This window comes from Cryptomeria japonica, chromosome 7 (genome assembly GCF_030272615.1).
Source record: "Cryptomeria japonica chromosome 7, Sugi_1.0, whole genome shotgun sequence".
In the NCBI taxonomy this organism is placed as follows: Eukaryota; Viridiplantae; Streptophyta; class Pinopsida; order Cupressales; family Cupressaceae; genus Cryptomeria; species Cryptomeria japonica.
The window spans coordinates 617,524,891-617,813,248 of record NC_081411.1 but is presented as its reverse complement, the minus strand read 5'-3'; the positions used below and the strand labels follow the sequence as shown (position 1 = coordinate 617,813,248).

Genomic DNA, 288,358 nt, shown 5'->3' with positions numbered 1-288,358 from the left:
CATGGTTTGGATCTTGATCAATTCATACATCCATAATAAATTTTTGTTTTCATTGGGGGCAAAATCCTAATTCCTTTTGCTAAGGTGATCTTTTGAATCTTTGAAAATCCAAAACATTTGAAAAACTTAGAAAAACCAAAAACATCTAGGGTTTTGAAATAGATAACGAGCAACAAAACAGCAAGATCAAGGCATCTTATGACAACTGAATCGTGAAACTCAAAAAATGAAGAAATAACTAGCAAGTAATAAAGGATTATCCAAGATCATTTATCAAGATGATTATATCAGTTAATGACCATTATAACATGTGAATGACATGCAAGATTCAGTGTTTATTTCTTGATTTTATTGCTAATCATGTACTCTATGTGACTCAAGGATGTCCATGACTAGAGAAGCTATGATGGGGCATGATTATTTTCTTTGATTGCTGTCAATGGTTTATCTCTTACTAAAGTATGTACTTGTCTAAGGATATGATCGACAAAAGATCAAGGAGGACATTCCAAGTCATGCATGAAAGGAGATAATGCTTGTCTGTTCTGTAAGAAATACTCAGATCATCTTGATTAATTATATCAAGTTGCTTGTATTAACTTGCTATATCAAAATCCATGTAATAAATACTCAGTTCATCTTGGATCATTATGTCAAGTTGCTTGTATTTTTTTACAACATTTTAAAGCTCAATGATGAAATCAAGCATTGTTACAAGATAACATATGAAGAATGGCAGTATCATTTTTAGTTAGATCATTTTAGATTAGCTCATTATTCATCTGCATTATAAGCATTCAATGTCAGTTGCATTATAAGCATTTCATTTCATTCACAGATCAACGGTCACGAATAACGATTGAGTATAATTGAACCAAAAATAAAAAATAAAAATTTTGCATTTGATCATTGCAGGTGCATTCATTTTTAGAATCATTTTAATCATTATCCATTTCATTTAGTTGCATTTAAATCATTGCATTAGTTTGCATTCAATTAAGTGCATTTCATTAATCATGTAGTCTATCATCATTATTATTTGCATTATCAATTCATTAAAGATCATTTAGTTACATCTTTTCACTTAGAATCATAATCATTATAAGAATTACATATAAAAAATCAAAAACATTTGAATAACATATTCCATAATCATTCATTTGCATTTCCATATAGATCATTGCATTTGCATCATTTAAGTTAGTAAGCATTTTTAGTTGCATCCAAGGTCATCAAAATCAAAAATAAAAAACATTTATCATTGCATCATCATATAAAACATCATCATAATAAAGAGAAAATATCATAACATCATCCATCTAATCACTGCATCCATATAATCAATGCATATAGATCATCATAAAATAGAGTAACATGCATAATAAAGATCATCATCATATAGAGTCCATGTCTGCATATAGATCATCATAAAAACAATAAAAGTTCAAGTATACAATGATATCAGATAAAAAATACAAATGCCTCATCAATACAAAGTCAAGTCAAGACTGTCCTGTACCACTACCACCTGACTCTATCCGTCTCTGTGGTTGTGGGCGAGAAGATCCTCCAGATGCCTGTCTCACATGATCACCACTCCTCTAAGGAGGTCCCATGACTCCACCATTGCTAGTATCCATCCTCACAGTGGTATGATAACTACCCCCTCTTTGGCTCTCTGTGACTAAATCCTCATATAGTCATCGCCAACAGGAAGTCTCCTTCCCAGACCGAACTAGTGCTCTAATAGTATTAGCTGAGAGAATGCCAGATCCAACTTGTTGAATGTGATCAAGGAGGCCCTAAGTATCCTGTTGTCTCCTAATATTTGTGTCTCTCTCTGTCATGAGTTCCTATACCTGTGCTCTAAGATGATCTATCTATGCTCTAAGACTATCAATGGTCTTCTACTCTAGCACATCCTGTTGTGGAACATGAACCCCAATACCCTCATCTCCACCTTCCTGTCCACCTATTGGAATCTCAGTCTGAGTAGCTCTTAGAACCCATCGTCTAATGAGTGGAACATGATCCTCTAGATCCTCATCCTCTCTACTATGCACTGCAATAACCCTAGGGTTTGGCTGAATCTGACCAAAATCAACGCCTCTCCCACAACCCCCATCCAGTCCAGTCATCCTGCCTCCTCCTTTCGATGGCAACCCTCTTGGTGATCTCATCCCTGCCCTGTCAGTATCCCTCCCAATCCTTCCAACCTCTCTCCCACCCATAGGAAGCAGTCTCCCAATCCTACCAACTGGTCCAAACGGTCCTCCACAGACTCTCAATCGACCTTCTCTCCATCTGGGTCTCCTATCACCACCAGCTCCATCTCCTCCCTCATCTCCATCCTCTTTGGCCACTTAAGTAGCTCTAAGCTCTCATCTACATCTTCGTCTCTTGATAACTGGATCATCTGAATCATCATCCTCATCTCCTAAGCTAGGAGGAGGATCTTTTGGATCGGTAATACAAGGAAATGAGTGTGCCAATATGTACTGAGCATAATTTGTAGTAACCACGGGATCTAGAATGTGCAATCTCATATCATAAGCTACCCTAGGAGTAGCCAAAGACTCTGCACGTGCTAACTCAAACAAAAAAGAAGGTCCCCAATCTCGCCTATCTCTGTACTATTGTGCATATATTGTGACACCAATAGGCATAGGCTAAATGATACCAAACTGTCTCAAAATGCGACGAATCAACTATCTCTCAACAATGAATGGAGTCTGACCAATGAGATATCTACTCTGCATAATAAATGGTAATGTTTGTGCATCATCCATCCATGGCTCACAATTGATATAAGGTCTCCAAATAACAATATCCAGTGAATCAAGAACCCAACGCCAATACTCCATCTTACCCAGCTTATGCTGAGTAAGGATACCTGCATACAGATAAACATATGGTTGTCTCTCACCACAAACTCTATGATGAATGGGTCGAGTAATAGCAATGTGCTCCCAGCACCAGATCTGCAAAAGTGTGCATCCTGTCAACAAACTAGCACCCTCATCGAAAACGACTTGATGAAGATCATGATACAAATGAGCAAGCATACAAACACCCCATGCATATTGAGTTTGAAGCCGCATCATGCTCTGAAGAATCTCACCCCAACCAACAAAAAAACCTCAAGATCTCTTATTTGGACAGATGAATCCCCCAATCAAACCTGCGAGAATCATAGGGAGTGTCTCATAATACATAATCATATCCTCCCATCAGATCTCTCCTCTCAAAATTCTCTCATCACCAAATACGGCTTTTCATGCCTCTGTCCCTCCACTATCCTAAAAAATCATACTGAACTAACTCACCGGTCACTAGGATGTGGAGAATCTTGTAAACATCCTCAAGTGTCACACTAATCTCACTCGTGGGCAGGTGGAAAGTGTTATGCTCACTATGCCATCTCTCGACTAATGCTGTCAAAAATCCCCTATTATGGGTAATATCAAGCATGTATAACAAGTGGCGTAATCCGCAGGCATCTATATGTCTCACCTCTGCCTATGTAAGCTCTGGCACTAAGTGCCACATCATCAAGAATTTCTCCTGACACTGGAGAACATCAAGTTTCTCCTATTTAGCAAGAGAATTTGATCATCAATCATCTATCTATCAAATCAAAGAGATTGCTAATCTCTAACATCAACAATTGGTAAATCTTTTCACATGAAGCAAATCAGGCAATCAAATCAATTTAAACCTATCAATCATGGTTTTCTATCAATCACTGAGTTCAATCAAACTCTGTTATGCTCTTCATCAGAAACTAAATCAATTTCTTAGAGCTAATCTATCGAATCACATCAAATTGATCAATCATTTATCCTATCAATCAACATTATCAAATCAAACAATCAAGTACCTATTCATCACAATTGCGCATCAAAATGCCTAAATCTAATCATCAAAGTGATTTTTTTACTATGAAATACATCAAACACATTCATCAAAAGAAAAAGCGCTAATCCTTTTAACAAAAGCGATATTCTATTGAACGTAGGCCCTAAATCATACATATGCATGAACCTTTTTAACAAAAGTGCTAAACTTTCGAGCATATGCATGAAACAATCAAAAGCATTGTTTTAAGCATCAAAAGCACAAACATTGAGAGCAATAGCGCTGACCAAGCAAAAGCACTAACATACATCACACATGTGCTAACAAAATGAGCACATGCACTAAACTTATCAAATGTGCTAACTTTACATGCAAAAGTGCTAAAACAGAAAACAAAAATGCTAAACATACTTGCTGAAAATCGGAAAAAATCAAAATAACCAAAAACGTGCTAAAAAAATATGAAAAATCGTACGAAAAGTTACAAACAGGCTTGGGATAAGATACATACTGGATACCCATACTCAGGAGGTCGCTGATATCATCGAACGCGATCAAATTGATGGTTCTCCAACGGGATCACCATTTTGCCACCTCACCAAGACAATTTCTTCACAAAGCTAACAAGGATGCAAATGAAAATAAAATTAACTTTGGTTAATTTTATATTTCGTATTTGGAAGGGTAATTAATGTTTTTCAATGGGGCAATTATATTTATTTTTCATGAATAAATTTAATTGACGGACCTTTTCAATTATCGTGAGATCAATCGCTTATCAAAATTATTCAACAAATTCACGATCAATCTCCCGAGGGGGCACACAATCAGGATTTTTATCTCTATCAGGCACACTATCAAGACTTGATTTAATCTTTGAAACAATGTTGTCTTGACATCATTTCAAAGAGGGGCAAAATGTATACACATAAAAATGTCTATGAGTGATTAAATAAATATTTTATATTTATTTAATAATTATTCTTCTATTAAATAGTTAATTTGAAAAGATTAATTTATTTAATTTAGTTTGTGTCTTTCTATTAATTAATTTAATTGAAATATTTTATTAATTAATTCATCTATCCTATTCCTCTAATTAATTAAATATCTAATATCTAATGATTATTCTTCTATCTTATAGTCTCAAATATTAAATGATTTCTTAAATTATTTAATTTCATTTCCAACTCACCTACCATCTCCACTTCATCTTTCCTTTGCCAACTCATCCATCATGTGGCTAAATTAATTCAACAAAATTAAATAAATAAATAATTTATTATCCATTTATCTTCAACTTCCAAATTTAATGAAATATTGTGTACGTACACATATTTCATAACCTTCTTCTATATTCTCTCCAACATCCTTACATCTTAGGAAGGACTTGAGTCCACTTGTCCTCTCATGCCTAAACCTTCTCTAACCATCCCTAGATGCCCTCAGTCAACAACCCAGTCAAGGTGAGATGAGTGACACTTGTCTTCTCCTTCCCCCTTTCTCTCAACCTTCACCTTTGCTCACAACCATCCAAATCTGTAGATCTGATCATGACCGTTGATCTGGACCACATCATCTTATCCTCTCAAGGTCTATAAAATCAGGAGTTTGAGTTGAGAAAGAGTTAGTCTTCAAGTTAGTCTTCAAGTGAGTTTTCAAGCTAATCATTTGTGAAAACTTATGCATCTATGAGTTTTAATCTTGAAGAAAATAGAATTATCATTTAGCATAATCATTTTAGCATAGTCATTTAGCATTGCATATCATAGCATTAGTTAACTATTATTTATCAGTCCATTCTTCATATGCCATCTTGAAAGCTATTAGTGCTTGTCTGAGAGCACACCATCTGCAACCAAGAATAGGGGAGTTAGGACACAATGAGACATAAATCATGAAGGTAATAATAGTATTTTTATTTTATATGTATTTCATGTAGTTTCATTGGTTGAGTTTGGATTTTCTGTAGCACTTCCTTTCTATTTTGTGAAACTAATATGTTGCAGGTAGTATTCTAATGATGAAATTCAAGTCGACACAATCCCTATGCGAACATTTTCCCATGCATCACCATTCACTCAAGAACTCAACCCCATCCAATAGGGAACTTGTATTTGTTTGGCACCACTAAGACTATAATGATTGTGCTAATGATTGTCACTAATCACTCATGTTGTGCCACCATTGTCTCTCATCGAATCTCATAATCTTCTATTCTTATCTCATCAGTGTCACACTTGAACATCCTTCTAAGAGTCATCCTCCCTACCAATGGCTCGTATATAGATAACTCTCCATGAACTAAGATCCTTAGTATGCACCACACATCCTCTAGTGTGATCATGGCCTCTCTAATCGATAGATGAAATGAACACGTCTCCAATTGCCACCACTCAGCTAACATAGTGATGAGCCCCCTATTCACCCTTATCTCAGGCTTGTAAGTAATGTGATGCAATCATAGGGTTAAGAGCACATCCCTCTCATGTAAGATCTTAGCTGGTGGACAAATGAAATGCACACTCATCTACTCTCATGGGTAGGTAATGTAGGGAACCAAACCTAAATACAATGGGCCAAATGTGTTAAGGATTACATTTGTAAATTATGAGTTCAATCAATGCTGGTCCATAGCCTACTAGGTGCACAAACATGTAAATGCAAAAACCTAACTGTCAATCCTAACTTAGAATCCATATCAGGAAAATGTGCAACATTGAGGGAAAATGTACAACTTTTGGGTCAATTGTGCAATATTTTGGTAAACTAAACAACCTTCCTAACAAATGCACATTTTTTGGGGCAATTGTACAACCAAAGCATCAACTGCCTAGTGCATCCTAAAACTCATTGAAAAATACAAAAAATTGCATAGAACTACATGCTCAAATGACAAATTGAAAAGTGGGCATTGACGTACATACATTTGGTCCCATGCCCTCTGGCCACCTATAGCTTCGCACGTGCTCTCCATGATGATTCTCCATCAGAATTAACACCGTCCTCAAGTACTACTCCTTTCTCCAAAGCTCCAAATTTTCCAAAAGTGAGAGTGAAAATGATATCTTTTACCCCACCCAAGCCCTTTTATACCTCTTTGGAGTGCCTAGATGGATGTGCATGCTTTACAATTTGTGTTGGTCATGGTCTTTTTCACCTTCCGAGACTTGTATATTACTCGTTTGAACTTTAATTTCGCTTCCATTCACGTTTTTGGAATCTTGGTGTTCTTATCAACAAATTGGCCTCCTCTTCTGATTTTTCACCTAATTTTTTGAGGGGGCACCCTTGTAACCCATTATGGGTGGGGCATCACGTCTTTAAATTTGATCATTTCTTGTCAATTTGACCTAAATCATTCTTCTTGCCTATTTAACTAAATAATTATGTCAATTATTCAATCTCTATCTCTTTGGCATTAATTTGACCTAATTTATTTCTAGGGTTGAATAATCATTTAATTATTGACCCCACTTTATGCTAGCATGTCCCTCTTAGGATAAATAAGTTCATTATTTATTTATCTTTTAATTATTTTATCACAATTAAATAAAATTTATTTAGCTGGCTAATTAATAATATAAGAGTGAATTAATAAATGAATATTTATTAATTCCACTACATATTCATCTCCACTTCTAACTCCACCTCACTCCTCGACTTTCCTCATTTTTCTCTGCTTAACTCTACTAACCTTCCATTTCTTTCTCCACTTGCAAATGCCACCTTTCATATTTGTCTTCACTTAACTCATCATCTCATTCAATCTTGTCTGTCGATTGATCTTTGATCTCGTCTAACCAATCAATCTTCAAAATCTATAAATTGAGGTCACAATTCTCATTCTTAGAACTGTGACCTTTCAATTATCCGTGTGATCATGATGTCAACTTGCCTTCTCTTTGTCACACTTGTGCAATCACCTATTTGAGAGCAACATTAATTAGAGGAGAAATAAAAACAACAAAATGCAATGAAGGAGGTGCATAACATTGGTTTGCATAGTGTTTGCCATTTAGTTTTATACATTTCATTTTCATAGTTTAATTGATGAGATTAGGTTATTTTCATGATATTTAGCTTTCGTGGTTGGCTTCTGATATCATGTGCTTTCTAACCCATTTTCCTAGTCGACACCCAATACAAGAAAAGTTCAATGCATCATAAACAAAATGAGAAAGATACAAAAACAACAATAAGTAGTTGAAACCAACCAAAAACATAACAAACTTTACTTTGGAACTAATAGTAGCACACTATAACAAAGTACCAATTAACTATAACCAAAATTTGGCAAATTTGGCACTTAGGCCCGAGAGTCTTACTACTTAAAACAAGAAGTCTTAAAATCCTAGCCAAACTATAACCAACAATACTAAAAAAAAAACCTAGACCATCAGGCATCCAACTAACTCTAACAAGAAATAATATCATTTATCCTTATCTTTGGGGTCAGAGATGAGCCCCCAATCCATTGATAGCTTATAAAGATTTTTTTCTAGTTGTCTTGAGACAAAATGTAACCTTCATCCTCAATTACCTTTTGATTCCTTGCATTCTTCAACTTTTTCTTAAGTTTGGATTGTCCTAAGATTAGACCCATGATATATTTCATCATGATTCCATTAAAATTAATAGTGAGTGACTTGATAGCCTTTCCCAAATGGGTTTTTGGCACACTAAATTACTTTTCCCTAGTCTCCATGTCATTAAGCCTCACCTGCATGTCAACCACCTATATTTTGAGATTGCTGACCAGATTCTCATTCTTGTTCCTGTCCTCATCAATTACCTACACTTCCTCTTTGAGTGTCTCTTACCCTTTCTCTTCATAATTACCATAATCCTAGCTGGATTGAATTTCCTTGGAATCTTTATCAAAATCAACAATGATATTCTCCCCCCTCATCTTTAGAATTTGCCTCATGTCCATTAATTACCTCATACTCAAAAAATTATGTATTCTCCTCTTTCTTCGAAAGGTATTCCTCCTCTGACGGGGCATCAACACTTTTCTTAGACTTCCCTTGTTCCTTTTCTTCTTTTCTTGAGTCTAGCCGATTGTCTTTCTCTTGGGCTATAGTCTTTCTTAGTAGAACCATACAACCTATGCTCTTCCTCACACAAATCCTATTCCTGGTCATCAACATCTATAACTTGGCTCTTGGGGTTAGGGGATTTAAAATTCAACTTTTTAGTCTTAGGGTTGCCTATCTTAGCAACAAAACTTTTCTGTCTCTCTGGGGTTAGTTTGATCAGTTCAACATCATGATCCAACATAGGGGGATTTTTACTAGTTTTTCCTTTTTGGGGGCTAGGGAGTGCTTTCAAGCAACTCAATTTTAACCAAGATACATTGGGATTGTTGAGGTTCATGGCCAAGAAGCAGTTACCATGTAAACTTTGAGTTCATTTTTATATAGGGCATACATCAATCCTTGATGAAGGGGAGGAGACACCCCATTATTAATGTTGTGGAACAATGAGGAGAAAATAAAAAAAGGAATATTTGTGAACTCCTTATGCCTAATGTGGTTCAGGATATGGAAGTGATATCTATGAACTACAGTATATCTACCCTCTAAGGTAAAGTAATACATAACATGATAGCTAACCAAGGCAAAGGGATGGGGGAGAACAAACCTATCATAACCATTTTGCAGTCTCTTTGGCTTTTCCCCCTTTTCAAATAATTTATTGATAAAAGTTTTGTAGTCCCCTAAACTTTTTCTTCACCACGTGTAACCCTTCATATTTCAAATTATCCACTTTCACAATTAATTGAGGAGACACTTTGAAGTTGATACTGCCAATGCAAACTTCTCCATTAGACCATGAATTGCAAAATTTGGAGGAAAGAAGATAATTATACCCTTGCATGGTCTAAAAAAGGGATCCAATCCAACATTCATGAATAAATTCCACATACCTTCATTCTACTGCAAGTCCTTGGTGTCTCTAGGTTTTCACTACTTCATTGCTCCACCCATTTCAGAATCTTCAACACTTTTAATAATAGACCTATTCAAGAGCTCTCTATGAAAATTAAGATGATGAGGAATGGAGATAGACATTAATTAAACACAATTTTGCCTTTTATCATCCTCATTTCAAAGAATGATTGCATTAGTACAAAGCCACCAACTCTCAAACAATTCCCAATTAGTGAATTGCATAGCCTCTTTATCAATTTGGCCCTTCCAACTAATATCATGATTACACCTCCTCATGATAGAACTAAAAAGGATTTTCTAATCCCAATGGACAAAGGAGAAATGCCAATCTAATGTTTCTTAAAATCACTTGTGTCAATGAGACACACCATGACATACACTAATCTCATGAACTTTAGAGTGTAATAATTTAGATTTTTAATCTGCATCATGAGATAGGTAAGTTGACATTGCTATCTTACAATCCTACAATCTTTCATTACCAAGAATTTCCTTCAATTTTTTAGGAGATTGGGAGTAGTTTGAATATAAATCCATTCATTGTAATTTATGGCCCAATTGGACATCACATCACAACCCTATTACATTCTCTAAAAACACAAACTTCTTTGGATTGAAGAAAGCTTCTTAGTAAAATCCTACACTCTTCCATTCATTTTATTTCCTAGGAGGCCTCAATTCAACCATTTAAGAGATATAATTAATTTTGAGTCATCTTCTAGTATAATCTTCTACATATTGAAATATTTTAGTCTCTTTAATCCCCACAAAGAAGCAACAAATTTAGCTCTTTTTTTTTAACCCGCTCTAATATTGCACTCATAATTATCAATTAATCTCCATTTACTATCCCTTATGACTCCACCATCCCTAGAGATACTTCGGTTCCCCTTAGAGTGGCCATTAAATTTACACTTGACCGAACCTTCTTTAGGAGGATACCATCTACTCATTTTCATTTTTAGGATATATACCCCATTGTTGTTTGATCTTAAGATCTTTATAGCATGACATCTATTTTCAATACCCATATTAAGCAACATTAATGTTTTCTTGAATCTGTTGTTTAACTGATTGGAAGAGATCCTTATCATTTCTTGAATGGTCCTTGAAAATGCAATTGTTTCTTTCCTTCCATAACTCCCAAGAGACGAAAGGGGGGATTTGTCTCCAAAGGTCCTTAATTATAGGGTGAGAAAAAGAATAGAACCCCAACATCTCCATGAATTTTCTCAAGATTCTTGGGAAGATCCAACACACAACAAGGGAGGATAACACAATAGACCAAACTTCCTAGGCATAAGGTCGATGCAATAATAAATGTTCAATACTTTCATAATCAACCTAATAGAGAGTTCATTAATTAACAAATGAAAAGCCTCTTTTATTTAGGTTGTCAATGGTTAAAACATTGTTATGAGAAGCAATCAACCAAAAGTAGTTGATTTAGGAGAAAGTTTAGGAATCTAAACTTGATCCCAAAAAAAAGAATCTTTGTTATCACCATCTAATGAGTGTTAGAGCATATTTAGCTTTTAGTTTATTTTTTACAACTAGTTGTGTTTTTTTTCTTAAGTTCACTTAGGAGTCCTTGCTCCTAATTTAGCTTTTGTGCATCTAGTTTAGCTAGAGTTAAGCTTTATTTATCTCCTCATGCTTGCACTTTAGTGTTTCTTAATTTAGCTTAAGGAATCTTTGTGCTTTCTTTGTAAGCTCGCCATTGTACAATTATAATTCATTATGTAGTTTTTGCTTTTGAGTAATATAGTATTCTTTTGTGCAACTCTCATTTGTGGAAGGTGTTTTTGTTTGTCATTTGATCTTGCAAGCTTGTGTTGCAAAATTCAACATGGTATCAGAGCTATGAAAGTTCAACAAGCTAGAGCATATTTAGCTATTAGTTTCTTTTCTACAACTAGTTATTCTTTTTTGCTTAAGTTCACTTAGGAGTGCTTGCTTCTAATTTAGCATGTGTGCATCTAGTTTAGCTAGAGTTGATCTTTATTTATCTCCACATGTAGTTCTCCTCAATTTACCTTAGGGCATCTTGGTGCTTTCTTTATAAGCACGCCATTGTACAATTGTGATTCATTCTATATTATTTGTTTTTTTACTAATATATCATTTTTTTGTGCAACTCTCATTTCTGGAAGGTGTTTTTGTTTTTCATTTGATCTTCCAGGCTCGTGTTGTAAACTTTTGTGTTACAAAATTCAACATTGTAATGCCCCGCTAGGAAACCCTGAAGGGATTAAGCCATAACACAAGAATAGAGTGCAAATTTTTTATTTTTTTTAAAGTTACACCACATTAAGATACAACAAGATATCAAAGATTCAGATTACATAGCGGAAGACATCAACTAACACCTAAAGAGTTTCCCAATGAGATTACTTAAATTTCACAATTCACTTAAATCACATAATTAATCCAATAAGCTGATTATTTAATAATGAGATAATTCTTAATCAGGATAATTTCTTTCAAAAGATGGAAATATAAATAACAAGCAAGGACTCATCCATTAAGATCTATTCATAATCTTCATTCAATCTTTTCATTTAAAATTACAAGCCATACATCTAATATTCTAACACACTAGAATTCCATCATAAACATAAGAGATCTTTTCAAGTTTACTTAATTTCTTTAACAACAACTGAATATATTCCATTACTCTAAGTTACATTCTTTCATATTCCATCTTATTGCATTTTAAAAGATGATTAAATACATGCATCAACGATAATTCTCATCTAAACCACTTACGCATTCGATCAACATGGCATTCAAGAAGGGACTGAATATAAGCATTTAAAGTTAATTCCATTTATCCACTTAACCATTCTAACATAAGCTAATCATACACGATAAAGCTGATTAAAGGAAACATAAGAGAATACATCACATAAAACCATAATGATCTCGGAGTTCACCCCTAAAAGGCTACATCTCCGGGTCTGCTCAATTGCAAGACCCCTCTGATAATTAATAAATTTAAGAATACAAGAGGTTACACCATTACAATCCTGCCATCAAGGTGAAATACAAACAATATACAAGCGACCACATCGATCAATTAATACATAATCGATCCCTGAAAAGGAAAGGATCCAGCTGAACATAATCAAGCTAATACAAAGGTCCAGGAGAGCATCCATAAAACTGAGCCATCGCCACCCAAGGTCTAACATGAAACCAAAACTCACAAGGGCATAAACAAAAGGACGACCCACAAAGGTACTCTTAACAGGACAAAATGATAACACACTAGCAAACGTAGGGACAAGTGTCATCACACATCCTAGTATGGTTACCATGGTAGGTCTTCATAGGTCCCGGCCCCATACACTGGGTTACCCTGGCAACCTAATCCGAGCCTCCGGCCCATCCAAGCCTCATGTGGAACCACACATCCTCTCATGAAGACAAGGATGATGGTTTGCCATTTCAGGCCTTCTCACAGCATGTTGAGTCTATGATAGCACTCGTCCCATGTGTGAGGCACAATTATCTTACTTAGAGATTACATTCTAATCTACTGTTAGGTTATCACTTATTAGACTCACTTTCGACGGGTTACCTAGCAGCCACTTTGGGCGCGGCCCCCAATCGAAAGCCACTTTCCCATACGACACTAGACCAAACTCAGACGAACTCAAACAACCAAGGAATAAACATGGTCAGACGAACGGAGTTCAAGAAGGGAGAAACAACCACCTGGTCAAACACGACTCAAAGATGATCACTTACTGACGGTACTCTAACTAGAGACCTGACAAACTAAGGTCAACCACGAATCATCATTCGACTCTCACAAAGAGGATATGACCAAATATGACACTACCACAAGACAACAATCAACTCGGAATCGAGGACTGAAACAGGTACCCCAAGACATGTCATACGACAGGGTCCTATCAAAACAAGCACGACTTGCCATTACATAAGCAAAAGCGAATACAGAAATTAAACTCGCAAAGGAATATTCAACAGATACAATCTTTCCGAACTGATCTAAGCATTAAAAGTCGATCAAGTTTTCTACAAGATCTATATCAGATTACAATTATCTACCTCATCTAGGGATAGGTTGTTCTTGGTTTTCTAACTCTCTAAGGTTCAAAGCATCGAACAGACATATAAAGCCATAATGAGTTCTTAAACCAAATTCATAATAATAAAACTCAGACAACCATTAACAATTAAATAAGATATTAAATCTCCGCTTAAAACGTCATTGACATACTGGTTCGAAACCAACCTCTACAGTTTCATATTTTTCAAACCCAGATGCATAATACGGATCACGGAAATATAATTATAAAATAGAATCTAATGAAGATAATCATTTCCAAAAACACATCGTTTAAATTCAAATACCCAACGATAAATATTTCACTACTTCTCAATTACTCAAATGATATGCTCTGGAATAATATTGAACATCATCAATTAGTAATTATAACATATTTCAACAGTTTTCCAACAACATAATATTCTATTTTGTTTTTAAACAATACTACCTCAATTAGCCAACTTCCCTAATCAGCTACAAGGTAAGATATAAATTTATTAGAGCAAGATCAATCAGAATATAATCGATAATATTCAATTGTGAAATTACAGTTGTAGAACTTAATTAGAAGGAGTGCATAAACCATAAAATGAAATTGAATAATAATTAACTTATAAATTCCATTATAAAACTAATTAATATCCAATTAACATTAATCATGATGATGCAACCTTAATCATAATTACAATTCTGATTACAACTTAACATTAAAATAACTTACATTAAAATGATATTAAATATCATATGCATTTTTTTTTTAATATAAAAAAAATACATTAAAAAAAACAATTTTAAAAACTATTTTAAAAAAAATGCATTTTAAAAAAGAGGCGAGGGCGGGGCCCACCTCCCAACGGGGATGGCTGGGTGCCCAAGCCCTAGCCACAGGCAGAAACCGCGCGGGCGGCGCTGCTGTGGTGCCCGCAGGTCCCGCGGCGCCCTGTGGCCACCGCGGTCCCTGCGGCCACCACAGTGAGCCGCGGCCGTTGCGGACTGCGAGCGAAAGAAAGGGAACGAGCGGGGGAGGGGAGGAGGAGCGGGTGGAGCTCCGCTCCTCACCCCCCAAACCCCAAACAACAGCATAATAAAACAAACGCACAGTTCGAAATTTCACTTATTTATTTATTTTTTTAAAACAACAACTCAAAATTTGGTTTAAAAATTTCGGTTTGAATAAGATCCGGTTTCAATGAAATATATTTTGGTATGAAGTTTTCTTTGATGGTAATCATTTCCCCCAAACACAATGGGATTTCAAACCACCCAAAAACAACATTGAGGGATAACAAAACCTCAAATAAAATTTCCAGCCAAACTCAAAATGGTCAAAAAGGGATCTATTTTACCACAATGATTCAGCTATGCTAGCAAGAACACCAGGCATAGGAAAAGATCTTAACCCACAAATCCAAGATTAAAACTACAATCCATTTCAACAGAATGGAAACATACATATTTTTTTTTTTAAACCAAATGGGTAAATAGATCCTACCTGATCTCGCGTTCCTGGCAAGATCTGCCGAAGAGCCCCAATCTGCCGCTCCCAAATCCTTCCTTCTCCATCCAAAACCCCCAAATTTCATCTCCAAAATATTTTTCCAACCAAAAATTTTCCAAAATTATCCATCCCTCAAAATTTCCCCAAATTTTGGGTTATATGGAAGAGTTGACCAAAATTCCATTTTTGGAATTAAAATTTTTTATTTAAAAAAATAACTCTCCAAATTAATTCTTTTCTAACTATAGCAACAAATTAACTTGCTTTTCAATTCAAAATCGATTTCTCATTTAATTCAATTTAACCTTTCTAATTTCAAAAGCCAACAGAATACAATTAAATCTATTGCGATAAAATACAAAACTTTCTTTTCAACAACATATCCAAAATGCATTTAATATTCAAAATCAGTCATTTAATCGAACTTACTCCCAATTTAAAACGAGCAATCCAATATCAACGAAAATCGCATAACGAAACCCCGATTAATCTAGTCCATAAATCTCTAATGCACAAATACATATTTAATCAAAATAATTTCTAAGGACTAATTAATCAATTTAACAAACCACACCAAGCACGCAAACCGAGAAGGTCAACCAAACAGACGACTCGCAAACCCAAACAAAAAGGATTACCGACGACTACTGGCGAAGCTCACTTGAGCACGACGAAGGTCAACTAGGGTCTTACGACCACCTAATCCAACTCTAAGGATTAAAGAGTACACTCAAACCTGCAAAGCCAGGTGAAGACGAACCTCGCACTCATGCGGCGTTGTACCTGAAATCTCCAACAACCAAGAGTCATACATGCATACATATATAAAATTTAATGAAAGCGTTAGCCCGATATTAATACCACGAAATAGGTACACTAACAACTTGCATACAACTAGTGTGGAAACCACATCAACAGCTATGCGTTAAATCAAACAGCTGACTATAACATTATATTAAGATAATCTAACCAAGATTAAACCAAGATTAGAGATTGATTAGGGCAAGGGTACTACATTCTCCCCCCTAGGTTCCGACTTACTCCTGGAAGTCGTAAGGCTAGATGGAGAACATGTCGTATGCATCAACCCTGAAACTCATTCAACAAAGATCAAATTGCACATGGAAATCTTTCCATCAATAAATGAAATATTATTGCAAAATTCTTTACAAACGCCATTATCCATTGGCAAGATACATCTAAAACCATACATTCCTTAAAATATTCTAGGAATTATCCACAATCATACCGGAGAAACAAGAATTTTCTTCCTTTCATTACACCAAATTAAAGCATTACAAAGAGTTAAACAACAATTAGCATAATCATCTATCAAACATGACCAGAAACATGCCATCAAGATCAATTTCCTTTACCAATCCATCTTATCATAAAATTTTATAACATAGAACTAGCTCAAAATATCAATTTCTACAACCAAATTAACTTTCATGAAATAAGAGCAACGTAAATAACTCAATTGTTTACACTCGCCAGGCATATAAAAACCTTTCCAAAGACTATGTCCCACAACATAGTGACAAGCTAACACAATTTACTCCATGATACAAATAATAACCATACACATAACTGGAATGCATAACAGAAAAGGCCACATGTGAGCATGTCTAATGCTCGGTCAAAGATAACATGCACGATCAGCATCTCTATGCCTGATCTCAGAACAACAATATGATCATAAATATCCAATATCTCACTCAAGGACTCGATGGTGCTAGGCACACCATAGCGGTGCTACCTTCCATACAAGACCTTTGTGAATATCCCTTGTTGAACAAGGTGGTTAGCCTCCAAGAGATAGTCACCACACATAGGTAGGTAGTGGATACTAGCTGCAACACAGCCTCACATACCCCCATCCTCAAGGTTCCCTACATCTACTTCCTCGCACACACTCTACCAATTCTGTATCATACGTCCTTGGAGAGGAATTTCACATCTCGACACAAGACCAGCATCCGAAAACAATAAGGATAAACCAGTTTAGCCACCAAAGTACAGATGAATAAAGGTAATAATCATCAAATCCAACAGTAAGGTAAGAAAAAAAATCCGGAATTTCAACACCAAATCAAAAGTGCAAAAGATCACAAGATCGTGGCTAAACCTTCAAAGTCAAAGTAAAATAAATTGCTGATCTCCAACGAAATATAAAGAATATCACAACTGCACATAACATCACTGTGTGACTAGCATCTAGCCACCAATGAGGAAGGAAGGAACAACTGACTAGCTATTGCAGTAGCTCATCATGTGGTGCGACATAGTCACACTACCCACATGGCATGGCGGTGTGCACCTCGACATCACCCCGCATCACGTCGTCACGTGGCATGGCAATACCCCAAGTGGAGAACACACACAATGGACGTATCCCGCATGGTAGTGCACCTCGTGGAACAAGCACGCGCAGGTCACATCTCGCATAGCGACGTATCTAGAAGGATACTCGCCGTAAGTCAGAGGTATACATGACTAGGGTCCACCCATATGTCCACCAACACATACTAATTGGCAGCACAAGTGAATAAACCTACCTTTCATGAAGACAAGGCAAAGGATCCTCCAAATTACACCATCACTATACACAAGAATCACCATCCAAAATGCTCAAATAAGGGAGAGGAATAGGCTATCACATATCAACCTATAAAATAGATTCATCAAAAGGGAAAGTATTGAGTATACCTTTGATACAGTTTAATAGTACAACTATATCATTCCTCGAAGTAGAGAAGCTAAAGTCGCTTCGCGCCGACATTACTCGTACGCCAATCCATACTATTCAAAGAACAGTTACTTCGAATACTACCCCTTAACATACTGAGTTACCCACAACCCGAGGTTTGGTACTCAGCAGGGAAACAAATAAGCAACATCACATAAACAGTATGGTTTCCCATACTCATAAGCAACATATCCTCCATGGTTGATTACTTCACCAAACCATGGGCACACATAATAAGCACTGGTTTCTTACAATACACACAAATACACCAGTACTGGTTTAGTCACATTTACGGGGAGTACTTTTCAGTACGCTAACATCTATACAAGGAAGATTTTAATTATGCTTTCTACATAAATAACTGATTAAAGTTTACTCTAGATTCAAGTACTTAAATTATTATCAATTCACAATTATATAAGGAAATAACATCATTCCTATGTCTTTATCACATTTCACCAAGCATTCAAAACCAAATTACTAACCATGCAAATTCTTTTCTAAAGCTTAAGACTTCCATCTATCACTCATGAAGCCAAAAGCAAACATACAATTTCACATGTTTTATAAACATTCAATTTAAATCAATGCATTCTTTAATACCATTTCTAAGAATCTTATGATTAGGCAAGGAGAAGGGAAAGAGAGTTTGATAAAAAAACTATTTCCTGGGAAGACACAAGATCAATCAAGGTCACGCTATCATATAAAATTTCTCACTATAAGCCTATCATTTCAATTATACGGTTTTCATTTCACTACCGTTAGAAGGATGACAATCAGCCTAACAAAACATTTCCAATAATTATGGTTGCAACAAGAGGTTCTAGTTTTCCAAACAAAACAGAGATCAAGAGAGGCAATCTTTTCGATAATGCAAGACCTCTTAAGAACACTCACTTATAATAATACAATATAGACACATGTCATAATTTGCAACCTATTAGAGAAGATCACATTACGATCAAAGATAAGCAAGGAGCTATTACCCAAGTAAAACATATTAATGCACGCACATCAAACAAGCTTTTCATTCGCACTTTCTAAACACAATAAGGTAATTACATATACCCAAAAGCGAGTTCAATGGAGCATTTGCTAAAATAATTCTTCAATCAAACTAGTTTAATGAAACTCATAAGACAATCTTTCGGAAAACACATTAATATTCTCTCGAAGCTACAACAACATGCTCCTTTTTAACACTTCTTCTACCAACCAAGCAGTTTCACATAATTCAACTATCCACATAGAAATGCACCTTACTAAGGTAGAATTTAATCATGCTACTCCTACAAGATACATATGGAGAATTCTTTAAACATACACATACAGTTTTCTCCCAATCACCAAAATAGATTTTTAAACCCATAGCCCTTTAATAATAAAAAAAAAAACATAAGCGTCATAAGGCTCACACAAGGGTTCAAGAAGTCACACCCCTTTTCTCTCTTGCAAACAGGAAAACTCGAATCAAAGATAATTGCACACATATCCTAATCATTTTAATTTTCAGAAAGAGAGAGAGGAATGGTGATAATCATTTAATTTCCTACAAAATAAGCATACAATAATTGCCATACTAGTCCTTCAAGTGGACAACACTAAGCTAGTTCATAATCTTAGACAAACACAATTCGCACTTTCAGATTCAAGCCAAGCACGGACCAACCCAAATGGATTAGTCTAAAGAGTACAACACTCAATAAGGAAAGGTACATACGACTCTCTTTCAAAATAAGAGTAATCGTAGACCAAGACATCAATAAGCACACAATGCATATATAAACAATCAAACACCAACATCAAGAAGGCAAAAACAAGGTGTGAACACACACGTTACACACCAGTTAAGGTCTGCTCAATCACTCACATGCAAAAGGAGGACAAGCATACACATAAGGTCGATACACCTCAAAACCAATAGAGGGCAGACGCGACACCAGAGATCCCAATGTTTGCAACTTGGCTCTGATACCAAATGTAATGCCCCGCCAGGAAACCCCGAAGGGATTAAGCCATAACACAAGAATAGAGTGCAAATTTTTTATTTTTTTTAAAGTTACACCACATTAAGATACAACAAGATATCAAAGATTCAGATTACATAGCGGAAGACATCAACTAACACCTAAAGAGTTTCCCAACGAGATTACTTAAATTTCACAATTCACTTAAATCACACAATTAATCCAATAAGCTGATTATTTAATAACGAGATAATTCTTAATCAGGATAATTTCTTTCAAAAGATGGAAATATAAATAACAAGCAAGGACTCATCCATTAAGATCTATTCATAATCTTCATTCAATCTTTTCATTTAAAATTACAAGCCATACATCTAATATTCTAACACACTAGAATTCCATCATAAACATAAGAGATCTTTTCAAGTTTACTTAATTTCTTTAACAACAACTGAATATATTCCATTACTCTAAGTTACATTCTTTCATATTCCATCTTATTGCATTTTAAAAGACGATTACATACATGCATCAACGATAATTCTCATCTAAACCACTTACGCATTCCATCAACATGGCATTCAAGAAGGGACTGAATATAAGCATTTAAAGATAATTCCATTTATCCACTTAACCATTCTAACATAAGCTAATCATACACGATAAAGCTGATTAAAGGAAACATAAGAGAATACATCACATAACACCATAATGATCTCGGAGTTCACCCCTAAAGGGCTACATCTCCGGGTCTGCTCAACTGCAAGACCCCTCTGATAATTAATAAAGTTAAGAATACAAGAGGTTACACCATTACAATCCTGCCATCAAGGCGAAATACAAACAATATACAAGCGACCACATCGGTCAATTAATACATAATCGATCCCTGAAAAGGAAAGGATCCAGCTGAACATAATCAAGCTAATACAAAGCTCCAGGAGAGCATCCATAAAACCGAGCCATCGCCACCCAAGGTCTAACATGAAACCAAAACTCACAAGGGCATAAACAAAAGGACGACCCACAAAGGTACTCTTAACAGGACAAAACGATAACACACTAGCGAATGTAGGGACAAGTGTCATCACACATCCTGGTATGGTTACCATGGCAGGTCTTCATAGGTCCTGGCCCCATACACTGGGTTACCCTGGCAACCTAATCCGAGCCTCCGGCCCATCCAAGCCTCATGTGGACCCACACATCCTCTCGTGAAGACAAGGATGATGGTTTGCCATTTCAGGCCTTCTCACAGCATGTCGAGTCTATGATAGCACTCGTCCCATGTGTGAGGCACAATTATCTTACTTAGAGATTACATTCTAATCTACTGTTAGGTTATCACTTATTAGACTCACTTTCGACGGGTTACCCAGCAGCCACTTTGGGCGCGGCCCCCAATCGAAAGCCACTTTCCCATACGACACTAGACCAAACTCAGACGAACTCAAACAACCAAGGAATATACATGGTCAGACGAAGGGAGTTCAAGAAGGGAGAAACAACCACCTGGTCAAACACGACTCAAAGATGATCACTTACTGACGGTACTCTAACTAGAGACCTGACAAACTAAGGTCAACCACGAATCATCATTCGACTCTCACAAAGAGGATATGACCAAATACGACACTACCACAAGACAACAGTCAACTCGGAATCGAGGACTGAAACAGGTACCCCAAGACATTTCATACGACAGGGTCCTATCAAAACAAGCACAACTTGCCATTACATAAGCAAAAGCGAATACAGAAATTAAACTCGCAAAGGAATATTCAACAGATACAATCTTTCCGAACTGATCTAAGCATTAAAAGTCGATCAAGTTTTCTACAAGATCTATATCAGATTACAGTTATCTACCTCATCTAGGGATAGGTTGTTCTTGGTTTTCTAACTCTCTAAGGTTCAAAGCATCGAACAGACATATAAAGCCATAATGAGTTCTTAAACCAAATTCATATTAATAAAACTCAGACAACCATTAACAATTAAATAAGATATTAAATCTCCACTTAAAACGTCATTGACATACTGGTTCGAAACCAACCTCTACAGTTTCATATTTTTCAAACCCAGATGCATAATACGGATCACGGAAATATAATTATAAAATAGAATCTAATGAAGATAATCATTTCCAAAAACACATCGTTTAAATTCAAATACCCAACGATAAATATTTCACTACTTCTCAATTACTCAAATGATATGCTCTGGAATAATATTTAACATCATCAATTAGTAATTATAACATATTTCAACAGTTTTCCAACAACATAATATTCTATTTTGTTTTTAAACAATACTACCTCAATTAGCCAACTTCCCTAATCAGCTAGAAGGTAAGATATAAATTTATTAGAGCAAGATCAATCAGAATATAATCGATAATATTCAATTGCGAAATTACAGTTGTAGAACTTAATTAGAAGGAGTGCATAAACCATAAAATGAAATTGAATAATAATTAATTTATAAATTCCATTATAAAATTAATTAATATCCAATTAACATTAATCATGATGATGCAACCTTAATCATAATTACAATTCTGATTACAACTTAACATTAAAATAACTTACATTAAAATGATATTAAATATCATATGCATTTTTTTTTAATATAAAAAAAATACATTAAAAAAAACAATTTTAAAAACTATTTTAAAAAAATGCATTTTTAAAAAGAGGCGAGGGCAGGGCCCACCTCCCAACGGGGATGGCTGGGCACCCAAGCCCTAGCCACAGGCGGAAACCACGCGGGCGGCGCCGCTATGGTGCCCGCAGGTCCCGCGGCACCATGCGGCCACCGCAGTCCCTGCGGCCACCACAGTGAGCCGCGGCCACTGCAGACTGCAAGCGAAAGAAAGGGAATGAGCGGGGGAGGGGAGGAGGAGCGGGTGGAGCTCCGCTCCCCGCCCTCCAAACCCCAAACAACAGCATAATAAAACGAACGCACAGTTCGAAATTTCACTTATTTATTTATTTTTTTAAAACAACAACTCAAAATTTGGTTTAAAAATTTCGGTTTGAATAAGATCCGGTTTCAATGAAATATATTTTGGTATGAAGTTTTCTTTGATGGTAATCATTTCCCCCAAACACAATGGGATTTCAAACCACCCAAAAACAACATTGAGGGATAACAAAACCTCAAATAAAATTTCCAGCCAAACTCAAAATGGTCAAAAAGGGATCTATTTTACCACAATGATTCAGCTATGCTAGCAAGAACACCAGGCATAGGAAAAGATCTTAACCCACAAATCCAAGATTAAAACTACAATCCATTTCAACAGAATGGAAACATACATATTTTTTTTTTTTAAACCAAATGGGTAAACAGATCCTACCTGATCTCGCGTTCCTGGCAAGATCTGCCGAAGAGCCCCAATCTGCCGCTCCCAAATCCTTCCTTCTCCATCCAAAACCCCCAAATTTCATCTCCAAAATATTTTTCCAACCAAAAATTTTCCAAAATTATCCATCCCTCAAAATTTCCCCAAATTTTGGGTTATATGGAAGAGTTGACCAAAATTCCATTTTTGGAATTAAAATTTTTTATTTAAAAAAATAACTCTCCAAATTAATTCTTTTCTAACTATAGCAACAAATTAACTTGCTTTTCAATTCAAAATCGATTTCTCATTTAATTCAATTTAACCTTTCTAATTTCAAAAGCCAACAGAATACAATTAAATCTATTGCAATAAAATACAAAACTTTCTTTTCAACAACATATCCAAAATGCATTTAATATTGAAAATCAGTCATTTAATCGAACTTACTCCCAATTTAAAACAAGCAATCCAATATCAACGAAAATCGCATAACGAAACCCCGATTAATCTAGTCCATAAATCTCTAATGCACAAATACATATTTAATCAAAATAATTTCTAAGGACTAATTAATCAATTTAACCAACCACACCAAGCACGCAAACCGAGAAGGTCAACCAAACAGATGACTCGCAAACCCAAACAAAAAGGATTACCGATGACGACTGGCGATGCTCACTTGAGCACGACGAAGGTCAACTAGGGTCTTACGACCACCTAATCCAACTCTAAGGATTAAAGAGTACACTCAAACCTGCAAAGCCAGGTGAAGACGAACCTCGCACTCATGCAGCGTTGTACCTGAAATCTCCTGCAACCAAGAGTCATACATGCATACATATATAAAATTTAATGAAAGCGTTAGCCCGATATTAATACCACGAAATAGGTACACTAACAACTTGCATACAACTAGTGTGGAAACCACATCAACAGCTATGCGTTAAATCAAACAGCTGACTATAACATTAGATTAAGGTAATCTAACCGAGATTAAACCAAGATTAGAGATTGATTAGGGCAAGGGTACTACATTCTCCCCCCCTAGGTTCCGACTTACTCCTGGAAGTCGTAAGGCTAGATGGAGAACATGTTGTATGCATCAGCCCTGAAACTCATTCAACAAAGATCAAATTGCCCATGGAAATCTTTCCATCAATAAATGAAATATTATTGCAAAATTCTTTACAAACGCCATTCTCCATTGGCAAGATACATCTAAAGCCATACATTCCTTAAAATATTCTAGGAATTATCCACAATCATAGCGGAGAAACAAGAATTTTCTTCCTTTCATTACACCAAATTAAAGCATTACAAAGAGTTAAACAACAATTAGCATAATCATCTATCAAACATGACCAGAAACATGCCATCAAGATCAATTTCCTTTACCAATCCATCTTATCATAAAATTTTATAACATAGAACTAGCTCAAAATATCAATTTCTACAACCAAATTAACTTTCATGAAATAAGAGCAACGTAAATAACTCAATTGTTTACACTCGCCAGGCATATAAAAACCTTTCCAAAGACTATGTCCCATAACATAGTGACAAGCTAACACAATTTACTTCATGATACAAATAATAACCATCCACATAACTGGAATGCATAACAGAAAAGGCCACATGTGAGCATGTCTAATGCTCGGTCAAAGATAACATGCACGATCAGCATCTCTATGCCTGATCTCAGAACAACAATATGATCATAAATATCCAATATCTCACTCAAGGACTCGATGGTGCTAGGCACACCATAGCGGTGCTACCTTCCATACAAGACCTTTGTGAATATCCCTTGTTGAACAAGGTGGTTAGCCTCCAAGAGATAGTCACCACACATAGGTAGGTAGTGGATACTAGCTGCAACACAGCCTCACATACCCCCATCCTCAAGGTTCCCTACATCTACTTCCTCGCACACACTCTACCAATTCCGTATCATACGTCCTTGGAGAGGAATTTCACATCTCGACACAAGACCAGCATCCGAAAACAATAAGGATAAACCAGTTTAGCCACCAAAGTACAGATGAATAAAGGTAATAATCATCAAATCCAACAGTAAGGTAAGAAAAAAAATCCGGAATTGCAACACCAAATCAAAAGTGCAAAAGATCACAAGATCGTGGCTAAACCTTCAAAGTCAAAGTAAAATAAATTGCTGATCCCCAAAGAAATATAAAGAATATCACAACGGCACATAACATCACTGTGTGACTAGCATCTAGCCACCAACGAGGAAGGAAGGAACAACTGACTAGCTATTGCAGTAGCTCATCATGTGGTGTGACATAGTCACACTACCCACATGGCATGGCGGTGTGCACCTCGACATCACCCCGCATCACGTCGTCACGTGGCATGGCAATACCCCAAGTGGAGAACACACACAATGGACGTATCCCGCATGGTAGTGCACCTCACGGAACAAGCACGCGCAGGTCACATCCCGCATAGCGACGTATCTAGAAGGATACTCGCCGTAAGTCAGAGGTATACATGACTAGGGTCCACCCACATGTCCACCAACACATACTAATTGGCAGCACAAGTGAATAAACCTACCTTTCATGAAGACAAGGCAAAGGATCCTCCAAATTACACCATCACTATACACAAGAATCACCATCCAAAATGCTCAAATAAGGGAGAGGAATAGGCTATCACATATCAACCTATAAAATAGATTCATCAAAAGGGAAAGTATTGAGTATACCTTTGATACAGTTTAATAGTACAACTATATCATTCCTCGAAGTAGAGAAGCTAAAGTCGCTTCGTGCCGACATTACTCGTACGCCAATCCATACTATTCAAAGAACGGTTACTTCGAATACTACCCCTTAACATACTGAGTTACCCACAACCCGAGGTTTGGTACTCAGCAGGGAAACAAATAAGCAACATCACATAAACAGTATGGTTTCCCATACTCATAAGCAACATATCCTCCATGGTTGAATACTTCACCAAACCATGGGCACACATAATAAGCACTGGTTTCTTACAATACACACAAATACACCAGTACTGGTTTAGTCACATTTACGGGGAGTACTTTTCAGTACGCTAACATCTATACAAGGAAGATTTTAATTATGCTTTCTACATAAATAACTGAATAAAGTTTACTCTAGATTCAAGTACTGAAATTATTATCAATTCACAATTATATAAGGAAATAACATCATTCCTATGTCTTTATCACATTTCACCAAGCATTCAAAACCAAATTACTAACCATGCAAATTCTTTTCTAAAGCTTAAGACTTCCATCTATCACTCATGAAGCCAAAAGCAAACATACAATTTCACATGTTTTATAAACATTCAATTTAAATCAATGCATTCTTTAATACCATTTCTAAAAATCTTATGATTAGGCAAGGAGAAGGGAAAGAGATTTTGATAACCAAACTACTTCCTGCGAAGACACAAGATCAATCAAGGTCACGCTATCATATAAAATTTCTCACTATAAGCCTATCATTTCAATTATACGGCTTTCATTTCACTACCGTTAGAAGGATGACAATCAGCCTAACAAAACATTTCCAATAATTATGGTTGCAACAAGAGGTTCTAGTTTTCCAAACAAAACAGAGATCAAGAGAGGCAATCTTTTCGATAATGCAAGACCTCTTAAGAACACTCACTTATAATAATACAATATAGACACATGTCATAATTTGCAACCTATTAGAGAAGATCACATTACGATCAAAGATAAGCAAGGAGCTATTACCCAAGTAAAACATATTAATGCACGCACATCAAACAAGCTTTTCATTCGCACTTTCTAAACACAATAAGGTAATTACATATACCCAAAAGCGAGTTCAATGGAGCATTTGCTAAAATAATTCTTCAATCAAACTAGTTTAATGAAACTCATAAGAAAATCTTTCGGAAAACACATTAATATTCTCTCGAAGCTACAACAACATGCTCCTTTTTAACACTTCTTCTACCAACCAAGCAGTTTCACATAATTCAACTATCCACATAGAAATGCACCTTACTAAGGTAGAATTTAATCATGCTACTCCTAAAAGATACATATGGAGAAATCTTTAAACATACACATACAGTTTTCTCCCAATCACCAAAATAGATTTTTAAACCCATAGCCCTTTAATAATAAAAAAAAAAACAGAAGCGTCATAAGGCTCACACAAGGGTTCAAGAAGTCACACCCCTTTTCTCTCTTGCAAACAGGAAAACTCGAATCAAAGATAATTGCACACATATCCTAATCATTTTAATTTCCAGAAAGAGAGAGAGGAATGGTGATAATCATTTAATTTCCTACAAAATAAGCATACAATAATTGCCATACTAGTCCTTCAAGTGGACAACACTAAGCTAGTTCATAATCTTAGACAAACACAATTCGCACTTTCAGATTCAAGCCAAGCACGGACCAACCCAAATGGATTAGTCTAAAGAGTACAACACTCAATAAGGAAAGGTACATACGACTCTCTTTCAAAATAAGAGTAATTGTAGACCAAGACATCAATAAGCACACAATGCATATATAAACACTCAAACACCAACATCAAGAAGGCGAAAACAAGGTGTGAACACACACGTTACACACCAGTTAAGGTCTGCTCAATCACTCACATGCAAAAGGAGGACAAGCATACACATAAGGTCGATACACCTCAAAACCAATAGAGGGCAGACGCGACACCAGAGATCCCAATGTTTGCAACTTGGCTCTGATACCAAATGTAATGCCCCGCCAGGAAACCCCGAAGGGATTAAGCCATAACACAAGAATAGAGTGCAAATTTTTTATTTTTTTTAAAGTTACACCACATTAAGATACAACAAGATATCAAAGATTCAGATTACATAGCGGAAGACATCAACTAACACCTAAAGAGTTTCCCAACGAGATTACTTAAATTTCACAATTCACTTAAATCACACAATTAATCCAATAAGCTGATTATTTAATAACGAGATAATTCTTAATCAGGATAATTTCTTTCAAAAGATGGAAATATAAATAACAAGCAAGGACTCATCCATTAAGATCTATTCATAATCTTCATTCAATCTTTTCATTTAAAATTACAAGCCATACATCTAATATTCTAACACACTAGAATTCCATCATAAACATAAGAGATCTTTTCAAGTTTACTTAATTTCTTTAACAACAACTGAATATATTCCATTACTCTAAGTTACATTCTTTCATATTCCATCTTATTGCATTTTAAAAGACGATTACATACATGCATCAACGATAATTCTCATCTAAACCACTTACGCATTCGATCAACATGGCCTTTAAGAAGGGACTGAATATAAGCATTTAAAGTTAATTCCATTTATCCACTTAACCATTCTAACATAAGCTAATCATACACGATAAAGCTGATTAAAGGAAACATAAGAGAATACATCACATAACACCATAATGATCTCGGAGTTCACCCCTAAAGGGCTACATCTCCGGGTCTGCTCAATTGCAAGACCCCTCTGATAATTAATAAAGTTAAGAATACAAGAGGTTACACCATTACAATCCTGCCATCAAGGCGAAATACAAACAATATACAAGCGACCACATCGGTCAATTAATACATAATCGATCCCTGAAAAGGAAAGGATCCAGCTGAACATAATCAAGCTAATACAAAGCTCCAGGAGAGCATCCATAAAACTGAGCCATCGCCACCCAAGGTCTAACATGAAACCAAAACTCACAAGGGCATAAACAAAAGGATGGCCCACAAAGGTACTCTTAATAGGACAAAACGATAACACACTAGCGAATGTAGGGACAAGTGTCATCACACATCCTGGTATGGTTACCATGGTAGGTCTTCATAGGTCCTGGCCCCATACACTGGGTTACCCTGGCAACCTAATCCGAGCCTCCGGCCTATCCAAGCCTCATGTGGACCCACACATCCTCTCGTGAAGACAAGGATGATGGTTTGCCATTTCAGGCCTTCTCACAGCATGTTGAGTCTATGATAGCACTCGTCCCATGTGTGAGGCACAATTATCTTACTTAGAGATTACATTCTAATCTACTGTTAGGTTATCACTTATTAGACTCACTTTCGACGGGTTACCCAGCAGCCACTTTGGGCGCGGCCCCCAATCGAAAGCCACTTTCCCATACGACACTAGACCAAACTCAAACGAACTCAAACAACCAAGGAATATACATGGTCAGACGAACGAAGTTCAAGAAGGGAGAAACAACCACCTGGTCAAACACGACTCAAAGATGATCACTTACTGACGGTACTCTAACTAGAGACCTGACAAACTAAGGTCAACCACGAATCATCATTCGACTCTCACAAAGAGGATATGACCAAATACGACACTACCACAAGACAACAGTCAACTCGGAATCGAGGACTGAAACAGGTACCCCAAGACATTTCATACGACAGGGTCCTATCAAAACAAGCACGACTTGCCATTACATAAGCAAAAGCGAATACAGAAATTAAACTCGCAAAGGAATATTCAACAGATACAATCTTTCCGAACTGATCTAAGCATTAAAAGTCGATCAAGTTTTCTACAAGATCTATATCAGATTACAGTTATCTACCTCATCTAGGGATAGGTTGTTCTTGGTTTTCTAACTCTCTAAGGTTCAAAGCATCGAACAGACATATAAAGCCATAATGAGTTCTTAAACCAAATTCATATTAATAAAACTCAGACAACCATTAACAATTAAATAAGATATTAAATCTCCACTTAAAACGTCATTGACATACTGGTTCGAAACCAACCTCTACAGTTTCATATTTTTCAAACCCAGATGCATAATACGGATCACAGAAATATAATTATAAAATAGAATCTAATGAAGATAATCATTTCCAAAAACACATCGTTTAAATTCAAATACCCAACGATAAATATTTCACTACTTCTCAATTACTCAAATGATATGCTCTGGAATAATATTTAACATCATCAATTAGTAATTATAACATATTTCAACAGTTTTCCAACAACATAATATTCTATTTTGTTTTTAAACAATACTACCTCAATTAGCCAACTTCCCTAATCAGCTAGAAGGTAAGATATAAATTTATTAGAGCAAGATCAATCAGAATATAATCGATAATATTCAATTGCGAAATTACAGTTGTAGAACTTAATTAGAAGGAGTGCATAAACCATAAAATGAAATTGAATAATAATTAACTTATAAATTCCATTATAAAATTATTTAATATCCAATTAACATTAATCATGATGATGCAACCTTAATCATAATTACAATTCTGATTACAACTTAGCATTAAAATAACTTACATTAAAATGATATTAAATATCATATGCATTTTTTTTTAATATAAAAAAAATACATTAAAAAAAATAATTTTTAAAACAATTTTTAAAAAAATGCATTTTTAAAAAGAGGCGAGGGCGGGGCCCACCTCCCAACGGGGATGGCTGGGCGCCCAAGCCCTAGCCACAGGCGGAAACCGCGCGGGCGGCGCCGCTGTGGTGCCCACAGGTCCCGCGGCGCCCTGCGGCCACCACAGTGAGCCGTGGCCGCTGCGGACTGCGAGCGAAAGAAAGGGAACGAGCGGGGGAGCGGAGGAGGAGCGGGTGGAGCTGCGCTCCCCGCCCTCCAAACCCCAAACAACAGCATAATAAAACGAACACAGTTCGAAATTTCACTTATTTATTTATTTTTTTAAAACAACAACTCAAAATTTGGTTTAAAAATTTCGGTTTGAATAAGATCCGGTTTCAATGAAATATATTTTGGTATGAAGTTTTCTTTGATGGTAATCATTTCCCCCAAACACAATGGGATTTCAAACCACCCAAAAACAACATTGAGGGATAACAAAACCTCAAATAAAATTTCCAGCCAAACTCAAAATGGTCAAAAAGGGATCTATTTTACCACAATGATTCAGCTATGCTAGCAAGAACACCAGGCATAGGAAAAGATCTTAACCCACAAATCCAAGATTAAAACTACAATCCATTTCAACAGAATGGAAACATACATATATTTTTTTTTTTAAACCAAATGGGTAAACAGATCCTACCTGATCTCGCGTTCCTGGCAAGATTTGCCGAAGAGCCCCAATCTGCCGCTCCCAAATCCTTCCTTCTCCATCCAAAACCCCCAAATTTCATCTCCAAAATATTTTTCCAACAAAAAATTTTCCAAAATTATCCATCCCTCAAAATTTCCCCAAATTTTGGGTTATATGGAAGAGTTGACCAAAATTCCATTTTTGGAATTAAAAATTTTTATTTAAAAAAATAACTCTCCAAATTAATTCTTTTCTAACTATAGCAACAAATAAAACTTGCTTTTCAATTCAAAATCGATTTCTCATTTAATTCAATTTAACCTTTCTAATTTCAAAAGCCAACAGAATACAATTAAATCTATTGCGATAAAATACAAAACTTTCTTTTCAACAGCATATCCAAAATGCATTTAATATTCAAAATCAGTCATTTAATCGAACTTACTCCCAATTTAAAACGAGCAATCCAATATCAACGAAAATCGCATAACGAAACCCCGATTAATCTAGTTCATAAATCTCTAATGCACAAATACATATTTAATCAAAATAATTTCTAAGGACTAATTAATCAATTTAACCAAGCACACCAAGCACGCAAACCAAGAAGGTCAACCAAACAAACGACTCGCAAACCCAAACAAAAAGGATTACCGACGACGACTGGCGATGCTCACTTGAGCACGACGAAGGTCAACTAGGGTCTTACGACCACCTAATCCAACTCTAAGGATTAAAGAGTACACTCAAACCTGCAAAGCCAGGTGAAGACGAACCTCGCACGCATGCGGCGTTGTACCTGAAATCTCCTGCAACCAAGAGTCATACATGCATACATATATAAAATTTAATGAAAGCGTTAGCCCGATATTAATACTAGGAAATAGGTACACTAACAACTTGCATACAACTAGTGTGGAAACCACATCAACAGCTATGCATTAAATCAAACAGCTGACTATAACATTATATTAAGATAATCTAACCAAGATTAAACCAAGATTAGAGATTGATTAGGGCAGGGGTACTACAAACATAGTATCAGAGCTATAAAAATTCAACATGGTATCAAAGCATCGATTTGGTAAGCCCCTTCTCAATATTTGAGGATTTTCTTAACTTAGAAGAATTGCAGGGTCATAGATTTATTTTTTTAGTGGATCTAGAAGTGGGTGATTTTTGTATCAATTTTAGAGAAAAGTAGACATCACCATTGCGTCTCTAACATAAAAAAACCCTAAGACCGACTGTTGTTTTGTAAAATTTTGAGTAGTTAAAATTTGGGGTCAAATTGGCTAAGAGCACATTTTTCGAGGCAAGTTCTTGAGGTAGCTAAAAAAATCTAGTCAATTTGGAGCGAAACAGATGTCACAGTTGAGCTGAAAAAGCCCAAGAACCCTAAAATTGTCTATCAAATCATCAAATTCTTAGCTGGAGAAAATTTGGACAATTTTTTTTTAAGGAATGCTTTACGATTCACAGAAAATCTATACATATATGCCACATTGCATCAGCTATACCTATACAAAATATATGGGCAAATTTTTTTTCACATAGCTTTTTATTTTTGCTAAATATTTGATAAATTTTTCATTCAAAAACTGCTCTTAAAAAGTAGAAAAAAGGCTCATTTTTTTAATTTGTAAAAAGGCCAATCAAAGGAAAAAGGACTTGCACATGTTGTCCCATTTGTACCTACATAGGTATCTTGCTTACCTCAGCATGCAATCAACACTTTTTGGTGGGCTTTTTTTGGTGTTTCATTTATATTTAGTACTTTGCTATATTTAGTTGGCTTTTCCAATTCTAGCACAACAAAGTCCAAAGAATATTTTGGTGGGATCTTCTCAAATAGGAGCATATTCTTTTTTGCAAAGAATATTCTTTGCTTTCATTAGTACTAAGAAGGTCTCCATGTGACCAAGGGCTAAGTTTTTAACCCCTAGTTTCCATTGCAAGCCTTTTTGGAGAACTTTCAGGAAATGGGGTATAACTTAGGCATATGAACTTCATTTTTTGACTTCCACATATCATCGGAAAGCCCTCAGAGTCACAAATTCAGATATGTTGTTATATTTTATAGATTTTTCTCTAAGTAACTTTTATTCATTCTTTTGTCTTTTCACTTCATGGTTGACTACTTGGTCATTCTGGCTCTTGGAATCTTTATGTTTGCTTTGGATGGTTTCTCTTAGGCTATCCTACATGTATTTGCAGCACTTAGCCCTATTTAAGCATTTTGAACATCCTTTTCATGTGCTTCTTTTCTTGTAGATGCACTGAGATAAAGTGTCACTTTTGTGTATAGTTTTTTGGGATTTTGCATGTTCCATTGTGCCTTATTTTATGCATGCACTTTATTATAGAGTGCCATGGGGGGTTGTGTAGTGCCTTTTTTTTTTTTCCATCACACCTTTTTTTGATGAGTGTCCCTCTGCAACAACATTGAATCCTAGTGATTCTTGTCCCATGCATGTGTGCATTGGTTGTTTACCATTTTTTAGTTGTAGGTACCTTCTTGAGCATATTCAGATTCTCCTTCATGCACTTCATGGTGACACATAGTTTCATTGGACGTATCATGCTTCTCCCTTTTCAATATTATAAGGGGGTTTCTACTCTTGGTGCTAATGTTTTCTTGGTTTTGCTTTGGAGTTAGACACTCTTGCATTCAATTTTGTGATTTGGAGTTAGACACTCTTGCATTCCAATTTTGTGGAGGCAACCTTCCATCTTTTTTTGATCAAAGTTCTTCAAACTATTAGCACTTGTAATTTCGACTAGCATTTTTTTCTTGCATGGTTGAGTAGTGTCGTTGGGGTCACTAGTGGAGATTCATGTGCCATCTGTATCTTCAAATGATAAATGTTTTTGCCTTTGTTTGTCATCTAATTGTTCAAGTAGTGGGGGCACTCATGCAAATTCTTGTCTTCTTGTTTGTAATTATAATCTTGGTTTCAAATGACTTTCTTCATTCAACACTATAGCAATTATCATTTGGTAGTTCTCTGCAACTTCTTTGTGCTTTGAGGATGTTATCAATGTTCCTATTCTTTTGGGACATTGATTTGGGGGGTTGTTAGTCCTTCATTCACTCCTTTTAGCAATTCATATTTTTTCATGCATTCCATCTCTTTCTTTTGGAGAGGGGGTTTTCCCATGTCATTTTTCTCATTTCCTTCGCTTAGAGAGACTTCATTGGTTTGTACATGGGTACCCATTCGGGCCTTTAGTTGTTGGTACCCATCTCTACATTCATGCATTTAGAGTTTTTCTACTCACTCTAAGTTTCACTTAAGGGGGGTGTTAGAGCATATTTAGCTATTAGTTTCTTTTTTACAACTAGTTATGTTTTTTTATTCAAGTTCGCTTAGGAGTACTTACTTCTAATTCAACTTATGTGCATCTAGTTGAGCTAGTGTTTAGCTTTATTTAGCTCCACATACTTGTACTTTATTTCTCTTAAATTTAGCTTAGGGCATCTTTGTGCTTTCTTTATAAGCATGCCATTGTGCAATTGTAATTGATTTTGTATTCTTTGCTTTTGAATAATATAGTATTCTTTTGTGCAGCACTCATTTGTGGAAGTTGTTTATGTTTTCCATTTGATCTTACAGGCTTGTGTTGCAAAATTCAATATGGTATCAGAACTATGAAAATTCAACAATGAGTAAACAAATTTGATAGATAATTTATTTGAAGGGATATACTTCCATATCCATTCATCTTCCTTATCTTTGTTAAGAAAACAACATTCTTCAAGTTGTTGGTAAAGAACATTCAAGTCCTGCTCCCATTCATGTTGCTTGCCACCTCTTAAAAATCTAGAGCCCATAAGCTGAATTTTGAATTTTTTCCAAGCAGGATTCCCATCTTCCCAATTAACAATCATAAAAAACTTACCATTTATATTGCTCATAAATCTTTTTGAAAGATATAAGCATTAGATAGAGGAGAGCGCTACATCCTTTTTCTAAACATCCTCCCAAAACAAGGTAGTTTTGTCATTTCCCACCAACTTCCTTCCTCCTTGTCTAATAATATACCTAATTTTGAGCTAATTATTCCAAACAATTGAGCCATAGGGAAGATCATTGTCTCATAGAAACTGATTGATGAGTCCATTATGCAAGTATTTAGCTCTTAGAATATTAACTCTGTCCTTAGTACCTTCCATAATTTTCCATCCTATTTTAGCTAAAAGAGATTTATTAAACAACTTTATTTTCTTTATCCCAAGCCCTTTATTTTTTTTAGATTTACATACCTCATCCCAACTTACAAGGGAAATTCTTGACTTCTCCTCCAAACTAGTCCAAAGGAATTTTCTTTTAATTTGTTTAGTTTTATCTACAAGAACACCTAGAATCTTAAAAAGAGATAGATAGCAGATTGTAATATTTTGTAGGGACACTTTGAGAAGTTGTAGTTTACCTGCCTGGCTAGGGAGCTTGCCTTTCCAACCCACAAATTTTTTTCTGAATCCTTTCAACTATATGATTCCAACAACTATTACTTGGATTTTTAGCAACAAGAGGCAATCCCAAATAGGTGGTTGGGATTTTAACATCTTGATAATTAAGGATATTAGTAATCTTTGCTCTATTAGGTTGATCCACATTGAAGAAGCAGTTTTTTCTTTTGTTGTAGTTAATATACTGTCCAGAGGCCACTGCATAATTGTTTAAAATCTCCTTCCATCATTTTCCTTCAATGATAGAAACTTCACCAAAAATAATAATGCCATCCTTGAATTGTTGATGAGATGATGGTTGCAATGAGAAAGCAACTTTAACCCCCTTTAATAATATAGATAAGGTGACAGGGAATCACCTTGTCTAAGAACCCTACCATAGGGAAAAAAGCCATGAGGATATCCATTAACCAAAAGAAGAGGATGGGGTGGAGAAACATTCAATCAACATTTTCAAGAATCTTCTTTTCAATCCATAATTCTTCAACACTTCAATAAGGAAAGGCCAATAAACTTTGCCATACGCTTTAGACATATCAAGCTTTAGCATCATTTTAGGTTTCTTATTGGAGTCCATAGAATGAATTAGCTCATGTGTGGTGAGGGAAGCATCCAGGATGTGTCTTCCTTTAATAAAACCTTTTCGATTTTGGGAGTTCATTTTATTAAGAACATATTTAAGCCTATTCACCAATATCTTAGAAATGATCTTGTATAAGGTATTAAATAGGCTTATAGGTATGTAATCTTTCATTGAAATAAAATTCTCAAATTTCAGGATTAGGGCAATAAAGGTGAAATTTACTTGCTTTAGCAATTTGCCTGATCTTAAAAAAGTCTTTGATAGTATTGAAAAGGTCAAGAGCCAGCACATCCCAAAAATTCTGAAAGAATTCAGGTGAGAACCCATCTAGACCTAGAGCTTGAAAGCCCCAAAAGAAATCATATCCTCTTTAACTTATTGAATGGAGGCACGTCTACCATGATTTTTTAGGTCTGCATCATTGATAACCTCTAGAATCACTTCAAGGAGATTAGTAGAATCAAGCTAGGGATTCACATTATTGTTTTGAAAATCAGCAAAGAATGAGACAACAACCTTAGCTATTTCCATTTCCTCAAAAACAACCACTCCATCCTCTTTTTGAAGACTCCTGATTCTATTTCTTCTTCTATGCTTCATTATGGATTGGTGAAAGAATTTAGTATTTCTATATCCTTTTGTTAACCATTGAACCCTTGATTTTTATTTCTAGAACACCTCCTCTTCCTTAGATAATTTCCACCATTCACTTCTCAAATCCTTTCCACATTACAAAGGTACAAATCATTATTACCTAGTTCCATTTTGGATTTAAGATCTTTCAATTTATTAGCAAGAAACTTATTTCTTTGGAAGATGTTCCCAAAGGAGATCTTATTCCACCTTTTTACATTTTCCTTTGCTCTCTTTAGTTTTTGAGAAAATTGGAACATAGGAGTACCAATACAAGGGACGTTCCACCATTTCTCAAGAAGGCTTCTAAACTCAAGTTGGGAAGTCCACATTATTTCAATCTAAAAGGGAAAGGGTCTTTATTATTATTATCATCCTAGTTAAGGAGGATAGAATTTTGATGTGAATCAGTCCTAGGGAGAGTTGAAAGAGAGAGGAAGGCCAAAATATCTCAATTATTCAAAATGAGAAATTGATCTAACTTTACCTGAATAAGATGATTTCCTTATTGCTTATTTGACCAAGTAAAAATAGTTCCTTGAAGATCAATATCAACCAAGCCAACAACAAATATATAGTTAGCTAAATCTCCCATACTATTAAAAAATCCTCCAATCCCCTTGCTTTTCTTAGGGGAACAACAATTACAACAAGTAATTAAAGTCACCTCCCAGAATCTAGTGCTCTTCATGATTATTCAAAATTATACAAGTTAGAGAGTCCCATAGGATAGCTCTAGAAGCCTTAAAGTTAGGAGAAAAAATGTTTAATAAGTTCTATTCCTTACCTGTAAACTTATCTCCCATCTTAACAATCAAGTTGTTCTTAGACCAATCCCCTTTAATGCCCTCAAATCTACCAGGATTCCATAGCGTAGCAAGGCCTCCTAAAGCTCCTTTAGAGTCAGTAACAAAGAAATTAATGTTAGGCCATATCTTATTAATAATTTTAGTAAAACTATCTACTTTCATCTTGGTCTCCTAGAGAAAAAGAATATCCATTTTGTTGGTTGAAAATTTTGTACACTTGGGGAGATATACAAAGTTGTGGTTTCAACCACAGCATGTGAGTAAAACTCTCCTAATTAAGGGAAGGCTCCCCCTATCTAACTACAACTTTGAAAATAAAATGGGATGGGACAACAATATTTCTTCTTCTTTCAAGAAAGACAATATCCTTTTGTCTTCATAGAAAAGTGATAGCGATTTGATATAAAACAATAGTAACAACTTTCGAAATAAAATGAGAGAAACGAAATGAAGTTTCCTGAAAGCTCAAAGACTTCCATCACTTCCTTTGGGATGAGACAACAATATCAAGCTCAAAGACTTGATTATGCGAAGTCCTATCAACCCTTTTCTATACTAACGCTATCAAGAAAAAATTATAACAACTCAAAGACTGCAATATCTTATTCTTTTCTACATAAAACAATGGGAAGTAGTATAAGCTCAAAGACTCACAGCTATTTCTCACAAAATCTATTCCTTAATTCTCTTAAGAATAAGTGAAAGCACAAAGACTTACAAATTCTCTCAACAAAATATTTATTTTAATCTATATTAACCTCAAATACTTGCAGCACAAAGATTGCAAATCAAATGCGATTAAGCTCTTTAAGAAACACTTGCAAGAAAGATAATATAGAACACTAACTCAAGAATGTAGCACAAAGACCCAAAGCTTGAGAAATTTTCTTCTATTCCTTTCAATTCTTCAATTTACACATAAAAGCTCAAAGACTTCTTTGCTGCAAATTTGACAAAGTTTTTGCTTGCTTTCCAAAAGATAAAGATTGCAATAGACCCCTCAAGTACTTATAGAAGAGGAGCCATGAGAAAAAGGTGGGAGGATCCTAACTAACTTGAAAGATTCTCTCAACCACCAAGACTTATTAAATAACTAACTAATACTTCAATAACTAACTAAGACCTATTCCAACTATAGTCCTAACTGAACACAACTTGTAGTTGCCATACATGTAATTACAAAAGTGCAAGTAATGACTTAACTTGCATTTTACAAAAAGGCTTTTACATGTAACTTGTCAAAAGAAAAACTACAACTAAAGATTACAAAAGAGGAAAAATACAACTAAGTGTTGAAAAACACTTAAGCTATAGCACGTGAAGACATGAATCCTTCAAACTTCTAGATAATCATTTGTAGTTCATTGGGATCTAGTTCATGGGTGTTCTTGGCAACAACCATGGTCTTCACAATGGTATCATGGCATCGGAGGAGCACAAAGCTATTTTTCTCTAGGATGGACTGGATTTCATGCAAAAAGATTTGGTGTTTCATCAACATTTGAATTGAAGCCGTTGAGAATTGTTCACTCCTCCATTCATTATGGATCCTCATCTATAAATCAACAAGAACTTCTTCTTCTGGAATTAGCTCTCCATCTTGACTTATTATGTTGCAAGAGGCCTTTTTACAATGAGAGACAATATCTTGGAAAACTTCTCCCCATAATCTCATCGCATCACCAATCTCCTCAATGAGGGATTTAAGAACAAGGACCTTATTTTCCAGAAGCTCTTCAGATTCTAAGTATATGACCTTGAAAGAGATGATGGCATGCTCCTGTAGAACACTCAACTTTTGTTGGGGCATGATACGCCAAATTGTCAAACTATCTTCAACACTTTCCAGATTCTTTTTGAAAGTATCAGAAGTTTGATCTAGTAAAAATTCATGGTGGAAGAGACTGCTGAAAGTTGTTCACACAAGGCATCGTTGATGACTTCTCCCCATGATATATGATGGGACTGCCTTATGAACATGATGAACTGGTACATCCAGGGCTCAAAAACATTAGAATGTTCAAGGCCCATTATCCTACTGAGGAGGGTTATGATGTCTCTTATTTCCCATTTGAAGTCACAATGGTACAACTTAGCCCACCTTGAGAAGGCGGCTCGTGGCTCATGGATCCACCTGTTGATATGACATTTGCAATCTTTCTCCCTTTTCACATAATACTCAACTGCACTCTCTTTGGAGATTTCCATGTAAATAGGTGCGAGAGGTATTCTAAAGACTTTCTCAATTGTGTCTGCATCAAGGTGGATTATTGCTTTGCCATCATCATTTTTAATGATTCTTGTCAAAGTGATGGGCACAAGCGAGAACAAATTCAGGTTCTAGGGGAGCCACTGGGAAAGAAGATGCGTGATGGATATGGTTGTCCAACAGTCGCTACATATTGCTATCTTGTGGATCCTCAACCCTCTTGAAAAATTCTAACATGTCCACATGCCCTATCTCTGTATCTCTTATACGATCCAAAGGAGAGGAAACTTGGGAAAGCGCAACTTCATTTTGGTACTTGTCATATTTATACTTCATCTTTTTTGGAATTGGTGATGACAGCAAATCTGACATTGATGGACAACCTGGAATACTGTGATGAAGACTTAAAAGTGTTAAGGCAACATCATTTCCAGCTGCAACTAACATTTTTCCTTCTTCAAATGGGAATAACTTTGATTCTTGCACTTCACAATTTTTGTGAGAGAAAGAGGGGAAATAAATGGGAATGGGGAAATCTTGACTTTGACCAATTTTAGATCTTGGGGAAATTTTTGCAAGTATACAAGTTGGAAAGAGAATACATGCAATCGGATTTTTAAAACCCGAATGCAAGTACACTTGTATACTTGCAAATGGAGAAATGGATGGAAAATGAGAATTAGACTTGCGAAAAATGATGAAAATGGAAAGTACGGATATGGGTGACATGAATAGATAAAAATGGGAAGATCCGGGAATGTCATTTTCATGAGAATGGGAAGAACTTTGAACATGTAATCCAGTTCTTAAAACCCGATTTTGAAAGGATGGGTATTTCTCATCTTTTGCAACTTGGAATTTTAACAAAAAATGGTTGAATTCTTTAATTGTAAGGGACGAACAATGATTTTCAGCCAACTTGTAATCAAGATTTAAAATCCCAAATACAAGTAAAGAGGGAAAATGGGGAAGATCAATGCAATTCAAAAATCGCTTATGAAGGGGGAAAATCTCTCTCACAAAACCAATTTAGGGGCAAGAACAACATATATACAAATTTACAACTAGAAAGGAAAATAAGAAAACAAGAAAACAAGAAAATGAAACAAGAAAGGAAAATAAAACATACCTTCCTTTAATCTAAAATGCCTCTTCAAAAAGATGAAACAATCTTTGAATGAAGAAGACAGTCCCTTAAATAAAGACAATCCGTAATGCCAAACCCTAGCCACATTTTACAAAAATGCTATTTGCATAAAAATGTGGTGACCAATGCAAATAAAATGGCACAAAAAGTGGCCAAATCTCCCTCTAACTCCAATGAATAGGCAAGAGATGCAAAAAAGACTTGGGAGATTGTTGCTTTGTGGAGTAAAAATCCCTCAAAATGTGGATTCAAGGAATCACGTGGTAGGTTTTGAAAAAGAAAAACAACAAACAAAAACCGCCAAATGGTGTGAAAGATGTCTACAATTGCATGAGAATAGGAAGGAATCCTAAATGCCTTGCATCTCCAACAAATCTCCACAAAAATTGCTTTGAAATCTTCAACAAATCTATTTTTCTTGCTGGTCAGATTTTATGGAAGGAATAACAAGTTTGATTTTGCATGTATTGGAGAAAATCGGGTTTTTGGGATGATATAACAAGTTTAAAATTGCACTTTATCTCATTCCTAGGCAAAATCGAGTTTTTTGGGCAATATAGCAAATGCACTTTATCTCATTCCTAGGCAAAATTGGGTTTTTAAAATGCAATTACATGTTTAAAATCCTTCAAAAATGCACTTTATAGAGAAAATCGGGTTTTGGAGAGAGATGTGCAAGTTGAAAATTACTTGTAAAGGGAAAATAAAATCCCTACAACAAGTTTTAATTCACTTGCACATATGTAATAGGGGTTTAAAACCCCTATTACAAGCAAAAACCATTAAAGTAGGGGTTTTAGAAAAGAATTACAAGTTTACTTGTAACTTAACCATAAAATCCCTATTTTAACTGAAAAAAGCCAAAAACCATCAAGGGGGAAATAAAAAGCAAATTACAAGTTTTTATTTTTCAATAAAGTGCACTTGTAATTAGCCAAAAATTTCCCTACAAAGACCAAAACAATGAAAATCATTAAAACTTGCAATTCAAGAGAAATTTCCCACTTGCAGTCAACGAGGAAAAACCCGAATTTGAAGGAAAGACATAGCAAACGAATCCAAAATGCGACAAAATTAGAAACATGGTTCGAGGATGGATTGAGGATTAAGCCAGTCCAAGGATGAGTCAAAATTCTACCTCGATAAGTGTGCCATAGAGTAAAATTTTCATTTTTTCACAAAAAATTTATGTAATGGTCCTTCATTTTTGAAAACAAAAATGAGGACACACATTTATGTTCCATCAACATACATTTCAATACATGTTGTTTTTAGGGATTATTTAGACCTCTTATGTTCCAAGAGAGGATCTTCATGAGAAAAAAATTCATGAATCAACACTAACCTTAGTACTAACAGGTAATCTCACAGATCTGTGAGATCTAATCTCTATTTTTTTTCATTTCTTTTTGGATTCCTAAGAGGCCATTTGTTACTACTTATCAAATTGCCATTAGTTTTTATATTCAAAGTCATACTATATATTCTAGTCAGTTAGCATTACCGAATCATGCAGTCGGTACACACAGAGAAGTCGGTATGAACAGTCTAGTCAGTTACAGAAGAAAGCAGTCACAGAACGCAGTATTCACCAAGCTGTTTACCGAGTATCTTTTTATGGCTATCGAGCAGTAAAGTTAACACACCGAGTTGATATTCATTGAGTGAAATGTGTTACTAGATACATTGAACCTAGACATGCACATGAAAACGTGTTACAAGATCAAGACACATCTAACCGTTATTACATTGGAAATTGCACTAGAAGATTTTGTATGATTGCAAGGTCAATCTAACCAATGAAATATTTTGATTAGTTATTCATTCAAGGAATCTTGTTTGTAAGATCGAAGCAATGAATTAGATCATCGCTTTAAGAGATCTATTTATATAGCATGGGAAGAGAGTAAAAAATGTATGTGTGTGTGTATTTATGAAGGAAGACTGATATAGAGACACAGAGAGGTCACCGAGAAGGTTATCAGAGAACAGTCGAAGAACTGAGTAAACAGAAGGGTTTATCGAGTTACAATATGGGTTATCGAGGTATGCTATAAGCAAGGTAATCTTATTCTGAGCACATAGAATCTGCTATAACATTTCAGATGTAAAGTTGCAGATATTTGTAATGATTTTATTGTAATATTGTGAAGTTGAAAGAGAAACCTTTAACAGGGTAAAAGACTCTAACCAAGTCTATAAATTGTAAAGCCTCTAACTAGGTGCAACATTCAGATTAATATTGTAAAATCCTTTAGCAAGGTAGATCTAACAGATCTTGTTACTCCTAACAGGGTAAGCTATCAGAAATAACTAAATGTAGCTCTAACCGAGCAATCTTTATTATTGTAGTAGTGAAGTTGTGGGTGCCATCCCCACCACAATTTTTCTCTCTAACCAAGAGTTTCTGCGTGACCAAAATATATGTGTTATGGAGTGAATCATGTATGATTGTTATCTGTTTGTTTTAACTTTATTTTATGTTACTACACTATTCTGTTTATGCATAACAATAAGGTTATTATTAAAGAAAAGTTTTGGAGTACTGATTCACCCCTCCCCTCTTAGTACATTAGCTTTCCATATTGGGCCTAACAATTGGTATCAGAGCTACAATCTTGGAAAAGGGTTTAACTGCCTGAAGAGAAAGATCTTATCAATGGAAGGCTATAAACAATCTTAGAGGATTGTATATCTACAAGAAGAGCTGGATCATGCAAATAAAGTGATTGCAGACATGCAAAGGCAAATGCAAAAATCTCTGAAAGTAAGAAGAAGATTATCTGATGACTTGTAGGATTCTCAAGAGTTAGTGGAACAAATCGAGACATCATATAAGAATAGTATATCTGAAGAGACTGAAGAAATGATTGGAATGTTGAAAGAAAAGAACAAAGCATTGGCTGATCAACTAAAAGTAATGAAAAGAGAACATGAACATTTCAGTACACAAATGACTGAAAATCTAGATGCATTAAGGATAGCTGAGGATAAAGCAAGAGATCTACAAAGAGAAAAAAAACAACTCGAAGTCTTAGTATCTGATAAGAATGATGAAATCATAAGGCTAACTGGTATTCAACAAAATATGACAGATCAACTAGGTTATGTACATCATGAAGCAATTCTAAAGAATGATGAAAATCAAGCATTGAAACTTGAAGTGTCAAGGTTGACTGGTGAACTTGAAACAGAGAAGAAATCCAAAGAAACATTGAAGAAGAGTTATGAAGCATCAAAGATGCTGGATGAGCAACTGAATACAAGAAGACCCAACAAAGATGCAGGACTCGGTTACAAAGGAAAATAATCAACCGAGAAAGGAATTCATACTACCGAGAGAGGAGAATCATCAAAGCAAGCTGGAAACAAGAATAACATCAAAAGGAAGAAGCCTATTTGCTACTACTATGGAAATCAAGGTCATACTACCAACATATGCTAGATTAGAAAAGGTAAGCAACCGAATATCACTAAGTCCAATGGATATTGTTAAAATTGCAATAAATATGGTCACACATCTAATCAATGTAGGACAAAGTCTATTAACAACTATCAGAAGGCAAAATTCAAAGGGTTTTGTAGAAACTGCAATAGATATGGATATAATACCGAGAAGTGTTGGTCTAAGCAAAAGAACTACATGCGGTATCCACACCAAGCAAACACTAGAGGTTACTGAACTCACACAGATCCTTACCGACAATATGCAGCAATACCATGGGATTACAATACAAGGATATGCTGCGAATGTTGTGGAAGATATGGACATATTAGTGCCAACTATTTTATAAGGTTTGGAATGAATAACTGAAGATCATGGAGAAATCCTGGTATGGCATGTTTTCATTGTCACAAAGTTGGACATTTAGCTGAAGATTGCAGAGATCAACCTAGAAGAGACACTGAAGAGATAAAAGAAAAATTCAAGATGATTTGGAAAAAGAAGGAAATCATGTCAGATGAAGAAAGCACCTTACCTACCGAGTTAGGTGCACCTATTCCAAATTAGTCAAAAAAGGTATGAAGGGACTGCATTCTCTAAAGGTTAAATCATAACAGTTCCTATTCTATTATGTACAAAATTCAAAATCTGCATAGTTAAGATGCAATTAGTCAGTTTGAAATTCTATCAAAAGTACTTTACAGGAAACTTGTCAAGTTGGTGTATACAGGAAGCCTGTCAAGTCGGTTAATGAAGGAAAGTTGGTTACTTGGTTAAAATGAAAAAAAAAGAGTAAATCGATAAAAGGTGAACCGAGTGCATTTAATGTTTTGACCTAACTTGCACAGAGCCCAATAAGGTATTTTTGAGTACTTAAAGGTATTTTTGCGGTCATTTTCATTCACCAAGTTTTCAAGAGAGCAGAGCAGAGCGAATCAAGGTGATCAAACTTCATTCAGAGTGAATTTCAAGGTATTTACATCAAATCTATTCACACTATTAAGCTAGTTTCCGATCTAGTCAAATTGCTATTATCTACCGAGTGTGAAGCGTCAATCGTTTGTAAACCCTAAGGTTAGTTTGCTAAATTTTACCTAAAACCTACAATGGCGCCCAAGATCCAAGATCCCATAGTTGTCAAAAATGTGGAGAAGCCCTCGCTGAAATATTCTTTGACTCCCAAAGTTGCCTATGAGCCGGATGACAAAACTGCATTTTCACTCATCCCGGATCGAGTCTTGTTAGTTGAAGATGTTAGATTCTTCACCAAATGTCATGTTGAGGAACTTGGTCATGTTGAGATTAGTGACACATATGATGAACTCTGTACTGATGGCAAAATGGATAGCAAATTCGAGCATATCAAAATCAAGGGATTAATTGAAGCCCTAGCCTATCCCCGTGTGTTCAAACCCCAGTGGGTTAAGTTTGTCTTGAGCAGAGTACATGATGATTTTATGTGGCTAGAGGAGCAACCATTCAAAATCACTAAGGAAATCATTCATGTAATCATCGGGTATCCTATCTATGATCATGCACAAGCATAGAAAATGATATCACAGAAAGGAGCTAATTAGTCTAAGTGGAGTAGAATCTGATTACCGAGGACTGGAATTGAACAATGTCACTGATGTAGAACTCAAGTTTGCAATTAGAGTAATTGGTTAATGTTTCTTCCAATCTGCAAGGGAAAATAGTGTACCATGTGCCGCAGTTGACTTGGCCTCCAAAATAGTGAAGAAGAGAATGAAAGTAGATTTATGTGAAGTGCTACTGAAGACCTTGTTTGAGAACCTAAACACAATAAGGAAGCCGAAGAAGAACAACTCGGAAAATACATTGAAGTTTGGTTCACTTCTTGTATGCATGTTTTTCTACTTTGAGAAGTTCTTTCCCTCAGTTGGTAAAGTAGTTTGGGAGCTACACCGACCTATCACCCATCAAATCAATGATTTTATCAAGAAACTGGGAGATAACTTTAATGATATCATGGATGACTATTTTAACAAATTTCAAGAGAAGACGCACAACAGGTATAGGATTCCACCACAGCTGGTAGAAAAATATAAGGATGATATATGTTTTGAGGTAGACATCGATTATTGTTATATGAATGTTGTTGAACCGAGGACTCAATCTTTGCCACCAATGGGTTATGAGATTGACTATGATATAACACAACAACAAATTGATGCCTATCTATCGTTGCCAAGGCATGCTACTGAACTAAGATATGGAACATATGAAGAGGTGAAGGAAAAAGTAAAAATGAGCATTGTAGTACCTAAGGCTACAAGAAAAGCTACAAAAATGATAAAGGTTTTATCTGAAAAATTTGGAGAAGAATCCTCCTCTACACCTATCAAAGGCAATCTTGCCATTACCGAAGAGGAATCAGAAGCTCAAGAGGCAGTAATAACATTAAGTACCGAGTTGCCTAAGGGTAAAGTTTTGAAAAAAACAAGACATTTCAAAGGCCCTACCGACACCACCAACAAAGAGACCCAACACTAGAGCATCAGCTGCATCACCGAGTAAGAAACAAAAGAGTGTTACTGTACCCAAGGTAACCAAGACCTATAAGAAATCTACTCGGAGACTCATTTTGGCAAAAGAGTCTAGTGATACAGAATCTGATGATGCGAACAAATTTCAGATTGTAAAAAGCAAAAAGGTAAATATTCATAGTGTTGAAAATTTTTGTGCCAATCTTAAAGAATACGGTGGATTTGCAGGATTTAGATATGTTAAGTATGAGACTAGGAATAATGATGAGAAGTGACAAATTGAAGAAGTTGTCATCTGCACACTTCTAAAGTTTTGACTAGCTCCATTAGAACTAGTAAAGTCACTTCCGAGTGAATTATACTTACATATTGATAACAAATGGAAATATGCAATGGACTCAGAGAAACAAATAAGAGAAATAAGTCTAGTCCATCTATTCCCTGATATGTCTGTAGCTGAAATCAAGGAGCATTTGACCACATATAATTCTAAATTTCTTGTCAAACAAAGAGCCTTAAAATTGATGAATGGGCTATACATTGATGTGGAAAATGAGACAAAAGCCAAGTGGCAGGAGATCTTCAAACTAAAGGATGTCGGTGAACAATCTCAAGTTGAAATTGTTGATGTCACCGAGCAAGGTCCAGACCCGACTGACACTATTCAAATTGATGAAGATGTTATGGATGAAGAAGCACCAGAGCAGGAAATGATTGAAGGCACCACCTATGCAAAACTTGTATCTAGGGAATCTATCTTATAACACGTTAAGCCTTATCCGCCGGTGAAGCCACCTGTCTCAATCAAAGCTCCTAAGGACACAAATCAAGGCACCGAAGGTCACAAGTCTGAAGCAGCAGAAGATACAACCAAAGATCAAATGTCTCAAGCATCGTCAAGCACTGCAAATGTTACAACTGAGACCCCTAGCATCGAGACACCCAAGGACACTACAATGGTTACAGGAACTGACCAAAGTGTTGCATCTACCGAGCAACCTACCAAGGGTCAGCAAGCCTCACAAGTACTTGTCTTAGTGCAACCGACCAAAGGAAAAGAGAAGGTGAGAAAGCATAGTTTCAAAATTGATTTGACTAAACCGATAGTGTTGCCAAATGTCGATATCTCAAAATTAAAAGGGCAAGCACTTACCGATTTCAGTGAACTATGCAAAGCAAAGGCCAAACAGGAAAAACAATTGGCTATTCAAAAGAAGAATAAAGTACTACAGAAGGTCAAGATACTACTAACAGAAATGCTACCTTCAGCAACAGTGTCAACCAATGCAGCCATCCACATTCAACTGGATGAACTCCTTACTCAAATAGAAACATCTGGAGTTGATGCATCTGAGTACTTAAGCAAGCTAAAAGATAAAGAGATTACAACAAAAATGATTGAAAAGGTACAAAAAGCTCTAGCTATAGGAAAAGTAAAGCTTGTCAAATTCATTGCTGAGTTGTCCCCTCAACTCAAGCATATTCTTTATTTATTTCAAAAACTTTGTACATTTTCCTTATTCATTAAAGATATCAAGAATAAAACTGATGCAATTAAGAAAGAGATCACCGATCTCTCAACTAAGTTGACCACCGAGCCTAATTCAATTCAGAATTTTTATACCAAGCTTCAATAGCTCATGGCTCAACAATTAGAACTCAGGAATGAAGAGCATAAAATCAAGATGGATATAATGACCCTTCAAACATTATTCCTTCCTCATCTCTCATCAGTATAGGAATAGATCAATAGAGCTACATGCCTATCAACTACACAAGAGGGAAGCACTCTTGATGGCTTAATATCACTATTAGTTGATATTCAAGTACAAAATTCATTAATGGAAACTGTAAATGATTCACTCTTAGTCGCCCTCACCGACACCCGGAACAAGTATAAATCTATTTTTGATCAGTTACCGCCCCCAGATGGAAATTAAGTTTTTTGATGTTTGTCAAAAAGGGGGAGTAATATTATAATACTACATAGGGGGAGTAATACCAGACAAAGGGGGAGTAATACTATATTTGGAGAGTGACACAGTTTTGGTAACACAGTTTTGAGTATTATATACAAAGGGAGTATACCGAGCAAAATATACAGAGCAGGCAGAGCACACAAGAACAGAACTGAGCATGCAAAATTCAGAGTTATGTATAGGATAATGATAAGGGGAGTATATCTGCATATACTATTTCATTGACTATTATATATATTGTCAATTGTAGTCATTTTGCAAAGTATATAGATTTTTGAGTTATGACTTTGAAAGTAGTTTTTGTCAAACATCTCAACTAATGTCAAAAGGGGAGATTGTTACTACTTATCAAATTGCCATTAGATTTTATATTCAAAGTCATACTATATATTCTAGTCGGTTAGCATTACCGAATCATGCAGTCGGTACACACAGAGAAGTCGGTATGAACAGTCTAGTCGGTTACAGAAGAAAGCAGTCACAGAACGCAGAATTCACCAAGCTGTTTACCAAGTATCTTTTTATGGCTACCGAGCAGTAAAGTTAACACACCGAGTGAAACGTGTTACTAGATGCATTGAACCTAGACATGCACATGAAAACGTGTTACAAGATCGAGGCACATCTAACCGTTATTACATTGGAAATTGCACTAGAAGATTGTGTATGATTGCAAGGTCAATCTAACCAATGAAATATTTTGTTTAGTTATTCATTCGAGGAATCTTGTTTGTAAGATCGAAGCAATGAATTAGATCACCGCTTTAAGAGATCTATTTATACAACATGGGAAGAGAGTAAAAAATGTATGTGTGTGTGTATGTATGAAGGAAGACTATTATAGAGACACAGAAAGGTCACTGAGAAGGTTATCAGAGAATAGTAGAAGAACTGAGTAAACAGAAGAGTTTACCGAGTTACAATATGGGTTATCGAGGTATGCTATAAGCAAGGTAATCTTATTCTGAGCACATAGAATCTGCTATAACATTTCAGATGTAAAGTCACAAATATTTGTAATGATTTTATTGTAATATTGTGAAGTTGAAAGAGAAACCTTTAATAGGGTAAAAGACTCTAACCAAGTCTATAAATTGTAAAGCCTCTAACCAGGTGCAACATTCAAATTAATGTTGTAAAATCCTTTAGCAAGGTAGATCTAATAGATCTTGTTACTCCTAGCAGGGTAAGCTATCAGAAATAGCTAAATGTAGCTCTAACCGAGCAATCTTTATTATTGCAGTAGTGAAGTTGTGGGTGCCATCCCCACCGTAGTTTTTCTCTCTAACCAAGAGTTTCTGCATGACCAAAATATGTGTTATGGAGTGAATCATGTATGATTCTTATCTGTTTGTTTTAACTTTATTTTATGTTACTGCACTATTCTGTTTATGCATAACAGTAAGGTTATTATTAAAGAAAAGTTTTGGAGTACTGATTCACCCCTCCCCTCTCAGTACATTAGCTTTCCATATTGGGCCTAACACCATCCAAAGGTTTTTTTGCCTTCCACTAGCAACTTCTTTTTCTACATCTCTTTTTCTAGTTACTCTATGAGAAGGGCGACTAGGCTTACTATCATTCCCCACATCAACCTTATTTATTTATTTATTTTTGTTTCCCACTCACTTGAGTCTATTCCTTATCAAGGCCTTCTTCACCACTTGTCTTTAATTTTTGAGGTGGGATAGAAGCAAACCTAAGTAAGACCAAATTTTCTCTTAGGTCTTTGTATCCAACCACCTGTTTTAAGGGACACATCTAAAATTTCAAATCCTTTTTCTCCTTATTATTATCCTTTTTTTTAATGTTGAACCCAAAGGGGAGAAGATCCAATTCTAATCACCATCTCATTCTCCTTATTACTATCAACCTTTATAACAAAGTCATTTACCTTCTGCCTACAAGGATTTTCAAACTCACCTACAAGATTGGTTTCTTCATCTAAATGAACTTCAACATCTGAGCTAGGATCTCCTTTATTTTTATTTTTTAAGTTTTGATCAACCTGGCTATTGCCAGCATTTCTTTCCTTATAGTTTTAGACAAGGTTTTCCACATTATTAATGAACAATTCCCCATAGGGCTCCTATTGTTGGACTTGGTTGTTTCTTGTCCCTTCCACATTTCCAATAATATTATCCTATTGTATTCCCCGACTTTCAACCATTTGGTGGCTCTGCAATAGATCCTTATTGCCATTATTGCAATCTAGCATGCCAACCAAATTTCCAATCTCTTGCATCTCTTTCTTGGCATTAATATGGTCCTCATTACCAGAATTACAACCCTTCATATTTACCTAATTACCAAGCTCATGCAATTCCTTCTCAGCGTTAATAGGGTCCTCTAGGGAGCTATAATTACTCTAGCTAACTTTAGTAACACTATTTATAGTCTCTGAATAGTCTCTGTTAATCCTACCTCTTTAGTACCACCAGAGACTTGTCTCCAATCATTTTGATCACTGGCAATAGTTGGTTGATTCTTTCTGACAGAATGTCTTCTACAATCTGAACTCAAATAACCATTTATTTTACAATTTTGCTAGTACATAATCGTGTTCTCATACTCTATAGCTTGATTCCATGAGCCAAACTTAGATTTTAGGATGACAATAGTTGGCAAGCAGGCCTGTAATTTGATGGTCACCCTTGCCTGTCATATGGCTTTTTTATGACGGTTTAGTCATTGCAATGCCTTTCATTTTATGTTTTAAGAAAAATATTAAGTGTCAATTTTAAAAAAAATTTGTTAATAATTAAATATTAATTTTTTATATTTAAATTTTTTAATCAATTTAATCAATAATACATATCAAAATTAGAAAAATATATTTTTTTTAATAAATCAACGTGTAAATAATTTTGCTATTAATTTAAAATATATTATTATATATTATTGAAATTAGTTAATTATTTTTAATATAGATTATAACTTAAAAAAATGTTACTAACAAGTAAAACATGTAATAATCTAAAATGAAAGAGAGAATTTATTTTATTTTATTAATTTGAAATTGAGAAATACAAACAAATGATATCAAAGGTCAAGAACTCTTCTTGACTTTGTATTCTTCCATATATGATATACTTCATTCCAATTTACATCATTTATTTTAGACCTATTTTAAGGATACCCTCATTAATGCATCCAATGTAGCCAAAGCTAGCTTTGACTTTCTAACATCTTTGATGATGTTTTGTTTTGAAAACCCTCTTTCACAATCAACAGTACTTGCAGGAATAGTAAGAACAACTTGCCATAACTTCATCATAAGAGGATAGCTTCTATGTCAATATTTTGTGTTACGAAAGACTCTCCATGCATCTTTCATCTTAAAACCCTCACAACTTGAATGCAATGAGTCAACAAAATAGTTTAACTCTCTTTTGCAACCATTCACATCAAATATGGATACATTATTTGTAGTGTGTTGTAAATGTTGGAGAAGCTTATCAAGCCAACGCTCTGAGACATTATCTCGAGTTTGATGATCTGATGGATAATAAAAAGGGCCGAAGAGTTTTGCTGCATTAAATAGAGGAAGATCTAGAAATCTTTCATTTAAAGAATCAATGAGAGATTGGATATAGCCTTCTGTCAAGCATTGACAACTTTGTTTTGTTCCTTCAATACAAGGTTGCATGGAATGCTTCCCTAAATCACCAGACTGAAATCCCTCAATTGGAATAGGGATGTATAGAAATTTATGTTTATTAGTGACACCATCTTCTTTGACTTCAATACACCCAAATTGAGAATCAATCAAAAATTTTGAAAGATAAGTTCTACCTTCTGCAAATGTACCTTTCCTCAAAAACCATCTATATAAATTTCCTATTGCTTCATCAAGAGCCAAACCAATAACAGTAATGTCTACATTTTCTTCTTGAAAAATATTATTCAATTTATTTAGTTCACCCAAAACATCAGCAAGCATATGCAAACAAAATTGACCAGAACAAATCCTTGTCTTTTCATATAATGTTGAACACTTCTTATCTTTTTTCTACAAAGTTAAAATGGCTGGCATGAGCTTCACAAGCCTTATTATGACTTCTCCTCTGGATAACCATCTGATTGTGTGGATCTGCAAATCATTCAAAACATCAATCTCCATAACTCTAAGTAATTCACTCAACTCATTATTTCTCTTTGGTGAATTTTGGATCCATAAATGCACTTTATTTGCTATTTTTTCAACAAATAATAATTCAGGTATCTTTTAGAAGCATCTGCTGCTGCTAGTGACTCACGATGAGCTATGCAATGGATTGAAATAAGATTTGGAATATTTTGTTTCATAAGAGAAACAAACCCATTTTCATGTCCAACCATTACAGAAGCACCATCTGTTGAGACAACTATTAGTTTTGTTAATGAAAGACCTCTATCATTCATCAATTGATTGATAGTATCGTATATGGTTTTCCCTTTTCCATCTGAAACATACATCATTTTCATAAACATAGATATAGGTGTCCCATGACCGTTCGATGTCAAATATATTGCATAAACAATAAGATGTTTCTCTAAACTTCAATCAATACTTTCATCAATCATTATTGAAAAAAAATGACTTTTCAACATCTCATCTATTTGAATTTGCTCAAGATATTTTGATATGCAAAAAAGAAAGTCATTTGCACCCTTACGATTTGTGTAAGCTGAATAGTCTTGATATTTTGGCATATTAGGAGTTCTTAAATCCATGAGAAATTTACATATCTTCTCATACTTAGATAAAGATAAATCTTCCTGACAAACAAAATAGGTTGTTTTCAATGTGGTAATTACTCTTTCCCTATTGACATCTTCAACCTCTAAAATATGATCAGGAATAGACTTTATCTTTTTTTCTGATGCATTAATCCATCTTGCTTGAGCATCTTTATGTATCATAGATTTTTCATGAGTGACAAGAGCATCACGTTGTAAATTAATACATCCACCCCCTATCCCCCATGGTCCTGGCAACTTATATTTCTCACAATATTTGCATTTCATTACTATTTTACCATCATGCTTCAAATAGTTTAACCACACAAATTTCTCTAGCCATTCCATTCAAAATTTTCTTTTTACTTTTTCCTTCCCTTGATTAATATTTGACTATCCCCTTCCCCAGATTGAAATATTTCTTCATTTGAATCATCATCAGAAGAAGACCCAAAAATTTCTAGAAGTTCATTTAACACTGAATTACCAGAAGTTCCAGAATCCTTTGAAAGAAAGACAAACTTACAAAAATTGCAGGGCACCAAAAAAGAATAATTTTTCTCTGGGGTAAAATAATTCAAGGAAATATGATAATTAAAAAGAGCTTCTCACCTGCATCAAAAAAATACTTACAACATAAATACCTTAAGCTTCAATCTACTAAAATAATTATTTTAAGCTTCACAGATTGAAGCTATAGTAAAATAAACACTTTCAAGATTTCACACATTGAAATTGAAACTACAATAAAATAAATAAAATAAAAACAATTTATGCACTTACAAAATAAATATCTTAAGCTTCATAGATTGAAGCTACAATAAAATTCAATTGATGTGAAAAGAAATAAAAATCCAATAAAAAGAATGTAAAAATTTAAAAACAATGATAATTGATAATACACAAAAATCTTAAAAATTTACTAAGTTTCTAAATTCACATCTAAAAATCTTGTTTATAGTTAAAATAGAAGCTATTCTAATTTTTTTTATTACAATATTTTAAAATTTAGAAATGATTATGCCTTGAGAAGTTCCTAAATTGATATCTAAGGCAATCTTATAAAAAAATATTTTAAAATTAAATTGACAAAGTTTCTAAATTTCTATAACAAAAAACATACTAAAAATTCATATAAAAAATAATAAAAAATTAGAAACAATTATATCTTAATTGTATCATTTCAAAATATTCTAAATAAATTTATATTTTTATAATAAACCTTCTAAAATAATATATATCAATATTATCTATTATGATTTTTTACAGTTTATTAATAATTTGAAGTATCATATTTACGTTTTTTAGAAAAAATAACGTGTCAAATGCCAGGCCTGTTGGCAAGACAGTATTGATCCACATATTAACACAAAGATGAGCAAAAATCAGATGAGATTTTTGTTGGGTCACATGGTCAACCGCTAGGAGCTCATCGAAAGAGTTAGCTATCCCTTGAAAAACCCCAATATTCCAATAATCCAAAGGCAAGCCAGGGAGATAGATCCATGTGGGAACAACAAAACTTAGATCTGTCATGGTGGCAAACCCTGGTTTCCATTTACAAAGAGATAATAAATTCATACGGTTAGCCCCAAAAGTCCATGAGCTCCCTTTAAAACTTTAAGCAGATCCTCATGAATAAGAAAATTGAATAGAAAAAGGGCATTAGCCATAGCACTGATCTTAACACTTCTATATTAGGTCACTTACTTTCAACTTCCATACTTCATCCACCCAACTTCTAACTTGATCTATATTAGGTCTGTATGCTAGGAACTTACTCATTAATGAGATCTTCAAATCTTGAAGAGTAGCATCAAAGATAGTATCCGACATTTCAATCTCCAAACCCTGCACCACACATTAGGACCCCGGGATATCCAACACTTTTTCCTTATCCGGCCTAGAGGACTTTCCACAAAGCAACTTGTCCACATAAGAGGCGGGATCTTCATTTTTAAAAAGGCTCCTAAATCATAGGGTGGTGATTTAGGAGAGCCCACGTGCATTTCCTGATCAAGATGCAGAATATTCGAATCCATAGCAGGGTTGGGGAAGGCGGAAGGCCGTTGGTCCCCCCCACAAAACCTTTCCCATCTACGAAGCAAACAAAAATCAGAAACATGGAAACTACCAGGAAACAACAGCTCCAGGACTGACAGTAGCAAAAATAGTAAACCCAAGCTCCAGCTTCTCAAGAACCCCAAACTCTAGCTTCTCTACGAGAGACCCATTCTAGAATTTGAATGATGTTAAATATATGTGAATTCATTAGTATTTGTTTCCAAGAAGACCTGTGTTAGGGCAAGCAATACATTATACAAGTTATAACGTAGGTTGACGTTTAAGATCAATATTTTTCCAAAAGGTTATTTCATGTGAAATATTTGTTCTTTGTTTATTTGCAAAACCTTTCACTTGATAATTACTAGGTCAAATACATTTTTTACATATTATTTTTCATATTTGGTATATAGAGGCAGGGGTGATGATTTGGAGTAAAAGACTACAAAAACTAGTTTTATACAAACAATCGTTTGTATAATATAATTTGTAGCTTCTCTCAACCATCTATTATTACTTTTATAACTTATTAAAAAAATTTCTAAGGTTATATAATTTTATTTTAATTAATTTGTGGATACTATTCTTTTCAACACAAATCATTGGAGAGGATTCATGGCCTCATGATGGGTTCCATTGTGGTTGTATTGTTCACAGTGTTTAAAAATAAAATTAATTTTAAATTCTAATAGATGGTCATTTTCGTGCAACTAATTGTGGCCTTAACATCATTTAGTGGTTCCTTGTCATGCATGCCAAAATCCTAGTTATCAATTATCTAACCAATGCTCATTGATGGGCACATTTTGAAAGGGTTATTGTTTCATCTTAGCTGAGTCTTGGACCATCATAGCTACCAAACCCTCTATGAAAGAGTAATGCTATGGTGATGACGACAATCTTTGAAGAAGTTGAGGCTCATGCCACTCAAAGGGCTTAAGGGTAGTGAGTGTGGTCCTTCCTCCCCTTACGAAATACACAATGGGTCCCATTCCTACCATATTTAGTTGAGCTAAGTTCATGAAAACAGCTTGTATGTTATATTTTTTGAAAATAAAATTTATAAGTTCTATTCAAAAACTTAAGTTGAATATATACAAAGAATAAGAATAAAAGCATTGTGATAAACACAAAGGCACTTGATTGATAAAAGACTATACTCAAAAGGAATTATTTATGACTAAATCAAAGTCCAAGAACTTGGACTCATCTTTCTAGGACACTCCTACTTACGCACTTGATTGATACAAGACTACACTCAAAAGGAATTATTTATGACTCAATCAAAGTCCAAGAACTGGGACTCATCTTTCTAGGACACTCCTACTTACATAACTGTCTTTATTTCTATTTTGAAAATTTTGTTTTAGCATTAAGATAATAAACTTCCTACATAACAAAAACGGTCAATTTTATAGCTAAGATCTTATGAATGTAATCTATAATTTTCAAGCCTTGTTATTGTATAGATATAAAAATGGAACTTAATAAATAGAGCAATGATTTTGGGTTCTGATCTTAGCATGTCCATCTTTTTCTATATCACATGAGACCACATATTAATGAACCTAAGTGCAATAGCAAAGAATAATAATGGATATTTAATCCTACTTTGTCCATATTTTACGACATGATGTAAGATTAAAGAGATAGGACCTCGACCAAAGTACAATTGGAAGATGACCTTATGTTGTTAATCTAGTCCTTAAATGTTCTCCTAGGTAGTATGATAGTGATACCTAAATATTAGTAACTCAATCAAAATGTGTGACTTGAGATTGAAGTTGAAATTGATTTCTAAATGAAAAATTATCATTAAGGCATCCCACTAGTTATAAGTTCAATAATCAAAAGATATTACTTTACCAATCAAGTTCAATGTTCCACAAAATAACTCTTCTTCATAGCTGTAAAAAAAGAGGCGATAAAAAGGGTACAACATATAAGCTTGCCACAAATGCTTCAAACAATTAATACGTTCGAAATAAATGAATTCTAGTTTTCAAACTAATAGATTTTGGAAAAAAAACAAAAAAAAAAACAAAAACAAAAACAAAAACAAAACAAAACAACTAAACTATTCTTAATGATCATTTTTCTTCTATTAATTTATTCACATCATTATTGATCTTATTAATTTAGTTTGGCAATGCTTCTATGTCAATGATAGTTCAAAAAATGCCAAGCTCAATTATACTCATGAATATGAATTCATTTGTTTGTTTGGACCAATGTTCCACAAAAATGCATTCTAATTTAACTTTACTTTTTTCTTTTTTAAATTTTTTTGGTGTCCCAAAAAGATTTCTTATTTTTATTGAGAGGGTACATAAGAATTTGTGTATTTTCCCATCTTAATAATCTGAAAAATAAATATTTTAAATTTTTTTAAAGGTGAGAAATTATCAACATGATCATTGATAGCATAACAATCAAATTTACATTTATACGTTTGTATTTGTATTTTCAGTGGTTCACTCAATTTTGAATTTCAATTTTAAAAAGTCAATGTTTGATCTTCATTGTTCAATGATCAATGTTAAAAATTGTAAATGTTTATTTTTCAATATCTAATGTCATAAATGTTAGTGTTGGGAATTAAACAACACAAATAATGCATAATTTTGAAACAAATAAAAAAAACAACATAAAATTAAAAACCATCATTAATCTCCAAAACCTTGTAACTATAAAATATTAGAAACATACAACATGCTTTCAAAATTATTATTTAAATTTCAGCTCTTATATTTTTTATAAATTTTAAGATTCAACTATATAATTGAAAAGCTAAAAGATAACTTTTTATATAATTCTTATATCTTAAATAATATATTTAAGAAGAGAATTTTTTTGCTCTCTGGGACACAAATCATGGCAAATCATGTCCTCATGTCTCCCTATCTCATAAAGTTGAGAAACATAAGGTTTGAGCCCTCTATTAGGGTCATTTTAAAAAATATATATATAATTTACCTGCTCGTAGATAAGAGTTTTACCGAACATTGTGGAACACAACAATGTAAGTTCTCCTCATGCCATTTAATATGAGCTCGTTTCTTCATGTCATAGATGGTACATTGATTGAAAATGATGGGCTATCTTCTAGAGGAACGAAAATTCCAGAAGGCATACATACTTGCAGAATGAATTTCAATGCCTTGCATTCTGAAGGAACCAGAAGATTGGATACATAGAAAGCTTGGACGACTGCTACTCCCAAATAATCTACCTCCTTGTCCATCATGGGATGGATACCTCTCAATTTATTAACTTGAAGTTGATTTATTCTCTCAACATACAGATCATATCTTGGAAATGGATAACCAGGTTCAACAGTTGAAAAATATGATCCTTCTTTAAGCTTCCAGCCAATATTAATGCTTAACATCCTACCTCCTGTGGATGCCGTCTCCCAAGAGATATCAGTACCATTGATTATCCACATATCTGATGGTGGAACTTTCTTGTCATCCTCAGGGGATGTAATGGAAATGTTTCCAAGTGATGCCCAGTATTCCAAATTTGCAGTGCTCTCTATAGCAGATGAAGATCCTGTCACATTCTGGTTTTGTAGAAGTTCACTCGCCTGAAATGTTGAATAGCTTGAAGGTACAAAATTGTTTTCCTTGATAATTTCTGAAACCTTATCACTATTAAGGGTCCCATTGTAGCTGACACTGTAAATCGTGCTTAGCGTATATCCATCCATTTTCAAGTTATATTCCTTAAAAACCCAATTATTGCTTACCTTTGGGAGGCTTGCTGAAGCCTGGACCTCGGGAATGGAAAACTTTGTTGGTGATATTTTTTGGTTCTTGCTTGGAAGTAATACAACAAATTTGGACTGATAATCGGTAAAACTGTTGCTGACAGAAGTTCCTTCAGGTGCAAGAAACGCACTAGTTTTAATGCCCTGACTATTTGAAAAATTTAGAACAATACCAAGTGCTGAATTTTCTTCAGATTTTACCTGCAAAATCTCAATGTGAATAATGTTAATACCTCAATATACTAGCATCTAATATTAAGCTGATTGGATGATATTCTTTGAACAAATGAAAAGGACATCTAATTATTGACATTCATCGATTAGGAACATAACTTAGTAACTTAGTACCTCTTTGAAAAGAATAAAATTATAAAAACAATGACTAGTAATCTAACTTCAACCTAGGAGGATCTAATACCAAGGTTATTGTTGGAGTATACTTGGTTTAGTATAAATTAGAATAATAAATTAATAGGTTAGTTAATAAAACAAAAATTAATTCGTTGGGAAGTTATTTCCTATAGACAGACTAGTTTGTTTTATGAGAAAATTGAAGTCTTTAAAAGCTATTGTAAATCGGTCCATTGAACACTAATATACCATGGTATAATTGTAAATCATGGTAAAATTTTTTTTTGCAATTTCAGTTTTGCTCTACCATAATCAATATGGTATCAGAGCGTTCATGATTTCAGGCCTATGGGGAACAATGAAGATGAGGAAAGAAGATGAAGTGACCGCTTTCAAGGAAGGACATCTTTGAAAAGAGTTTGGCTCTGAAAAATGCATGCCAACCTGTTGTTGAGTTTTATTTCCTGAAAGGCACAAAAATATGCTCAAGGCACAAAGGGCATTCAAATTGATCATTTGCTGCATTAAATGGCTCTCAAATCTTGTTTGAGGCATTGCTATTTGCTTTAGAAAAACATAGTGAAGGGCGCACAACATAAAATTGTTACATAAAATTGTTAATATCTATATGTGATGCCGTCGAGTTCATCTATGCCCAGAGATGAAAACATAGTTGAAGACAAAAAAATTGAATCAACATGTAACATTTATGAAGTGAGGAGGGTCTGTGAACCGAGAGCATATAAGGAGGTGTAAGTTCTAGTTTTTTATTCTGCGGTTTTAAATGAACGCATGAGAAATGTATTGAGATTGATTGTTTTAATCTAGATTGGTTGAAAACAAAGGAACATTTATATTTGGTGCACTCAAAAAGAATCGGGGGATGTAATAAACATGGAAGAATGCCTAAAATCTGCCCAAATGTGGTGAGTGCATATTTTGCAATTCGGTATAGCTACCAAACTTGTCTCCTATATAGCAAGCCATCCAAATCTTCGGACAGTGTTTGATATTACTGATGTGGGTTTCAATCCAGAAGCTTTCTTTTTATTTGTTGTTGTCACCATGAATATCTATTCATTCTTCACTACACCTCGGAATGACTCCAATTCGTTCCTATAAAGTTGCCACGTTATATTCGATAGAACAAAAGTAGGTAAATATTACCTTTTAATTTGTGGTACTAATCCTTGTCTGATTCATTCTTCATATTGAGGCAACACTTTTCAAGAACCTTGTTGTAGAGCGAAATGAGGTAACAAACGATGGTTATTTTATTGTAAAGGGTCAATGGTATGCCTTTAAGACATGAGTTTAAGTTTGGATATGAGTTTTGAAACTATTGTGAGTGAGGTTCAATAAAGTGTGGAAAGGAAAATTGTTGGACTTAAATAAGGTGTTAAGATTTCATTGTATTTAAGAGTGATGGTGGATTTTTTTTTGGGAGATAAATTAAGAAAATCATATATTTGGAGGTACATTTGATAGACAATTTCAAGTTAGAGGTCATAAATTATAAATATAATGTAAAAGGTGCATTTCAATAGAATTTGACACTTTGTCAATTTTATCATGGCCACACATATTGCTTGGATTTTTAGAGTCATATGTGCTACTTCTAGTGGTTAAGAACTAAATAGAGATTGGAGGTTGGAGGCATCGGAAGTAGAAGAATTTTTTATCATCTCAAGCTAGCTTCTTGCTCAGTGATTATACATTGCATGAGAAGCACCATTTCATATTTGTGTCTCTTCATGGAGCAAAGGGGCGCTTGGCATTTCATGGAAAAGCTTGTGGATATAGTTAGCGTATTCATCATGGTTCATTTTTTACGTACAATAGAGGAGGGATTGGTTCCCATAGCATTGGAGGATGGATATTGACAGACTTGAAGGAGACGTGGACTTCCAGATGAGAATTGTTCTCTCATTGTGCAATATGGGAGGGGGGATAGACACACTTGGAGGAGAGTTGTTCTCTCATTGTGCATGGAGGATGGGTATATTTTATATTTTCTCATGTTGTACAAAGGTTTTTTAAGTTTAACAATAAAGAAATCCATTGATGGAGTCAGTTTGGTGTTTCCTAGATTAATGAGTAGAATTAAAAGTGCTTCATCAAAGTCTTTAGAAAGGTTGTTGTGTTCAATTCTTGTAGTATTTTGTCCTTTATTCGAATTGATAAAATAAGAGAGGATATTGGAATATATTATATCATTAGAATTTAGTTTAATATAGATTATAATAATAAATAAATAAATATGTTAATTTGTTGTTAGTTAATAAAATAAAAACTTGGTTTTCAATTTTGAAGTTGCATTAAATAAGATAGTGGTTCTTTCTAGCCAAAAGAACACAAGAAGGGTCCATGGAGAGTCAAGAAGAACACAATGAGAAAGCGTCCAACAATATATAGGATGAATTAAAATGCTTACAATTTTTATATAAAACTCACACACTTAGTGTCATGTCCCCAAAATGGATACAAGAACCAATGTGGTATCCCAAAAAAAAATTCCAATCCACACGATCATTCTAAGATTAGTTCCTATAAGCATTACCTGCTGAGATCATTCAAATTCGGGGAGACGAATTTGGAAGTAAGATTAATATCAATGATTTTGAAGGGATGGATAAGGATCAGTCAAAAGAATACATACGGAGCAATTATATGGTTTCTCCAACAAAACAAGAATATCGTTTAAGACTAAGCAAATATAACCGACATCTAAGAGTTAATTGGGTGACGATTATAAGAGAGACTGTTTTTATGCAAGCATGATTTGATCACGACCATTACCGATAAGGTTGTGAAGAGGTGCTTCCGATCAATACACCCAGGTTGTCATTGTTCGGAGGTTCTAGTGAGGGCTATCGAGCATCATCCAACTAAAGCGGAAACCGATGCACACATATACATTGGCATTCAGGAATCAATACTTATTGAGTGAAGGACAAATGGTGATATGCCGGCGATATTAATTCCTATCATATATTTCATAACGAAATGACGTAATGATGGTTACACGAGAGTTAGAATTAATTGGTGATGTCAAGAGACCATGCGATACTATCAACTTCAACGATAATATTTGCTTGTTAATTAATAAAAGATCATCGATTCAACTAAGTCAACAATTAAGGTTATTAGCAGCGATTAAGATTGGTAATCATCATTAATAAATACGATTGAAGTCTCATGGTGTGATACTCTCTCAATGTTCATATTATACAGATTTCAATTATAAAAAATTAAATGTTAAATATATGAAATTTTCAGAATCTGTGATAAATAGTATTGATAGCTTCTAGATTTAAATGTGTGAGTCAATTTTTTCAACCGAGCATGATTTCTCTTTTCAAGTTTATTCATCTTAATGATGGTTCTCTCCTAATCCACTTATGCCTCTGATGCCATAAGCATTCTCTAGCTTTTAGCCTATTCATAAATGGCTAGCCAATCCATCATTTAGAGTGCAATGGTTTTGTAATGTCCCCATTTTAGCAGACTTGGATTTTGTGAGATTAGCCTATTATCTTGACCCTCGTAGGCTAATGTGTTGGATAGAGGGTCTTTTGAGGATTGGTATCATCTCCAGTGTTCAGAGTGCTTCAATTTGGTCTTCGTTTGGCATCATTCGGACATCATTTGCTCTACTTCCTATTTTTATAAGTCTTGAGATGTTAGAGATGGACCCTTGCTATTTTTAGTAAAGGGGGTATGGTCATATGCAGTCTCCTCATGTTAGCTCCTAGTTCAGCTCCTAGTTCAGACGATGTTTGAAAATACAAAGTATTCATGGAGATATTAATGTTTAATTGGCTCAATTAAACATTAAATATTTGGAGATTATATTATTAAGTTATAAAATGACTTTATATTATAAAGCACTTAAATGAGGGTCTATTTATCATGATAAGGGGGCCAAGTTTATTAATAATTTATGAGCACATAACCCAAGGTTTAATTACATTATTGATGCCAATGAAATATTATAACATTTTAATGTTAATTAAGAGTTTTTTGAAGAAGTTCGAACTTCTTGAGGAAATATAAGTGTGCAAAAGGAATCGAACTTCATTATGTGATTGGAGTTTTTGATTGAAGTTTCTCTGGAGCATTGAAGTGTAGAATACAAAGGGTTTCTACAGGATTCAAGGCTTGTCGGCATTGGAGAGCGTGGCTTCTTCATTGTAACAGCATATAGAGGGTGTGCAATATCATCTGATTATGCTTGTGAGAGTTGGCTTCATTCAGAAGTCAATATTGAGCTAATTGGAGGGTTTATTTCAGAGTTTGTTTGCAAATTGAAAGAGACTACAGTGCGCTACAATGCCGTGAACAATGCGCATGAACAGTGTGCTACAGTGCCGTGAACAGTGTGCATAAATAGTGTGCTACAATAGTTTGAATTCTATAGAAGGGGATTTAGAAAGGTGAACAGCTATATACATTTGACAAGGGCTTTGCGTATGAAGAGAATCAAACCAATATATCAAGGCAGCCATTGAAATTCCAGGTTTTCTATCTATAGTCATTGTATTAGAAAATCATTACTTCATTGCATCATTTTCTATTATGATTATATCATGAAATACTTGGAGGTTGCATATGTTTAATGGAGATATAAGTTGCATATTCCACATTCATGGTAACATTCAACATTGATCAGCCACTTAGCTTTCATGCCCATTGTTTGCTTAAATGCCTAATGGCTGTAGGTATACATTGGGATGCATGACAAGTGTTTGTCTTAATGTCAACTAGCTGTACTAGTTAATTTTAGTCATTACATGTGTGTGTAAAGGTCTAAAACAGCTAGCGTATCATTTCTATAACAACTTCGCATTGTTAGAAGCTTTCCATAACTTCATTTGCAGCCTACAAACCCAAAGAAGACAAATAAAGAATTCACTACAGCGGCTTCAAACATTGTATGCCAAGTGTTTGACAATATTCCTTGGGGTTCAAATAAGCGAAACAGGGTCAAATTAGCCAAGGGATATTACAGGTTTTCAAGTCTGAGTGGTGCTCTAGCGGCACAAAACATTAGTTATCACCCTCTTTTTATCAAATACAACTTATCTTACATATTAAAAAAATTAATATATTCTTTCAAAATTGTTTAATATAATATATAAGATGAATATAAATATAACGTAATATATTATTTATATATTATACATGAATTTATTTTATTTAAACTAAAAAATATTTAATTATTTAGATATTATATTTATTATATATCACAATATAAAGTTTATTATAATTATAAAAATAAAATAATATTTTAAAAATAACAATATATAATTATAATAATATTAATATAAATATAAATAAAATTTTTAATTTTTCGAAATATATAATTCATTACTTATATATTATATTTATTATTAATTTGAAATAAATCAAGTTTTAACTTTTTAATTAAAAGTGAACTATTTTAAATATGAATGAATGACAAAGTGTCTTTGCACAAAACAATAGTATTTAACCCCGTAGGCAGCAAAAATAAAACTTAAGGAATGTTTTTAGCCATCAAAGCTGCATTTCAGTAATTCTGGTAATTGCAAAGTTGTTGGGCGGTGGATTATGTCTATCTTCAGACATGAGACAACTTTTCCAAGAAGATGTGGAGCAAATCCACTTATAACAAAAGCCTATCGAACTAATTATTAATTATAATAAGTAATCGAATTGAATCTAGAGAGGTGTGATATTAATGATTAATCAAAGGATATGTTTATTCCCCATAAAATGCAGAACCATTCGATACCTAGAACATTTAATGAAGAATGAAATCATTCCTTTCAGGATTGGACATCATATTCTTTAATTCATCTTTAAGCAAACAGCCGGTGGTTCTGAACGTATACTTTCCAACGATACATATCAGGAATGGCGCCTTAGAATTATTATAATACATGGGATAATTCCGGCAAGCATCCATTCCAGAAATCATATGCAATCGCTACTGTCACACAATCATACATAACTGACAAGCATTCATATATAAATTGAAGGCCCTAATCGACCAATACAAATATCTTACATGTCGATATAGCATTCACAACATTGCTATAAACGATATTGAGAAAGATCATTGCATACTTCAAGGATCTAATTAGAACGACACATCTACATCATCGCTATAAGCAATTAAGGAAAGAGCAAGCAGCATATTAAATCAAAAAGTCTACCAGTAGTTGGGAGATAACGGTCAGCGTAAAATACATTGTCATATCAGAGACAGCAGAAATACTCTATACCAAACTTAACATTGATTGCATTACACTAAGTACAAATATTTAATCAAGACCTTGTATACATTTAAGTGTCAGCAGTGATATTGATTCTTATATCATCTAGTGTAAGTGATATCAATTGTGATCCATCGTTCTTAAGCAGCATCAATTATTATTATTCTAATTGTTATTCGGTATCCTTCTTAGCCGACTTAACAACTAAATTGGCCTAATCGACGCGCAAAGTAACTCGTCGAGTTTTCAAGTTCTGTGAGTTAAAAAGACTTTTACTCGCCGAGTTTTTGAGTTTTCAGCGAGTTTTGACTAAAAACTCGGCGAGCCCGAGACAAAAACTCGACCACAACAACATAATAGAGAAAAATGGTAAAAACACATTTTATTTCATCATTTTAGCTTGGGTTTTTTGCTGAGAAGGGGGAAGGGTGACTCCAACACTCTTGCAAGGTGATTTCTAGCTATTCTTGCCAATCCCAAATAGATTTGAAGGGGATTTGAGGTGTTTTTTCAAGAAAAATCAAATTCTCAGGTTGGTTTTTTTACTTTTTTTCTATGCTTTTTAAAAATATTTTGTTTATTTTTTGTTGAATTAGAAATTATTCCTAAGTAGTCTAAAATCTTTTAAAGTTATTTAAACAAAATTTAACACTAGTTTTGACAAGTTTTATTGAAATTTTCACTATTTTTTTGAAGAATCTCTGGTTTTTAAAAAATCAAACCCTAGTTAAAAAAAAAAAAAAGCTTTGAATGATGTCTAAATTTTTTTCAACTAATTTAGGTAGTTTGCTAAATTGCTTAACTAAAATGTTAACTTTCTTTTTTCACTTTGTATGTGTAGGTTAACTCACTAGAACCATGCCCATTTGGATATATAGACACCCATCCTAAAGGTGCTAGAGATAGGGCTTGGAGGTATGTCTATGAGGGACCGGATCTTGGGATAGTTATTTGCATAAAGTGTAAAAAAAAATTTCATGGAAGCATCAACCGCCTCAAATACCACCTTGCAGGCATAAACATGCATGATGCTAGAGAATGCCAAGGGACCAATCCTGAAATAAAAAGACAAATGAATGCCCTACTTGTAGCTGGGGAAGAGAAGAAATTGCAGAGAGGGCAAAGCTAGCCATGAGATCAATCATAGCTTGATCTCAAGGTGCTTCTATTGACATTGAAGAAGAACACGAAACACTTGAGGGCATAGTGGGCTCTTGGCTTGGCCCACGTATCCGCAAACCCACCACCATCTCGCCCATCGCTTTTGCTTCCTCTGGTAGAGTACCTGGGGTTGGTAGGGGCACTGTTGCATCACAATCAAGATCCATAGGTAATTATTTTGTGCCCAAGAACACACTTGGAGCACAACCATCATTAGAGGCTATTGGATGGAACAAAGAGGCACATGAGAAAACCGACATTGCAATAGCTGATTTTTGGTACTTCAACAACATCCCATTCAATGTGGCAGACAATCCTTATTGGCTGAATTTGGTGACCGCAATCACAGTTGCAGGAAAGGGGTACAAGGCCCCTCCTTGCAAGGATTTGAGTGGGAGGTTAGTAAATTACTAAGTAGCCCACTTGATTTCATTTTTAATTGTTTTTTAGATTTCTTGTTTATTAAATCAAAATTGTTTATTGAGACTTAATTTCACTTTTTTCTTGTACGTTGCTCACAAATGCAGTTGCTAGGGCATAAGAAGTGGTGGAGGACCAAAAAAATGAAATGGACAAAATATGGCCGCACCATTCTTTCTGATGAGTGGATAGATGGCAAGAACCACACCATCATTAATTTTTTGGTGCCTTGCAAGGACAATGTAGTGTTCTTGAAATCGGCTGATGCCTCTAGTAAGGTGAAAAATGCAAAAACATTGGCTGAAATGTTTGAGCACGTTGTCATGGAGGTGGGAGCAGAGAATGTGGTGCAAATCATCACAAATAATCCAACAACATATGTGACAGCAGGTAGAATCCTTTTGAATTATCACCTTTAGCAATATTTTCATTTGTTGTGGCTTTGTTTTTGTTGGTTGCATCTTTCTTAAGAATAACTTCTGCTTTTACAGGTAGAATCCTCCAAGAGAGGCACCCCTCTCTTTTTTGGACACCTTGTGTAGCGCATGTCCTTGACCTTCTTTTGGAAGACATAGGGAAACTTGAGTGGGTGACTCCAGCTGTGGAAGATGCAAGGAGGATCACAGAATATATTTACAATCACCCTTGAGTTCTACATTTGATGAGAGAGCACACCCAAGGGAAAGATTCGGTGAGAGTTGGTGTCACAAGGTTTGCAACGATTTTCTTGATGTTGCAAAGCATTCTTGCTGCATTGAATTCTTTGAAACAAATGTTTGAGTGAAGCATGGCTAAACTCACCTTATTCAAAGAAGGTTGAAGGAGAGACTGCCACATGCATAGTCTTTGACATCCAATTTGCACAAAGGGTTGTAGAGAATGTGAAGGTAACTTTAAAACTTTGATTATTAATTATTCTTGATTCAAGTCTCTCATTACTAATTTGTAACATCATTAATTAATCTTTTTGTAATTTGTATTTTTCAATTGTAGGTGTCAGAGCCCTTGGTTAGAGTTCTTCGCTTGATGGATGGGGATAAAACCCCAATGGGGTATATTTATGAGGCCATGTATAGGGCCAAAGAGTCTATCAAAAATTACTACAAGGGGGATAGACTCAAATTTGATCCCATTTGGGAAATTATTGATAAGAGGTGGAATAATTAGTTCCACCAACCCATTCATGCAACATGGTACTTCCTCAAACCTCGTTTTAAGTTCGGGAGTTCTTACTCAGATCCTAATGGAGAGGTCATGGAGGGTCTCATAGTTCACTACATGCATTCAGAGGATGGTACCCGATGTTGAGGAGAGAGACCTCATTGTGGGCGAACTCCAAAATTATGAGGAGGCAAGGGGTAAGCAATTCTCTTCAGAGCTGGCTAGGAGAGGAAGAACCACTCAATCCCTAGGTATAACATTTGCCATTTGGATTTTGGGATTTAAAGTGATTGATAAATTATGTTTTCCCTTTTGTCTTTGCTTTCTAACTTTTCAATTTTTATTTTATTTTGCAGATGCTTGGTGGCAAAATTGGGGTGGAAACACCCCGCATCTCAAAAAATTTGCCCTTAAAATCTTATGTTAGCCTTGTAGTTCATCCAATCGTGAGCACAATTAGAGCTTGTTTGAAGCAATCCACACGAAGAAGAGAAGCAAGTTAGCGCATAAACACCTCAATGACCTTGTCTTCGTGCAATATAATCTTTGATTGCGCGTAAGGAAGGTAGAGGAAGTAGAAGGTGGTCCAATTGACTTGGATGATATAGATCCTTACAATGATTGGACATCACAGGAGCAACCTCCATTGTTTTTCAAGGATGACATCATTGATTTGGAGAGGCAGGCTACGGAGGAGGAGGGGGATGGATTTGGTTTCACGGTGGATGACATTGAGGAGGAAGAGGATGAGGATGAGGAGTCATTGTCAGTGCTAGAAGCAGGTGGAGACATACATTCATCCAGGATGGAGGACGAGTCAACCACACCGAGCGAGGCACAGTCATACCCACTGCAGACTTCTAGGACTAGACCCTCTAGTTCTACCTCTCCCCTAGTTTTTGCTAGAGCTGGGAAGAGGAAGTTGTAATTGTAATGATGTATTTACTTTTGGTTTTACAAAAACTATTTACTATTTTGCTTCCAAGCTTCCAACCATCAACATTCCTCACGAGGATGCGATTTTGTAGACACTTTGCATTTAAATATATCTAGAAACATCTTGTTTCTTTTATGTTCTCATTTATTGACTCATTGGATGCATCTTCTCATTAAATTTTGCAAAAAAAATGCATTTTTAATTAAATTTAAGCGCATTTTTAAGTTGCCGAGTTTGTTTTTTAGGCCTTGGCGAGTAGTTCATCTATGGTTATTAGAGCCTATCTTTGAAATATTTCCCTTGCAAATTGAATTATTAAAAAATTTAGCCAGACCATAAGTAATAGCATATTGGGGACATTACACTTAGTCATATTAAAGTATTACAAATAATTCACAACCTAGCACCATGGGCTTATTGTAACAATCTCCCGTTGGTTACTAATTTCTTTTCCAATTCACAATTACTATCTTAACAACCAAGCATATTCCATTTAATCTAGAAAGGTCGACTTCAAAACTTATTTGACTATCGTCATGGTGACGACTACACACCACCACTCATAAGCTTTCACTAGAAATTGGTAAGCTCCCAATGTCCGGGTTATCCCTAGAACCAAACCTAAACCTCGAGGGTTCATTTGTGATGACCCTACCTGCATATCTCTTTTAATTAGAGGCTTTGCAGTTTGTACACCAATGCTAAAGAGAATTCATTCTCTCTTGTACAAGATCTTTGATCTCGCTTTTAACTCATGATTATTCAAAGCGTATGCTTTCAATTTAATCCAATTACAATAGAATGATAACAAATTACCAACACTCGAGACGTTGGTTCCATACCAATCATTAGTGTACAAACACACAAAACCACATTGAAGTCAATTTCATTCTAAAATCCCCAATTCACATAGTGATTGGCTCTAGCATACATCATTTATACACAAGGTGACTAGCTCATACACACATCGCAAGAACAACTATGACTAGCTCATACACACATCACAAGTACAATAATTACTCGCTCATACACATCACAAATACAATAGCGACTATCTCACACACACATTACAAGTACAACAATGACTAGCTTAAGCATATGGCACATATATTCATTGTGAGAAATCCACACATGTTCACATAAAGATTAAATGGCATAATGGAATTGCATGCATCATCCCACAACTTGGTTCACTAACACATAAGCCTACAAGTAGATCTCATCTAGAAAAGTAATGTTAATGCATTTCATACTACACTATGGGTCCCTCCCTTTTTCGAATCCACCACTATCTGTGATGACAATCAAGCATCCCATACTACTTGATGTCATCATTGGTACAAGAAAATATAACAATGTGCACAATACTCGAGGCCATTCACACAAGTATACAATAAGTGACCAACACATACACAATGACAAATTAGCAATAGGAAGCAGATGCGACACAACTGCATGCATTTTCCCATTACATGGTTCACTAACAACTACCCTTATAGTGCATCCTAGTTAGAAAAGGAATGCCAATGCATCCCATACTACTTTTGATCATCACTAGATAAGGAGTAAGTGTAACAAAACACATCATAGGAGGACATTAATAACATTCCCACAACTTGTAGAACCATCAATTTGTTGGATTCAAACATCTATGGCCCCTAGGCCACCAGATACAAGTTTATCCAACTTGGAAGGGAGTAGTACTAGACATATAATACCATGTGGCCTTGGTGATATATCGACTAACTCCATACTGCATTGCAATCCCCCTTTTTGACACTCTACACTTGATTATATTTGTTGATGGATGTCCATATTGTGATCCACCTATCTGTCCCTCAACTATGATTCATTGTAAAGATCTTTAATTTTCTTATTAGTTTTAATTGTCTCTTTTAATTATCTTTAATATTTCTGCCACGTGGGGTTCACCCTGCAGCGTGACGGTAATGTCACGAGCTCCAGTTTGCGGTGGTCATCGGTTCGAATCCCTGCAGAGTGCACCATTTCTTGTGTTGATTCCCACTGGTTGTGTGCGCATGGTGTTCATGCCATGTTTGGCAGCTTGCTGGCTGACTGATTGCCCACGGAGGTGCATGACAGGACCTATTGGCTGGTGTCCACGCATGCAGACTGGCAGCAGTAGGTGCGAAGAGCGCAGCGTGATAAGGAGAGAGTGGAGGGATAAGGAGTATGGAGTGATAAGGAGAGAAATATGGAGAGATAAGGGGAGAACGAAGTGATAAAGAAGAAATGTTAGGAGGTGTTGATACCTCAGTATAATGTACTCGGGGATGGGGTCACCCTCTATGGCCCCACTGGTTGAAGGTCCAGTCAAAAGCAGTCATTGATCAAAAAAAAAAAAAAATCTGCCACGTAGACCCTGCATTAAAATGTAGTAGTATCAAATCAATTAAGCATTCAGCCTCAAACCAGACTAAGTACAAAAACCATTATTTATTGGATCAACAAGATCAACAATATGATCTCTAGAGTGGCTTCAGCTCATAAGGTTCTTAAGTCCACTTGAGTGACAGGATGAAAAGGCCAAACTTAGTAGGCATGCGGTTATTTATCTTTACCTTAATTGGGAAGCGTGGATGGTGTTTGTGGATGCACAAAAGAAGCCTCTTATAAGAATTTTAAATTATTAATGATATTAAATGCCACAATACCTAAGGAAATCTAGAGATTCAATGCATTTTCTCCATAGAACTCCTAAAAGTTTGAAATTTTCAATGATATTTCTCCATAGAACTCCTAAAAGTTTGAGATTACCATCTCATTCTCCCTAAAACCACAAATTCAGAGAACATTCCACAAAGAGGTTGGCTGTTGCATGTGCCTTCAAATTGTGTACATATAAGATCATTACATTCTTATTAATATAGAAAGATTAAATAGTTTTCTCCTATTCTGTATTTATTTGTATTCTCTCTTGTAAGGAATAGGTGACAAAGATATAGAACATCCACCTAATAAGCTTCAAGGTTATTGCTTAACCTGTATTTTTACATACATTGTCTGGATGCTTTGTTAATGTTTGAAATCTTTAATTTTTAGAAACACAGTCATTGATTGTTTAAATATTTGCTATTATATTATGCATACAAAATAGCCATAAGGTATATACTCAATTATACAGCTACTGGATGCAAAAAAATGTACGATTGTATATAACAATATGGCATTGATCATCAAAGAAGAATCTATTCATGATTGCTTACAAGAATTTTTGCAGCTATAGACTATGTCCCTAGATGCAGATCTCCCTAAATGGATACTTGATCTAACATACTGCATACCTATAGTGGTTGAGTAGTATACTATCCATATTCCCCTTCAACATTTTGTTCCTATTGTTTCTTACTCTCCACGTGCTTCAGGTGCAAGAATCAAGGAAGGAAATATATTTAATAGAAATTTTAAAAAATGTTCGTTCAGGGAATCCAACCTCCATTAAGAAAATATACTCAAATAAATTTAAAAAGAAAATTTCTTGTAAAAATTAAAGAAAAAGTTCCTCACATAATATGAAATGCGAACAGGGAGATTTCCCAAGGCTATGGTTCCTTGAAAAAGCTTCACCATAAAATTAGTGCCCTTCTCAATATCACCTTTAATTGTAATGCATGCTCCACCATTGTATGAATCATCTTGAAAACTGCCAATGCCAATTAGATGAGATATTTATTACCATATATACATGCATTTCTTCAAAATTGATCATTATTTTCTTCTGCCATATTCATAAAACAAAAGAATAAGCCACAAAACCAAAAAGATGACCAAATTTACTTTACCTACATCAATAAACTTATAGCATTCATTTTGTGATTCAAACATAGATGAACACTATTTTCTCCCTCAATATCTCTATGCATTTGGGAACTAGAATAAGCTAAGGATTTCTGTTAAACTTGGAAGCAAACATATAAAGAAAAGAAATTTCCCAATTCACTAATTCCATTAATTCTCTCATTTACCCAAATAAGAAGAACACAATTGCTTTCTACTTATTTTGCTCTACTTAATAAATTGCCAACCGCATATATTTGGTTGTATTCCTAATGTAAACACACAATATTTTTGGTGGATGATACATATAGACATTTCAACTTTTAATTTCTTCCATAGTTTGCTACATCGACCAAATTCCCTACCATTTTGATTGGTTAGTGCTTTATACTTACTCTTTTGATTATAGTTGATTAGAATAGTTGCGACTTTTTGTCATTATGGCTACAAATTACGGGCATATTGCAGTTGATTAGTGATTGACTAAATAAAACAGGAATTTACAAGTATTGGCATGCTTTGCTGGTTGAGAGCCCTAATCATGACATCTATAAATCATCTTTCCATTAGGGTTTTATAACTCATGACATGGATAAACTTGTTTTTTAACATACTGGGATAACAAGTTTACCAATACATAACAAAATACTACTCAAATCATAGCCATCATATGGATCAATTCAAAATAAGGAAGGACCTCTACAAGTTCCCACCAACAGCTGGAATAAAAAAGTAGTAAGTGTAACCTCCATGTAAGAATACCCCAAAAGTAATTAAAAACAGATCAGAGAACCCATTAAGGCATCCAAGGAGTAGCAGGTGAGATAAACAGAAAACAGATTTCAGTTGAGGAGTTCAATCACCTTAAAAAGTTTAATGTTATCATGAACTGGAGCGACTTCCACATCCCTTGGGAATACTCCACTATACCCACCTCTAGGAAGATATTTGTTGGCCTACATTGAAGTCTCAATCACACTTTCATAAGAATACATGTTGTGCACTATCAACTAGCAATCCTTTGCCTCCTTGTGAGATTTTGCCAAGAGCAAGAGCTCAATGAAAAGTACAATAGAGACACAAAATATTGATAGGAATAAACTATATTCTATCAAGATGAAAATATTGATCAACTGGATCATCAATCGTTACATACAATAAATATGAGCCTGCTTATATAGGCAAGGCAATATGGTTATGTGAGCACACAAACATGACATGTGGCTCAATAAGAAACAAGGGTAGGTAGGAAATAGGTGTGATAGGTAGGAGAAACAATATAATATTCCACATGAGGTGCATGAAGTCTCCCCAATCATGAAGGGAAGATGTAGGAAAAATACTCATGATGAATGAAATCTCTGAAAATTGCTCAAGTGTCCCCATGTTGATGAAGAAAGATACCCCCTACAAAGGTGGCAAACTGCTCCACACTACTGAAAAAGGCACTCCAAGATCTAGTGGAGATGAATGTAGAACAATATCCAAAGACTCACATGTCTCCTCAAAAAGATAAAGAAACCCCCTCCAATTGCTAGACAAAAGTATCTACAATCATGTCAACCTCGAAAGAATGATCATGTAGAGAATGCACAAGAGGGTCAGAGTGTTCCCTTGCAACAATCGAAGAAGAATCATCTTCATCTTCATCAAAGATGAATGTCATCAATGATGTCTCCCAAATATGCAATGTAGGACTCCACAAACAAACCTGCAATGTCTGTCAAGTAGTCATCCCAATCAACTGAAGCTGGAAGACATGAAATATCCTGCTGCACTGAATCACAAGAAGACAAAACTGTCGCACTAGCTGCATCATCAGGTGCAATAGGTGATGTGATATCAATAGGAGGAGATGAAATACAAGGCTCAAGAATGGGGTCACATGTGAGAATCCCTAAGTTCAAGTACCCAAAGTTCTCCTCAATAGTTGAATCATCAACATAGGAAGAATCAACCTCATCAATAGGACCAAAATGTGAAAAAGAGCACAACCGAGATGCATGATCAACCACCCCAGTCGCAATGATAGCTCTTGTCTCCAAGTCTCTAATGATAACTGAATTAGGTGTGAACTCCACAGTTTTCCTAATTGCCCCATGTGTGATTTGATAGATGGAAAGAAGATGTTTGTCAGGTGGGTACACACAACACATCATTGAAGGAGTTATCCCCAATGATAATAGATCCTTTCCCAATCACATCCATGTATGTATGATTGCCCATCAAAATCTATGGCATGTGGCAAGGCTCAAATGAAGAGAACATAGACTGCAAAGATGTCTTGGATCTAGAAGCCATCTCCTTGAATCATGACTTGTAGTAGCACAAAGAGCTTGTCCCTTTCCTTTATCTGTCCCAAAAGAGTGATCCTTTCCTTTATCCTTATCTTTGGAAGCCGAAGTAGACATTCTAGAAGGTAGGTTGATTTTGTTCTTCTCAAGAAGATTCTTCAACTCATCAATATCCTTCTTGTAACAATGATGTTCATCATGTCTTGACTTCTTGCAATATGCACAAAAAAAAATGTCCTTATAGGATTTCCTCTTAGGTGAGAATGTAGAATCACCTTGTTGTGGAGAGGATGATTGTGCTCCATCTTGTTTAGGCTTAGGTTTCTTTTGGTTCTTGCCTTTTCCTTGATTGCTTTGATTCCGTTTATTAGACACCAAAGCTTGTGACTTTGAAGATTTGAGAATCCCCATCTTGGTCAACTTAGATTGCTCAAGTATCAACATCTCCGTGAATGAATCAAATGAGGGAGAAGTGTATGGGGAACTGTTGTCATTTTATCACACCTTGGTCCATCGGCAAGAATTGATCAAAGATACATTCTATGGACCAACGCTGCTTCAAAATTGATCAAGAGAGGACGATGGAGTCATGGTTTGAAGTGTTGCCTTGTTGGAAGTTCCTAGCCCCCCTTTTTTCTTCCCCGAAACTTTGGAACCTCGAGGTTCCAAAGTTCTTTGCCTTAGCTGCTTTCTTTCCTGCTCCAGAACCCCGAGGTTCTGTAGTTCCCTTCCTTCCCTTATCTTTTCTCCAGTTTCTCCGAAACCCCGAGATTCCGAAGTTCCTTGTCCCTTTTCTCCTTCCCTCTTCGGAACTCCGGAACCTCGAGGTTCCATAGTTCCTAGCCTTCCTTTCCTTCGCCTCTTCTCTTGAGCTTCTCCTTTGCCCGGAACTTCAGAACACTCCCCTTCTCTCTTTAACCCTTTCCCTCTCTATCCCAAAACTCCGGAACCCCGAGGTTCTGAAGTTCCCCTTCTCTCTTTAGCCCTTTCCCTCTCTATCCTAGAACTTCGGAACCCCGAGGTTCCGAAGTTCCTTCCCCTTTTGCTTTCTCTCTCTAGTTCCTTTTCTTCTTTTCTCCTCTCTATCCCGGAACTCCGGAACCCCGAGGTTCCGAAGTTCTTTCCTTAGCCTTTTTGAAGTTCTCCCCGAGGTTCCGAAGTTCCTTGCTCCTTCCCTTGTCTTCCTCACTTCGGGAGTTCGAGCTTCCAAAGTCTTCGAGCTTCCTTCCGACTGGCGACACTTCCGGATGGCGTGATCGATACTCAAGGCCTTTAATGCTCCGACAGTTTTGGTGACTTGTACACTTTCTTTTGTGGAGCCACAAGGGTGCATTAAGTGTTTTGGTAGAATTTCCATCAAGGGAAGCACGGGGGCCATGCTGGGTGACTTATGTCATGTCTGACTTTGGAAGGTCAGTCAATCTATCTTCCCCATAATTGCCTTTGGAGGTATGGCTAGGTTGCTTGCATGTACAAGTCAAGTGCATGCACTTCCCTGCACTTCCAGACTGACATACAGGGGTCATGATCACCATTGTAACCCATTTTTCTATATAAGGTTGTTAAGCCTCATTGTAAGGGGTTCTCTCCCTACTAACTTGAGCTTTCTTATGCTCCTTCTCTCCTCTTGAAGACTTGTAATTATTTTTTGCATTTCTGCAACTGTAAGATTGGCCTTTGGCCTTCAAATGAATTGAAGTTACATTCTTGCCTTCTTTCAACTTGTGCATGCTGTGTATGTTTCCTTACCTTCATCATAAGTGTATGTTGTGGCTCCTCTCTCCATATATGCTGTGTTGACTTGTTTTCTGAGTGTGACTTGTGGGAATCCTTCTCCCCTCTTGACACTTAGCCAAATTCCAACCTCCATACATGGGTTTGGGTCACTTATGCAACTAAAGTTGTGCATCTCTGGGATATTTCAATTGATTCCTTGTGCTATTTTGGTTGGGAGAGAAACAATCTCTTCTTGGTGCATCACCTCCTTTCATTTCAAGCACTCTCTCTTCCCTTTACCACTGCAAATTGTTAGGATAGGCTTAAGAGTTAGTTTTGAAGTGTTGAGTTAGTTCAACACTTGCACCTAGATTGAGAAGGAAGCCGGCCTTCTCCAGAGATTCAACCCCATGCGCAAGGTCCCACACTTCGAGGTTTTTTCCATGTTTCACAAGGTTGCTGAGTTGATAGCTCAACAAGGGTGCGAGCTTTTGTGATAATAGTTTTTGGCACGCTTGGTGGGACTTTATTCAATTCACATGCTAAGGATTCAGTGTTGTTCTTGGCATCTTGGCCTTTGGAGGCAGTCATCTTCAAGCACTTGGCGACTCTGCTCACAAGACCGGTCTCTTGCATGCAGTTTGTTCTTCTCTCTGGAGTCCCGAGATTTGCAGGTTCCGAAGTCAGTGAAGCCATCTCAACCTCAAAACCCCCAGGTTCCGTAGTTCCTAGGTCCGCTACTTCAGAAGTTCAAAACCCCCAAGTTCTGAAGTGCTTAAGCCCGAAAATTTGGAACATCCAAGTTCTGAGGTCTCTGCCCGCTAGTTCAGTTCCTCGCTCAAGCAAGTTGCTGATTCCATGCCCAAAATTCAAACAAGGGCGATTCTAAGAGGAAATCTGCTGGTCAAGCAGTCCTAAGCCCAAGACAACTGAAGATTCGGTGTGTTTCTTCAGTTCATCAGGCCTTTGGAGGCAACATCTTTCAAGCACCAACCATTCTATGAGAATCCCAACCATTTTTCCCCTCCTTACCAGCAAGACCGAACTAGGACTGCTCCTAGTTTCAACCCAATCAACTTCACTTCAGCAATAGGTGGGTACTTTCCTAATGCTTGCCACCCACCCACCCCTACTCAACCTTCTTGGTAGCTCACCCAGCTCCAAGATGATAAACAAATGCAAATTACAAAAACCAAAAGTGTGTTGCTTGATTTCACCAAGTAGCTGGAGGAGTTGAAGAGGCATCAGGAGTGGGATTTGCAACAAGATCAACTTGCTTATCAGGCTTAGCTTCAGCAACAACAGTTGGGAGCCCAAAGACAACATGAAGAGTTCTTTGCAAGGCAACTTGCCTCTGCTAGGAAGGAAGAAATTAAGCAACTAGCAGCCATAGAGATGCGGCTCATGCAGGAAGAAGGGTCTGCCCCTAAGGTGCCCAAATTTGAAATTCCAAGTTTCAAACGGGGGGCACCCTCTAAGCCTTTGATTGAGCCTCCAAGATTCAACATCCCAAAATTTGGAGGATCCCAATCCACTATCTCACAGAGGCGCCCACCTCAAGGGTCTTCTCCTATGCGAGAAATTCAAATGCCTCAGCTTCCCTTGCACAAATTTTCACCCACTCAACCCTCTTGTCCTGATACTATTTCACTCTTCAAGGGCAGACCTGTCATATGGAGAGCTGATTGTGCCAGTAAGCAGGGGAAGGGAGAGTTGCAGCCTACCATTTGTGAGCTTTCACATGTAAATGAGGGTGTATTGTCAGGGTTGTTGCATGAGGTGATTGAAGATAATCACTCTCAAGGAATCTCTATCCAGGCAAACAATGACAAGGAAGAGGATTCATTCCTCTTTTTTGATGAGCTTCCTTTCCTCTCTGAGAATGAGGACATGCCCATGGTTGATAAGGTCTCAAATCATCAACAGATGGAAGTCAAGGATGAGGGGAAGCTGCAACATGAACATGAGACTGAGCTGGAAGTGGCAAAGCATGGACACATTTTTTTCCTCGAGGATGAGGCGGTTGACATGCCTAGGGGTGTCTCTCAACCTATGAATAACATCACAATAGAACCTATGTTCCAAAGGGAGGAGCTTCATACTTCTCCCAATAGTCCTCAGGATTGCTGTGGTGTGGGGGCGCTTCCTAGCACGGAGCGAAGCATGGAGAAGATTGATGACGATCAATTCTGGGATGAGTTGGAAATATTTTGCTCATCCATCCACATCCAAACATCGTCTCCTCAACTAGAAGAGAGCTATGAGCAACAACAACAGGGGATTCACGCTTCATTGGATGAGTCATCAATACCCACCCTTGCCAGCCAGCAAGATATCAAGGCAGTTGAGCAAGATAGCGAGATCAATGTTTTTTGCTCAAACTTAGAATTATCAAGAGGGTGTCCAATCACGCATCTCGCACGGATTGAGCTTTGTAGGTCGTCCCATGTCATGCTTACCTCTAAGCATGAAGTTGAGCATCAAGGAGAGCAAGTTCTTTTCACCCATCCACTCGAGGAGGACAACATTCAAACATGTTGAGCTTCATTGTTCTCAAGCTTTGGGAGGCATTCGAACAGCTTGTCGGGTGCCTATCTTTTTTCTTTTCCTGGCTAGTTGTCCACAAACATGAAGAGCATCAAAAGCTGGTTAGGAAAGGCAGCTATTTTGATAAGCCTATCAATGGCTTTGTTTGATTTTCCTTTCCATATAAAGCAACGTAAATAGTAGACTAGAAGTTGTTTTGCTTTCATAAGTGCTTGTGCACATGCCGCGTTCTCCTTAAGAGGGTGTGTGCTCTAGTTTCCAGTTTCCCTCCAAGTGATGGCACACGCATGTTTGGGTCTTTCGATGACTCAGTGCCCAATGGATGGTCAAGGCTTCTGGACTTCATGCTTAGTAGGCAAGCATCCTGCAGAAATCTCCAAAAATGTTGTCATTTTATGACACCTTGGTCCATCGGCAAGAACCAAACAGAGATACATTCTATGGACCAACGTTGCTTCAAAATTGATCAAGAGAGGACGATGGAGTCATAGTTTGAAGTGTTGCCTTGTCGGAAGTTCCTAGCCCCCCTTTTTTCTTCCTCGGAACTCTGGAACCTCGAGGTTATGAAGTTCTTTGCCTTAGCCACTTTCTTTCCTTCTCCGGAACTCCAGAACCCTGAGGTTCCAAAGTTCCCTTCCTTCCCTTAGCTTTTCTCCAGTTTCTCCGGAACGCTGACGTTCCGATGTTCCTTGTCCCTTTTCTCCTTCCCTCTTTTGAACTATGGAACCCCGAGGTTTCAAAGTTCACCTTCTCTCTTTAGCCCTTTTCCTCTCTATCCCGAAACTCCGGAACCCCGAGGTTCCGAAGTTCCCCTTCTCTCTTTAGCCCTTTCCATCTCTATCTCGGAACTCCGGAACCCCGAGGTTCCGAAGTACCTTCCCCTTTTGCCTTCTCTCTCTAGTTCCTTTTCTTCTCTTCTCCTCTCTATCTCAGAACTCCGGAACCCCGAGGTTTTGAAGTTCCTTGCTCCTTCCCTTGTCTTCCTCACTTCGGGAGTTCGAGCTTCCGAAGTCTTCGAGCTTCCTTCCGACTGGCGACACTTCCGGATGGTGTGATCGACACTCAAGGCCTTTAATGCTCCGACAGTTTTGGTGACTTGTACACTTTCTTTTGTGGAGCCACAAGGGTGCACTAAGTGTTTTGGCAGAATTTCCATCAAGGGAGGTATGGGGGCTATGTTGGGTGACTTATGTCATGTTTGACTTTGGAAGGTCAGTCAATCTATCTTCCTCAGAATTGCCTTTGGAGGTATGGCTAGGTTGCTTGCATGTACAAGTCAAGTACATGCACTTCCAGACTGACATACAGGGGTCATGATCACCATTGTAACCCATTTTTCTATATAAGGCTATTAAGCCTCATTGTAAGGGGTTCTCTCCCTACTGGCTTGAGCTTTCTTATGCTCCTTCTCTTCTCTTGAAGACTTGTAATTATTTTTTGCATTTCTGCAACTGTAAGATTGGCCTTTGGCCTTCGAATGAATTGAAGTAATTCTTGCCTTCTTTCAACTTGCGCATGTTGTGTATGTTTCCTTACCTTCATCATAAGTGTATGTTGTGGCTCCTCTCTCCATATATGCTGCGTTGACTTGTTTTTTGAGTGTGACTTGTGGGAATCCTTCTCCCCTCTTGACACTTAGCAAAATTCCAACCTCCATACATGCGTTTGGGTCACTTATGCAACTGAAGTTGTGCATCTCTGGGGTATTTCAATTGATTCCTTGTGCCATTTCGGTTGGGAGATAAACAATATCTTCTTCATGCATCACCTCCTTTCATTTCAGGCATTCTCTCTTCCCTTTACGACTGCAAATTGTTAGGATAGGCTTAAGAGTTAGTTTTGAAGTGTTGAGTTAGTTCAACACTTGCACTTAGATTGAGAAGGAAGCCGGCCTTCTCCAAAGATTCAACCCCATGCGCAAGGTCCCACGCTTCGGGGTTGTTTCCATGTTTCACAAGGTTGCTGAGTTGATAGCTCAGCAAGGGTGCGAGCTTTTGTGATAACAAGAACCTTGAGCTAACCTATTGGTGTGAAAGCTAGATACAAAGGCTGCATACTCTGAAGGAAGCTTGTCCAACAAGTTATAAACCAATTGAGCATCCTTTTTGTCAATTCCACAATCCTTTAGCTTTGCTCTAAGCTCAATTGCTTTTGTGACATAATCTTGGATTGTATCAAAATCCTTGGGATCCAAAGTTGTGAGTTCACTATCAAGCTTGTAGCCCTTAATCTCATCAACTTGACCATACAATTTCTCATAAATATCCCAAGCTTCTTTAATTGTCGTACACTTATCAATGTGAAAAATGAGGTCATCTGATACATACTTTCTAAAAGTTCCAAGTGCCATAGCATTCTTAGTGAGCCATTCAATTTGAGCATTAGGATCTGCCTTAGGATCAGGTGGTGCTGTAATAGTTCCATTTACATAATGAATGAGTCATTTTTCCATTAGTTTACTCCATGCCTTATCTTCCATGAAGCATAATTATGAGGAGTTAAAAATGGAAATTTAGGAGAACCCATAGCACCAAACTGAAAAAACACAAGATAGAGAGAGGCACAATCACACAAGACACCCCCCCAAATTACTCAATCAAGAAACCCCCCCAAAATGATGATTTGACACTTTATACTTAGTGCATATACAATGGGCCACTTGCAAAACAAGGCAAGGTGGACTTTTGATTTCAATTTTACAACTGCCTCAAATAGGCTATAAGAGACTCCAACAAATACTGCAAGTGATCTAAACTGAAATTCAAGTAAAATGCAAGTACCAAATAGGCCAAAAATGACCAAATACTGAGAGTACAATTTCTACTCAAAATCACTACAAACTAATGGCAGATTATGAAAGTAGACGAAAAATTATGCACTTTAAAAATAAAACCGACACTTGAAAAGGAGGTCGTATGACCTCAAACGAAGTGTTTGAACTTGCAAAATTTGGGATTATACAGGTACAGTCATGAAGATTTGCAAATTCTGAAAAATCCGTCCATCAAAATTAGAAATTTCCTCCACCACTGCGAAGAGCACAAAATTTTAGCCCATTTCAAAAAAAATTGCACCAAAAAAGGAGCCAAAATGAGCAAGTTATGACCATTTGAAGTTGAACTGCAATTTCAAAAAACCAAATGAGGGGGGTAAAAAATTTTCAAAAATTGCTGATGTAGTGCTGACAACAACAACCTGTAAGCTTAAAATTGATGGTTGTCTAACCGTCAATTTTTATTTTGCCTCCTTGCCCATATGGACGTCCGTACAGTATGGACTGCTGATAGGGCAAATAATAAAGTGTCGCGTGGCGCTCTTGCTTTGCAGTGTTTGGTGAATGGTGGTATGCCACGTGTCAAATGATGTGGCTGGTGACAAGGCCTTCCAGACGCGCTGTGGAAAACGTCGTGGGTCGGAAAAGGGCAACACCAGTTGGGAGCAGCGACGGAGAGCCGGTGTAGAAGCAGCGACCGACAGAAGAACAGGCAGTCGCCGACGAGAGGACCAAACGGTGGCCATGTTCAAAGTGGCGGAAGACAGTGTTGGTTGGAAGATCGTCGACGGGTGGACCGGTGGAGAGAATGAAGCTGCCGGAGATGGCAGACGGCCAAAGAATTAATGAAGCCGTCGGAGATGACAGACCACCGGAGGGGAACAAGGCCCGCTGGGAAACAGTGGTCGGTTGTTCGTTGGAACAGAGATCGGAGTGGCGGGGGTAGCGGCAGTTCGAAGGAGCCGATGGTCACCGGAGATCGTGCAGGAGGTGGTACGGTGGCCGACGGTGGTATAGTGGCCCTGCCGAAAAGCTGCGGACAGAGCACGGTGGTCGTGGGGGGGGGTACCTCCCCAAAAATAAAGTTTTATTTTTTTTCATTTTAAAAAAAAAACCCTTTTACAATAAATATTTCAAAATTCCCCCAAAAAAATTTCTGCGATAAATGAAAAATATATTAAAAAAATTCGCAGAAAATAAAATAACTTTTTTAATGAAATCCGTACAATAATAGCAAGATTGGCGATTTTTTTTTTTCCATCACAAAAATAGGTCAAGTTTATACTCGATTTTTATGGAAACGGCCTCCCGGACTCAACCGTGATGTCCAAATCGCTGTATGACGCCCCCCCAAAAATGCAGATTCCCAAATCCTAAAATTGAAGCCTCAAAAAATGACTAATCAAAGAAGCCCTTTAGGCTCTAATACCATGTGAGATTTTGCCAAGATCAAGAGCTCAAAGAAAAGTACAATAGAGAGAAAATATTGATAGGAATAAACTGTATTCTATCAAGATGAAAATACTGATCAACTGGATCATCAATCGTTACATACAATGAATATGAGTCTGCTTATATAGGCAAGGTAATATGGATATGTGAGCACACAAACATGACATGTGGCTCAATAAGAAACAAGGGCAAGTAGGAAATAGGTGTGGTAGGTAGGAGAAACAATATAATATTCCACATGAGGTGGATCACCCACCAAAGGTGGAATGTAACAACAAGATAAGACCACAAAAGGTGGAAAATCACCTACACACACTATCCCAATGTGGCATAAACACCCAGGTGTCTCATACCCAAACTACTATGAAATGCATTATCCTAAGTAAACTTAAGTGGTGTAAGAATATCCAACATGAATAATTAATTACACCAACACTCCTTTCTAAACCATGTAGAGTCCTAATATTGGTAGTATAAATTATAAACAAACTTAGAATCTTCTCTCTCTTCTTGAGGAGAACCAACTGAAGAATGATGTGCCACATTAGCTTGACTTGCATTACCAAAGCTAGAATTTTCCTTCTCAACTATAAGAGAGCCACAACCATTCTCATTTGCCACTAGAGCAAAAATCCTAACTCTCCTATCACACCCTTCGCTACCTCCTGTTGTGATGTTTTCAAACATCATCCCATTACAAATGGGGTCCCCTACTTTTTAGGCCCTCTTGGTCTTTTCGTTTTGGTTCGTTGGGTCTTTTTGCGGCAGTCCCTTCAGTCTCCCTGGTTTGCAAGTGTTGTGGGGTCAATTTGATCAAGTCTACAAATCGTTTGAGCAATTTTGGTTGTGTGGAACTCGTTAGGTCCATTTTAGGGTTTTGCCCTTCAAACTTAGATTTGAGGCCTTTCCTTAAGGGTTTTGGAAAAAATGAACATTGCATCAGAATCAAGACCCTTTAAGGAACCTGACAGTGAAATTTGAGCAAATTTCGAGCAACTTTCTAATTTTAGGGATTTCACTGCCTCTCGGATTGGTCTAATTTTGCCAAATAATCATCCTTCCTATTTTTAGTAAGTGTCATCTTGTCCTATTTTGCTTTGATCTTAACATTTTGCAGTACTTGTTGGCAATTGACACTCATCCGATAAGAGTTAATGGCATTTTGGGTTGTCATTGATGGCAACTCACTATCTCAGGGTCAATGGTTTCATTGTTTGGTTAACCGACATTCATTGTGCTTAACCAGTATTGGTATTCACATTGCTTTACACCGAAACCAACACCGGCATTCACTCCATCCCGACTAAGTCCTGATCTGAGTAATGTGTATATGGAACCTGGTAATGGATAGGACCCAGTTAGGAAATCTTTTGGTCCCGATTATTTCTTTTATGGATTTTGTGGTAACGTGTGATGGCCAACATGGTCATTGGATTTATGTTTGGATTTCATTTTGTTCCGACACCCGACATGTTTATATTTCTCATTGAAGCTGACATGGTAAAGTTAGAAGGATATTTAAGAAGATCTTTTCAGCGATAGATCATATGGGTGATGCAATGCGAATTATTGGTTGCGAATATTTTCAGTGAGTATTTTGGTCAACGATTAGAAGCGTCTGTGTGCAGTTTCACGTGCACAGTATAACCGGTAGCAGAATAGAGAAAAACAGAGCATCAACGAATTGGTATACAGAGAAGGATATCAGAGCATTCACCAGAAATTATCCAGCATGGTTAGATGCAATTTATAAGTTCATTTTTAGTTGTAAACACTTTGTAATATTTTGTAAGTCAGTGAGACTTCTTATTTTGTGTTTGAGCAGTGAGCTCTAGGCAGTTGGCCTTTCTGCATGTGCAACCCTCTCATGTAATATTTGTATACCTTGATCAAGTATATAGATATTGTGGGTATTAGCCCTACTGTGGTTTTTCCCTTTGTAGGGTTTTCCATGTACAAATACTGGTGTTATGGTGTTGCCTTTCTATGTGTTATTTGGTATATACACTTTAATTTTATTTACTGTTAACCGATTGGTAAGTAATAAGTTCAAAACTAACATTACCGGTAGAACACCGATTCACCCCCCCCCCCCCCCTCTCAGTTTTCTTGGATTCCAACAATTGGTATCAAAGCTTGGTTCCTTGGAATAACTTTAACCACTTGAGGAAGATCCGGAATTTGGAATCAATGGAAACCGGTCTGTAGCAGCAACTTCGACTTGCTCTTGACGATCTTGATAATGAGCAGATGGAAAACAATAAACTGAAGAATGAATTGAAGCAAGCCAGAGATACAAACGCTTCTAATCGCTGACCAAAATACTCACTGAAAATGTTCGCAACCAATAATTCGCATTGCATCACCCATATGATCTATCGCTGAAAAGATCTTAAATATCCTTCTAACTTTCAATTGTTAAGGCTAAGAGAAGGGAACTTTGTGATCAATTGCAAAATCAGAATAGTGATGAGGAAGATGCTATCAAGGATCATTGTCAGAAACTTACTCAGGAGAACACTATCTTGAAGAATGAGATGTAAGCCCTAACTATGAGAATGTGCAAGGAGATTGAGGACATAAAGAAAAATGAAGAAAACTTGGCTCATGCGTTGAAGGATAGATCTGAGGAATGCAATAGATTGACTCATGAGAATGATATACTGAAACTTGAATTGGTCCAAACCCGGAACAATGAACAGGAATTTAAGAGATAGATTATAATCATGAGAGATGACTTGGTTACTGCAAATGAGTACAAGGACAAATTTCATACCATCTCTGCTAAACTTGATGAACTGCTGAAGAATCAGAGAGATGCTAATGACAAAAGAGGTCTTGGTTATGAAGAAGGAGAAAGCTCCGGTACTGCACAACAAGATCAATCATCTGGACAGAAGCAGAAACATGACAACCGGAACCAAAGATTAGCGGTAAGACAGCCTAATGCTCACAAATTCAATGGTACATACTTTACTTGCAATAGATATGGTCATATGGCTAGTCAGTGCATAAATAGGAATAATCAGAACAATGCATCATTCACCGGTCTTGGAAATGTAAGATGTCATGCATGCAATAGATTTGGACATATGGCTAACCAATGCAGATCAAAAAGAAATCAAGGAAATCAAGGGGTTAACAAGGCAATTCAGAAAAACAATATTGTCTGTTATGCATGCAACAAGGTTGGGCATATTGCGAAATATTGCAGAAGTAAGAACCCATCGACAACTAATGGAAAAGCAGATGAGAAAGGCAAAGCAAAAGTGGAAGACATCACGAAGCAGCATGAGATGAGATGGGTAAGAAGATCTGATACACCAAAGGCAGAACAACTGCAGAGTCATCTAGTCCTACACCAGTAGCAGATACAACCGGTAACTAAGGCACTCGGCCTTAGGGGCAGGCAAATCATTGAAGATCATGCAAATACCTCGGATTAGGTCTATAGTTAGAAAATTCTGATTGCGGATGGGTACTTGTTGACGTGTCTGAAATCACATTGCTGCAAACTCCATACGGCCAACACAGAATAGAATAGCCGACTGATTATCCTACTCTCTCTTGAGATAAGGAAGTCTCTAATGCTGTTTTCTAAGTTTGATCAAGGGAGACTACCTCAAGGTTTCTTTTGTCAGGTCTTGACTGCGGGATCTCTCAGTGGCTTGATGTGTTTTTGCTGGAAACACAAGGGGACTTACGATTTGCAACAAGCTAGTCTGCTGTGATTCTCGAATTACGCAATAAAGAGCAAAAGGAAAGGGTTAGGAGATCTAAAACTAACAACATGGGTATGCGGGTAGACGGATTCAACATAACCAATTCCTGCTTGGCCAGAATAGCTCACAACCTTGCAGGAACGGTGCAATCTTCAAAGGGACTTGGAAGATTTTTAGACTAGAGACGCACGGCTAAGCACCCAATTCTGGCACAGCTTAGACGGACATCTGCAATTGAACTAAGCACAATTAAAGGCTCAGGTTAACCACACAAAAGGATACACAATCAGTATATCCTCAGTGGTATGAGCCTGAATCTATCAAATACCTGCACACCCAAAATAGAAAGATCTATCTATAATACTGAAAGAAACCATGCAAACAGGATGAAAACAAGACAATAAACACCAAATCAATGTTTATATATTGATCTCATCTACCTATTACAACAATTTCTGCAGCATCTCTATGCAACTGCTAAGATCTAACCTATTCTAACTCTAAAATCTAACTATCTAACCATCTAACCAATTGTCCGACAAAAATCTCCAACTATCTAACAATCTAACCCTCTGCTTTTTATAGATTTTACAATAATGAATCGAAGGCTAGGATGGACTGCATCCAAGGGTCCTGATCTTCCTTCCAGAAGCTGGCAACTTTGACCCATGCCTAATCAATTCTCAGTTATCCAACCAACCACAATTTCAACTACCTGCCACTATTTTGGCATTAATTTGAGTCTATCCAATCTTCTTGGTGGATAGACTCAAATTAATGCCTCTGCTTTTTATAGATTTTACAATAATGAATCGAAGGCTAGGATGGACTGCATCCAAGGGTCCTGATCTTCCTTCCAGAAGCTGGCAACTTTGACCCATGCCTAATCAATTCTCAGTTATCCAACCAACCACAATTTCAACTACCTGCCACTATTTTGGCATTAATTTGAGTCTATCCAATCTTCTTGGTGGTTGGGAATAGTTATCCACAAAAATATCTTGCACGAAACCCATAGGCAGTTTACAATAAAGCAATTTCAGCTTTTTAGGAATTGAATTCCTTGAATTAAATCCAGCTGTGCACTTTCTTGATAATGCATAAACTTGCAGCATTCAGAGTGTTCTTTGGTCTGTGGTCCCGATGGTGGACTTCATCTTTGTTTAGCGGCACGGTTCCCAATGTTTGGTTGCTCTTGTGCTCCTACATGTTTTCTTTTTCCAGTCTTCAGCGCCTGGCCTTGAATTGCGATCCTTCCTCCATTTGCATTTCAGGTCTTTCTCCTAGTTCTTCGATGACATCCTGCGATCAACCAATTTCACTTCATTAAATCAATTTGAAAAATTAAATAATTTAATTTTAACAAACATTAAATTTAATTACGACGTCTGGCCTGAGAAGCTCTTTGTGAGATGTATCTTGAAAATGCTTCTCCTTTCTCTTCGAATGTGAAATCTAATCCTTGGTCGATTTATTTCTGCGTGATTTTACCTTTGGAGTCTTGGACGTTTTAAATGGGTTTATGGCGCGATTCTGGAGGTTTGAAGAATTTCTGGAAATTTTAAAACTCTAACTCTCATGCCTTTTCTGGTAAATTTTGGAGAACTTAAGACGTTTTTTTTGTAATTTCATCATATTCTCCAATTTAGCCCCCAAGGGTCCGAAATTGGCGTTTTAAGTGAAATTTCGGACCATTTGGGATTTTTGCAACTCTTCGAAATATTAAATTTCGGCCCCATGGTCCAAAATTGATGTTTTGGGCGAAATTCGGAGCTCTTGGGGTTTCTTACAAACCTTTTAAGCATTTTCGGACCTTCTGGTGTTTCTGGAATTTAAAAGAAAACTTCGGGCCATAAGGCGCTTTACAACTTGCCCAGAATTTCAGACCATTCAACGTTTTTTGCGAATCTTAAAGTGAAGTTTGGATTTTTTTGGAGGTTTTAACGTTTTGGTGCCCAAAGGTATTTTTCGCGATTTTAACCTTCTGGAGCTTTCAACGTTTTTTAGCATATTTTGCGAACTTAAACAAACTTCGGAGCTCCCAGCGTTTTTTTTTTTATAACTTGTGGAAATTTCAGACCTAAATGCCCTTTGTAAAACTTCGGATCTATAAACGCGTTTGCAAATTTCGGAGGTTTTCATGTTTTGGGCAAACTGGGAATATTTTCGGATCTAAACTACCTTTTGGCAAGTTTTGGAGTGTTCATCGCGTTTGGGATTTCGGAGACTTAGGCTTTTGGCGAGTTGAAAGACTTTCGAACTTTTAAACATGCTTCGCAATAAACTTCGGGCCCTATGACGCTTCTGTTCGCAAGCTTCCACCTTTTTGAATTTCGGAGCTAAAGTATGATCTTGCAGATTTCGGGGCTTTTGAACCTTTTTACAAATTTGCCAAAACTTGAAATTTCGCAAGTAGGGTCCGAAATTGAAGTTTTAAGGTGATTTTCGGGCCACTTGGAAATCTTGCGCACCTTCTTTTTTTTTTAAAAATAACTTCGGACCGCAAGGCACATTTCACGATTTTTAAATGAACTTCAGAGTTTTCGGACGTTAAACGTCTTTTGGCGAATTTACCCAGATTTCGGACCTATAAACGCGTTTGGAAATTTCACGATTTTAATGCCAAATTCGGAGCTAGGGTTCGAAATTTGGGCATTTAAGTGTTTTTCGGACGACAGGGGTCTTTTGCAAATTTAAGGTAAATTTCGGACCTAAAGGCACTTTTGGCAAGTTAAGTGAATTTCGGACCTCCATCCAGTTTTGTCAACTTTTTCACTTTTTGGCCTAGGGTCCGAAATTGGACAACTTAAGTGATTTTCGGACCTCTGGGGCATTTTCGCAACTTTTGAACTTTTTCACATTTTAGCCCCAGGGTCTGAAATTGGGCATTTTGGGCGATTTTAGACGTTTTATTCAATAAGCGCAAGCTTGGGCACTTGGGCAAGTTTGTCAAGATCTCCCCGGAGGATCATTTAATGGAATATAACATTTAAGTATAAGTGATTCTTATACTTTAATTTATATTCCATATATACTTTCAAGATGTTTGAGAGTGGTTTCAGACCTCCAGGAGTTATATTGCAAATTCTAGTTTTTGGAGGTTTCCTCAGTTTTTCAGAGTTAGCCAAATTTCAGGATCAAGACATTCCAGACTTAGCCAAATTTCAAGGCATTTGGAGATCAAGATGACCTTCCAGACTCCATTACTCACCAACTTGATCCTTCATAATCCCTTCCTCTTCCGCAAAGACAGAAAGGTAGAAAACCGGGGGGTCCCTATCCAAGACGGGGATGGGTGTGCGATTCGCACAACAGTACTCAGCAGGTCTCAGACATTTACAGGAACCTACTCGCAAACTATGTGAACCGGTAATGCACCAATCTGGAATTTGGCTGATAGTGCCGGGCGGCCTCTACCACTAACTCATAGTTTTGTACTGCTGGACGAAATCCTGCCGCTTGGGCGATGCCACTTTCCACCATCTGTCTAGGCTTGCCATATGCGTTAGGTGAGAAGACCCGATTCCTGAAGTCTTGAATGTCAATATGGCCAAGGTCGGTATCACCGACATTGTCCCAGACGCTCTGCACTTTTGACTCCCTCAATCCTCCTCTCTGATATTGATACTTCATCCTTTCAACCTTGCGCGGGATATCTGATTTGGATGCTCGAGATGTCTCGGCTGCAGGGGGCGTCTTTGATGATTCTACTGCCGATTTAGGCATTTATCCTGCACAGTCGGATGCGGATTACGAGGTCGTACAAAAGAAGTAAGGCGGGTTAGATAGAGAATACTCCAGCATGCCAGGATTAATTCAAAATTTAGATTGGACATGGAGCGACATTTCTAGCTAAAAGCTTGATTGATTTTAACCACAACATTCATAAAGCTTTTAATCGCGAACTTATACTTAAGCACTTTCTGGATTTCGGATTGATCTTCAACAGAGACAAAGCATGAAAAAAATTCTCCTAAATTTGAAAATGCGATTTCTGGTTAAACCTTAGGAGTGAATTCTAAATTTTGACTGCTTTGAACAACGTTTTACAAGCGAAAGAGATGCAGATTTCGAAAATTTCAGCATTTTAATCAGATTTCGCACATACGTCTGTTTGATTTATAAGCATTTCAGATGATCAAGGAAGACAGAGCGTACTTACCTAACAAAAACGGATGGCGAAGAATTGCCCGACCTTGCTGCGTGAAGGCAAATGGACAATTCTACAAAGTTTTGAACTCCAACGGTTATCTCCCTAATTCAAATTTTCGCGGTTACTGTTTGAAAGGAATTTATTATTTTAAACGGTTTTTACCTTGGGTAACTGGCAATTTGAACTCGAACGATTAATGGTTTGCAGCGTTTTACCTTGAGTGCAAATCGTGAGAAATCGGCTCTTTTCTTTGAAAATCGGACGTGATCTCTCTTCACATGAAATGCAGCAGCATGGAGGGGGTTTATCAATTTTGAATTTCTATATCTGGGCCTGTGCGCAACGATTTTCGGAGATGTAGAGGACATTAAAATTTCAAACATGCTTTACCTTTCAACTTCGGACCCCTTGGCGAATATGGAGGCCCCTCCAAAGCTTTAAACTCTGCTTGTATCTAACCCTAAGGGCGAACTTCGGACCATTCGACGCTTCTTTCTGCGATTTTCAAATGACTTCAGACCATTTACGCCCCTTTGGGATTTCGCGATTTTTAACCTTCTAGCGAATTTTGGAGCACTTGGGGTTTTTGGCGAACTTAAGATTTTTGGAGCACTTAACATGTTTTGCAATTTTCAAAAAACTTAGGACCCTAGGCCCATGCTCGCAATCTTTCGCCTCTTCAAATTTCGAAGCTTCAACGCTTTCAAAAAAAACTTCGGAGATTTCGCAATTTTTGCAATTCATTCAAAATTTCGGACCTTTAGTATGATTTTGCAAATTTCGGGGTTCTTGGATGCTTTAGCAACCTAGAAAAGCTTTCAGACCTTTAAAGATTTCGTAAAAACTTCGGACCTTTAAACGCGCTTTGCAAATTTCGGGTGTTTTGGCAAGCTGGAGATTTTCGGACCTAAACCCACCTTTTGCAAATTTCGGAGTGTTTGAACTTTTTTGCAACTTTATCACCTTTTCGATTTCGGCTCCAGGGTCCAAAATTGAGGTTTTAAGTGAATTGCGAACTTAAAAACTTCAGACCTAAAGCCACTCTCTGCAAGTTTTTAAAAAAACCTTGGACCTCTTAACACCTTTTGCAAATTTGTCATACCTTGAAATTTCGGCCCCAGGGTCTGAATTTGTAGGTCTAAAGTGAATTTCGGACCTCTGGGGTCTTTTTGCAATATTTCACATGCATTTCACATTTTCTAATTTTCGCCCCATGGTCCAAAAATGGGCGTTTAAGTGAAATTCGGACCATTTGGGTCATTTTGCAAGATTTTGCCTTATTCAGTTTTCGCCCCAGGGTCCGAAATTGGGCATTTTAAGTGAATTTTGGACCTAAACCCACCTTTTGCAACATTTAAAAAGCATTTTCGGACCATTTGGGAAACTTTGAATTTCAAAATTTTTGCCCCAGGGTCCAAAATTCAGCCCCCTAGGCGATTTTAGCAACTTTTTAAGGTGAAATTTTAACCTTTTGGCCTCTGGGTCCGAAATTCGGCCCATAAGGCAATTTTGGGAACTTAAGTAAAATTTCGGACTCTAGACCAGTTTTCGCCAGACTCTACAAATTTGGATTTCGGAGGCTTCGGAATTCTAAGGCATTTGGGCAAGTTTCACAGCCTAGGCATTTTGGCTAGGAAATTCGCTCGTTCACCAGCAGGTGAAAATCATCCTTTACTCCAATCCCACAAACATCGCGGAGACAAACCTTATGCAATCTACTTCGTAGCTCTTGTGCGAAAAGCGGCGACTTTGGTCCTCGTGCGACCTTTAGACGCACTGCTCTTGCCTGGCGGGCTTCGCCAATTTCTATCACCTTACGCCTATCCAAGGCGATTTTCCAAATTTTGAACAAACTCTTGGCACCGTGCCCGAGGGCTAGACTAGCCTGATGGATTCATCGGCTCATTTCTTGACATCCTCACTTAACGAACCAGTCGCCGACTCGCTCGAAAGGACGCGAGACACTCTGCGCGAAACTCAACAGGGCGAGGACGAAAGGCTCAAAGAAAAAAGGAAGGGGGACCCTGTCGGCGACAAGGAGCGTGTGCAACACACAACAGGAAGTCCTACCCTTCCCTTCGTTTGGAGTTGCCTTTCTTCCCTTTCTTGTGAGAATTTAAATTTAGGACTTGAATCTCTTCATTAGAGGTATTTACGCCAATTCCTCTAGTGATCAGCCTTAACTCTTCTTGAATGTAGTCGATAAACGATCAAACTTAGGAAGTTTAGATCAAGCAATTATCCCTTGTATGAATCCTTCCCAAGATGTAGGGAGTCTGTTAAGGGCCAACATTGTTAAGTCCTTGCTCTCAATTGTGTGTCCAATGGTGTACAATTGATCTCTTAATTTTGTTATCCTCATGAAGTAAGATGTGATGGTTTCTCCCTTGTTCATTTTGACATGGTGGAGTTGCTGGTTTAAAGCCAGAGCCCTGCTAGTATTATTTATTTCATACATGTTATCTAGAGTTGTGAACATTTGATATGTTGTATCTAGTTTGGATATGATTGGAACTATATGATCCTTCACTACATCCACTAGCATCTTCATAGCTTTAATGTTGTTCTTTGTTCATATAAGTTTCTCATCATCTTCCTCAGGTATAGGTATTGCCTTCTCCACAAATGTATTCAAATCATGTTCTTTTAGTGCAAGCATGATTCTAACTTTCCAAGATACAAAATTTGCAGCTCCTTCAAGTCGGTCCTCAAATCTGGATATGATTGGAACTATATGATCCTTCACTACATCCACTAGCATCTTCATAGCTTTAATGTTGTTCTTTGTTCATATAAGTTTCTCATCATCTTCCTCAGGTATAGGTATTGCCTTCTCCACAAATGTATTCAAATCATGTTCTTTTAGTGCAAGCATGATTCTAACTTTCCAAGATACAAAATTTGCAGCTCCTTCAAGTCGGTCCTCAAATCTAACACCATTCACCATTTTGTTTAATATAAAATTTTAGAGAGTTTAGTGGTGGTTAGATTGCCTCTTTTTATCAATCTGATCGGATCTTTCCTTATGCTAGCTCTGATACCATGTTAATGTTTGATCAGATTTAGAGGTTATGGTATTTTAATTTTTCTATATAAGATATTGATCACAAAGTCTTTATAATTTCTTCTTGAATATTAACATACATATATGTCAATTTGCAGAAATTATAATATCAATACTAATGATATGGAGAAGTAAACAATATAAAGAGATTGTAATGCAGATCAGAATGGTATATATAATGCTGCTGATGTATGCTTAATCCAATGATTCCAAAATATATATTTTTCTGTAACTTGTTCAGCACTCATTGATTACGGTACCTCCCAAGTCATATTGAATCGGTTTTATATATACAACAGTGTGGACACATGTCTCCATAGTGTTGACGTGTCTGAAATCGCATTGCTGCAAACTCCATACGGCCAATGCAGAATAGAATAGCCGACTGATTATCCTACTCTCTCTTGAGATAAGGAAGTCTCTAATGCTGTTTTCTAAGTTTGATCAAAGGAGACAACCTCAAGATTTCTTTTGTCAGGTCTTGACTGCGGGATCTCTCAGTGGCTTGATGTGTTTATGCTGGAAACACAAGGGGACTTATGATTTGCAACAAGCTAGTCTGCTGTGATTCTCGAATTACGCAATAAAGAACAAAAGGAAAGGGTTAGGAGATCTAAAACTAACAACACGGGTATGCGGGTAGACGGATTCAACATAACCAATTCCTGCTTGGCCAGAATGGCTCACAACCTTGCAGGAATGGTGCAATCTTCAAAGGGACTTGGAAGATTTTCAGACTGGAGATGCACGACTAAGCACTCAATTTTGGCGCAGCTCAGACGGACACCTGCAATTGAACTAAGCACAATCGAAGGCTCAGGTTAACCACACAAAAGGATACACAATCAGCATATCCTCAGTGGTATGAGCCCGAATCTATCAAATACCTGCACACCCAAAATAGAAAGATCTATCTAAAATACTAAAACAAACCATGCAAACAGGATCAAAACAAGACAATAAACACCGAATCAATGTTTATATATTGATCTCTTCTGCCTATTACAACAATTTCTACAACATCTCTATGCTACTGCTAAGATCTAACCTATTCTAACTCTAAAATCTAACTATCTAACCATCTCACTATCTAACCATCTAACTATCTAACAATCTCTAACCCTTTACAAAAGAAAGGCCTCTGCCTTTTATAGATATTACAATTTTGAACCGAAGGCTAGGATGGACTGCATCCAAGGGGCCTGATCTGTCTTCCAGAAGCTGACAGCTTTAACCCATGCCTAATCAATTCTCAGTTATCCAACCAACAAATATCTCAACTATCAACCACTTTTGGCTTTAATTCAGGTTTATCTGGTCTTCTTGGTGGTTGGGAATAGTTATCCACAAAAATATCTTGCACGAGACCCATAGGCAATTTACAATAAAGCAATTTCAGCTTTTAAAACTGAATTTTTGGACTTAAATCCAGCTATGTGCTTTTTTGAGAATGCATAAACTTGCAGCATTCAGAGTGTTCTTTGGTCTGTGGTCTCCGTGGTGGACTTCATCTTTGTTCAGCGGCATGGTTCCCAATGTTTGGTTGCTCTTGCGCTCTTGTATCTTTCTTTTTCCAGTCTTTAGTGCCTGGCTTTGAATTGCGATCCTTCCTCGATTTGCGTTTCAGGTCTTTCTCCTGGTTCTTCGATGACGTCCTGCGATCAACCAATTTCACTTAATTAAATTAATTTGAAAAATTAAACAATTTAATTTTAACAAACATTAATTTTAATTACGACGTCTGGCTTGAGAAACTCTTTGTGAGATGTATCTTGAAAATGCTTCTCTTTCTCTTCGATTGTGAAATCTGATCCTTGGTCTTTTACTTCTGCATGATTTTACCTTTGGAGTCTTGGACGTTTTAAATGGGTTTATGGCGCGATTCTGGAGGTTTGGAGAACTTCTGCAAATTTAAAAAAAACTCTAACTCTCATGCTTTTCTGGTAAATTTCGGAGAACTTAGACGTTTTTGAAATTTCATCATATTCTCCAATTTAGCCCCCTAGGGTCCGAAATTGGCATTTTAAGTGATATTTCGGGCCATTTGGGGATTTTGCAACTCTTCCAAATATTTAATTTCAGCCCCATGGTCCGAAATTGATGTTTTGGGCGAAATTCGGAGCTCTTGGGGTTTCTTACAAACCTTCTAAGCATTTTCGGACCTTCTGGCGTTTTGGAATTTAAAAGAAAACTTCGGGCCATTTGGCGCTTTACAACTTGCCCAGAATTTCGGACCATTTAACATTTTTGCGAATCTTAAAGTGAAGTTCCGATTTTTTGGAGGTTTAAACGTTTTGGTGCCCAAAGGTATTTTCGCGATTTTAACCTTCTGGAGCTTTCAGCGTTTTGAAGCATATTTTGCAAATTTAAACAAATTTCGGAGCTCCCAGCGTTTTTGTAACCTGTAGAAATTTCGGACCTAAATGCCCCTTTGTAAAACTTCGGATCTATAAACGCATTTGCAAATTTTGGGGGTTTTAAGGCATTTTTACAAATTTCTGAGTTTTCACGATTTTAACCTTCTATCCGAAGTTTCGGACCTTGAAACACTTTTGCCAATTTAAGAAGACTTCGGACCATTTGGACGTTTTTTTGCGAAATCGATGCGCTTCCAAATTTCGGAGCAGGGGTCCGAATTTGGGGTTGTAAAGCGAACTTCGGAGCTGGACGAGTTTTTCGAAACATTTCGCACTATTTCACATTTTCTAATTTTGTCCTAGGGTCCGAAAATGGACACTTAAAAGTGATTTTCGGGGCTTGAAGCGCTTTTGGCAAATTGAGAATATTTTTGGAGCTGTGGGGGGGGACTTTCGCGATTTCCTTTTACCTTTCATTTTGGAGCTAGGGTCCGAAAACAAGCTTCCAAGTGTTTTTCGGAATTTTAACGCCTTTGGAAACATTTCGCGTTTTTTCATTTTGGTCCAAAGGGTCCGAAAACATAATCAGTTAGTGATTTTCGGAGGTGGGGAGCACTTTTACAATTTTCGGACCAAGTGCGTCCCTTTTTAAATACTTCGCGTTTCTTCCTTTTTGCTCCCCAGGGTCCGAAAAGGAAAACTTAAGTGATTTCGAGGCTCATAACACCTTTTGTGATTTTGTCATATTTAGAAATTTCGGCCCCAGGGTCCGAATTTGGAGGTCTAAAGTGAATTTCGGACCTTGAGGGTCGTTTGGCAACTTTTAACTTTTTCAACTTTTGGCTTTTGGGTCCGAAATTGAGCATATGGAATATAACATTTAAGTATAAGTGAGCACTTATACTTTAAGTTATATTCCATATATACTTTCAGGATGTTTGAGAGTGGTTTCGGCCCTCCAGGAGTTATATTGCAAATTCTAGTTTTTGGAGGTTTCCTCAGTTTTTAGAGTTAGCCAAATTTCAGGATCAGGAAATTCCAGACTTAGCGAGAATTTCAGGGTTAGGAAATTCCAGACTTAGACAAATTTCAGGGCAAGACAGAAAGGCACAAACTGGGGGGTCCCTGTCCAAGACGGGGATGGGTGTGCGATTCGCACAACACATAGGGACATGTCTCTACGCGAACATTGTTTGCGTAGAGACATGCCTCTACGTAGACATGTCCACAAATTGTTATCAGCTGTTTATTATCGATGACTAATATCGATACACATTGTGATATAATTAAGTTTGATATACATTGCAATATAATTAAGTTCGATACACATTATCGAACCGTAGTTACATCAAGGCATTACTAATGATATCGGTATCATAGTATGGATATCGATACTCAATATCGATGTATGAATTATTATCAACAATGCGATAAGTATTGTCGGCATGATTATTATTATTAATTAGTATGAATAACAGCATGATTTACATCATTAGCAAGATTAACAATGGTTATATTTCAATCATGTATATGTATAAATAATATACATGTAAAATATTAGTTATATACATGATAGTTATCTTCCTATTATTAATCATGTATTATGATAATCAATAATCATAGTGAAATACAAAGAAAAGATAGTAATCAAATGCTCAAGGCCGATAGGCCACTTATGTATTTGATTTCATCGATAGGAGTAATCTGACTGAAGCTAAAATCATTAACAGTGAGTGAGATAACTACAAGAGGTGTAATTAGTAATGTGTTGTGTTTTTAGAAGTGAATAAAAATGATTTGTAAGACCATGGCACATCCCACACAAATAAGCATACAAATAGAATTAGATGTATACTCAAATAATAAATTTTAATTCATGCAATAGGCTATTTTGATATATTGCTAGAAAAATGTAACATTAAGACAAAAAGCAGTCAAAAGAGCTTACTTTGTGAAGACTTGTAGTTTGCTTGTTTCTGTATCTAGGGGTACTTCAAGAAGTGGCTGTGAAGCTCAGACAAAACAACAAAGTATTGAATCAGAGTGATATCTACGAAAATATAAAATAATTATTGTTAAATATTTGAATAAATAGAAGTTGCATAAAAGGAAAACTTTATCTTGATTGTTTTAACATAATGAGTGTAACTTCATCTACCCATCATTGAGAATTTAGTGTAGAAATAATTCATGTTGGAAAATGAAAGCCAATCTAAATGCAATTGAAAGTCAGGCCAACAATTCAAATTAATGGAATATGTATACACGTCTTATTATCCAATTCATAGATATAATCTAAATACATAGAATATGTTGTTGATAGTAGCTTTTAGTTTAATATAGTTTCCTTACATTTAGAAAAAGAAATTCTAAACACAATTAGTAGACAAGTTTAAATAAGAACATATGGCATTGAATGGCATGGATACAAATTTCATGGAGAGCATGTTGTCCATTTGTGGACAATTGTCACATATAGCTCCAAACGAACTCTGACAAAATTGTCCTAAACATGCAAAAGTCATATCCTTGGTAAGATTAGGTAGGCTCCATATGATCATCCCAAGTTAACCTCAACAAGTTTTAAGAGGCTCCAGTAAGCTCAACAGCACTCCAATAGGAAGAATGAAAGCATCATGTACCTAAAACAACTAAAATTGTGTAACACATGGAAGTGTCCCTTCCCAAATACACAACACCTCCCAAAGCCCCCAATTCCTCTAGGACAACAAGGCAAAAAGGAATATCCACTACTCATCCCCTATCCATGATAAAACCAAGGACACATCACTGGAATGGCATCCTTAGGGAAATTGTAAATGCATTCCTAGAATAGATATAATGTCCCCTACTAGGAGGCAGCCAATTTCCCAATAATTAACATACATCATTAAATATTATTATGCCTTAAATTAAGCTCTTGAGATTAGAGAACAACTAATTCTTCATAATACAATCAACAACCAATTATATTTAGGGTTTATCCTTGTTACTTCCCTATCCCTAATTGAGGACAGGGAATTATTGTGCTAGGGCGCTTAGAAACCAATCTACAAGCAAGCTCCTCAAGGTTTCAGGAACACAGGTCCATACCCCATCTTGGGACTTCTCTCTCAAGGTTTCACAAACACCTATCCACACCCCATCTTGGGATTTACCCGTCTTGTGAGGAATTACTCTGCCTCTCCCTACACAAACCAACCTATCCTCACAAAGGCATTAGTGAAAGGTCAAGGGCTAGACCATGTAATATATTGGTCTTTCAAGTAGTATGAATGTAGAACAAATTGAGTATAAATCTGATTTTCTTATTATTACCAATGCAAATTATTGAAAATATCTCCTAATATACATTTATAAATATAATGTCTCAAATTATAGATATTTGTTCTTTATTCTTAATGTTTCATAAAATATAATTGCAAATAGTCACTTAGCAATAAGTGAGATATGTCATACCAATCTGTTGTCACATGCAGTAATACTTGATCTTCCTCTTGATAAATATTGAATCAGAGTGATATCTATGAAAATATTTGATTTTCCTCTGATCTGATTTAATCCTTTAATATCCCTCAGTTCAGTTTGAAGGAACAAGTCCTTTCACCATTAATGCCTTATCCAATGTAACGAGTCCCTTGGTTCGTGGCTCTTCATTGACATGGGAGTTTTAGTTATGTTTAGTTATGCCTTAATGCAACCATTAATAGTTTCTATCTCATGTAAATGACTGCTAATCCAGCCTCAACATAACTGATCCGAATTCTACACCAACCGCGTCCAGCCTTAATATGCATTGATATCGATCATAGGTGTTTTGATAATGATCTGTAGGTGAGATCGTGAGGTCTTAGTATTTATGAAAGACTGGGGGCATGACAAAGATATACAATCTGCTCATATCAATAATCACGATCTGCAACGATCGCTCTGGTCAAGGTTAGAAATAAGAAATTGTGAAGTCTTACTATCGTAAACAATTTCTTGTTAAGTTGCTGATAATGGATTTCAGAATTGGGTCATAACAATAGCATCCATGGGGGCTTGATATCCTAGTGAGAGTCTGGTGTCTGCTTGCTTGTCTTTAAATTAAATAAATCACATTTTAAGAGGGGCATGGGGATCCCACAAGCCCCTCCACATCCTTTATGAAGCTGTCACATCTCAATCATTGTTTCCAGGTAGCTAGGCATCTCGTGCAGGGCTGGGTAACTTTCATTTCTTGAAAGATTTTGGGGGATCATAAGCTTCGTGGTTGGGCAAAAAAGCACCTGAGCCAAGTTCTCGCCTCTTGAGCTAGCAGATGACTCTTGAGGTCCATGGCATTCGAAGACCTATTGTCTATATTTTCTCTATCATTTCTTACATGTAAATTTTTGTATTGTACCTTAAATGATATTGTGGTGGACATAAGGCATGTGATGCTTAAAATTTGTAATAGTGTTCCATCACTCTGCTGTGCTAATACCTAGATTAAGCACTATGTCATTGAGATGTAGTGATATTGGATATGAATATTAAGTTACTACTTTTTTTGTTTTTACATTATTGTATTTATGGGCATTCATTTATTGTGAGATAAAGTTAAGAAAAAAAGAGCCCTTACTAACTCTCCGCTTAAATCCATTTCCTGCAAAACTTGCCTTGCCACAATCATCTTTGATGTTTGCACTCGTAGATTAAGAAGAGGAAGGAGATAAGGGTAAGGTCTGCAGCCATTTTTAGGATAGGGAATCATTTTCACTCATTGCCAAGTAAGCAACAATCCCCATGGCTGAAAATAGGTGCTATTTTACAATTTATTTTTTTTATTTTTTTCAAAAATCCTAAGATTGTTTTTGTTGCTTTTTCTTCAATTCCCCATCACAATTATTTTTTGGAAATCAAAATGAGTATAAGGTGGAGGTTAAGCAATTGAATATGAAAGTAAATGAACCAAATGTTGATTGTTCTAAAAACAAAAGTGCTACATCAAACCCTTTTGCATGCCTTTCAATTATTGACATTATAGATGCAAAAGGATTATTCAAACCCACATAACCCTTCTTTAGTATGTCTACCCTTTGGATAATTATTTAAGTCCAAAATTTCATGGGAAAGTAGACATTGGCTGTCATATATGCAAAAATGATTTTTGTGGGAGCTATAGTAGCACTAGCACCATTTGTTAGGTGTCACCAAACATGGGATCAGGGTCTGTGAAAAAAAATTGGAAAAAAGAGCTGAAATGGCTAGGTTGGATAGGAGAGTGAGGCAAAATCTAGAAGTGTGTGTCTACAATCTATGTTGGAGTGAATTTATCATCTAGAATCAATAGGGATGTGAAGGGAGAGGATTCTAATAGAGGGTGGAAAAGGCCACTTGTGACAAGAAAAATATACTGCTTATCTTGTTGAATTTGCAAGCATGTGAGGATGTTGACGATTTGTAGCCAGATTCTTTTATGCCCATGACATTCTATTTCATGTGATGTGTTCTCCATATTTTAAAAAATGTTGAAAAAACAAACACGATGTTTATCGCTACAACTGATAAATTAAATGCAGGAAATAATAATGTACTTGACAATGCATACTAGACACGGCAATAAAATATATCTTTATTCGCACATGCAATTATTACAGAGAACAGACCAGAGATGATCGGCCAAGGATTACAATAGACCCGACTATACCATACTACTTTCCTTGGCAGTACACAACATATTTAAAGGACCAGACGATTGCCAAGAGGTACACAACTGTCAACCAACCGACACCTAACTACCCGAGAGTGACAACCTATTGATGTGTGTTTTATGCACATGCAAGCATCAGAATAAAATACCAAAGTACTTTACTCTCTCTTGAACAAAATCACCTCAGATGCTAAGGATGAGATCAACTAAAATGATTCCAAGGTATCTGTTATCACAAAAGCTTGAACCCTTGCTAAGCTATCAACTCAAAAACCTTGTGAAACATGGAAACAACCCCGAAGTGTGGGACCTTGCGCAAGGGGTTGAATCTCCGGAGAAGGTTGGCTTCCTTCTTCAAATAGGTGCAGGTGTTGAACCAACTCAATACTTTAAAGCTAACTCCTAAGCCTATCCTAACAATTTGCAGAGGTAAAGGGGAGAGAGAATGCTTGAAATGAAAGGAGGTGATGCACCAAGAAGAGATTGTTTCTCTCCCTACCGAAATGGCACAAGGAACCAACTAAAAAACCCAAGAGATGCACAACTTCAAATGCATAAATGACCCAAACGCATGTATGGAGGTTAGAATTTGCTAAGAGTCAAGAGGGGAGAAGGATTCCCACAAGTCACATTGAGAAAACAAGTTAACACAACATATATGGAGAGAAAAGCCACAAGACATACACCTATGATAAAGGCAAGAAAAGCATACACAGCATACATAGGTTAGAAGGAGGCAAGATTGGTGATTTTTCAATTAATCATAAGGCCAAAAGCCAATCTTACAGTTGCAAAAATGCAAAAATAATACAAGTCTTCAAGAGAAGAGAAAGAGCATAAGAAAGCTTAAGCTAGCAGGGAGAGAACCCTTTACAATGAGGCTTAACAAACTTATATAGAAAAATGAGTTACAATGGTAATCATGACCCCTGCATGTCAGTCTGGAAGTGTAGGGAAGTGCATGCACTTGGCTTGTATATGCAAGCAACCTAGCCATACCTCCAAAGGCAATTCTAAGGTGGATTGGTTGACCTTTCAAAGTCAGACATGACATAAGTCACCCAGCAAGGCCCCCGTACCTCCTTCGATGGAAATCCTGCCAAAACATTTAATGCACCCTTGTGGCTCCACAAAAGTCACCTAAACTATCGGAGCATTAAAGGCTTTGAGTGTCGATCACGCCATCAAGAAGTGTCGCCAGTCGGAAAGAAGCCTGGGAACTTCGGAAGTTCGTGCTCCCGAAGTGGAAGAACCTTGGAACCTCGGGGGTCCAAGATTCCGAGATAAGAGAAAGGAAACCAGTAGGGGACCTCAGAAGTTCGGACTCTCGAACTCTGGAAAACCTCAAAAGGCTAACAAAAGAACTTCGGAACCTCAGGGTTCCGAAGTTCCGAGATGGAAAGGGGAAAGAAGAAAGGGAAGTGAGGAAGAGGGCTTCGGAACCTCGAGGTTCCGGAGTCCCGAAGAAAAGAAGGAAGAAGGGCTAAGAAGGAACCTCGGGGCTCCGGAGTTCCGAAGGGAAGAAGGGAAGGGAACTTCAGAACCTCGGGGTTCTGAAGTTTTGGGGAACTGGGCAAAGGGACTTCAGAACCTCAAGGTTTCGGAGTTCCGAAAAAGGAAAGAAAAGACAACGAAAAGAAGGGAACTTCAAAACATCGGGGTTCCGGAGCTCTAGAGCAGGAAGGAAAGCGCCTAAGGCAAAGAACCTCGGAACCTCAGGGTTCCAAAGTTCTAGAAAAGGAAGAAGGAAAGAGACAAGGGCCAAGATCTTCGAAACCTGGGGGTTTCGGAGTTCCAGAGAAGGGAAAAGAGAGAGCAAAGAGAAAAGGACTTCGGAACCTCGAGGTTCCGGAGTTTTGGGGAAGAAGAAAAGGTCAAGGGAGGAACTTCCTCCGAACAAGGCAACACTTCACACCTCATGCTTCTTCACTCCCAAATCAACTGGAGCAGGGTTGTCCATGGAACATGTCTCTGATCGGTTCTCACTAATGGACCAAGGGTGTCATAAAATGACAACATTTTTGGCGATTTCTACAGGATGCTTGCCTGCTAAGCATGAAGTCCAGAAGCCTTAAGCATCCATTGGGCACTGAGTCATTGGAAGACCCAAAACATGTGTGTGCCATCACTTGGAGTAAAACTGAAAAGCTTTGAAGATCCACTTAGCTTAAGTAGAGACCTTGCAACCTTAAGTCCTTCAGTCCTAGCCCCCCTTTATGTTTGTTCTGAATGCACCAATCCCACCTCACTGCATGTTTCTTTTTGTTGCCTCTTCCATCAGATCAGAGGAAATCCGTAATTTGCTTCTGGATATAATTGAATTGATATTGTGGAACAACCAGATTGAAGTGTAATAAATGTTATAAGAGGAGAGAATCTTTTGACATGCCTATACCTTGCCAGCCGAAGAAAGGTACTGTTTATTTCATTTACCAATTTTCCTATCTATCTTTTCCTTAATCCAATACCACATTTCTCTCAAATTTGGGGAGATGGCAAAAGTAGTTCCCAGGTATATTACCTGTTGCTCAGGGCCACCCCACATCAAGGGATATTTATTGAACCATTGAGGGGGGGTCTCATCCCAACCTAGCAAAATTGATTTATGCAAGGATATCTCACTTCCAGAGGCATCACAAAATATGTCCATCTTCTTGATAGCGCATCCAAATTACCTTCCTCCATTCTGAGAAGAATTGCAGTGTCATTAGCGAATTGTATGTTTGACATATCCTATTGATTAGGCAGGGTACTTCCTTTAACCTTAGGTGAGAGGAGGTTGTCCCTCATAAGATAGTACATTGCATCCGTAGTGATGACAAATATAGAAGGGGCCAAGGGACAACCCTACCGAATGGATCTGGTAAGGTCAAAACTTTTAGATCTACTTCCATTAACTTCAACATAGGCTTTGGCATCCTTCATCAAGGTCTTAACCATCTAGCAAAATGGGATAAGGAAGCCCAAGCTTTCCATCATCATAAAACTAAAACTCCATTCAATCCTATCGTAGGCTTTTTCAAAGTCAAAAAGTAGCATGGAAGCACATTGATTCAACTCCTTAGTCCAATGCATTACCTCTCAGAATGGAAGAAGGTTTTCCAAGATATACCTATAGGTTTTCCAAGATATAGTTGTGACCTTTTCACACATCACCCCATTGCAAACGGGGACCCCCTCTTTCCGTGCCCAAGTCTCGAAATTTTGATCATGCCTAATTGTCGATTAGGGTTTTGAAGTTATAGGATCAAGTGTGTAAAAGTTAAGAGTTTAAATGATCGTACTTTTGTCTAAGTGTAGATCATTTGAGCATAAACGTGTTTTTGAATATCCTCGTCGATGATATTTAAGTGCCTAGGCATTTTAGGACCTTTAGGAGTTGTTTTGTCGCTCCAAGGAAATTATTCAAGTTGATTTTGCACTTTATCCCGATAGGTTTCCTTTTGTTTTGCTCGTATTTTGGTAAATTTACCTAAGTCTAGATGATTTTTATTGGAAATTTCAAGTATCCAAATGATTTTGAGCGGTTAAACTGTTAAATTCCTGATGAAAATCCATGTTCTAAGGGTCAAAATGTCAAAATTCCTAATGGGAGCTACTTTTGCCCCACATTTCCGATGACCCATACTTTTCCCCCATTCAAAATCCTAATGAGAGGTGAATTTCCACTAGATTGTTGATGGACCTCTTTTTCCCCCACTCAGAATCCAAGCATGGGGTGAATTTCCACAAGGAGGGTAAAATTTGACAAAGTGTTGGGAAATCCTCCCGATGACCCACATTTTTCCACCAGGACTGCGGATGACTTGAATACAGACAAAATTGATGATTGTTGATGCCAATCAATTTTCCACCAAAGCTTTTCATAACAAGATTTTAAGGATTTTAATGTGGATGGTGATTCCAGATATTAGGCAAATTTCCACCAGTGATGACTTTGATGATTTTTTATCTAGAAAATTATCCTGACAAGGGTCGATTTTCCCCCAAAGTGATTTTTGAGCTAAATGATGAAGTTCAAATTGGAATTTTCACTCCAGACTGAAATCAATTTTCCCCTGGAGACCTTTTCTGCAAAGTTTGATGAATTTTCATTAGGATTTTTATCCCAATATGGGGCGATTTTCCTCCCAATGGATATTTAATGATTTTTAATAAGTTTTTATTGGGATTTTTATCCCAATAGGGGGCGATTTTTCTCCTAGGGTCAAAGTTGGTTAAATTTTTGAAATATTTTTAAATAAATGACCCCAAATTTAATTATTTTTGTGATCATTGATGATTATTTAAAAATAAAAAATAATTAATAAATGATTTTTACCTTCTAGAAGAAAATCAATTTTCCCCAGGCAAGTATAAAGAGCAAAGTTTTATCCCACATTGCTTGTGTGGTGAAAACTTGAGGTGAAAACTAGTTTAAAAGAGGGAGGCCAACAGTATTTTATTAGTATATTTCCCAAGTGTAATTGCTAAGTTGCTGATTTGGGCGAATTTTTTCTAGCGAGGTGATTTTTGCTAAGTGTCTTCTTGACACCATTGGAGCTGATTATTTTCTACATTTCCAGCCCTAGGCGATTTTTTTGGACACCATTTGACTGGGTTTGGAGAGCATTTAGGCTGCCTTAGGCCAATTCTTGGGGTGGCCCCATTCACCCTAGCTGGGCGATTTCACTTGGGAGGTCGAATTCCTCCAATTTTGAGCAAGATACTTCATTTTCAGGGGGCTGCCATTATTGTTCTTTGCTGAGTGTTAACTGAACCTGAACATTTTCATCATTGCTAAAGAATCTTGACCTCCATTGATCAGCTGGGAACATCATTTTCAGACCTATACTTCATTCCCAGCTCATCTCCACCTTAGGCGATTTTGCTTAGGGGCTGTTTGGAGGAGTTTTTGGAGCATTTTCAGACCTTATAGTTGCTGTTGCAGATCTGAGACACCATTGCTAGGGGCTGTCGTCAGAAAATTCTTCATTTCCAGCCCTCTCCCAACTTTATCGATTTTGCTTGGAGGGCATTTATGTCATTTTGTGGCCATTTCCAGGGTTTCTTATAAATTTGCAAGGTGTTGGTAAGTCTGAAACACGCACTTTTCAGACTTGTGTGCAGAAAACTTTCTTTTACTAGCCATACATACATACTCGGAATTGATTGCTTTCACCATTGGAAAATTATTTTCATCAAATTTTTGCATTTCACGGGATTGCAACATGATTTAAGTGACTAATTTTTAGAGTTGTAGGTTGTCTTCAAACTTGCTGGCAGCCATTGTTGACCTGGGAAAGGTGTTTCCAAACAATTTTTGAGTGAAAATCCTACTTTTCACACTTTTCCTAAATCATTTCCCAATCCGGTATACTCCTTTGCACTCTAATTTCGATAAAATTTCTAAGTATAAGGAGGTGTCTTCAGACTTTGTTAAGTCTTAAAATTGATGATTTTAATAAAATTCATGAGGGTTTTATACCCTAATCTTGTCACATTTTTGTTCTATTTTCAGAATTCGTTTAAAATATGGATAAAATTCTTGATTTCCATCTTTAAAAGAGCCTAACATTTAAGAAATCAGAACTTGTCTAATTCTGAAAATAGTTGTCAGGAAGATTTTCTGAGGTTGCTAACTTCTAACTTCATACAGGGGTAATGTCGAAATCCGGAATTAGCATTCAGAAAGAACAACAGAAGTTAGTTGAGAGAAGATTCTATCTAGAATCCAAGATGTCATCCAGATGAAAGGAGATTATAGACACAAACATGCATTTCCTGAACATGGACTAGATGTGGCAGAGGATGTTCAGAATTGGAAACCAGATTCCTTCCCCTACTTATGCAAACATTATGAAGAATGGTATTTACCAGGCCGTTGGATTTCCACAGTCCATTCAGTGCAGCGAACTAGTCCTGGAATGTGCAAGATGTTTTGATCCCTGCTCCTGAATGATCAAGACTCCTAAGGGTGTCACCATTGCTTTTCTTGCTAAGGATGTGATTGCTGAGGTGTTCGGAATTCCACGTGGTACAGAAATGAAAGATAGGACAAAAGATGAATATGACGAAAAATATAAGAAAAGGATGGATGCGTGCAAAACTATAGTGAACAAGGAATGGATGATTGAACCTAGGGCTCATCATTCCAAGACTCCCAAGACACTCATGTGCACAGATTTGAAAGAGGAATATAGCAATTTGGTATTCTTGCTTAACCGAGTGATGGGAATGCCACAAGGTGCATTATATCATAGATGGATTTTCTATTTTATCTAGGATTGTCTGAAGGGAGCATTGATCAATTGGTCAAAAATCATAAGTGACAATTTGGATTTTCAGCCGAGGAATGTGGAGAGATCTAAATCATTTGCCATGACTTCCTACCTCATGTATATACTTGAGCAATTTGTCACTTATAAACGATTGATATGCAGAGGCTCAGTCGGGAATGGGCAAGGACAATACAGGAGTTATGAATGCTATCCACAACTGAACATGTATCAAACTGAAGATTATAAGAGAGTGAATGATGCATTCACCATGTACATCACACGGATGTTGCAAGGTGAAATTCAGAAGAGGTTGTCCAAGGAGGCAACAGAGTTGATTGAGCAGTATGGATCATGGTACATACAGTTTCCCACTTTCACATACCTAAGGATTCATGGATTTCAATTTGAACCTTACAGGCTTCCTAGGTATCCTACAAACAAAATGATATTACTTGAGGTGGTGAGACAGTTTCTGGAGTTTGATTCTATCTAGAAGGACAAACATAGAATGGAGATGACATTTCCTATTTCCGTAGGAAAGACATTGGAGGTTTGCCATTTCGCCACTGCAGCTAACACGGTGATTGACGAGCTTGCATTTTATCGCCTTGCAACATACAAGAGAAAAGAAAGATTTGATCCGCATAAGAAAGTTGAAAGGATCAGGGGAGATAAGTTTGTACACAAAGTGGACATAGAAGATTATTGGGCCAACCTAATCGACGAGCAAGCAGTAACAAGGATCAGATATTAGATGACAAGGATCATACGCTTCCACAATATGAGAATGAAATGAAGAAGGCTATTCTATTGCCTAATTGGTCAAAACAAGAAGTAACAAATTTGAGTGTATTGATGAGAGAAGTTTGAGTTTCTGCCGAGGATGGGTGGAGAGTCAGATGAACAAGTTAGTTTTTTTTGTATTAAGTATCATAGAATCACAAAGCTCATTTTTTGCTCATTCCAGCATCCACGTTACAAACTTATTACAAATATCAGCTCCTTTCGAGCAAACTTATTACAAATACTAGCTCCTTTCGAGCACCAAACTAGAAACAACAATTGGAAGACCAAGGGTCACAACTTAGAAATCCACTTTAAACAAACCAATGGAAGACCAAGAGTCACAACTTACAATTCTACACAAAGGTGTCCCTCATGGGAGTTAAACTTGGGTCTCCACATTGAGAACTCAATGCTTTAACCAACTAAGCTCAATCCCTTGGACAATGAACAAGTTAGTTGACATGGGTGTTATCTTCACAAATGAAAAGATGAAACATGAGGAATCCTCTTCTGAAGATGATCAAAGAACTATCAGCAACATAAGGATTTATGCGGATGAGGAAAGTCAAGCTCCCAAGCGAAGGAAGAGAACACCAGGAGAAGTCAAGGCTAGAGGGAAGAAGATTGAGGAGGTTAAGAAGAAGAAGCAAAAGTTTATCATTCCTTCACCTCCCCTCAGTGTCTCATTAATCAAGGAAAATGAAGTGCCAGAACAAAACAAAGAGCTTGAGCAATGTTCCAACAGAGTGATATTACCAGAGAATGTTCAAGACTTGTATGCCACAACTACATCTGCTCCACCTAATGAAAATGATGATCAGCCGGGATCTCCTACTATCCTTTTGGAGGTTAAGTTGGAGAAGAATGTATATGATTTGACTAAGGATAATCCTCATGATGATGATGTTATCTCGGCATTGAGGGAACTTGATCGAGAGAACATCTTGATGATGGTATGGAGAAGGCCGCTATTCCTGATTGGCTGATGAGGAGTATGGAGAAAAGTAAAAAAATGGTAGATGTGCAGCCAATTGACGACATTGATGACTACTTGGTAGGCGCACCAAGGAAAAAGAACCAAAGAAGGTTGAGATTTTGTCACGTATAACTAGAGATGAGAAAGGAATGTGGACTGCACAAGTGGTTGTTCTTATTGGAGATGTGACAAAGGATGCTGCTACTCCCATGGATTTTCAGATTACTTCAGTTGCCCTTGGTCGTACTACAAAAGAGCAGGAATTCCAGGAAGTTGGTGATACTCTCAAAGCGATTGATGCAAGATTGAATAGGGAGATAGCGAAGAAAGAGGAATATAAGGTGTAGACACCTAAAATTGTCATGTTTAATTAAATAAAAATCTTTATATCTTTATTTATTTAATTACTTTATCCTAATTCTTCTATTAATTAAATAAATCTTTACTTATTTAATTAATTCATTAATTTTCTTCTAACCTTATTTTTCATTTAAATAAATATTTATTTAAATAATCTTTTTCTCAAATTAAATAAATACTTATTTATTTAATTGATCTCACTTCCTCTATTAATTAAATAAATCTTTATTTATTTAATTAATTCATTAACCTTTTCTATCCATGACACATGTCATTCATCTCTTAATTCCTACACTACCTACCCTCTCATTATTTTATTATTTCTTTTACCTACCCTCTAATCCTAGCCGACCATTTATCTTTTAAACCTCTTAATCTTATCCCTCCATTTCTTATAGTGTCTTCTGTATAAGGAGATGCTTCCTTCATTATCAACCCCCACCTACGCTTTCGAATTTTTACCTACGATCAAGCCTACTTGCAACCATATTTCCGTTCTTTGTTGAGCTCTTGTGCACACATAAAATCTGAGAGCAAATATATCAAGCAAGATCAATAGAGATACGAAAAATGGAGATTCAAACCCTATTCGACATGTGATAGTACAATCTCTGTGATTTCATTTGATTTACATTGTCTTAGGTAATCTTCATATGTTATGGTGGATCTTTGTTGTTGTTAGGCTAGGGTTTTGTGGTTGAATTCATTTAGTCTTTCAATATTGTTGTTTCCATTTTTACCATAAACATAAAGAAGAAAATATCAGACTTAGAGAGTACATTGCAAAGATAAGGCGTAAGAATCCCACACTTATTTCCCCTATTGTAGTGGATCGTGGACTACATGCAGATTATGAGGCAACGAGGGATACACACTCGGAAATGGAGAAATGGATTGAAGATACGAAAAGACAAGCGGATAATTTCCTTACTCACTTTGTCCAAGCTTTTGACAGGACAACAGTGCTCATATTCAGGATACAGTATCTAGAGGGAGTTTGGGAGGAATTCTGACCTATTCAGGACAAAATTATTCACGCCTCAAAGCCTTGAAGAGAATTCCTACGTCCAAATTGATCAGGGAGAATATTGTGCATGGTGAAGACAAATACGATTTCCATGGTTGGTACTATTCATTGGCCATGAAGAAATCTACTTATGAGCAAGCACAAAAGAATTGTGCAGAGATGGAAGGATCAATTCATGAGATCCAATCAAAGATCCTTGCCTCAATTGAGGAATTATTGGGAGTGAATGTCAGTGAAGCCAATGGTTTACACTTGGAAGAATTGAGAGACAAGATGAAGTTCATGTACTTCAATCAGTTGGACTCTTTAAATTAGAGTCATATGGATGACTTAGTTTCTTTGTTGATTCATGTCCACAATTCGCAGAAGCTCATGCCAGATTGAGAGAACACCTTGGATGCTTTCTCGGATGCGTTGGACTTTATTGATCTGCAGTAGGATACCTTACCCAGCATTTCCATGGAGGAATTAGATTTTGTATTAGCTAGATTCTTGGAATATGCTATGAGAGATGCAAGACGAAATCTTCTAGAAGATTCCCTATTTGATGACTAGGTGTCTTTCTATTGGGCCATATGTTGGTGGCTCCATTTTTTATGTAAATCCTAATTAGGGAAACTCTAGGGCTTTGTTGGCATGATCTTGGCCCTTGATTTTAATTGAATCTTGACCATCCATTTTGTATGAGACTCTATATAAGCCCCATTGCCTATCATTTGTAAGAGAGATTTTTGAGAATTGTTGGTAGATGCTGCAAATTTGAATATAAATCATTGTTCGAATTGATGGTGATTATTGTTTAAGTGTTGTCTTGCATTCAAGGTTCTCAATTCCTCCAAGTTAGATTAGAATTTGCTTTCAAGTGTTGTTAGATCAAATGAAAGGATTTGTTGAATGTATTTGTGTGGAATCCATTTATCCATACCACTAGCCTCTTGCTGATTGTAAGTGCGCCTTGCGTGGTCAACTGGAAATTTATGCAAGCCTAACTTCGATTATTATACGTCCATTGTTATGCATCAACTTGGATGCTATCAATGTTTGATGGTAGTAATTTGAATATCTTTGAAATACACCTTAGATGATTGCACTAATCTTTTGTCAAAATCTATTCGACTTGATGGTGAGACCTTGCCTAGTTTGATTCCATTGAATTTGTTCGCCACTTCTTGCATTCTAGGTTTAGAATAGACTTCCTAACCTTTTTTCCTTTTGCCTTTTTTTAGAAAGTCTTGTTAGAATTGAGTTAAGAGCTTCATTGTTAAATCCTAAGTTATCAACACACCTATTCCATATTCATGAAAAGCAAAGTTGATTTGAACAATTGTGTGAGTCCCCAAGTGAAAACAGCAATTCACATCGACCATTGAGTTACCCACTTGTCAAGACCTGACTATAGAAACCTTAGAATCATTTTAGTTGATCTTACCCTTAGCATCTAAGGTGATTTTGTTCAAGAGAGGGTAAAGTACTTTGGTATTTTATTCTGATGCTTGCATGTGCATAAAACACACATCAACAATACCTACCCTTCATAAATCTTGTTTGAGTAGGGTTCACTATCTTAGGAAGGACATCCTCCATTCTCCTAGCTAGAATCTTGGCTAATATTTTGTATGACACATTGAATAATGTAATTGGTCTCCAATTCTTGATGAGCGACCTATCCCCTTCTTTAGGAGTAAGTTTGATCAGCCCACTGTTGATCTCAGCCCCTAGAGAACCAATATTCACTGCCTCTCTATAGACCCCTATTAGCTCCTCTCCAATCCAATCCAAATTTCTCTTGTAAAATTCAATAGGCAACCCAGCAAGCCCTGGAGCCTTATCATTCTTTAATGCAAGGATATCAGATTTTATCTCTTCCACTGTAATCTCTTTTCTCAACTTGGTAGAATCCTCCTCTGTAATTTTGTTTGGAATGATGCTCGGAATTTTGTCCCTGACTATTTGTTAGGGGTAAATAAAGTATGTTAGTAAGAATAAGATTTATAAGTATGTATGTTGTGTTTATGTTATGTTTGTCGCCGAGAGGTTCCTCTCGGGTAGTTGGGAGTTGGTGATGGTTGGCAACTTGACCAACCGTCGGGTCTATATATTATTTGGTTGGAACCTCAGTAGGGGGAGGATGTATGGACAATTCTGGACACTGGAATAAAGATATAACTTTTCTAGTCTAAAGATTATCATTGTCGTTTATGTTATGATGTACAATCGTTCTGATTCATGAATACTTGGTACGTGCGGGAAATACTGTGTTATCTGATTATTCACAAACTATACATTTAAGACTAAACATTTTGGCGTCATTGCCTGAACGAACCTGAAGATAACTATGGCAGCAAGCGGAAGCAATTAATGGGTCGACCGTTTAACCAGCAATTAATTGTCATGGACAGCGACACGCACGACAAGAGTACCGCGGAAGAGGAATGAGAGGATCAGTTCACAGCAGACTTGGTGGAGTTGTGGGACGTGTCGATCACGCAGTACGTGCAGCAAGAGGCTCAGGAGATAGCCGTCTTGGAAGGCCAATACATGGTGAACTCACCGTCAGCACCCCCATCTTTGACCTACTCGGGAGTATTCCAAGGTTACTCGCTAGAAACTTGATTGCACTCCAAGACCAAAGGGAGAAAACGGCAAAGGAACTTCGGCGGCAACAAGTTCTCCGACGGTACGAGGAATGGAGTCATAGGGAGGAAGAGGAGAGGGAGGCGAGTCGGCACTGTACCTCTGGCACTTGATGCCCCTACGGCCGAACAAAGACAAACATTCTACTACTACCGAAGGAGTAAAAGAGGGAACTGTACGGAGATCTCTCCGCATAAAAGAACAGGCGGACAGGAGATGGCAACTAAGGGAGGTTGCCGACTCGAGGAGTCCAGAGGAACACATCAGAGGTCGAAGTGTGAGTCGGAGTCGTAGTCGAGAGAGGCAAAAACCGTGTACGTGGAAGGAGTTGGTCGAGGTCGCCAGGAACCTGCCACTTCCAGACGTAGCGGAGAAAGATCTCGCCGACCAGGCCCCACACTCGACGTCAAGTGAAGAAGACTCTAGAGCCGAATCACAAAGCACCCAATCGGAATTTTCCGAACAAGGACAGGAGGCGGTACGAGACCTGCACGAGGAAATCGCCACTATTTTTGAAGCAACGTTGTCTGGCATTAAAAATTTGTCCTTTTTAGAGGGCATCAAAATAGGAAGGTCAGATTCGGAAATGTTGGGAAGGAGGAACTATAGAAGCGAAGGTGACCAAAGCCTGAGTGACAAGAGCCTGACCAGACCAGGAGCGTACGGTACCTCCCGGACACATAGTACCTTCCCGGCCTATAGCCATTTCTAGGCACTACATAAAATCGTATAGAAAAGAACGATGGCACACACTTCGGAGAAGCAGAAACTCCCGAAATTCATGGGCGACGGGTCAGAGGACCCGGTACGACATTGCAAGGCATGTGTCACCATCTGGGAAGCAAATGGCTAGGACGATCGGGACTACTAGGTGAAGGCATTCCCGGCCACTCTGCAAGGAATTTCAGAGCATTCCTGGATGACTGGTCGATTTTTAGCAATCAGGACACCCATTTGAGGGCTTTGGGGGAATGCATGGAAAGATGTCGAAAGGCTAGGTTAGCCCTGAATCCAAAGAAGTGCAGGTTTATGGTACCACAAGGGAAACTCCTAGGCCACATCGTCTGTAAGGAAGGATTGAAGACAGACCCAGACAAGATAGGAGTAATTGTCAACATGGAGAGCCCAACGAACGTAACAGGGGTGAAATCATTCCTCGGCCATGTCGGCTACTACCAGAGATTCATCAAAGGCTTTGCGCAGGTGTCCTGGCCCTTAGATAAGTTGACAAGGAAGGGAGAGTCATTCGTGTGGGGTACGGAGCAAGAAGAACCCTTCAAAGAATTGAAAGACCGGTTGGTGAGTACACCGATATTGGTATACCCGGACTGGAACAAAGAATTTCACGTACACGTCGACACCTCCAACTTTGCAATTGGTGCTACCCTCGCCTAGGTAGGGGCGCAAGGACTAGACCATTTCGTCTTCTTTGCAAGCCGACTCCTATCAAAGGCCGAACGGAACTATAGCACAACGGAGCGAGAGGCACTAGGGATGGTGAACGCAGTACAGAAGTTTCGGTACTACTTGTTCGCTACACCGTTCACATTTTATGTGGACCATCAGGCACTAATGTATCTAGTGAATAAACCAATCATCCAAGGGAGGGTAAGTCAGTGGCTACTACGCTTACAGGAATTCACCTTCACCATTGTCGTACGGCCAAGGAAATCCCATGTAATAGTCGACCAACTATCAAGGATCAGATCAGGGGAACCGGCCGAGGGAGTAAACGAAGACTTTCTAGATGCACACTTGTTCCAAATTGTAATACTACCAGCCTGGTATGAAAAGATAGGCCAGTACCTATCTACCTCCACATTTCCAAGCAAGATGCCTTCAGGGGAACGAAGGAAGTTGGCACTAAAGAGCAAAACCTTCCAACTAATTAATGGACTTTTATATAAGATGGGTCCCGACCAAATCTTGAGGAGGTGTGTCATGGAGGAGGAAATTCGCGGCGTATTAAAGGAGGCACACGATAGATTAGCAGGTGGACATATGGGACCAGATGCAACTGCCAGGAAAGTGCTTATGGCAGGTCTATGGTGGCCAACTCTACACACCGACACTCGAGAGTGGGTGATCAGATGCGACACTTGCCAACGAGCGGGAAAACCTCTCAAGAGGGACTTCATGCCTCTCTTTCCTTCACAACCGTAGGAGTTATTTGAATGGTGGGGTTTGGACTTTGTGGGACCTTTGAAGCCAAGTAACATACACTGGTGCAAATATATTGTAGTTGCCACGAAATACCTCACCAAGTGGGGAGAAGCTAGGGCCTTGCCGAATAACACGGCTCTAAGTACGACACGGTTCTTGTACGAACAGATTGTCACAAGGTGCGGGATACCACTCCAAATCACCAATGACAGAGGAGTGCACTTTGTCAATCAAGTAATTCATAACATGACCGTAGAATTTAAAATATTCCATAGCCTATCTAGTCCGTACTATCCTCGCACTAATGGACAGGCTGAAGCAACCAACAAGGTGTTGGTATCAATAATCTACAAATCGTGTGGGGTGGAACAAGAAGACTAGGAGGAAAGACTATCAGCTGTGCTATGGGCCTATTGTACAACATACAAAGTCACTACTGGGCATACCCTGTTTCAGCTCATGTATGGGCAGGAGGCAGTGGTACCAGCTAAGTACACCGTGCCGAGCCCTCGGGTGGCGGTGGAAAATAGACTTGGGGACCAAGAAAGCTTGAATGCAAGGCTTGATGGTTTGATAAAGCTGGATGAATGAAGACTGATGGCACAATGGGCAACAGAAGTGGCACAACGCCGACGGAAGCATTGGCACGACCAGCATCTACGGAAGGCCAACATCCGGGCGGAGCAGTTAGTTTTGAAGTATAACAGTCGGAACGAACTTCGACCAGGGAAGTTCAAGGCCCGTTGGCGCGGACCCAATAAAATCAAAGAGGTCAGTAGGAACGGAGCAGTAAAGCTTGTGACTCTGGATAACAATCCGATCAGAGACCCGGTGAACGGTTCCAAGTTGAAGATCTACAGGGAAAGAAATAAACCTGTGATTGGGATTAACATGCTAGGATACGCCACGAGCGGGCATTGGACCATTGGTCAAAGCAAGGCGGTCGAAGAGGACCCGATGGTAAAAGGAGAACCCTATCGGAGGGATGACGACTGGGCGAAGCCTTTGGCGGCCATGGAAGAACGACTTGTACCAAAAAGGGTGGAAGGAGTGGCGGTTCCCAGGATCCACAAACATCTCACAAATGCCTATTTCGGGGACCCGGCTGTGTGGGTGCGAGTTTCAGGATATTGGAAAAAGCGGGCCCCATACGAAGGAGCTTGGGAGGGATTCGTAGCATGACATTGATGAAGAAGCAAAAACCCGAAGGAGAGCTGAGAACATAAATAAGGAGGAGCCGGTGGACCTGGAGGAAGAGCTCGACCTGGAAGAATATGGGGCAACCCTAGGCCCATGTTTAAAAATGGTGCTGAAAACAGAGGACCTATTCGTCATCGCTTCCGAAGCAAGCGAGGTAGAAGCCGGACCTAACTCATTGTACCGGGTGATCCCTAACCTGGTTGGGCCGCCAGAGATTGACAGAGAGAGTAAAATGGTACCACCAGTACGGGGATCAGTATGTTGACGGCCACTACAGGGGTGTTGGACCAGCCCCATTGGTGGACAAGATATGGGATCTAGAGTACATGGGGACATGTTGTGCCCAAGAATGCTACAGAAGACTACCACACGTATGTACGAGGCTACACGACTCAAAAATAAGAATGAAGACACCCAACAATGCCTCAAGGGTAAAAAGGAACAATAACGGGGATGAAGACTCCGAACAGGAACCAAACAAGAAATGGAAGGAAGATAGGGCGAGGAACAAAGAAACACGAAAGAAATTGAAAAAGAAGCAAGGTAGGGGGCTAGCGAGAAGGAAACAAAGGAGATAGGGAAACTCTTCAGCTGCAAGAACGAACACAATAAACTGGCCAGTGGCTTACAGAAGGCCAACTAGAGGGCACAATCATGCCAAGGGGTACCTAGGTAAGTTAAAGACAAGGAAGCTAATATTGAAAAAGCCGTGTCAAATAAAAGAAGTAAGACGAGTGCAAAAACAAAGGGTCTTAAGGGGCAAGGAGGAGAAATACAAGAAAAAAGCAAATAAGTCCAAGTCGGCAGGAATTAAAAAATTGAAATATCAGGCAAGTATAAGCAAAAACAGTAGGGAAAAATTAAGACTGCTGAAAAGACAATTATTTTATGTTAAGTTAATAAAACATTGTTACCTAACCCTAACCCTGGCAAAGGAAAGTGCTTATGAAAACCCCCACGAGACCCCATTAGGCACAACGCAGGGAAGACAAAAAGGTGAACCTGGCAGCCAAGCGGAACTGAGCTAAGGGAAGCAAGTAACATACCGTACGGAACGCAATACACCATACGGAACGATTGTATGGATGCAAAGGTAAACCAGGAGTTGATAAATCCATACGGTGTACGGATTGCACAGATAGGAAAAAACGAGGGCCAGGAAGTCTCACCGTACAACTTACGGATTGCAGAGAGGCGCCAACAAGGGGCACCGTATGACTTGCCAGGAAGCCTCACCGTACGGCGTACAGATTGTAGAAAGCGAGAGGCGTACGAATCGCGTACGGATTACAGAGAGAGGCGTACAGAGCAAGAAGGTTGGACAACTTTTTGCTGTACGTGTACAGCGTACGGATTGCAGAGTGTCGGCGGAAGTCACCATATGGCGTACGGCATTACCGTACAAACACATTCGGCAAACGGACGAAAGGAGGTATCGTCGTATGGGCACGTGCAAGAGAATTCGCCTAAGGAAGAATCCGTACGGTGTATGGTATCAGGAGTACAGGCAGAGAAGTGTACGACGTACAGCGGCAGCACCCTATCCGTACGGTGGGTACTTGACAAACCAATTAAGGAGGTAGCACGCAGGTATAAGAGGCAAGGGGGTTGTCTGGCAGAACACGAGAAAGAAGCTGTACGGCAAGGAAACGGTGAGCGATACAATGGGCCATACAAACTGGTGAGACTATCTTTCCGACAGTTATAATAACGACTCAAGAAGGGGTATGGGAAGAAGAACGGAAAAAGGCAGTTGCAATGCAACCATGACTGCCATAGAGCCCGCCAGCAGCAAGAAAACCAAGAGCAAACCAAAGACACTGAAAGACTCAGAGGGGCTCACGGCAGCGAATGTAGCATTTGAGAGTGTGACCGGCAGTGAATGTCGTACCTGGTGGGAAGAAAACCCTCCAGACCATGTGACGAAGGAATCTCTCAAGACGGCATAGGTCGATCACGCCGTCCAAATGCCCACCTTGAACATTAAAGAGTTCAAGCCAGTCCTGCGAACCATGGTATCAAGCTACAATCCACAGGAACGAGCTTCAGTCATTCAGTTCCAAGGGTGCACAGTGCAAGTTTCGTTCAAACCTGAGGATTTCAGGCGGGTATTTGGCATACCGAAGAAAGGAGCATCTACGACCATACCAACCAAAAAAATCACCTGGGAAAAGAAGTGGTTGATGGATTTGGTGTGCAGAGACGACCTCATGGAAGAGCAATGGAAAAGTGCCTAGGCAGACAGCAGAGGAATGAAGCGTACGTTTATCGCACCTGGTGAATGGAGGATGTTAATGGACCTAGTCAAAAGCCGCCTTACGGGAGCCAGCCATGCATCTAACATAGCTATATGGATGATAGGATTAATGAATGGGATCAGATGCAGGAAAGTGTACAATTGGGGGCAACTCCTGGCAGAACGAATCCACAACTTCCTGAGACTCGAACACAAAATGTTCTACATGTGCCATCATGCTATCAACTTGTTTCTGGAAATTGTACGCCTGCAAGTACCACCAGAAGTATGGGGGACATTTGAACCACGAGGAAGGGTGGAACCAAATAAACCCACCATGTACTACTATATCCACCTGGACACCCTAGGCCACACAACACAACCGACAAGGAAAAAGAGGAAAGTGGACACATCCGTGGAGGTTGAAGAGGTTAGCAGCGCAAAAGATTCAGAGGAGGTGGAAGAGATAGAAGAGAAGGAAAGCAGTGTTGTCCTCATTTTCGTTCTCAAAAATGAAGGACCACTACATGAAATTTTTGTGAAAAAATGAAAAAAAATTACTCTGTGGCACGCTTCCCGAGGCATAATTTCGACTAATCCTTGGGCTGGCTTAATCCTCAGTCCATCCTCGAACTATGTTTCGAATTTCATCGAATTATGGGTTCGTTTGCTATGTCTTTCCTTCAATCGAGTTTTAAAATCCCGACTGCAAGTGGAGAATTTTTCTTGAACTGCAAGTTTTAATGATGTCCATTGTTTTGGTCTTTGTAGGGGAATTTTTGGCTTATTACATGTGCACTTTTATTTAAAAGATGTTACTTGTAATTTGTTTTAAATTTCTCCTTTGTTGTTTTTATCTTTTTTATTGTTTTTTGGTCTTTTTTAGTTAAAATAGGGATTTTTTGGTTAAGTTACAAGTAAACTTGTAGTTCTCTCCAAAAACCCCTACTTTAATGGTTTTTACATGTAATAGGTATTTTAAACCCCCATTACATGTGTGCAAGCAATTCTAACTTGTTGTAGGGATTTTATTTCCCCTTTACAAGTGATTTTAAACTTGCATACCTCTTCAAAAAACCCGATTTTGCTCATAAAGTGCATTTTTGAGGATTTTAAACTTGTAATTGCATTTTTAAAACCCGATTTTGCCTTGTTGATGAAAAAGTGACAATTTAAAACTTGCACTTTGTTTCCAAAAACCCGATTTTGCTTATAAAGTGCATTTTTGACATTTTAAACTTGCTATTTGGTCAAAAAATCCCAATTTTGCCTAACATGTTGAAAAAGTGAAATTTTAAACTTGTTATTTCCTCCAAAAAACCCGATTTTCATTGGTTCATGCAAATTAAAACTCGTTATTGGTTCCAAAAATCCCGAATTGCAAGGAAAAACGTTTTTTTTGAGGATTTTGGGCAATTTTTTGTGGAGATTTTTTGGGAGATATAAGGCGTTTTGGATTCCTCCCTATTTTTATGCATTTTCAAACACCTTTCACGCCACATGGAGGTTAAGATTGTTGGTTTTTAGCTTTATAACAGCAGCCACGTTTTTTTGCCATTTGGAATGCCACGAATCAGCAATGTTATGAATCGTTTTGGCTTGGTATGCTAAGGCGTTGAGGTTAGAAAGAGTTTTGGCCATTTTCCATGCCATTTCTCATGCATTTGCTGCCACGTTTTTCAGTTTTGGGCATTTTTTTCAAAAACGTGGCTAGGGTTTTGGACTACGGTTAATTTCTTTTTAAGAGATATTCTTCTTTATTTCAAAGATTAATCATCTTTTTGAAGAGGCATTTTCAGTTTGAAGCAAGGTTTGATTTCGTTTCTTTTCTCCTTGCTTCATTTTTCTTGTTTTTTTTTTGTTTTCTTATTTTCTTCTTGTTTCATTTTTCTTGTTTTCAAATATGTTGGTTCTTCCCCAAAAATCAGATTTTGTGAGAGAGATTTTCCCCTTTGTAAAGCAATTTTAGAATTGCATTGTTCTTCCCCATTTTCCCTCTTTACTTGTATTCGGGATTTTAAATCCCGATTACAAGTTGGATGAAAATCATTGTTCTTCCCTTACGGATAAAAGATTTAACCATCTTTTGTTTAAATATGAAGTTGCAAAGATGAGAAATACCCATCCTTTCAAAGTCGGGTTTTTGGAACCGGATTACATGTTGAAAATTTCTTCCCATTTTCTTGAAGATGATCTTCCCAAAATCTTTTCATATTCATTTCCATCATCCACACATACCATTTCATCCATTCATTTCACACCTTCATTCATTTTCCCCATTTAAAGTCTACTTGCGGTCAGCCATCCAGAACCCGAAATTGGTCCAAAATGCACTCAAAAAACACTTGAAAATGAGTTCTAAAGGTCCAATTACAAGTGCAAACTTGTAGTTACCCATTACGCCTATGAAGTTGCATGTTTGTTCCCCGCAATTGCAAGTTAATGCTCTTGTATTCCCCGCACATGTAATGCAACTTCCAAAACCCGAAATTCACTTGTGAGCCCATTTTTGCATCAATTTCTCTCTTCCCTTGTCAATCCGGTTTGCACACACGATCTACCAAATCAATGGATTAAGGCATGGGCCTTATTTTGCAAGCAAATTTCAAGAATGAAGGATGATACAAAGAAGAAATACAACAACAATTCATGGTTGAGAGTATAAAATGCTTTCAAGACAAAGATGGTCATGACATGAAAAGAGGAAGGCAGCCCGTTCCCTCTTGAAAAGCTAGTACTACCCCAAGCAAGAAGACAAGGATGCAAGTTCCCGTTCCGGTTCAAGATGTCTTTACCAATCCAGAATACTTCAATTTCTAGCATTCTGAAGCGACATCAAGATCATCACAGACAAAGGATGATGTAGTTAGAGTCGTGTCTTTAGACACATGGAATAGTTTTAGTTATGCATTTGTAATTTTGTTTTGACAAGTTAATGTAAAAGTATTTTTTGTAAAATGCAAGTTACACATTACTTGCACGTTTGTAATTACATGCAAGGCAACTACAAGTTGTGTCCAATTAGGACTGTAGTTGGAACAAGTCTTAGTTAGTTATTGAAGTCTCAGTTAGTTATTGAATGAGTCTTAGTGGTTGAGAGATTCTCTCAAGTTAGTTAGGATCATCCCACCTTTTTCTCAAGGCTCCTCTTCTATAAATACTGGAGGAGTCTATTGTAATCTTTATCTTTTGGAAAGCAAGCAAAAACTCTGCCAAATTTACAGCAAGAAGTCTTTGAGCTTATGTATGTGGATTGAAAGTTTTTGAAGAATAATAAAGAAGGATTACTCAAGTTTCGAGTCTTTGAGCTACATGTTTGAGTTTGAATCTTTTTATTTCTTCTATGCAAAGTATTTCTAAAGGAGTTTAGTCCAATCTGATTTGAAGTCTTTGAGCTGCAAGTAGAGAAGATTAATTAAAATAGGAAAATCTCTAGAAAGAGCAGCAAGTCTTTGAGCTTGCGTCCATTCTTGAGGAAAAATTATTGTTCGAATAGCAACAAGTCTTTGAGCTTGCATTAGTTTTTGTCTTTGTGTTGAAAGAATAGATTATTCTAGTCTTTGAGCTGTTATCTTTTATTCGTTGTAAATTTTAGTATAGCAAAGGGTAGATAGGACTTCCAATAGTCAAGTCTTTGAGCTTGATATTGCTGTCCCGTCCCGAAGGAAGTGATGGAAGTCTTTGCACTTTCAGGAAACTTCATTTCCTTTCTCTTATTTCACTTGAAAGTGGTTACTGTTGTTATTCAATTGCTATCCTTTTCTGTGAAGAGAAAAGGATATTGTCTTTCTTGAAAAAAGCTGTCCCATCCTATTTTATTTTCCAAGTTGTAGTTAGATAGGGGGAGCCTTCCCTTAATTAGGAGAGTTTTTACTCGTGTGTTGTGGTTGAAACCACAATTTTGTATATTTCCCCAAGTGTACAAAATTTTCAACCAACAAGCGGTAATGAGGGGTTCCATCTATCAGGACACACAGCTGTGGAGGAGGAAGAGGAAACAGAGTCATGGTAGCAGGAAGAAGAGGAAGAGGAGGAACAACAGCGAGGATTGCGGGCTCAATGGAAAAGTACGAGGGTAAAATTCACACCCTCGAAACTATCCTCGGCACACCTGGTACCTCAGGAGGCTCTTGCAGTGGCTAGCCCACTGGGAGATGTACGACCAGTTGGAGTGTTGTTTTAGAAAATTGGAGAAGGTGAACCGCCAGCACAGCAACGGGTATCCCTGTCGCTAATCAGCTTGGCCGTACTTGCAACAAAAACCGATAGGGTACTAGCAGAAACCGGTCCGGTGCCAGCAAAAACCGGTACGGTGCTAACAGAAACCGATACGGTGCCAGCAGAAACCAGTACGGTGCCGGCAGGAACCGGTACGATGTCGCCAGGAACAGGTACGGTACCAGCAGGAACCGGTACTGTACCAGCAGGAACTGGTACGGGTGACTTGGAGGCAACAGCAAATTTTGATACCCTGACAAACGAAGATATAGATGCCTCGTTGGATGGATGGCTAGGGCAGTTCGCAGTCACCCCACACCTTTCCCCCTCCCCTGCACCGCATAACATGGCCATTGGGCAAGGCATGACCACAGATAGAGATATTACTGTTCCAGACCTGGACAGAGAGACATCCGCTGATCAAAAACAGCAGGGAAGGGACAAGCAGAGCAGTGGACCGGAGGGAGCTCTAGCAGGGATCCACATCACACCACCCGATCTGAACGATCCCGCAAGCTCACTCGGGCGATTCCTAGAGGAGCTACAGGGGCTCTCTAATGTTGAACGCAGCATGGCTCAGCTTACGAGACAGATGGAGGTAGGCAATTCAGCCAATGCTACACAATTGTGTCACTTCATGACCGAGGGGTGCAAGGAGGAGTTCACGCACCACTTTGAGCAGCACGGGTGGCCGGACCAAAGTACGCCTAAGATGCTTCAGAACTGGACCCATAGGAACCTAGTAAGGGGCACAGGCACGTTGGGCACCACCTTCCGCATCATGGAGAGGGCCTTTCGGGAGGTGTTCTTACAGATGCGGCAACACCAGGTGGAGAAAGAGGCCCAACGAATGTACATAACAACATTGGAAAAGGAAGGTGAGAAGCAGGCACAGTTGGCCACAGTAGAGAGGAGCTTAAGGAAGGAGATGGAAATGAAGATGACTACCTACGAGGCCCGTTGTAGCTTGCAGGAGAAGGAGGCACAGGCATTAGCAGCCTAGGTAGCAGAGCTCACTTTACAGCTGGAACAGAAAGATAAAAAGCTACTGGAAGCTGCTCACATGGTAAAGAAAGCACGAGAACGACAGTTGATGGCAGAAAAGAATTTGAAACTTCAAACTGGACAACAACCTCCTACTACGGCCACTACAGGGACGCCTCCTCCCTCTTCTCGATCTTAGCTATGTTTTTATAATTCAGTTTCTCTTGTCTGAGTCGTTTGGAAGACGACTACGTTTTTTGGGGGGCTAATGTTAGGGGTAAATAAAGTATGTTAGTAAGAATAAGATTTATAAGTATGTATGGTGTGTTTATGTTATGTTTGTCGCTAAGATGTTCCCGTCGGGTAGTTGGGAGTTGGTGACGAATGGCAACTTGACCAACCGTCGGGTCTATATATTATTTGGTTGGAACCTCGACAGGGGGAGGATGTATTGACAATTCTGAACACTGGAATAAAGATATAACTTTTCTGGTCTAAATATTAGCATTGTCATTTATGTTATGATGTACAATTGTTCTGATTCACGAATACTTGGTACGTGCGGGAAATACTGTGTTCTCTGATTATTCACCAACTATACATTTAGGACTAAACACTATTCTCTTCCCATATTCATCATCTTCCGAGGTGAAGAGCTTACTATAAAACTACATGAAGGCATTCAAAATATCAGATTGGTCTGTGATGTTCCTATCCCCTTTCCATATACTCTCAATCCTTCCTTTTGCTTCCTTACTTTTAAATATCTAAATGGAAAATTTAGCATCGTAGTCACCATGTTCAAGCCAATTCATGTTGGCCCTTGTCTTGAGCCCATGTATTATGATATTCTGAATATTCCTAAGAGCATATTTATCCTTACAAAGGGTCTCTAGGGCTGCATCATTAGTAGGGTTTTTTTAAATACTATCCTCTGCCTCAAGAAGTCTATTATGCATCTTAGCCTCCAAGGACCAACTGTCTTTAGCTAACTTCCTTCCCACAATCTGAAACAAAATCCTCCAACTTTTCACATTTTGATTCCATCTCTCCCTAAAATTCTCACAGGACTCATTCCATCTATTAAATTGACTAACAATAAATACTAAATGGGTCAAATCCTCATCATAAAGTTGTTAATGATTTGTAGCTTCAGTCGAATTAGTCCTATCGATGAAATCAAATGCATAAGTGGTCTATTGGCCTTGAGCATTTGATTACTATCTTTTCTTTGTATTTCACTATGATTGTTGATTATCATAATACATGATTAATAATAGTAAGATAACTATCATGTATATATATATATATACATATTTAATATTGTACATGTATATAATATATACATATATACATGATTAAAATATGACCATTGTTAATCTTGCTAATGATGTACATCATGTTGATATTCATACTATCTAATAATAATAATCATGCTAACAATACTTACCGCATTGTTGATAATAATTCATACATCAATATAGAGTATCGATATCCATACTAATGATATCGATATCATACTATGCTATCAATGACAGCATACTATGATACCAATATCATTAGTGATGCCTTTATGTAACTAGAGTTTGATAATGTGTATCGAACTTAATTATATTGCAATGTGTATCGATGTTAGTCATCGATAATAAACAGTCGATAACAACTCGTGAACAAGTCTACGTAGAGGCATGTCTCTACGCGGACTATGTTCGCATACTGATTCAATATGACTTGGGAGGTACAGTAATCAATATGTGCCGAACAAGTTACAGCAAAATATATATTTTGGAATCGTTGGATTAAGAATACATCAGCAGCATTATATATACCATTCTGATTTGCATTACAATCTCTTTATATTGTTTACTTCTCCATATCATCAGAATTAAAATACCATAACCTCTGAATATGATCAAACCTTACCATGGTATCAGAGCTAGCATAAGGAAAGATCCGATCAGATTGATAAAAAGAGGCAATCTAACCACCATTAAACTCTCTAAAATTTTATATTAAACAAAATGGTGAATGGTGTTAGATTTGAGGACTGACTTGAAGGAGCTGCAAATTTTGTATCTTGGAAATTTAGAATCATGCTTGCACTAAAAGAACATGATTTGAATATATTTTTGGACAAGGCAATACCTATACTTGAGGAAGATGATGAGAAACTTATATGGACAAAGAACAACAACAAGGCTATGAAGATACTACTGGATGCAGTGAAAGATCATATAGTTCCAATCATATCCAAACTAGATACAGCATATCAAATGTTCACAACTCTAGAGAACATGTATGAAATAAATAATAATAGCAGGGCTCTGGCTTTAAAACAAAAACTCCACCATGTCAAAATGAACAGGGGAGAAACCATCACATTTTACTTCAAGACGATAACAGAATTAAGAGATCAGTTGTCCACCATTGGACACACAATTGAGAGCAAGGAGTTAGCAATGCTGGCTCTCAACGGACTCCCTACATCTTGGGAAGGATTCATACAAAGGATAAGTGCTCGATCTAAATGTAAAATCCCAGTTATTTTTATTTTTATTTTTAAGGCCACAATAAACATCAACAAAAAGTTAACCCGTTAAGGTTAGAAATCATAAATTGAAACATGCTGGGAAAGTAACCCTTCCACTTTTTGATCACCAAGTGCCCAATCTAGGAAGGTGAGAGCATACGGTGTTGAGGGGATCATTAGCTTAACAAACTGAAACACAATGCAATGCTTGGGCGGCAAGCCAGACCCTTCCGCTTATCCAGCGGGAAAACAAGGAAACTTGGCAGTGAACCAGCCAAGTAAGATACACAAAAATAAGAATCACTCAACTGCAATATTTCAGCGGGAGGACTGCAATTACATAACAACCTCAACTCGACCGCTTATGCAGCGGGAGGACCATTACACATAACTATCACTCGACCACTTACGCAGTGGGAGGACTGAAATCACAATTTTGCTTGATAATAGGCCGCAAGCTAGCCTCTTCCACTTTTCAACAGGGTGAGAATTACAACACAGAATTGGTTAGTAGTACTACTACTTAACCTTACAAAAATAGAAGATATGAGAAGAGAGTAATGCAGATTATCACAAAATGAACTTGAAATTTCTGCTAATGTCAATTCTGCAAGCTGGAATTACAAACCAGCAACCTATGAAAACTCTAAAAAAGCTCATAACTCCCTCAATATTCATCCAAATCACTCCAAACCAGTCCCAAACCCACAATATATCAATTGCAACAACAACCAATCAAAATCAAGATACCAAATACCCCATATTAATTTTGCACGCATCCCAATGCAAAATAGAAACCCACGCTAAGCCTGATAAATTCGATTTGGTTTAGGAAATTCAAAACTCAATTAAAAATGCTATAAACTCACAAAGTGTATCGCCATTGCTGGGAAGGAAGATAGAGCTGATACCCATAACCGTCAATCGTTCTAGCAGAGAGGTGTGAACGAAAATGTACTTCAGCCCCAAGCAAACCAGCAAGTCTCCAATATTGCTCCAACACCAAAATGACTATGGCAGGCTTTGAGAATGTAGTAGAATATAGCACACAGCTAGGTACTATGTTTCAAGTACGAAACCGAGAAGCACTAAGGAGACGCACTTCGAAGCCTCAAGTTCTGTTGCCAAACCGACAACATAACCAAAAATTTTCAAGATGAAGCAAATGGGAGCCCAAGACTCTTATTTATAACTTCACATCATCAAATCCAAATGCAAATTCCTTCAAAGTCAACTTCTTTCATTTGCATTTCACTCCACCCCACGTGGACCCCAAGAGTGGCGCCATATTCTTAATTCAACCCTCACGCCAAAAAGAATGGACCCACGATATTCACTTGGCAAACATTAGAGATAAGTCATAAAATAATATCTCTCTCAATAGTTTCGACATCCCCTTATTAAACATGAAATTCGCCAAATACTTAGGAAATAATAGACATTAATCTCAAATTCAATAAATCAGTAGCAATTAATCAGATTAATTAAATATTAAACCTTAGGATAAGGAAATAATATTTAATTGTGTCACATATGACTCCCATACTGATTACTGTCAAAACCAGGATAAAACTTAGCCAGGAAGACCATTGAACTACTGCAGGATCAAGACCCTGTCCACTGCTAGAAATAGAATTATGCCACACTGCCACTTACTAAAAATAGTAAGTCAAGAACTAATGCTCTGAAAAGCATGATCTTTGCGCCCAGTGACAGAGCATGGAGAGCTCAGTAGGACAGTATCACCAAAATAGCCATTCCCTGACTTACTAAAAATAGTAAGTCCTCGGTTCATCAATGTTGGACCCTCATTCTTCATTCCACCTAGCCTACGGGTCTCAGGAATAGGCTAATGGACCACTGGAAGGTCGTCAATGAGAAGGGGACATTACAGTCCGCCCTCCCCAAAATTGCTTGTCCGCAAGCAACTGTAAGGCTGGATGCAGTAAAATCTCCTCATTTTCCCACGTAGCATCCTCTGCTGGTAGATTCTTCCATTTGATCAAGTATTCCCTAATCACTCTTCTCCTCAAAGATAGTTCTCTGAATTCAAGGATAGCTTCAGGAACCAAAACCAACTCTCCCTCCTCATCAAGCGGAGGTAACTCAACTGAAGCAACAACATTAGGTCCCAGAGCCTTTTTAAGGTGAGACACATGAAATACATTATGGATCCTGCTGCTTGCTGGCAATTCCAACTCATACGCCACTTCTCCAACCCTTCTGCTGACTCTGAAAGGCCCATAGAATCGTGGCTTCAATTTCTCAACCCCACTCTTCTTGAGAGTAGATTGTCTGTAGGGCTGGAGCCTCAAATAAACCATGTCGCCCACCTCAAAGGTGTGCTCAATTCGCTGCTGATCAGCATACATCTTTTGCTGATTCTGTGCATGCTGGAGATTGTCCCTCAGAATCCTTAGAATATCTTGACTTTGCTGCATCATATCTTTTGCCTGAGAGGTTCTGCTATCACCAAATACCAAGTCCATGAAACTAGGAACTTCATAACCATATAGTGCCATGAATGGTGACATCCGGATGGACATGTGATAGGAGGAATTGTAACAATATTCCCCTAGGTGAAGCCATCTCACCCATGTATTCTGCTGCTCCAAGATATAGTTTCTAAGAAAACCTTCCAACCACTTATTCACTATCTCGGTCTCCCCATCAGTTTGAGGGTGATAACTAGTGCTTGGAGTGAGCACAGTACCACACAATCTGAAAATCTCCTGCCAAAAAGCACTTAGGAACTTGTTGTCCCTATCACTCACAATGTTTTTCAGTAACCCATGTAATCTGAACACCTCCCAGAAGAACACTTCAGCAACTTGTGCTGCTGTAAAAGAGTTGTTGATGGCAAAGAAATGAGCAAACTTTGTAAGTCTGTCCACCACCACATAGATACTATCCTTCCCTTGAGCCCGAGGCAACCCCGTGATGAAATCCATGGAAATATTTTCCCATTTTTGACCGGGAATAGGCAAGGGTTGTAACAAACCAGCTAGTAGAGTGTGCTCATCTTTGTTCCTCTGACATGTATGACACTCCTTAATGTACTTCAAAACATCACTTTTAAGTCCCTTCCAAGAGAATCTCTCCCGGATCTGCCTGTATGTTTTGAAATAACCTTGGTGACCAGCAAGGGGGATGTCATGGAAAGTCTTCAAACTCTTCTCTTTCAACTTAGATTCAACCACTATGAAGATTCTTCCCTTGTACAGTATCAATTCCTCAACCAATTTGTACCTTTCATCATGAAAAGTACCCTCTACAAGGCTAGTTGCAAACTGATTTTTGGCATAATTAGCAAACAACAACTCTCTCCAATCAGTAGTAAGCTCGCATAGTGAGCTTAAATGGGGTCTTCTGGATAAGGCATCTGCCACAACATTGTTTTTACCCTTAACATACTCAATATCAAAATTGTAAGCCTACAGCTTACTCACCACTTTTGTTATCTCTCATTCAAATCTTTCTGATGCATGAAGTGTTTAAGACTATTGTGATCAGTCTTAACAATGAATTTACTCCCCACCAGATACTGCCTGAACTTCGTAAGGGCATGCATTATGGCAAGCATTTCCTTGTCATAAATTGAATACAGTCTTTCAAAACCTCTCAACTTCCCGCTCTCAAAGACTATATGATGCTTATCCTGCATGAGGACTGCACCAACACCTTCTCCAAATGCATCACACTGTAGCTCAAACAGCTTGGTGAAATCAAGCAATGCTAAAACAGGGCAGGAACTCATGATCCTTTTAAACTGCCCAAATACTGTCTGTGCCTTTTCGGACCATTCAAAAGCTCCTTTCTTTGTAAGATCTATGAGGGGTGCAGCCAACTGAGAATATCCCTTCACAAACCTCCTATAAAATCCACACAATCCCAAAAATCCCCTCAAATGTGTTATGTTCTCGGGAGTAGGCCAATCAATGATGGCTCTAATCTTTTTAGGATCCACCTTCACACCTCCTGCATTGATGATGTGACCAAGGTAGAGCAACTCTTCCATCCCAAACTCACATTTGGACTCCTTGGCAAACAGGGATTCGGATTCTAATATGCTTAACACTTCATCCAACTGTTGCAAATGTTTTTTCCAAGATTTGTTGAATATGAGTATGTCATCAAAGAATATCAAAACAAACTTCCTTAGTTGTTCTTGGAAGATTCTGTTCATGCATGACTGAAATGTAGCGGGTGCATTAGTCAAGCCAAAGGGCATGACTAGGAACTCAAAATGGCCAAAGTGACATCTGAAAGCGGTCTTCTCCACATCTGATGCTCTCATTCTAATCTGATGATACCCCGACCTGAGGTCAATCTTGGAAAAGAACACTGCCCCATGTAGCTCATCAATGAGCTCATCAATCCTCAAAATAGGATACCGATTCTTGATGGTTTTTTGATTCAGGGCCCTGTAATCCACACACATGCGCATGGTCCCATCCTTCTTTCTCACCAAAACAACAGCCGAAGCGAAGGGGCTTTTGCTAGGCCGTATGTAACCCATGTCAAGCAATTCCTGAATTGCTTTCTCAAAATTTATCCTTCTGCTTCTTAGGATACTAGTAAGGAGTAGTCATGACTAGCTTAGCTCCTTCAAGCTCAATAATGTGTTCGGCACCTCTCTTAGGGGGTCTGCGAGGAGGTGGGTTTTCAAACACCTTGCTTCTCTTAGTTATCAAAGCTTGAATGTCTTCAGGATAGTTTCTATTCTCTTTTTGTGGTTCTGAGGGCATGACCATGATCTTACTTCTATCCGTGATCATTGCTGGAATATCTGAGGAATAGCTGCCCTTGTCTAGCAATAGATTTGAAGGCATTATCAAACACTCTGCTGCCCACTCCACTTGATTATGGCGGATCAACCTTTCCATTCTTTTCAAGGATACCACTTTAAGTCCCCCATGCGACATTCCTCTCAACACTACCTTTTTCCCTTCCGACATGAATTTCAGCTCCATGGTTTGTAAGTTTAGAGTGATCTCACCAAGATATCTCAGCCATTGAACCCCGAGGACTGCATCATCAATCCCACCAATGCTCACCACAAAGAAATCATCTCTAATTTCATGATTTCCCAACTTCAGAAACATGTTGGAAATCATTCGGTTATAGGATATAATGGAGCCATCTGCTACCATGACTTTGAAGCCCTCAACTTCTTCTGCCACTAGTCCCCTTTTTGTAACAATCCTCTCATTAATGAAGTTATGTGTTGCACCTGTGTCAATGAGAGAAATGACACGATGCTCTCCTATCATATCCCGAACTCTAAAGGACTCATTTTTGTGAATGCTCGAGAGTTGAGCAACCACTCCTCTATCTTCTAATCCAAATTCAGGCCCTTCAGGAGCCTCTTCATAATCGCTGTCCTCAACTTCAGTTTGCTGTTCTGAAATTTCAGAATCTGATCCATCTGCATAATAGCACTCCATCTGATGCAAATTCCCCTTTCCATGACACTTATGTCCCCTTTCCATGACACTTATGTCCGGGGGCCCAAGGTTCTCTGCAAGAGTAACAAAGATTCTTCCTCCGGAGCTCTTGACGGAGCTCATCATCAATACGAGGGAACCTCTTGGTCTAATTCGTGAACTTCTTCTTATCCTATCTGAAAGGAAAAGGCTTGGACTGAATTTTACTCGTTGGGGCAGCCAACTCCATACTTCTAGATTTTTTAATAGCTTTTGCCAGGGTGGGCGGATCAAAATCTTTGACACATCCTCTCAAAGGTTCCTCAAGTCTTTAAGTGAAAAGGACAACCAACCGCTTCTCTGAGATGCTACTCACCATGACTGACAAGTTTTGGAATTCTGTCACGTAAGTGTCCAATGAACCTTGCTGCCCGAGTTGTGCAAGTTCTCTAAACTTCACCTCTGGATCCCTGGTGTCGAATCTCTCAATCAGCTTGTTGGTGAAATCAGCATAGGTGGTGATTAAGTTATGACCAAGGGTGACCAACCCATGGTACCACCATTCATGGGCCACTCCATCCAAGTGCAAGGTAGCAAACTTGATGGCATCCTCCTCCAGCATAGGCCTCAGGACAAGTAATTGTCCAACTTCTGTACCCATGCTCTAGCTGTACTCTTGGCGCTTCCATCAAAGTGTGCTAAGGTCACTCTTCCAAGAGCTTGCTGATAATCTCTTGGGGCAGCACACTTATAGTCATTCCTCCTTCCTCTCTTCATTTTCTGATTCATAAACTAATCCAGAGTTAGGATATCTCAGATCTCACCAAGAAGAGAAGCATACTCCATGTAGCTGTTTCTTATTTCATCAGCCGTGGGTGTCTCTGTTTCAGCTTGTTGTACTTCTCTTGGCAAAAATACAGGTTGTAAAGGTCTTGGGGCTGAACCTCCATTGTTACTCCCGTTTCCATTGCCTGCAGGAGCGTTAGAAGTGTTGGCTTCCGGTCCATTGTTGGGTTGATTAGGGACCTGTTGACGTGTATTTTGTACACAATCAAACACAGAATAAAATACCCAAGGGTACCTTATCCTCTCTTGAATAAAGCCTCTGATTGCTGAAGATGTCGCAAAAAAGGATCAATCAGGATGACTCCAAGGTTCTTCGATGTAGGGTCTCTACGTGTGGATAAGCACCAGTGGTCGTTGTGAATGCTGTTTCATCAAGGGGCCTTTCGTTTCCGTACAAGAACAGAATTTCCTAAAACTAACAAGTTCTCAAAAAGATCAAAAGGTAGAGTTTGCAAGAGATAGATTCTAATCTAATCCTAAGAATGACTCAATGTAGGCTAGACTTGGTAGGATTCGACCAATTTCAGTATTGCCAAGGAATTACAACTCTACTGAGATTGATGCGATCTTCTAAGGTGATTATTGATTTTCAAATCATCAAGAATCATAGACACTACCATAAAGGTACATATCAATAGTTCAATGATGATTGAAGGTTTAAGTAATCCAAATATCTCCAGTTGACCACGCAAGGCGTTCTTACAATCAGTAAGAAGCTAGTGGTTTGGAACATGAATCTCACCAAAGATCAAGCTCAACACTTAGTCCTTCAAATTTAAATACTACTTCGACCAAGAATGATTCAAGAAAGTAAGCAACCATGAAAGTAGCCACAAGATTTGCAATAAAACACCATAACTTCAATATTTTATTGATCTCAAAGCCAAAATAGACAACAATTGCTTGAAATTCTCTCTTCAAAACTCAGTCTTGCTACAAAATAACTTTCTTCTCTCCAAAAGCTCTAATTCTATTCTGCTAATCTCTATCTATATTCTAATTACAAAATGAAAATGAATGAGGGTATATATAGCATCCTCAATTACAATGAACGGCCCAGATCAAAAGAAGATCAACGGCTGAGATTTTGACACCTAAACCCTAATTAGGGTTTTATTACAAAAAGTTCCCCTTTTATTGAACAATATTAAATGCATAGCCAAATATTTAATTGGCACAAAAATCTAGGAAACATAGACCAATGATAATTAAGGTGCCACATCATCTATAACAACCTCTCTTCTAGAACCTTGTTCCCTTTCCAATGCTCCTTCTTAGCATATGCAATGAATCTAGACACGATTCCCTCAATCTCAGCAATAGGAATCTCTGGAAGATTCCTCATTCGTTCCTCCAAGTGAATGACCTGATCAAAAGCCTTGAGAAGAGCTGCATCCCATCTGGGCTCGAGTTCTTTGATTTTTTCAATCAGGAGCATAGTAGCGAACATTTGATCTCTTTGCTCATCTGTCATAACATTCTCATCTTTGCAAAAGATGACCTTGACCTTCTCCTCCAACTCTTGAAGATTCACATCTGTCTCATCTTCAATCCTCCTGCCAAGAATAGAACATAACACCTCAAACACCTTGTTCTGAATTGGATGGATGACCTCCTCAACTTGATTGCATTTCATACTAATGTCTTCGAAAAGAACTTCCTTCATCTGAAGTAGAGTTGACCACTGGAGCAAATTATGAGCTCCTCCCTCCATTATCTTTTCTTGTGCTAAAATCTTCCTTGGTGTTTGCCTGATTACTTGCAGAACAGGAATGATAACATCTCTAGTGTGGGCAAAGGCGGCTACTGTTATCATTAGGTTGTGAATGATCTCAAGGACCTGGATAGCTCGATGGGTAGTCTGCATCATTCTCGTTGCGAACTCAATGGCAACGGTATGGGATTTGTCAATCCAAGAGCTCATAAGCTGGACCAAGCTCTTAACTCTTTCTGCCTCACTGTTGTGCGAATCGCACACCCATCCCTGTCTTGGACAGGGACCCCCCAGTTTGTGCCTTTCTGTCCTAATCCTGAAATTTGGTTAAGTCTGGAATGTCCTGATCCTGAAATTTGGCTAACTCTGAAAACTGAGGAAACCTCCAAAAACTAGAATTTGCAATATAACTCCTGGAGGGCCGAAACCACTCTCAAACATCCTGAAAGTATATATGGAATATAACTTAAAGTATAAGAAAGGAGAAAGACATATGACAAAATCGCGAAATGTTTAAAACACGCCCCAGGTCCGAAGTTTAAATCGTGAAACGTTTTAAAACAAGATAGTGCTTTGCTCCGAAAAGTCACTTAAGTTCTTTTCGGACCCCTGCGTTTAAAGTGAATCGCGAATGTTTAAAACACACCCTAGGTCCGAAGTTTAAAACGCAAAACGCCTCCGCCCCCCGAAATCACTTAAAACCTTATTTTCGGACCCCAGGTCCGAGGTTTTTCAAAAGGGCGAAATGTTTTTTTTTTAAAAAAGGACGCACTAGGTCTGAAAGTCCGAAAAGGCACTTAGATCCATTTTCGGACCCCCGAAGAAAAGTTTAAAGTGCGAAATCTTTTAAAAGCGCCTCCAGCTCCGAAAGCGTGAAAGTCCATTTTCGGACCCCTGGGAAAGGTAAAACGTGAAGTCCCATTTTCGAACCCTAGGGGCGAAATGTTTGAAAATCGCAATTTTTGCAAAATATATGTAAGCTCCGAAATTTGCAAAAGGATGGCAAAGGTCCGAAATTCGCCTTAAGTCCTCAAACTTCGGACCCATGAGCCAAAAGTGAAAGGTTTTGAAAATTCAAAAGTTCAAATGCTCCAAATTTGCAAAAACGCCAAAGGGTCCGAAGTTTTTGCAAATTTCAAAGGTGCCCTCCGTTCTCCGAAATTTACCAGAAAAGCATGAGAGTTAGAGTTTTAAAATCTGCAGAAGTTCTCCAAACCTCCAGAATCACACCATAAGCCCATTTAAAACACCCAAGACTCCAAAGGTAAAAACACGTAGAAGTAAATCGCCCGAACACCATCAAAACCAAGGATCAGATTTCACAATCGAAGAGAAGGAGAAGCATTTTCAAGATACATCCCACAAAGAGCTTCTCAAGCCAGACGTCGTAATTAAATTTAATGTTTGTTAAAATTAAATTATTTAATTTTTTCAAATTAATTTAATGAAATGAAATTGGTTGATCGCAGGACGTCATCAAAGAACTAGGAGAAAAACTTGAAACGCAAATCAAGGAAGGATCGCAATTCAAGGCCAGGCGTTGAAGATTGGAAAAGAAAGATACAGGAGCGCAAGAGCAACCGAGCATTGGGAACCGCGTCATTGAACAAAGATGAAGTCCACCGGCGAAATTGGAGGCAAAAGGCAAAAGAACACTCTGAATGCTGCAAGTTTATGCATTCTCAGAAGGCACACAGTTGGATTTAAATCCAAAAATTCAGTCTTAAAGCTGAAATTGCTTTATTGTAAACTGCCTATGGGTCCCGTGCAAGATATTTTTGTGGATAACTATTCCCAACCACCAAGAAGATTGGATAGACCTGAATTAAACCCAAATAGTGGCAGGTAGTTGAGATAGTTGCTAGTTGGATAACTGAGAATTAATTCGGCATTGGTCAAGGCTGTTAGCTTCTGGAAGACAGATCAGGACCCTTGGATGCAGTCCATCCTGGCCTCTGATTCAAAATTGTAATATCTATAAAAGGCAGAGGCCTTTCTTCTGTAAAGAGTTAGATTGTTAGAGATTGAGGGATTGTTAGATAGTGAGATGGTTAGATAGTTAGATTTTAGAGTTAGAATAGGTTAGATCTTAGCAGTAGCATAGAGATGCTGCAGAAATTGTTGTAATAGGCAGTTGAAATCAATATATAAACATTGATTTGGTGTTTATTGTCTTGTTTTCATCTTGTTTGCATGGTTTTTTTCAGCATTTTAGATAGATCTTTCTATTTTGGGTGTGCAGGTATTTGATAGATTCGGGCTCATACCACTGAGGATATGCTGATTGTGTATCCTTTTGTGTGGTTAACCTGAGCCTTCGATTGTGCTTAGTTCAATTGCAGGTGTCCATCTGAGCTGCACCAAAATTGGGTGCTTAGCCGTGCATCTCCAATCTGAAAATCTTCCAAGTTCCTTTGAAGATTGCACCATTCCTGCAAGGTTGTGAGCCATTCTGGCCAAGCAGGAATTGGTTATGTTGAATCTGTCTACCCACATACCCGTGTTGTTAGTTTTAGATCTCCTAAACCTTTCCTTTTGCTCTTTATTGCGTAATTCGAGAATCACAGCAGACTAGCTTGTTGCACATCGTAAGTCCCCTTGTGTTTCCAGCATAAACACATCAAGCCACTGAGAGATCCCGTAGTCAAGACCTGACAAAAGAAACCTTGAGGTAGTCTCCTTTGATCAAACTTAGAAAACAGCATTAGAGACTTCCTTATCTCAAGAGAGAGTAGGATAATCAGTCGGCTATTCTATTCTGCGTTGGCCGTATGGAGTTTGCAGCAATGCGATTTCATCCACGTCAACACTCACCAACTGATTCAAGGGGAAGTGCTTGCACAGGAGGTACTGCTGGATCCTGACGTCCCAAAGGCTGATTGAGATGGCTAAAGTAGCCTCTCCAAGCACCGACCTCTCGCTCAAGCTTTCTATTCTTTTCCATTTCTTCTTTAAGCTTGTCTTTAAGTGCTTCAAACGAATCGGTGGCCTCATCCAGTGTCTGCTCGGCTGTGAGTGGACCAAGCTCAAATGTTTCTACATCATACAGTTCTGCAAGGATTTCACCTTCATACTTGTCCACTACTGGTGTAGCTATCTGCAACTTCCTGGACCCTGTCTCATCTCTGATCATCTTGGACATTTTGGTGGCCTTCTTCCTTTCTGTTACTCCCTGAGAATTTCCAACAAGGCTTTCTAAATCAATCACATTATCTTCGTCTTCGATCACAATCACCCTTGTTAGCCTCTCCTTTAACCAATCTGGAATGGCGGACCTTGTCTCTCTGACTTGTATCTCTTTAGGCACTAATCCCTCTTCTCGGAGAGGAGATGTCACTTCATCACCATTCTTGTCTTCATGTAGCTCATTGACTTGGGGAGATTGACTTGATGAATGTTGAGGTGCTTGCCTTTCTTCATGTTTATCATTCTGGACCATTGATTCCATAGATTCCTCAACTTCAAGTACCCTCTTCTCTTGTCCTTGACATGTCCTTTTTTCATGTCGGGAAGATGTGCCAGATGAGTGATCTCGATGGGCCTCTTGCTTCTTCTTGGAGGGTTCCCTTTTCTCAAGTCTTTCTTTCCTCTTCGCGCTTCTAGGATGAGGATTGCCTTCACTTATGCATCTAGAGTGAGGATTGTCTTCATTTGTGCTCCTAGGATGAGGATTGCCTTCGCTTGTGCTTGCTCCTCCTTCCCCTGGCCTTTCCTCCAAAATAAAAGTCATAGGTATGTTCTGTTCTCTCAACTTTTGATGTTGCACATCAACCCATCTGCGAGTACAAGACAAAACTGGAGCCATCAAAGCTTTTAAGTCAAAACCCTTAGGTTCATTCCAATCTATCTTTACTGCTTTGTCTTCTCGGTCATAAGATGATTGGAGATGTCTGCCACTGTCCTGAGCTTGATCAGCCACTCTGTAAACTTTGCATTTCCTGATGAGATCCAAAGGTATCCTGGAATGCATCTTCCTTTTCACTTCTAAATCATCTGAGAGATTCATCAAAAAGTCCTCTATCTGAAATTCATGCTTGTACTTTCTACCAACTGTTTCTTCTATATACCCATAAGGATCAAAGTTCTCTCTCAAGGCAAAGAACGAAAATGAATATAAGGCCAATTCTTTCTCTGCATCATCCATGGCTAGAGCATTAGGACATACCTCAACTGAATTCCCTAGTATGATAGGCACAGGAATTCCATTTCCATGCCTGTGTCTGAATGCCTTTGCATAAGCTGCCAACTGCCTAGTCACCTCCAGTAACACTATTCTGTCTGTCAGATATCTTGGCAACATATATGGAGGTGAAGGACACCCATGAACTCTAATATATGTAAACTTCTGGAATTGGATAAACCAAGCACCATACCTCTTCACAAGCTCTTGTGCATCCTGAGATAGCCGATTGTGAATCCCGCCTTGCAATGTCCTGGTGATGTTCATCGTGAAGGTATCATTAACTAACTTGTAGTTACTTCCAGGTGGGTGATGCAAATGAACATAAGATTCACAAACTCTGACTTCCCCGGGCCCTCTTACGATCACTCCTCTGTGAGGTAGTCCTGCATATTCAAAACTCCTGATCAAGGCATATATGATGTACGAGCTCATGTGGAATGACTTGGTAGCCTTCAGTCTTCTCAACTGCACGTCCAAGCAATGGCTAATAATTCTAGCCCAAAGAATTGTTCCTTTCCCTTGAACTATCACTTGGATGAAGTAGAACATCCACTTCTCAAAATAGAAGGCTTGAGGAGCCCTTGTAACTCGATTGAGTAAAGTTATCAAATCTCTGTACTCCTCCTGGAAGTCAATGCTATGTGGTGTGTTGGGAATCTTGCTCAGGCGAGGATGACTTTTGAGTAACCAATTCTTATTGATGATGCTCAAGCAAGTGTCTGGATCATCTTCGTACATGGATCTAGCTCCTCCCAAGCTTTTGTAAATCATATCTTTATGTTCTGGTAGATGGAGAGCTTCACTGATAGCCTCTTCTGAAAGGTACGCCAAAGTGTTTCCTTCCCTGGACACGATCGATCTTGATTGTGGGTTGTAATGGCGGGCGCACTCGATCATCAGCTCATGGCACTGGACTGCTGGAGGGAAATCGGCCGCTTTGATAATGCCACTTTAAATTATTCTCCTTGCGACAAGTGATGGCTTTCCAATGTAAGGGACCTCTCAAAACTTCTTCACACTGAAGTTTCCCAAGTTGGTATCTCCAATGTTGCTCCATTTTGACACGATCTTGGTCTCCAATTCTTCATTCCTTTGATCTTCCTTCATGAGAGCTGGACGACTAGTGGATGCTCCCGCCTTTGGGGTCGCCATCTTGACACCTACACAACATTTCATAATGAGCAATATACTTTGCAACGTAGAAATATAGACTAGATTTAAGTTTTAAATTTAGGAAACTTTATGATAAATCTTTGAATTATCATTTCCTAAATATAACTATGCAATTGGAAATTCAAAATTCAAAATTTCAACATTAAACTAGGAAGATCTCGCCATACCTCCACTTGAGAACTAATTCTAAGAAATAATGTAAAATTAGGCAAGTTCGCTAGGCAAAATGTGGGTCGAAGTCTTCAAAATGCGCCTCCTCTTTAGTCCTCACGTGCCTCAATTCCACCACCTTTTGGTCTTCAACGCCTTGAGGAAAATTCGCTCCACCTCTAGCCTCTAACAAAGTTCGCTCCTCTTAAATCAAATTTCGCACTCCTTGCTTCTCCAAATCGCACTTGAATGAATGATTAAAATAATGAAAACACACCCCAAATATATAGGCGCTCACCATTGCAATTTCCCATAGGCCGACTTAATAAAAATTATTAAAATGATACCCCAAGCGCTCCATTTTTAAATTTAATTTAATAATAATTAATTTTAAATGCCTTGATAATTGAAAATTTCGATTTCTTAAAGGCTTAAATTAATTATTAAATATCAACGCACCTTTATTAAATGCCAACTTAATTAGAATATTTCAAGGTTTTAGCGAATTTGGCATTTAATACGAGTTTTTTTAAAGTACGTGCTCAAGCATGGGAAAATAGTAGACATGAATAACATCGCTCTGGTCCCTTGGAGAGGGACAGGAGCGCCCATACATTTTAGACCTCGCATTTCTAGTTTTTTACGTTCAAAATCCCATCCTTGACGTTCAAAATGGCACTCTTGCTTGGAATTTTGAGTTTAATTCATGTGACCTTTGGAAGGAGCTTGCTTTAAAACATTTTCGCCCTGGTCCCCTGGTGAGGGACAGGAGCGATCCCACCTTTTGTCCTTGGACTTCATTTTCCAAATTGCCGATTCATGTTTGGGGGTAAATAATGATCATTATTGTTCGTTCTATGCATGCTTAACTTGTTTCTCCAAGGCAACATAGACTCTCCAAAGATATTCGCCTTGGTCCTCCAGTGAAGGACAGGAGCGATTTTTGCATTTGAGCCTAAGACAGTTGATTCTTGGGGTCAATTCCTTGTTCACCATCCTCTTAAAGACATTTCTGACTCTGCACAACCTTGCCTTGACGTGGTCTTGGAAGGAAATGATTGATTTTATAGAAATCGCCCTGGTCCTCCAGTGAAGGACAGGAGCGATTTTTAGCTTATAGCACCATATCAATATCTAATCATCTTCAAGGCATAAAACAATCATCCCTTATTCCATCTTGAGTCTTGGAAATGAAAGTAGCATTCCAAAATGTTAGGCTATTAGGCAAATTTGAAGATTTCGCTCTGGTCCCTTGGTGAGGGACAGGAGCGCCCTAGCCAATTTTCATCAAGTTTTGTGGTCCTTGCAACTTCATTCTTCCTTGAAGCATTTTAAATATCATCGCCATCTCGTGCCTTGGCCTGGATTCGTCCCAATTTGGGGAGGAAGACTTGATAATGTGTTTTTCGCCCTGGTCCCTTGGTGAGGGACAGGAGCGCCTTGGCCATTATGAGCTCACTTGTGTTTTGCTAACTTTCAAAATTATCTTCAATGGACTGATTACGCCTTCCTTCCTTCATCTCAAACTTGAAACTCGCTTTACCTTTGCCAAAAATTTGTCTCTTGAGAAAATCGCTCTGGTCCCTTGGAGAGGGACAGGAGCGCCTATGAAAATCGCTCTGCTCCCTTGGAGAGGGACAGGAGCGCTTTTGTAAATTCAAGCTTGTCTGTCCTTTGCTAGCCTTCCAAATTATCTTCAATGGGCTAATCATGCCTTATTCCATTCATTTCAACCACAAACTTGCCTTGTCTTTTGCAAGAAATTTGCACTTTTTAGAAAATCGCTCTGGACCCTTGGAGAGGGATAGGAGCATCCTTTGAAAATTGCTCTGGTCCCTTGGAGAGGGACAGGAGCGCCTATTGCAACTTGGGTTGATTTTTTTCTTTGCAGGCCACTCAAGTTATATTCAACGAATAAAACATACTTCTTTTGACCTCTTCAAATCGCGAAATCACTTAAATCTTGTGAGGATAATGCAAATTTAGAATTCAAGCTCTGGTCCTTTAGTGAGGGACAGGAGCGATTTTTGTCCTCAAGGCCAAATCATTACAATTTTCATCTCAAATTTCCTTTGCTGGGGAAGATACCATCATTTTATAATCCATGAACGAGAGCCCAAGTCCAAAAGGGGTCCAAGAAGGTGTGTTTGAAGAAAATCGCTCTGGTCCCTTGGTGAGGGACAGGAGCGAATTCATTTTTCTAGACAAAAAGTTCAACCTTCCATTGTTAACGACTAAGTCTGGGTGTTCTATCATGTTGATTTCATCCTTCATTGCATCCTTGATGCTTCAGTTTGATCAACCAAGGCCAAAAATGACCCAAGTAAACCATTTCGCCTTGGTCCTTCACTGAAGGACAGGAGCGAATTCACCTTAAACCTTCAAAACTTGTCATTTTTGAGTCTTCAAAATCTTCAAAATCTTCAAGTCATGTCCTATCACCTCCCCTGGAGACCCTACACAAAACAATTAAAACAAGTCAGTAACCAAGATGCACCAAATATCATTTTTGCCTTGGTCCCTGGGAGAGGGACAGGAGCGATTTTGCCTTTATAAGCCAAAATATCCAAAATTTAGGTCTTCAAATCACTTCATCATGCAAGGTTAGGTCATTTTCAAGGCCAGGATCAGTTATCTTGCTTCCAACATTTGGTCAAAGTTTACCCAAACAAAATGCACAATTCCATCATTAAAATGCTAACACTTAGACCTAACTTGAATTTGCTCTCAAAATCCTGACTGGACCTAACCTGAGACATACTTGACCTCCTAGCAGGCTCATCCTATTTCAAAATTTGCAATCTTCGGGAGGATGCTTAATAATCTTTAAAATTTGACTGGACTTCGGCTTGAAAATATCAAAAAGAAACCCCTAAGGCTTAACCCTAGTCCAGACGACTCACTCACTTACTCAAAACCCTAAAAGCAGAGAGAAGAACAGGCAAAACAGAAGCAAAAAGAGGGGGTCCCCATTTTAATGGGGCGATGTGTGAAATGGTCACACCAGGACCCCAACAACGTTTTGGTTAAGCTTGGCCAGCAGTAGAGACATCATGTCCATCATGGCATTGAATTGTCTCTTCGCCTTCTTATCATGTGCCTCATTCGTTTCTGTACTCTTATCAGCCATTGAATCCACTGAATCTGAAGTATCTAGATCCTTCCCTTTGTTTCTCAATACTTCTAAAAATGTGTCCTCTTCCGGCACTATTGGAATCTGAAACTACTGTCTCTTATGCTCTCTATTGTAGTATTTGACGTCTCTGTCACTCATGGAGACTTCTGAACCCACTGAAACTCACAGGCTGGCAGGAAAACCAGCTCTAATACCACTGTAATATCCCAGTTATTTTTTTTTTTTTTTCAAGCTACAATAAATATCAACAAGAAGTTTACCCGTTAAGGTTAGAAATCATAAACTGAAACATGCAAGCAAAGTAACCCTTCCACTTTCTGATCACCAAGTGCCCAATGTGGGAAGGTGAGAGCATACGGTGTTGAGGGGATCATTAGCTTAACAAACTAAAACACAATGCAATTCTTGGGCAGCAAGCCAGCCCCTTCCGCTTATCCAGCGGGAAAACAAGGAAACTTGGCGGTGAACCAGCCAAGTAAGATACACAAAAATAAGAATCACTCAACCGCAATATTTCAGCGGGAGGACTGCAATTACATAACAACCTCAACTCGGCCGCTTATGCAGCGGGAGGTTCATTACACATAGCTATCACTCGACCACTTATGCAGTGGGAGGACTGAAATCACAATTTTGCTTGATAATAGGCCGCAAGCCAACCTCTTCCACTTTTCAGCAGGGTGAGAATTACAACATAGAACTGGTTAGTACTACTACTACTTAACCTTACAAAGATAGAAGATATGAGAAGAGAGTAATGCAGATTATCACAAAAAGAAGATGAAATTTCTGCTAATATCAATTCTGCAAGCTGGAATTACAAACCAGCAGCCTAGGAAAAATCTAAAAAGCTCATAACTCCCTAAATATTCATCCAAATCACTCCAAACCAGTCCCAAACCCACAATATATCAATTGCAACAACAACCAATCAAAACCAAGATACCAAATACCCCACATTAATTTTGCACGCATCGCAATGCAAAACAGAAACCCACGCTAAGCGTGAGAATTTCGATTTGGTTTAGGAAATTCAAAACTCAATTAAAAATGCTATAAACTCACAAAGTGTATCGCCATTGCTGGGAAGGAAGATAGAGCTGATACCCATAACCATCAATCGTTCCAGTAGAGGGGTGTGATTGAAAATGTACTTCAGCCACAGGCAAACCAGCAAGTCTCCAGAATCGCTCCAACACCAAATGACTATGGCAAGCTCTGAGAATGTAGTAGAATACAGCACATAGCTAGGTACTATGTTTCAAGTACGAAACCGGGGAGCACTAGGGAGATGCACTCCAAAGCCTCAAGTTCTGTCGCCAAACCAACAGCATAACATTACAAATTTTCAAGATGAAGCAAATGGGAGCCCAAGGCTCTTATTTATAACTTCACATCATCAAATCCAAATACAAATTCCTTCAAACTCAACTTCTTTCATTTGCATTTCATTCCACCCCACGTGGACCCCGAGTGGCACCATATTCTTAATTCAACCCTCACGCCAAAAAGCATGGACCCACGATATTCACTTGGCAAACATTAGAGATAAGTCATAAAATAATCTCTCTCTCAATAGTTTCGACATCCCCTTATTAAACATGAAATTCGCCAAATACTTAGGAAATAATAAACATTAATCCCAAATTCAATAAATCAGTAGCAATTAATCAAATTAATTAAATATTAAACCTTAGGATAAGGAAATAATATTTAGTTGTGTCACATATGACTCTCGTACTGATTACTGTCAAAACCAGGATGAAACTGAGCCAGGAAGACCACTGAACTGTTGCAGGATCAGGACCTTGTCCACTGCTAGAAATAGAATTATGCCACATTGACACTTACTAAAAATAGTAAGTAAAGAACTAATGCCCCGAAAAGCATGATCTTCGCGCCCAGTGACAGAGCATGGAGAGCTCAGTAGGATAGTATCGCCAAAATAGCCATTCCCTGACTTACTAAAAATAGTAAGTCCTCGCTTCATCAATCCTAGACCCTCATTCTTCGTTCCACCTAGCCTACGGGTCTCAAGAATAGGCTAATGGACCACTGGAAGGTCGTTAATGAGAAGGGGACATTACACTAAACTTCCTAAGTTTGATCGTTTAAAAACCAACTGCATTCAAGAAGAGTCAAAGTTGATCACTAGAGGAATTGGCGTAAATACCTCTAATGAAGAGATTCAAGACCTAAATTCAAATTCTCACAAGAAGGGGAAGAAAGGCAACTCCAAATGAAGGAAAGGGAAGGACTTCCATGGAAAACACTCATTCAAGAAAAGAAGGGACATGTCTAAAGTACAATGTTATAGATGTGACAAATATGGTCACTTTGCAATGAAGTGTCCACATAGGCCTAAGCCACAAGCCTCACTAGCTGAAGCTAGTAAGGCAAGCTCGGATAAGGACTCTGAAAGACTTCTATTTTACTCAGCCCTCTCAAGCCGAGTATCTACTAGCCTTAATACTTGGGTCATAAACAGTGGAGCATCTCGTCATATAATAGGATTCAGAGAACATCTTGACAGTCTAGTGGAAAATACAAATGATGTCACCATTGGGGATGACTCCAACTACCCTGTCAAAGGAATCAGAACCTGCACAATTCAACTAAATGCTCGAATCTCTCTTCAATTGACAGGCATATTAGTTGTACCAGGTATCAAGACAAATTTGGTTTCCATTTCAGCTCTTGAAGACAAAGGATACCAAATTACCTTCATGGATGGTAAAGTTCTAGCATGGCCTAAGAACTCAAATATAAAGAAAGCTCATGCCATAGGAATTCGACATGGATGCCTATACAAGCTTTGCACTCCTCCTTCTCAAGCCTTAATTAATAAATCCTCTACTACAAATGAAATATGGCATAGAAGATTAGGGCACCTACACTTTCAAGCATTGTCTTCCATAGAGAAAATTGTGACAGGTTTACCTAAACTAGAACAAGCTCATGAAGGAACATGCAAAGAGTGTGCCTTAGGGAAGAATAAAAAGGGCACCTTCCATAGTAGTAAAAATATGGAAGAGGATCATGCATCTGAGATTCAGAAGGAGATACATGAAGATAATAATTACAATGAACCTATGGATCCTATTAACGAAACAAAAGAGTCTACTATAAATCGTAAAAGACCTCTATGCACTAGAAAAATGATTGAGGAAGCAGAAAATTATGCAGCTCCCAAAGGAACATTCAGAGAAAGCAAAAAACCAAATAGATACTCCAGCTATGTTGCTCTTATGAGTGAAATCATCAAGTCTGAACCTTCTAGTGTTGAGGAAGCACTCCAACATCAAGTTTGGAAAGATGCCATGACAAAATAATATCAATCCATACTCAAGAATGATGTCTGAGATATTGTACCTAGACCTAAAGAGAAATCTGTTGTCTCTTCAAAATGGCTCATCAAAATCATACATACAACAGATGGAAGCATTGAAAAATATAAAGCAAGATTTGTTGCCAGAGGGTTCTCACAAAAGGAAGGAATCGGTTATGAAGAAACATTTGCTCCTGTTGCTCGCTACTCATCTGTCAGAACTGCGATTTCTATTGCCGCATCAAAAGGATGGAAGATTCACCAAATGGATGTGAAGATTGCTTTCCTTAATGGCATTATAGAAGAGGAAGTGTACTTAGAACAACCAGAAGGATTTGCGGTTCATGATAATGCTTCTCATGTTTGCAAATTGAAGAAAGCTCTATATGGCCTTAAACAAGCTCCTCGAGCATGGTATGAGAGGATAGACAATAACCTCTCCAAGTTAGGATTCTCCAGAAATGATGCAGATCCTAACCTCTACTTCAAGGTAATAAATGGTGATATGATAATTCTTATTCTTTACATTGATGATTTGTTGATCACAGGAAAAGACCACCTCATCACCAAGTGTAAACAAGATCTTGCATCCAAATTTGATATGAAGGACTTATGTCTCCTTCACTACTTCCTTGGTTTAGAGGTATGGCAGCAAGGTAATTGCATTATCCTAAATCAAGGAAAATATATTATTGACATCTTGAAAAGATTCGGGATGATGGACTGCAAGCCTATGTCTACACCTATGGAGACAAACTTACATAAGCTAAAAGAAGTAGTTGCAGACTCAGAGTTAGCAGATTCTACTGTCTATCGACAAATGATTGGGTCATTGATGTATTTGGTCACCACTAGACCAGATATTTGTGATGTAACAAAAGAACTCGGTTAGTTTATGTGTGAACCCAAACAATTACACTTAGTTGCAGCTAAACACATTATGAGGTACCTGCGAGGCACAATTGGACTTGGCTTGAAGTATGACAATGTAGATCTAAATCTGCATGGATATACTGACTCAGATTCGGCTGGAAGTGTAGTTGATCGTAAAAGTACTCCAAGGTGTTGCTTCAACCTAGGATCAGCCATGATTTCCTGGTGTAGCAGGAACAGTCTTCAGTTGAATAGAGTTCCACCGAAGCTGAGCACGTTGCAGCGTTTATAGGGGCTCAGGAAGCAGTATGGTTAACAAAACTTCTTGTAGGATTGTTTGGACAATCCTTGGATCCCGCAATCATCCATTGTGATAACTAGAGTTGCATAAAGCTTTCAATGAATCCAGTGTTCCACGACAGATCAAAGCACATTGAGATCCCTTACCATTATGTTAGAGACATGGTGACGAGAAATGTTATCCAGCTAAGATATATTAGTACAGATGAACAAGCAACAGACATTCTAACCAAGCCTCTCTACAAAACAAAGGTGGAATACTTTAGAGGTAAGCTTGTTATGATTAAAATGTAATTTTCTTGACATTGAGTCTCAACAATATAATATTATTGTTCTAATATTTAAAAGATAGTTAATGTGTAAACTATTTTGTCATGTGTGTGATTACATGACTTCATGGGCCCCTGTGAACATCTTGAAAGGTGACGATCTTTCAATGATGTACACTTGTTCTTATGGTTACTATTGTAAGGTGACGACTTTACAATAGTTAAACCTTACTATCATGAGGGATATCATGTGACTTGATATCTGTGGACATGTCATGATAGTTCATATCTCTTAAGCAATATTAACTAAGTTGTGAGTAACCAAAATAAGTTATATTACTAAGATATTTTCATGGTGGATATTATGTGAAATAATATCCGTGGATATGCCATGACTGGATATCCTTATGATAGGCATCATGTGAAATAATGCCTGTGCACATATCATAAGGGATATTGTGAGTATGACAAATATCATGTGACTTGATATTCGTGGACATGTCATTACTCCTGATATCACATTGAGGTGATATCTCTCTCACTCATATATGAATCCATTGTGTTTAATTCAGGATAGTAATCATCCTCCCTAGCTAAGAGGGAGTGTTAATGATTTGTTGCTTCGGGCGGATTAGTCCTATCGATAAAATCAAATGCATAAGTGGCCTATCGGCCTTGAGCATTTGATTACTATCTTTTCTTTGTATTTCACTATGATTATTGATTATCATAATACATGATTAATAATAGTAAGATAACTATCATATATATATATTTAATATTGTACATGTATATTATATATACATATATACATGATTGAAATATAACCATTGTTAATCTTGCTAATGATGTAAATCATGCTGTTATTCATACTATTTAATAATAATAATCATGCTGACAATACTTATCGCATTGTTGATAATAATACATACATCGATATTGAGTATCGATATCCATACTAATGATATCGATATCATACTATGCTATCAATGGCAGCATACTATGATACCGATATAATTAATAATGCCTTGATGTAACTACGGTTCGATAATGTGTATCGCACTTAATTATATTGCAATGTGTACCGATGTTAGTCATCGATAATAAACAGCCGATAACAATTCATGGACATGTCTACATAGAGGCATGTCTCTACGCGGACTATGTTCGCGTAGAGACATGTATCCACGCTGTTGTATATAAAAAACCGATTTAATATGAATTGGGAGGTACCGTAATCAATAAGTAGCAACAAGTTACAGCAAAATATATATTTTGGAATCGTTGGATTAAGCATACATCAGCAGCATTATATATACCATTCTGATCTGCATTACAATCTCTTTATATTGTTTACTTCTCCATATCATCAGAATTAAAATACCATAACCTCTAAATCTGATCAAACCTTAACAAAAGTAACCTAGTATTCAAGGCAAAAGAATCCCTTTTATTGTGCATCACCTTGGAGGGGGGGCAAACTGAGATACAAGTTCGAATGGGATCATGGTTCGAGAGGGTACAAGGAATTGTAGAAGGCAATCTCTGTTGGGCTTGGTGTAGAAATGGCTCCAAGCAAACCTTCATATCTCTTTCTCTCCAAGATTATACATAGTATAATTTTAAGCATTTTTGTCTAACTCTAACAATAAGATAAAAATGCATTGGTACTTGTTCTTATGCTTTATATGCAAGATCTACATGCAAGAGTTCGTTTGGTTAACAAGTTGTTGATTGGTAAGTTCAAACCCTATCCCTAAATTGTGTTATTTATGTTTTTAGGTAAAAGTTAGTGCAAATTTGGGAAGGAGATATTATAGCCCCATTGCAAATGGGGAGTGGGTGTCTGCCTTGCCAATTAGGATAATAACTAGACTTGAATCCTTAACTCAGGGATTGGACATGCATTCTAAATAGCTATCATTCGTATGGCTGAGGTTCATTTACTTGTCAACCCAGGGACATATTACTCAAAATGGGCCAACACTGTTTGTGCACTAAGTTCCAGTAAAAGCCATTCTATCCTGCTGCAGCAAATGAAGTTATTGAAACAAACGTACAAAGATGCAATAACTAAATGGCTACGGGAAATCTTAAAACTAAAAGATGATTTAAATGAATAACTGTTATCTATGTTCAAAGCTAGCAAACAGCAACTACACTGTCTTCTTTGGCTGTAGGAACAGTCAATTGCAAGAACAACCACTACAGCAAAAGAAAACTTAATTCAACAATTACACAGGATTACTCACCAAGTGGGCCCCCTTGGATGAGCATACCCAGATTTCAAATGCTTCTATATGCTCAGAATAACATAACTTTATTCATTATCTCCAAAAGCTGTTACAATACATAAAATGTAATGTCCCCACTTTGAAATAAAATTTAATAATAAAATTAAAATATAAAATAATATAATTAAATATGATTAATTAAAAATTAATTAAGTTAATGAAATGTCAAAAGACATGAAAGGAAAAGTTGTGACTCCCTCAACAATGAGATATAAAAGGGAGAAGAGAACCTCATTTGAGAGGGGGAATAATTTGAAAATGAGAGGTGCATATCTTATTTAAATAATAAGTGCAGATCTGATTATGAGAGGTTGTGTCCCTTTCAAAGGGCAGAAATAATGAAGAGTTGCACTCTTTCAAAGGGTGCTAATGGTGAAAGGGCGTGTCTCTTGCCAAAGGGTATACATGATGAAGTGGTGTGACCTCTCCCTCACATTGAGAGATATAAAGGAAAGGAATCAAAGCATCCAATAACATCACCATGGACTGATAAGATCAAAACTCTTATTATGTTACAAGCAGTAACATCTTTGTTCTTAGTGGTATGCATGGGGATGAGCTGAGTTGTTCATTCACATTTTGGCATAAAGTGGTTATATATACTTATGGATAGAAAATCGGAAGAACACCACCATCATTGCCCAGATGGGTGGTTCTATATGCACAAAGTCAGTAAACCAGATCGCATGAATACATGGACTAGTGTCAGGGATGACAGTATATACATAGCAAAGTGACAAAGAACTACAACACAAACCACGACAGTACAGTTGCCATTACAAAATTAGTCATAGGCACAAATTGCATACTCATATGAATGAATGACACCTTCAAAACTGCTAGTATCATTAACTCTATTAGTCATAACATATCCTCAATTGTCAAAATCCGGAAAGTTGATCAAGATAAGTTCCATTATTTGAATTAATCTCAGAATTTTATAGTAAAATATATCTAATTCTGATAAAATTGTATTTATTAATATATTACTATTCTAATTTGTGGTTAGAATGGATGTCTCCGGTTTAAATTAAGGTAAATCCCCAGTGGGGACATTAATAAAACAAGGAAAATACTGCTTAGCTCTGAAAACTCTGTCTAACCTCTACGAAGAGGTTCGGAACTTTATTTATAAGAAGCTTACAACAAACTCTTAACTACCTAGACCACGCCAATGAGAATAGGCAGAAACTTTTATTACAACAAGGAAGAAGTCAACCACAAAGATCGTGGGACTTTTATCATTACACGGCCAGGAATATAGCATGACGAGTTTCACTAGATTGCTGCCTGCTAAAGACAGTCATAAATAAATCTGGAACTGCCTCACTATTCTTTAGCCGCTCCACTCGAACACCATCTCCCTTATTGTCTTTAATGCTCTCAACCACCTTGAAATATCTCTAATGGCTTGCATGAGGTGATCCTACAAATTGTATAGCTTGACCGCTTTTGCAGCTACTTATTTATTCCTGCATCAAGGGTTAGAGCACACAAGCACATACATATCCATTTTCTGTCAACCATAACATTTATGCATCCATACATCAAATTATCATAGTAATTTGCATAGCTTCAGGAATGTATTTGTAGCCAAAACAATACATGGTTCAGCAGGTTCGGTTAATATTCAATATGCACACAGTCAAAATTCTAATATACCCTATGACCTTCACATTGTCTAATTACACAACTTAAATCATGAAAAACATAACAGACATGAACACAAAAAGAGCAATTATTTCAACTCATCAGTGGGGACCCCCTCTTTTCGCTTGGTAGGCTAGTGTCTTGTTCAAGTTTTAGTTTGGCAACTTTTTGCAGTCTTTAGCCTTAGAATGAGAAGATTTTGTTTTGACAAATCCAAGAATGAGTTCGGGATTAAAAGTGAAGGTTTTGAAAGGTGAGTCCTGCTTTAGTTATTGCAATGGGTGGAATTGCAAGGTCCCCTTGCAATTTCGCCCAAGCAATACATTTGACCTTTGTATCCCCCAATGTTGCATTGCAAAGATTGCCAAGTGTGTGAAGTGATGAATTCATGCGTAAGCCCTTGAAAGTTCCACTTTTATACATGAGGGAGTGAAAGTTCAACTTTTATGCATAAGTATGGTGAAAATCTGCTCAACTTCAATTCTTGTTCATGTTGCAACCACTTCAATTCATACATAAGCACTAGTAAATTCTGCCCTTAGTTTACACATGAGCGTAGTGGATTTTTTACCTTTCTTCATTGCACGAATAGTGTGAATTTCTGCCCTTACCTTTGCAATCAATGCATGACCACTTGCAAGATCTGCTCTAGATAATGCATGAGTTGTGTAAATTTATGCCCTTGTAACTTCTTGTAACGCATGAGCACTATGAAATCCCCAAATCTTACACAAGCATGCAACATACTCGAAATATTACATGAGAACCTCAAAACACCAATTTTCTACATGGCAATGATGAAACCACAAGTTTTTACACAGCAAGGATATGATGAGGGCCAAGTTGCAATTTTTACAAGCCAAGGAGAAAGTTCATTATTTAGTGCATAGGGCAATCTGAAGATTTAAGTGTTTGAATCAATATGCAAGAAGTGCATAATCCACTTTTATTTTCCAATATTGTGCCGATTCAAATTAAGAGTATCATATTGGAAATATTGGAGTTGGATTATCGGCAGCGATATCTACCGCATGTGTTGCCGAGAGTAGTATTTACAATGGTGACTCTAATTATCGAAGTACATCAAGAATTGTCGTCCAAGGTTACCACAAGGTAGACTATATTGAAGTCCTTTGTCGTGATTTGTGTACGCATTGGCAGGTTCAAGAAAATAGCTGGATAAAGGCTCTCTAAAGACGAAAAGATTCCTATTGTCTCCAAACTGACAAATACTAGGAGAGCGCATGAATATGGGCACTAGCAATTTAGTTTATGGAAGCACATCCTTCACAGTGGTATGATTGTGACATTTGTTTATTGCATCGATGTTCTTAATCAATGATGCGAATGATTTCAAACATGGACTCTATCCTCTAATCGACTGCTCTGGTATTGGCAACAACTTGGTCTTGTTCAAGCTGAGACTCCTTGAGCCTTAATGATGCATTCTACGCTAATTTGTCCAAGTGCATAATATTACTATTTACTATAATCACCTGAGAAGATATTTTTCTATTGAGACAATATATCAATGTTAGCACATTTCAACGCTAAACATTAACACAATCTCATATCGAATGCATCCATCTATATTTCCTCTGTTGGCTTATTGTTGTTAATAAAGACTTTCAGATTGTATCCCGTGCAAGTATATTTTAGTTTACCATATACTTCATGTTGTATTGCAATATCCATTTTAAATATACTAGCAGATTGATATTTGAGGTGGCTCGAAACTACATGTGATTAAGTGTGAAATTTGAAAAAGCTATTGTATTTCCCTATTATCCTTATTTGGGGATATTTTAGAGTGTTATTTGTACATGGTAATCAAAGAAGCTAAGTGGAGGTATCAATCGCCTCAAATAGCATCTTTCAAGTATTCCTTGTTGTGATGGCAACGAATGTCCAACAACCCCTACTCAAGTAAAACGAGAGATGATAGCCCTTCTTGCAGCAATAGATGAAAAGAAATTGGAAAGGAAGAAGACACAAGAAGCCATTTTTCCTAGTTTATCAAGAAAATTTAAGGTGGATATGCAAGGCATTCTCGGTTCTAGTCATGATCCATACATGTCCCATCCTCATCGATTTCAAGATTAGTCTAGTTTTTTGTGTGTAGAAATGAACCAAGGTCACAACCTTCATTGGAAGCTATTGGGTGGAATAGGGAGGTGCACAAAGAAGTAGATAAGGCTTGTACAAATTTTTTGGTATTATAACAACCTTTTCTTCAACATGGCAAGGATTCCATATTGGGAGAGTTTGGTGACAACATTGACAATTGTAGGGAAAGGGCACAATGCCCTCACTCCAAGAGATTTAAGTGGCAAGTTGCTCAAGGATGCTATTGTAGATGCAAAACAAATTGTTTAAGATGAAAAGAAGCAATGGAGAAAGTATGGATGCTCAATTCTTTCATTAAAATACAAAAAAAATGTCGTCAATAAATGCTTCATGCAAAAAATGGGAATGAATGATTTTGTGAAGCTTTGCCTTGAAGGCTTGATGAGTCCTTGAAATGATTGATTGAAGACAACTTAAGTCTTTCTCTTGCTCAATACAGTTACAAAGTTCTGATGATTATTTGGATAGAGGGTCAGCATGCTTATTTATACTTTTTTTGAGGTTGTGGGATGTGGATGAGTCCCATTAACAATCTAGGGTTAGGGTTAGGTGTTTATATTTCTTTAATAACTATACTTTATTGCTGAACAAAGTTGTGGGGACTTCTTGGGATTTCTGAAATGGGTGGACTCCTAGGATTCCCTTGGCCATCTTGTGGGCAGTGGAGTGTTCCCCAACATCCACCTATTTCTTTATTAAGTATACTTTATTGCTGAACAAGTTATGGGTAATCCTTGGGATTCCTGAAATGGGTGGACTCCTAGGCTTCCCTAGGCTGTCCTGGGGCCAGTGGAGTGTTCCCCAACATCCCCAATAGAGGAGAAGGTCCCAAAGGCATTCCTGCTTCTATGATGACATCTCAGGAATAGCCCTATCTATTGGTGGTAAGGAGGGCGAGAGGAGAGTGCTAGATGGGTGTTTAATCTTCATCCCAAAAATGTGTGCATACCAGAAATTTGTCATTTTCAATGGGAACACATCTTCATAGAACTATGCTTTCAATGGTCATTTCCAAGTTGCATAAATACTGTCCAAATGCCTCTAAGGTCTTCTCAACCACACATCTTGTCCATCCTTGTCAACTTAGACCATGATCAGCCTCATTTTACATTCCCATCAAACATACACTACAAACCTGTCCAAGCCCAGAGATTTCATGCCATAGGTAGAAATCTCTAGACTTTCAAAGTTGCATAAAGGTGTTTCAGTTTACCTTTGCCTTGTTTCTTAACCATCTCTATCAGTCTTGAGCATCCAAAACCTCTTGCAACCCTGCTCCATTGGAATCCACTCAAAAGCTAGCAAAACTATGGTTTACATATATTGTTGAGATCTTTTATATGTTTCATCTATCAATTTAGAGGCATTTGAATCACCTTTCCAGACATGAAAATGTAGAATCAGTTTTTAGTGGCTGTCATGAAACTTGCGTTACAAAATACTCAAAAAGAAAAGTTATCAAAGGTAAGGAATTTGAAATAATAAAAACCATTGAATTGTTCACAATATACATACCTGAAAACTTTGGCAAGAAATGTTGTTCCATGGCTTGTCCAAGGCTTTTTGTCCTTCTATGTAGACTCCCTTTCCATGCCCCTGAATAAGGTAAATTCCAGATCAGAAATGAAAGCATTTCATGCCTGACTCAGGCTATGATTACTATCTTATGTTTCTTATTTTCGACTGAAAAATTAATTCATGGAAAAGAAAAAAGTATCACAGCAATTGATATCAGAATCTTTCGAAACTCATAAATATATAAGCAAATGTAAATGGTTGTCCAAATAGAAAAAAAATGACAGCTAATGATTCTCGCATTCAATGTGCAAGCAATAACAATACAATGCTAAAAATTTATGGACCCATATATAATTAAAACTAATTGAATCAACTGAGTTTAAAACATGACAAATTTTACAATACTGCTGACTGAGTTCTAATCATCAACACAGACAAAATTCAAATGCTGATCACTAATATTCTTTCATGAAAGATAGAACTCTTAAAATTTTGTCCCTAACTGTATTTATGACATCTACTACACATTAGATCAACAAGGTACATTTCACTTTTTCCTTCAATGGCAAGGTAGCACCAATGTGCAAAGTGTAGACCTTAGATACAAATAACAAATGAATGCAATCACTTAAACAAAAGGATTGACCATGAAAACGCAAGTTTCCAGATATACATTTCAAAAATATCCTTAAATTTTCATACTTTGCATAAAAAACATTGAGATTGATTTTCCCTCATCAATAGAAACTGTGACAACATGTATGGTATGAATTTATTGATTTGAAAAACATGTTCAAATGAAACTAAATTAAGACACATATTCAGTTAGAACTTAGAAGTGAACATTGAAAATTGCCTTGATGAAGATTTAGGGACATTATTGTAACTTTTTTACAGAAATATATATATATATTATTTTGTTTATTTTATTCCTTATAGATTTTTTGGTCAGAAGAATTTGAAGCATGCTATGCAATACTAATATGGTCAAAGATAATACCCAAAGTATGCCTAAGGATTCCTACTAAATTAATGACCGTTTAAACGTGTATGCTCCTCAAAGAATGGATTTCATTCATCAAATTGTGTGAATCTATTGCTAATTTGCATCATATTTTGGTTAAGTGTGGTGGAAGTGAATGCAAGACTTTTTATCGAACTGTCAGAATTAAATCCTGGGATGAAGTTACAGCATAAACATGCATTTAACATGTTTTACAATGTCATAACTTCTTAACATTTTGCCCAATACCACAACAATTTCAGTGGACTACTACCTCATGTTTTACATGTTTTTATCAATGTTACCCAAAGTTTCCAAAAAAGGAATAACCGGGGCAGGGTGACAAGTTTCAAAGATCGCTTTATTTAGGCCACTTTTGGGGATGCTAGGGGATACCAAACGGCACAGTTATATAAAGAAAAGAGAAAATTTAAAATATAGAGGGAAATTTCAAATTTCACATATTCATATGATAAGATTGATAAAGCAGTCATCATATTCATTATAAATTCCTTCATACATAGCATTTGTGTTGAATTGAAAATTCACATGGGAGTCGAACAAATTAGAAAATGTCAAATTTAATTGCTTTCATTAATCATTGTCAATATGCATATGATACTAAAAAATACTGTGCAAGTTACAACAAAATGCCCTAAGGTTGCAAGGTTCACTTTCAACTATAATATGAAAATACAAAAACAAAGAAAGTATACTACTGCCCCTAATCTGCATCTCCCCACTCTGCATCAAAATCAGAATCCTCCTCTAAGTAACTGCCACTGCAAGGGTTTGCCTCATTGTAATAACCACCCCTACCAAATTTTTCCACAAACTTGTATATACTTCAGCTCAAACTCACAAATTTTCATCAAACAGTTTGGAAATCATAAAATCAATCAATAAATCTAATTTGAGGGGTTTGGGACAGCTACAACTATCAATATTGATCATAGGAATAATTACAAACAGTTGCTATACATGGAGATAGGCATTGACAGTTTTACAAACTATTGGAATTCAACGATTTAATTGCTGATGAAATTTTATTATGCAAATACACAGCTGAAAGGTAAATTTTCCTAACCTTCAATTCTTGAAAACTCTCCTATACATCATAATTTGATAAATCAATCCCTTTTTGCCTCATACATGGTTATAGAAGCAAACTGCCGTACATCCCATTTCTTGATAATCCCATTGCTACAACTATAGATGAGGCACAAGTTGCTTACGACATGAACCCTGCTAAATGCAGGACATTGATAAACGAAGAATGGTATAAGGAGAGAAGGCCCCTGAGTATTAGGATCAGTAAAAAGACCCCCAGAAGTGACTTTCATAATGAGCATGGTGATATGGTCACCTTACTCAGCCAGGTTATGGGACTCCCTCAGTCTAACTTTTTTGGAGATTGGATGTTCTACTTTACGGAGTAGGTCTTTGCCGAGAAATCCAAGTTCGACTGGGCTCAAATCATCAGTGATAATATCCATACACAGCGAGTCGAACTTGAGGAAGATAAGTACTTCACCATGACCTCCTACCTGATTTACATGTTTGCTCGACACCAGCCACTAACAAGATTAATCAAGAAAGGTGAAATCGGGAATGGCCCAAATCAAGTCAAGGTGTATGAATGCTACCCTCAATTGCACTACTATGACATTGCTCAAAGAGAAAAGAACAACGTTGCTTATGCAATTGGTCAATATGAGAGTGTCAATGACGCCTTTACAATGCGCCTAGTCAAGTTGATGCAGGGGGGATTGCACATAAGGCTCTCAGAGCAGGCTACCATTTTGGTACAAAAGTACGGCGCATGGTTTATTCAATTCCCTAGGTTCACCTATATCAAAATAGCCAACTTTGAGGGAGCACCATTCTAACTTCCACGCTATCCCACAGACAAAATAATCCTTATGGAAGTTGCAAGGCAGGCACATCCAGCAGGCAGCTTACTCAAAGATAAGAAACAGTTCGGATTCACCTTCCCTATGATTTTGGGTGCCCTCGATGTGCATTTCGAGAATTCGGTACAAGCTGATGAGTCACTTGCTGAATTAGCATCTTATGGCCTATAGAAACATTTCACAAGGAAGTTTTTCGATCATGACAATTTGGCAAAAAGAGCCTATGGGAGGCGCTACAGAGCAAAGGCATCAATTGAGGACTATTGGAGCAATTGCTCCGATGACTATGAGGTCCAACGGCGTGAATATTCAAGGCTAAGTGTGCAATAAATGTGGCTTTATGAATACCATCGGGTCCCAGATCAGGTGACAGATTCTGGCAATTGCTTGCAGGTCCAAGAGTTTGAGGCAGTAAAATACCTCTTGCCGAGCATTGATTGGTCTCAGGATCCGATTACTGATTATGAGGCAGTTATGGCAGCTCCAGGAAGATATACCGATCACTAGTTATCCCAGCAGATTGAGAGACTAACCCATGAAGGAATGCAATTTACATACCATATGATGGGTAGTCTCGATTCCTAGTCTTCGGAAGATGAGGGAACCTCAAGTGCACCGAAAGAAGAAATTGAGCAAGCCGGAAAGAAGAGGAAGAAAGCCAGAGCTAATAGAGGGACTCGGGCATCAGAAAGAACTAGAAGGGAAAAGATCCCTATTAGAAGGCCAGAAGTCAGTTCGCCATCTAAAGACCCCAGTTCGGAGGATGATGTAGTTGAACTTGACTATATACCTGCTCCGCCTTCCCAGAGTGATGTTGATGCATTCGAGGCTAATAATCCTCCAGCACAAGGTGAGCCAGATGCAGAGGTCAAGATCATGGTTCTAATGAACCTGGAAATCAAGTTGAGGACGGAGAAATTCCGCCTAATCAAGAGGCTAGTAAGCATGAGCTCACCCAGGGGAGTCGACATGAATTCCAATTGAATAGCACCGGAAAAGATGACACCATCGTCGAAGGAGAACGAAAGGGGGATGAGACCCACGAGCCCGACAGAACTGAAGAGCAACCATCACAAGGGGATACCCGACAGTTGTTCAGTGAGGTAGGGGAGAACTCAGTTATGAGTAAAGGACTAGATACTGCATCTATTCCTTCGATGACAAATCAATTGCAGATAGGCAGTGAGCCAGCTGAAACCTCTAAGGAGCAAAGTGGGAATTTGGCCATAACATCTAGGCAGACCATCCCTCAAGATTGGCTAATTGCTCGTGCACAGCGGAAAGCAACCGTCAAGTTGCCTATCAACTTGGAGGATATCTTCTCTCGCATAGGGGAAACAAAGTCCAAAGGAAAAAAAAAAAGCCCAAGACCTACTCCCAGATTACCAAGGATGAGCAGAGGAACCGCACCATCCATATCACTACCCCACCTATCGATAAGCCAGCAGATCAAATTGCATTGGTCGATTATAGCATTGCAACCATCCCGATAGGACGAGCCACCAAAGAGCAAGAAAGGGAAGGGTTCAAGGATTCTGTGCAGAATATGCTTGGACAACTTGACGAAATGACTGCTGAGAGAAACATGTACCGAGTTCATGCTGAGCAAGCTGAGGGATATATTGATCACCTGCTAAAACCATTGCAACATGCCCCTGAATCCCATGTCCCCCCATTGGCATTGGCACAAAGGACTACAACAGAGTTTGAAGGAGTATGTGATACCGCCAAAGCTATCAAGGAATGGATTCGAGACGTTAAGGAAAAGGGAGAGCGAATCATTGAAGATGTAAAGGAAATGGCCCACCACCGAGAGACCATTCTTGTCAAATTGTTTGAAGTAAAGAAGGAGTGTTTCAAGGTCCATGAGGTGGTTGGTACAATTCTTCCCCTCATAAGGGCTCTTTTCTGGACCCACACGCAAATTCCCACATTGTCCGCTATCCTGGATCCTTATGACATCAGTGTTTTTAAAGAATGGTACTAGACTGCCAACATGAAGAATGACACAAAAGATACCATTAATAAAGAGTAGGAGGAATACGAGGAGATTTTGAAAAACATGAGGGATCTTGGTGGAAAGATTATTCGATCAATGGTTCTGGGCTGGAAAAATAGTTTGTCCGATGATCAAGTACAACCAGATTGGGAGGATGGATTGAGAATTGATAAGGTCGTATACTCCATGGAGGATCTAGAGTTTGCCAATGGATTGCATTCGGACATATTAAGTTTTGAGGCTCATCGGTCTGATTGGAAGGATGGGTTAAAGCATGTAGATCACCACTTGGAGAATATGCAATATAAAATACACCATCCTCCCATGCCCCAAAGCATGGTGTTGTTCCAGCTATGCATCAAATTTCAAGAATATGTCTGAGCAGAGAATACAACAGGTCGGGACATCTAGAAGGAGTATTTGCACAGCGAGGATGAATTTTTGGAAAAAGGGTCTACAGCAGAAAAGGAGAAAATGCTTTCATAATGTGCAAGTTTCTTTTAAAAATCTTAAAAAACACTTTTTAGGCATAAAGTTCATTTCTAACTACCAAAACAGTTGTAAATCTTGAGCTCCGTGCATTTGCACTTTTTGGAGCAGCTTTTTGGGGTAGTTATTAATTACCTTTTTGGTAGTTATTGTTTCTCCTTTTGTTGTTGCTGATATTTTGCCTCCCATTTATGGGTATGAGCAGTTTTGGTAGAGGATGAATCTGGCCCACTTGTTTAAGTTTAATCTTGGCCATTCATCCATTTTTGGAATTCTATATAAAGCAATTAGTTCCTCTTTGTAAAAGGAGAAAAAACAAAGATTGTTGCAAAAAACTCTGGCAAAATACATACAAGATTTGATGGATGTTAAAGCTGTGTTTGTTTTACTGTGAGTGCATGGTCCTCTTCTCCATTTATTTCATATTTCTACAACTGTAATTAATTTCAGACAATTATTTATGCATATATTTGATAGAAAATCTTGGTTCATACCATTAGGAAATAGTTGATTATTGTTTCCTTTGCATGGTTAGTCTGAAACCCCTTCTGTGCTAAGTTCGGTTATTAGATTTGGATAATTACGTGTAAGAGTCTATCATTCATATCTAAATAGCTTGAATATTCAAAATCCTTAGATGATTGCACTGGTTTTTACCTAGTTGCGCTAATTGGCTAGCAAAGTAATTTCTAGTTATTTTGAGATTTCCGTCTACGTGTTGAGATATGTTGTCTTAGTTAGAATTAGTTAGCTGTTCTTATTCACCCTTTATCACTCTCTCCCTTTTTCCTTTTTCATTAAAGAAACCATCCCGTCAAGTTGAAATAACATCAATTAAAAGCAAAATCAGATGATATAGGACTGTAAACTCTAGGGACCCTGTACGGAACCAATTCCGCCTAACCATAAGTCCCCTTTGTGTTTCCAACAAAACACATCAAACTACTAAGCTATCCTGCAGTCAAGACTTGATAACCAAAACATTGAGGTCGTCCCCATTGATCAAATTCACACAGCATTAGGGATTTCATATCTCAAAAGAGGATAGGATTCTTAGCAATTTCTATTATGCGTTGGTCGGATGAAGTCGTAGTTCTGCGACTTTAGACACCTCAACATCATTCTCCGAGCAATCGGAGTGGATAATTGTGAGTCTGTGCCATGCATTCTCTTTGTTGGTGTAAATAATTATTCATCTTGGATATTATTAGACCTTACTTAAGTTTACTTAGGAAATGCATTTCATAGTAGTTTGGGTGTGAGACACTTGGGTGTTTGTGCCACATTGGGATAGTGTGTGTGTAGGAGAATTTCCACCTTTTATGGTGTTGATCTTGCTACTACTTTATCATATCCACTTATTGTGGAGTGATAATTCCACCTTCGGTGGGTGATCCACCTCGTGGAATATTTTATTGTTTCTGTCATGTCCCCTCTCTGAACATTATATATATAAAGCCTAATTGAAATAATTATTTTTAATTAGTATAATAATTATTTGAAATTTATTAAATATTATTATTTAATTAATATTTATATAAAATAAATATTACATATTAATAAGATAGTGATATTTAAATGTTTGATCAATAACAGTGTGTAACTGTAATTGATCAATAATAAATTAATAAATAAACATTCATTATCATAACAATATAATTAGAAACAAATATAATAATGAATAAATTCAGAAAACAAATATTCAATAAAAAACAATAAATAATAGAATAGCATTTATCCTGATCAATAAATAAAGTTAACTATTAAATCAAATGCCAGTGGACTGCTGATGTCAGAGACTGTCCCCTCAACAATGGACAGTCATATTCAGCAGAAGTGATTGATAATGAGTAATCATGAAGGCTAACAATTATAATAAACAAGGATCTAATCCATATTACACACGATCCATACCTGGTTTATAAGATATTATGTAGCGATCTGTATTCAAAGTCAGCGATTACACTTACACGGCGATTAGTTTGAAATGAATATTATGATAACAGCGAGGAAGTATCAAACAGAGAGCCCGTACTAGCCCATGCCAACGTCTAATGATAGAAATTCATTGTCAATGGTTAGTGTTAAGGCCCAAAAGTGCACCCAAAAACTAAGCTATTAAAACCTAGCACTTTTGGTTAACATGGGAACAATCACGAGTCTGTGGGTAAACTATTACTATGATTGGACCTCCAGATTAGGCTGGTTCCTGATATTGATGGATCATCTATTCTAATAAGACCTTAAGAAAACTTTTGAGGAAAAGGGAGAGGGAAAAAGAAAATGAGGATGAAATAAATGCTACAACATAAACAAGGTGATACACCAAATCATCTGGAAGATAACAGAAAAACTCTTTTAAATTCACCTGTTCTACTCATATGACATCTCTGAATTCATATCACAAAAGTGTTTCATACAAAGAGTTCTTGCTCAAAAAGTTGAAAGGAAATGACTTTCACAAACATTTTTTTTGATAAACTACAATGCATGACCTGTGATTCATGCATGAGATAGAAAAAATTCAAGAAAGGTTATTTCACAAATAACACAAAAATGAAAAGTTGCTCTCAATCACACAAAAAATTAACTCAGAAAATGATAAGGCATGAACTGATATTTTTATTCAAATCTTCTGTCACAAACTACAAAATGGGTTACAAGATACAATAACTCAGCTAGGCTAGAGAAAAAAATCCAGAACCTCTTGAAACTGAAAACCTTTCTTCCTTTATGCAAAAAAGCCTTCCAAAGGCAAGGAAGAGATGACTAGTGTTCAACTGAAAGTCTCCATGAGTCATCTGTAAGTGAAATAAATCTCCATTTCCGAATAGGGAAAGAAACCCCCACAAAAAGGCTTCAAACTCTGGATGAATGTGTGAAATCAGGTGTAAACTCTTGATCAACTGAAGGTTGACCCATGAAATACTCAAAATCAAGCTCTAACTGCTGGAGAACTAGCCCAAACTCATGAATAACTGCATTCTAAGCCCAAATTCGCCCCCCAAATTCATGTGATCACTTCATCTATCTAAGGTTCAATATTTTCCTTCCATGTGCATATCCATTGATTTTTAAAACACAATTATAATAAATATTAATTGGATTTATAATCCACCCAATTAAATATTCATTTTACATTGTCTTCTGTATATGGAAGAAAGGTATTTGAACCTTGGAGTTAAAAGATGCAAGAAATTTTAATTTCCTTTTAATAATATAGCTAGGAAATTAATATGTGCAAAAAATAATTAATTAGATATTTATTAATTATATAAATGTTGTTTTAGAAAATATCCATTTTTTACAACATTTATGTAGTTAATAAATATTTAATTTATATACATCTTTTACTATTTCATAAGTCTAAAAAGACTTAAGGGTTTTAAAGCCCCCCCACGACTAGGCAAAGTTTATTATTAAACATGTAAGTGGGAGTTTATAAAAACTTCGACCACCATGCATTTAATCTCCTTGTTTTAATAAAATGGGATCCCATTACATAGGAAAAAGGAGAGATGAAAGGGGGAAATAAAGAGATGAAAAAACCCTAAAATGATATTCATTTTGCACTTTGAAACTTGCCGAGGAAGAAATGCCGAGCCATTAGGGTTTTCGGACTGCTGATAGAAACTTGGAACTGCGTGTTTTACTTCTCTCTTCGGCAGTTGACTACGACTAGAACAGGTCTACTCCATGCGTCTTGTACATAGTTTTCATAAAGCCACGGCATAACTCCATTATTGCAAAAAATGAGAGGTAATTTTAAAGGTTCAAACTGTGAACTTTTGGCATTTTATGAGTTTCGCCTATCTTTTTCTTCTTAGAAAAACTCTGCTATCTTCTGCACTCCGAAATTCTATGAACTCGGCATTTGTGTTTTGGCGTGAGCTCTGATAGTGGGGTTTTCATTTTTTGCATTTTCTGGAAAAATTTGGAACTTTTCCTTTGCTTTGAAAATCTGCATTTTGAAACTTAAAATAAGAACCCTCTGAAGCATTTCGCATAAGAAATATTGTTTAGGTATGACATTCTGCAAATTTCTAAAATCTCCACTTTTTCCGAAAAGGAAAATTGGGGCTTTTGCGTTTTTTGGAAAAAAGAATTCACTTGTTACGTTACCTCTACACTTCTCTGAAAATGAAAAAACTGTAAATTTCTTTTTGATGGAAAATCTGTTGAAGAGGTTTTTAACGCAGAGAACTTTCTGGGCTTTTGAAAAGAATGTTGTAAAGAAAAATGAAAAACTCTGAAACTTCTCCTGGGTTCTTTGCTAATTGGGCAGAATAGATGAATTTATAAATATTTCCTAAGCAGGAAAACTCTGATTTTTGTGCATCTCTGCTATCTCTGTAATTTGTGGGTTTTTCCTTGCATTTTCTGGAAAAATTTGGAACTTTTCCTTTTCAAACTAAGAAAACTGAAAATGAATTTCTGTAAATTCCTCTGTATCTCTGCTTTTTGAAAGGAAATTTTGGGGTTTTTAAAATATCCACAGCATAACTCCATTATAAAATTCTGTCATACATTCATAAGGTTGATCATTAGAGGATGCACTGTTTCTATGAGACCTTTTACTGTGATTTTCATCATTCTTTGTAAGATCTTTTCTGTGATTTTCGTCATTCTTTGTAAGATCTTTTCTTTATTCACATCATCCTTACTGCTGTCTTCTTTGCTGCTTTTAAAGCTTTTAACAAGTCCATGTATACTGTATACTTGTCAAAGTTACTCTCCATGCATTTTTGAGAGCCGGAATGCGTTATCTTATGCTTCCTGTGTATACCTGCAAATATCCTCTGAACAATCAGATAGTTTTCATGAGTTGGGCTCAACCCTTGTGGGAGCCTCATTTAACCCCACTCATAATAAACCTTCTAAAATTTGCAATTCTTTACCTCTCCCTGCACATTAAACAAACAGTTAGAAAAACACTAATTCTTCAAGGAATGAAGGTGAACTTTTCTTTTTTTTTGCAATCAAAGATGTTTATTTTTTTGTGACGAGGGGATCTTGATTAATGATGTAGATGTATAGGTAAGATAAGTAGACATCTAGTCATTGCTTAGATTTTTTGATCTAACCCACTTCGCCTTTTAACTTTTTCAGGACAAGGAGAAAACTGGAGAACGGATTTCAAAAATGCAGACCTACAACGTCAAGAGCAGATTTACACCAGCCATATACCCCCAGGCAATGGCTGGTTCCTTTCTTATTTTATCTATGCATTTGCTTTATTAATTCAGTTTTCTCCTTTGCATAGGAAAGTAAGGATTACTCTCACGGTCTTTCTGTGAGAGAGAATTTATTTTAGATTACTTCTCGTAATCATTTCCTCCTTTCTGTAGATTACTTCTCGTAATCATTTCAACTGTATAAAATATAATGAATTAAATAACAATTGAAAGATTTCACCTATGTGACTGTAATCTTTGCCCAGATACTTAAATTTTCCATTGAGTTATAAAAATAATGAAAATTTCAGTAACAGTTAGAAGATCGATGAATGAGGAAACAGTAAGGGATAACGATTATGGTATATTCCTAAAGTGTTATGCAGCATCTAAACAGAGGCTAACAAGGTAAGTAGAGTTAACGTATGGATAGATGGCATTTAATTCACAACTAAATTAGTAATGTGAGGTACGATTAGATATGGTCACAAATAATCATTATGCACAAAAAAAGATACGATTTATTATGTTGTGAAGAGATATAATTTAGGAGAGATATGTCCCTTCATTATTCAAGAGGTGCAACCCTTTTATTTAGCAAGGTATAAGGGGAAGAACCGGGAAGTAGGATTGGGGGAGGCGGAAGGAAATCACAGCAGTAACAAAGAGTCAAAACAAGGGTAAATGCATTCCACACGGGTATGGAGTATCTAACCCACTACTTACTATGACAACATCAGAAATTTAATAAGATATAAATACTTCATTCTATTATTCTAATTTTATAGCATTTTTTCAGTAACTTAAATGAGATAGTCTAGAAGTATCAGACTCGAAAACTATCATAACTGAATTTAGTAAAGTACTAATAATCACAGTAGGTATAAATATTAAAGATTCTTCAGACATTAAATATAACAAATGTAGATATTTAATACAATGAATATAGATATCAAACGTCATGAGTATATATATATTAAACATGCATAAACATGACAGGGACATTATCTGACAACATCGATCAAATCAGGTCAGAACTGGTATTTAGTTACAGGCAATAGCATCTTTGTTCTTTGTGGCAATGTGCTTAATATATATATGCATAATATATGGAGCCCGATATCATCCTTATGTAGGATTCAATAAACTTAATAATAATAATATAGTTTTAATAATAATAATAATAAAGCTGTAATTATAATTATTATATAGTGTTAATGATATTATGTGGGAATATAACTCAGAAATTATTCTTTTAGACTGATCTTCAACGGATTTATAAAGGAAAATCCCAGATAGGCAAATTACATAATATTAACATAAGAGTGAAATATATGTAAAGCCAATATATATAAAAACATAAGAATGGCAGACCAAATCTGTTATGTGTCAGATCTGTTTGCCACATTACTATATTTACTTATTTATGTATCTATGTAATTAGAATAATCAATGAGGGATAGCATAAAGATGGATAATAATAAATATTAATATAATAATTATAGTTAATATTAATATAATAAAAAGTAATTATTAATTAGTAAATTAATAAATATTTATTAAATCACCAAAACAAGGTATTTATTAATGAATTGATAATAATAAGTATTTATTAATTAAAAATTAATAAATGTGTAATTGATTTATAAATCAAAAATAGGATTAATTATTTAGTATGGTAAGATAGCTAGTACTTGATAGACTAAAGAAAAGGTAGAACATCCTAGATTGGATTCATGTTAAGATAATTTTGTCTCTTAATTGATTTAGTTAAAGTTATAAATATATTGGAAATCGATTAATTACGGTTAAAATTGTCTTGAACCAAGTAGGGGACATTACAGTTTCTCCTACCTACCACACCTATTTCCTACCTACCCTTGTTTCTTATTGAGCCACATGTCATGTTTGTGTGTTCACATATCCATATAGCCTTGCCTATATAAGAAGGCTCATCTACATTGAACAACAATTGATGATCTAGTTGATCAGTATTTTCATCTTGATAGAATACAGTTTATTCCTATCATACATTTTCTCCTCTCTTATTTGTGATTTCCATTGCCTCTAGATCTTGGCAAAATCTCACTCTTCTTGAATTCATGGAGGTTGATATGTCCAAGGTTGGTGTCTCCAACCTACTTCCATTTTGAGTTCATCTTGGATTCCAGAGGGGAAGCCTTGTCTACTTGGAACTTCATCTGAACTTTTCTTGACGATCCGGCCCCCGAGGTCATCCAAATCTGCAAACAAAACCAAAAAGATTAAGTTAAAATCTTTGTTTTATGTGTGTATCTAGGGGTTTTGACAACTAAGTAAATTCCGATTTTCAACTTTTTCAATGCTTAGCAATTTGGACAGGTTCTCAACACTTAGATTTTTCTGAAAATTCTTAGGAAAACCGGAAAATGTGGATAAACTTGGGAACTTTGGGACTGATTTTAATCAAAATCAGACCTGAAAATGAAAATTCTAGTCCCAAATTCCACTAAGTATGCATTAAAATCCAATTGAAAGGGCAGAAAATGAGAGAGAAAGGAAGAAAATTGAGACATCTTTCTCTCTAAAAACTTCAAAAAATCAGATCAAAAACCCTGATAATCTGCCTTAGAAACCCATTTCACCTTCAGAAATAAGACAAGAAAGAAGAAAGAAGGTGCTGTTTGTCTTAGAAAATCTGTGATTGCACTTGAAATATTGTTGAAATACTCTTCAAAACCTTCAAAATCTGCTTCAAATCTTCCCCAAAACCTTGTTGAAAACCTTTAAAACCTGCATAAAACTCTTCAAAACTTCTCCAAATTCTCTATCAAGTTCGAACTTCATCATGAATAAAATGAGAGAATGAAAGGTTATTTGAACAAATCCTCAAGAAGTTTGAATTTTCAATTTAGAAACACAGCAAATCATTCCAGGTTCGAACTTATTTTGTTTCCAATTTTGCTTCAGTCTTTGAATTCCAAAAGAAAGTTATTATTTTCAGTTTTAGTTGAGTTGAAATCCTTTAGGAAAGTTCTGATTATGAATTTCAGTCTAATCAGAAAGTTTCTACTTTGATTCATGAATCAAATTCAATCTTCAATTTCTCCCAATTTGAAAACTTTCTAAGATGATTTCCTAGTTCAAACTTGGACAACTCTTTTGACAAGGCAGATTTCATGAGAATATTCTTTCACTTAAAACTTTAGTATGTTTCCTTGGGCGGACTTGGTAGTTTTCATTCCCTTGTAACTTGGGCCGACTTTATGCTTTTCATTCCATATTGCAAGTGAGAGGGCGGATTTGGTCACATTCACTCCCCAATGAGGACGAACTTCATAGCTTTCATTCCTTGTGCCAAGTTGATGAAGTGCTATTGTAGGGCGGACTTCATTAACACTTTGCACTTTTTTGCTTGTTATTTTCTTAACCCTTGGGTGGACTTGATCTCACCCTTGCACCATGTATATCTCTTTAAGGCGAACTTACTTGCTTCCCTCCCTCTTCTCATGCCATGGGGGTAGACTTCATAGAACTTTTTCTCAATCTACATGGCGAACTTGATCAAAGTTGTGCACCATGCCAAGCAGACTTCATAGAAGGTATTCCTAGGGTGGGTGGACTTGATTAGGACCATGACCATGCTAAATCTTCTCCAAGGCGGAGTTCTCTAATACCTTGACAACGTGACCATCAAGATCATCCTTGCTAGGCGGACTTTAAGAGGTTTGTTCTCCATGAAAGCCAGATTTGAAACCTTTATATCTTATCCAATTTTACTCAAATCATCTTGAAATTTTGAAACCACACACCATTATGCCTTTGGATTCCTCTAGCCTCCACAAATTTAGGAACTTGGATTTTTCGGACAAAATTTGAATTTTGGGTGAAATTCTCGATCATTTTCAATATAACTCAGAGTCACAAGTGCAAACCCTAGATCCCCTTTCCAACAATAGGAAAAGCAAGGTTCCCTAAAAAAATAGGAAAGACTTTCTAAAAATAACCATTTTGGGGATCATGCTCAAAGTGCCAAAAAAAAAATTTCCTAAAAATAGGAAAAAGCAAAAAGCAAAACTTTCCAAAAATAGAAAGTTGTCCAAATTGACCCAAATCAATTGCAATCTTTGTCCTTTTTTAATATCCCTTGCTGTTGTATGACTGAATATGTTGAATTTGGACGCAAGGAATTTTGTCAAACAATTGGCTTTCACCCCTTTAACCTATTGTTACTAAAATCTGATTTCTCTGTTGATGTTTATAGCCCAAGGAATATTATCATACAAACATTTAGCTCGTTGGGTCTGAGTTTCAATCTGATAATCTTGTGTGTTATTGACACAAGAAAAGGCTTTGCATAACATTGCGTGTTATTGACACCGATACACATGGAATGTATTTGCAGAAGATTTCAATGATTACAAACTCAATGCATAATGATTCTTATGATATTTTCAATGCATATTTATGAATTTTCAAATGCCAAATGTGCATTTATGGCCAAGAGACATTTCTACAAACACTTGGCATACAACTGATATCATTATAGACATAATACTAAATAGAGACCTGCAACTTATTTTTCATTACATATGCGACAAGATGTGACTCTAAACTGAATCCCTTTTGAATGTAATTATTTACACAAACTCAGATTTGAATTTTATATATATATCTGCTTAAATCGTTTCATCTATAGCAACATTACTGACCCCAAATTTACATGGAAACTAAGACAAGAACCTGTTATATGATCGCTGGTAGCTGAAGAAGCAAGCAATATCTGGAAGATGGAGTCCTTCTTAAGACCAAATAGTAGCTTTTCCCAAAATCACCCCTGTTTCTGAAGTGTGTCAGTCGTCAATTAAATAACAGCAGCTGCCATGGTCTCCTTTCCACTCTAAAGACCATTGATTTCTCCTCAAGATGAGAGAGCTTCAGTCAGAGGGTTGAATCGATGCACCATTTGGCCCTTATGAGCAAAAATCATGGTATTTCCCAGGCTGATGGTAATCTGAAAGATGTCTGAGATTAAACTCAGAAATAAGCAGATGCTAACAGCTCCTTGGAAAGAATCAATGAAATCCTCAAGCAGTCATGATGTTTCCATCAACTTCTCAAAATCGAACTTAAGCAAATTGGCTTTGGGCCACGGATATGGCACCAATGAGATGACTGAATTATCACCTCCACAAATGCAACCCTTCAAGAGATGTTTCACTCCCTCAATTATGCTATCTATGGGAGTTATTGTTCCCAAAGACAAGTAGATCAACTGCAGAAACCTTAGGCTTCACAGCTCAATAACACAATATAGATGTCAAGTAATCGATGCCCAAAATAATGAGCCTCACCCTCTATTTATTCTTTTCTTCACATGGGTAGGCCTGCTTCTAGAAGAATCTCTTTTATAAAATAATATTTAATTGCACTTGAAATAATTTTAGAATATCATTAAAATATAAAGTGCAATTGACTTCATACGTGACATCATACGTGAGAATACATTATCTCACCAAAATTCATAAAAATAAAATGTGAAGTCACAAGCAACTGCCCAAGGGACCCTCTAAACAAACCGTATTAGCCTACGAGAGCCAGGAATATGCTAAAACCTCTACGAACTGATCCTCATGAAAATGGGGACATTACACCTTTGGACTTTCTAGGCACACTGATAGTGTTGAGACTCTGATCTGACCATGGTTTGCACAAACTGACTTATGACTCTTCAAAACTTGGACCTTTCAAAACTGACAAAATTGATGTCGGGAAGGTTGCAAGAATCTAACAAAACCCTAAAAAGAAAAAGCAAGGAGGGTCCCCATTCTCAATGGGGTGATGTGTGAAAAAGGTCACAACAAGACGAACCTGTCAAACTCTTTCCTAACATTATCCACCACTTTTAGATCTCAAAAGAGTCTTCTAAATGTCGACTTGTACCCATTACCAACTTTACTCTCTATATGGTACAATTCTCCCTGTCAAAGCAAGTATTGTACACTATAGTATTCAAGAAATAATGCATATGCAAGGAGATGCAATGGTGTATTCATCTTGTTCCAATGGTGATAAATGATTTTCCCCACGCTTCAAAAAAATGTTTCTTCGAGGTCATTCTCTTTTTGTGCTATTATGGACTTTATATTTTCTACCATGGAGTCAATGTCATCATAGATTTCCCTCAAACATGGTTCATCAGTATCAACAAACCTAATCATACTCATGATATGCTCAATGAAACTCAAGACATAGTCCACATGAGCCCACGAATTCCCATCTAGTTGAGAAGCTTATATGATCTTCCTTTTAGTTGAGAAGCTTATATCTTTTTAATCCTTTTATTTAATGTTGTTGTGTTTGATCTTGCAGTTCAACAGTTACCTATGTGGGGACTCAGAGGAAGAGATCATTTTTTCACAACTAGAGCTTGCAAGTATTTCTCTATGGCCTAAATTTCATCTTGGTATGAGGTTTGATTCATATTTTATCAGAGTTGAGATCTATCTAGAGCTAATCAATTCACTATGCTTGCAATTGCATCAAACATGTTGGTGATCATTTATTGTTATTTCACTTTATTGGTTTTTAGTAATTGTATGGATGTGACTGGGACTCTTTACTCTCAGTTTTCTATTTGCTATAAAGAACTTGGAAGAGCTAAGTTTTCTTTTGTCATGTTCCCTTCTAAGAGTTACCTATATTTGACAAATTTTATACCAATGCAAGCACGTAGCACCTTTTGATCACCAAAACCCCAAGATCAAGTAGGGTGAGAGCACAAGGCAACTAAATTAAAAATTGTTTATGTTACCTAAATATTTTTTGTTGGCAGCAAGCCACTCAGCCATATACTTCAATGATTAGAAACTAAAGATTTCAATTAAGATCAATCTGTTCACTTCCGAGGGAATGCTAGTCAACCATTAGAAATCAAACTAAATTGAAATTGTGACATTTCCTAATTACAAATATTGTTAAACCAATGGAATAGCCACCACAAGTATGTTGAATTTATTGTCGAGAAAAATTGAAGTAATAAATGATTATAGGAATATATTACTGGTGTGGCCTACACAACATTACAACATCTTATGCAATATAAATTTAACTCCCTAGCTGCAGGCCAACCAATGGAGTGAATCAATAAGGTATTCTCAAATAGACAATGTTGACTAAAATAAAGGTCGCAAAGGAAAATTTGATGGCACCATTCAATATTGATATTATTCATGCATGTTGGTGACAAGATAATCACTATCAATGAATGGTATTGATTCTTTATAATTGTATTATTTACCCCTGTTGATGGATAGCTTTGGTCGGATCCTCAAAACCCGACATTGCCATCAAATGTTCGACCTCTATATATTTCCGGAGTTTCATTTAATGAAACAGTTTGTTAATATAAACTAATATTATGTTCCGTTATCTTAAGGCGTATTCTTCATATTATGATCGATGTCTAATATAAACAGAGAGACGTGATGGTTTACAAGGAGCCGACTATTGAATAATCGCGTTGCTTGGATGGTCATTCAGTTCGGGTATAAAGTTCGATTCATTCCTCACGTTCAAGGCAATAATCGAATATATACAATCATTCTTCAGCAGTTCGGAATATATGCATAAGCATATCGAATAACTCTCACATCTAGCAGATCGTAGAATACATTATCTAGAAAATTGTATATCATCCTTCAGCATATCGAATAGCAGCAGTTCATATTCATTCATGACAGTTTGAGAATTTATCAAGGAAGATCGAGTTCATTGCAGATCATACATTCTATATTGCAGATTGGATTTTCTCTATAGCAAACTGTTGTAATACATATAGCTTCAAGTGTGAAGCGAATTTCTTGTAAAATCACTTGACATAACTAAGACAATAAAGACACATTTTGTTGCTGGGTTTTTTCAGCTTCGAGAGGAAAGGTTTTCCCAGGATATATTTTGTGCATTTATGTTTGATTTACTATCTATCTAATCTGATCATAAAAACTTAACAACCCCAATGTCAACCCACATAAACTTTAAAAGAATACAATGCTAAAAAGAAATGCATAAATAGTGCTCAGATAATATCACACAAATTTGAATACATCTATTACTTATTGAACATTGAAGCTAGTTGACTGTAGAAGTAAAATGCAATACAAAGTGTTGAGCAATGCAAGTGAATACTAGAAAATATTGAAATGTTGTATTTAAGTTAAATTTTGAGTCCCAATGTAATCCTTATATTGGAATCATCGTGATAGAATATTAGGGTTTTCATCCCCATAATCCATTTCAAATCTCAAGGATTTCATCCTTGGATCACCTTTAACCTCAAGGGTTTTTATCCTTCAATTTAATTGCACCAAATTGCTATGGAGAAGAGGGTTGAATCATATGCAAATTGGGTTATCATTTTCTTGCTTTTCAAATTATTTTATGTGTTTTCTTCATTCACTTGGGCACCCAACTCTCAAAAACCTAAAATTAGATCTTGATATCCCTAGGAGTTACAAAGGTCTTATGTGCCCCTCTCAAGCAAAGGTCCACAACATATACACAATCCTTCCCCTGAGCTCGTGGCAACCCAATGATGAATTCTATGGATATACTTTCCCATTTCTAGCTGAGAATGGGCAAAGGTTGTAACAAACCAGCTGGTAGAGTGTTCTCATCTTTGTTCTTCTGACATGTACGACACTCCTTAATGTATCTGAAGACATCATTTTTCAACCCCTTCCAAGAAAATCTTTCTCGGATCTACCTGTAAGTCCTAAAACAACCTTGATGACCAGCAAGGGGAATGTCATGGAAGGTCTGCAAAATCTTCTCCTTTAGCTTAGATTCAGCCACAATGAAGATCCTTCCCTTGTATGAAAGATCCCTGATGGATCCCCTTGCTGATCTGCTGTAGTTTTTAAATTAATAAACTATAATTTCCTGTGTTTCCTTTAATGGTTTTAGAGAATAGACAGAAGTTGCAGAAGGTTTGTTTATTTTTGTGTTTTTGATAGTTTTTCAGCAAGTAATAATTGAAGAACAAGTACATGAAAAGAGTACTGGAAATAAATGTTCATACACAGCCAAATCAGAATCGTACCAAGCAGATTTCTGATTATTTAAATCAAATAATTATCCAGATAGTGATTCCAAACAATTCCAGGAAGATTACAATAACAATGATTCCAACCTGGATAAAGAGTGAATATTGCAATCGAGAATGAAGCTGCTGCAAATGTCCAACGCTCTTACATAGCTCCACGGGGGAAGAGAAATGGCTGCAAGGTACAATCGTACGGCTGTCAGGTGATGCCAAGCTGGAAACCCCAACCTCCATGCTGAACCCTAACTCTGTTCACTGAATCCTCCAGAAAGATGTCGTACCAACTCCAAGGAACTGAAACTGAATGCTAGAACCAATAACCACTGTGCTGGGGGCTACGTCCCATACAGGCAAGACCCTGGGGTTTTCGTCCCAGATGCTGAATCGCTCTCCAGAGCAAATTCTCCAAATCAAAGATGAAAATGTGTAAAAGATACCAAGAATTAGGTCTCAACTTCCTTATAACACCTTCCCACTTAGCTCGAACCCTAAAAGTGACTCAATGTGGCGTTTAGGGTTAAAATGTTATATTTCTCATTTTAAGTTGCCAAGTGCATAGAAAAACGACCTTTTTTCAAATATAAAGAAATCCGTTCACCAAAAGGATCTGAGTCAAAAGAGAAATATTTAGAAAAGTCCAAGACCTTTCCAACGAGCTATTACACCAAGGGATACGCATCCAGATGAGGCTAAAAACCCCTTATATACCAAAATGGCTATAAACATAGCCTTATTTAAATAATAAACGCTAACTTAGGAAATATTAAAAATATAACCCAAATAGCTGCAAAATGCTCAAATGACACCACAAACTAGAAAGTCAACCTGCCACCTGTCTGTGACTGAAGTCAGAAATCAAGGATCCACTGGCAATCTCATCCCTAAAATCTAGGGATGCTCCTAGAAACTAGGAAACAAACCCAAATCCTTTGAAACTGAACCCAAGGAATAATCTCAAAGAGACCCAACCCCGAGGTACGGTCATAACCTCCTAAATAGTAGGGATATCCTCCATAAACGTAGGAACTACCTCCTAAAATAAGGAACTGCTCCAAACTAATCAACTACTGCCAGAACACCAAGTCCCAAACACTGTATAACCACACTGAGTCTCTATCCATCACTATCAGCCTACAAGACCCCATAATAAGCTAACTCACATGTCTCTGCTAGACAGAGCTAAAGAGGGGACATGACAGTCCTCCCCTCTCGAAGATGCTTGCCCACAAGCAACTGTAATGCTGGATGTTGTAAAATGGCCTCACCCTCCCAAGTGCCATCCTCTATGGGAAGATCTCTCCAATGTACCAAATACTCACATATCACCCTGCTTCTCAACCGTCGTTCCCTCACCTCAAGAATCTCCTCAGGAACCAAAGTCAATTTACCTTCCTCATCCATGGGAGGCAAATCGGGTGAAACTGTAATATGTTGTCCAAGAGCCTTTTTCAGGCAAGATACATGAAACACATTATGAATTTTACTGCCTGGTGGTAACTCAACCTCATAAGAAACCTCTCCAACTCGCCTGAGTATCCTGAATGGTCCATAAAAACGTGGTTTGAGCTTCTCAGCTCCCCCCCCCTTTAAGGGTGCTTTGCCGGTATGCCTGTAAGCGCAAGAAAACCATGTCATCCACCTCAAATGCTCTCTCAGCCCTATGTCGATCAGCGTATATCTATTGCTGATTCTGTGCATGCTGTAAATTCTCCCTGAGAGATCTCATGATATCCTGGTTCTCCTGTAACCAATCCTGAGCCAAAGGAACTCTACTATCACTCAGAGCTAAATCACTGAAGGATAATGCCTCATAGCCGTAGAGAGCTCTGAAAGGCGTCATACCAGTGGACATATGGTGCGTAGTATTATAACAATACTCGCCCAAATACAACCAACGTATCCATGCCTTCTGCTGCCCTGACACATAATTACGCAAATATCCCTCAACCCACTTATTGACTATTTCGGTCTATCCATCTGTTTGAGGGTGGTAACTAGTACTAGGTGTCAACTCAGTGCCTGCTAGCCTGAAAAGTTCCTGCCAAAAGGAACTCATGAATCTGCTGTCCCTGTCACACTATGGTCTGGGGAAGACCATGGAATCTAAACACCTCTCTAAAAAATAGCTCAGCCACCTGAGATGCTGTAAAATCAACTGCAATGGGAAAGAAGTGGGCATATTTTGTTAGCCTATCCACGACCACATAGATACAATCCTTCCCTTGCACCCGAGGAAGACCTGTAATGAAGTCCGTAGAAATCCCAGTCCACTTCTGTTCCGGTATAGGCAAGGGCTGTAACAACCCAACAGGATAAGTATGCTCCGACTTATTCTGCTGACAAGTCATACACTCACGGACATGCCACACAACATCATCTTTGAGACCCTTCCAAGAGAATCTCTCTCGAACCTCTCTGTAAGTCTTAACATACCCTGGATGTCCTGCAGTAGGAGTATCATGGAAAGCATGCAAAATTTGTTCCTTCAACTGTGAACCCGAAACAAGATAAACCCTACCCTTGTAATAGATAATATCATCTACCACACCGTATCTGTCATCCACTATCAAACCATCCATGACCTCACAAGCATGCTGATTTTTGGAATACTCAACCAAAAGTTGAGCCTTCCAATCTGCTGAAATCTCGCTCAATGAACATAGGGCAGCAAGTAAGGGTTTCCTAGAGAGTGCATCAGCCACAGTATTATTCTTCCCCTTTATGAATTCGATATCGAAATCATAAGCCTGAATCTTGCTCACCCATTTTTGCTGTCGATCATTGAGCTCTGTCTGATCTAGGAAATATTTCAAACTGTTGTGGTCGGTTCTTACCACAAATTTGCTGCCAACAAGATACTGTTTGAATTTGGCTAAAGCATGCATAATAGCCAACATTTCCTTATCATAGGTAGAGTACAACCTCTCATTATCCAATAGCTTCCGGCTCTCATAGGCAATGGGATGTCTGTTCTGCATCAACACAACTCCTATGCCCAGACCTGAAGCATCACACTCTAGGACAAATGGCTGTGAGAAATCAGGTAATGCCAAACTGGACAAGTGCTCATAACCTCCTTGAGTCTATCAAAGACTCCATGTGCCTGGTCTGTCCATCTGAACGCCCCTTTCTTTGTGAGGTCTGTCAAAGGTGCTGCCAACTGAGAGAAACCTCTCACAAATCTTCTATAATAAGCACATAAACCAAGGAACACACGTAACTCAGTAATGTTCTGAGGGCGAGGCCAATCCCAAATCGCCTGAATCTTCTCCTCATGCACCTTCACCCCATCAGCACTGATCACATGGCCCAAATATAAAACTTCCCTAAGTCCAAACTCACATTTGGATAACTTAGCAAATAGAGACTGGCTCTCCATAATGCTAAGCACCTCCTCAACATGTCTGAGATGGTCCTCCCAAGTACGACTGTAAATCAATATGTCGTCAAAGAACACTAGAACCGACTTCCTCAACTGCTTGTTGAAGATATGGTTCATACAGGACTGGAAAGTGGTCAGTGCATTGGTAAGGCCAAAAGGCATTACCAGAAACTCATAGTGCCCATAGTGACAACGGAAGGCAGTCTTGTGTACATACTCTGCTCGTACACGTACCTAATGGTAAATGTGGGCATAAATGGTCTAGCAATTCCTATTCACATCATTATGTCTAATAACAGTCTCCATCCTGTGAGAAGACACCTCCTTAGGTCCACCATCTGAAGCTGCCCTCAAGATAGTCTTCTTCCCCCCAGAAAGGAACTCTAACTGCATACGGTGGTGATCAATAATGTAACGCCATACCCTGTAACCACTGCATGCCCAAGACCACATCATAATACTCTAATGGAAGCACATAAAAATCATCGGTCAGAGTATAATCCCCCATCTGAATACTAAGCTATGGAATCCGTTTAGTACAGCCCAAAATTGCACCATCTGCCACCTTCACTCCAAAACCACCAAACTCCTCATACTGTAATCCATGCCTCTCCACTAACTTCTGATCAATAAAGTTATGCCTGGCACTTGTGTCTACCAAGCTCATGACCCGCTTGCCCTTCAGTGTACCTTTCAACCGAAAGGCATGAAATTTAGGATAACTGGAGAGGGTAGCCATAGTTACTTTGGTTGTCGCCAAAGGCTCAGGGGTATCTAACTCCAACTGTGTCTGCACCTACTCAACATCCTCCATGCTATCCTCAATGTTAGTGTCGGGTACCTCCTCATCCCCTAACTCAGATGTCACCTCAATCAAATGAACCTTTCCTTTACCCATACAACGGTGTCCTGGTTCCCAAGGTTCCTTGCAAGAAAAGCATAATTTTTTTTTCTCAATTCGTTCCTCGTCTCCTGATTCATCCAAGGGGGTCTAGATGATGACCCTCCTTTATTCTGTGAAGTATTGGCCTTCTGTGTAGGCCGAGAGTCCCTGAATGGCTTCTTATCTACCTGATAAGAAGTGGGAACGGTATCCAGTCTCAATGTCACATCAATGGCCTCCTTAAGAGTGATCGGCTGGAGAGCACGTACCAATCCCTTAAGTGTATCCTGCAATCCCTCAATAAATAACATCAAACTCCGCCTCTGGGGCATATCAGGTACCATAACCGCAATACGCTGGAACTCATTAATATAAGCTTTTGCATGCCCAATCTGTCTAAGATGTGCCAACTCTCTATAGTAGAGCTCAGTATCCTTACGGTCAAACCGTGTAATGAGTCGTTCAGTGAACTCGGCATACGAACCTACCAAGGCATGATCCTGGGTGACCAATCCATGGTGCCACCAATCATAGGCAATCCCGTCTAAATGCAACACAGCAAACTGAATAGCCTCACGCTCAGGCATGGGCCTCAAGGATAGATATATGTCCAGCTTGTGCACCCAAGCTCGTGCACTCGTATCACCAGAGCCATCATATGTAGCCAATGTGATCTTCCCATTAGCTCTATTGAGGTCATAGTTCTGCTGCTGTGGTGGTCTATAACCACGATCTCCTCTGAACCTAGTTGTATCTCTACGTTGTGCACAATACTGGGAAAACATCCCTAACCTCTGGGGGTAGGGCTCTCCACTTAGCTATGGCTCCCAAAACTGACTCTTGGAACCCAACCTCTGGTGGATCTACTTGTGCTGCCTGTTCACCTGGTACAAACTGAGAAAGCAAAGGTCTCTCTGTAGCAGGTGTACGATGGCGTTCTCGCCTAGAGGAATGAAGGGAGCTCCCAACTGATGAATGGGACTGATGGCTATGCTGACTGCCTACCACTGAAATTGATCTGCTTCGCCCATGTCTACACCTGTCTATCCAACTCCATTTGTGCCAAGGTTTCCTGTAATCTGTCAAGTGTCTGGACTATCCTAGGCTGTGTAGTGATGAGAGTTCTCATCATCTCCCGTTCTTCATCCTCAATCCAGTTCTGTCTAGCACCCCCTTGTTCATCCGCCATACTGGGTACCTGTTCAATTCCACTCTCACACTCCTGTTGAGCTACCCTGCATGTATAATACCTGTGTATCTCCTCTCTACCCGCATGCATAGAATAAAATGTAACCCTAGTGTGAAAATTCCACACAAACCCTACAGGCTGGCAAGATGACAGCTCTGATACCACTGAAAGATCCCTGATGGATCCCCTTGCTGATCTGTTGTAGTTTTTAAATTAATAAACAATATTTTCCTGTGTTTCCTTTAATGGTTTTAGAGAATAGACAGAAGTTGTAGAAGGTTTGTTTATTTTTGTGTTTTTGATAGTTTTTCAGAAAGTAATAATTGAAGAACAAGTACATGAAAAGAGTACTGGAAATAAATGTTCATACACAGCCAAATCAGAATCGTACCAAGCAGATTTCTGATTATTTAAATCAAATAATTATCTAGATAGTGATTCCAAACAATTCCAGGAAGATTACAATAACAATGATTCCAACCTGGATAAAGAGTGAATACTGCAATCGAGAATGAAGCTGCTACAAATGTCCAACGCTCTTACATAGCTCCACGTGGGAAGAGAAATGGCTGCAAGGTACAGCCGTACGGCTGTTAGGTGATGCCAAGTTGGAAACCGCAACCTCCACGCTGAACCCTAACTATGTTCACTGAATCCTCCAGAAAGATGTCGTACCAACTCCAAGGCACTGAAACTGAATGCTAGAAACAATAACCACTGTGCTAGGGGCTACGTCCCAAACAGGCAAGACCCTGGGGTTTTCGTCCCAGATGCTGAATGGGATCATCAAAACAACAAGGTCATCTCTTGACGACCTTGTTGTTTTGATGATCCCCAAAAAAACAAGGTCATCTCCTGACAATTGAAAACTAAATGGGATCATCAACAGAAAAAGAAATCATGACTAAGAATGGGGCTGAGTAAGCATCCCTGGTGAGGATGGTGCCGATGCTCGTGGTGTGGCTACCAAGCATGCCCGTAACTCATAGACCTACTCAATCCTCAACTTCAGGTTCCTCTCTACAACCATCTGTCGCTCCATAGTTGTCTTCACCATCATCACGACTTCCAAGACTTCCTTAGCTTTTTCCCCACCATCTCCAAGGCACTAGTGAGAAGGTTCTCCAACATAGCCCTATCCTCTACGGCTTCCTCCAACCATGCCACTAAGGCATCCTTTGCCGACCTCTCCTCGGCCAACTCCGCTTCCAAGGTAGTTCTCTCTACGACCCACAAGGCCTTCTCCCGAGCCAACTCCTCCCTGTGCAACTCCTCCATCTGCTCGAGGCGAGCCACCAGCTCCTCCCTCGTCCACACGGCCTCCTGTCGTTGGGTCTTCGTACCCTGAGCAATATACTGTGTCCTCCTCAGCTCATAGTATGTCTCACGGAAGACCTGCTCTATTCTCCGCAATAGTGACCGTGTACTGGTCTCGCCAATCTTCTCTCAAAGACCCCAATCTTCCAACATCTGCAAGGTCTCCGTAGTAGGCCACCCCCTCGACTCAAAACACTCGGCAAAGTGTGTCGTGCACCTATCCGTTATAAACCCAAGCAATTGCTCCAACTGTTTGTCTATTCGGGCATCTCCTTGGGACCGTGCCGAGGCTACAATCCTCCGAGCTCCGGCAGCCATGTCCGCAATAAACTGCTCCAAATCCCTATCACCCTCCACTCTGGGAGATGAGGGGACACCATGCTCCTGGGTATCCTGGTGAGGACTCTGCAATGGCTCATCATTAGGGGGGCTTTGTATCAACTCCTGCTCCTGCCTAGGACTCAACACCAACTCACGAATGGCTGAATGGTCTCCCTGCACTATCTGCGAGTTCTCTGGTGAGCTATCTCAGACCAAGTCTACAATCTTGTGAGGGATCAGCAACTCACGTCGTGGGGAGAGGAGCGCTGCTCCAACCGGTGCCACCGGCGTCATCTTATACCGACTCAGCCAAGCACTCATATCCGCCTAAGAAGGGGTACCAGTCTGTAGATCCACTCCACCCCGCGGTGCTGACCCTACTACTGAGACTTCCACGGCTCCCTCCATCTCCCCACGCGGTATGGTTTTCTCTATCAGAGTCCCTCCTTCAACTGCTCCAACAGCTACTATTCCCACCGCTCTCTGTGGCTCTGGTGCTGCAGGCAAGGTCACCACTGTCGTGCTTATGCCTAAAGGGGTCATGTCTACAGGTGCTCTCAACTGCCCAAAACTTGGCACTGGCACAGGAGTTGTCGTGGCACCCGGAGGTGGCGTGGGCTAGATGAACTCAATCTTCCCAGATGACGGTGGAAGTGTGAACAGGACGGCTGAGGTGGGTGTGACAACAACTGTCTCAACAAGAGGGATGGACTCAAACAACTGGCTGAGGTGGTAGCAAACTCCGTCGTCTCTCACTCCTCTGTAAGCTCTCCCCCTCTACCAACCATCCAGAAACTCCCCCTGCTGGCGTGGGATGAATCACTAGGTGGTGCCTCCGTACTCTCTTTGCCATCCTCCCCATCTGTGTCGGCCTCAGACTTTGATTCTAAAACCACCACCTGTCGCTTCCTCTTCTTCCCTGTCTACAATTCACCTCTATTTGCTGGTACAACTGGTAAATTAAGTACAAGAAATAATAATGTACATGACAATGCGTACCAGACACGACAGAAAATATATCTTTATTCACACATTCAATTATTACAGAGAAGAGACCAAAGATGGCCGGCCAAGGATTACACTAGATCCGACAATACCATCCCCTTCCTTGACAGTACACAACATATTTAAAGGACCCGATGGTTGCCGAGAGGTACACAACCGTCAACCAACCGACACATAACCACTCGAGACTGAGAACCCACTCAATACAATTAATTAATACCTTGTTGGATAACAAATATTATCAAATATAAGAATAGGCAATTTATGCCGACAACATCATCCCCCCCAGAAGAAAAAGTCGTCTTCCAAACGACAAGAAAACATCAAGTAATATTCGGGAAGACTAACAACAAACAGCGACTTCAATTGGACAACCCCAACTTGTAGTGTACTTGCCAAATCAAATGGGGGTTTGGGGCAACACCCCCAACAAGGTCAAGGGGCAGTGCCCCTTGCAGGGGTCGAGGGGCAGAGGCCCTTGCAGGGTCGAGGGGCAGCACCCCTCGCAGGGTCCCAGGGCAACGCCCCCACTGCCAACACCAAATTACAACCTTCAAACTCACACGGAACTCCATGGCATGCATCAATTTTCTGCTTTTTTAAGATGTCAGGAACAAGGCCAATGAAGTCAAAATTTTGATCAAGGTGCATTCTCCCGTACGGGTATTGTATTTTTTGACTTGTTCTCCTTCCATATGGGCTTATCCTCCTTGCGTATAGATTTGTTCTTTCGTACAGGTTTATGCTTCTCTCTTGGTTGTACGATGCATAGGTGTGTGGCTTGAGACTCCCTTCATCCAACTCAAAGTTGATGCCTTCGAGTTTTTGATATATTACTTCCTTGACCATACGGTATTCCTCCTGTGGTCCATACGGATTTCCCTTGGTTATCGTACGGCCTCTGCCTTTGGTTGTCATCCCTGTCGCATGGTCGAACGACCTCTCCTTGATTGCATCCTTGTATACCGTACAATGCCTCATGTACGATGTCCGTACGACTTCCATGTGTGTCATACGATGCCTCCTATGCCATACCTGCCATACGGTTTCACCGTACACCGTACCCTACTCATTATGCAATTTTTGCCGTACGTCGTACTCGAATGAATGGACTATGTCGTACGGAATGGGTGGATAAGCTATACCGTACGGAGTGGGTGGATAAGCTACGTCGTACGGGTTGATTAAACGAGGTACGTCGTACAGAATGGTGCTCTGTCGTACATCGTACGGACACCTCGCCTTGCTCTGCACCTGTGTGTCGACCGTACTTGTTGACTATACAATGTACGGCATTTTTGCTTCTTCACCTACACCGTACGGATTCGACTTCTCCTATGGCTGGATGGGAATGTTCCTTCCCTCTCTCAATTTTGTCCTGCTATCAAGTCTTCTTCCCCGACTCTCCCTTGACCGTACGGATCTCCAACACTCGGCTTCTCTAGTTTGTACGGTGTAGCTGGGGCTCTTAGCTTCGTGTGGTAACCTCATCACGTCGACGCAACCTAGACTCTTAGGAGCCAACTTGCTCTTGTCTGCTCTAAACCGTACGGCTGAATTACTTTCGGCTGATGTGAATCGTTTAGCATATAGTATTAACTTCTTCGAGGCATCTCCCCTAGGCTCTACATCATCCATTTTCAGATCCTCACCGTGTGAATCTTCTTCGTACACCTTAGATACTTCCCCATTCCCACTCGGCAGCCTCTGTTCATATGGTATAGGCTTACTTGGTAATTGTTTGTACAACCCAGACACACCAACGCCGGATGTGCACAGATGAATATCGTACGATGGACTTTGTACTTCCTCAATTTGGCCAATTTGTAGCATGTTACAGTCGGGGTGGAAAACTTCATAATCCTCCATCTACTAGTGGAATAATCCATTAAGAGAACTCGTCTCATCCTCAGAGAAATCTTCTAGTTTGAGCACCCCTTCATCGTTGGGTTTCATTCCTTTCCTTCCTGCGTCCATACCTAACTCTCCACCCTCAGACTTAGAGTCCGAGGGTGCCAGTTTTTCACTCATCGCTTGGTTCCTCAAGTCAATGACGTGCTTCCTCCCATCACTCTCGATCGACAGTGTGTTTCGCTTCCAGTTATGATTCGCCTTGGCAATAACCAACCATCCCCTCCCGAGGAATGCATCGTACGCCTTCTTCCGTAACTAGATAACTACAAAGTCCAAGAAAAGTTGTTGTGTCCCAATCATTACTTTTTGTGCCATCAATGTTCCCAACGGCTGGATGTCGTGTTGGTTGGCACCTAAGAAGTGGAAGGTTGGCGGCCAAAGCTTCGGCTTCCCCAGACATTTCCATGTGTCTTCTGGCAGTACATTTACTCCCGAGCCTCCATTGACAATGGTGTTTGTCAACTTCTTCCCCATTATTTTCATCTTGACGACTGTCGGCTTCCTCCCGATGCTACCTTGATGGGTACGGTTGTTTGTAGCACCTATCGGACTATGTTCTTCTCTGACTCCCGTAATGACATACTTGCAGTTCCATTAGAAGTTACTTGTTCCTTCGCCAACACTTGTTCTACTTCGGCTTGTTCATTTTCCGTACCAGACTTTGAATACATTGCCTTCTTTGTTTGTGCTCTCGTGATTGCCAAAACTACGTCCTCTTGTTCCTCCACATCCAGCATATTAACACTTCTAATTCGGGCAATTGGTGTCTTCATGGTCACCTGGTCCACACCATTTGCACAATAATTGTATGTTGTCTTTCCTATTATGGCAGTCTCTTGCAAAGTGTCCCCATTCACTACATTGTCGGCACTGTATGATAGGACGTCCTCTAGAGTCGTACTGTATTTGGTTTCACCCTCGTTGATTTCCATAACCACTTGGCAATACATTCTGTGATTTCGATGGGCTAGACTATCCTTGTGTGAAGAGTACTTGTGCACTTCTCATCTTAAAATTGTACAGGCACTCCTTGATTGAATGCCCCAGCACTTGGCAAATTTCACAAAACATATTTCTAGGACAATTACCTTTCATGTGCCCCTCCTTTTTGCATTCAATACACCATAGTTCATTGCCTTCATTGCCGATTCCTTTCTCAGCCTTCAATTCTTTCATCATTCTCAACATATTCCGTCGAAAAGCTCGTACAATTTTGGATTCTTCATCACTGCTACCTTCGGTGCTCTCATCATCATCGGTCTTCCTCTTTGTTGGTTGAAAATTTTGTACACATGGGGAAATATACAAAATTGTGGTTTCAACCACAGCACACAAGTAAAAACTCTCCTAATTAAGGGAAGGCTCCCCCTATCTAACTACAACTTGGAATATAAAATAGGATGGGACAGCAATCTTTCTTCTTTTTTCAAGAAAGACAATATCCTTTTCTCTTCACAGAAAAGGATAGCGATTGAATATGAACAACAATAACCACTTTCAAGTGAAATAAGAGAAAGAAATGAAGTTTCCTGAAAGCGCAAAGACTTCCGTCACTTCCTTCGGGACGGGACAGCAATATCAAGCTCAAAGAGTTGACTATTGGAAGTCCTATCTACCCTTCGCTATACTAAATTTTACAACGAATAAAAGATAACAGCTCAAAGACTGGAATAATCTATTATTTCAACACAAAGACAAGAACTAATGCAAGCTCAAAGACTTGCTACTATTTCTTATCAAACAGTAATTTTTCCTCAAGAATAGACACGAGCTCAAAGACTTGTTGCTCCTTCAAGACAGTTTCCTATTTTAATTAATCTTCTCTACTTGCAGCTCAAAGACTTCAAATCAGATTGGACTAAGCTCCTTTAGAAACACTTTGCATGGAAGAAATAAAAAGATTCAAACTCAAACATGTAGCTCAAGGACTCAAAACTTGAGTGATCCTTCTCTATTATTCTTCAAAACCTTCAATTCACATACATAAGCTCAAAGACTTCTTGCTGTAAATTTGGCAGAGTCTTTGCTTGCTTTCCCAAAAGATAAAAATTACAATAGACCCCTCAAGTATTTATAGAAGAGGAGCCTTGAGAAAAAGGTGAGAGGATCCTAACTAACTTGAGAGATTCTCTCAACCACCAAGACTCATTCAATAACTAACTAAGACTTCATTAACTAACTAGGAGTTACTCCAACTAACTAAGACTTATTCCAACTACAGTCCTAATTAAACACAACTTGTAGTTGCCTTACATGTAATTACAAAAGTGCAAGTAATGTGTAACTTGCTTTTTACAAAAAATACTTTTACATGTAACTTGTCAAAACTAAATTACAACTAAAGATTACAAAAGAGGGAAAATTCAACTAAGTGTCAACACTTAAGTTGTATTTTGTGAAGACACAAATCCTTGAAATTTCTGGATGCTCGCTTGTAGTTCATCGGGATTCGGTTCATGGGTGTTCTTGGCAACAACCATAGTCTTTACAATAGTGTCGTGACAGCGGAGGAGCGTAGAATTGTTTTTATCCAGGATAGACTGGATTTCGTGCAGAAAGGCTTGGTGTTTCATCAATGCTTGAATTGAAGCTATCGAGAATTGTTCGCTCCTCCATTCATTATGAATCCTCATCTGTACATCAGCAAGAACTTCTTCCTCTAGAATCAGCTCTCCATCCTGACTTACTATGTTGCAAGAGGCCCTTTCACAATGTGAGACAATATCTCGAAAAACTTCACCCCAAAATCTCCTTGCATCATTGATCTCCTCAATGAGGGATTTAAGAACAAGGGTCTTGTTTTCCAGGAGTTCTTCAAATTCCAAGTACATGACCCTGGAAGAGATGATGGCATGCTCCTGCAAAATACTCAGCTGTTGTTGGGGCATGGTACGCCAGATTGTCAGACTTTTCTCAACACCTTCCAAATTCTTTTTGAAAGTGTTAGAAGTTTGATCAAGTTTCTCCTCAATGGTCTCTAGCTTAGACATTATTTGAAAAATGTCTTTCATTACTTGTACACATTGATCATGAAGTTGATCAACCCAGGAATCCAGTGCTTGTACCTTTTGAGCAGCCCTTTCCACTCCACGAATCGATTCTTGGGAACCAGAAGAACCTATGGAGTTACTCCCTTCAGCAGCAGGTTTTGTGATTTTATGAACGGCGGCCATAAGCTGTCGGTTTTTCTCTTCTAGCTTGTCTTTCTTCGCTAGAAGCTCATCGCACCTTTGCACCAGTGAAGCAACAGAAAACTAAGCATCATGTTTAATGACCTCATGCGTTTGCTTGCCTAACTCTATCCTTGTAACCTTATAATCAGCAGCTGACATTTCATCAAGTGGCTTATCTGCAATAGGTTCCACAATTTCAGCTACTTTCATCTTGTTACTATCAACAGTTACTCTGGAGATAGTCTTGGCCTTCTTAGCAAGTTTAGATCTGGACTGTTTCAGTTGCTGATAGTCAAAGGCGTCAGGTGAGATTTCTTGCTTCTTCCTTTTCGGGGTGAAAGAACTAAGCCATGGAGGCAAAGTCATCAACTCCCCTGTAGTCACAACCGTAGGCAAAGGAGAAGCAATTTCTATTTGAATCACCATGGTCGTCCTGGAAGGAATATCTGTTTGGATAGCGACCATGGTTTGGTCAGTTACTAATGGGCATGAAGATTGCCTCATGAACTCTTCAAAACCAAAAGTGGAAGTATCAATTTCTGACAACTGAATGCAAGCAGGATTATCCTCGGGAACTTTCAACATAGTCTCTTGTTGATGACCAGGAGATGGCTCGTATGCTGAAATAGGAATTGCATTCTGAGGAGACTCATCCACAAGCAAATTAGGAGGAGAAAGACGCGTCTCAATGGAAACTGGAGGAATGACCTCATGAGGCGAGTCTGAAACTGGAGACTTAGGAGCATCATCACATTGCTACCCCTCTTCTGGATTATCCAGATCGATCACCTGAACATGGAATTGTGATTTTTCCTTCCCGCAAATAGTCGTCTCCTCAGGAGGAAGCACTACTGCACGACTGACTCGTAACTTCATCCTTGTGCCTGAAGATGAAGCACCCTCCTTGTTGTCAATCTGAATCTCAAACTTCCGTCCAAGAGGCCCCGTAGAATCATCTTCTTTACCAACCTTGATTTTGATAAGTCTAACAACATTACTTTTCAACCATGAGTTGGTGTTGGCCAAGATAGGCTGAAATCTGTTAAGGATGGAGATGCACTCCTTGTGTGACTATTGGATCAAAGGAAGTGGAGCTTCCTCAACCCTCCGTGAAGTGTATTCAGGATCAAGTATATGCCCGTCATCAATCATCTCTTGTGGGATATCCACCAAGTTCAAATCAACAATTTGCTGAACAGTGAGCCTCCAGTAATCCATCTTGAGGACTTCGGCTTCTATGCGGAGATCTACCCAGATGTCTTCAATGCGATGAACATGCACAAAGGATTTCTTGATCTTCTCCTTCATACCCCTATAATCAAAATCAGCTCTAGGTTTAAACTTTTTAACCTTGATTTCCTGCAATTCAGTCTCCATGGCCTTATCCTTCAAAGATGTGACAAGGGAGTACCGGCCAATTTTCAAAGGGTTTGTGGTAGAGATCCCCATTCCAACCTTGTGCTTAGCAAACTGAAAAGTGTGGACAGCCATGATCTGTCTTCCTAATTCCATAAGAATGATCTTATCAGTTGGGTATCTGGGAAGCCTGTATGGCTGACCATCATAGTATCCGATCCTTATATAGGTAAAGGTGGGAAACTGCAGAAACAAACATCCATACTCGCACACCTTGTCCCATGCCTCATCTGATACTCTCTTGTTCCTGAGATTTTTGTCAAACTGACACATGAAATATCCAAAGAATGCATATTGGACCCTTCTGAAATGCAGTCTGCTGGGTCTCAACGGCAACTGGTCATAATATTCCCAAACTGATATAAGTGAGCGATCACCCTTGGTAGAAAGACCTGGAAAGTGTCTTAGTGATGCTGCTAAATATACCAAATAAGAATTCATGAAGAAGGTCATGGTGGTAGGAACTGCTGCAAGTTGTTCACACAAGCATTGCTGATGACTTCCCCCCATGAAATGTGATGTGACTGTCGTATGAACATAATGAACTGATACATCCATGGCTCAAAGACATTGGAATGCTCAAGGCCAATCATCTTGCTGAGAAGAGTGATGGTGTCTCCTATCTCCCATTTGAAATCGCAGCAGTACAACTTCGCCCACCTTGAGAAGGAGGCTCGTGGCTCTTGGATCCACCTATTGATGTGTCACTTGCAATCTTTTTCCCTCTTCACGTAATATTCCGCTACACTTTCTTTGGTGATTTCCACATAAACAGGTGCAGGAAGTATTCTGAAGACCTTCTCGATCATATCTGCATCAAGACAGATTATAGCTTCGCCATCATCATTTTTGATGACTTTTGAGTCTTTGTCAAAATGATGGGCGCATGCAAGAACGAACTTAGGTTCTAGGGCTGCCACTGGGAAGGAAGATGCATGATGGATATAGCTATCCAACAGCCGCTGCAAGTTATTATCTTGTGGATCTTCTACCCTGTTGACGAATTCTGCCATATCAACATGCCCTATCTCCGTGTCTCTGATGCGATCCAAAGGAGAAGAAACCTGTGAAGGTGCAACCTCGTTCTGATATTTGTCATATTTGTATTTCATCTTCTTTGGAGTTGGAGATGCTGGCAAATCTGACATTGATTGTGAACCTGTTATACTGTGATGAAGACTTACAAGAGTTAAGGCAACATCATAGTCAGCTACAAATATCATTCTTCCTTCTCCAAATGGGTAAAACTTTGATCCTTGAATTTCACGATTTTGTGAGAGGAAGAGGGGAAATATGTAGAAATGGGAAAATCTTGACTTTCACTAATTTCGGATCTTGGGAGAATTTTCGCAAGTGTACAAGTTGGAAAGGACATACATGCAAGTTAAAACCCAAATACAAGTACACTTGTAAATTCGAAAATGGAGAAATAGATGAAAAATGAGATTTTGACTTGCGGAAAATGACGGAAATGGAAAGTACAGATATGGCGAACATGGATGGATAGAAATGGGAAAATCCGGAAAAGTCATTTTCATGAAAATGGGAAGAATTCTTCAACATGTAATCTGGTTTTCAAAACCCGAATTTGCAAGGGAGGGGTATTTCACACTTTTCGACTTGGGATTTCAACAAAAAATGGTTAAATTCCTTAACCGTAGGGGAAGAACAAGAATTTCCAGCGAACTTGTAATCGGGATTAAAAATCCCGAATACAACTAAAGAGGGAAAATTTAGGGAAGAACAATGCAATTCAAAAATTGCATACCAAGGGAAGAATTTTCTCACAAAAACCGATTTTTGGGGGAAGAACAATACATGCCAAAAATACAACTAAGAAAGAAAATCAAGAGAGCAAGAAAATAACAAAATGAAGGAAAGAAAGGAAAGAGAACATATCTTTCTTCAAACTGAAAATGCCTCTTCAAGAAATACAACCAATTCTTGGAAAGAAGAAGGAAAACCAACAAATAGAAGCAATCCGCAATGCCAAACCCTTAACACGTTTTTGCAAAAATGCCCCAAATTGACAAATGAAGCAGCAATTCCAAACTTGGAGAACCGAAATGCCAATGAGAGAGCACACTCAAGAGGATTGGAACAAAACGCCTAAGGAGGAGTAGAAGAAATAGTAACAAGTGTTTGCAAAACGTGGCCAAAGGAATCACGTGGAGAAAAACGTGGCCACCATTTGCATCTTCAATGGCATCATTAAATAGCTTAAAACTCTTCTCAAACTCCACGCATAGGTAAGAGAGGGCAAAACGTTTTAGGAGATTGCAGCTTGTTTGGGATTTAATCAACCAAAATGAGGCATTAAATAAAAACGTGACTGCTGATCTAGGGCGAAAAACCAGTCAAAGCAACCTCCATTTGGCATGAAAGATGTCCAAGAGTGCATGAGAATAGGATGCAAACCAAAACGCCTTCCTCCTCCAACAATTTCTCCACAAAAATTGCCTTGAAATGGTCAAAAATCATTTTTCCTTGCATTTCGGGTTTTTTGGAATGAAAGACAAGTTCGATTTTGCACAAGGGAATGAAAATCGGATTTTTGCGAGAGACTAACAAGTTTTAATTCCACTTTTTCCACTTACAAGCCAAAATCGGGATTTTTAAGACAAATAGCAAGTTTAAAATTTTACTTTTTCACTTACTAGGCCAAAATCAGGTTTTTTGGAGCAAACCGCAAGTTTAAAATTTTCAAAAATGCACTTGCAAGGCAAAATCGGGTTTTTTAGAGAGGAATACAAGTTTTAATTACTTGTAAAAGGGAAATAAAATCCCCACAACAAGTTAGAAATACTTGCACATATGTAATGGGGATTTAAAATCCCTACTACATGCAAAAACCATTAAAGTAGGGGCTTTTTGACCAAACTGCAAGTTTACTTGTAATTGGGCGAAAAAATCCTTATTCTAACTAAACAAGACCAAAAAACAATAAAAAAAGACAAAAACAAGAAAGGGAAATTTTAAACAAATTGCAAGTAATATTTTTTTAATAAAAGTGCACATGTAATAAGCTAAAAATTTCCCTACAACAACCAAAACAATGAATATCATTAAAACTTGCAGTTTGAAGAAAATTCTCCACTTGCAGTCGGGATTTTAAAACCCGAAATTGAAGGAAAGACATAGCAAACGAACCCAAAATTTGACGAAATTTGAAACGCAGTCCGAGGATGGACTGAGGATTAAGCCAATCCAAGGATTAGTCAAAATTCTGCCTTAGGAAGCATGCCATAGAGTAAAATTTTTTATTTTTTCACAGAAATTTCATGTAGTGGTCCTTCATATTTGGAAACAAAAATGAGGACAACACTCTTCTCTCGGGAGGAGGTTTTATTTTCACTCTCGATGTCCATCGCTCGATTGTACGCATTGGCGTATGAGGACGAAGGCACTACTTTCATCTTCTTGTGCAGTGAGGGTATCAATCCCTCCGTGAACCACCTCTTCTTCAACCAGTCGACTAGCTGGGTTTCCATTTTGTTCAACAATTCTTTGAGCCTACGGTTGTAAGCGCGTACACTCTCATTTTTCCCTTGCTTAGTATTATAGATTTCGGCCACGATCTCATTATCATCCCTCAAGAGTTTGAATTCCTCCCAAAACGCCCTCTTCAAATCACTCCATCTCGTCTTGTGCTGGGCATCAAGGTCTGTGTACCAGTCAATGGTGATCCCTTGAAGGGTGGCGGGAAATGCCTTCAGCCAGTAGTCCCTGTCATCTTGGCCATTTGCCTCCCAAATGGTTAAGCATGTTTTGCAATGTCATACTGGGTCCTCCGACCCGTCTCCCGTGAACTTCGAGAGTTTCTGCTTCTCCTGGGAGTTCAACATGTTTTTCACTCGGAAGGTACGTGTGTATTCGCCTTGTGTGCCGAACCTGGGTGGACTGTTTTGGTGCTATCACTGCACTCTCGGCCACACAAACGTCCTCTACACGTCCACCTTCAGCGTCCCCAACACTTCAAGTACTTCAAGGTGTGTCAGACCTGAGTGAACTGTTCCGACCGCTAGGTTCCGGTGCTTTCCTTGTGCTCTCAGACACGCGCGCGTCCTCTACATGTCCACCTCCAGCATCCCAACACTTCGAGTACTTCCAGGCTTCGACTCGTCTATGTGCTTCCTCCGACCGAGGGTCAACAGATCAACTAATCGCTTGGTCTTGACCACCCTGTGGCCTCTTCTTACCTTTGATGGGATCTATGGACCTGAATCACTCAAGGCTAACCCGATTTCTTTTAAGGCAACGGCGCCAAAATGTTTGTTGGTACAACTGGTAAATTAAGTACAGGAAATAATAATGTACATGACAATGCGTACCAGACATGGCAAAAAATATATCTTTATTCACACATTCAATTATTACAGAGAAGAGACCAAAGATGGTCGACCAAGGATTACACTAGATCCGACAATACCATCCCCTTCCTGGACAGTACACAACATATTTAAAGGACCCGACGGTTGTTGAGAGGTACACAACCGTCAACCAACCGACACATAACCACCCGAGACTGACAACCCACTCAATACAATTAATTAATACCTTGTCGGATAAAAAATACTATCAAACATAACAATAGGCAATTTATGCCAACAACAACCTCCTAGCCCTAGGATATCCAAATGGGTCCAATAAAAAATAGATGGTTGGTCAGGAGCCACCTGGTCACTTGGCATTAGAAGGTCCTGGGTCCCTAGCAGTATCTACTGGTGCTCCGCATCGAGAAATAATCCTATGGCATGGTGGGGCATGTAAAATGTGCGATGTTGCAGCCTCATAAACCCATCCGTCCAATCCACCAAGGGGGATGCCTAGTCATACACCACCACATTCCTTAGTCCATTCATGAGGACAACTTGGGCAATGGCGATGTCGGATGCCCTTCTTGCCCCTGTGAGACGACTCTTCAATACATCCAACAGGCATTTGCACTCCCCTTCGCGTAGAAAAGTCTTCTTCAGCCCTCTTCCCTTGCTTGCATGCTTCAAGCTATCATGTTCCCTCTGCGTGAGATCGCTGCGACACATTAACTTCAAAAGTGTCGGCAGTAGGTTTCTGATTCTTGTCAATTTTCTTTCCTTGAGACCCTGGAATGGCAAAAACTCTCGTAAACTTCTTTGCTGCAAATGAAACTACAACCTGCTGGTGTTCATAAGCGAACACTGACTGTCGTTGATGCCTGTCATACGCGTGGATCATGCTTCTGAGCACTACCTCGAAATTCTTAATACAAAAGATGGGCATTTGGATAGCCCAATGCACCTATGCATGTCTCAACTGCTTCTTGATGGCATCATCGTGGGGCGTCTCGAACCACCACTTCCTACAGTCAGCCCCACTCAAGCCCTCGAACGTGACTGTCTCAAAGGTTACCTCGTCTTGTGCTTCCATCTGTACCTGCACTTTGGGTCTTATTTTATGTGCCTTACTCTTGCTGCTGTCTCCCATGCCACCTCTTCCTTTCACACCTGAAGGCAAAATTTGAATGTCCTTCCTGGGCACAAATGGCGACACCACTGTAGCTGGTAATTGCTACAACTGTTTATTCCAACTTTTTCCTCCGCTAGGGTCCATTAACTGCTTTCTGTCTTGTCGTTTATGCCAGTACATATAAAGGGAAAACTAGGGTTAGGGAAACAATTTTAGCATGTGCTTACCCCCTCAATATGTGGCTTCCCCCAAATGCTACCCCACGATTTGCCGATTTTATCTTGCTTCCGTCGTTGTACCATGACCCTTCGCCGTACTCCGTGCACCTTGGTTCGTACTGCACCATACAGTAGGACTATATCGTACGGTAATTCATTTCCCCCTCCTGTCGTGTGGTGTACGGTGAGTGTTTGCCGAGCGAGAATTTCCATTATGAATGTATGTTGCGCGGTGATTCTTTTCTCCACCATACGTGCGACAATACCATACGAACAACTCTTTATTCTTCTCCACCGTACAACAAGTATAGACTGTGCGGATTTTGTTTTGTTTTCCTTCTCACCGCACGGTGACTATATATGGCACGCCGATATTTTCCCCATCGTACAGCGAGTGTATTGGACAATGACTTTTTCCTTCTCGCCGTACAGTGCATATATTCCATACAGCCACATTTTCCCTTTCGGCGGCTTTTTTCCCTCTTCACCATACAGTAAATATGTATCGTATGGTGATTTTTTTTTTCATATAAATATTATTTTTTTAATTTTTAGTTTTTTTAACTATTAAAATAATTTAAAATTTTTACCTCAGTAGAGTGACGGGAAGATTCTGGGCCGATCCTCTGCTTGCGCTCATGATATGGTTTTAGTTTCGACCCATTAATGCTGTCCGGAACTTCCCGCCCATCCAGTGTCCACAACTTGATTAACCCGTTCTCAACCACTTCTCGAACTTTATACGGCCCTAGCCACCTTACCTTGAATTTGTCGAGTTCAATCTCATTGCGCCCATTGTACTTCAGCACTAGTTGTCCCGGGGTGAGCCTCATCTTCTTTAAGTGTTTGTCATGCCACATCTTCCTACGTTGTTGGGCTGCCTCGATGGCCCATTGAGCCATCATCTTTTCTCATCCAACTTGTTCAAGACGTATAACCTTTCTCTTAGGCTCTCCATATCCCTAAATCTGTTCTCAATGGCGATGCGAAGGCTTGTCACCATGAACTCCGTTGGTACAACAGCTTCCTACCCATACATGAGTTGAAATAGCGTCTGGCTTGTAGACACTTTGTAGGTGGCGTGATAGGCCCACAAAACAGAGGGTAACTTTTCCTCCCAATCTTCTCCCTCGACACTGCACGACTTATAGATCACTCCAACTAGAATCTTGTTAGTAGCCTCGACTTGGCCATTGGCTCGTGGCTAATAAGGGTTGGACAATGAGTGAAAGATTTTGAATTCAGTCGTGAGCAATTTGATGATGAGGTTCACAAGGTGTCCACCCCTATCACTGGTCAACTGGATGGGGATGTCGTATCGCGTAATTATCTATTCATAAATGAATTTTGCGGTACTCAAGGCCGAGTTGTCAGGCAAGGCCCAAACTCCTACCCATTTGGTTAAATACTTTGTAGCTACCACAATGTAGCGGCACCTCCTGGCACGGCTGGCCTTGAGTGACCCAATAAAATCTAGCCCCCAGGGCTCGAATAACTCTTGACCATGCGAGGGGTTAAGTTGCATGAAATCCCTCTTCAGCGGCTTCCCGGCTTTCTGACACGTGTCACAACCCACTACCCATTCTCTAGCATCATTATACAGTGTGGGCCACCATACACCTGCTAGCAGCACCTTCTGTGCGGTAGTGTCAGGTCCCATATGGCCTCCCTCGGGCCCCTGATGTGCCTCCCTCAAAACGCTTGGCACCTCTTCCTCCATAACACACCAACGCAACACCTGGTCGGGCCCCATTTTGTACAGCAATCCATTGATTAACTAGAATGTATGGTTTCTCAACATGAGTTTCCTTCGTTCCCCAGGTGGCATACCTTGCGGCAACACGGAGGTGGAGAGATATTCCCCAATAGCAGTATACCATGATGGTAGTACTGCGATCTGGAACAAGTGAGCATCTGGAAATTCATCATTAACCCCTCTGGCAGCTCCCCCAACCTTATCCTTGATAGTTGGTTAGCTATCACATGTCCTTTTTTGGGTCATACAATGATAGTGAATGTAAACTCCTGCAACAGGCGTAACCATCTGCTGATCCTTCCTTGAATAATTGGTTTATTGACCAGATACATAAGTACCTAGTGAATCACGTAAAACGTGAATGGCTTCGCAATGTCTGAATTTTTGCACGGTATATGCCATTCCTAGGGCCTCTCGCTCCGTTGTGCTGTAATTCTTTTCAGCCTTGGACAATAATCTACTCACAAAATAAATTGGATGGTCCAGTCCATGGTCACCCACCTGAGCTAATGTGGCACCAATTGCGAAATTGGAGGCATCCACATGGACATGAAACTCCTTGTCCCAATTGGGGTATGCAAGGATAGGGGCCGCCACCAGCCTAGTCTTCAACTCCTCAAAAGCTTCGCCTTCCGGGGTCCTCCCACGTTTACGGCTCACCCTTTCGAGTTAGTTTATCCAAGGGGTAGGATATCTTAGAAAAAATCTTTCTAGACCTTCTATAGTAACCAATGTGACTGTTGTCATTTTATGACACCCTTGCTCCATCAGTGAGAACCGATCAGAGATATGTTCTATGGACCACCACAGCCTCAGTTGATCAAGGAGAAAAGCAATGGAATTATGAAGTATGAAGTGTTGTCTTGTCAGAAGTTCCTTTCCTAAGCCTTCTTTTCCTTTCTTTCCAGGAACTCCGAAACCCTAAGGTTCTGAAGTTCCCTTCCTTGGTCTCTTGTTCTCTTGCCCCGAAACTCTAGAACCCCGAAGTTCCCAAGTTGCTAAGTCTTGCCAACTTCAGTGACCCAGGTCTTCGAAGTTCCTCGAACTACGGTGACCCAGGTCTCCGAAGTTCCGCCAACTTCGGTGACCCAGGTCTTCGAAGTTCCTAGGTCTTCTCTTCCTCAACCCCGAAACCCCCAGGTTCCCAAGTTCCTAAGTTCTTCAACCCTGAAACTCTGGAACCCTTTGGTTCCCAAACTCCCTAGTTTTTCAACCTCGGAACTCTGGAACCCTCAGGTTCCCAAGTTCCTAAGTTCTTCAACCCCGGAACTCCGGAACCCCCAAGTTCCTAGTTCCTCAACCTCGGAACTCCGAAACCCCCATGTTCCCAAGTTCCTTAGTCTTCAACCCCGAAACTCCGGAACCCCCAAGTTCCGAAGTTCCTTATTCCTCAACCCCAGAACTCTGAAACCCCCAGGTTCGCAAGTTCCTAAGTCTTCAACCCTGGAACTCCGGAACCCCCAGGTTCCCAAGTTCCTTAGTTTTCAACCCCGGAACTCCGGAACCCCCAGGTTCCCAAGTTCCTAAGTCTTCCCAACTTTGGTGACCCAAGTCTCTGAAGTCTTCCAAACTACTTCCGGATGGCGTGATCGACACTCAAGGCTTTAAATGCTTCGACGACTTTTGTGACTTGTGCACCCTCTTTTGTGGAGCCACAATGGTGTATGTAATGTTTTTGGCAGGATTTCCATCAAGGGAGGTACAGGGCCATGCTTGTTGCAATGACTTATGTCATGTCTGCATACTCTGACTTTGGAAGTTTAGTCAATCCACCTTCTCAGGATTGCCTTTTGTGGTATGGCTAGGTTGCTTGCATGTATAAGTCAAGCGCATGCACTTCCAGACTGACATGCAAGGGGTCATGATCACCCTTGTAACCTCTTTTCTATATAAAGGTTGTTAAGCCTCATTGTAAAGGGTTCTCTCCCTGCTGCCTTAAGCTTTCGTATGCTCTTTCTCTTCTTTTGAAGACGTGTAATTTATTTTGCATTTCTGCAATTGTAAGTTTGGCCTTTGGCCTTTGAATGAATTGAAATTACATTCTTGCCTTCCTTCAACTTATGCATGTTGTGTATGTGTCCTTACCTTCATCATAAGTGTATGTATTGTGGCTCTTTTCTCCATATATGTTGTGCTAACTTGTTTTCCTGAGTGTGACTTGTGGGAAACCTTCTCCCCTCTTGGCATTCAATGGATTCTAACCTTCATACATGTATTGGGATCACTCATCCAACTGAAGTTTGTGCATCTCCTGGGTGTTTCAGTTAATTATTTTTTGTCATTTCGGTAGGGAGAGGAACAATCTCTTCTTGGTGCATCACCTCCTTTTATTTCAAGCATTCTCTCTTCCCTTTACATCTACAATTTGTTAGGATAGGATTAGGAGTTAGTTTTGAAGTGTTGAGTCAGATCAACACCTGCACCTGGATTGAGAAGGAAGTCGGCCTTCTCCGGAGATTCAACCCCCTTGCGCAAGGTCCCACACTTCGGGGTTGTCTCCATGTTTCACAAGGTTGTTGAGTTGATAGCTCAGCAAGGATGTGAGCTTTTGTGATAACAGTGACCCAGGAAAGATTTTGCCCCTATGACATCTATGTGTGACTCTATCTCCACGATCACTCGAACCTTATCAAGGTCTTTCTTCAACCCCGCTTTACAAACAATGTGCCCAAGCAGTTTGCCTTGCAGCACCATAAATCTACACTTCTTATGTTTGAGTGCCAATCTTGCCCTCCGACATCTCTCCATGCATTCCTTTAGGGCTACTAGACGTGTGTCCTGCCCACTGTAAATCGACCAATCGTCGAGGAAAGTTTGAGGTTTCCCACGGACATCTTGTCAAAGATGTGCAGGATGATTCTTTGAAAAGTTGTCGGCACATTGCATAGACTGAATGGCATCCAGTTGTATGCATACACGTCGTCTTCCACCACGAAGGTGGTCTTGAGCTTGTCCTTGGAGATGGAAATCTAGTTATAACCAGAAAATCAATCCATGAAAGAACACATCTCGTGACCGACTACCTCTTCCAATATGCTATCCGTGAAAGGTATGGGGAAAGCATCCTTGATAGTGTGTAATGTCCCCTTCTTGATGACGTGCTTTCAGTGGTCCATTGGCCTATTCCCGAGACCCGTAGGCTATGTGGAATGAAGAATTAGGGTTTCAAACGTTGGTGAGGCGAGAACTTACTATTTTTAGTAAGTTAGGGGTTGGTTGTTTGGATGATGTTGTCCTACTGAGCTTTCCATGCTGTGTCACTGGGTGCGAAGATCATGCTTTTCGGAGCAGTAATTCATGACTTATTATTTTTAGTAAGTGGCAGTATGGAATATTTCTATTTTTGGCAGTGGACAGGGTCCTGGACCTGCAGCAGTTCTTTGGTCTTCTTTACTCCGCTTCATCCGGGTTTCTGCTAATGATCAGTATGGAAGTCATAAGTAATTTAATTAAATATTATTTCCTTGTCAAAGGTTTAATATTTAAATATTTGCAGTTACTGATTAATTGTTAAAGATGACTTAGGGAAAAATAAGTAATTGATATTCATGTGTTTTTTTCTAAGTCAAAGGGCGAAATTGTTGGTGGCAACTTAGGAGGATCAAACATCTTTTGTTTAATGTTTAAAATTGCAAAAATGACACCACCTAAGGAAAGTTTGAACTTGCCTAGGAAAGGGTAAGTAGGCGCCATGTTGGTGGGGAGACATAAGGCGAAATGAAAGTGAATTTGAAGGGAGTTTGGCGCCATTTGCATTTGCATTTGCATTTGGGAAGGTGCGAAGTTATAAATATGAGCCTTGGGCTCTCATTTTGGGCATCTTGAAAATTTGCATTGTTATGCTGTCGGATTGGCATCAGAACTTTGAAACTTCAGAGTGCGGCACCCTAGTGCTTTCTAGTTTCCTACTTGAAATATAGTACCTACCTGCGTGTTGTAATCTATGTTACTTTCATTGCATATCTCAGTCTTTTTGGTGTTTGGAGTGATTTTTGGAGTTGCTGGTTTCTCTGTGGCTGAAGCACGTTTTTTATTACACCTCTCTGCTTGAGTGTCTAGTCATTCTGGGTACTGGTTCAATCATCCTTCTTGCTGTTGGCGATTCATACTGTAAGTTTATGGCACTTTTCATTGAGTATTGAATTTAATAATGCAAATCGAAATTACCTGGCTAGGCGTGGGTTTTAGAGGGTGCATTGAGATGCGTGCCAATTAAATTGGGTTGTTTGGGTAGCTTACTTCAGGTTTGTCTTCATCGCTGCTGGTCTAGTGTTGGTTTAGGATTGATTTTGGGTGAATTGAGTGAGTAATGAGAGAGATATGAGTAATTTAGTGGGTTTACATGTTGCTGATTATGCATTTCCAGCCTGTTGTTTTTGATGTTGGAAGAGTTTCATGATCATTATCTTTTATGTTCAGCATTATTCTTTTACTCTCACTTTCCCTTTCATTGTAAGGTTAAGTAGTACTACTAACCCATTATGGGTTGTAATCTCTTATCCCACTAAAACGTGGAAGCGGTTGGCTTGCCGCCTACATCTGATAAATTGTAATTTAGTCCTCCCGCTGCACAAGCAGTCGAGTGATGATTGGTTGTAATGGTCCTCCCGCTGCATAAGCGGTCGAGTTGAGTATTTTTTAATTCAGTCCTCCTGCTGAAATATTGCGGTTGAGTGATTTGTGTCTGCTGTATGGTTCTCTTGGTTGGTTCACTGCCAAGTTTCTTGCTTTCCCATTGGGTAAGCGGAAGGGACTGGCTTGCCACCCAATATTGTATTTACTTTATCAGTCCAACAGATTTTTGATCTAATGATCCCCTCATCACCATATGCTCTCACCTTCCCACATTGGACACTTGGTGATCAGAAAGTGGAAGGGTTGCATTTTCAGCAAGCTTTGAGTTTATGTTTTTCTAACCTTAACGGGTTGTGTTGGTTGGTAATTCTTATTGCTCTTAAAAACAAAAAAAAATTATCCGGGATATTACATAGTGACTGCATTCAGGCACCAAAAATTGACACAAATCCGGATTTGATATTCCTCTTTCTTTAAGGAAATGACAATCGGAGACACCCATTCGCTGCACTGGACCCGGAAGATGATGCCAACTTCCAACATCTTCTCTATTTCCTCATTGACCCTTGTGACATAGTTTATGTTCATCCAGCACAGCGTCTTCCGCACCGGATGGGCTCTAGGTACCAATTGAATGCAATGTACACACATCTCGGGGGGCACTCCTTTCAGATCTTTATATGTCCAAGCGAAAACATCCTTATACTCCAAAAAGATTTTGAAAGTTGTTGCCTTCAACACAAGATCCCAATCATCCCCCACCAATATGTTTTTTGGGTCTTCCTCCTTTCTGAGGTTGGTCACCTTCAACTTGGACTCCTCATACTTAATAGGTTTGTGTTTCTCAAACTAATGTGTGGGAGCATCATCCATTCGGGCCTCCCCTCTTTGTATTCTCCGTACTCTAGTGGGCACACATCTTTCTCATCTGGCTCTTCTATCTGGAGCATGTTGCATTGGAACATCTCATAGTCCTCCACCATTCAATGGAAGAATCCATTCAATGAGCACATGTCATCCTCTGAGCAACCATCGAGTTCCAACACTCCTTCACTATTAGGTTTCATCGGCTCCTTCCCTTCATCCACACCCATCATCTCTTCCTTTGATTCAAACTCCTAGGAAGACGCCAGCTCCTCACTTACCATTTGTGTGCGTAGATCAATGACATACTTTCGCCCACCTTTCTCCATGTATAGGGTGTTCCTCTTCCAATTGTGATTTACTTTCGCTGTCACCAACCAGCCTCTCCCCAAGATGGCGTCATAGCCCTTCTTCTTAAGGGGGATTACCACAAAATCTAGTGAGAAGCATTGTGTGCCAATGGTCACTTGTTGGGCCATCAAGGTGTCGAGTGGCGTAATACCATGCTAGTTTGCTCCGACTAGATTGAATGTGGGTGGCCATAGTGTCGATTTTCCCAGCTTCTTCCATGTTTCCTCCGGCAACACGTTTACTCCAAATCCTCCGTCCACGATGGTATCCATAAGGATGGTCCCAAGGATGCCCATCTCTACCACCGCGAGGTGCCGATCACTATTGACGGCCAGCAGCATTGGGTAAGCCGAAGGGCTGACTGGGACTTCCAGTTGGTTTGAAGATGTGTAGGAAAATGTGTGGGTCATGTTCTGCACAGAGCTCGGGATGGCAGTCCTCAATTGTGGCATTGTTTCGAGAAGGTCCTGCACCTTTACTGGTACCTCCATCTACAAGAATTGCCTCATAATATTTTTCTCCACCTCCGTACGAGATGAGGTGCTCACCGCCTCCGTCGTTCTGTCATCATGCCTCGTTCAATCTCACCCTTTGCTTCCAGTGCTCTTTCTTTTTCTGTACGAGGGTTCAAGTAGGTGGCCTTCTTTTCTTGTGCCCGAGTAAGTGCCAACACCTCCTTTTCCTCACCAAGTTTCTCAATATTTAATAGATTCACTCCAGGCTTGGGTCAATTTGTGTCTTCGTGGTCGCCAGAACCACATGATCTGCACAAGTTCTGAGGGTTTTCCAGCCTTTTGGCAATCCCGAGAAAAATGCCCCCACTGGTTGCAAGCTCGGCATTGAATCATTGGTTGTCCTTTAGTGTCGTACTGCATCCGGCTCCGATTATTGTTGTTGTTATTGTTGCCTCTTCCTCCCCTTCGATTACCTCTGTAATCGTCGAATAATGTCGTGATGTTGGCTTGGGGTTGGAATGTGCCCGTGACAGTGGATGGTGACGGCTGCTCCTGGGTCAAGAGCACCTGATTCCCTCATGTCTTCATATTGTAGGGACACTCTTTGGTGGAGTGTCCGAACACTTGGCAAATTTCATAGAAGGCCTTTTTAGGACAGGTGCCTTTTGTATGACCTTCCTCCTTACACTCGGTGCACCACACTTCCTCATTCTTGCTCGTGCTTCCCTTCATACTTTTAAATTCTTTCATCATGCGGTGCATGTCCTTCTGGAGGGCTTGCACCTTCTTGCTAGATCCCTCATCGTTGCTACTTCCATCTGAGGATTCCTCGTCACCAGAGGACTTGTCTTTCTTCTTACTACGCGTCTTGCCTTCACTTTCCAGGTCCATGGAACGGTTATAGGCATCCTCATAGGACGTGGGTGGTACAATTTTCATTTTCTTCTTGAGGGACGATTTCAGACCCTCCACGAACCACCTTTTCTTTAATACATCCCCCAGCTGGTTGTCCATCTTTCCCAGCAGTTCCTTCAATCATCGGTTATGCGCTCTAACTGTCTCGTGTTTCCCTTGCTTCGTACTCAGGATTTTCGCCACGATTTCATTGTCGTCCTTTAGGAGTCGAAACTCCGTCTCGAAGGCTTTATGTAATTCGTCCCAAGTTCCTATCTTCGTTTTATCAGTATCGGAGTACCAGTCGATGGCTACCCCTCGTAGGATGGCAGGGAACTGCACCACCCATTCAGCCTTATCAGTCACTCCATTGGCCGACCAAATCGTTTCACATGTACAACAATGCCATACAGGGTCTTCCTTCCCATCTCCAGTGAATTTAGGCAACTTCCGCCTATTTGCCATTACGCTCCTCGGCTGCGGCCCAGTATGCCCTCTAGAACTCAACCCTCCAGAAACTGGTCCTCCAGAAGGTACTCCACCGAGATTTGGTACGTTGGGTCCCACCAAGCTACTCTGACTACCAGGGTATGATGAGCCTAAACCGAACAGATTGCTTCTACTACTATGCCCTTGTGTCCTCCCGACACCTTCAGTCGCACCGGTATCCTCCCCCTCTCTATTCTCGGTCTCAGTATCCTCTTCTCTCCTGGTCTCGGCACCTCTAAATGGCGTGTACAGCTCTACCGTACTCCAATCGCCAATCTCTTCCAACATGAGGGAAAGGTCGCCCAACCGCTTTCTAGTGGTTTCTATTAACAAAGAAACTTGGCCTTTACCACTCAAGCCAGCATTGCCATTCCCGCTTTATTCTTTAGCAAGTTTCTTCAGCCATCTTCGGCATTCGGCTTGTTGCTGCAATCTTAGTGCCCTCACTGCTGCCTCGTGCTCGTCTTCTTCTTGTCCCTTTGACACACGATTTATGTCCTTATTCAACGTCACGGACATCAATTCCTTCGTTCCGTGGGATTGAAGGTTTGTCGGCGGCTTTCATCACGTTCTTCCCCCTCACGCCAACTCCTCTCTTCGAACTGTTGTAAAATTTGTTGCCGCCGGTTCTCACGGTATGTTTCCTCTCAACAGTTTTCAAGGGCAAGGAAAGCTTGTGCCAATAGGTTGGGCAGGTTGTTCATCAACTAGTTCACTGAGGGGCTCACTCCGAGGGAAGTCCACACAGCACTCTCAGGAATGTCTTCTTGAGCTGCTTCCCTTCGTACGTGAGTTTCAATGGACACTTGCAGTATGCACCTAAAGTCTGTTGTCAATGCCCTTTCCCCTTCAAACAATTCTTCAGGTTCTTCTTCCTCTGGGCTGCTCATCCCTTCATTCAATGGTTGGCCCATTATCGTTGTGCCATGTAGTATAATCCCGTCATTCTGAAGTTTAACTCGGCAACGGCGCCAAATGTTTTCCCTCTGGGCAAACAGTTTAATGCATGCAAACAGAATACATAACGAAGAATAGTAATGCCATAGATTTCAAATAAACACAGTCATAATATATTAAGTCACACAATGTATATCAATTGCTAGCCAACAGAAAAGATACCATTCCATTCATAATCATAATAATGGCACGTTACATCACATGGTATATAAAGGTATCGAGGGGGTGCGACGGTTGTCCCTCGCACCCATAACTACCTACCCTCGGTTACATCACTAAACAAAGTACTTCCTAATTACTTAATCACTTATTATTCCCATACATACAATATGTCCCCAACAATTGTAAAAAAAATTCTTGTCCTTCCGAAATGAAGAAAGCTTGGACTGAAATTTGGCCCTAGGGGCAGCCAACTCCATACTTCTTAATTTCTTGATGGCTTCAACTAAGGTAGGCGGATCAAATGCTTTGACCCATCCTTTCAAGGGCTCTTCAAGACCTTTTGTGAAAAGAACAACTAGCCTCTTCTCTGAAATGCTCTTGACCATAACTAAGAGATTTTGGAATTCAGTTATGTAATTATCCAAGGAGCCTTGTTGTTTGAGTTGAGCAAGCTCCCTAAACTTCACCTCCAGATCCTTAGAATCAAACCTCTCAATCAGCTTGTTGGTGAATTCAGCATAGGTGGGTATCAAGTTATAACCAAGGGTGACCAACCCATGGTACCACCATTCGTGAGCAACTCCATCCAAGTGCAAGGTGGCGAACTTGATGGCTTCTTCTTCGGGCATAGGCCTCAAGGACAAATGCGCCCACGCTCTAGCTGTACTTTTACTGCTTCCATCAAAATGCGCTAGAGTAACCTTCCCAAGAGCTTGTTGATAATCTCTTGGAGAGGAGTATCGATTATCATACCTTCCTTCCCTCCTCTTCTTCTGATTCATGCACTGGTCAAGAGAAAAGACATTTCGAATCTCTTGGGGAAGTGATGCATACTCCACAAAACTAGCCCAGATCTCATCACCCACAGGGACTTCGACTTCAGGAGGTGGTGTTTCCCTTGGAAGGAAAACTGGTTGCAAAGGTCTTGTGACTGATCCAACAAGCATTCCACTATTGTTGCTACTATTGTTGTTGCCATTCCCATTACCACCAGAGTTGTTGGAAGTGTTGGCATTATTTCCACTAGTATTTTGATTCTGGTCTTGACTATGTCCTCTAGCATTGTGTCTAAAAGTGGCTATCATCGAGGACATCATGTCCATCATAGTATCAAATTTTTTCTCCATTTTATCCACAACCACAATTGCATCATTATGACCGAACATTCTTTCTCCCATTGATTCCATTGAATCAACTTCCTTATCTCTGTTTCTCAAAACCTTTGAAAAAGTTTCCTCGACTGGCACCAATGGCATCTGATACTGCTGCCTTCTTTGTTCCCCGGTTGTAGTATCTGATATCTCTATCACTCATGGAACCCTTCTATCACATAGGTTGGCAGGAAGAGTCGCTCTGATACCACTGTAATATCCCCAACAAAAAAATTTTTAATTTTCAACAAGATTAGAAGCACAACAACACCGTTAGGGTTAGAGAAATGAAATCCAAACCAACTAGAAAGAACCCTACACCTTTTCATCACCAAGAGCCCAAACTGACAGGGTGAGAGCATACGGTAGCAGGGGATCCTTAGATGAAAACTGTTGAAAGTACTAATTACAATAATGGGCAGCAAGCCAACCCCTTTCACTTTCCCACAGGAACAAAAAACTAGAAAGCTTGGTGGTAAACCAGACAAGGAGAACAAGAGCAAAACAAAGCACAAATCACTCTATCACAATATTTCAGAGGGAGGACTGAACACTTACAACAAAGCTCAGCTCAACCGCTTATGCAGCAGGAGGACCATTACAAACAAAATATCACTCTACCGCTTATGCAACAGGAGGACAAAATTACAAATATCAAATGTAGGCAGCAAGTCAGCCTCTTCCACTTTTCAGCGGGGTATGCTTTACAATCCAAAAGTGGTTGATAGTACTACTATTCAACCTTACAAAATAGAGAGGAGAGATTAGAATAGAAGAATAATGCTGATCAAAATTAAAAACTACTATCAAAACCAACTCAAGCATAAACAACTACTGCTATTCTTATTTCTGACACTTAACAATGCGCAGACCAACCACTACCGGAAAAACCAAAATGCTCATAACTCATTCTAATCTACTCAGAATCACACCAGATTAAAAGCAAATGAACAATGCAACTTACACGAACATTATAGAACTTCAAACCTGCAACTTAAGTCCAAAGATCAGCAACACACATCCCAAGGCAGCTATGGAAAGGAGCGCTAAAGATGAATAGTTCAATCAGCAATAGAAAATTCAATTCAATGAAGCAACATCTCCCCTTTTGAGGATCATCGCCTATAGGAAGAACTTCAGAGCCAATACCCATGAAGAAATGCATAGCCGGCAAGAAGGTACGATCAGAATATGATTTCAGCCACTATATGCTCGGCACACACCCAAAACACAACAGCAATCAGAAAACTGAAACTGTAGCAGAAAACTCCATCACTTTGAAGCTCAATTTACTCCTCTAGATGAGAAATAGGCTCTCTCATAGCTAGACGCTATCTCTCAAGCACGAAACTGGTACAAGCTAGGAAGCACGCAACTTCGAAGCAAAGGTCTAGCACAATTTTGGCAGCACTTCATTATGAAAATGTTCAAGATACCAAATGAGAGACTGAGCCCTCATATTTATAGATTTTGAGACCCCAAATTCACCTCCAAATGGCATCCAAATTACAACTTCTACATTTGCATTTCATTTCCCACTCCCTCGTGTGTTTGGCATCCAACTCCTAGGCAAAAGTTCGAACTTTTCGTTGATGTAAGACTTACAACTTAAAAACATAATAAACTTCATGAAAACGCCTCCTTTTTTCACGCCACTGACTTAGGGAAAATATAATATTTTTTAGGTGCAAAGTATGTTTCCATAAGTCGTCCAAAACACATTAAATATTAACTTTAGCATAAAGTAATAATATTTAATAAATCACTGAAAATCAAATACTAATTATGCCAAATTGAACTGATGGATTGAAGTGCTGAAAACCATCAAACTGAGCTGGGTCAGAACTCACAACTGAACTATTATAAATAAAACTGCCTAAAATGACACACTAAAAATATTAAGTCCTGAAATCAACTCCAAAAAGACTATTCTTCAAACCCTTTAGCCCAGCTCGAGAAACCCAGAAAAACCCAGTAATCATGACAACCGACAACCACTTACTAAAAATAGTAAGTTCTGCAAACTCCCCTAAACTGATTGCATGTCATACCACTATGAAGCTTACAGAAAACCCAGAAGGAAACTTGGATTCATTCTGCCAAACTCCAACTGCTTCACACTACCTAATTTTGCCAAAAATAGCCTGCGGGCTTCCTAAATAGGCTATTCATCACCAGGAATGATCACTAGCTGGAAGGGGACATTACAGATAGACTCGAAGGATACCATAGAGCAACTCAAGGAAGACTCTGAAGAGCTATAAGGGTTGTAAATACTCACAATCTATATCGTAGACAGAAATTGACCCTAAACACTTAATTGAGCTGTGTCAAAGAACATAATAAAACTGTTGGTAACAAAAGAATATAATAAGCATCTCAATATAAAATCATAAACTTGATATTTTTCAGCAACCAATAAGTCCAAACAATGCCCGTTGTCATTCACAATCAATGCCACCTAATACATGGACACGATAATTTTTGGTCCATTATAGTTGTCTTCCATGGTAGAAGATTGATGTTTAGTGTCATCGTCCTTTAAATGGATTTGACCATTGTGTTATTTAATTTTAATAAAATAGCACTATTACTCTGATTATACATAAATATTAAAATGGGTAGGTTGTTCATATAGCTTTCTTCCTGAATGATTGATAACTAAGTAAAATATATCAAGCAAAATTTAAATTTACAGAAATGCGAAAATGAAAACAAAAGCTAAGAATTTGACTAGGCAGTTATGCATAATTTTGACAAGCATTTTGTTAGTCAAAAACATCAAAACCATGTTTATAAAAAAGTGTTTGCAAGTCTTGCCTGATCAAAATTTGAGAAGAAGGGCAATAATTCAGGATAGTTTAGAGAAGAGGGCCAAACTTGTCCCACAAGACCCCACCAACTGCAAGAACAAACAATTGAACTCATTAAACTGATTTACTTTTGTAATTTATTAAAATATCATGGCATTTAGAAAATACAGTTCAACATGACATCCTTATATAGAAATTTTAAAAAACTTATCACTGAGAAAACATACTAATGCCATGAAATCTTCCATCTTGATAGATATGGAGCTCGTATATTTCTATATCTTAAAGTTTGTAAATCATTTAACACCTAAGAAAAAATATTTTAAAAACAAAAAAAGACTTTAAAGTTAAAAGACGCAGTCCTTGCTCAAATTATTTTTTTTCACGTTGCCAAAAAATGGCACTATATTGTAGACTAATTACCACAATTTAAATGATTCAATCTATAATTACAGCAGAGCAACAGCATTTTCCTGATTAGATTCAAAGGTGTAAACAAGGCTTATGTATTCCAGTCTTAGGTGGCAAACACTAATTACACATGTAAGCATTTGATGCAGTCACATAACACTTCAATACTAAGTAATCAACAAATAAGATGATGTTTCCCTTAATATATGGAATTATATGTATATGTTACAGCCTATTTGAGTGGAATTAGCAATAGTTGTACTCCTAGAAGATTTATTATATCTGTCCATGAAGGTTGAAAACTCTAGATCTCTCTAAGAAGTAAATATATATTCAAGGAGAAATATATCTCACAGGAATAAGAACTATATTCATACTTTCTTAAATCACTCAACTACTAAAATTCAAGATGAAACATATTATAGCAGGCTAGAGAGAAAAGAAAGAAAAAGTGAAATTATATTAATGTCCACAAATGACCAAAAGTAGGTCAATGGGACTCAAGAGTACACAAATTTACAAAGAAAGTTCTAGGAGGAGAATCTTGAAGTGGCCCTACAAAGGAGGAGAACCAAAAACAAAATACAAAAAGTAGGGAACAACCAATTAGTGTAAAGTTATTTCAATTTTAATTAAAGAACAAGTTATGAACTATGAATGCTATATATGGATATGAGGAATTATGTCAATGTCTAATAATTCTGATTTTTATCTGCAGGTCTGAAGGAGAGAGATCATTTAATATTTTCTATGTCTTCTCCAAATGAATTCAATTGGCATATATATCATTTAGGCAACCGGTCAATTGGTGTATTGACCGGTCATGCCTTTTAGGCATGACCGATCAATGCACCCATTGATCGGTGCCTTTACAATTATACCATTAACACAATGCTGATTATCGGTTCAAAAACCCCCGATAGCATATTGTAATGTCATAATATAATGACTGATCAATTTAATGAATCGGTTCATATAAACACCGATGATTCAAAGTGCACGATGAATATAATCCAACCGGTGCATTTGTTAACCAATGTTAATGCCAAATGAAGCGGTGTATTCATTAAACCCGATAACAAATATGCTCGATATAATTAAGCCCGATAACAGATGTGAATCGGTGCCAATGTTTATGCATCCAATAACAAGTATGTATCGGCGAATTTAACCCGATAACTTATAGCATTTAATATGCTATTGGGTTAATACCCTGATAGCATATTAATGCCAATTAACAATTGACATTAATATGCTATCGGGTTGTTAGCCCGATAGCATAATGATAAGCAATGTTTGTACAATCCGATAATCATATGCAATATAAATCAGACATGAAGCATGTAGATAAATAACAGAACAAGGAAGGTTAGGAAGATCTTATCTTGCATAAGCTACCATGCATTAACACTCCCTCTTAGCTTTGGAAGATAGATAAGGCAACCTGCATCACATTTCCTTTTCATAACTAAGATAATGTCAGTCAGCAAAAATCATTTATACATGAGAAGTACCATCAAGACATATGATACAAAATAGAAGAACATCACTTGAGCATGTGACATAAAGTATTATTTTAACATGTGATAAAAGTAAGAGAATCATCACCTGATCATGTGAGAAATCACCAAAACATGTGATCTGTAAGATTCATCAAGATATCACCTAACACATGATATCAGTATTGCCTAACAAACAATACTTAAGGATAAGTCTATGAGAAAGGTTAGTTTCTCATCATATCCAAGTTGTGATAAGTGCAATAACATTTATAAATGTTTATCACAACATAGTCATGGCACATCCATGACTTACCAGAGATCCAACATGATCAATGGTTGAGATATCACCTACACGTGATATCAGTATTGCCTAACACGCAATACAAGGATAACCATATGAGAAGTGCTTAAGTTCTCATCATATCCAAGTTGTGATAATGCAATAACATTTGTACAAATGTTGTATCACAACATAGTCATGGCACATCCATGACTTACCAGTGATCCAACATGATTACTGGTTTGACTATCATAAGATCGTCACCTTATGATGTCTACATACAAGTGTTCAGTATCTGAGCGATCGTCACCTCTTAGATATGAACACAGGTGGCAAGAAGCCAAGAGATAGTCCAAACATGACAAAGAAGTTTACACCTTAAACATCTTAAATATATGTAAGTATAGATTACAAAGCAGATTACCTTTCTATCATACCTAAACCCTTTCTGAAGTGATCAACCTTCACTCTGGAAAGTGGTTTGGTCAGAATATCTGCAGTCTGATCTCCTCTACACACATATTCTAACTTTATCACATTCCTGTCAACCATATCTCGTACATAGTGATATGGAATCTCAATATGTTTGGACTTGTCATGAAATACTGGATTTACAGAGAGTTTTATACAGCTTTGATTATCACACTAAATGGCTGTAGGTTTCATAGGTTCTCCAAATAATCCCACGAGCAATTTACTTAGCCATACTGCTTCTCGGGCAGCCATTGAAGCTGCAATATATTCAGCCTCTGTGGAACTCTGAGCTACTGAAGATTGTTTTCTGCTGATCCAGGATATCATGGCTAACCCTAAACTGAAGCAGCACCCTGAAGTGCTCTTTCTGTCAGTCACACTGCCAGCCCAATCTGAATCTGTAAATCCATGTAGATCTATGTCAACCTTTTCATATTTAAGACCAAGTTTTAGGGTACCTTGTAGATATCTCATTATATGCTTTACTGCAACCAGGTGTATCTCCTTAGGTTCACACATGAACTGACTTAAGGCATTAACAGCATAGCAGATATCTGGCCTTGTATTTACTACATACATCAGGGACCCAATCATCTACCTGCATTGAGTGGGGTCAGTAGGTCTTGATTCTGTTGCTGCTTCTTTAAGTTTATGGAAGTTGGTTTCCATAGGAGAGGTCATGGGTCTGCAGTTTAGCATTCCAAATCTTGTCAATATGTCCAAGGTGTACTTCCCTTGGTTCAGTACAATATTATCAGAATTCTGCCATACTTCCAATCCTAGGAAGTAATGAAGAAGCCCCAAGTCTTTCATATCAAATTCTGTGGATAGATCTTTCTTGCATTGATCTATTAGGTGATCATCTCCTGTAATTAATAAGTCATCAACATATAAAATTAATATTAACATATCACCTTTATTTCTTTTGAGGTAGAGATTAGGATCTGCATCATTCTTAGAGAAGCCCAGCTTTGAGAGATAGGTGTCAATTCTTTCATACCAAACTCTGGGAGCCTGTTTGAGCCCATAAAGAGCTTTCTTGAGTCTACACACATGAGACTTTGCATCATGAATTTCAAACCCTTCAGGTTGCTCTAAGTAGACTTCTTCCACAATCTCGCCATTTAGGAATGCTGTCTTAACATCCATCTGATGTACCTTCCACCCCTTTGTTGCTGCAATGGCTAGGACAGCTCTTACTGATGTGTACCTGGCAACAGGTGCAAATGTTTCTTCGTAATCTATTCCTTCCTTCTGTGAGAACCCTCTAGCTACAAATCTGGCCTTGTGTTTTTCAATACTGCCATCTGCAGCATGCTTGATTTTAAACAACCATTTAGAAGACACGACAGACTTCTTGGTTGGCCTAGGAACAATCTCCCAAACATCATTCTTCATAATGGATTGATATTCTTCAGTCATGGCATCTATCCATACTTGATGTTTGAGTGCATCTAAAACATTGTTAGGTTCAGCTTTAGAGAGATCATTCATAAGTGTAACATAGTTGATGAATTTATTAGGCCTCTTGCTTTCCCTGAAGGTTCCTGAAGGAGCAGCGAACTTCTGAGCTTCTGCTATAGTTTTGGTGGCCCATAGTGGTCTTTTCTTGCGATTATCTATAGGTGGGTCTTGTGTTTCACTTATAGTTTCCTCAAGATACTCCCTCTGAAGCTCAGAAGTAGGTTCTTCTTCTAGGTTAGGAGTAGGATTATGAATTTCAGGTTCTATTGTATTTTGGGCCCTTTTGAAGGCTAAATCTTCTTCGAAGATTACATCCCTACTGAGTTCAATATTTCTCTGCCCTTGTACATAGATTCTGTAGACTTTAGAAGTTTCACTGTATCCTACAAGTATTCCCCTTTTTCCAGAGGGTTCTAGTTTTAGTCTTTTCTCTTTAGGTACATGAATATAGACCGGACACCCAAATATCCTAAGATGGCTGATATCTGGTTTTGTCTTGGTAAAGACTTCCTCAAGAGTTTTATCTTCAAGGTCTGAATGAGGACATCTATTTTGTATGTACACAGCAGTGTTAGTTGCTTCTGCCCAAAGGTTCAAGCTTAGATTTTGATCTAGTATCATGGCTTTGGCAGCTTCTACTATGGTCCTATTTTTCCTTTCAGCTACTCCATTTTGTTGTGGATTATAAGGTATTGTCAACTCCCTCTTAATCCCAGAATTTTTACAAAAGTCTTTAAATAGTCCTGATGTGTATTCCCCCCCATTGTCAGTTCTTAAGGTTTTAATTTTGTTTTCAGAGAGATTTTCTGTTAATGTTTTAAACTCTTTAAACCTACTTAGGATCTCTTCTGATTCTTTACATTTCAGAAAGTAGATCCACGTCTTCCTAAAGTAGTCATCAACAAAAATTACATAGTACAAAAATCCCCCTAGCGAGGGTACGGACATAGGTCCACATACATCAGAATGAATTAACTCCAAAACTTTGCTAGTTTTCCTAGTACTATTCTGAAATGCATTTTTGGTATTTTTACCTAAGGCACACCCTTTGCATGCCTCTGAATGATATTGCTTCAACTTAGGTAGACCTGTGACAAGGTTTCCCATGGTTGACAAAGCTCTATAATTCAGATGGCCTAATCTCCTGTGCCATACTTCATTTGCATTAGTTGCTTCATGGATCAATGCTAGATTGGGCTCTGTACATAGCTCATACAAATAGCCTTGTCTTCGACCAATGACCTTGGCGTCTTTGATGGAGGATCTCTTTGGCCAAGCCAACACCTTGTTTTCCATGAAGGTCACTCTGTATCCTTGATCTTCTAGTGCTGATATGGAGATTAGATTTCTTTTGATGCCTGGAACATATAGTACTTCTTCAAGTCGTAGTGACATGCCTGTCTTCAGTTTGATGGTGCAGGTTCCAATTCCTCTAACTGGATGTGAAGAATTGTCTCCGATGGTTACTTCCTCATCATCTTTCTCTATCATGGAGTCTAGTATTTCTCTAAAGCCGATGATGTGTCTGGATGAACCACTGTCGATCACCCATGAGTTAGATTTGTTTGAAGCATGGCTTGTAAGTGCTGAGTAAAGGACATAGTTCTCGGAGTCATTTTCTCTTCTAGATTTCCTCACTTTTGCAAATGTGGCTTGCTTCCCTTTCTCTAGACAGTTTGCAACATAGTGTCCGAATTTGTCACACCTATAACATTGAACATGTGATAGGTCTTTCTTAGAAGCGTTCTTGCCTTGTTTAGCTTTTCTTTTCCTGAATTGCTTCTTTTTGTACTTCTTATTGATGTTAGTATTTAGGACTTGCAAGTCTTCATCTATATTCTTCTGTTTTATTCCTACCTTGTTCAATCGGGATTCTTCTTCTAGACAGTCATCTCTTAGTCTTTCAAACTTAGGATATTTGGACCTAGCACTGATGCCTTGGACGAATGTGTTCCATCCACTAGGCAATCCATCTAGAGCAATGAGTGTTAACTCTTTGCTTTGGATGTCGTATCCAAGGGAAGCTAGGTCATCTCTTAGGCTTGATATCCTCATGAATTAGGAGTTAATTGTCTCCCCTTTGTTCATACTGATATGGTTGATCTCTCGTTTTAATGCCAGAGTACGACTTGCATTTGATATCTCAAATGTCCTTTCAAGTGCCTTGAACATTTTATAAGCCGTCTCCTGCTTTCTAATGATGGGCATTATATTATTTCTTACCCCATCCACTATTATTTTAATAGCCTTATCATTTCCCTCGATCCATGTGGATTTCTCGGTTTCATCTTCTGGTTGTGCACTTTCAGTTTGGACATATGAATCAACTTTGTTTTCTCTTAAAATCATTTTGATTCTAAACTTCCAAGCTGAAAAATCTTCGCTACCTCCGAGTCTATCTTCGAATCTGATAGCGTTGGCCATTAAGGAAATGTGATGCAGTTTGTAACTTAGTCCTTAAATTTTATCAAAATTGAATAGCCTTAGGTTCGATTACCTTGGCTCTGATACCATGTAAAGTTATTTCAATTTTAATTAAAGAACAAGTTATGAACTATGAATGCTATATATGGATATGAGGAATTATGTCAATGTCTAATAATTCTGATTTTTATCTGCAGGTCTGAAGGAGAGAGATCATTTAATATTTTCTCTGTCTTCTCCAAATGAATTCAATTGGCATATATATCATTTAGGCAACCGGTCAATTGGTGTATTGACCGGTCATGCCTTTTAGGCATGACCGATCAATGCACCCATTGATCGGTGCCTTTACAATTATACCATTAACACAATGCTGATTATCGGTTCAAAAACCCCCGATAGCATATTGTAATGTCATAATATAATGACTGATCAATTTAATGAATCGGTTCATATAAACACCGATGATTCAAAGTGCACGATGAATATAATCCAACCGGTGCATTTGTTAACCAATGTTAATGCCAAATGAAGCGGTGTATTCATTAAACCCGATAACAAATATGCTCGATATAATTAAGCCCGATAACAGATGTGAATCAGTGCCAATGTTTATGCATCCAATAGCAAGTATGTATCGGCGAATTTAACCCGATAACTTATAGCATTTAATATGCTATTGGGTTAATACCCCGATAGCATATTAATGCCAATTAACAATTGACATTAATATGCTATCGGGTTGTTAGCCCGATAGCATAATGATAAGCAATGTTTGTACAATCCGATAATGATATGCAATATAAATCAGACATGAAGCATGTAGATAAATAACAGAACAAGGAAGGTTAGGAAGATCTTATCTTGCATAAGCTACCATGCATTAACAATTAGGTGGTTAAGAAACTAATACAAATAGCCAAGTAGAGGAAACAAGAACCCAACAGAGCATTAAGTTCAAGAGTACTGAAGAGAGGAACTCTCATTAGTATCACAATCTGGGCCAAAATTGGTGGTCACTGGTTTCATCATCATCCACTATGAAACTAGCCAATAAAATATTTGATAGTGCTTATTGGAGAATGCCTATGGGTAGGAGGGCAAAGCAATACACTCCTAGAATAACACCTAACATCCAAGGCCAAAATAACTCCAACATTAGTGAAGAAACTTGTAATATGTGTTTGTCCCCATGGTTGGAGAGGTGGCCAAAGAGGAGTTGACCTAGGCCATCAAGAAGGAATTGAAAAGGGCCATCAAGAAGAAGTAGAACCAAGGTGATGAGAAGGAACATGCGGAGGTAGAAGTTGTGACAATTACTATGTCACAAATCTACCTATGTCGATCTGTTAGGTAGCAATATCTATAGGCTATTTAGAGTTGTCAATGCCTTGGATTTGCTAGAAAAAGGATATGTCAACCTCTAGGCTCTAGGATTCGTACATACCATAGTTTCGAGACTCGGCGAGTCCCGAGCTGAGTGGCCCTGGGCGAGTCCCAAGGGCCCAAGCTCGCGCTCGTCCAAGTCCAAAGCGAGACTCGCCAAGACCCGAGACTCGCAAACTCAGCTCAAACTCAACAAGTCTCGATGCCTAGACTCCGCAAAACTCAATTTGTTTCCTTTTAAATCTCAAAAAAGAACAAAAATAGACATTTTTTTTTACTTTTTTCAAAAACAAATTAGCATCCAAAAACTGTCATGTCCCCTCTTTAGCTCTGTCTAGCAGAGACATGTGAGTTAGCCCTATTATTGAGTCTTGTAGGCTGGCAATGGTGCATAGAGACTCAGTCAAGATATTCAGTGTTTCAATTTGGTGTTTCTGGCAGTAGCAGACCAGTTTGGACTAGTTCCTTGATTTTAGGAGGCAATTCCTACATTTTAGAAGGCAGTTCCTACTTTTAGGAGGTTATGACATCGTCCAGGGTTTGGGTTCCATGAGACCATTCCTTGGTTTCAGTTTCAGGAGATTTGAATGTGTTTCCTAGTTTCTAGGAGCATCCCTAGGTTTTAGGGATGAGACTGCCAGTTGATCCATGATTTCCGACATCAATCACAGACAGGTGACAGGTTCAGTTTCAGGCTTTTGGTGTGTTTCAAGCTTTTTGTAGCTATTTGGGTTATATTTTTAATATATTTAAATATTTCCTAAGTTAGCGTTTTAATATTTTAAATAAGGCTGTCTATAGCCATTTTGGAGTAATAAAGGGTTTTTGGCTTCATTTGGATTCGTATGCCCATGTGTTATAGTTCGTTGAAAAGGTCTTGAACTTTTCTAAATGATTTTCACTTGCCAGGGTCCTTTTGGCGCTTGGAATTATTTTATATTGAAAAAGTGGTGTTTTCTCTATACTTGGGCGCCCAATATTGGGAAATATGACTTTATATTAAAGCGCACTTTTCATGGATCTTTAGGGTTCGATTTGGAAGGAAAGACATATAAGGAGAAGGAAACCTAATTTCTCATTATCTTTTTCATATTGAAAACTTGTTTGGTGCGATATTGCTCTGGTAGAGCAATTCTTCAATCTGGGACGCAAACCCCATGATTGGTACTGGCTGGGACGTAGCCCTCAGCTATTGATTGGCAGTGGATTCTTTTGGCATTGGCATTATTGGTCAGAGTGTATGCACAATTCCTTCTAGAGATTCAGATTGCTTGGTGAGGGTTTCAGCAGGGTGGTTGAATTTCCCAGCAAGGGCATGATTGTTGCAGCTTGATGCCACCATTACAGCAGGTACACTTTACGCTGGAAGTGGTGAAGACTTTCATTCAGCCATAGCTGGTGTTCTTGGTTTGTGTTCATCATCTACCCTTCAGTTGGCACCATTATTGGATGTAAGCACATCCCCAGTGCGTAGGGAATAAACTAGATATTATAAATCAGAAATCTGCCTGGTACGATTTGTATCTATTCTGATTTAATTGAATGTTCTTACTTGTTTCAGCTTCCTTCCTTATTTGTTGTTCTCTATTCATTACTTGCTTATTTATTCAAAAAAATACAAAAAGAAACCAAACATTCTGTAACTTCTCTCTATTTTGTAAGACCATCAACAAAATCACAAGAAAAATATAGTTTATTATTTTAAAAATTATAGCAGATCAGCAAGGGGATCCATCAGGGATCTTTCAAAAACCCTAAAATTTTCTTGAAAGCCTTTCGCCCAAATCAAAAATAATTTTGCTCTCTTCATTCTCTCTTTACTCTTTTTCTCTAAAAAAAAAATTTGAGTGCAACCCCCACTTCCGACATGCAGGGAAACGCAAGTGCGTTTCCCCTCACCCCTTGTATCATTGGGTTTTTCTCACATCTAACACCCTGTGCAGCTTATCATTGCTGCCCCTCAAACCCATCAACATCTCCACTTCCAAATCCCCACTAGTCAGTGGGACCTACCTTAGATGCCTTCGTAGGAGGGATGCAAGCTCCTTTGAGCCATAGACTTCTAGTTATTGTTTTGATATTTGTTTGCAACATTTGATGTCATGGATTTCATATTCCATGAGTTTTATATGCATTTGACAATATTTAAATATCTAAGTGTGCTACTTCATCTATAATTTGTGTTTATAATTATGTGATCAATGTATACTTGTGTATATGATCAAATTAGCTTCTATTTGACGATGTTACTATGTCTTTAAAGTTTATTTAATAAAGAGTGCATGAAACAAGTTTTAAATCCTTAAAAATCTCTAAAGTTCTTGGGTTTTTCACTTGCTGAGTTTGTACCGAGTTTTTTTGCTGAGTCCCAAGTAGAGTCACCTTCACTGAGTCTAAGTCTCGTTTCTAAGCTAGATACCCCTTCTAAGAATCTACACCAAACGGTGATGACCTCACAAAGATAAAGGCTTAGGAACTATTGGTTTTAATATACAAAGAAAATAGAGAGAATATTGCTTGATTCCTTGTAGAGATAATAATATCTCCCTAAACTCTCATAGTAAATGGGGCATCTAAAGATGAAATGGTCCTTAGTCTCCACCTACTAAAGGGAGCAAAGACAAAAAATTCAATCTTGGCCAACAATATGATGGTCCATTGAAATATCCCCTTTTTTTTTCAAATTTTTCAGTTTTCAAACACCACAAACACCCATTAAGGTTAGGAAATATAAATTCAATACTGCTGAAAGAGAACGCTTCCACTTTGTGATCACCAAGAGCCCAATGTGGGAAGGTGAGAGCTTATGGTGAATAGGGGATCATTAGCTCCAATAAATCAACTGAAATACAATGCAGGGCGGCAAGCCAGCCCCTTCCGCTTGTGCAGCGAGCAAGAACAACTGAGAAGAATCACTCAACCACTTTTTAGCGGGATGACAATCATTACAATTCTGGAAACAAACACTCTACCACTTATTCAGCGGGAGGACTGAATTATAACAACAATCTACTCAATTGCTTATTCAGCGGGAGGACAGAAGTACAATAAATAAGATAGGCGGCAAGCCAGCCTCTTCCACTTATTCAGTGGGAAATTAAGAGCAATTCACAATATAACTTGTTGTTAGTACTACTAATCAGCATTACAAAGGTAAATATAAATGGCACATCAAGTGTTGATAACAAGTCTAACAACTACAAATGATAATCAGTTCCTTTCCCACAATACCAAAAAACTCACACTCCCAAAAATCACTCCAAACTCCAAATTCTAAAATCTGATATACATGAACAGCAAGCTGGAAAACTCAGACCAGCAATGCTAAACTCCACAAATTCACTCCTAAATCACTCATAACCCAGCCAAATAACTTCAAAAGACACTCAAATGAGCCCTAGACATGAGGCGACTCAAATAGAGCTGAGAAACAACAACAAACAATGAGAAAAAAATTAACACGCAATCCAAGACACTCTCCAGCATAGTACAGCTAGGGCATAAAGTTCAACTTGCTCTATTAAATCCAAATCAATGAGAATAACCCAGCAAACCAGCAATAGATGTCGCCTAGACTTGAGAAAGACAAGGAGCTAGTACCCAAAATCAACAGAGATCCACAAAAAAACTTATGAATAAATAGACAAAGTGTTCTTCTTCCAGTTGTGGGTGGCCTTGGCTGCCACCAACCACCCTCTCCCTAAGATCGCATCATACCCTTTTTTCTTTAGTGGGATTACCACAAAGTCTAGTATGAAAGGTTGCGTCCCGATGGTAACTTGTTGGCCCATTAGTGTCCCGATGGGTTTGATTCCATTTTGATCTGCTCCCAGCAGATTGAATGTAGATGGCCACAGCATTGGCTTCCCCAGCTTTCGCCAGGTTTCTTCTAGAAGAACATTCACTCCTGATCCACCATCAACGATGGTATCGGTTACAATGGTGCCAAGGATACCCATCTCCACAATGGCCAGGTTCCTTCCAGTGTTAACTGCCAGCAGCCTGGGGTCTATTGCAGACCCCCCAGGAACATTTGTGTGGTGGTTCGTATCAGTGCGTGGTTGGGAGATATCTCAAACCTGTCTAAAATCTGCAAATGATTTAATCCTTTGAATGCCCTTTTTCAACTCTATAAATCAAAATCCAATAAATAACTATAATCTCTAGATGAGATTATCTACTGAATACCCTTGGATGATATCTCAAACCTATAGCTATTGTCCCCTCTCAGTGTTTTCGTTCCCAAAAAGCTTGTAGCTTCAACAAAACCCTTGCTCTTTGATTTCCAACTATTTTCTCCAAAATGAATAAGTGAATGAATACCAAAAAAGACTTCAATTAACCTTTTATAAGCCTCCAATTATTAAATGCATTTAATAAATTTAATTTAATTTCACTTGATCGCATTTAATAAAGTTGGCGTCCCAATTAGACTTAATAATTGACTTTATATCATTAATATAATTTATGCAAAAAAGACCCCTTATATCCCCTTATAATATAAAGTCAAACTTTAAAAATTTAATATTAAATCATTTACTGCAATAAATGCCAATATTGGGACATTTATTTAATTCTTTCAACTACCCATTAATAGTCAAGGTACACTCTAACGATCTAAATGGCTTACTATAAATAGTATGGGACCGAAATGCTCAAGGGACTTACTAAAAATAGTATGTTCAAATGGAGCCTGAAAGACCTTTGGAAGGCAAACCACCAAAAAACTAAATCTCTGAGAAGGAGAGTACTGAAATAAACAACCAAAGGGTCAGCTAGAAAGCCCTAAAACACCCACAAAGGGACCCCTAATCACTCCATTAGCCTACAAGCTAAGTTACTGATTCGGGTACAAATATGGATACAGAATCAGGTACAAATTCGCAGAATTGGCAAAAAAAAATTCCTTGGGTACAGGTACAGGTACATCCGTACTATAATGTCCCCTTCTCAATTCTAGACTGATGGATGGAGTCTTAGCCTATTTTGGAAACCCATAGGCTAACTAGAGACTAAATTAGGGTTTTTGTCTTCAGGAAGGTTTTCGGAGAGGTGTTTGCATGACTTCTACAATTTGCTCTATAGATTCTTTCTGGGTTTTTCATGAGCTTCAGGATGGTATAACATGCATTCCAATCAAACAAGATTTCTGAATTTACTATTTTTAGTAAATTGCGACAGCTTGACGGTTGTTTACTTTATAGGATTTTTCTGGGTTTTTTAAGAGCTCCAGCGTGGTTTGACATGCAAATTCTTCGAAGATGATTTCCGGACTTACTATTTTTAGTAAGTCATGACTGCTGCTCAGAATGTGATGAAAATTACTTTTGACACACTTAATATTTTTAGCAGTATGCTATTTATAGTAAGTACTATTTTTCTGCAACTCAGCTCAGTGGCTACGTCTGGCAGTGTTATTTTTGGCAGGATCATGTATTCGAACTTAGATGACTATTTTCTACAATGTAGTTCAGTACCTTGGCCTCAACTCATTTTGGCAGTATTCAGTTTTTGGAAGAAAAAGTATTTTTTAATACTTTATTATTCCCCATGGCCTAGGCGTAATTTGTGTTGTGACTTCAAGGGGTCGCCATGGTGTTTTTAATTAAATTATAACTTAGGGCAAGTTGGACGATTTTCTAAGATTGCCTAAGTTATATTATTATTTATAAGTCATTGTTGAGCACTCACTTTACATATTATTGGCAATTTTAATAAGATGACTATGCTATGATCTTGGACGACTTAGAGAAGGGAAATATTATTTTTATCCTAAGTCTATTTGGCGAAATATTCCACCTTCATATTGAGACACCAAAGTGCAATTTCATCAATATTATTTTATAAGCATTATATTTATCAAAGTGGCGATTAAGGGTGGATATGACTTGGGCGATTTGGTGAGGTATTGAAATGAAGTGAAATGAAATGTAAATTAAAGAAAATTTGAATGCCATTGTTTAATCTCATATTGCAGGGAAAAGAAGTTCGATTTGGGGAGAAGGTTATAAATAAGTGCCTTGGCCTTCATTTGGGAGCATCCATTATTGCTTTGATAACGAAGTGCTGCCAAAATGTTGTCAAACTCTTACTTCGAGGAATGCATACCTCCTAGTGCCTCAGTTTCGTGCTTGAGAGATGGCACCTAGCTAAATGTATGATTGTTTCTCATCCAAAGGAGCAGATTCGACTCAATGTGGTGAAGATTTGTGTGGATTTCCAAGTGTTCTTGTTGCTGGTCGCGGAGTGTGCTGAAGTAGATTCTTGGTTGCAGGTCTCAGTGTGTCATTCTTCTCGTTCTGGGTATTTCTTCTATCTCTCTTTGTGGTTTGGGTGATTCATTTTGTGAGTTTGTAGAGTCTAAAATGGTGTTTGGGATTTTATTTTTGCAAAATCGTACCCTAGTTGGTCGTACCATGTGGCTGAATGCTTTGGGATGCATGCATAAATTATTGGGGTCAATTTGCCATGTTTTGTTGTACTAGGATTGATCGCCTACCTCCTACTGATCATATGCTTTCAATTTCATGTCATTTGGTTAAGAATTGGGCGAGTTGTGAGTGTTTTAGTGGGATTTGGTGTTGCTGGTCTGTGTGTTTTTAGTGTGTTGGGAGTATATCAGATTTAGAGATTTTCTGATTTAGAGTGTCTTCTTGTGTGGAGTTGGTTTTAGGGTGTGTGGGTTCTTTGGTGTGGAGAGAAAGATCTTGGTAATTGTTTGCAGTTGTTGGTTCTTCATTCTTATCTTCTATGATTCACATTGTAATGTTGGTAGTAATACTAACAACAATTTCTATTGATCTTTCTTAGACACACTGCAAAGTGGAAGAGGCTGGCCTTGCCACCTATCTTTGGGATAGTGATTTCTCTTAATTTGTAATCCATAATGTGCATTGTATAGCTAGTTAGTGGTACTAACAGCTATCTAAGTGGATTATTGCTCTTAGTCCCACTGCATAAGTGGAAGAGACTAGCTTTGCCGCCTACTTTGAATATTGTAATACGAACCTCCCAATACATAAGCGGTAGAGTTGATTTGTAATTTCATTTCTAGTCCTCCTGTTGGATAAGCGGTAGAGTGATTGCTACTTTAGTTTCTTGGCTTGTCCTTGGCTGGTTTACCACCAAGTGATCTTTCAGTATTCTCACTATCCCGCTGAAAAGTGGAAGGGGTTGGCTTGCCACCCAAGTATTTTAATCAATTTCAATTTCTTGCATCCAACGATCGCCTCAACACAGTATGCTCTCACCCTCCCAGATTGGGCTCTCGGTGATCAAAAGGTGGAAAGGGTTACTTTCAGTAGTATTGGGATTTCATTTTCTAACCCTAACTAGTGTTTGTTTTGATTGTAAACTGAAATAATTGAAAAAAAATTAAGGGGGAAATTACAATGGTATCAGAGCCACTTATCTTGCCAGCCTGTGTGATAAGGGTTCTCCATGACTGACGAAGACATCAAATATTAAAACAGAGAAGGCAGCAGTATCAAATTCCTTCAATCCCAGTGGAAGAGACATTTTCAGAGGTATTGAGAAACAGAGAGAAAGCAATGGATCAACTGATTCAGTTGATACTATGGCAGAGAGAACGTCAGATGTAAATGGGGCTGCAGAGAGAGTTGAAAAGACGTTTGATAGTATGATGGATATGATGTCCCAGTTGTTGGCTACATTAACTCAGAACGTTGGTGGAGTTCAAAATCAAAACACCAATGGAAATAATGCCAGCACCTCTAACAACTCTGGAGGAAATGGGAATGGAAGCAACCAAAGTAGCAACCATGGTGGAACACCTGTTGGGTCTATTTCAAGACCGTTGCAACTCGTATTTCTTCCAAGGGAAGCATCGCCACCTAAAGTGGAAGTACCCATGGCTAATGAGATAAGAGCAAGCTACATGGAGTATGCCTCTCTTCCAATAGAGATTCAGAACATCATAACCCTGCATCAATTCATGAATAAGAAGAAGAGAAGGGAAGGGAGATATGATAACCGTTATTCCGCTTCGAGAGACTATCAACAAGCTCTTGGAAAGGTGACTCTAGCTCATTTTGATGGGAGCAATAAGTGTACGGCTAGAGCTTGGGTTCAAAAGTTGGACAGCTATTTGTCCTTCAGGCCAATGCCTGAAGAAGATACCATCAAGTTCGCTACTTTGCACTTGGACGGTGCTGCTCACGAGTGGTGGTACCATGGGTTGGTCACCCTTGGCCATAGCTCGATCAATACCTATGTGGAATTCACCAACAAGCTGATCGAAAGATTTGATACTAAGGATCCAGAGGTGAAATTTAGAGAGCTTGCACAACTCAAACAGCAGGGCTCTTTGGACACTTACATAACTGAGCTTCAAAGTCTTTCAGTTATGGTTAGTAGTATTTCTGAGAAGAGGTTAGTGGTCCTATTCACTTAAGGACTTGAAGAACCATTGAAAGGTTGGGTTAAAGCCTTTGATCCGCCCACCTTGGCTGAAGCAATCCAGAAGTCAAAAACTATGGAGTTGGCTACCCCTAAGTCTAAATTTTTGTCCAAGCCTTTCTCCTATCGAAAGGATAAAAAGAAATTTACAAATCAGACCAATAAGTTCCCTTCTCGGATGGATGATGAGCTCCGCCAAGAGCTCCGAAGGAAGAATTTATGTTACTCTTGCTAGGAACCTTGGGCCCCGGGTCATAGATGTCATGGAAAGGGCAATGTACGTCAAATGGAGGCATATTCTGCTAATGGATCAGATTCTGAAAATTCAGAACACCAAACTGACTTGGAGGAAAGTGAGTATGAAGAGGTTCCAAAAGGGCCTGAAAGTGATCAAGAAGATAGGGGTGTAGTTGCTCAACTCTAGCATTCAGAAAAATGAGCCATTCAGAATTCGGGGAGTGCTTGGAGAGCACCGAGTTATTGCCCTCATTGATACTAGAGCAACTCACAATTTCATTCATGAAAGGATTCTGGCAAAGAGAGGCTTGATAACTGAGGAGGTTAAGGAATTCAAAGTTATGGTAGCTGATGGTTCAACAATCTCTTGCAACCGAATGATTTCCAACATGTCTTTGAAGTTGGGAAATTATGAAATCAAGGATGACTTCTTTGTGGTGAGCATTGGAGGAACTCATGATGCAGTTCTTGGCATTCAGTGGTTGCGATCTCTTGGTGAGATCACTTTAAATCTACAAACAATGCAGCTGAAGTTTATGTCCGAAGGAAAGAGAGAGGTGCTAAGAGGGATGTATAATGGACAGGTGTCGCAAATCAAATCTGGATTGAGTCTGAACCTAGGCTTAAATTAATGATTACCGAATATAACCAGGCCAATGAGACCCTGTTTCTAGAATCAGTTATGGGCACTTACAGGGCTGACATGGGTTGAACAAACGAAGTTTTGTTGGTACAATGCTCAAATCCAGTTCAGGATCTGGGAGGAATTGTTGAAAATTATGATAAGATGATGCCATCCCAAGAATAAAATGAGTTGTTCGGCAGTTTTAAAAAAAATTTCTGCAAATACACAGAGCAGATGCAGCATCTAGACCGCCAAGATTCTATTAAGGATTTACTTTTACCAGACTGGTGCAGAGTTCACAATGTCGCCCATTCAGAAATGACATGTTCATTATGCAGAATAGCATTAAATTAGGTATGGAAGAGACATTCAAAGGTGCTGGAAGCCCATACTCTTAGGCAAGAGGATACTGCTTTCCCCGAGATTCCTGAACGGAGGCCCCCTGAGCAAGAAAAGAATGAAATAGTGAGCCCAACAATCGCAACCAATAAGGTTGTCGGCATAAATTAGACTTGGACTTTAAGGTTTGATGGTTCGAAATCCAAGCGAGGAGCCGAAGCAGGGGTAGAACTTATAAGTCCTACCGGTGAAACCTATTTGGCCTCCTACTGACTATAGTTTCACTGTACTAACAACATAGCAGAGTATGAATCTTTGATTCATGGTTTGTTGCTAGCCATCAAGAAGGGAGTTCAAATCCTACACTGTTTCGGAGATTCAGAGGTGGTAGTCCGGCAAGTTCAAAAACAATACACATGCCATGATAAGAGGCTCAGCATCTATCGCAACCATGTGTGGGATATAATCAAGAGTTTTGATTCTTTCAACATCAAAGTCATCTTCCGATCACAGAATCAGGTTGTTGATTCATTGGCACAGGCCGCAAGTTCCCTCGAGCCTCTGTCTATGCAAAGTTTGAAAAAATTCACAGTGGAGTTGACATCAATCCCATCCGTTCCGGACAATGTCACTAATTTTCAGGTGTTTGATGATGATAGGCACATTATTGATTTCATCACAAGCTCGGATGTGTTTGCAGCAAATCATTGATGAAGAGGAACCACAAGAAGTCGAGATTGACATCAAGGGAGTCTTGAATCTTAAGACAAACACCATTCCCAGAGGTATGGTGCAGTTAGAAAGGATCTTTGACTGGGACCAGCTCAAATCCCGTAAGGAAGGTACTTCTGAAGGAGGCGCTTGCGATAGGATCAACATTGGCACACAAGAAAATCAAAAGAATGTGCTGATTGGCAAGGTATGTACGTCTCAGGAAAGAGACGAAATTCTCAAGAACATGAGAGAATTCCCAGATATCATCGCTTGGGGGTACAAGGATCTTAAGACTTATGACACTTCAGTAATAACTCATACTATACCCCTAAAGCCAGACTCAAAGCCTTTTAGACAAAGACAGCGGCCGATGAATGCCCTCCTCGAGCCTTTGATCTATCAAGAAGTAAAAAAATTGTTGGCTGCTCGCATTATCTTTCCAGTGCGACATTCTACCTGGGTCGCTAACCTAGTTCCCGTAAGGAAAAAGAGCGGTGAAATCAGATTGTGTGTCGACTTCCGCAATTTGAACAGAGCATCAAAAAAGGATAACTATCCGCTACCTTCACTTGATGAAGTCTTGCAGATGGTCAATGGATCCCAGATGATGTCTTTTCTAGATGGATATTCCGGGTACAACCAAGTAATGGTCGAGTATGAAGATCGACTGAAGACCGCATTCACCACCAAGTGGGGAGTGTTTGCTTATAGATGGATGCCTTTCGGTTTGATCAATGCAGGAGCCACATTTTAGCGTGCCATGGACATCACCTTTAAGGACCTTGTAGGCCGGTGCATCATTATCTATATGGATTGACTTGACAATTTTTTCCAAGCAAAGAGAAGACCATGTGAATGATCTACGAAAAGTTTTCCAGCATTGTCGCCAGTTCGGGATATCTCTAAATCCCAAGAAGTGTATGTTTGGCGTGACCAAAGGTAAGCTTCTCGGTCATGTTATTTCAGAAAAGGGGATCTCAATTGACCTCGATAGAATAAAAGCCATATTGCAAATCAATCTCCCCGAAAGCAAAAAGGAACTTAAGTCATACTTCAGGAAGATAAATTTTGTCAAAAAATTTATAACTAGATTTGCTGAAATAGTTCGCCTGCTCAACGACATGCTCAAGAAAGATGCTAAGATAGAGTGGACCCCAGTAACCAAAAAAGCGTTTGAGAAGATCAAACAAGCTATTGTCCAAGCTCCGGTTTTGGTAAGCTCAGATTACCTATGGCCATTCTACATATATTCTTTCGCTTTTGAACACACCTGTGTAGCAATTTTAACTCAGCGAAAGGAGGAAGAGGGAGAACACCCAATAGCATTCATGAGCACTCCGCTGAAAGAAGCTGAGTTGAGATGCCCGAATATTGAAAAGCAAGCCTATGCATTGGTCAAAGCTATTAGAAAATTCCAGCATTATATACTAAGGAGTAAGATATACGCCATAGTGTCGGATGTTGCAGTAAAGACATTGTTGATGTAGAACGAGCTAGGCGAAAGGAGAGGTAAATGGGTGACCATCATCCAAGAGCATGACATTGAAATTCAGCCCATGAAACTAGTACGAGGTCAGGCTTTGACGCAGACTCTCGCATCTGAATGCTCAAGAATTGTACATCAGCAATACCTGATTGAACAAGTCTCGCCAGACGAGTGGTATGATGACATAACCTTCTATCTCATTAATCAAAAATGTCCATCACACCTTAATCCAGTGCAAAAAAGGGCTCTCACTAAGGACAATTATGTATTTTGGCAAAAAAGGCAACATGACATATTGCAAGCAGCTCAATCTTTTCCCTCATCCTTATGGACTTATCCTTGAGCCAAAAACACAATGGAAGAAATCAATTTGGGTTAATAAAAATGATCATATCATAGGATTGATTGGTACAATCATAAGCACAAGCATCTTCAGAGAGACCTACAATCCTATCTCATAAATCAGGTACCCATGCACATTTTGGACCAAGATTTGGAAGATCCATGGAGATCCACATAATCCTCCATTCCCAAATGATCCTAAATCATATTGCCTCATTACACTTGATGATGTTAATAATCTACCCTTTGAAGATGATACCTCATAGGAGCTTGAATATAATGCAACACTTGAGCATCTTGATGTTCAAGAGGTAGCTCCCACTTCTCCAATTGAGATCACACATCAAGATTTTGTTGTTGATTCATTGAGATCTTTTAGTAATTCTTTGCAACAAGTAAATTAATGTCTTTAGAATAAATATTTGTAGGATGATTACTTGGCAGGTTTTCAGCCTTGTTTGTGGAGTCTCACATTTCAAATTTGAGGGATTAACAATCCTAATTGATGACAGTCATGGCACAACTAATGTCACATCATCTCTATCCTTGGATCTAGCTCAAAATCAGTTAGCACTTGACCCTAGTTTTGTCACCTTCAATCTTGATTGGGTATGTACTTTATTAAATTGTGGCATCATCATCTACAAAGGACTTGGCGACACATGAGCAAATATCTTCATACATTTGGAATCTTTCTACCAATTCCTATCCAAAAAGGGAAGCATTCCTACATTTATACTTTGTCTATCTTCTTCCCAAGGGGAGAAATGTTATTTGTAGACATTGGATTATATTTGGTCTTCAACCATTCACCAATTTTGTAGGACATTACACATTTGGGAGGGTTGCATCATCTCTATCATTCCTTTTTATGGAAAAATAATTGATTGTATATTTGTGATGGATGTAATCCAATGGGGGGAGGAGAGCATTATTGATTCCTCCATCTTTCATCACTTGTTTTTATCTTTTCTCTCTTTAGGAGAGGAGTTTTGTCCCACTGGATTTTATCCTTTTCTCTTTTTGTGAGAGATTGCATTGTAAATGGGTACCTAGCACGGCCTAGTAGTTGGGACCCATAATCATTATAATCTTCATGCATTACATCATTTGCATAATAATATGCTACTCTCTAAGTTGCACTTAAAGGCGGTATTGGTGTGAATAAGGTATTTTACCTATCTAGTTCATTAGTAGGTCATATTCACATATTAAGTTTAATTAGATCCTAGGGAATCTTTCTAGAAGTCTTAGTTGTCATGTGATCTTATCTTGACATTTACTGCTTGTCCTAGGTCATTTAATATTTATCATGTTAGTTGTCTCATAAGAGAGTATTAAGACACATGTCATAATCTTGTCTAATCCTACCTATAAACCTTGTCTTATAAGCAAGGCATCCTATGTACATTTCATATTCAATCAATTCAATTTTGCATCCATAATCAAGAAAGCTTCTCTTGCCATTCTCTTGTGGAAAGTTATTTTTGTTTTGTAGGTGATCCAAGGGTGTGGGGAGTTCACAATCAATTCCCACATATTTTCTCTAAAGCTAAGTATCTAGGGTAGTTCACATCTCCAAGAACTTACCTTTATAATTTAAAGAGAGGTTTTACCTCACATACTATTCTGGTTTGAGTTGTCTCAAAATAGACAATTAAACCACTACACCTTGCATATTGAAATTGCTCTTTCATCACATATTCCCATTCATGTCAGACTCAAAGTGTGTTTAACTCTCAAATTGGATTGATTCCATATACATATTTTAATCCATAGTGATAAAATCACCATTTCGTTCTATATTACATTTTTATTGATAGTAATAAAATCACTCTTTCATTTTGCATACAATTGAAGTTGTACATAACACGTGCATCATTGTCTTTACTTCGTCCTTCTGTTTGGTAACTAAATTGTGATAAGTTTCATATGTTTTCCTCCTCTAATGCTATGGGCAACATGACTAATTAACATTTCTTTTTTAAGGGTTTGATTTCATCTTCTTAACTCCAAAGTACTGACACCATGGACATACTTGGGAAAGGGTGGATGATAGATTAATTTAGGCCAAACATCTTGGCGATTCTTGACTAGTTTTGAATTTGTCTGTTATAAGAATGGAAATATAATTCTCTAAAAGCTTCAAATGTAATTAGAGAATATTACCGATTGTTTGCATCCTCAAAATTTGGCTTTTGGTCAGTCTCATACACCCATCCTGGAGCAAATATTGCAACAGATACAGAAGCATTTTTTGCAACTTTTATGGCAACATCTGTCTGGAACACCATCCAACAAAGAGTTATTAATAAAGACTAGGGATTCAGAAAATGAAACCATTGATGTTTTGCATTGAGTAACAAATGTTGCAAGCCTTTCCAATTATTCAATATGGTACTTACACAAATGTAGTGAATATTAGCTACCTTTAATTGGAATCAAATTCCCAAAAGTGGTCAATAGAATAGATAATTAATTGCATATCAATTATAAGATGATCTAGAAAACCCATTAGTATTTTACCTGTCACGATGCAGAATAACAAACATAGACTAGTTGTGCCTAAGGAGCATAAATGTTCCAAAGAAAAAGACAGAATAGAACTCAATTGATAGATGTACCAAAGCTAATCTTAAGGTGATATCCAAACAGCATTCCTATTATCCCTCAAACCTAAAAGAACTGTCAAACATAAAAACATCCTTTATTTATATTTGAAAATCTTGCTCTTGATATCCATGCATTTGAAAACCAAGAATATGTATTTTAATATATGACAAAGTACGTAAACATGCTAGTTGTTGTTGGATTAGGCCAATAATATTTGTTGGTTGAAAATTTTGTAAACCTAGGAAGATGTGCAAAATTGTGGTTTCAGCCCAGCGTGTGAGTTAAAAACTCTCCTAATTTAAAGGAAGGCTCCCCCTTTTCTACTATTACTAGCAACTAAACACTAATCTAATTTGGGCAGGACAACATCCTTTTCTCTTTCTTCAAAAAAGATGGTATTCTTTTCTCTTTTTAGAAAAGAAACAACAGTTAAGAAAACAAATACAGCAACTTAAGGAACTTTAACAATAACAAGAATGTTTATACAAAAAGGAAGTGAAGTTTCGACGAAAGCTCAAAGTATCATGTCACTTCCCCGGGACGCGAAAAATAAAAACAAAGCTCAAAGTCTTTACTTTCCACTATCCTATCTACCTTTTCAAAATGATAAGAACAACGTACAACATCTAACAGCACAAAGTCTACTGATATGGTGCACTTCTAAACCACTACAAATAGGAGTAACTACAAGCACAAAGTCTTACAATTCCTCTCTATTATGAACACTTAGCTGTAATAATTTAATCCTTAATACTTGTAACATAAAGTCTACAAGAAATCAAACTAAAGCTCCTTTCAACAACTCAAGCAAATTCAGAAAAATATACCACTATGATGCAAAAACACAATGGATATAAGAACAAGGCTTCAACACAAAGTTTGAAACTCAAAAGCTTTCTTGATATTACTTGAGAAAACAATTTACAAGTATAAAGCACAAAATCTTTATAACTGTAAATTTTTGCAGAGCTTTTTTGCTTGCTAAAAAAGATAGATATTACAGCACCCTCCCGTATATATAGGTGAGGGGCTAAGAGCAAAAAGTGGGAGAAGTCCAACTAACTAAGACTTTTTCCACAACCACTATAGCTAACTATGACTTATTCAAATTACAGTCCTATTGCTAATCAACTTGTAATTTGTTTACACGCAATTACAAGTTACAAGATTACAAGTAATGAGATTACTTATAATGACAAGTTTTGATACTACATGTAATTTGTCGAAAAGAAAATGCATAAACAGAAATAAAATACAAGTGTCATGAGACACTTCTTGTTCTTCTCTCTCCCTGGACATGAAAGCTTGAAACTTGTCAATTGATTCCTACAATTCATCAGGATTTAGTCCTGTTGTATTCCTTGCAATAGCAATAGTCTTGATGATGACATCAAAATATCTGACTGTCACTACTCTATGTTCTTCAAGAACAGTCTGCATCCTGTCAAGGAAAATTTGGCATTTCACAAAGCAATGGATTGAAGCCACTGTAAACTGTTCGGATTCCAGTTCCTGACAAAGCCTTGACACCAATTCATAAAGTATCAGATCTTCAAGGAGCAATTCTTCATCCCGACTTAAGATTTTGCAAGACATTTTCTCAAAATTAGAGATGACATCATGCTCCACCTCAGTACTCATTTCAAGAGTAACCTGTACATCTTTAATAAGGTCTTTAATTTAACCAATGACTTATTAACCGTAAACTCCTCAAATTCGATGTATCTCTCCCTGTTTGGTATCACCATATTGTTACACAAGATTTCTAACTTAACCTGATCCATCTCATGCCAAATTTTCAAATCTTTTTCTGTGGATTCCAAACTTTGGCTAAAAGCTTTGTAGTGTCCCTCCTTGATACACTTTTATTTTGATGCATTGTTAGGCATTTATGGACTAGTTGAGAATACATTTATGATACTCTTGGTAGATGTTATGGTTTTGTTTATGCTTGATGATTCTAGTGGATTATAGTTATTACATGTTGACAAATGATACATAATGCTTTATGTGGATGATGATATACTATGGACTATGTTGGTGTTGAAATTTATGATTGGTTATTTATGCATATTTAGTGGTTTATGTTTACTTATGATGTTACCATGTTATGAGCTCACATTTCTTCAAAATTATAATGGATACAATGACAATCTTGATGTTATTGATGATGTGTCTTCATTATGATGTATCTGTATTCATGGAAGGGATGATGTCATACCACTCATTGCGAGCAGGGTGTGGCGTTGTGATTCTCTTTCCAACAGTGTGTTTACTCCGTGACTAGATTCACAGGACTGAGCATGTCTCTAATCCCAATGGCAAATTGAAAACGGAGAATGATATAATGTCCTATCACATTCTAGGCCTAGTCGATACCTTGTTAGTTCTAGCATTTTTTTTATCGATTAATGTTGATTTCTATTGATATAAAAGCATGGCATACATATAGTTTTTATGAGACTTCTTCTAAATCCAGACCATCAAAATAAAGTGTTTGGAAACAAAAGATTCATCCATGGATCGCCTATCACCTAGACTGCTACATATTCAACCAGACTAAGTTCATTTACATATACATTTCTCAAAAAACAAAATAGGATAGTAAACCTAAGAACCACTTGCTAATGCAAGTTCCTTGCCTTTCCCTTCGTTGTTTGTGTCGTCATCTTGTGAGTCTTCCGGATCATCCAGGTCATCGTTGTTCTCTAGCGGGAAACCAATCCAAAGAGTGTGCCTTGCTGGTTTCTTCCTTGAGCCTGAACCTTCCTCTGCCAACTTATGGCCACTCGGGCCCCATTTCTCCAACTCCCTGCGAATGTCTTGTCTCTCACATGCCCGTAGATACTCTTTGATTCCATGCAACCCAATTTGTGTAGACACCCTACAGACCTCCTTGTTATCGTCTGCACTCCAGAGAAGGTAGGGTCACAGAGGAGGACAGGATTCACTCATGGAGCCAAACTCCATTTGGGCACACAAAGCCACTCCCATCTCGCAACATACACAAAAAACTCTCCAATCCCCTACTCCACTCCTCTTTCACACTGTTCGTGACTATCCATCTCACCTTCTCCAAGTTGATCAATTCAAAACACCATGTTGTGAACATGGAGATGATATCTGCATTCGTAAGATACTTGTATTGCGCCCTTAAATACTCTTCCCCTAACACAATCTCGATTCTTGTTAGAAAATCATGATCTTCAAAACGAAAGATGTTGGATAGCCTTTCATCTAAAATTTGGCCCCAGAAGGCCACTATTGGTCTAGCTGCCTTTAGTGAAAAGTTGGGCTCCATGCCAAATTGAGGACTAAGCTCTTCTACACTCCACAACAGCACCACCTTGAAATGTCAAGCTCTGTAACTTTGTCGCTCTTCAACCTACTAAGACTCTTGCTTGTCGGTTAAGCTACAAGAATTGCCTCACATACGAAATGAATGAGGCTCAAATAGCCAGGGTGGTAGACTTGTGAGACAAGCTTGTCACCATTAATGTTGCTGCATCGGGTACTCTGTTTGCCGGCAACCGCCACTTTTACCAACTAAATACTCCTCCCTGCCAGGAAAACATATCCGCTAAGATATGCTTAGGGATATGTTATGATTCCAATCTTTAAGACAACCCACTGTATAGCGTCCAGCTATCACATTTAAGGCTCAACTTCAGGCCCGTCAACTTCCACCATTCGAGCCAACGGTTATGAATTTCAAATCAAAATTGGCGTTAAGTTTTAAATGACAACTAAAAGACCAAGTATTATGCCACTTTGAAACTCACTTCACCCACTTGGAGAGCAAAAGCTTGATTTGCACACATATCTACATCCATATTGCCTTCCCTACAAACATGGGATATTTTGAAGCCTTGGAAAGAAGCTAATCTTTCCTTCATTTCTTGAATTTCCCGATCGATCTTCCAATACTGAGCTCCCCCCAAAATTATAGCATGGATAATGAGTTGGGAATCTCCTTCTAGATGTAACTTCGACACCCTGATTCTTGTTGCCAACTGAATAGCCATTAATGCAACCTTCACTTCAGCTTCGTTATTCATCCCAAACGGGAGTCACTGCTTCCCTTTTGCTAATACTAAACCCTTGCTATCTTTGGCAACACATCCTGCACTTGATGGACCCGGGTTGCCTCGAGTGGCACCGTCAAAGTTTATCTTGACCCAACCAGGCTCCCGGGGGATCCAAACTAAAATCTTCTCACCTTTCTACATTGGATTAACCTGCGAGGGCCCCATTAATGAGCGTTAGTTCTAGCATTTTGGTTAAGTTGTCATCATGTGTCATTTATTTAATTATTATATGGGTTGGTTATATTGTGGTAATTAATTTATTAATAATGTCATAAGTTTAATTGTGTAATTAATAAATAATATTCATTGTGAGTTTAATGTTATTAAATATATTATTTTAATTGGAATTATTGGTGGGAGCTTTTTGGAAATTTAAATTTATTGGATTACTTATTTGTTTATTTATTTATTTGTTTATTTATTTGACATTTTAATTGATTATTTTATTTGGAGATTTTATATTTAAAATTGCTAATTAATTATTTATTCTTTTATTTTATTTTAATTTGCTTTATTGATTAATTGGGAGCCTTTATTTAATAATTATTAATTTTAAATATTATTTTAATTGTTTTCGAAGGTGGAACTGGAGTGAGCCTTATGCTTTGCATTGAATTTCTAATTAAGTTTTTATGCATGCAAGAATTTTGTGAATTACAACTATTATTTTTAGGATTTTTGCTTTAAGTTTTATTTAGGGTTTTTTGAGAATTTTTAGGGGAGTTTTTGCATTATTATTTGGGATTCGCCGAATTTTGGAGGTGTGTGAAATTTTGGAAGAGGTTTTTGGCATTGTTGTAGCTTTGAGGAATTGTGGTGAATTTGGGAGGAGAATTGCTTTTAGATTTGGAAGAGATTTTCTGTGCAATTGTTCGTGGGTATTGCATATTGGAAGTTCTGTTTGTTCGTGGTGGTTTGTGATGGAAATGTTGTCATTGATGTCAAAGGAGCAAAGATAATGTTGTCATTGATGTCAAGTGTTAGTCATTGATGTCAAAGTTCAGGGAGAATTCTTGTGTTCAGATTACAGATAATAGTCATGCATGGACATCATTATACAGAGGTTGTATATCAGTTTCAGTACAGTTGTAGCATTCTATGTAAGATGAATAAACCAAAACCATTAGTCGCTATGAATACTCAGTAAGAAAGATACGAGACTATGGTGTAGCAAACCAAAGAACAAAAGAAGAATCAGTGTTTGTCATTAAAAGTGAAATTAAGAGCAGAGAATAGACAATAAGGAGAACAACGATTTCATTGATGGAAATCTTAATAAAAGGAAGTAATAAATGTATTAGCAGAAATTAATGAAAAGGATATAATGCAGCGACTAGTGACAAGGAGACAGCAATTGGGAAAGAGAATAAAGAGCTGCAATTATTTTAAAAAGAGACTCCCATTATCACTGTAAGCTGCAAATTTATTTTTAATATAAGAGAACAGTGACTTAAGACAGAAATTAAAGACAATGGAGCAGCGATGGGAAGGAATAAACGCAGGTGAATGTTATGTGTAGCAAATCATTCCAGATATCTAATGAGCAGTGATTGATGTGTATAGCCTATAAAAACAATTAATGTATAAGAAGTGAAGTATAACAAAGCAGCGATAAACACTATCAAAGAACAATAGTATATAACATACTAAGTCTGGACTACTATGCTTTACATCACATGTTGATTGATACTTTACAGTTACAGTCTGATCTCATACACTGAAAGGTTAAATTCGTTGATCAATATAGTCTATGTCTGATAAAAATAAAAACTTAGTCTGATCATAAAGTGAATACAGTTCCAGTCTTATTATACAACGATAGCATGGTTACAGTTTACAGTATGTTCTCGTTTTTACACTTGGCACGGGTAGCGATCTGTTTTAAACAAAACACTATGACAGTGATCAGATTAAGAGAGTCTTGAAAGACAGCGATCAGAGGTTGGAAGCACAGCGATCCATATTTAATGCATGTAAGACAAAACTTGTCTAATTCAAAAAGCTGGGAAATTTTGTCTTATTCAAAAAGCTGGAAAAAATCGTCTTATTCAAAAACTTGGAGTAATATAAATCAATAAAAAAAAAACATAAGGGAGGCAAAAATCAGAAAGAGACAATTATTTTTGTCTTATTTAAAGACTAAAGGCAGCGGTCACTTTCGTAAAGAAAAAGGCAAGCCATATAAAACAAAAATTGTCTTATTCAAAAACAAGTCAGCAACTTTAATTTGTCTTATTCTAAAGACAAAAAGCTACGATTAGGATGGGAGAATTGATTGGAAGAACTATGCCAATGATGAAGAGTTATCATGTCCCAATGATGAAGAATGTGTTTTAGATAAATTTAAGATTGGAGGTAGGAGGCAACAGAGGAAAGAGGACACTCAACATCTTCTCATAAGTCACCAACAATAGGGATGCTTATTGTTAAGTTTAGGTGATCAGATTATGTAGACAATAATTTCACAATTGAGGATCTACGAACTGCTCAATATAGTTGATTCTCCACCTGCTGTAGATAGTCTTCTATCTGCTATGGATGAATGCACACTGACTGCTGTAAAACCTCCTTACTGCTGAAGATGAAGGTCTACACACTTGCTATGAATTGTTGAAGAAGATATACCAGTCTGTTGAGGATTCGAACTGCTTCAGTGATCAATTCGAATAGTTGAAGATGACAAACAACACGATCTGTCAGATAATGCACGATCTGCTGAAGTGAATGTATTTGATCTGCTTGATGAATGTATTTGATCTGTTTGATAGTTAGATGATTCGATTACCTTTGGAAGAGAGGAGAAATCGAATCATATATGTGGATGGAGGAAGGCAATCAACACGTCTCTGCCAAGATCGGTTCCTCATCAACAATCACGTCTCCTTAATAATTACGTCTTCTCATTAACTATTAGTTATATTTGATTAATATCCTTTGGTGACAATATTAACTAATAAGTCTTTATGACAAGGAGTGGCGGGTTTGCAAGTACGTGTTGCAAGGTCAGTAATTAATCAATATCATTTATTGACTATGAAAGGCCGATAGGCCACTCAAACGTTGAATGGTTAAGTCGATCTTGAAGAATCCGACCGAAGCTACACATCAACACTCCCTCTTAGCTAGGGAGGGTCCTTCTAGATGTCTACAAGACACATCACCTCATCGTGATGTTGACCACAATGGCTACACCCATATGTGGAAGGGAAAGATATCACCTCTCTATGATATCAACCATCATGGCTTTTCCATAGATATCACCTCATGTGATATCCACCATTATGGCTTATATATAGATATCTCCTCACGTAATATCCACCATTATGGCTTATCCATAGAAATCACCTCAGGAGATATCAACCATTGTTGTGAGATCGTCACCTCACAATGATGGTAAGATGCACAAATGTTCATCATTGTGAGATCGTCACCTAACAATGATATTCACCATGGCTCATCCAAAGGGTAAACACACAAGTACAAGAAGATCACCACGAACTCTCTCACGTGGTTTTGCCATGGTGTCACACACATGACATCCACCATGAACCATATCAGAGGGTGGAGAGAAGGGCTTACACCTCAAGTATCTCTCAAAGAGAAATGCATTAACAAGAGTTTACACTTTAAACATCTTTTGAAGATAAGAATACATTAGTAATTAGTATATATCAGAGTTCCGTGACTCGCGGCAAGTCACGCGAGTCACGCGAGTCAGCGGGCCGGGTGACCCCTGCCGGGTCACGGTGACCCTGACCCGGGCTCGGACGGGTCAGAGGGTGTGACTCGCCTGACTCGCCGAGTCAAGCGAGTCATTCCCTAACTCGCCGAGTCCGAGGGTCGTGACCCGGCTGGAGTCACTTAATAAAGTGCAGTAAAAAAAAAAAAAAATCATAACATTTTTTAATGACTTTTTTCGCCATTTCCCTTTCTTATAACACCCGACGCCTTTAGAAAATAATAAAAGTATTTTTGGCCTCGCGGGGCGCTGCCCCTCGACCCCGCCCTGTATCGCGACAGGGAACGCGCAAGGGGCGCTGCCCCCAAACCCCCGTTGAAAAATATAGGGGGAAACCGCGCCGATAGAAGTAGTGAAAATCTAACCTCTGACTCTGATTAGGCTCCATATAACAACACAACTTAGAAATCTTGGTAATTGGTATTTAGATTTAGTATTTCAAATTTCCTATAGTCTCATTTGAAAATGTAATTCTTATACTGTATTACTGTCATACATCTTTTCAAAACTAGTTTTTCAAGTACTATATGTATATGTATAACTATATCAGCACCACCACCCCGCCACCCCCCCCGTCCCCAAACTTAGGCCCTTGGTCCCCTCGTCCCGGAAACACGTCCCCTTGTCCCCAACACCTATGGCCACTCAGACTGGCACATCACAGGCAGAGACTATGGCTACTCAGTCATCCAAGACCTACCTTAGATGCCTTTCTAGGAGGCAGATAGACGAGGCTGAGCCAGAGCCTGAGCCATAGACTTGTTTTTGTTTACACTTTACAGTTACATATATGTTTGGGAACATTTGAAGTCATGGATTTTATATACATTGGACAACATTTATAACTCTATATATCTATGTTTTCTAATTCCTTCAGCTACAATTTACATTTCTACGCATGTGATGGATGTATGTTTATGTATGTGATCAAATTAGCTTCTATTTGATGATGTTATAGTGTCTTTAAGCTTAATTCAATAATGGGTGTATGAAACAAGTTTTAAATCGTTAAAAATCTCTAAATTTCAAGGGTTTTCTTATTTTGCCGAGGCGTTGCCGAGTCATTGCCGAGTCCGAGTCGAGTCACGAGTCGAGTCGGCCTTGCTGAGTCAGAGCCGAGTCCGAGTCTGGGAACTTTGGTATATATATAAACAAATATAAACAAATCAATGAAGCTAAGACTTAATCTCAGCTAGGGCTTCATTCTCCACCATACCAAGCTTACCTCGAAAGTACACAAACTTTACTCTGGAGAGAGGCTTGGTGAGAATGTCTGTTGTTTGCTCATCAGTACTAATGTATCTTAACTGAATAGCATTCCTTTCCACCATGTCTCTAACATAGTGATACTTGATCTCCAAATGCTCCGTTCTGTCATGAAATACAGGATTGACAAAAAGCTTTAAACAACTTTGATTATCACAAAGGATAATTGTAGGTTCTAACGATTGTCCAAACAATCCTGCAAGAAGCTTCCAAAGCCATACTACTTCTTGTGCTCCCGCACATGCTGCAATATACTCGGCTTCTGTGGAGCTCGGGGCTACTAAAGATTGTTTCCTGTTGCACCAAGAAATCATAGTTGAACCCAAACTGAAACAACAACCAAAGGTGCTCTTCCAATCAGTGACACATCTTGCAAATCGGAATCAGTATATCCATGCAGTTTCAAGTTCATATCAGAAGAATATCTCAGGCCATATCCAACTATGCCTCGCAAGTATCTCAGAATATGTTTTGCTACAACTAGATGTATTTGCTTTGGTTCACACATCAATTGGGAAAGTGCACTTACTGCATAGCAAATATCTGGTTTAGTATTGACTAGGTACATTAAAGACCCAATCATTTGTTTGTATAGTGTAGAATCCACCAGATTCGAAATAGTTGCAGCTTCTCTTAACTTATGCAAGTTGGTCTCCATAGGTGTGGCCATGGATTTACAATCCATCATACCAAATCTCTTTAGAATGTCTATGGTGTACTTCCCTTGACTCAGAATGATCCCATTAGATTTATGCCAAACTTCTAACCCAAGGAAGTAGTGCAATAAACCAAGATCCTTCATTTCAAATTCAGAAGCTAACTCCTTGCATTTGATAATAAGATGACCTTCTCCAGTGATAAGTATGTCATCAACATAAAGAATCAGAATTAATGCTTCCCCATTAATTACCTTGAAGTACAAGTTTGAATCTGCATCATTCTTGGAGAAACCCAAGCCCATCAAGTAACGATCAATCCTTTCATACCAAGCACGTGGAGCTTGCTTGAGGCCATGCAATGCCTTCTTCAGCTTGCAGACATGAGATTCCTTCCCATGTACCACAAATCCTTCAGGTTGTTCAATATACACTTCTTCAATTATACCATTTAGAAAAGTCGTCTTTACATCCATTTGATGAATCTTTCATCCTTTAGACATTGCAATAGCTATAATGGATCTAACTGTAGTGTATTGAGAAAATAGAGCAAAGGTTTCCTCATAGTCAATTCCCTCCTTCTGAGAGAATCCTCTAGCCACAAACCAAGCCTTGTATTTTTCAATACTACCATCAACAGCATGTTTGATCTTAAAGAGCCATTTAGAAGAAACAACGGATTTTCCTTCCGGTCTAGGTACAATGTCACAAACATCATTCTTTAGAATTGATTGATACTCTTCTGCCATAGCATCTTTCCAAACTTGTTGACTAGTGGCTTCCTCAACACTGGAAGGTTTTGATTCAATGATTTGACTCATCAATGCAACATAGCTAGAGAACTTACGAGGTCTCTTACTTTCTCTAAATGTTCCTCTTGGGGCTGCAAAACCTTCAACCTCTTGCATCATTTTCCTTGCCCAAAGAGGTCTTTTCTTACCAATCACAATGTCAGTAGGCCCATTGGTAGGATTCAAGGGCACATTTGGATCATCATCTTCTTCAAGTTCATGAGTCTCCCTCTGAATCTAAGGAGTATGGTCTTCTTCCATAATTTGAGGAGGCTCTTGATCTTCACTGTCCATCTCATGGATGCCCTTGGATTTTATGAATGCAACATCCTCTTCAAATGTCACATCCCTACTCAACTCAATCAATTTCTTCCTTGGAATGTAGATTTTGTAGGCTTTACATGTTTCGCTATAGCCTACAAATATCCCCTTCTTGCCAGAAGGCTCCAACTTTGTCCTTTTATCATTGGACAACCAAAGATCCTCAAATGACTTATATTCGGCTTCACCCCTGTGAATGCTTCTTCGAGAGTCTTATTCTCCAAAATGTGGTGAGGACATCTATTTTAAACATAGACAAAAGTTCTAGAAGCCTCAGCCCAAAAAGATGTTTGAAGATTTTGATCATGGATCATGGCTTTGGTTGCTTCCACAGTAGTTCTATTTTTCCTTTCTGCCACACCATTCTGTTGAGGATTATAGGGAACACAAAACTCCCTCTTAATCCCAGCTTCAATGCAAAAATCATGGAAGTTACCGAAGGTATACTCCCCTCCATTATCGGATCTCAAGACTTTGATCCTCTTCCCTGATATGTTCTCTACTAGAGCTTTGAATTCCTTAAATCTCAAAAGTACTTCATTAGATTCTTTACTTTTTTAAAAATAGATCCAAGTCTTCCTTTAGTGTTCTTACCCAACGCGCAACCTTTGCAAGTTCCTTCATGCTCCTGGTTGAGTTTTGGAAGGCCTGTAACCATCTTCTCCATTGTAGGTAGTGCACGAAAGTGAAGGTGACCCAATCTTCTATGCCAAATCTCACAAGTGCTTCAAGAATCATGAAGTGAGGCTTGAGGAGGAAGAGTGCAAAGTCTATAAAGACACCCATGACTTGAGTTGTCTTGATATTTGATTTCTTTGGCCATGCAAGGACTTTGCCATCCATGAATGCGATTCGATATCCTTTGTCTTCCAAGGCTGATATGGAGACAAGATTTCGCTTAATTCCCAAAACAAATAGTACATCATTCAATTTCTAGGAAATGCTTGAATTTAGGTGAAGAGAGGTCCCAACTCCTTTCACGGAATAACTAGTATCATCTCCAATGGTCACTTGTTCATTTGTAGTTTTCTCCACCAAATCATTTAGATGTTCTCTAAATCCGGTAATGTGGCGATATGCACCACTGTCAATTATCCAAGTATTGTGATCGGTAGGCACATTACTTGAAAGGGCTGAATAGAATATGAATCCATCTGAATCCTTTTGTGTAAGAGTCTCACCAACGTCCGCAATGGAAGCTTGTGGCATAGTCCTAGTTGGACATTTCATTGCATAGTGACCATATTTGTCACATCTAAAGCATTGGATTTTTGAAATATCCTTCCTTCTTTTGAATGTAGAACCATCATTGGATTCCTTATCTTTCTTCCTTTTGAAATGTCCTTTCTTACCCTTCTTCTTTGAGGAGTGAGAGGCAAGAACATGAATATCTTCATTTGTAGAACTTTGACCAATGCCTCTCGTTACCAATCTTGACTCTTCTTGAATGCAGTCAATCTTCAATTGATCAAACTTGATCTTGCGCTTATCCCTTGAATAAATGACTCCCATGATGAAAGGAGGCCATTGAGTGCCAACATGACTAGCTCTTTGCCCTCTATGGTGTGTCCAATGGTAGAGAGTTGATCTCTCAATTTGGTAATCCTCATGAAGTATGAGGTGATGGATTCTCCTTTCGTCATTTTGATGTGGTGAAGTTGTTGCTTCAATGCAAGGGATCGGCTTGTGTTGTTGATCTCATACATTTCCTCTAATGCTTTGAACATGTCATATGTCGTTTCCAACTTGGAGATAATTGGCACAATGTGATCTTTCACAGAGTCAACCAACATCTTCATTGCTTTGTGGTTCTTTCTCTTCCATTGAAGCTTCTCATCCTCTTCGGTTGGTTCCATTATGGCTTTCTTCATGAATTCATCTATTTCGTTTTCAACCAAGGCAAGCATAATTCTAAACTTCCAAGATACGAAGTTTGATGCTCCCTCAAGTATGTCTTCAACTCTAATTCCATTCACCATCTTGACGTTTGATAGGAGTAGTCGAACTTGAAAACAATAGTGGAAGATAACAGTGCTTCTATAAATCTGATCTGATCTTTCCTTAAGCCTGTTTTGATACCGTGTTAAGTTTAGGTGATCAGATTATGTAGACAATAATTTCACAATTGAGGATCTACGAATTGCTTAATATAGTTGATTCTCCACCTGTTGTAGATAGTCTTCTATCTGTTGTATATGAATGCACACTGACTGCTGTAAAACCTCCTTACTACTCAAGATGAAGGTCTACACACTTGTTGTGAATCGTTGAAGAAGATATACCATTCTGCTGAGGTTCGAACTGCTTGTGTGATCAATTTGAATAGTTGAAGATGAACAAAGATCATGATCTGTCAGATAATGCGCAATCTGCTGAAGTGAATGTATTCAATCTGCTTGATGAATGTATTCGATCTGCTTGATAGTTAGATGATTCGATTACCTTTGGAAGAGAGGAGAAATCGAATCATATACGTGGATGGAGGAAGCCAATCAACACGTCTCTTCCAAGATCGGATCCTCATCAACAATCACGTCTCCTTAATAATTACTTCTTCTCATTAACTATTAGTTATATTTGATTAATATCCTTTGGTGACAATATTAACTAATAAGTCTTTATGACAAGGAGTGGCGGGTTTGCAATTACGTGTTGCAAGGTCAGTAATTAATCAATATCATTTATTGACTATGAAAGGCCGATAGGCAACTCAAACGTTGAATGGTTAAGTCGATCCTGAAGAATCTGACCGAAGCTACACATCAACACTTATCAGCTTTGGTGGCATTTTGTTTGTGATGTGTACTTCTATTTTCTATGTTTCTAATTATTGGAGATTTCACATCATGGGGGGAATATAACATCAATATTCCATCTCCAGTGGCAATAAAAATTTCCTATGTTGTTGAAGATCGAGTGGCACAATCAACAACAATCGCTATTTCTAGTCATGTGTGTTATTTCCTTATGTAACCTCCTAGTGTAAAATATAGTAATGAACAAAAGCACTAATGTGATGCAGTTATGGATCTTAAAAAGGTTAGTGGTAATCCAAAAAACCATATGAGGTGAACAGATGAATGAGTTCCAGCATCTCTCTTACATCTCTTCCTTTCATTATCAACTTTAGTTATTGTTAATCCTGCTTCAGCACATATAACACATCTAGATTCTTGCAGTTTAAAGTGTTCTCCCCTTGAACATCTTAGAATCTAGATCATCTATGCCTTACATGCCCACTTGAGGGTTGCTGAGTGGTGAGCTAGGAACAATTGAAGACATTTTGAGGAAGCCTACCAACTTGGTGTGCCTTCATGTTGGCTGGTATAATCTCACTCTCTTTTTTATCTCAGAATATCATTTTTCTTGTTTGAGCTATGCTATGGTAGAGGTTAGCTATATGCCTTATCTTCCTCTAACAGCATGTATACACGTGACATTTTAGACATTTGATTCTCAATATCGTGTAATAAGACACTCCTTTGGCTGGAGATATGTTTACTTTGAGGAGACATGGGAATGCTGAGTTGAGAACAACACATAGCACACTTGGAGGAGGCTTAAATGAAGACAGAGCACTTGGGCATTGCTGGCTCATAACCAACAGTATTCTTATGTTTCACCCACGACGGTGATAGTTTGTGTTTATTCATTAAACCTATAGAGACCTTCTTGTACTACTTTGTATCAATTTTATCATATTGGGCATGCATGATTTATATACACGTGATGAGATTGTATATAGAGGACCTTGCTGTCCTTGCATTTTTTACATTGCATGAGCCTTGTGGATGCTATTTAGAGGATGTGCAGGCACCTTGTGGATGGTCCAATTCAGATTAATATGTTGTGTAGTCTTTGATCCACTCTTTAGGATGGTGAAATATGCCAATTTGAGGAAGCTCTCCTAACTCTAGGGATAGATTTTGGGGTTGTAATCTTCCTCCTATGATCTTAAAAATCTAACATTTATATTATCTTTTACAAGGCTACCCCATCAGTTACAGAAAATAAAATGTCTAACTGTGGAATTTGAGAAAAAACTAAAAAGCAACAATTATATATAATTGTTTTCTGCATAGTACATACTATTAGTGCCCGTGAATGTACTTATTAAGGGTATGCAGAAGATGTGGGAGAAGTTATTAGAGGATTAATATAAATGTAGTACTGTATATAGTTTGTTCTTCATCCAACTTAATCACTTATCTATGGGAAAAAACAAAGAAAAATAAAAAATATGAACAAAACATTAGATATTTTTAGGTGAAGATATCATTACAGTGTTTACAATTTGTTTAGGTGAAAATGTCATTACCGTCCATTGTCCTCCACCATATTGGCCCCTTCCAAATACATCAATTCCAAGGTAAACATCAAATTGGCGTTTTCCCGCCACAAGAGCAGAACTTTTAGGCATATCTTCCTGCACATCCAGAAAAAGGAACATTCTACTAGCATCAAATGCTACAAAGAATGATTATTCAAAGGTAATAGTGAACCAAAGTTTAAACAGAGCAGTACCGTCCAGGAGTAGTTGAGGAATATCCCATCACAAATATCAAAGAAAGGTTTGTTGTACTCATTTAACTCATTTTGCCAACTAAGTTGCCCATCCTTAGTCACACTGTCATACCTATATATCCACTAGTAGAAATCAGAACAATCATAATTTGTGGTATAAGTGGAAGTTGGAACAAACAAAGATATGTGTGTTTATTTACCATATGACCAAGGAACCTGGCAATGAATGATGCATAGACACAGTTAAATGATCTACGAACACCTTAAGGTTACTAACTTGCTCCAAATCCAGATTGACCTCCATATTAAGCTGCAAGTAATATTTTTCCATCATCATATCAAAACAGAAGACCATGGTAATCATGGCTCCCACCCTACGTTCCTAGCTGTGTGCATCTGCTCTTTGCAATGGATGAGGTCAAGTGGTGAGTTTGTGACCAACAACTACCAAAACAAAAACAGAAACTACCAGATTAAACCCATTTTGGATTCCTTCATCAAATTTATCAAGTTAGCTTATCATTATCATCAAAAGGAAAGCAGTTCAGTATATTAGCAAAATGCTCAAGCAGAAATTACAATCAAAATTTGTGTCCAATAAACTAATCAATGTTGATGTAAGCAGTTTTTAGTATAATATGATATTTGTAGATTATAAGTAGAATATGATACCAGCCAACCATCGAATCCTAGTTTAACTGCAAGCTCAGTTAAACGATCTGCATACATCTGAGCAGACTCCTTGGAAGCTAACAAGGTTTTGCACGTGGCCTGCCCCTCTTCCCATTCCGTGATAAAAGTCCCTAAGACCTTAAAGATAGAAAATGAAAGAGGAAACTTAGTGCGTGTGGCATGTATAAGAATTTTGTTTGGCAGAAAATAGAAAAATTAAAATATGTAAATTTTTTATATGGACATTGACATGATTTTCTCTAATTATTGATAACTCAAATTAGCTAGTTTGATTATAATAAAAGAGAATAGTGAACCTAAGCTAGATTTGTTCTTTATGTACATATTGATATTAAGATAAATGCTATGAGACTCCTTTAAAAGGATTTCAATATTTGAAGGAAAAAATAGCAGGATATAGCTTTGTTACCAGTAGCACGAGAGTTAAAAAAGTTGTCATGAAAGTATCACTGAATAGAGAGCTCTAACCAGATTAATTAGGTTCGTTCTCTTTATATTTATTGAAAATTGAATTAAATGTGCATGAAAACATTAGAAAATCAATAGCCAGTATGCTTGCACTCTTTGGATTCTGCGGTACAAGCAAAAACTTAACAATTACAAAAATTCATATGTTTTCTTTAACAGATTCACTATATTTAAAGAAAAAACAGATGAGGGAAAAAACATGTTTGTTACAAATATTACTTATTCAACTAGTTGAACAGAAAAAAAAACATTATAAAAAAAAGGTAAGTTTCTATACTTAGTTTCTAGATGCAAGTGGCTTTAGCAAAGAGTTAAGAGTTCATGGTACAATAGGAAAGAATATAATAAGTTTCTTGACTTAGTTTCTAGATGTGAATGGCTCAAGAAAAGCTAGAGTTCATGGTACACTAACAAATGGTTTTGTTGAATTACAAAGTCGTAGAGTTTAAATGGTAATAGGTTGGAGTCAATAGGGAATTTTTTTTAGATGCTTTAAGACAACAAAACATATATTGGTGAGAACAATTTTTTTTAAGATACTAATGGAAATTCAATAATAGCGTAGAGAATTCAGACTAGAGAAAAAAAAAGGCACTAACAAACAATGATAATAGTAATACTCCTCATTGCATCAGCATTAACAATTATGTATGAAGGATGAATATTTATATATATATTTTATTCACAATGGAAATTTTAAAAGAATAAATTTAGTTATAATATATTTTAAGCATATGATTCTTTGTACTGTAATTGGATCCTCTTTATTACTTCTTCTCAAAGATTAAATGATTGGTCCATATGTACCTGTGATATCCCTTGACTAATCTGACCTCAAGTTGCTAATTAAACCCTCACGGAATATCATCGAACACTTTGCATACAACCTCTATGCTTGCTGGATTTGTGTTTCAGTTTGTTTATGCTTGCTTGGAATGATGTCGAATGTGATTGAAATGCTTGTAAATGATGTTTTTGAATGCTTCTAATGATGCATGATTGGTTGATAATATAATAGGAATGATATACTAACTGTTTTTGACCTTTCTCATACTTATAAGTGACTGAAATCAACTTGTACAGCAAGTTGACATATTGTCAAACACTTTCCATGCATCCTAGGATAACCAATATGCACCTACAACAACTAGGTATTAATGCAAACACTTAGCATGCATCTTTCAATTTCCAAATGCAAATATTTATGCCAATTAGTGACTTACAGCAATTAAGCATTTTGACAAACAAATGGCATGCAACCTTGTATCTCCTTCATTTATATGCTAAACCAAGTACAAGTTGTTATGCCTCACAATTCAAATGCCATCATAAAGTCTGATATAAAATGTGCACCTACAGCACTATTGATGGCAGCGATCAGATTTATTCCTTTAGACAAATAAAAATGCAAGTAATGAACCTAGAGTAATATGCTGTTATAAATCGATGGTGCCAAGGGAAACCTAGCAGCAATGAAGATGCCTTCACGATGAAGAATCTGAAGAAACACGTCCCTGCTGTAGCTGTATATAATCTGCCAATTAGATGCTCGATTTCCTGTTGTATAATTGCAGCCAATATGAATCTCCAGGTCTGTTGCAGATATACCTCCCAATCCTTCAAACCCTAGATAAAATCTTCCACCTATTAGCACAAATTGGACTCCTGGATGAAGCCTACAATCAAGCAATAATCTCAGCTAGTATCTCACAGCCTCAAAATTGCATAAACACTGAAGAGTTGACATTCTCCAATGGTTGGAAGTGTTGGAAACCCTTGGTTTCTTCCCATCACTCAAGAAAGAGGAATAACAAATGCTCAACCATAATGAATTCGATCTTCTCTTGGCATTTTATATATTTCTCATGAAAGGGTCGATTTCCCTCTAAAAAGCATCTTTTAAATTATTTAATAACATTACCAAGTTTGCACTTTATTAACAATTAATATCCTCCTTGGTTTAGGTGCCTAAATATTTAAATACCATGGCCCCCTTTCAATGATGAATGGACCCTTGACTTATAAAGTACAAATATAACACTAAGATATAACTTTTGTATTAATATTTAACTTTATTTAATTAAATACCCCTTATATTATAAAGTCCAAATATTAATCATTATTATTCACTTATAATTAATTATTATTAAAGTATAACTTTAATAATAATTAAAATATCATAACTCCAATAATAACCATTATTTCTCAATTCTGCAAACACCATAGGGTAGCATACTGCGTCCACTGTTCATCTGGATGCCTTACTAAAAAAGGAAAGGGTCCCTCTCAATCAACCACTGACTTACTATAAATAATAAGTGTGTGAAACTGAGCCAAACGAAGAGCAATCCTAAACACTTCTGACCTCCGGAATGGGAATAAGCCTCCTGCACTACCAACTGGGGCCCTCTAACCGTCAATCTTAGCCTATGAGGGCCAATAATAGGCTAATCCAATCATAAACCATATCATCCCAAAAAGGGGACATTACAGTACCTTCCATGAAGTCACCTTGAATACAATTCATTGATATTGAGGCACAAGGGCTCAAGTGAAGATAAAAAGTTAAAACCATGATTGATATGACCCACTCAATAAACAACAGAAAACTGAAAAAGGGAATAAAAAACAGCTGACAACAAAAGAGAGATATGCCTTCAAAAAAATTAGCTATGATAAATTTGAAGACTATGATTTCTTGTACTATAATTGGGCCATCTGGTATCACTTCTTCCCAAAGATTAATCATTAGTTCCCATGCACTTTTTATGAATTCAAATGGTCAAACATCACAGCACAAGGGATCAAATGAAGATTAAAATTGTATGTCATGATTGATGTGACCCATTCAAACATCATACAAACAGCCAACAACAAAAGATATATATAATTTACAGTCTCCCATTTGTGTGGAATTTTTGCATGTAAAATGATGATGTGTGTACTGGATAAGACCAAGCAAGAGAAAGAGTGAAAAAGAACAAAAAATATACAAGACTAAATCTCATCAATTCCTCCCTACTGAAAAGAAGTTATCCCTATCTTCTGCTTGAGGTGACAAAACATTTCCGCAAAAGTAGTGATAGAAAAAGAATAAGAATAATTCCCTATCACCGATTCATCCCTAGGCAACCCTGGATCCCAATCCAGTTCAAACTAGCCTCAAGGTCCTAGTCCAGTCCTCTATGGGTTCGGCGAGGGTCTTACCCATAGCCTGTGGGTTTGGACTGGATGAACCAAGGCGAACCTGAGCCAAATTTCACCTCCAGACGCATCCAGCCAGCAAATTTGGGTGTTTTTTAATTATTTTTTTACTTTTTTTTTTTTTCTTCTTATCGTAAGATATCCATCTATAACAGTGGTAAAAAGATTGTCAAAACCATGCAATCAAGGAACAATTACCGAGTTGCTATGCTAGAAAGAAAATGGAAGGTCTATTATAAATCATAAACCCTTGCATATTCAATTTTCAATCTCTAATGGTGTCAAATTTATAAAAATGCATGAATCATGTTTATCGTTGTTAAGGACAGTGGATTGTGTCTGCAAGAATATCAAATAAGTACCTTCAGCACTTTATCAAGCGTGTAGGGGCAGTGATCTGTAGATAATAGCAAGCAAGGGTTAGTACTTAGAACCATGTTAAGACATTAGGGCCAGTTCATTACTTTAAGGATACCTTAAGCCTTATCCAAATTCTTGACACACTTCAAGGTCCTATAAACTCAAAAAAAAAGCAGACTTAATATGCATGAAGACCTTGTGATACAACACCAAACAAAGACAGAGTATGGGAGAAATCATGAGAGTGATAGTAAACTTCAAATGATAGTGGTATCGAAAGAGAGATCATACTGCTCTATGAAGAGTATCCTATGTCACAGTGTTCTATGAAGAGCCATGGATTTGATAGTCATCAAGTTGTTACCTATGAAATGTTATTCATTGTCTATCGAGACTACAGTCTATAGAGCTCATAATCACAAATGATTGTCATATCAAGTAAACCCAAGCCAAATCACCTATAGGAAGATAGTCATCTAATGTGGATGGTAATAATGATACTTTTGATGACCCATATGATATTTGATTAATGATCAATGATGGCTGATTGTTGACACTTGACATTATTTTTTAACCTTCAAGTTTAATATATATCATGACATTTGAATTTGACTATTATTATGGTAGTGTATTTACTATTTTGCTATGTTATTTGACTATTAATATGGTGGTTTATTTTGAACTTAATTACTGCTGCAAATATGTACATATTTCTGATTTTTATATGTTTTTGTATTGACAAACCCCAACCCCCAAAAAAAATTTCACTGAACTCGCAAACCGAACAATTACACCCGAACCCAAACCAGTAACTTAGAACTTATTCATATTCGTATCCATGAGAGGCAAAAAGTAGATTAATGGGACTCAAGAATACATCAATGTGCAATAGAAAGTCTTAAGAAGAAAGAATCTTGGGGAAGAAAAATAAAGGAACAAAAGCACTAAAAATAAAATGAAATAGTGCAACACCAACACAAGTGGTTAAGAAACCAATACAAATAGCCATGTGGGGGGAACAAAAACCACAAAGGACAAGGGCTGATAATAGGATACAAATTTCATCATATATCTCTATCAAGACCTGGAAGGCAAGAATCACCAATGTCATTGTCAATCACTCTGAAAGAACTAACACATGACATGATAATGCCAATTGGAAGTGCCAAGGGCCAATGGGTTTAGGCATGGTGGTGCAAGGAGAAAGCAAAGCACTCCCTCTAGAATCTCTTGCAGCGTCCAAGGCTAAGTAGCTCCCATAGTAGTTAAGAAACTTGTAATGAATGTGTCCTTGTGGACCAAGGGTGCAGTCGGGATGGAGTTGATCCATCTCATCATAAAGTAGAATTATGTTGTCAAGAAGGATCAAAACTAAATTGTTGAGGGAAAGAACTTGCAAGGGATTGACTAGCAGTGGTATCTTGGGGAAATGTTCCACTCGTCTATCTGCCTCTATGTACAAAGTAGCAATATCCAAAGGCCATTTGGAGTTGTTGATCTCCTAAATGTGCAGGAAGAAAGAGGCAATTAGCATGGGGTCTCTAGGGCCTACAAAGACTCCTTGCAAGGTTATGTGTTAAAGGGTGATGGCCTCTAAAAATAAAGGGCTAGGCACTAATGGTCAAGATATATGAAGAAAGTAGATAAAATGCTACCAAGTCTATAGAAGTGGTGGTATCTCCTTTGATATAGAGTAAATGGGGAATATAATAATTATGTGTTCCTCGGTCTCTACCTATCAAAGGAAGCAAATGATACCAAGGACCCAATGAAGAATTATCTAACTATGCAACCAATTGAGTAGATACACAACCAAAACATTTTTGGGTGATGCAAAATTGCTCCTACACCTTGGAATGCTCCTATTTCAAATGCCAGGGGTTATTTGGAAAGTGACTCCCTCACTTTCCAAGTGTTATAAAAGTTGCACATCCAACACCATGGCAAAAAGTTTGGAAAACACACACCAAATCATAATGGTTCTATAGTTGCCAAGGTTGGAGAGATCTTTGGAATTAGGATGAATTATGTATTGGGCTTAGGACATAGGAAAACCTACACAAACCACCTCACTAGAAAGTTTTACCAAAATAAGGCAAGGAAATCCACACGTATTTGATGAAATTAGCTTGGAGGCCTTCCCAATTTGCCACTTTGCTAGTACACAACTTCAAAATAATCCTCTCGGTGGTACAAGTGAAGAAAATAGCGAAGGATGGGAATTGAGTGGAGCCAACAACAAAGAACCACTTGGCCAATGTCAATAGATAACCTTAGATTGTATAGCTTTATCTGATCATAATGGCATCATAGTTCCCAAGTTGTGTTTTGAATTCTATGTTAAGAGCGTTGAACTAGATACCTGTTGACGTGTATTTTGTACACAATCAAACACAGAATAAAATACCTAAGGGTACCTTATCCTCTCTTGAATAAAGCCTCTGATTGCTGAAGATATCGCGAAAAAGGATCAATCAGGATGACTCCAAGGTTCTTGTATGTAGGGTCTCTACGTGTGGATAAGCTCTCTGTGGTATGATGTGATTTGCTGGAATCACAAGGGGACTTACATTTGATGCCTGAACTTCTGATTTGCTTTGAATATTGCTAGAACATAGGCTTTTACTGGCTTTGACTTGAAAAAAAGGAAAAAAGATGAGGGCGAAGAGAGGATCTAATCCTAACACTAAGAATGTAAGAGCAATGAATGATCTTTGATGAAATTCTAACTAAGTCTTGTTTTGACATCATAGGAACATCTCCACAAGGTTAGTGCGATCTTCGAAGGAAAGCTTTATGATGTTCAAATCATCACTGCAAGCATAGACACCATCAGGTTGATGCATATCGATGAAGAAGCGACAACTGAAGTTAAGCTTAAGCTGAATGATTCCAGTTGACTACGCAAGGCAAGTCTACAATCAACAAACTGCTAGTAGTATGGATATACGAATTTCACCATCAATCAAGCACATTTCTTCCACTCATCTAATCATAAAATCAAACATGAGAAGTATAAAGACCATGCAAATTGTCGAATCGACCCATAAATTTCACCATTTCTTCAATGAAGTTACAAGTCTTTTACAACAACATCTTGGCAACAATCTTTGCCTTCTCTCTCTACTCTACTCTAATTGTTATTCTAATACTTCCAACTGCTTCTAACTATATTCTAACTCTAACTGCTTCAACTATTTACATACTATCTCTAACTATCTTCTGATTAGCCTTTACAAATGAAATGCCAGGGCTTATATAGTGCCCTCAATACAATTCGATGGCTTAGATCAATTCGAGATCAATGGCCAAGATTCAACAATGAAAACCCTAATTAGGGTTTGTTACAACCATTACATAACATTTAATGCTTGACCAATGATAAAATTGTATTGCTTGGACACATGTCCTCTTTAGAAAATTCCACCAATGGATAGCTGGGGTAGGTACATCGGAGTTTGTGCCACCTTCCATGAGTTAGGTACATTGAATCTGGACGTGCTGAGGTGGACCACACTGACTGGAGGAGTGATGACTGGGATGCCACCTCATCTGACACTTGTAGCTTGCTAGATATTCAATTTGATGTCGTTGAGAGGCTATCTTTAATTAACTCTTGTGGAACTATCTGCTTCTTCAACGAACCCTCTGCTTTGACTTCTTGTGTCCTTGATTTGCAAGATGATGATGTACCTCGCCTTGGAATGCTGGATTGGGGAAGTCGCCCTTGATGACGTTAGTCCAAAGAAGGCCGTCCTTGATGAGAGTCTTCCGACTTGTAGATCTTTCGAGCTTGGGAGTCGCCATCTTGATACCTACACAACATTTCAAAATTAGTAATATATTTTGCAACGTGGAAATATAGACTAGAAAGAGGATTTAAGTTTTAAATTAGGAAACCTCATGATAAATCTTTGAATTATCATTTCCTAAATTTACTAAGCCACTTGAGATTGAAAATTCAAAATTCAAAATTGAGACTAGGAGAATCTCGCCATACCTCCACTTGGGAATTAATTCTAAGAAAAGATGCAAAATTAAGCAAGTTTGCTAGGCAAAATGTGGATCAAAGTCTTCAAAATGTGCTTCTTCTATCAACTTCACCACTTCTAGCCTTCAACGTCTTGAGGAAAATTCGCTCCACCTCTAGCCTTCAACTCGCACTCCTTCTTGGACCAGATTTCGCACTCCTTTATTGCTCCTTCAAAATCGCACTCGGACAAATGATTGAAAGATGGATTAACATGCTCAACACACCCCTCTTATATAGGCGCTTATCTTGATAATTGCCCCTAGGCCGACTTGGAAAATAGGCCCCAAAAACAAATAAAATTTAATAAAAGAGGGGGCCGACCTTGCAAAATAATACCTCAAGCGCTCCCCTTTTTTTAAAATTTAATTTAATAATAATTAATTAAATGTCTTTGTAATTAAAAACCTCGATTTTTTAAAGGCTTTAAATTAATTATTGAATGTCCATGCGCTATTTTTAAATACCAATTTAATTAAATCTTTCACATTTTTATCGAATTTGGCATTTTAATGTAATTCGAAAATATTGGCACCTAAGCATGGGAGGAATAAGGGACACTAACCATATCGCTCTGGTCCCTGGGAGAGGGACAGGAGCGCTCCTTCATTTTGGCCTTGTTTTTCTTGTTTTTCACGTTCAGAGTCATGTCTTAGACGTCCAAAATAGCATTTTAATTGGGAATCTTGAGCTTAATTCGTCCCTTTTGTGGAAGGAGTGCGCTTTAAAGTACTTTCGCCCTGGTCCCTTGGTGAGGGACAGGAGCGAACTTGCCTTTTTCCTTGGGTCTTTGTCTCTTTAATCACCAATTTATATCGCAAGGCAAGTAACAATGTTATCCATTCATTCCATGCATACTTTACTCGTCCTTTACAATGCAAATTTGATATTTGAGTGAATATCGCCCTGGTCCCTTGGTGAGGGACAGGAGCGAACTTGGGCATTTCCATCACCTTTGCGGTCTTTGATACTTTACTTTCTCTCCGAGGCGTTCCAAACATCATTGCCCCTTTGTGTCTTAGCTTGGAGTGATTTAAGCTTGGAGGGAATATTAAATAACCTTGAGTTCGCCCTGGTCCCTGGCTGAGGGACAGGAGCGAACTTTCACTTGTAGGCTCAATCATGCTTTGCTAACTTTTAAAACCATCTTCAATGGATCCGCTATGCTTCCTTTCACTCATCCTTGACATGTAATTTGCTTCATCTTGGCGAGAGATTTGTCTAAGGAAGAAATCGCTCTGGTCCCTGGGAGAGGGACAGGAGCGCCTAGGACAATATGAGCTTCACTTGGCGTTTTTGCAATCTTCAAATTATCTTCAACGGACTCGTTACGCCTCCTTTGCTTGCCTCAAACTTAACACTTACTTGATCTTCACCCAAAACCTGTCTTATAGGGAAAATCGCTCTGGTCCCTGAGAGAGGGACGGGAGCTATCACTTAAATTCGCCCTGGTCCCTGGCAGAGGGACAGGAGCAATTTTGCTTCTAGGGTCAATTTTCCTCATGATTGCGCTTTCAAGTTATATTCAACTGATAAAATGTATCTCCTTTGATCTTCTCAATTCGCGAAATCGTTCAAATCTTTCAAGGACAAGGCAATTTTGGATTTCAAGCTCCGGTCCTTCAGTGAGGGACAGGAGCGATTTTTGTCCTCCAGGCCCAAATGCTTCACTTTTCACCATGAAATGTCTTTGCTAGGGAAGATATCATCCTGCTTCATGCTATGAATAAAGGTTAATGTCCAAAAAAGGTCTAAAATTGTGCATATAAAGAAAATTGCTCTGGTCCTTCAGTGAGGGACAGGAGAGAATTTGACCTTCTAGGCAAAAACTTCATCATTTCATTGCTTTTGACCAAGTCTGGATGCTCCATCATGTTCATTTTGTCCTCCATCATGCCTTTGATGTCTCAATTTGTCCAAACAAGGTCAGGAATGGCTCCACTAAGCCTTTTCGCTCTGGACCCTTGGTGAGGGACATGAGCGATTCGCCTTGGACCCTTGGAGAGGGACAGGAGCGCTTTTTGCTGTGGACCCTTGGAGAAGGACAGGAGCGAAATTTGACTTTTCGAACTCTCTATCAGGACAATTTTAATATAAGTGACATTTCCTTCTATGTTTCTTCTTTCTTATACTTTAAGTTATATTCCATATATACTTTCAGGATGTTTGAGAGTGGTTTCAGGCCTCCAGGAGTTATATTGCAAAATCTAGTTTTTGGAGGTTTTTCAGTTTCCAGACTTAGTCAAATTCAGGATCAGGACTTTCAGACTTAGCCAAATTTTCAGGATCAGGACTTCACTCCAACAGGACCTGCTATCCTATTGATCTCCCCGACAACACTCAAAAATGCAAAAGCCAACTGACAAAACCCTAAAAGACCTAAAAAACAAACCCTAAAAAGCAAAAAACATGGGTCCCCATTTGCAATGGGGCGATGTGTGAAAACGTCACAACAATACCTTCAACAAAGTCAAAAAGGACATCCCTAGTTGACCCAAATGGTATTGTTCACAAAGCTAGAAAGACCGTCAGAACTAAGAAACTACCCAATAATTGTCTCATAAATCCTCCAAGTTGTGGTGTTAAGTGAATTTGTAATGCCAATGCTGCACAACTTTTGGAAAAGTAAATGTCTTGAAGCCAAGTCAAAGGTCTTCTTGAAGTCTATAGAACAACAAAAGACTTTGGAAGATCAATGACAAGCCTCCTCATTAATAGCTCAGAGTGTAAAGATGTGGTCAATAGTCGAGCGGTCTCTCTTGAAGTTGGCCTATCCCCTAGCTTTGAGATTGCCTTTCTTAAAGTGCTCTAAATTTTGCACATCCAATACCATGGCATAAAGTTTAGAAAACATATGCCCAATTATAATGATCCTATAATTGCCAAGATTGGAGAGATCTTTAGATTTATAAATAGGATGAATTATGTGTTGTAACTAGAACTAAGGAAAATCTAAACAAACCACCTCATTAAAAAAAATTACCAATGCAAAGACAAAGGAATCCCCACAAATTTGATGAACTAAACTTGGAGGCCTTCCCAATCTATTACTTTGCTAGTACTCAACTTCAAAAAAGCCTTCTTGATGGTACAAGTGGAACAAACATTAGAGAATGGCAATGGAGTGGGGATAGTAATAGAGAACTACTTTGTCAATGTTGATAGAGAACCACTTGGCCAATGTCGATTATAGCTTTATCTTGTTCATATGGATATCATAGTTTCCAAGCTATTTTGAAAGTTCTATGTGAAGAGCATTGGGCCTAACTTCTTAAACAATAGATTATAGTGTAAAGTCCATATATAATGGATTTTAGTTTATGATGCCAATCCAAATGAAATAAAAAATGACTACCAACTTGAATAGGTGAAGGTACTCAATTATGATCATGAGTTGCCTTAGAGTGCGGCTTGGTTTGTTGGATAATGTTCTAAATTTGGGCATGAAACTTTGCCAATTTTTGCATAGCGGAAGGCCTTGTGTTGCGCCTTCTACTAATGGGACATATCCATAGCTAGAAGCAGCCCCAAAATCTTGCAAGCATGAAAGGGCATAAAACATAATTGAGATTGGCTTGTAATAAGATCTATGCATGGTAAGCCAATAGATGCCCTCTTAATTTAGTATCACACTACAGAAAATTGGAAAGAATCAATATAAAGATCAAATGATTGTTTTAAATCAATATAAGACAGTCAAGTTGTGAGGGTGTCTCTGGCAAAACAAGATCTTTTTACCGAAATCTGTCTACCCACTGCATCAACTGTTATATCATCATTGTCCTTAGGTTTCCTTAACCCTTCCCTTTTGATTTTATTTCCCAGTTCAAGAATCGCAGCAAACCAGCTTGTTGCAAAACTTAAGTCCCCTTGTGCACCCAACAAAACACATCAACCGTTGAGCTATCTTGCAATCAAAACCTAACAATCGAAACCTTGAGGTCGTCCCCATTGATCAATTAAAAACAGCATTAGGGATTTCCTTATCTCAAGAGAGGATAGGATACTTGGAGAGATCATTCTATTCTGCGTTGGCCGGATAGAGTTGTAGCAATACGACTTTAGCCACGTCAACAAGTCCCTTCTAACTCCAAGTAGTATGGCTTCCATTTTCAAGGATAAGCTGCACCAATCTATCTTTATAAACAAATATTTCCCTTTTTTTGGCAGAAAAACTACTGACCATGAAAATGGGTACAAATGCAAAGATTAGATCTTGAATCTGTAAATTTTTTAGCTGCGACTTTTCCTCAACTAGAAGGGCATCTACCTTTTTAGAATGTGGGTTATAGCATTCTTCTATGACGTATCTTGTGCATTCACAATAATAAAAGAAGGAAACAAACACTTAACCAAGCCTATGAAGAAGTTCCAAAATTTAAGGATGAGTTAACAAGGTAGATGAGTTGGCAAAGATAGAAGAGGAAGAAGATTGATTAGGCCTTGAAGGTCCCTTGTATTGCTCAACATCCAACTTTAAGAAAGCTAGCAAGCATACTCCAATGAAGTGATGGCAAAAAGCTCTTAAGTCCCTCGAGAGATGAAAAAATAATTATGAAACAACTGAACAAAATGAAAACAGTAGTGTCCTGCACCTCTAATATGATGGAAAGATGATTAAAATGGTCAAAGTATCCTGCAACTCTAATATGATGGAGAGATGATTAAAAAAGTCAATGTATTATTGAACTGACTGTCCCAAAGGGTGGCAAAGCTGAAGCTAACTCTGCAATAAGTCATCTTTAAAAACAAGAGGGTAACTGCTTTTTGATGATCTCTTTAAAAACTTGCAAAAAACAATGTTTGGTCCCTCTCGTATGGCCACAATTTGGGAATGAGACTGCCACCAAGTGAAAGCATAGTTATTCATATGAACCTCAATAACCATAATGTGTGGCTCCAAGAGAGCTGTTTGAATTTTGACATATACCTCCAAAATGCAAATTCAAGCATCCTGTCTGCATCAATGGTTTCATCAAAACGGTTAATAGAAATCTTGATGTCCAACATCAAAGCAAGTTGTACAACCACAATAGCAAATTAAAAAATGTTAGTGGCATGTACTTGTCAAGTCAGTTATTGCAAAATGCTTCTCATCTAAAGCATAAGCTTGAGTTCAAATTCATCATGCTGTTTTTGTTGGTCATGTAGCTTCTGTGTAAGGAAGTAGACCAGATACAGGTTTTGTTTCACGCTTGATGGGCTTTTTGATTGGCAAAAAGGTCCATGACAATTAAAGTATGTGTAAGCAGTGTAACAAGAACTTAGAAGCATTTAATATAGAGTTGAGAGCCTTAAACTAAATTTGATTATGCTACTAGACATGATGGATTTAGTCTGTTACTATAGTGAGAAGGTACAATCAAAGGTATTAGTCTATTACCATAGTAAGAAGGTATAATCAAAGGTGATAACCTTGTACTCATATTTAGGTGAATTCTTCATTATCAAGTATAACATTCGCTTGCTATCTATAGTTGTTACTTGCATTCAGAGTTGTTTGATCCATAGTTTTAAAACTCGGCAACTCGCCGTGGACTCGCCACGAACTAGCGAGTCCTTTGGCACCACGAGTCGACAGTCCCTGTGAAAGACTCGCGAGTCCTTCGCAAAGACTCGCGGACTCGCCACGGACTCGCAAGTCCTTTGGCACCGCGTCGATAGTCCCTGTGAAAGACTCGCACGAGTCTTTTGCTCGGACTCGCGAGTCTTTCGCAGGGACTCGTGGGCCCAGAAAAGACGCCCGTGAAGGGTTAAAAATGATTTTTATTTTTGTTTGGTTTTAGCAGGTTTGTAGGGTTTGAAGGAGTAGAGGGAAGAAGAAAAAATCAGCAAGAGAGATCTAGGTAAGGATTTTTTCTCTTTCTTTTTTTTTCATTTGAATCATTTCATTGTTTTGAAACTCAAAAAAATCTTGAAAAACAAGGGGATATGTTGCCAAATTTTTTTCTATTTTCTTTCCTAAGTTATTTCCTCATTTTTTTTTCTTGTTTTTGAATGCTATTTTTCCCAAATGATTCATTGTCATTTTTTTTGTTGATTTTCCATAAAACGCTGCTGATTTTTTTTTTTCATGTTAAATCAGCAATGGCAAGTTCAACTCCAAGGGCAACCCCAAGGTCAGGAAGACAAAGAGATAAAGCATGGAAATATGGGATTGCAGGAAGCAAAAAGGGGGAGGTCACTTGCACCGAATGCACAAAATGGATGACTGGTGGAATCAATAGATTAAAATACCACCTTGCACAAATACCTGGATATGGTGTGGAGGCATGCCCCAAATCAACTCCTGAAATTATTAGAGAGATGAAGGCCATTCTTGTTGAGAATGATATGCATAAGGAAGAAAGGCAAAAAACAAGAGAAGCCATGGCAGCTGCAATGAATCCCACATTGTCCACTTCGGGTCCCATTGGTCACACTTAGGGTCGTCAGTCACTTTCATCTTTTGGTGACAATGAGGGTGAGGCTAGTGGCACTCCTGTTAGATCAGACCCTAATTTTTTTGTACCACGCAATGTTCCAAGTGCACAACCTTCACTTGAAGGTACAGGATGGAATAAAGAGAAGCATGAACAAGCACGGATAGCAGCTTCAAACTTTTGGTTTTACAATAATCTATCTTTCAATGCAGCAAACAATGTGTATTGGGAAGGTTTTGTTAATGCAGTAACAGTTGCGGGTAAGGGGTTTAAGGCCCCAACAGGTCATGACTTCAGTGGGCCATTGCTAGAGAAAGCTGTGAAAAATACACAAGGTTTGGTTGATGATCAGAAAAGGTATTGGAAGAGAAAAGGATGCAGCATTTTATCTGATGGATGGACAGATGGACGAAATAGGACTCTTCTCAACTTCTTGGTGGCTTCAAATGGTGCAATGGTATTCATAAAGTCTGTTGATGCCTCAAATGAAATAAAAAATGCAGAGACTTTGTGTAATCTGTTGGATGGTGTGGTTCAAGAAGTTGGAGTTGAGAATGTTGTCCAAATTATCATGGACAACACAGCTGCATATGTATCTGCAGGTAGAATGCTTATGGAGAAGCATCCTTCGATTACATGGAGTCCTTGTGCTGCACATTGCTTGGACTTGGTGCTAGAGGACATTAGGAAGATTGGATGGGTGAAGAAGGTGGTTGAAGATGCAAGAAGTGTCACCAAATTCATCTACAACCATACTTGGGTGCTTGCTTTGATGAAAAAACACACAAATGGCAAGGACCTTGTGCCACCTGGAGTGACACGATTTGCTAGCCACTTCATCACTTTGCAGAGCATTCTTAGTGTCATTCCTCATCTTAAGCAAATGTTTGTGTCAGATGCTTGGTTGGGGTCTGCATACTCCAAAAGACCTGAAGCAGAGAAGATTGTGAGCATTGTTTTTGATGAAGGGTTCAATAAAAGTGGAGAGGAGTTGACTGCGGTAAGTAACAAACACAAAAGTAAAGTTTATACAATCTTGTCTATTTGCTGATTTTATTTTTTAGGGGTTGATTTTGTACTAATTTAAAATTTGTTTTCTTTTTTTTAGGTGACAGAACCTTTGGTAAGGGTTCTTTGTATGGTGGATGGAGAGGGCATGCCAATGGGTTTCATTTATGAGGCCATGGATAGGGCCAAAGAGGCCATTTCACATTACTATCGTGGAAATACAAGAAAATGTGAAATCCTTTGGCGCATCATTGATCGTAGGTGGACAAACCAGCTCCACCAACCGATACATGCCTTCGCCTACTTTTTGAACTCGAAATTCTACTTCTTTGATTCATTTAGGGCTGATGAGGAGGTCATGGCAAGTGTTATTACATGCATTGATAAGATGACACCTGATCCTGAGTTGAGAGACAAGGTTCTTGATGAGTTGGAGGTGAGATTTGACATTTGCAATTGCTCTATCTTTATTTATGAATTCGGAAATGTTCATTATTGAATTTGAGTTTGACACTTTGACTATCTATTTCTGAATTTGGAAATGTTCATTGTTCAAGATCTACAAAAGTGCAGAGGGGAGACTCTTCTCATCACAACTAGCAATTGATAGGAGAGGAAAACAACAACCAGGTAAAAAATTTAGTAACTTAGTTCAATAGTGCAAGAAAAAACCTACAAACTTGATTGTTACATTTTTTTCTCAATTCTAATATTTCTAAATGTTTTTTGTAGATTTATGGTGGGAGAATTATGGTGCCAGCATGCCTAATCTTCAAAAGATAGCTATCCGTGTTTTGTCTCAGCCATGCAGTGCTTCTAGGTGTGAACGAAATTGGAGTGTATTTGAGAGCATTCACACAAAGAAGAGAAATAGATTGTCACAAAAGCGGCTCAATGATCTAGTATTTGTTCGGTACAACCTTCACCTTCGAGTTAGATAGGTGGAGGGTGTTTCATATGAGGCCATTGACTTGGATGAAATTGATCCATATGGTGATTGGACCATGAATGAACAAAATGATGGTGACGATGTCCTCCTTACCGAAGAAGAAATTGCAGAAATAGAGAGAGGAGCAGCACAAGATGTAGAAGGAGCAAGATTGGATGAAATGGAGGATGAAGATGAGGACGAAGATGAGGACGATGATGAGGACTTTGACTTTGAAGAAGAATCATCTCACCATTTAGATACCACAACACCCACTGCTACTACTTCTAGCTCAAGGCCTGAAAAATTGAGCTATATTAGGAAAAATACAAAGAGGAAGATGTAGTCTTCTCTTTGGTTTGTTCATTCACATTGTTGTTTTTCACATTTGGAGTTGGACTTGGACATATCATTATATGTAATTTTGTGAACATTTATATACTTATGCTGCCATTATACATTTTAGAGTTGAAACTTGAAACTTGAATATACTGCAAAACTTGAATATGCTGCCATGAATGATGAAATTTCAAATATTGCGTTTTTGTAGATCATATGACATGTGTAATGTTTCAATTATGACACTTATGTTCTCTAAATGCATTAATTTCTTTATGTTTTTTTTGTAAAACTACGGTTTTTTTTTTTGTCGAGTCTTTCGCAAGTCTTTCACGAGTCCGAGTCCAAGTCCAAATTTTTGGTTTGCCAAGTCCGAGGCGAGTCCGAGATTTTCAACTATGGTTTGATCATTGTTGTTGTATACTGATGTGTTGTTGTTTTACTTTCCTAGTCATTGTAAAGAACACACAAGAACGAATTTATGTTATCGTTGGTAAAGCCAACATAGCAGCATGGAAGGAAGTTAGTACCTGTTGTGCATTGCACACGCTCCCTGTCGCCGACAGGGTCCCCCTCTTTTTATTTTTTAGCCTTCGCCTTGTTGAGTTCTGCGCAGGGCGTCTCGCATCTTTTTTTGAGTGTGCCTGTAATTAGTCCAGGGGATGATGTTGTCATAAGCGTAAGCCTGGGAATCCGCAAGGTGAGTTTAACGCTCAAGCGTTAAAATTTCAAAGATTGCTTAAACTAGTGAAAATGCCTAAGTCTGAAGCTTTGCAAATGTCCTTTTTTGACTTGCAAAATCGCCTAAGTGAAGAAAGAGTAAAAAGCCGGCAAAAGACGTTGAAATCCCAAATTTCACCAAGTGGGGGATAAATGAGAAAGAGAAAGTTGAATTTTACAAAAGACATCCAAACTCCCAATATCGTTGAAATTCAACTAAGGCATAAAATGGCGAAGTGTCAAAAGTTTAAAAAAGACTAAATATCGTTGAACTTCTACAAAGGGGGGTTGAATGTCAAAGTTTGCAAAGTTTGCAAAGCTTCTAAAACCCCCGATTTTCGCTAAAAAGAGTGATAAAACGTTGCAAAAAGGCAAAAATCCCGAAGTTCGGCATAAAAGTGCATAAATGTTAAATTATAAAAACCTTGCAAATAGACCCAAATAGCCAAAGTTCGCAGCAATTTGAAAATCACAGAAGCCTAAAACCCCATTTTCGACGACGACATAAAGGTAAATCACGAAGTTTAGGGGTTTGCATAAGGCGCAAAATTGCGAAGCTTTTTCAAGAGTTTGCATAGAGGCTACAGAGCCCAAAGCTTGCAAAGTAAGGTAAAATGCCGAATTTCGGCGACACAGAAAATACGCGAAACCTATTAATCCTTGCAAAAGACCCATAATCGCCGAAATTCAAAGAAAAAACCGTGGAGTATAAAGGGTTTGCAAGAGGTCATAGTGTCGATTTTCGCCAAAGGGAGGTTGAATGTGAGAAAAAGTTAAAACTTGCAAAATCCATAGAGGCCCGAAAACCCCATTTTCGGCGACAACGAAGGTAAAGCGCAGAACTTCCAAGTATAAAAACCTTGCAAAGAGGCCACAAGCTTCCCCAAACTTCGGCGTAGACCATTAGAGAGTGTCCAAGCATTAAAACTTCACAATCACAAAAACCCTACCATTCCGCTTCAAAATCGCAAGGTAAATTTCAAACTTAGGGAAGCATCATTCTTTTTTTGTGAATCGCGAGCTGTGCATTTTTTTCCCAAAAACGCAAGGCATAGGAAAGGGCATTTTCAAATTTCAAAAGAAAACAACCCTGCAGGCCGAGTTTGTGCGGATTGACACCATATTTGCCAGGTAGGCTTGCTTTGTCTCCCTTGGAATCATTTAAAATGCATGCAAGATTGGTTAGATGTGTTTATGCAAAATTGATTAAATGATTAAATCCCGTAGACCGCATCTTTTCCCGTTTGAAAGGCGTCAAGAAAAGCAGTTAAAATCAGAGTCTATTGTCCAAGGGGTTGAGCTTAATTGGTTAAAACACTAGGTTCTCAATGTGGGGACCCAAGTTCAATTCCCAATAAGGACATCTAAAGTGGAATCTAATTAATAATAATAATAATTCAAAATATTGCGGCTACGGCCTATTACCTATCAAAAAAAAAAAAAAATCAGAGTTTGTCCAAATGTTTACCAGCAATGCAAATTTCAGACTTAGGGAATTTTGAACCCCATCCATTTTTTGAAAAACTGAACTTAATGACTAAGTGCGAATTTAGCGATCATTAAAACGCCTAAGTCCTTGAACCGCAGCCGAATAGTAAATTTTTTAATCAAAGAGATTAATAATATTTCATGTCCAGAATTAATCAGGCTCTTTTACTAAAGTATCATGCTTTCTTCAAATCCGGTTTTCCATTGATCCTTATGCACTAACGTATCCCTTTTATCCAACCTGTTTTGTTTCCTTCATCTTGTCTCGTAATACGCATCCGGTTGTGCAAGATAGATGCCTAAATCTGCGGTAGAATCCTCAAAGACACCTGGTGCAGCCGAAACATCTCGGGCTTCTAAATCAGACATCCCTCGCAAGGGGGAGAAGATGAAATACCAGTACCAGAGAGGAGGACTGAGGGAGTCAAAGGTCCAGAGCATATGGGAAAACATAGGCAATACTGACCTAGGCCACATCGACATTCAGGACTTCAGAGACAGGGTATTTTCCCCTAACGCCTATGGCAGGCCTAGGCGGATGATGGAAAGTGGTATCGCCCAGGCAGCAAGATTTCCTCCATCAGTGCAGAATTATGAGCTGGTAGTTAAGGTTGCCTGACATTATCAGCCAAGGACCAGATTAGTGGTTTTGGAGAATATGGTCCTAGCTGACTTCACACCTGAGGCCATTGGCGACGCATTCGACATCCCCTTCCCGGATAACCCCATTGCGACAACCATAGATGAAGCACAAGTTGCATATGACATGAACCCTGCTAAATGCAGGACATTGATAAACGAGGAATGGTATAAGGAGAGAAGGCCTCCAAGTATTATAATTGGGAAAAAGACTCCTAGAAGTGACTTTCACAATGAGCATGGAGATATGGTCACCTTGCTCAGCGAGGTTATGGGACTCCCCCAATCTAACTTTTTTGAAGAGTGGATGTTCTATTTTACATAGCAGGTCTTTGCCGGGAAATCCAAGTTCGACTGGGCCCAAATTATCAATGACAATATCTATACCCAGTTGGTCGAACTTGAAGAGAAAAAGCACTTCACCATGACCTCTTATCTAGTTTATATGTTCGCCCAACACCAGTCACTACCAGGGGTGATCAAGAAAGGTGAAATTGGGAACGGGCCCAATCAAGTAAAGGCGTACGATTTCTATCCTCAACTACACTATCATGACATAGCTCAAAGGGAAAAGAACAACCCTACTTATGCAATTGGTCAGTATGAGCATGTCAATGACACCTTCACAATGCGCCTAGTCAGGCTAATGCAAGGGGGATTACACATAAGGCTCTCAGAGCAGGCTACCATTTTGGTACAAAGGTACGGCGCCTGGTTTATTCAGTTCCCTAGGTTCTCCTATATCCGGATAGTCGGCTTTGAAGGAGCTCCTTTCCAACTTCCACGCTATCCAACCGACAAAATAATTCTTCTGGAAGTTGCAAGGCAAGCACATCCGGCGAACAGTTTACTCAGAGACAAGAAGCAATCCGGATTTACCTTCCCTATGATTTTGGGTAACCTCGATGTCCATTTAAAGAATCCAGCACATGCCGACGAGTCACTTGCTGAGTTAGCCTCTTATGGCCTATAGGACCATTTCCCAAGGAAATGTTTTGATCATGACAATTTGGCAAAGAGAGCCTACGGTAGGCGCTACAAAGCAAAGGAATCAATTGAAGACTATTGGAAGAATTGTTCTGATGACTATGAGGTCCGACGGCGTGAATATTCAAGGTTAAGTGTGCAGCAAATGCGACTTTATGAATACCGTCGGGTCCCGGATCAAGTAACAAATTCTGGAAATTGCTTGCAAGTTTAAGAGTTTGAGGCAATAAGACATCTCTTGCCGGGCATCGATTGGTCACAGGATCCAATCACTGACTTTGAGGCAGTTATGGCAGCCCCAGGAAGATACACCGATCAGTGGGTTACACCAACAGATTGAGCGGCTAATTCATGAAGGGGTCCAATTCACCTACCATATGATGGGTAGTCTTGATTCTCAGTCCTCGGAAGATGAGGGAACCTCAAGTGCACCAAAGGAGGAGGTTGAGAAGCTCGAAAAAAGGAAGAAAGCCAAGGCTAGCTAAGGGACTCGGACATCTAAAAGGACTAGAAGGGAGAAGATCCCTATTAGAAGGCCAGAAGTCACTTCATCATCCAAGGACCCCAGTTCCGATGATGATGTAGTTGAACTTGATTATATACCTGCTCCGCCTTCCCAGAGCGATGTTGATGCATTTGAAGCTAATAATCCTTCAACACAAGACAAGCTAAATATAGAGGTGAGGATCATTGACTCTGGCAAACCTGAAAAATCAAGTTGAGGAAGGAGAAATTTCATCCAATCAAGGGGCTGATTGTGCATGAACTCACCCAAGGGAGTCGGCACGAATTGCAACTACACAGTACCGGCAAAGATGACACCACCGTAGAAGGAGAACGAAGGGCGGATGAGACCCACAAGCCTGATAGAACTGAGGAACAACCATCACATGGGGATGCCAGACAATTGTTTAGTGAGGTAGGGGAGAACTCAGTTGTAAGCAAAGGACTGGACACTTCCTCCGCTCCTCCTATAACAAATCAGTTACAGATATGCAATGAACCAGCTGAAAGCATTAAAGAGCAAAGTGGGAATTTGACCATAGCATCCGGGCAGACCATACCTCAAGACTGGTTAGTTGTTCGAGCACAGCAGAAGGCAGCCACCAAGCCACCTATCGACTTGGAGGACATTTTCTCTCACATAGGGGAAACAAAGTCCAAAGGGAAGAAAAAGCCTCAGACCTACTCCCGAATAACCAAGGATGAGCAGAGGAACCGCACCATCCATATTGCCACCCCGCCTGTTGATAAGCCAGCAGATCAAATTGCGCTGGCTAATTATGGCATTATGACCATCCCGATAGGACGAGCCACCAAAGAGCAAGAAAGGGAGGAGTTCAAGGACTCCGTGCAAAACATGCTCAGGCAACTCGACAAGATAACTGCTGAGAGAAACATGTACCGAGTTCATGCTGAGCAGGCCGAGGGGTATGTTGATCACTTACTGAGACCGTTGCATCATGCCCACGAATCCCATGTTCCCCCATCAGTATTGGCACAAAGGACAACAACAAAGTTTGAAGGAGTACGCGATACCGCCAAGGCTGTCAAGGAATGGATTCGAGACATTAAAGAAAGGGGAGAGCTGATCATTGAAGATGTAAAAGAAATGGCCCACCACCAAGAGACCATTTTGGTCAAATTATTCGAGGTAAAGAGGGAATGCCTCAAGGTTCATGAGGTCGTTGCTACAACTCCCCCTCATGAGGGCTCTTTTCTGGACCCATGCACAGATTCCTACATTGTCCGCCATCCTGGATCCATATGACATCGGCACTCTTAAAGAATGGTACTGGACCATCAGCATGAAGAATGACACAAAGGCCACCATTAACAAAGAGCAAGAGACATGCGAGGAAATTTTGAGGGACATGAGAGACCTTGGTGGCCGGATTCTCCGATCAATGGTTTTGGGCTGGAAAAATAGTTTGTCCGATGACCAAGTGCAACCGGACTAGGAGGATAGATTGAGAATGGATAAGATCGCCTACTCCACGGAGGACCTGAAGTTTGCCAGTAGGTTATATTCGGACATTTTATGTTTTGAGGCTCATCGGTCCGACTGGAAGGATGCGTTAAAACATGTAGATCGTCATTTAGAGGGCATGCAATATAAGATTCGTCATCCTCCTATGCCTCAATTCATGGTGTTGTTCCAGCTGTGTATCAGGTTTCAAAAGTATCTTCGTGCAAAACGTACGGCAGGTCAAGACCTCTGGAAAGAATATTTAAGTGTCGAGGATGAATTTCTAGAAAAAGGGTCTACAGCAGAAAAGGAAAAAGTGTCTTCATAAAGTGCATAATTCCTCTAAAATCTAAAAGACACTTTTTGGCCATAAAGTTCATGTTTAACTGCCAAGTCAGCTATAAATTTGGAGCTCCGTGCATGTGCACTTTTTGAGTTGTTGTTGGTAGTTATTAATTGCCTTTTTTAGGTAGTTATTGTTCCTCCTTGGGTGGTTGTTGATATTTACCTCCTATTTATAGGCATGGGTACTATTTTGTACAGATGAATCTGGGCCACTTGTTTTGTTTAAATCTTGGCCATTCATGTAATTCTGAAACTGTATTTAAAGGGACTGGTTTTCCCTTATTTTTTTTGTAAGAAGTCTAAGATTGTTGCTGAAGCTCTGGCAAAATTTATGCAGAATTAATGGAAATTAAAGCTGTTTCATTTCTTTGTGAATGCATGGTCTCCTTTTTCACCATTTAATATTTTGTTATGTATTTTGTTTTCAGATAGTATTTATAGGATAACATTTGATAGAAGCCTTGGTGTTCATACCATTAAGGACTGGCTGATTGTCACTCCCCTTGCATGGTTAGTCTGAACCCATTTATATGCTCAGTTCAGTTGTTAAACATCAAGTGAATGAATGTCAAAATTCTGCATTTATGTTTAGTAGCATGAAAATTTAGTTCCCCTTGAAGATTGCACTAGATCTTACAGCATTGTGCCTCTTTTAGCTGATAATGTTCAAACTGGTTTTTTGGAGGTTTCTGTCTATTTTCCTGAACATGTTACCTTAGATAATTAATCAGATTTTCTCTATCTCTTTTCCCTTTTACTCTTTTTCCTTTTTTTTTTTACCAAGAAGAAACCCTACAGTCAAGCTGAGATAGTATCAATCCAACTGAAATCAACTGATATAGGACTGTTAAACTTTAGGGAACTCACTCAAAGTCGTTCATCTAACCTTAAGTCCCCTTTGTGTTTCCAGCAAAACACATCAAACCACTAAGTTATCCTACAATCAAGACCTGATAACCGAAACATTGAAGTAATCCCCATTGATCAATTAAAAACAGCACTAGGGATTTCCTTATTTCAAGAGGATAGGATTCTTAGTATTCTATTCTGCGTTGGCTGGATGGAACCGTAGTAATGCGATTTCAGACACGTCAACAGTACCCCAGTTCATTGAAGGCAGTTTTGAGTGCTACGCAAATAATGTGGAGTAAATGTAATTTTTCATGGGACCAGATAACACCAAAACCTAGAATATGCATGTTGGGGTGTTCTACTCGTAAGCTATCGGCCTTCTTTGTGATCAAAGAAGCTTTTTGATAGGCTCCTTATTACAGTTCAGGTGTGGTTCATTTCTTCCAACACCCCACATTGAACCACACTTTGGTGCTTAGGGCTCCTAGTCTGGCTGTGATATCATGTTATTTTCCATGGACCGGCTACGATTCAAACCTAGGACCTCTCATATGCATGTTGGATTGCCCTACCACTGAGCTGCTGGCTTTCTTTGTGAGCAGGGATTTTTGCCAGGCTCCTAATTACAATTTCCATGTGGATCATATCTCCAACAGTAAAAACCACCCAACTGATAATTATATCGATAAACTTATTTTTCTAAAACAAAAATCAATTCATTGTTAATGCAGATTGGACAGCATCGGGTATAACTCTCTGAATTAGAAGAAAGGTACAAGTGACATAAGCAGACAAGAAGAGTTCAGATCTGATTGTGTATACCTCACGAAAAAAATGCTGGAAACAGTTAGACCTATGCACTGTGCCCAATTGTGAAAAATTAGAGTTTAGATCAAGATACCTAAACAGAGAATGGAATCAAAAGCTTCATTGATTTCAAAACCAACAAGTTAAAACAAATCAGGATCCAACTACTCATTTTTAAATCAGGAATATTAATGGAAAGCAAATGCCAAATGATATAACCATAATCAAATCCCAACTAGAACAATTTCTAGGAACCATGGAAAACTAGGCAATTAAATAGTTTGATTAGTTAAAGGAAGATGGTTAAACATATGGTAAAAGGTAACATCTTCTACTTTCATACTCTGCTTTGAAGATTTTCACATACACCAAAACCTGCACATGGATGACTGATACCACCCTAAACATCTTTCAGTAGATACGAAGTTGTGCTTTGTCCCAAAACATTCCAAAGAGCACAAAACCAGATCCATTTTCAGATCAACAAGGATGCATCTTGCATCAGATTCACATCAGTTGTCCCATTGTCACTAAAAGTGGCATTTTGAATGGTTACTAACTTCGTACGCACAGATGCAGTTTAAAATAAGGTTGCACCGAAACGGGGATACTTGGAGACTCCAGAGACTGCTACCGGTACCAATACGGGTATTTTCCAAAATAGGAGACAGGTACATGGAGATGCCAATTTTTTCAATATAATTTAATAATTTATAGAAAATCTGAAAATAGGTGTATACTTGTTAAACTACATGTGAATATAGACAGTGTATAAGGAAATTGAAGGCAACAGCCCAAACCAACAAGTTGAACCTTTCAACACTGCAAATCCTTTAGCTATTCTATGTGATTATATAAATGAGAATGTTAATATAGATTATATATATGAGAATATGAATATAGACATGCTCACAAGAATGAAGAAAGAAAATGTGTATCATTGGAAAATTCCCGACTCTCGAGGATCTAATAGAATCCACCCCATTGTGTATACCACAAATTCTATATAAAGAAATTAGAACAACAACAACAAGAAAATAGAAAATATGAATATCTTTTGAGTTTGCATCGAACTGCAAATAGTCAAATGGCAAATACTTGTGGTCTTATTAGCTCGTGTTGACTCCTGCCCTGCGTTGGCTCCTGCTTTCCCTTCTGTAGTGTGTTTATTTTACACCTTCCCAGTGCATGTAACTTTTAATTTTTAGGGATTTTGGTTTCATTTGTATGGGAGTTGGCGCAAATTTGCATGGGAGACACCGGGAGTCTTTGAGAGACTGTGGTTGAAAGTCTCGTGAAATTGGAGACGTCTCAGGCAAGGTCTCTGCTATTGGAGACATGTCTCAGTCTCCGAGACACGTGCCAGGGGGTTGGAGACGCATCTCCATGCAACTCTGGTTTAAATGTGTTGAATCCTTTGTCAATACTCTACTCAGATTTAGGCTGGGATTTTACTGTTCACAGGGCTTAAATGACTGTTTATTGAGTTTACTCCCCAGATCTCTGTGGCCATCTACCGTCTGACCTCCTTACAAATGATGAAAATAACAAAGCACTTACAACGCTAAACAGCACTCGTAGAAAAAGCGATAGTTCGTACACAATTCAGGCTATTTATTATTTTTACATATCCATAAGAAGAGTAAAGTACAAAACATACAGAATTGCACTTGCCTAACTCTATATATTATTAAAAATTACAATCATTATACACCGGGAATAATATGAAACTAATATACTGGTTCTTCATCTAGATTGCAAGCAATTATATTTGACCAGTACAATATAAACATACCCAGGAACAAAAAGGTAGATAAAGCAGAGCTTAAGATTTAAAGTACCTGCACTCCATGCCTATGGGCAGTATTGGTCCAGCAAGGTGGTGGCAATGTGACCAGATTGTGTGAAAAGTATACGAAAATGTCAATCAAATGCCAGTGCCATATTGCATAGGCATCGCTGTTGTTGGATCCCTGTACCCACTTATCATCCACGTATCCACCCTGCATATCATGGCAGACAAGCATCCTGGGCCTATTTTCCTGTGGCTTTGATACCCTCGAAGGAGGTAAAGGCACAGAGCATTTGTTGAAAGGGAAATGAAAGGACTCAAAGTATGATTTATTTTGCAGCTCCTCCAGAGTTTTCAAAGGATATGAAATGGGTACAGCAGGCTTCTTAGGATCTACCTGAGGCTCCATAGGTGAAGAAATTGAAGAATCTTTTTCCTTCAAACAGTCAAAGACCTTATGAAGAATAGACAATAAGGTTCTGACAAAGAACTTGATCTTCCTCTTCAATTTTGACATTACAGGTCCACGCATGCATATTGGTAAATCTTAGTTTAAATTTGGGTACAAAACACTACCAACTCGGAGTAAACCAATGAAAACAATCACATATATAACATTCAATTTACAATAGTAGGCGAGTGGATAGAACAGTTGGGTGAAATTTCATTGAGAACTATGATTCCCATCAGAGAATACACTGTAAACCAATGCAGAAACCACGGTAGGCATTCGTATTGCTAATACTTCCTAAGTGAGTATTCGGAAGAGTGGATCCAGACAAACAATTTGAACCCATGTCATAATTTGATGAACATTTCAAGAAAATGGAACTTACCAGGAAATAAATTATGTGATGAGCTGTGTAGCACAACTCAGCTTCATGGAAGAAAGACAAAAGCTATTACAGAAAAGTCCAGAGACGATTGAATTTTCCTTGAATTTTTTCGTGAAGGCTAGTAGTTATTACTTTTCAAGTCAATCTTTTTGAAAATGTTGCTCCGAAGTCAACCTAGAGATCTTAATTGACAACTGGGCAAAACCGTAAGTTTATTGAAATTCACCGCTTTGGATTCAATCTCGTGAGAAGATTACAAAACTTAGGCTTCTTTCTATGAGGAACCCGGTGCTTTCTTGCGTCCATAAACTGCTTTGGCAACGGTAAGGGACTAACATTATTTTATTTTAATAACCACTATGGGGACAAAGACAGGATCATGGAAGAAACTTGGGATTTAAAAGTTAGGAATCTTATCCTCTGTACTAGCCTATCTTACATTTTTTTAAGCAATCGTTTTATTCCCTTGTCACATGTGAAATTAGTGTAGTTTCTTTGTATATTTTATGTTATTTGTGTACAGTAAATTGTGAGGGTGAAATTTATGCGTAGCTACGGCGAAATTTATATTTTAATTTTAGATTTAATTAGTGAAACGATTTAATATTAATTATTTATGGATAAATGATATATTTTTATAAAAAGTTCATTTATATTTTTATATGTTATTTTTGTTTATTTATATGTTTTTTTATATATTTAACTTTCATTTTATTTATCGATATATATTTGTAATTATTTATTATAATTATATATTCATTATTTATCTTAATATTAATATATTTTTGTTCTAAGTCAATTTTATAATAAGAAAGATTAATTTCAAACTATGTAAAATTGACTCAATTTTTTGTTTAACTAATTAAATCTTTGTCAATTCCCATCTATTTCATTGTCTATTATGCACTAATTGGCTACATGTTTACATGATTTTGTTATCATGTCTTCATTTTGAGAGACATTCAATGTGTATTCATTTACAATCAAGGATATAGAAGAATATGCAAGAATTAGCTAATTATAAAAATATTTTGGTGTTAAGGACCAAAAGGAACTTCATTCTACATCAAATCATTATTGAACATTTGCATGACTAAATAATGTTGTCTTCAATCATCTAAATGACATGGATAAAGTTGGTCTAATAAAGAGAGTTGACCTAGGAGAACATGACCTTTGTGATATGGTGATTTCCTCGAGTTATTTTTTAATACTACCATTCCTTGATAGTCAATGCAAAGCAAAGATAACAATGAGATTGATTATAAAAATCCACAATATGCAAGTTCATTTGTGTGGGTTACAAATCACTTCCACTTGACAAATCATTATGTTGAATGTGTCTTCTTATATGAAATGAATACACTGATTTAGATCATCTATGATCAATATTTCTTGAGTACAATGCAAGACAATTGAGATGGTATGCATCATCAAATTTTTCATCCTTTACGTTTTCCTAGTTCATGAGGAGTCAAACTTTACAACTCATCATTTAACGTACCCATGTACTCCATTTTTGTCGCTATTAAAGGTTTCTACGTACTTATGTGTCTTCAATGGAATTAGATTATTGAATGGTCAAATAATGTTGGCATGTTGGCATAATTGATGGAGATGATGATATATTAAGGATTGTTGGTGATGATATATTGATGGACTGTTGGTGATGATATAATTATGATATGATGCTTGATGATGAGTTATTTATGTTGTCATTGATGGCAACCATGTTTGTCCATGTTTTTTTATGCTTGGTATGTCATCTAAGTCTATTGGTTAAGTCTAACCAATAATGGATTGAAATGGATTGAATTGGAAATCAAAACTGCCTAGTGACAGTGAACCAGTAAGCTCAGGAATAGTGAAGGAGATGGTTGCGGTAGAGATTTGTGTTGAGTTGAGTGTTGTCGTTTGCAATGTATGCTTATGACATTATAATGAGTCTATGACTGGAACCACATCATGTTTGGAGAACCGGAAGTCATGTTTGTTATTGACTGTTGTTTATTCAACTAGGGTTTGTGAACCGGTAACAAGATCTTTGACCGGTGATGTTTTATGGTTTGGCGGTGATTCTTTTCATGTTCATAAGTTGATGATGACATGTCAGAATCCGTGTGAAAAGATAAGATGTTGTTTTGTTGCGTACAAGGATCAAATTTCTTGGGAAGTAGCGAAGTGCTTAGTAGAATGTGTTAAGGGTTTGACAGCTTATTAGATCCATGTGCGGTGATGAGTTATGATCATTCAGTGGTTGTAATTGTCTTGTAATTTGTTGTAATGACCTGATATGATCTATGATGTAGATTCATTGTATGTTAGGGTTATGTAACCGACCTAATTGTAAAGTCTATTTAGGTTGAGTTTTAGAAGGTTTATTGTGTCAGTGATCAGATAAGTGTGTGTGTGTGTGTGTGTGTGTGTGTGTGTGTGTGTGGAACCAAATTGAGATGTTTGCATGAGAGAAGCAGATTGGAGTTGACAAGGATCTTTAATAGCAAGCTATGAAGTGTTGATTCCGGATCATTTATTTGTTGTTTCCTAACAGTTGCAACAACATTAACAGCATTAAAACCCCTTAATCGGGTAAGTCTTAACAGGCCTGATCTTGTAAATCCCTTCATCGGGTGGCTCATTAATTTGGGTTTAAATCCTCTAGCGAGGTTACTCCTAATAGGGTAAAGCTCCTAACAGAGCTAAGTTGTAAAATCCCTTGACCGGTGACTCCTAACAAGGTCTACTCTTAATCAGGCATTGTTGTAAAGCTCCTAACTAGGCTAGGCTCCTAACAGGGTGCATTCCGAAAGAGTGCATATTCTGTGGGTACCAATTCCCACCATGGTTTTTCCCATTTGGGTTTCCACATGAAAAATCCTTGTGTTCATGTTGTGGATGGATTGTTGAGTTATGCATTTGATGTCTTTACTAAGTTTTCTTAATGATGAACACTTAAGTTGCTATCGGTAATGTTTTGGTAAATCTGATTTGGAGATTGTTTAATCGGCTACTGGTACTAGTTATGAACTGTTTTGTGAAGTATTTTGTAGATTGGTGAAAAGTTGCAGTTCATCCTTATTACTGATTCACCCCCCCTCTCAATAATAATTGGATCCTTGAAATAACAAAAATTGAGATGGTATGCATCATCAGATTTTCGTCCTTTGCATTTTCCTATTCGCGAGAAGTCAAACTTTACAACACATCATTTAACGTACACATGTACTCCACTTTTGTCACTATTAAAGGTTTCTACGTACTTATGTGTCATCAATGGAATTAGATTATTGAATGGTCAACTATTGCATCACACAATCCTATCGAATGATGTGATTTAAACCATATGAAGTAATTAAAATGGGCAAAACAACCTTGAAACGTTAGAGGGAAAAACCCACTATTTAAATCAAATATTTTAAATGGCCTTAAAAACGCGAGAAGGAAAAAACATATCTCAAATTATGCCTTCATCATAAGGTGTCATCTATAAGAATTAAAATATTTAATATATTGTGAGTTTATTAAATAGATGTAGCATAAAGAGATTAATATGAAATAAAGGTTCTCAAAAGTAGAATAAAATAAAAAGAATTAATAAAGCATATAATATATAAGTAAATGATATGATTCAATATTTAATTTATAGCAAGCATATTTATCTTCTCCTTTTATTAAGGAACTTCCTTTTGAATTTTTATTTAGAAATAAATTTATGTTTATTCAGAATAAAAACTTTTAAAAGATAAATATTTAAAAAATTAAGGTTGAGAATATGATAAAATAATCAAAACATATAATTTTCTCTTTTCTTAACAGATAAAATTAATATGTTCAAATATTTGTAAATCTAAGTAAAATATAAAATTGATATATTATTTTATCAAATATTATATAATTTAATATTTAAATTGAACAAATTATACTTGATTGTATTTTTTTTAAATGATTATGTTCAATTTTAATATTTCTTTGTATAATAGTAAATATTTAATGTACATATAAATTTTAAATTCTTAGACATATATATAAAAGAATATATATAATATAATTTATACATATACTACTAATTAAAGTACAACATTATACATTAAATATAAATATAAAAATAAAATAATATATAATATTATTTCTAAATATAATACTAATTAAAATATTAAGTATATTGTGTGTTTAGTATTTATAAATATATTATTAAATTGATGGAAAAATATAATAACATTGTATTCATTATTACATGTTATATGAAATATGTACTCTATTAAATATAAATAGTATAGACATATTTTTTATAAATAATATTATTGAAATTAAATATAAATAGAATATATAAAAAAAATTATTGATTATAATGGCACTAAGGACGTCAAATTTATTAAACAAAAAATTGAAAATTATAAAATTCTACTTAAAAGTATATAATAGCTTCTACATATCCACATCATCACACTTTACAATTGTTGGACTTACATTTTTTGGATTTTATATTTTGTTTACATTTCTAATTTCTAATGCACCTCTTTATCTCTCACTCTTGGCCCATCTATCTCTATCTTCCCATCTCTCCCTCTCCCTCTCTATCTATATATCTCTATATCTACCTGTTTATACATTGTTTCCTTTATTTTTATTACAGAGTATTTCATGAGAAGAATATTGATCTTTTGTCTTTTTTATTATATTTATTCAAAAACATATTATATAAGTCAAATTAAATTTTGAAACAAAAATGTGACATTTATTTTTTAGTGTTCCTATATGTAAGGGATAAAAATTTATATTTTTAGATATTTAATTTTTAAATTTATACATGATTTGTAATATATAAAGTTGTGTTTTATCCATTTTTTGGTATTTAAATTAATTTGTATTTAGAGTTTGTTAGCCAAATTTTATTATAGTCTATTTTGTTCTAACATGATCCACACATCCACATCATTTAATATCTTGGATTAATTCAATTAATGTCATCTTCATTATAAATTCAAATATTAACTTCTAAACTTTAAATTTAGTGACTACAAACATACATTTATAGGCATATTATGGGTCATTTATACCTATCTATCTACAGAGTTATCTATCCCCCTCTCCTCTCTCTCCCTCTCTCATTCAATTCAACTCTCCCTCCATATCTCGTACTCTATATGTCTATATCTCTACTTCTCTCTCTATCTCCCTGCACTCCTCTCTATCTCTTTCTCTTCATATCTTTCTCTACCTCTATCTCCCTATCTCTCTATCTCTCTCCATATCCATCTATATATCTATATATTTCCCTCTATCTCCATATCTCTCTATCTCTCTCCCTATCCATCTATATATCTATATAATTACCTCTATCTATAACTCTCCCCCTCCCCCTCCCTATCCCCTCCCTATATATCTCTATCTATCTCCCTATCCATCTATATCTCTATATATTTCCCTCTATCTATAAATCTCCCTCTCTCCCTCCCTCTCTCTCTCTCTCTCTCTCTCTCTCTCTCTCTCTCTCTCTCTCTCTCTCTCTCTCTCTCTCTCTCTCTCCTCTCTCTCTCTCTCTCTCTCTCTCTCTCTCTCTCTCTCTCTCTCTACATCTCTCTCCCTTTCTCTTACCATATATGTCTAGCTCTCTCTCTCTTTTTCTCTCCCTCTAATTATCTTTCCCTATCTATCTCCCCCTCTCTCCATCTCTATTTGTTTATATCTACTCCTCTTTATATGTTTATCTTTGTCTATATCTTGATCTACCTCTCATTATTTATATATCTCTATTTATCCCTCTCCTCTATATCTCTCCTTATCTCTTCCTCCCTATCTCTCCTTCTACCTCTCCCTCTCTAACTCTAAAAATGTCTCTCCATATCCATCAACATCTTTCCTTGTCCCTCTCCATCTCCTCTTCCTAGACCTTTATATCTATATATCTCTTTTCTCTCTATCTCTATATCTCCATATTTCTTCTTTCATCTCTCATTCTATCTGTATCTCTGCATCTCTCTCAACCTTTCCTAATTTAGATGTTTTGTTTTAATCATGTTTGGATCCCTCGATCTATGTCCATGTCTCTCTCACTCCCTCACATATACTCCCTATTTCTCCCTCCTTGTTTCTATCTCTATATCTATCTCACGCATACACACTCACTCCTTGTTTATCCTTTCCCCCTTCTATCTATCATTCACTATCTCTATAATTTATCTATATCATCTCTTTTATCTCCCACTCTTGCCTCCTCTATCTATATCTTCCCATCTCTCTTTCTCTCCCCCTCGTTATATATATATATATATATATATATATATATATATATATATATATATATATATATATATATATATATATATATATATATCGCCATCTCCCCCACTCTCTCTATATATATTACCCATATATCTCTCAATATCTTTTCTATTTATATCACTCTCTCTCCCTCTCCCTAGACATCTCTATCTACTTCTCTCTATTTGTTTGTATATTTATCCATCTCTTTGTCTCTCTTCCCCTCCTCTATATCTCCTTATATCTTAATATATCCATCACTTTATCTCATCATCTATATTTGTCTTTATCTCTCCCTCTCCATCCTCTATATCTCTATATCTACCTATCTTTATCTTTATCTTTATATCTCTCTCTAATCCTCTCTATCTCTTTATCTATTTTTCTTTCTCTTCCTCTCTCCCTCTATCTTCATCTTTACCTCTATCTTCCTCCCTCCCCATCTATCTCTATACATGTCTCCCTTTATCTACCCATCCATCTCTTTCCTTCTCTCTGCTTCCTAAATCTTTATACCTATATCTCTTCACCACTCTATCTTCATCTTTCCCATCTTTGTCTTGTTATATTTCCATCTCTCTCTACCCCTATATCTCTCTCTACCTCTCGCTATATATTGCTTCCTAATTCTATCTTTATCTTTATATTTTTCCTTTTCTCCTCCTATCTATATATTTGTATCTTCCATCTTTATCTATCCCTCTCTCTTATCTCTCTCTCTATCCCCTATCTTTATCTCCTTCTCTATCTCCATCTCCATCTCCATCTCCATCTCCATCTATATCCCAACTCTTTGTCTCCTTATCCATCTCTCTCTCTCTTGCTCTACCCTCTTCTCAGTATACAAAAATAGACCAAAATTTTCCATGATTGACCTTCCACACATTTTTGGCATACCCATTACACACAAAGGTGCAACTGCTAGTTTTCTGATCATGCCACACAAATTTGACATGACAAGTTTACCAATTATCATGATTTTGAGTTGAAGTACAAATAAAGTATCTATTTCCAATAACAAGGCAATTGATTTCAATATTGCATTAGGTTTTATTTTTCATCATCCTTCCACACACACAGTGCATTATCCCACATATTTGCTTTTCTCATTTAGAATTTTGATTTACTCATTTTATTATACCCATTTTTTTATTGATAGAAAGGTTTTAGATTATTTTTTTGATATATCAGGATTTTTAAACTGCCCCGAACTAGGTGGGGCTACAAATGGAGAGCCACCTCACCCATAACACACAACACCAAAGAGCAGAGACCCAATAACAGGTGAAATCATTACATCTGTAATGCCCCTCCCTTGATCAGAATCGATTTAGCCCGGTTTGACTAAGGGTGACCTTTGTTGTGGTTTATGTGGCTATCTATGGTATGTGCTTTATGGAATGATGATTTACATATTGATGTGATTATATGTTGTTATTTATGCTCTAATAGGTAGATGATCAAATAGATGGATTATATATGTGATGTTAGGATTTAGTCATTATATTTATAGATGTTTAATTGTTCTGATATACATTGTGCTTTATCCTTGATGTGCTTGGGTGAAAGGGAAAAGCGTCACACTTCTCTTTACAGGAAAGCTACGTCGCTTCCATTTCCTTTTCACGGTATGATATTATATGGTTATATGTACATGTTCGACAATTTGCTTATGCAGTTGCAAGTACTGAGCATCGACTCCACCTGAACCTTCAAGTTTGAGCGTGCTCTATAACCCAATGGTAAAGTGGAAATTGGAGTTATCAGTCATACCCTTGTTGTACCATCATTCCTACGAGAACGAGTTCCCTGTCAGGTACCCTTGCTCATTGTTTGTCGGTCATGTCAGTGTTAGTCATGTTGGTATTCACGTTTGTTAGTCTCGGTCCCTTACCCTTGTGTTAGAGTAATGTTTTATTTGCGAGAAAGTATAAATATTAACTTTCTAAAGGTAATTAAATATTAATGATTAATTAATTAATAGAGTTAAAATTTGAGCATTATTATATTCAATTAATTACAATAGTAAGTGGATTAATCTAATCTGTGGTTTAGCAAATAATTTATTAAAAGGGAAATTAAATATTAATTATGGATTTTATGGTGTTAATGAAAAATTAATTTCAAGGGGTAGTAAATAATTAATTGTTCTCAAAATTTGAAACTTGCATGTGTGGGAGTTACAAGAAAAATAATTAATTAATTGGGGGGATCTTGCATGATTTTTGGGAGTTATTATTTTTAGGGAAGAAAAATGTTTTTTGGCTATCAAGGGAAAGTTTATTGTACGCATGAATTTCTAGTTATGGCCTTTGGAAATGGATTAGGGAAAAATGGTTTTCTGAAGGATAAATTGGGAATTCAATGGAGTTCTACTCTGGATTTTGCTAAGGAATTAGTGAAGGGTTTAAATTATTTTGTCGAATCTTCTGGATCTGTGCCTGGAGCATCGAGTTTGGCAACCGTGGATCTTCTTTAGGATTTTTGCTTCTTCTTATGTGCGTGATTTCCAGATTTCATTGAGAGATAGGTTTCCAAATTACTTCTCTTGCATGTGGAAATTCCTTTTTAGTTTTGAATGAAAATTAGTCTATTGTTTATCTGGAAAAATAAAATATAGTGATTGTTTGTTAAATTGGGGTTATTGGGTTATCAAAAAATTATCAATGAATCTTGTGATTCTAGAAAATTATGGTTTATGGATTTGAAAGTCTTTGAGATTCTTCCTATAGAAATATTTCTGTGAAATCATGCATGTTTGTTTTAATATATATATATATATATATATATATATATATATATATATATATATATATATATATATATATATATATATATATATATATATATATATATATATATATATATATATATATATATATATATATATATATATATATAAACATTTCATTATAAATATTAATTAATGTTAAACTATGTTCTGCGATTTTTTATTTGTTTCTACATTATTATTCTGTGCTTAGGGGTGTCGTGGTTTACCCATGGTGGTGGGGAATTTCCCCACCCACCATGGACTACCCACGGTGGTGGGGAGGCCACCCACTGTGGGTAAGCCCATGGTGGTGTGATCTCCACCACCACCGTGGGGGTCCACAGTGGCAATACCCCCGCCCTCATGGCATTTTCTCAGTTGTTCTACCTACAGTTATTATGTTTAAAGCAGAATGTTATAAAGTTTGTAGATATTAATATTTCATGTGGATCGATTATATATATATATATATATATATATCAATTCATTATTATATAGATGTAAATACATTTTTACATGTGTAATGTTGTTGGTAAGATAATTAGATAAATAAGTATATTTAAAAAAAACCATTTTAATTAAATATAGTTAGGTTTGACAAAGATAGTTTTAAAGGTTTAAATTGGATATATTTAGATTAATGTTGTTAGTTTTGAGTATGGAGTTTTGTCTGTGAAATATATACATGTATTTTATTTAGATATATTTGGAAATTTTGATATATTTTAGAGGAAATTTATTTAGATTTACACATATGTTATCTCATATAATTAATTAATCATGTGGTTAAGTTCCACTTAGGATTATTTATATGTATACTTCATTGTTTGAACTCTGGATTCTCTCTTTGGATTGTTGTTGATCAAAA

General features: G+C 38.0%; 1 protein-coding gene across 1 annotated transcript; it reads right to left on the bottom strand.

Moving 5' to 3' along the window:
- Window positions 1-59,164: 59,164 nt before the first annotated feature.
- On the bottom strand, window positions 59,165-278,788 carry LOC131035853 (cytosolic endo-beta-N-acetylglucosaminidase 1). The gene is made up of 11 exons (XM_057967598.2): window positions 277,670-278,788; window positions 251,242-251,379; window positions 250,770-250,879; window positions 250,570-250,681; window positions 250,364-250,471; window positions 234,741-234,853; window positions 212,477-212,558; window positions 158,077-158,157; window positions 99,990-100,045; window positions 73,694-73,829; window positions 59,165-60,076 (listed from the first exon to the last, which is right to left on the bottom strand). Exons 1-11 carry the CDS (start codon window positions 278,150-278,152, stop codon window positions 59,165-59,167), a joined length of 2,331 nt encoding a protein of 776 aa, XP_057823581.2. The 5' UTR covers window positions 278,153-278,788.
- Between the last annotated feature and the right edge of the window lie 9,570 nt (window positions 278,789-288,358).

Coding starts and splice junctions, on each gene's coding strand:
- LOC131035853 (XM_057967598.2), bottom strand. CDS start 278,152: ATGCGTGGACCTGTAATGTCAAAATTGAAGAGGAAGATCAAGTTCTTT. Junction 250,880..251,241: donor TAGGATTCGATGGTTGGCTG/GTATCATATTCT, acceptor TATTACTTGCAG/CTTAATATGGAGGTCAATCT. Junction 234,854..250,363: donor ATGGTGGAGGACAATGGACG/GTAATGACATTT, acceptor ATGGTGTTCCAG/ACAGATGTTGCCATAAAAGT.